Source organism: Natator depressus, chromosome 26, assembly GCF_965152275.1.
Source record: "Natator depressus isolate rNatDep1 chromosome 26, rNatDep2.hap1, whole genome shotgun sequence".
NCBI lineage: Eukaryota > Metazoa > Chordata > Testudines > Cheloniidae > Natator > Natator depressus.
In genome coordinates, this window is record NC_134259.1 from 15,809,872 (window position 1) to 16,055,619 (window position 245,748).

Below are 245,748 nucleotides of genomic sequence, written 5' to 3' on the forward strand. Positions count from 1 at the left end.
TCTTCCCTGGTCATTTGTCCAATCTTCCACTTCTTGTAAGCTTCTTTTTTGTGTTTAAGATCAGCAAGGATTTCACTGTTAAGCCAAGCTGGTCACCTGCCATATTTACTATTCTTTCTACACATCGGGTTGGTTTGTCCCTGTAACCTCAATAAGGATTCTTTAAAATACAGCCAGCTGTCCTGGACTCCTTTCCCCCTCATGTTATTCTCCAGGGGATCCTGCCCATCAGTTCCCTGAGGGAGTCAAAGTCTGCTTTTCTGAAGTCCAGGGTCCATATTCTGCTGCTCTCCTTTCTTCCTTGTGTCAGGATCCTGAACTCGACCATCTCATGGTCACTGCCTCCCAGGTTCCCATCCACTTTAGCTTCCCCTACTAATTCTTCCCAGTTTGTGAGCAGCAGGTCAAGAAGAGCTCTGCCCCTAGTTGGTTCCTCCAGCACTTGCACCAGGAAATTGTCCTCTCCACTTTCCAAAAACTTCCTGGATTGTCTGTGCCCCTCTGTATTGCTCTCCCAGCAGATATCAGGGTGATTGAAGTCTCCCATGAGAACCAGGGCCTGCGATCTAGTAACTTCCGTGAGTTGCCAGAAGAAAGCCTCGTCCACCTCATCCCCCTGGTCCGGGGGTCTATAGCAGACTCCCACCACGACATCACCCTTGTTGCTCACATTTCTAAACTTAATCCAGAGGCACTCAGGTTTTTCTGCAGTTTCGTACCGGAGCTCTGAGCAGTCATACTGCTCCCTTACATACAGTGCAACTCCCCCACCTTTTCTGCCCTGCCTGTCCTTCCTGAACCGTTTATAACCATCCATGACAGTACTCCAGTCATGTGAGTTATCCCACCAAGTCTCTGTTATTCCAATCACGTCATAATTCCTTGACTGTGCCAGGACTTCCGGTTCTCCCTGCTTGTTTCCCAGGCTTCTTGCATTTGTGTATAGGCACTTGAGATAACTCGCTGATCGTCCCTCTTTCTCAGTATGAGGCAGGAGCCCTGCCCTCTCGCGCGCTCCTGCTCGTGCTTCCTCCCGGTATCCCACTTCCCCACTTACCTCAGGGCTTTGGTCTCCTTCCCCCCAGTGAACCTAGTTCAAAGCCCTCCTCACTAGGTTAGCCAGCCTGCTTGTGAAGATGCTCTTCCCTGTCTTCGTTAGGTGGAGCCCGTCTGTGCCTAGCACTCCTCCTTCTTGGAACACCATGCCATGGTCAAAGAATCCAAAGCCTTCTCTCCGACACCACCTGCGTAGCCATTCTTTGACTTCCACGATTTGACGGTCTCTACCCAGGCCTTTTCCTTCCATGGGGAGGATGGACGAGAAGACCACTTGTGCCTCAAACTCCTTTATCCTTCTTCCCAGAGCCACGTAGTCCGCAGTGATCCGCTCAAGGTCATTCTTGGCAGTATCATTGGTGCCCACGTGGAGAAGCAGGAAGGGGTAGCGATCTGATGGCTTGATGAGTCTTGGCAGTCTCTCCATCACATCGTGAATCCTAGCTCCTGGCAAGCAGCAGACTTCTCGGTTTTCCCGGTCGGAAAACCAGGTGGTGTTGAAGTCCCCGCCCAGGACCAAGCACTCGAGAGGATCCAGGGTGCCGAGGAAGGCAGATGCCTGCCGGTAGAAACGCACTCATTCTGGGCCCGTGTTCGGGGTGTAAACATTGACCAGGTGTAATGTCAGCCCCTCCACACAGGCTGGATGTGCAGCAGGTGACCCGGCATGACCTCGGCGAGTGCCTGGTCCTGGGGGGGGGACTTCAACACCACCCTCGAGGACCAGGACTGCTCAGGAGTCGAGACATCCCAGGCAGCCGCGGGTGTCCTCAGGGAGATCGTGAACCATCACTCCCGGGTGGACGTCTGGCGCGACCATCACCTGGACAACAATGTCACCTTCACCTATGTCCGGGTGGAGGAGGACCAGTCATGCCATTCCCGGTTGGACCGCATTTATTTCTCGTGTTTCCATCTGGCAAGAGCCCACGCCTCCGGTGTCCGGCCAGCCCCATTCTCAGATCAACACTTGGTGACCGTGACGGCCTCTCTCAGCTCGGAGAGGCCGGGGCTGGCCTATTGGCATTTTAATAACAGTTTGCTGGTGGACGTGGGCTTCGTGGCGTCCTTCTGGGAGTTCTGGCTGGCTTGGTGGGGGCAGCGACTCGCCTTCCCCTCAGCGAGGCGGTGGTGGGATGTGGGGAAGGTACGCGCACGGCTCTTCTGCCGTGACTTCACCCGGGGCGCCAGCCAGCGGAGGGATGCAGTGATAGGGCAGTTGGAGCGGGAGATCTTAGAGATAGAGAGGCGTCTGGCCTCCGGCCCCGAGGATCCACCCCTCCGTGCAGCGTACCGGGAGAAGTGGGAGGAGCTCCAGGCCCTGGAGGACCATTGGGCCCAGGGCGCCTTCATTTGATCCCGCATCCATCTCATTCGGGAGATGGATCGCAGCTCCTGCTTCTTCTATGCCCCGGAGAAAAGGAGGGTGGCCAAAAAGCATGTCACCTGCCTCCTGGTGGAGGATGGCACCCCCCTCACGGATCCAGAGGAGATATGTGGAAGGGCCAGGGCCTTCTATGCCAGCCTCTTCTCCCCGGATCCGACCGATGCCTAAGCCTGCAGGGTGCTCTGGACCGAACTCCCGATGGTCAGCGCAGGCGACTGAGACTGGCTGGAGCTGCCTCTCTCTCTAGCCGAGCTCTCAGAATCCCTCCTTCTCATACCCACCAACAAATCCCCGGGCATGAACGGGCTGACCGTGGAGTTCTGGGACGTCCTAGGCCCGGACTTCGTCACTGTCTGGGCTGAGTCCTGGCAAAGCGGGGTCCTCCCTCTCTTGTGCAGGTGAGCCGTGCTCGCCTTATTGCCGAAGAAGGGGGACCTCCGCGACCTACGGAATTGGCATCCCATCTCGCTCCTCAGGATGGACTATAAGGTTGTAGTGAAGGCCATCTCGCTGCAGCTACGGTCCATGCTGGCGGACATGGTCCATCCCGACCAGACCTACACCGTCCTGGGCCGGACCATATTTGATAACTTGTATTTGGTCCGGGACTTCTTGGAGCTGGGGCGTAGGGATGGTCTGTCGTTCGCCCTCCTGTCCCTGGACCAGGAGAAGGCATTCGACAGGATGGACCACGGGTATCTCCTGGGCACTCTGCGGGCATTCGGCTTCGGGCCCCAGTTCGTGGGCTTTCTCCAGGTGCTGTATGCTGACGCGGAGTGTCTGGTCAGGTTCAACTGCACCCTGACCGAGCCGGTCAGCTTCGGGCAGAGAGTACAGCCGGGATGCCCCATCTCGAGCCAGCTGTATGCTCTGGTGATCTAGCCCTTCCTCTGTCTCCTCCGCTGGAGGTTGACAGGGTTGGCACTTCAGGAGCCAGAGCTGCAGCTGGTCCTGTCGGCGTACGCCAACGATGTGCTTCTCGTGGTCCAGGACCCGGATGACCTGGTGCAGGTGGAGGCCTGCTAGGCCATTTACTCGGCAGCCTCCTCCGCCCGGGTCAGCTGGGTCAAGAGCTCTGGTCTGGTGGTCGGGGACGGGTGGCAGGCGAGCTCCCTCCCACCCGCGCTTCAAGCCATCCGGTGGAGCACGGGTCCACTGCTCTATCTTGGCGTTTATCTATCTGCCACGCATCCTTCTCCACTGGAGAACTGGCAGGGTTTGGAGGCCAGGGTGGGTGAGTGGCTGCGGAGATGGCCAGGACTGCTCCGGTGTCTCTCCCTGTGAGGGAGGGCGCTGATGCTGAACCAGCTAGTCCTGTCCACGCTCTGGCACCGGCTCAACACCCTGAGCCCCACCCCAGGGATCCTGGCCAGGCTCCAGAGGATGGCTCTGGAGTTTTTCTGGCCAGGGCTGCACTGGGTCTCTGCAGGGGTCCTGAGTCTTCCCCTGGAGGAGGGAGGACAGGGCCTGGTCTGCCTTCGTAGCCAGGTCCATATCTTCCGCCTCCAGGCCCTGCAGAGACTCCTTTATGGTGCAGGTAGTCCGGCATGGAGCACGTTGGCACACACCTTCCTCCGCCTCCTCCGAGGGCTCCGATACGACCGGCAGCTCTTTTTTCTCCACCCGAGGGGCCTTCTGCGAGACCTCTCAGAGCTGCCGGTCTTCTACCAGGACCTCCTCCAGACCTGGAAGCTTTTTTCAACGTCCAGGTCCTTTGTGGCCACCAAGGGGGCAGACCTCCTCGCAGAGCCCCTGTTACACAGCCCCGATCTACGTGTGCAGGTGGCAGAGTCTCCCTTGGTGCGCTGGAGGTTGGTCCTGGTGGAAACCACCAGAGTCGGAGAGCTCCTGGACTACAACGGGGGGACTGGGTGGCGCCCCGCGTGCTCAGTCAACGCATGGGGCTCTCCACCATTCCAACCCCCAGGCGCGTACTCCAGGAGGTGGAGGCCGCCTTGTCACCCATTTCTCTCGTCTTCCTGTGGCGGGCCCTGCGAGAGGGCGCTCCCCGCCCACCCATCACCCCCAGCCCTCTGGACATTTTTCTTCGGCCCCTGTTCCGCAAGCCCCCCCGGCCTCCCCGCTCCCACACACCGAGCCGGCTGCGCTCCCTGCAGCCGGTTCACTTCCGAACCATGCCTAGGGACCAACTGTACACACTTGTGCACCACACACTGCATTTCCTCACCCTCGCGTCCTGCCCTGACACCAAATGGTGGGACTATCTTCCACCTAAAGAGGGTGAGGAGCCGGCCTTTATTCCACCTTGGTCCCACGGCCTGCTGGGGACATCGGTTGGCGGCTCCTTCATGGAGCCGTGAGCACGGGCGTGCACCTGGCGTGGTTCACCCCTATACCCGAGGCCTGCCCCTTTTGCAGCGTGAAGGAGAACCTGGCGCACGCCTATCTTGAATGCACCAGGTTGCACCCCTATTCCGGCTCCTCCAGAACCTCTTGTTGAGGTTCTGGCTGCACTTTTCCCCGCACTTGTTCCTTTTTGCACATCCCATCCGTGGCCCCACGAAGTCGCGAGACCTCCTGGTCAACCTCCTCCTGGCCCTGGCTACAGTCTCCATCTATAACACCAGGAGGAGGATGTTGGACCGGGGGTGCTCTGTGACTGTGGGGCCTATTTCCGTTCCTCCCTCGTCTCATGCATCCGGGCAGAGTTCCACTGGGCAGCGTCCGGTGGCTCCCTTGTTACCTTCGCGGAGCAGTGGGCGCTGTCCGGGGTTCTCTGCTCAGTATCCTCATCTGGTACCCTTGTTTTGAACCTATGACCTTCACTCCGATCCCTGTTTTTCATTAGTTGTCCTCCGCATTTATTTGATCCCTGGGTCCAGTGGTCCCTCCCGCTGGGCTGGGGGAGGGGCCTTTAGAAGTGGACGGGCTTGCGCCCGCCCACCTCCCGGGTTTCCAATGCAATTACAGCAACTAACACAGGTCCCTACCATGACCGTGGAGGCCAGTCCTACAGAGACGGGGTTACTGGGGAAGAAAACAAAGGAAGATGAGATTTCTCTCCCTTCTTAGCATAGGTGGCAGGTATAATAGGCCAGAGGAGGCTAAGTCTTCCTTGGTGCAGCCGCCGCTGACCTGCCACCAGACGCCTGAGCTTCCCTTCCCTGCTCTGCTCCCTTCCCCGAGGCCCCCACCGCCTGCCGCTGCCTGGCTGAGTCCCTCCTCTCCTCCACTCCACCCGCCCTCTCTGGAGGTTCCCACCACTTACTGCATCCCTCCTCTCCTCCACCCTCCTCCCTCACGAGGCTCCTCTGCCCACCATATCCCTGTGGGCAGTGGGGGCCTCATGAGGAAGGGGGTGGAGGAGAGGAGGGACATGGCAAGTGGCAGCAGGGGGGCTGAGCGGGGAGGGGGCTGAGTGGGAGCAGGGACGGGGCCTGGGGCAGAGTAGGGGCAGGGCCTGGGGCAGAAGAGGCGGAGCTGTGGGCAGAAGAGGCAGGACAGGGAGCTAGCCTCCCTCAGGGGAAGCTTCACTTGCCACCAATGCCTTAGATTCCAGTGGCTCGGAGCCATGGGAGTGCCCCGGCCTTTTTGTTTTGTTCTGTTGTGTAAATGCTGATAGAAGTTTTCTTATAAAACTTTGCCATCTCTAGACACTCCAGATTCCTTCCTCAGGGCCTGAACAGGTCTCGGCAAATTGCCAGTCCTGCTTGTGAAGTCCTGGCTGCTACCTCCAGGCCAAAACAAACCAGTAGGGACCACAACCACCCATGGAGTCCTCTTCCAACACCTGCACCAAGTTCCCCTGCCAGGGATTTTTCTTTCTCAGCATCCCCACGGTTCTGCTGCTCAGTCATGCCTCAAACCTGGGCTTTCCTGTTCTCCAGCCTCCTGGAGTCAGCCCAGTCCCATGCCACATGGGTTCTGCTATACTGTCCCCTTTAAATTAATGCCCACTGTACTCCAAGTGTAGCATACTCAAACAGCGGGGAACTTGCCCTTTCACCCAGGAAAGTCCTTAGCTCTGCTGGCTACCTGCAAATCTCTCTTCCTTCCATCCCAGCGAAGGAAGGATTTACATAGGCTCTTCTCCCAGCATGCCTTGATTCAGCCTAGGACTACAGCAGCCTTGGGAACTACAAATCCCAGCAGCCCCTCAAAGCTGAGAAAGTTGGCTGGGGGATGGGGGGATTCTTGCTGACCATGGAGCCTATTTCTTTTGACTTGTTTATATCATGCTTCTGGGTGGCTTCTTCTGACTCCCCTAATGTTTCCCATAGAGACGGGATAGATAATAAGACAGTAAATATAATAATGTAACTATATAAATCCATGGTATGCCCACATCTTGAGTATGGTATGCAGTTCTGGTCGCCCCATCTCAGAAAAGATATGTTAGAAATGGAAAAGGTACAGAGAAGGGCAACTATAATGATTAGGGCTACAGAACATTTCCCATCTGAGGAGAGATTAAAAAGATTGGGACTTTTCAGCTTGGAAAAGAGATAACTAAGGGGGATATGACAGAGGTTTATGAAATCATGACTGGTATGGAGAAAGTGAATAGGGAAGTGTTATTTACACCTTCACATAACATCAGAACCAGGGGTCACCCAATGAAATTGATAGGCAGCGGGTTTAAAAAAAAAAGAAAGTACTTCCTCACACAAGGCACAGTCAACCTGTGGAACTCATTGCCAGGGGATGTTGTGAAGGCCAAAAGTATAACTGGGTTCAAAAAAGAATTAGATAAGTTCATGGACGACAGGTCCACCAGTGGCTATGAGCCAAGATGGTCAGGGCCTCTATGCTCTCGGAGTCCCTCAGCCTCTGAGTGCCAGATGCTGGGACTGGACAACAGGGGATGGATCACTCAATAGTTGCCTTGTTCTGTTCATTCTCTCTGAAGCATCTGGCACCAACCACTGTCGGAAGACAGGATACTGGGCTAGATGGACCTTTGGTCTGACCCAGTATGGCCGTTCTTATGTTCTTATATTCTCTGCCTATTGTCCCTTACTGGATTCCTCCTTCTGAGCCTGGGACCTCACTTGTGTTCCCATTTTCATCATCTTGAGCCATTCAGTTGATCCCTGGGTCCTTTGAGCTCTCCCCTTTGTTGGGGGGCGGGGGTGTTGCTGTTTGCATGCTGTTTGCCACATGGGGATCTAAGGAACCCTCCGTGCTGAGGGGAGCTCCAGCCCACCTTGCAGCTTGGAACTGGACAGAGGCAGCCATTTAAAGCTTCTCCTTGCACTCACACCGCCCTCCCGAGAGTGCTGTTGTGCAGAGGCCTCTCCCCTGAGTCATCCAAGGGAGCAAGAGCCCAGATCAGTCTGTTACATAAAATTGTTCATGACAATCAGCAAAAGCTGGAGACAAACTGGGACAGAAGGGCAGAAAGGCCACCCAAATCTGGCCAGGTGATGAGCCTCTGAATAAAAATCTCAGTTCGCACATGCTCGGTAGAGACTTGTTAGTGTTTGGTGGCTAAATTTTTCGAAGATTCTATCCACACTGAGCGTGCTCGATCCCATGGCTGCCAGGGTGGAGCAGGACCAAGGATTATTATTATTTGTTGGGATTGCAGTTGTTGGGAAACCCCAGTCAGGACCTGGGCCCTATTGTGCTAGGTGCTGAGACCAACACCCGTCATCCTGCCCAACATTGTCTCATTGTTTCCTTGGGCTCCCCTGTTGGTCTGTCTGTCTCAACCTGTTGTCTCTTGTGTTATATTTAGATTGTCCTCTCTTTGGACACACACACACATACACAAAAATACAGCCCCTGTCTCAAACATTCCTATATCTCTACAAGCTACTCCTCTCTGTCTCTCTTTGGCCCCTTCTGTGGAGTAATGACCCCACGGGGATATTTCTAATGCCTGTCTCTCAGCATATTTAGGGTAAGAAAAGCAAGAAATGAGCGAAGCCAAAGGCGGAAAAGAGGCTGTGCCGTACATTGCTGAATCCCAGAGAGGCGAAATCACCCCAGAGACACGTTTCTAGCTGCCAGACTGTAGTTCGCACACAAGTCCCAGCTCTCTGATCCATTCCTTGGCTCTCCCACAAAGCCCGGGGCGCTCTCTGTGGAGGACCCAGGCAGCCATCTCTTCAGCCATCCCCCAGCGATTTGTACTGTAATATAGGCGAGGCGGTTTCCCCTGGGGTAACCTTGGGAGTGCAAAATATTCACCTCACATTAGAGGAATTCCAGGAAAGAAGCACGGGCAAAATATAGGTCGGGCCGGAAGACACACAAGTAGGAATGGAAACCTGGGTGTCACCAGTGTCCTGGGGTACGGCCCTGCGGCAGCAAGTCTCAGAGGCCAGGCCTACAGACTCATGTGATGGAGCTAAACATAGCAGGGTAAACTTTCCCACTCGGGCTGGAGTTTGGCTCTGAAACCTGGAGCTGGGAGGGGATGGGAGGGGAAGCCCAGTCTCAGGGCCTGAGCTCTTGCCTGAGCAGAAATGGCTACATTGCTATTTTTAGCCCTGTCGTGCAAACCTGAGTCTGTAGAGCCGGACTCAGACTCACGGCTGTGGATCTTTTATTTTATTTTGCAGTGTAGACGTGGCCCTGGGACCCATGCCTCCTTGCTAGCCCCCTCCCGGGCCCCACAGACATGTCGAGCGATAGCACTGACCGGATGTCACTCTGCCTAAGTGAACACGGGGGCGTCTCGGGGTATGAGACCAACTCCCCACATGACCCTCTGGGGCTTCCTAAACAGGCAAAGCACAGAGCTGCCCAGAGGATCTCCATCTACCCATGTAGCCAAGGCAGCTGGCAGAGCACATAGAGACCAAGTGAGTTCCCCAAGGCCACCCAGCAGTCTAGTGGCAGAGCCCAGAACAGGTTTCCTGAGTCCCAGCCCAGCACTCTATCCACTAGGCAACACTGCCTCTGGACTCAATACTTGCCTGTTGCCAGCCAGGACGGACATGGCTATAACGGACACATTGCACCCTCTACTCCAGGCAGCATCGCCAGAGCTGCGGGTGTTTGCTCCCCCAACAACCAGTTCTGCCAGACATCTCCTCCCCACTCAGAGAGATCTTATCTGTGAAGGAACCTGAACATGCCTCACTCTGCAAACACCCGATCCCATCTCTGGGTACCAACCACTCGGATTAACTGGGCTGTCTGCTGCCCAGGATTGGCCTTTGCAGTTACAGGACTGTAGGCACGGTACCGGTCCACCCCCTGCTGCCCAGCCCCGGGGTATGAGTCCTAAGACCCAGTTCTAAATGGGACTTGTGCCATAAGCACGCCAGCTATTGTCTAGCACAGAGGCTCACTTCTCCCTCTGCCTGTGATCCTGACTGGAGCAGGTACTGGGGTCCCCAGGTTTTATGGCTAGCAAATACTGCTGCATGTACAGCACCGGACACCCAGAGCCTTTATTTTTACACAGAACAGGCGCAGTGTGGGTCAGCCTTCCACACAGACCCACCCCTGCGTCTCAACCCTGCTTGGAGGGCACTCTTTCAGGGGCAACTTCGGAGCTCAGCCTCCCTGGCCCACTCATTCCCTTGCCTCTCTGAAGAGGGGCCAGTCAGCAGCGGATGTTTCGTGCAGCTCCATTAGGTTCTGCTCAGAGTTCACCAGGTCACTTCCCAAAGTGCCACCACATACTATAGCTAGCAGAGAATACCAATGACCCAGGGTCACTGGTACACTCAGGGCTGACCCTAAGGAAAATGGCGCCCTGGGTCCACTTGTATTTTGGTACCCCTGGACTCCACTGCCTCCCTGTTGCCTCCCCACCATCACCCCTGTCCCCCACTGCCTCTCCAAGCTCCCACCCATCCCCCTAACAACCCTGGACCACACTGCCTCCCTGGGCGCCCCCCCCCCCACAATCATCCCCCAGCCCCGCTGCCTCTTCCTCCCTCCATTGCCCCAAGCTCCCTTCTGTGACCTCTCACCCGAGGCCCGCCCTGCTCTTTGCCTCTTGCGCATGGTGCCCCTCTGACCACGGCATCCTGGGTGGTCTCTCCAGTCACCCACCCATAAGGCCAGCCCTGGGTGCACTGGCCATGGACCCAAAGTTAAAGGTTCTGTCTCATCACCCTTCCCCTGAACCATCAAATCTCCCAGACAAGGTGGCTGGACCAAGGTGTGAACTATGCCAGTTTAGACTCAAAAAGAAAAGGAGGGCTTGTGGCACCTTAGAGACTAACAAATTTATTTGAGCATAAGCTTTCGTGAGCTACAGCTCACTTCATCGGATGCATTCAGTGGAAAATACAGTGGGGATAGATTTCCACTCCATACAGCTAAATTCAGTGCCTTGCATAATGACAGGTTTCAGAGTAGCAGCCGTGTTAGTCTGTATCCACAAAAAGAAAAGGAGGACTTGTGGCACCTTAGAGACTAACAAATTTATTTGAGCATGAGCTTTCGTGAGCTACAGCTCACTTCATCGGATGCGTGAGCAGCTACACACTGGCCTCGTCTGTCCTGGGGCTGGGCCCCAATTTCAGCCATCAGTGGCCTGCCCCAGGAGGAGCTCCAACTGTGGAAACCTTTAGAATAGACAAGCTAAACCACTGTCAGCCATGACTGACTTGGGAACAGTGCTCACCACAGTTTATACCAGTGCCGCCAGTTTCATTTCAGTGAAAGAAATGTGCAAGGTAGATTGCCCCAGCTCTCGCTACAGCTTCCCTAAAGTGGGTCAGCAAAGTGCAAAAAGTGACCACAGTGGAGATTCTGAGTCAGAAAACATTTATTTCCTCTTGCTTGCTCCCATACAGAATTTCCAAGCTGCATTTAACCATGGGGGAAAACCAGAAAAGGAAGTCACTCATCACAATGTTTCAGAGTAGCAGCCGTGTTAGTCTGTATCCGCAAAAAGAAAAGGAGGACTTGTGGCACCTTAGAGACTAACCAATTTGTTAGTCGCTAAGGTGCCACAAGTCCTCCTTTTCTTTTTACTCATCACAATGTATCTGAGCTGCAGTGAGTGAATATCCGCTAAGTGGAAGTTTGGTTAGAAAAAGGCCAAACAGATACTGGGATGTGATCACAGTATTTCTGAAGGAGCCGTAAGCAAAGCCAACAACGTGTACAATCCAACCACATAGCTCCCCATCTAGCCAGCGGCCCCGAGCTTGAACTATATTTCAAAGCATTTTATAGAGGTCTCGAAGCGAGATCCCCATTGACCTTAATAAAAGTGGCACTAAATTATCCAGGTGGTAATTTAATAATTCAGGGGATAATGTTTGGCATGTCCAGCCATGTTTCTGATGAATGTAACAAAACATCTTCATCTGAATATCTACAGGGGTATTTATTATCATATTTCACTCATACACAGCACATGGTGACCCAGCTAATCTGCACTTCCCATTGAGTTCATATAGCAGAGGGTAGTCTAAAAATCCAAAGTATGGTGGGTTCACACTTAATAAAACACCAAAGGGTAGTGTTAGGGTTCCTTCCCCACTCTGAACTCTAGGGTATAGATGTGGGGACCCGCATGAAAGACCCCCTAAGCTTATTCTTACCAGCTTTGGTTAAAAACTTCCCCAGGGTACAAACTTTGCCTTGTCCTTGAACAGTATGCTGCCACCACCAAGCGTTTTAAACAAAGAACAGGGAAAGAGCCCACTTGGAGACGTCTTCCCCCCAAAATATCCCCCCAAGCCCTACACACCCCCTTTCCTGGGGAGGCTTGAGAATAATATCCTAACCAATTTGTTACAAAATCATCAAAGACCCAAACCCCTGGATCTTGGAACAATGGAAAAATCAGTCAGGTTCTTAAAAGAAGGGTTTTGTTAAAAAAAAAGAAAGGTAAAAATCATCTGTGTAAAATCAGGATGGAAAATACTTTACAGGCTATTCAGATTCAAAACACAGAGGATCCCCCTCTGGGCAAAACCTTAAAGTTACAGAAAACAGGAATAAACCTCCCTCTTAACACAGGGAAAATTCACATAAACCAAAAGATAAACTAATCCGCCTTGCCTGGCTTACCTCTACTGGTTGCAATATTGGAGACTTGGATTAGGATGGGTTGGAGAAGATGGATTTCTGTCTGGCCTCTCTCAGTCCCAAGAGAGAACAACCCCGTAAACAAAGAGCACAAACAAAAGCCTTCCCCCCACCCAAGATTTGAAAGTATCTTGTCCCCTTATTGGTCCTTTGGGTCAGGTGCCAGCCAGGTTAGCTGAGCTTCTTAACCCTTTACCGGTAACAGGATGTTGCCTCTGGCCAGGAGGGATTTTATAGCACTGTATACAGAAAGGTGGTTACCCTTCCCTTTATGTTTATGACAGGTAGGTTAAGAAACAGTTTAACACTTTTAGCAATGACTTAGAAGAAAACATAAAAGCATCACTGAAAATTTGCAGATGACACAAAAATTGGGAGAGTGGTATATAATGAAGAGGACAGGTCACTGATACAGAGCGATCTGGATTGCTTGGTAAACTGGGCACAACTAAACAATATGTGTTTTAATACGACTAAATTGATACATCTGGGAACAAAGAAGGTAGGCCATATTGACATGATGGGGGACTCTACCCTAGGAAGCTGGGCTGCTGAAACAGATTTGGGGGGCACAGTGGGTCATCAGCTGCACATGAGCTCCCAGTGCAACGCTGTAGCCGAAAGAGCTCCTGTGATCCTGAGATGCACGAACAGGGGAATCTCGAGCAGGAGCAGGGAGGTGATTTTCCTTCTATATCTGGCACTGGTGCGACCACAGCTGGAATCCTGTGTCCAGTTCTGGTGCCCACAGTTCAAGGATGTTGGTAAATGGGAGAGAGATCAAAGAAGAGCCACAAGAATGATTAAAGGATTAGAAAACCTGCATTACAGTGAGACACTCAAAGAGCTCCATCTATTTAGCTTAAGAAAGAGAAGGGGTGGTTGATCAAAGTCTATAAGTATCTACAGGGGGAACAAATATTTAATAATGGGCTCTTCAGTCTAGCAGAGGAAGGTCTAACAAGAGCCAATGGCTGGAAGTTGAAGCTAGATAAATTCAGACTGGAAATCAGATGTACCTTTTTAATAGTGAGAGTAATTAACCATCGGAACAATTTACCCAAGATCATGGTGGATTCCCCATCACCGGCAATTTTTAAATCCATATGGGATGTTTTTTCTAACAGCTGTGCTCCAGGGATTATTGTGGCAGTTGTCTGGCTTGTGTGTCTCACAATGGTTCCTTCTGGCCTTGGAATCTGGGAGTCTATGTGAGGGAGTGTAAATCCGGTGTGAGACGTCTAAGGACCCAGTCCAGCTAACATCTTAGCCTTGCCTCTGCTGCTTCCTACTGCGAGGAGTGCTGCTGACTGCAATGAGCATGCCCAGTGTAGCCAGCAGCCCACCCCTGCAGAAACAGGCCTGCATCCGTAGCATCCAAGCACTATAAGGTGTCTAGTGGGATTCGGGAGCTCTCTGAGGAGATCAGAACCTGCACCAAGGCCCGGAGTCAGGAAAGCGCATGAGCCGCACTAATTTGACTCACGTGTCTAAGTGCCGTATTGCCCACAGCTGCTTTCCTGGCCTGGGTCCCAGGTGAGGGGACCCCAGAGTGCGCAGGGCTGCAGAATGCCAGGCTGGGTATTCTCCAGCGGGATGCCCGTGAGTCCCTGTGCTGATGGCAGATCTAAGAGGGTCAGTGTCTGAACATGTTGCGTGCACCGTTAATGCTTCTGCAGCATTTCCATGGGGCCACATGCGACGTGGGACCATCTTTGTTAGTGCAATGCCCAATCCTATGGGAAACCATGTGACTGGGTCATGGGACCCTTGACGGTTGGCCCCAGTGCAGGGGCTGGAGCTCCTTTTGGGATGGCTAGTGGGTACCTAGTGATGCTGGAACAGAGATTCCGAGAGTGGGGGCTCATCCTGCCCTGCTCTGCTCTGAGTTTGTAGCAGGGGCTGGCTGTGACCTTTTGCAGGATCTTTAACAGCAAAAGCTTTGCTCCCAACTGTGTGTTGAGTATTTGTGTTAACTGGAGGTTAATAAAAAACAAGATAATAAAAACCAACCTGGCTAAATATCCCATCCCCTCTCAGCTGCTTAGGATTTGCTTCCTTGGTGTGGGTGATGTCATAATGCCATGAGTTCCAGAGTCACCAGAGAGTCTCCCAGGAAAAGGAGAGTAGACAATACTTTAATTTCCAGCACTAAAAAGAAACAGGCAATATTGTCTGGGGTGTGCAGGGGAACCTCTGCAGCCTTATTCCCATCGCAGGCGGCTATTGGGTCAGAATCCTTTTAAAATAGAACTCAGTGATCTCTGTCTCGCCCAGGCGGTTGGTGATGCGGATGGGCTCGCTGCTCTTCTGGGAGGTGCAGAGAAACCAGCCCGGGTAGGTGGCCGACTCGAAGCGGTGGGTGCTGCCTTCGGGAATGTTGTGGAAAGTGAAGCGAGCGGCTTGCTCTTTGTCTTCAAACAATTCCATTATTTTCTTATCCTGAGCGGGGAAGAGAAAGGAAGATGCCGTTGCAGGAAGCTGGATTATTTCCTGGGAACAACATTCCCTGGGCATTTAGCCCTTAGTTCGGCTCGCACATCGGTGAGCTGACTGATCAGGAGTTCTGCAAGCGTCTCTGTTATTCCTAACCAGTCTCAGGACCAGCTAGGATAACAGTTATCAGCCTATTGGTTATTTGTGCATGGTCGCTGTCGGCGATTGGTCACCAAAGTCTCACGCTACTGATCCTGCTCGCTGATTGGCTGAATGTAGTTTTATAAACAGGGGACTAAGAAATCATGAATATCCCTGTTGGCAGGTGACAATGGATGGTTGTCTATCCCTTCCCCAAACATTTATGGGAACATAAGCCCACTTGTAGCAGGGGCTTACCCGCCTCTGGCTTTGGGCCTGTCTGCTGCCTCGGTTTCCCTTTCCTCCCTAGTTAACTGAACTTCACGCTGCCAGTGTTTTCTCAATAACTCTCCCCTTCCGGGAGCCTGGTTTATTAGCACAAAGTTCTAAACACACAGATCTTCCCTGAGCCTTCCTAGGGGGCTCACTGCCTCGGGTCCAGGCTCTGAGTCCACTCCCTGCTGAGCCATCCTTCCTAACAGGTCTCTCTCCCAGCTCTTCCAGCTCTGCAGAGACCCTCTGCCTAGATCTCCTTGCCGGCTCTTTCCTAGAAGTGGAGCGAGCATCCACCCCCAGGTCTGCTCTCCCTGCAGTCTCCTCTGATTGCCCTCTTATCCCGCAGCAGGCCTCGTACACCCCATCACATGACCCTTGTCTTCATTCCCTCCACCCAGGCAGGTGGGCTAAGATTGGCAGGGTCAGATCAAGATGAAAGGGTCAGATCGCCCTATGACTCTGTCCATACGGATGCCCATGAACCGTGCATCGCATGGGGCCCCAAACATGGCAAATGGGGCAGCAGTTCAGAGCTCCAATGCATTTTATTAAGCACCATTCAGTCCATATTGGACCAGCTCCGTGGTGGGGAGAGAAGATACCTTCATCAGCTCCGCTCCTGCCGGTGGCAAGGACAAATCCCGCTGAAAGTGAAACCAGCCAGTGCCAGACTGTGGTTTCAAGGCCTGGGCAGGTGGGCTCAGAAGCTGAGGAGCAGGGGTCGGACCCTGATTTCCCCTGCCCCCATTGTGTCTCCAAGATGGGGCAGGGTCCTGGGCAGGGCCTGTTGTCCCTCAGCTTCTTGCTGCCCCCTGATGGGCACATGGGTCCTACTCACCAAGCTCCCATATGGGCAGCCTTATCCGGGAACCAAGTCCACCCCACTTAGCCCGCAGCACTTGTCTGATCCACGAGGAGCCCCGCAACAGCCAGACCGGAGCAACCCACGGCCCCAGCTACTTCAGGATCCCGTCCCTGGTGGGGGCCACAAGCTGCCACCTCAGAGGAAGGTGCAAATTCTGCCCCCCAAGGCTGGTAACTACCCAGCTGAGGACACTCACCTCCAGCTGCAGCTTGGGTTGGGACAACGTTCCGCATGACAGGCAGCTACTTCCTCCCTGGACGCCCAGGATGATGGGGTACTGTTTGCCCTGTACGAACCGGTTAGGCACCACACTGAGTTTCTCTGCAGGTGGAACATGAGAGGGCTCAGGTCTCTAGACTGCCAAGAGTCACTTTTCCAGAGGGGCACTCAGATGCCAGCGAAAGGCGGCATTAATTCACCCCCCCAGGAACCAAGCATGCAGGCAGCCCTTGAACCACAGACCTGGCCCCCTCGTGCCCCAGCCTGGCTCCTGCTCTGCATTGAGCTCCCTTTCAGAATCCGCTGGGCTGGGGAGGGCGAGAGGCTCAGTACACAGATTTCCTCCTCGCTGGGCACCACCCCGGAGAGGGCAACACGGCCCTCAACTTCTCTCTGCCTCGGCTGGGGGAAAGCAGCAGGACAGCCAGCAAGAGTGGGAAATGAGAGGGAGCATGGAGCTCACCAGGGTCTGAGTTGGAGGCCTCGGCCACAAGATTGTTGCTCTGCAAGCGGATGACCTTCTGCCTGGCGTCACGCAGGGTGAAGATGAACGGCATGGGGAGGGCCGGAGGATTGGGAACACCATCTTCTGGATGATCGGGAAAGGCAAAACGTTAATGCAGGATCTTTAACAGTAGAAATTCTCCTATGGTGATGAGGACATCCGTCCTAAAGGGATCTGCCCCCCCCCACCCCCCCGGCAGCCCCATAGCTCCTTGCACTCATAGAATATCAGGGTTGGAAGGGACCTCAGGGTCATCCCCTCCTCCCCTTCATTGTCCTGCAATGTCATAGCTCTCGGCACCCCATGACCCCTCAGTGTGAATGGTGAATTCAGCTCCTTCCCTCTTAACTTGTCCCCTATAAACTATCCCAGGGAGAACTCCTGCAAGGAAGCAGGTAACTGTGCGGGGCTTGCTGCTGCCCCTGCATCCGGTCCCCTGGGCTGTGCTCCAGTGATACAGACTGGACTCTAAGAAATTGCATCTCCCTTTTCATGAGAGTCCGCTCCCCGGGAAGGATCTGGAAACTGGAGTTTTTCCCTGATATATGACCATAAAGCGAGCTGCTAGATCCCAGGGGAGATGGTTTAGACTGCACATAATTCAGGGCATGGCCCTGGGGCCAGATTCTGTTCTCAGTGATGCTGCTGTAAACTGGGGGTGCAAGCAGAGATACTGGAACAATTTGTATAGTGGGGGTGCTGAGATCCATTGAACTACACTGTAAACCAGGGGGTGCATCAGCACCCCCACACTCCTAGTTCCAGCACCTATAGGTGCAAGGCCTGTCGTCTGACCCTACCACGCCCCTCTTCGGTGCTGGGCTGAGGACAAGAGTGAGCAGGAATTCGGCCGATGAGAAGGCACAAGAGGGGGTTTTGCCAGGGAGCCCTCTCAGGCCCTGAGGTTCTCCTTTATCTGGACCCCATGCCCAGAGACCCACCTTTCTTAATGAATGTGTCGAACAAATCCCTCATGTCTTTGTCCTGATTCCCACAGGGTCCACTCGGCCGTCCCCCTGTCCCTACTCCTGGCTGGGATGCCATTGTGGTGGACGTGTGCCTGGTGCCTGTCGTGTCCTGGCAGGAGCGGGGTGGCTGGGAAGGACAGATGAACACCAGCTCTCAGGCAGGCTGGTCCCATAGGGGGAGCCCCATTGGCCCTGCTGAGCCAAGATGCGGGGGGGGGCAGAGCAGGGCCCATCTTTGGCCCACAGCCCCTTTCAGATCTTGGTAGCCAGCAGCACATAGCATGGGGTGTGCAGGTGTGGGAGTAAGCGCCATCTGCCGAGCAATCTGATTGGCTTGGATCTTGGTGGGCAGCCAATCAAGGCTCGTTCCCCATCTCACCCCCCTTGGCCCAGCTCCGGGGCAGCTCCCCATGGAATCGCCAAAGGGGCCGCCAGCCCCGTGGCCGCGGCAGGAGGAAGGGCATGGACCGGCCACTGGGGGTGGGATGCTTCCCCACTAGGGCCTGGCCCCAGGACGCAGCTGTGGGGACTACGGGCGGTGACCCCTCTCTGCACCGACAGGGCTCAGCCAGCCCAGGCTGCCCTATGTAGCAGGATCCAGGCCTCACAGTGCCTGTTAGCTGCTGGCAGGATGTGCTGGGCAAAGGGTGTTTCTCCAGCCAGGCCAGAGCCAGGGAATGAGACAGACACCAGGGTCAGTTAGTAACTGACCCCCCCTTAACCCAGTGGGCCACTGGCAATCCCGCCCCTCGCTGCTCTGCCCAGGACAGGTCCCTGGGGGTAGAGCCAGGGAACAGCCTCTGCAAAGCAGGCCCCAGAGTGGGTCCAGGAGGCCAGGCTGGGTCCCCACCAGGAGGCTGTGCCCCTTTGGGACCCACTATGGCCAGCGCTCTGCGTATCCGACTGCCCCTGACCCTGGGCTTGGCCAGGACTCTCAGCCATTTATACACAGGGCGGGGTGACATGAGCGCAGACCAGTACCGTGTGTGTGGAGGCCGATCCTGCCGCGGAGACTGGGCCCTCAGGGTAACTGGGGAAAGAACAAGGAGCTGTGAAATTTCTCTTTTTTGGGGGTGCTGAGGGTCTCAGACATGGGAGCAGCGTCTGCCTCACTCCCCATTTACGCCTTGGTATGAAATTACTGTTGGAGAATATGAGCACAGACACTCTGCTGCCCTCCCAGCCCCCCTCCAGGCCCACTGACCCCTGCTCTGCTAGTTTGGCTGCTCTTCTATGATGGGGGCAGGGGAAGATCTGATCAGTTCTGGAATTTAGTACCCAGAAGTTCCTTCATTTCTTCAACCCTCCGTCTCCCATAAATAGCGTCTCTACCTTGCATTGTCTCTTTCTCAAGGTGTGATGTGTAGTAACATACGCCCCCCTCCCCCCCAGAGGTACAGCCGCACCAGAGTTTATATCCACGTCTGCTGTGTTAATATTGCAAAACGCCTCGATGGATGCAGCATTTCTTGCCAGAGCCACAGAGTCTAAAGTGCTGCTGTCTCCTAAAAGCATTGTCCATACGATTGGAACAGACTTACCTGGAAACTGTCCTCAGATCTGTTGGTTTTGTAAGATCTCTTGGCAGGGCTGATTCTGAAAAGGAAAGAGAGAAAGAGAGAATTGTTTCTTTATGCTTCCCCATCTGTCTGTACCCACCTGCTCTTACTTGGCTTATCCTTAGATTATCAGCTCTTTGGGTTCTGTGTCTGTACAGTGCCTAGCACAGCAGGAGACTGGGCCGTGACTAGTGCTCCTAGGTGCTACCACAATATAAATAAAATAATAGAAAAGCATCCAGAGGACAAGCACAGTAACAAGCAAAGCTAGAGGAAGGGCCAAAGCCATCTTGGGTGTTGCTGAAGGCCCAGGGGCTAGCAGTGGAGGGAGTATTCCCAGCAGCAGACCTGTCAACAGCAATACCTGTTGGGTGTCTAGTGTCCTTCTGTCACAGGCAGGCTCAGGCTGAGTTCTCTGTAGCAATCACCCAGCTATTTATACTGGGAGGAACTGGGAGGGGTGGTTCTCATGAGAATGACTTCAACATGCAAATAACCCATGCATTAGGATTTCCAGCATGGATAAAAGATCCTTCTGGACAAATCGGCGGAGTAGTTGAAAAGAGCCAGGTACCAACTCATCCAGGAGACTCCTTCTGCAGACCCCCAACCAGGCTGGCTTCCCACAGCAGATGTCCTATTGTAGCTAATCAGCCACAGATAACTCAATGTAGCCCACTGGTGGGAGCACTAGGTCTGAGCATGCTGAGATGCACCAAGTGCCCACAAGCACATGGACAATGTGCTGTTCACACGCTCAGGGAGGGGGCCCTACTCTGCTCTCATTTACTCCAGTGTAGATCCAGAGTAACTGCATTGAGGGCCCAATCCAGTGACCAGTATTCAATGGCATTATGTCCACTGGCCCAGTGAAGAACACGACAATCACAGCATCAAGTCCGGAGGGCGCTTCTCTCCTTTGGTTGTTTAGTAATTGTTCCTCCTGACTCGGTTCCCTATTGCTTGCTGAGCTTGGCAGGCCCAGAACTCCTATAGTTGTCCCAGCAGCAGCAAAGCTGCAATCGTGTGACCACCGGTGAGCTTGGACTAGGAGATGCCATGGGGAGTCTCTGGTGCAGGTGTGTAACCCACTGGTGAGTGCGTGCCTGATCCACAGAGGAGAGGAGCCTGGTATGGCCCCAGCAAAGATACGAGGCTATGCCAGGTCGGAAGGTCCTGAGGCGATGACAATTCCCCATAGAGGGTTACACTTGAGATTGGTCAGCGAGCTGGTATTTAATAGGGACTCACTGATTTGGTACAAGGCTAATTTTGTAATCAGAACATCTTGTGATACTAAATCAAATGCCTGCCAGAAGCTTGTTTTGTTAACACAGCTACATTTGTCAGCCCAACGTGTAATCTCATTGGGACCTGCTTTTCATGCTGACTGGTGTGCATTACCCTGCCGTCTTGTAACTCTTTGTTCGTTCAGTTCTGGATCAGTCTGGGATGGACATCAGGCTAATCACCCTCTAGTGACCCAAGTCACCCTATATAAATATTGGCCCATCATAAGCTTTATGAGGCCCTTCATGCGGGGAAGGGAAGAAACCCCCCTTCGTGGCTGTAGAAGCCCCACCCCCACCCCGCCCCACCTGTCGTGCTTGCTCTCTGAGCGGGGGCACGGCCAATGGATCTGTGCAGTCACAGCCACCGCTGGGACCCTTCCCTGGCTGCCCCCCAAGCCTCTCTATGGCAAAGTGGATGAAGCCTCTTGGAGCAAAGAGCTGCAGCACGCAAGTGTGCAGACCCCCCGCCCTTCCCTTTACACAGTGGAACACCCAGGCTGCATTGGGCTCCGGGCCCAACCCCCACTCGTTCCAGTCCCCCCCTCCCTCCGTCATTTGCTCTCCCCCACCCTCACTTACTTTCACCAGGCCCAAGCCTGGTGAAGGCTCCAGCTGGGGGTGCGGGCTCTGTGGTGGGGCTGGGGATAAGGCGTTTGGAGTACAGAAGGGGGCTCAGGGCTGGGGCAGCGGGTTGGGGTGTGGTGTGTCTGTGGGCTCTGGGGTGGGGCCAGGGATTAGAGGTTTGGGGTGAAGGAGGGGGCTCAGGCCTGGGGGAGGGGCTTGGAGTGTTGCGGGGGGGGCGGGCTCCGGGAGTTTGGGTGCAGAAGGGGACTCTGGGCTAGAGCAGGAGGTTGGGGTGCAGGAGGGGGTTTGGGATGCGGGATCCCGGTGGCGCTTACCCAGGAGGCAGCCACCAGATCCCGCAGTGCAGCCCCTAGGCATATGGGCGGCCAGGGAGGCTCTGCGTGCTGCCCTTGTGCCCACAGGCATCGCCTCCGCAGCTCCCTTTGGTTGCAGTTCCCAGCCAATGGGAGCTGTAGAGCCAGCACTAGGGGCGGGGGCAGCATGCGGATCCTCCCTGGCCGCCCATGCACCTAGGGGCTGCAAGGACCTGGCAGCCACTTCTGGGAGCTGTGCAGAGCTAGGACAGGCAGGGAGCCTGCCTTAGACGCAAGCCCCTGCTGTGGCGCTGACCGGACTTTTAACGGCCCAGTTGACGGTGCCGACCGGAGCCACCAGGGTCCCTTTTCGACTGGGCGTTCAGGTCAAAAACCAGACATCTGGCAACCCTATTCCCAACAGCAACTCTGAGCAGCTGGCCCCTCCCATGTGTTTGTCATCTTCCTCGTCCTCTGCCTGCGGAAGGCAGGACGGAGCAGAGTCTACGCAGCATGAACAATGCAGGGCGTGAAGGGGAGACCAGCCCACTAACTCAATCTCCTTGCTCAAGTTAAACCGGTGCAATGATAATCATACAAAGAGTTACTCTGAAACCTGTCATACAAAGAGTTGTAAACACTTGGCCTGCCTGAGCGTGCTTCACTTCCTTAGCAGTCAGGATTCAATGAGTTTCCTACTCGTCCTTAGAGTCATCCTGGACAGGGCGGGCCCTGAATTTTGTCATCTGCCTCTGAACTTCGCAGTGAAGAATCAAACACAAAACACCTGCAAAACAAACACCTCTCAGGTCTTCACCTACCGCAAAGGAGCCAAAGCCACATTTTTTAACATCGCAGGTCACCCAGAAGCTCCCTCTAGTGTTTGCCACCCTGTGCTGCATTTGCTCCCTCCTGCTCTAGTCCATTGCCAGGAGCCTGGATACATTTCCTCGTCCTTGTGATTCAGCCATGCTGAGAGACCCCCTGTGACCCTAGGCAGCGGGGACCGGGCCCAGTTGGCTCTGGCAGTGCGTGGAGATTCCCAGGTAGCACCGGCACCTCTCACACGCCTGTCTCTCCAGTTTGTTTCTTTGTCCTTTTTGTTTGGTTTATTGACAGGTGTAAATAGTCCCCTCCTGCCTGCCCTCCAGCCTGGAAGCATCACTCACCTCTGCCAAAGGATGCCGCACACAAGGTGGGCTCCCGACCAGCGCCCCTCAGTCCCTTCGGTTTTGCTCCTCGGACGCAGCTGGGGAGCGGATAGATTTGGCCCATGATTCATACTTCTGCTTATTGTTTCCTGCCTGGTTCTGTGACTCACGGGGATCCTTTGCGGATGGCTGAGAACTGTCCAGGTTCTCTGCTCAGCATCCTCCTTCGGCGCCTTCTTTTGGATCTCCACCACCGTCAGTTTTTGTCCCCCGGAAGCTGTTGTTTTCTGGGTCTTACAGAGGGGTCAGTTGAGGGGGTGGGTCTTTAGTTCTGGGCGGGCCAAGGATTCATATAGGCCTGTCTGGTTCTGCTCTGACCTGTGCCACCCTGGCTGTGCTTTTTTAACCCCTCCTGATTATCCCATAACAAGTCTGGGAAAAGGTGATCTTTGGTGCTGGGTAAATGACAGATGTTTGCTCTGTTAACTGGCCCTTTCCTGTGCTGCGAATCTGTTCCCCAGCTGTCCCATGCTCACCTGCGGCATTTACAGAGCTAAAAGATTTTCATTCTACTCCCATTAGCTCTGCAAAAACCAACCCTGACCCGGATGAGGGGGCTGACGTGCAGCCCGGTTCGCACATCAACAACCATCGTTCCAGGTGTGGAAATCTTTCTGGGGGTTGATGCATGGGCCAGGAAGAGCCCCACTTAGCTCTCAGATCCCAGGGTAGGTTGGCAGGGAGCTTTGACCTGGCGTCACAATAAACATGGAGCCCATGAGCCTCTTCTGACTGTCACTTTTCAGCACAGAGCCGCTCTTTAACTGCCAGTGCAGCTGAATCTCGCTCAGTTGCCCAACACCAGCTGGGTCTTGACAGTTTGCCGGCACTGACTCAGCTTGTGGAAGTTCCTCTTGCAGACCTACAGCTAGTTGTAGCAGTTCATCGTAAATGCTCTGCTGGAAGTTGCTCAGGTCTGGCACAAAGGCAAGTGGTGTTGTCTGGTTAGTCCCCCATCCCCCCTTCTTTTTTTTAGCACTAGCGGATCCATGTTGTGCAGCAAATATCTCCACTGGCCATAGATGGGACACTAGATGGGGAAGGCTCTGAGTTACTAGAGAGAATTCTTTCCCAGGTGTCTGGCTCGTGGGTCTTACCCACATGCTCAGGGTCTAAACGATTGCCAGATTTGGGTCAGGAAGGAATTTCCCCCAGGTCAGACTGGCAGAGACCCTAGGGAGGTTTCGCCTTCCTCTGCAGCGTGGGGCCCAGGTCACTTGCAGGTTTAAACTAGTGGAAATGGAGGATTCTCTGTAACTTGGGGTCTTTAAACCATGAGTTTAGGACGTCAGTCACTCAGCCAGAGGTTCAGGGTCTGTTACAGGAGGGAGTGGGTGCAGTTCTGTGGCCTGCAATGTGCAGGAGGTCAGACTAGACGATCAGGATGGTCCATTCTGACCGTAAAGTCTATGAGTCTACCAGAGCCGGGATCAACACAGAAGCCCGGATCCAAACACTCCAGGCTCTGAGAACGTTTGGAATCCGGATCAGAAGGCAGTAGCTCAAACACTTTTGTTACCAGCTGCTCCTGACTGAGGCATATGGTGTAGGGAATCCAACACACGTCACAGCCGCATGCAGTCCATGTGTGAGAGCCGTGTCTCTCTGCTGGCACTGTCCCAGGCACCTCATCCGCCATGCAGGGCTGGGCTAATGAGTGTGAAAGGGAGGAAACGAGATGACACAAGGTGAGTCAAACAAGGCTCAACCCAGAGGTTGCAAAAGAGGTTACAGAAAGCAAGGGGACCAGGCGCTGCCCCAGGCCCTGCTCCCTGACTAACGATAATTGCTTTGAATTTCCTCCATTGCTACTTGAGTGACATCTGCTTAGAGAAAAAAGAACAGGAGTACTAGTGGCAACTTAGAGACTAACAAATTTATTTGAGCATAAGCTTTCGTGGGCTACAGCTCACTTCATCGGATGCATTCAGTGGAAAATACAGTGGGGAGATTTATATACATAGAGAACATGAAACAATGGGTGTTACCATACACACTGTAACCAGAGTGATCACTTCAGATGAGCTATTACCAGCAGGAGAGCAGGGGGGGGGAGAGGGGGGAGAAAACCTTTTGTAGTGATGATCAAGGTGGGCCATTTCCAGCAGTTAACAGGAACATCCCTTTTCTCCCCTTCGCCCCCCCACCCCCACCCCGCCGCTCTCCTGCTGGTGTAAGCAGTGTCAGGATGAGCTCCACCCTGACATCTGGTGGTGAGGTGTGGCAAGTTGTGGAAAAAAACCTTCAGGGGCTGATCTCATTTGCATAGGCACACCCACCCCGCCTAGACTGAGGCCATAGCTGCCCAAATGGTCACTTCGGCTGCTGTGGGATCCCCAGTGTCTCTGTTATTGGGGCAGGAAGAATAAATTGTTATTACCCTGATTATGGGAACTGTGCTTGGAACTGTACTTGGCCTTTTGCTATGATGGAGGGACTCACCATCAACTAAGTAGCACTCGCTAGGCAAGGGTCATGGGTTCCAAAACTGTGTGAATGGAGAGAGACTTGAGACAGGTATTAGTACCTGGTGGTATGGGCCCCTTTGTGAGGGCCTGAAGCACCAATTGCACCTCTGTCTCTCTCCACTGTGGAATGTCAGAGCTAATTTTGGGTCTATTAAGAGTCTTGCTACAGGTACTGTGCAGCATTCACTTTGGCCTTAAGGTGCACCAGCACTAAGGCCCCCACTACTATGAGCTGAAATCACTGAGCACTGTGTCAAGTAGTGGGGAGCCGGAAGATCTAGAGTGCAGCGGTGTGTTCGTGAGACGGCGAGCTGTGCGGAGTGGAGCCGTCTGTGAGACAGTGGTGTGTTCGTGAGACGCAGAGCTGTTCGTGAGACGGCGAGCTGCGCAGAGCGGAGCCATTCATGAGACAGCGAGCTGAGCAGAGCCGGTTGTGGTGGAGTGGAGCCGTTCGTGAGACAGCGGTGTGTTCGTGAAACGGCGAGCTGAGCAGAGCTGTTCGTGAGACGGCAAGCGGTGCAGAGCGGAGCCGGTCGTGGTGGAGCAGAGCCGTTCGTGAGACAGCGTAGCAGAGCAGAGCCCTGTGGGGCAGTCAGCTTCAGGACACGTAAGGTGCCCCTTGCCCCTTTTCCCCACACACAGGCACATTTTAGCCAGACTGGGGAGTAACACTATGCAGATGAACTTTTGAACTCTGGGGCTGGACTTTTTGGACTGTGGGTGATTTGTGGATTGCTGGACTCAAGAGACGTTTGGGTGCTGGGACTCAAGAACCCGAGGGAAAGGGGCATGCCCCAATTTGCTTGGGGTGGTTTTTTTTGCTCATGGGTTGTGTTATGAATCCTGTTGGTGGTGTTTCCCCAACATAATGCCACATTGTTTCTCTCTGTTATTAAAAGGCTTTTTGCTACACTCAGACTATGTGCTTGCGAGAGGGGAAGTATTGCCTCTTGGAGGCGCCCAGCTGGGGTGGTATATATTTGTCCCAGGTCACTGGGTGGGGGCTCGAGCCGGTTTGCATTGTGTTATTGGAATGGATCCCCTAGATATTGAACCCGGCCCTTGTTGCTGCCAACTCTGAATGGCAGAAGGGTTACATTTTGGGGGCTCATCCGGGATGCCTGGGTCAGTACCCCTCGCAAGCACCTGTTGAGTGATCCACTACATTGGAAAACAATTTATATTTTTTTTTGTTTGTGCTTATATTTTGAGGAAATTACTGTTGTATAATGGCTAATTTGTCAGGTTTGTTGGGCCCTGGCTCAGCAGCTTCTAGCTCAGAGGCTGCAGCCTTGGCTGATGATTGGACAAAAGCTCTGGGGCAAACATTGGAAAAGGTTGTACTGTCCCATGCTGCGTCAAACTCTTGTCGTAAGTTAAGATTATTTGCTGGGGAGGAGGAGTTTGAACCCTGGTTAGAGCATACCACTGAAATGCTGCAAGAGTGGGCCGTACCAGATGCAGAAAAGCGAAGATGCCTCATAGAGAGCCTTGGCGGCCCAGCATTAGATGTGATTCGCACCCTGAAGCTCACTGACCCTGGGGTCAGTGTGAAGGACTGCCTAGAGGCCCTTGAACACACCTTTGGGAGCGTAGAGGGCCCTGAAGACAGCTACTGTAAGTTCCTTAATTCCCGACAGCAAAAGGGCGAGAAGGCTTCAGCCTACATACAGAGACTGGAGAGACTGCTTCAGAGAGCTGTCATGAGGGGAGCAGTGACTGCTGAGCAGATGGATCAGACCAGACTGGCTCAAATTGTAAGAGGAACTCAGTATCAGAACCCGATTCTACTTCATCTCCAGCTTAGAGAACGACGGGAACATCCCCCAAGTTACTCCCAGCTGATGAAAGAGGTCAGAGAGGAGGAAGAAAGGCAGGCTGCCAGTGAGTTTTGGGAAGCCCAAACATCGGATCCAGCCAGCACAACACCACTGCAAGCGGCCAGTGTACTGATGGTGAGCACCAGAGAGGAACTTGCCCAACAAATGCAGGTCCTGACGGAACGGATAGCTGAGCTGCAAAGTACCATTGACCCAGTTAAGACTTCCAGGAATAAGAAGCCTCAAACGGTGGCAATTGAGAAGCCCGCACATAGAGCCACCATCCAACCCAGGCGAAGGGGGAAATGTCAGTTCTTCTGCTACCGATGTGGTCAGGATGGACACAGTGCTGCCAAGTGCCATAATGAAGAAAACCCCTCCTTAGTGTATGGAAAGCTGAGGATCAGTTGGGAGAGATCCGGTAGTTGCCAGAGGGTCTGGGGACGGGGACCCCCCAGGTCTGCAGGATTTGAAGATTCCCCCAGAAAAGACTGTCCAGCTGGGATCCCCGCAGGACTGATAGGGCCTCGAGCAGAGGTCACGGTGAGGATTGAAGGGGTGGAGTGTAAAGCAGTGCTTGACACTGGATCTCAAGTGACTATTATATTTCAGTCATTCTACCAGCAGATGCTTAGGCACCTGCCTATACAGCCACTGACTGGCCTTGGCCTGTGTGGCCTCAGCATGGATGAATACCCCTACCAAGGGTATGTCATAGTGCACCTGGAATTCCCAGAGGAGGTTGCTGGGGTAAGAGAAGAGGTAGACACAGCTGCCTTAATATGCCCTGACCCTAAAGGGACCTCTGATATGTCTGTGCTGATAGGGACCAACTCCAGTCTCTTCAAGGTACTCGCGGATTACTGCAGAAGGCGGGCTGGGGACCAGTACCTGAATACCCTGATGATCCATATGCTTTGTGCTGAAGCCTATAGGAAAATTGAGAGCGCTAAAAGGGAGACATCTGAGCTACCGCTTGGGGCACTGAAGTACGCGGGCATGACCCCCTTAGTAGTGCCTGCAAGGACGGAGCAAGAAGTGCTTGTCATGAGTACCTGGCTGAAAGGCAGTAAACGGACGTTAGCAATGATAGAGCAGCCGATGGGAGGAGAGCTCCCTGAAGGAGTGCTGGTCCCCAGTGGAGTCATAACTCTACCCGTTGAAGCCCAGGAAAGGGTGACTATACTGATTGCTAATGAAACGAGTCGTGATGTTGTTGTGAAGCAAGGACAAAAGATAGCAGACCTCTTTGAGCCTGAGTCGATTGTAAAACCCCAGTGTGAAACTCAAGTTCCCACAATAGACACAGCAAAGTTTGACTTTGGAGATTCACCAGTGTCTGAGGACTGGAAAGATCGCCTGAGGAAGAAACTTTGTGAAAGATCCAAGGTGTTCTCACTGCATGAGTGGGATGTGGGATGTGCAAAAGGAGTAGAGCACAATATCAGACTCCATGACTCTCGACCTTTCAGGGAGAGATCTAGGAAGATTGCTCTCTCTGAGATGGAAGATGTGCGACATCATCTTCAGGAGCTGGCTGCGAATGGCATCATTACAGAGTCCCGCAGCCCATACGCCTCACCCATTGTGGTAGTCCGTAAAAAGAATGGGAAAATTCGGATGTGTATTGACTACCGCACCCTAAACAGCCGTACTGTGGTCGACCAGTACACTATGCCTCGAGTGCAAGATGCCTTAGACTGTTTGTTGGGAAGCCAGTGGTTCTCTGTGTTGGATCTTCGAAGTGGATACTACCAGATCCCTCTGGGAGAAGAAGATAAGGAGAAGACAGCCTTCATCTGCCCATTAGGGTTTTATCAGTTCGAACGCATGCCCCAAGGGATTTCTGGAGCACCTGCCACCTTTCAACGTCTCATGGAGAAAGTTGTGGGAGACATGAATTTACTGCAAGTGTTAGTTTATTTGGATGACCTGATTGTGTTTGGAAGAACCTTAGAGGAGCATGAAGAAAGACTTCTTAAAGTGCTTGATAGGTTGGAGGATTATGGTCTGAAGCTTTCAATTGACAAATGCCAGTTCTGCAGAACCTCAGTGAAGTATGTGGGTCACATCGTGTCCCAAGAGGGTGTGAGTACTGATCCTGATAAAATAGAAGCACTCACTACATGGCCACGTCCAAGTAACTACAGAGAACTCAAGACCTTTCTCGGATTTAGTGGCTACTACCGCAGATTTGTGAAAAACTATGCTACGATTGTAAAGCCTCTGAACGATCTCACCAGGGGACATCAGTCCAGCAAGAACAAATCTAAGTCCAAGAATAAGGGGAGGTCTCCAAAGCCCCCTGTGCAGAGACACTATGGCCCATTTGAACCATTTGGGCCACGGTGGGATGAGAGATGTGAAAGGGCTTTTCGAGAAATCATTACTTGCCTAACTCATGCTCCAGTCCTAATTTTTGCTGACCCAAGCAAACCCTTTATCCTGCATACTGATGCCAGTTTGGAGGGTCTGGGAGCAGTCCTGTACCAGGAAGTGGAAGGCAAACGTAAACCCGTAGCCTTTGCCAGCCGAGGATTGTCTGATAGTGAAACTCGCTATCCCACCCACAAGCTGGAATTTTTGGCCCTGAAATGGGCCATCACTGAGAAATTTCGAGACTACTTGTATGGTGCTCAGTTCCAGGTGTGGACAGACAACAATCCACTGACTTATGTGTTAACAAGTGCTAAGCTGGATGCTACAGGGCAGAGATGGGTGGCCGCCTTGGCTAGCTATGAGTTCAGCATTCAGTACCGATCAGGGAGAAGCAATGTAGATGCAGATGCATTGTCCAGGCGTCCACAGGCTCCAGAAGTTGCTGTGATACCCACAGATGGAGTGAGAGCTATTTGCAGTGTGAGTCGCCGAGAGCCAGAGGCCCGTGAGAGCCTTCAGGTATGTGTTGCAGAAGCTTTGGGCCTGCCCCCTGAATGCATGCCTTCTGCTTCAGTGAACTATATTGCATTGGACCAATCTCCTTTGCCCATGCTCAATGCAGCTGACTGGCAAGAAGCCCAGTGGCAAGATATTGACATTCGTGATACACTACTTGCCAAAAGGGAGGGGCGAAGCCCAGCTGCGGTTGTCCCACCTAACCCGGAGGGTAAACTACTATTGAGAGAATGGACCAAACTAAAACTGATTCAGGGAGTGCTACACCGAATGACCACTGACCCTTTACAAAAACAACGAGCACAAGTAGTGCTGCCAAAAAAGTACAGAGCCCTGGCCATGAGGGCTCTGCATGACGACTTTGGGCATTTAGGGATGGAGAGGACCCTGGAACTTATTCGTAGTAGGTTCTATTGGCCCCGAATGGCTGAAGATGTTCGCAGGAAATGTGAGACTTGTGCTCGATGTGTTCAAAGGAAAACTCTGCCCACGAGGGCTGCATATCTCAAGAACATCACCAGCAACAAACCTTTGGAACTGGTATGCATTGATTTCTTGTCTGTAGAGGTAGACAAGAGGAAGGTTGGGAACATTCTAGTAGTGACTGACCATTTTACACGGTATGCACAGGCATATCCCACACGTGATCAGAGGGCCACCACCGTCGCTCGAGTATTGTGGGACAAATATTTCTCAGTCTATGGATTCCCGGCTCGGATACACTCTGATCAGGGGTGGGATTTTGAGAGTCACCTTCTGAAGGAGGTGCTGAAGATAGCAGGAATCAAAAAGTCTAGGACAACGCCTTATCACCCCCAAGGTGATCCTCAGCCAGAGAGGTTCAACCGACCCCTATTAGATATGTTGGGAACTTTGCGACCAGAGCAGAAGGCAACCTGGAGCCAGCATGTCGCATTTCTGGTGCATGCCTACAATGCCACAAAGAACGATGCTACGGGAGTCACCCCATATCTCTTGATGTTTGGACGAGCCCCCAAAATGTAACCCTTCTGCCCATCAGAGTTGGCAGCAACAAGGGCCGGGTTCAATATCTAGGGGATCCATTCCAATAACACAATGCAAACCGGCTCGAGCCCCCACCCAGTGACCTGGGACAAATATATACCACCCCCGCTGGGCGCCTCCAAGAGGCAATACTTCCCCTCTCGCAAGCACATAGTCTGAGTGTAGCAAAAAGCCTTTTAATAACAGAGAGAAACAATGTGGCATTATGTTGGGGAAACACCACCAACAGGATTCATAACACAACCCATGAGCAAAAAAAACCACCCCAAGCAAATTGGGGCATGCCCCTTTCCCTCGGGTTCTTGAGTCCCAGCACCCAAACGTCTCTTGAGTCCAGCAATCCACAAATCACCCACAGTCCAAAAAGTCCAGCCCCAGAGTTCAAAACTGCATAGTGTTACTCCCCAGTCTGGCTAAAATGTGCCTGTGTGTGGGGAAAAGGGGCAAGGGGCACCTTACATGTCCTGAAGCTGACTGCCCCACAGGGCTCTGCTCTGCTACGCTGTCTCACGAACGGCTCTGCTCCACCATGACCGGCTCCGCTCTGCGCAGCTCGCCGTCTCACGAACAGCTCTGCTCAGCTCGCCGTCTCACGAACACACCGCTGTCTCACAGACGGCTCCACTCCGCACAGCTCGCCGTCTCACGAACACACCGCTGCACTCTAGATCTTCCGGCTCCCCACTACTTGACACAGTGCTCAGTGATTTCAGCTCATAGTAGTGGGGGGCCTTAGTGCTGGTGCACCTTAAGGCCAAAGTGAATGCCGCACAGTACCTGTAGCAAGACTCTTAATAGACCCAAAATTAGCTCTGACATTCCACAGTGGAGAGAGACAAAGGTGCAATTGGTGCTTCAGGCCCTCACAGAGGGGCCCACACCACCAGGTACTAATACCTGTCTCAAGTCTCTCTCCATTCACACAGTTTTGGAACCCATGACCCTTGCCTAGCGAGTGCTACTTAGTTGATGGTGAGTCCCTCCATCATAGCAAAAGGCCAAGTACAGTTCCAAGCACAGTTCCCATAATCAGGGTAATAACAATTTATTCTTCCTGCCCCAATAACAGAGACACTGGGGATCCCACAGCAGCCGAAGTGACCATTTGGGCAGCTATGGCCTCAGTCTAGGCGGGGTGGGTGTGCCTATGCAAATGAGATCAGCCCCTGAAGGTTTTTTTCCACAACTTGCCACACCTCACCACCAGATGTCAGGGTGGAGCTCATCCTGACACTGCTTACATCGGTAATAGCTCATCTTAAGTGATCAGTCTCCTTACAGGTTTCAGAGTAACAGCCATGTTAGTCTGTATTCGCAAAAAGAAAAGGAGTACTTGTGGCACCTTAGAGACTAACAAATGTATTTGAGCATAAGCTTTCGTGAGCTACATGCATCCGATGAAGTGAGCTGTAGCTCATGAAAGCTTATGCTCAAATAAATCGGTTAGTCTCTAAGGTGCCACAAGTCCTCCTTTTCTTTTTGCGAATACAGGCTAACACGGCTGCTACTCTGAAACCTGCTTAGAGAAGTGTGAGCGAGTCAGAATGGCTTCCCCTTGTGTACTAACATGACCCTATATATCCTTCCCCATTGCCGGGTCTCTTCTCCTTGAGGGCAGGACAAGTCTAGCATTATTTCTATCCAACACAATCTCCGTCACCTGACCCTCACCCCCCACCAGTGTCTGAAAGACAAGGACACCCCCCTCACCCCACCCCCGGCAGCATTCCAGCTCAGCAGTTCCCATGACGCCGAGGGGACACTGGAGTGCAAGTCATGAGCACCTGCTTGGCCAGGGTCAGCCCCAGTGCCCTGTCAGCATCTCGCCCTACGCATAGAGCGCCCTCCCCAAGCCAGTCTGCCCAGTCCCCTCCCGCTGCTAGCCAGGCACCGCAGCTGGGTCTGCTGCACAGAGGGAGTTACTGTTCAGAGCACTGATCAGCAGCACTATGAGACATGTGGAGGCTGTGACGGGCCCAATCCCACTGCCTTTAAGGGAATGGGAACCTTCCAATGGGAGCAGGATTAGGGCTTGCGATGCAGGAGCTCCAGAAGCTCCCTAGAAGTTGGGGGGGCCACAGGCCCCTAGACCGGGACCCCGCCTCACTTCATCCTTCTCCCGAGGCCCTGCCCACACCCCACCCCTCTCCCCAGGACCACGCCCATGCTCTGCCCCAAGGCCCCACCCTGCCTCTTCCCTGAGGCCCTGCCCTCACTCCACATCTTCCCACTCCCACCCCACCTGTTCCTCTGAGGCCCTGCCTGCCATTCGCACCTCTCTGCCAGCTCCTCCCCCCATCACTTCCCCTTAAGGCAGGAAAAAAGTGATGGGGCCATGGCTCCCTGATTCCCCCCCCCACACCCCCCGTTCTGGTGCCCCTGCCTTGCGTAATCTCAGTACTGCACCCACCTGCCCGGCCTCACCTGTTCCAGTGCTTTGCTGATTCGTTATCCTCACCTCTGGCTTTCTTGCGCCCAAACGCAGACTGTAACCTCGTCAGGGCAGGTCGCTGCCCGCACCCAGCCCAGCGCACTCAGCAGTGCGCACACCAAATGGGGTGGAGTTCAGGATCCCTGACACTAGGCCCACCTGCTATAGAGGAATGACAACAGATTTGTGAGCCCAGATCCTCAGATCCTCTGCAGAGCTGGGCCACAGAGTCTAAGGCCAGAAGGGACCATAGTGGTCATCTAGTCATCTGTCAACTGTTTGAAATGGGATACCTTGTTTACATTGGCCTCATTAACACTAAAAAAGTGATTTGCACTCCTTCTTGTCAACTGCTGAGAATTGCCTACTTCCAACTTAAATTGAATTAGCTCGTTAGCACAGACCCCCCACTTGGTAAGGCAACTCCCATCTTTTCATATGCTGTGTACTTATACCTCCCTACTGAATGTTCCACTCCATCCACCTGATGAAGTGGGTTTTAGCCCATGAAAGCTTATGCCCAAATACATTTGTTAGTCTCTAAAGTTCCACAAGGACTCCTCGTTGTTTTTGCTGATACAGACTAACACGGCTACCACTCTGAAACTAGTCTGATCTCCTGCACAACACAGGCCAGAGAACGGCCCTGCATTACTTCCTGCATGACCTTGAGCCAATCTGTTAGAAAAACATCCCAGCTTGAGTTAGAAATGATCCATGATGGAGCCTCCACCCCAGCCCTCGGTAAATTATTCTTGTGCAGAATTGCTCTCACTTTTAAAGATCTGCACCGTGTTCCCAGTCTGAATTTGTCTAGCTTCACTCCGCTCATTAGGCCTTTGGCTGCTAGAGGGGGGTCACCAGATCAGATTCATCCCCAGCTGCAACTGAGTGACAGAAGCCTCATGGAGGCAAACTCAGAGCAAATGAGGGCTGATCTTAGATGAGATTGTCAGTTCTTCAGGGCAGGGGCTATGGTTTTGTCCTGGGTTTGTACAGTGCTGGCACAATGGGGGTCCTGGTCCAGAATGGGGGCTGCTGGTCAGTCCAGCAATCCAGGTAATCAATAAGAGGTACGGTTATGCCTGAGCAAATTAAGAAGGATTTAGTGTTACTGACACCAACTCAGCATCGTCCCTCACCGGGGGGCTGGAACAATGTGTACAGTGGGGGTGCTGAGAGCCATTGAACCAAACTGTAAACCCTGGATATGATGGAAACCACTTCAAGCCAGGGGGTGCTGCACCCCCAATTCCAGCACCTCTGCTCCTCACTAAGCCATCTCACAGCTGGCCAGCGAGAGCTGCTGAGTGTGCAGACCAATAGCTCTGTGCTGGAGGTGCATGCTCAATCCACTTCCCCTTCAAAGTGTTGCCTCACTGGGTTTCCCTTCTTATTTACTGAATCCCCTCACTCATCAGTTTCAGTGACTGCTGGTATAAATCATAGAAATGCTGGGCAGGAAAGGCTCTCGACAGGACTTCTATGATTCTATAATCTAGTCCAATCCCCTGCACTCAGGCAGGAGCAAGTAAACTGAGACCAGCCCTGCCAGGGGTTTGTCCAGCCTGTTCTTAAAAACCTCCAGTGACGGGGATTCCACAACCTCCCTTGGGAGCCTGGTCCAGAGCCTTAGAGAGAGACCGTTTTTCCTGCTATCTAACCTAAATCTCCCTTGCTGCAGATTAAGCCCATTGCGTCTTGTCCTACCTTCAGTGGACATGGAGAACATTTGATCACAGTCCTCTTTCTAACAGCCCTTAACATGTTATCAGGTCCCCTCTCAGTCTTCTTTTCCCAAGACTAAATGTGCCCAGTTTTTTAACCTTTCCTTGCAGCTCAGGTTTGCTAAACCTTTGACCATTTTTGTTGCTCTCACCTCAATGTGCTCCAGTTTGTCCCCATCTTTGCTAAAGTGTGACGCCCAGAACTGGACACAGGACTCCAGCTGAGACCTCACCAGTGCCAAGTAGAGTGGGACAGTTACCTCCAGTGTCTTACCTACAACGGTCCTGTTTATTCACCTCAGAATGGTATTAGCCTTTTTCACAACTGCATCACAGTGCTCGCTCATATTCAATTTATGATCCACTACAACCCCCAGGTCCTTTGCAGCATGACTACCACCTACACTGTTATTCCCCATTTTGTAGGTGTGCATTTGATTTTTTTCCTTCCTAAATGTAGTTCTTTATTGAATTTCATTAAATTGATTTCAGACCAATTCTCCAATTTGTCAAGGTTGTTTTGAATTCTAATCCTGCCTTCCAAAGTGCTTGCAACCCTTCCCAGCTTGGTGCCATCTGCAAATTTTATAAGCCTATTCTCCAGTCCATTATCCAAGTCATTAATGAAAATGTTGACTAGGATCAGACCAGGATTGACCCCTGTGGGACCCCACTAGATACATTGCCCCAATTTGACAGCAAACCATTGATAACTACTCTTTAAGTAGGATCTTTCAACCAACTTTGCATCCACCTTGTAGTAATTTCACCTAGACCACATTTTCTTAGTTTGCTTATGAGAATCATATGGAACTGTGTCAAAAGCCTTACAAAAATCAAGCTATATCACATCTATAGCTCACCCGCCCCATCCACTAGGCCAGTAACCCAGATCCAGCCCCAGAGTCAGTGCCTATAAAAGGAGCCTCATGTGACGTTTTACCCCATAAGGCTTTATGGAAATATGCTTATGAGTGTAAATATGACATAACTGGAATATGTTTTATGCTAGATATGCCATGTAAAATATCTTTGCAAAGGTTATGTTCTTCTGCATGTGTTCATCCTATTTGTATGTGTAACCCTTCTGCCCATCAGAGTTGGCAACAACAAGGGCCGGGTTCAATATCTAGGGGATCCATTCCAATAACACAATGCAAACCGGCTCGAGCCCCCACCCAGTGACCTGGGACAAATATATACCACCCCCGCTGGGCGCCTCCAAGAGGCAATACTTCCCCTCTCGCAAGCACATAGTCTGAGTGTAGCAAAAAGCCTTTTAATAACAGAGAGAAACAATGTGGCATTATGTTGGGGAGACACCACCAACAGGATTCATAACACAACCCATGAGCAAAAAAAACCACCCCAAGCAAATTGGGGCATGCCCCTTTCCCTCGGGTTCGTGAGTCCCAGCACCCAAACGTCTCTTGAGTCCAGCAATCCACAAATCACCCAAAGTCCAAAAAGTCCAGCCCCAGAGTTCAAAAGTTCATCTGCATAGTGTTACTCCCCAGTCTGGCTAAAATGTGCCTGTGTGTGGGGGAAAGGGGTAAGGGGCACCTTACGTGTCCTGAAGCTGACTGCCCCACAGGGCTCTGCTCCACCACGACCGGCTCCGCTCTGCACCGCTCGCCGTCTCACGAACAGCTCTGCTCAGCTCGCCGTCTCACGAACACACCGCTGTCTCACGAACGGCTCCACTCCACCACGACCGGCTCTGCTCTGCACCGCTCGCTGTCTCAAGAACAGCTCTGCTCAGCTCAGCTCGCTGTCTCATGAATGGCTCCGCTCTGCACAGCTCGCCGTCTCACGAACAGCTCTGCTCAGCTCGCCGTCTCACGAACACACCGCTGTCTCACAGACGGCTCCGCTCCACCACGACCGGCTCCACTCCGCACAGCTCGCCGTCTCACGAACACACCGCTGCACTCTAGATCTTCTGGCTCCCCACTACTTGACACAGTGCTCAGTGATTTCAGCTCTTAATGATTTCAGCTCTCAGTGATTTCAGCTCATAGTAGTGGGGGCCTTAGTGCTGGTGCACCTTAAGGCCAAAGTGAATGCAGCACAGTACCTGTAGCAAGACTCTTAATAGACCCAAAATTAGCTCTGACATTCCACAGTGGAGAGAGACAGAGGTGCAATTGGTGCTTCAGGCCCTCACAAAGGGGCCCACACCACCAGGTACTAATACCTGTCTCAAGTCTCTCTCCATTCACACAGTTTTGGAACCCATGACCCTTGCCTAGCGAGTGCTACTTAGTTGATGGTGAGTCCCTCCATCATAGCAAAAGGCCAAGTACAGTTCCAAGCACAGTTCCCGTAATCAGGGTAATAACAATTTATTCTTCCTGCCCCAATAACAGAGACACTGGGGATCCCACAGCAGCCGAAGTGACCATTTGGGCAGCTATGGCCTCAGTCTAGGCGGGGTGGGTGTGCCTATGCAAATGAGATCAGCCCCTAAAGTTTTTTTTTCCACAACTTGCCACACCTCACCACCAGATGTCAGGGTGGAGCTCACCCTGACACTGCTTACATCTGCATGTATCATTTTTGTACTCAAAGTTATGAATATTGGCTGTGTACTTGTTTGATTTTAAGTAGCCTTAGTAAGGCATTTGGTCAGCTTCTGAAGAAAGGAATTTGCAAGTTAAGCGCCCAATCAAGAAACACTGAATGGACAATGGACCTTGGAAGACTCCAATCCACATAAGAAGTCTACTTGGGGGTGTTCAAAGTAGCGTGTGAGCAATGTCTGCCACCTGTAAAGTTCTGAGTCATGCATGGACATGTGACTTGCCCATGTGACTCCAAAACTCTATCTTGTAGCTGGGATTCTACACAGGGGGAGGGAGGGGTGTCCACCCACAAGAGAGGAACTATATAAAGTCCTGGGAGACCCCTCCATTTTGTCTTCAGCTGGCTCAAGAGATAGCCTCTCCACCCCCAAAGGATAACTGAAAGAAACTAGAACAAAGGACAGTAACCAAAGTTGGGACGAGTTATTGTCATTCCTGCTGTATGCCTATAGGGAGGCACCCCAAGAGTCCACAGGATTTTCCTTCTGTATGGGAGGAAAGTGAGGGGACCTCTCGATCTCATCAGGGGTACCTGGGAAGGATGCAACATGGTGAGGGAGGAACCTGTGGCTGAGTATGTCCAGAGGTTCAGGAGGGAGTTGAAAGACATGATGGAAATTGTCCAAAACACCCTCTAGAGCAGTCAGGCCAAGCAAAAGGCGTGGTATGATAAAAATACTTGTAATGCACTTTTGACATAGGAGATTTGGTCATGGTACTCGACCCTGCAAAAAAGTTCATGATGCAAAACTCCTGGGAGGGGCCCTTTGAAGTGGTGGAAGTGGCACGTGGGGACACTTACAAAGTTAAAAAGCCCCTTGATGATACTGTGCCCCAATTGATACATGTAAACAGACTCAAGGCCTATCACAGTAGAATGGCCGGGGTAAACATGATCTGTTGTGTCAAAGGGGAAACTGAGGCACACCCACTCATTGATCTGATGGCTGAATGCCAAGATGGGTCAACCCTGGAAAGTATGGAAATCTGTAGTGAGCTGACACCAGTCAAAAAGGAGGAAGCATTGTCAACGCTGCAAAGGTGCAGTGAGGTATTTTCCAACAAACCAGGGAAGACACACTTGCTGTCCCATAGAATCCTCATGAAAGGGGCTCAGCCTCCCCCTTCCAGGCCTTACAGGGCCACCGGTAAGGTGAAGGAGCAAATTTAGGCTGAGATACAATGCATGTTGGACTTGGGGGTGATTAAGGAATCTGACAATGCGTGGGCTTCCCCTGTGGTCTTGGTCCCCAAAAGGGCACTGTTAGATTTTGTGCAGACTGTAGGAAACTCAATGCTGTCACTGTAACAGATGCATGCCCCATGCCAAGAACTAATGACATGCTGGATGTGCTGATCTAACCAAAGGTTACTGGCAGATCCCTTTGGAGGGGGAGGCACAACAAAAAACAGCTTTTATCACTGACATAGGGCTCTATGAATTTACAGTGTTACCTTTTGATCTGGTAAATGCTGATGCAACCTTCCAGAGACTGGTCAACAGAGTGTTAAATGGTTTGCAGAATTATGCTAGGGCATACATAGATGACATTACTGTATTCACCAACACCTGGGGTGACCACATGGAGGACCTGGAAGTTAGAATCATAGAATCACAGAATATCAGGGTTGGAATGGACCTCAGGAGGTCATCTAGTCCAACCCCCTGCTCAAAGCAGGACCAATCCCCAACTAAATCATCCCAGCCAGGGCTTTGTCAAACCTGACCTTAAAAACCACAAAGGAAGGAGATTCCACCACCTCCCTAGGTAACCCTATGTGCTATCGAAGCTCAAAGAAGCGGGGCTAACTGTGAAACCCTTTAAGTGCAAGATAGGGCAGCCAAAGTCCCTTATCTGGGACACGGGGGGGCAAAATATTCCAGACCCTCTTAAGGTGGAAGCCATCGTAAAATCGCCTGTACCCCAAACTAAAAGGCAAGTCCAATCCCTCATAGGCTTGGCAAACTATTACAGAAGGTTTGCTGGGGGGTTCAGTGACATTGTATCCCCAATCACAGACTTATGTATAAATCATCTGTGACGGTGCCCCAATAAGGCTTTATGGAAATATGCTTATGAATGTATATATGACATAACTGGAATATGTTTTATGCTACTGTGACGTCATTGACTTGAACTGGGACCGTATAGAACATTGTTGCAACCAAGGTCCTGCAGTGGCACCAAATCTTGTATAAAGGGGGTCAAATAAGGAGTCCAAGACGAGGTTATGGTTTGCTGGTTATGATTATGCTATCTGTTTGCATGTATCATTTTTGTATTTAAAGATATAAGTATTGGCTCTATACTGTCTGTAGTTCAAACTTTTGGGACAAAGAAAGAAAGACCACATGGCAAGAGACTATAAAAAGCTGCTGCAGCTCCTCCATCTTGTCTTCAATCCTGCTTCCTACCTCTGGAGGAACTTTGCTACACTGAAGCTTTGAACCAAGGACTGATGACCCATCCCAGCTGTGGATGTTCTCCAGAGACTTGATTTGAACCTGCAGTTTATTCCATCACTGCTGCAAGCCTGAACCAAGAACTTTGCCATCACTGTATGTCATTGATTCCATGTAACCAATTCTAGCGCTCGTCTATATCTTTTTCCTTTTATGAATAAACCTTTAGATTTTAGATTCGAAAGGATTGGCAACAGCGTGATTTGTGGGTAAGATCTGATTTGTATATTGACCTGGGTCTGGGGCTTGGTCCTTTGGGATCGAGAGACCCTTTTTTCTTTTACTGGGGTATTGGTTTTCATAACCATTTGTCCCCATAACGAAGGGCAGTGGTGGTGATACTGGGAAACTGGAGTGTCTAAGGGAATTGCTTGTGTGACTTGTGGTTAGCCAGTGGGGTAAAACCAAAGTCTCCTCTGTCTGGCTGGTTTGGTTTGCCTTGGTGTGCATAGAAACCCCAGCCTTGGGCTGTGACTGCCCTGCTTAGAGCAATTTGTCCTGCATTGGCATTCTCAGTTGGGTCCCGCCAGAACCAGCATTGTTACAGCTACATATGCCATGTAACATATCTCTGTGAATGTTATGATCTACTGAATCTATTCATCCTATTTGTATGCATGTGTCATTATCATATTCAAAGTTATGAATATTAGCTGTGTACTTGTCTGATTTTAAATAACCTTACTAAGGCATTTGGTCAGCTTCTGAAGAAATGATTTGCAAGTTAAGTGCCCAATTAGGAAACACTTAACACACAATGGATCTTGGAAGGCTCCAATCCACATAAGAAATCTGCATGAGGACGTTCAAGGTAGCATGTGAGCAATGGCTGCTGCCTGTAAAAACTGAGTCATGCATGGACATGTGACTTGCCCATTTGACACCAAAACTCCGTCTTGGAGCTGGACTTTGCATAGGAGAGAGGAAGGGGTCTACACCCACAAGAGAAAGTCTATTTAAGCCCGTGGGAGACCCCTCCATTTTGTCTTCAGCTGGCTGAAGAGATCACCTCTCCACCCCCAAGGATACCTGAAAGAAACTGGAATAACTACCGAAGGTGGGAGTGATTGCTGGACCCAGACTAGAAGGAGACTAGTCTGTAAAAGGAAGTTTACTGGAATTCCTCTAAGGGTGAGGTTTTTATCTGTATTCAGTTTTCTTTCTGTATTAGACAGAGACTCGCGTGTTCTATTTTATTTTGTTTGGTAATTCACTTTGTTCTGTCTGCTATTACTTGGAACCACTTAAATCCTACTTTCTGTATTTAATAAAATCACTTTTTACTTATTAATTAACCCAGAATATATATTAATACCTGGGGGGGGGACAAACAGCTGTGCATATCTCTCTATCAGTGTTATAGAGCGCAAACAATATATGAGTTTACCCTGTATAAGCTTTATACAGGGTAAAACGGATTTATTTGGGGTTTGGACCCCATTGGGAGTTGTGTATCTGAGTGTTAAAGACAAGAACACTTCTTAACCTGCTTTCAATTAAGCCTACAGCTGTTAGGGGATTCGATTCAGACCTGGGTCTGGGTTTGCAGCATGCTAGCGGGTCTGGCTCAAACCAGGCAGGGCTCTGAAGTCCCAAGCTGGGCGGGCAGGGAAAGCAGGGGCAGAAGTAGTCTTGGCACATCAGTTGGCAGCCCCAAGGGGGTTTCTGTGATCCAACCTGTCACAGCATCAACCTAATAAGGTAATTTGGTCAGAGGTGTGCCAGAAAGGCTTCAACAAGGTAAAAGCACTCTTGTCTGCGGAGCCTGTGCTGGCTAGCCCTGACTTTGATAAGCCTTCTGAATTGTGTACTGATGCATCAGGCACAGGGTTGGGTGCTGTGCTGATGCAGACAGGGGAAGACAGCAAGAAGCATCCCATTGCCTTCCTAAGCAAAAAGCGGTCCCCTGTCGAACAGAATTACTCTGTCATAGAGAAAGAGTGCTATGCCATTGTGTGGGCCGTCAAACAACTAAGGTCTTACCACTTCAATAGGAGGTTCAGAATTCTAACTGATCATTCACCTTTGGTATGGCTTCACCAGACTAAGGGCACAAACTCCGAACTGCTGTGCTGGAACCTGGTCCTGCAGGAATTTGACATGGAGATTATGCATATTAAAGGAAAGGAGAACTGGGTAGCAGATGCCCTGTCCAGAAAAGAGGAATTTTAGGTATACTTCCTCTGCCATGGACAGTGTCCAAGTCTCTGGCAGTAAGTTCAGGAGAAGGGTGTGATGTTGTACCCCATAATGCTTTATGGAAATATGCTTATGAGTGTAAATATGACATAACTGGAATATGTTTTATGCTAGATATGCCATGTAAAATATCTTTGCAAAGGTTATGTTCTTCTGCATGTGTTCATCCTATTTGTATGCATGTATCATTTTTGTATTCAAAGTTATGAATACTGGCTGTGTACTTGTTTGATTTTAAGTAGCCTTAGTAAGGCATTTGGTCAGCTTCTGAAGAAAGGAATTTGCAAGTTAAGCGCCCAAACAAGAAACACTTAATGGACAATGGACCTTGGAAGACTCCAATCCACATAAGAAGTCTACTTGGGGGTGTTCAAAGTAGCATGTGAGCAATGTCTGCTACCTGTAAAGTTCTGAGTCATGCATGGACATGTGACTTGCCCATGTGACTCCAAAACTCCATCTTGTAGCTGGGATTCTACACAGGGGGAGGGAGGGGTGTCCACCCACAAGAGAGGAACTATATAAAGTCTTGGGAGACCCCTCCATTTTGTCTTCAGCTGGCTCAAGAGATAGCCTCTCCACCCCCAAAGGATACCTGAAAGAAACTGGAACCAAAGACAGTAACCACAGGGGTGTGTGTGATTGCTGGACCCAGACTAGAAGGAGACTAGTCTGTAAAAGAAGCTTATTGGAACATCTCTGAGGGTAAGATTTCATTTGTAATCACTTTCTTACTGTATTAGGCTTAGACGTGCGTGTTTTATTTTATCTTGCTTGGTAATTCACTTTGTTCTGTCTGTTATTACTTGGAACTTAAATCCTACTTTGTGTATTTAACAAAATCACATTTTATTTAATAATTAACCCAGATTACGTATTAATATCGGGGGGGGGGGAACAGTTGTGCATATCTCTCTATCAGTGTTATAGATGGCGAGCAATTTATGAGTTTACCTTGTATAAGCTTTATACAGGGTAAAACAGATTTATTTGGGTTTGGACCCCATTGGGAGCTGGGTACCTGAGTGTTGGAGACAGGAACACTTCTTAAGCTGTTTTCAGTTAAGCCTGCAGCTTTTGTGGGATGTGGTTCAGACCTGGGTCTGTGTTTGTAGTAGCCTAGTTGTCTGGCACAACCAGGCAGGGTTCTGAAGTCCAAAGCTACCAGGGAAAACGGGCTTAGAGGTAGTCTCAGCACATCAGTTGGCAGTTTCCAAGGGGATTTCTGTGATCCAACTTGTCACACCGCATATTAACTTCTGAAGAGCCGCATGTGGTTCCGGAGCCACACGTTGGCCACCTCTGAGCTAGTATATGGATAATGGCTGCTATGACTCATCAAAGCATGCAAGGGCATGTGACTAGATCATGTGATACTGGACTCCATTGTGGAAGAAAACTCAGTCTTCACTCTTAGGTTGGTTGCAACATGTCAGAGACAGTTTATTCTCAAGCAATTGCAAGGGGGAGAGTGCGCATGGACAGGGATTCCCCCTTCCTAGGCAGGTCTCCACCAGATAAACAATTAGAGCAAGCATTTATACCTTTTGTTGCATACAAGAATGATCAACAGCCGCGTCTTGTTTTACATATTCCTTCCTGATATCTTACTTTTTCGCAACGGTTCCTGCTACAGGCTCCATTCCAATTCTTATCTAACACAAGGTCAAAATAGCATCTCTTTCAGTTTTCCCACTCGCTTCCCACTCGCCCAGGCCCTGCCTTCAAGTCTCGCGTTATTAGAGTTAGAGTTAGCCTGATCCTTGCTCTATTCCAAAAACGGAGATGTCTGCATTCAAATTCCCTTTATCCCTTTTTCTACTTCCCCACTCCCCCTTTTGTGCTTCCAGCCCAACTGTCAGTCTTAAACCTCCATTTTCATCAAACCTTGTGTATTTCTGACTCTAGGTCAAATGGTTCAGCCTCATGGGTTTGGCTGGATACAACGACAACACGCGGTTAGTATGAATGTAGAAGGCATTACTGTTATTACGTCCTTTTCTACAACAATAACGTAACCCTACACTGAACAGCAACAGTAAAAGCATTAACATTCCCATGGTGATAACACGATGGGGTTGTCTTATAGCCTTAGTTACCTAGCACAATGCATCATAATTAGTACATAGACACTCTATAGGCTGTATGAAAAGCATATTTTTCAATTTGCTACATATTTTGAAGCATATGAATTTGACCTTGTAATTCAGAGATTTCTCGGACCTCTGGTAGGAGTGAAAGCAAATTTTGGAACCGGGCAGGTACTAAGGCAGTTCAATTAAAGGGTGACTGAAACCTAAGGGCTGATTGCAGGATTCTATCCACAGGCCAATAAATGATATAACTTCCTGCAGCAGTGGTGAGATTAAAATGTATGTCTTGCAAAGTAGTGACCTTAACATACACACAACTGTCATTAGCTTGGAAGAGCAGGTGTCCTGTCAGGGTAGTTCCTTGTCCCATACTCTCCCAATAAAAAGAAAAGGAGGACTTGTGGCACCTTAGAGACTAACCAATTTATTTGAGCATGAGCTTTCGTGAGCTACAGCTCACTTCATCGGATGCATACTGTGGAAACTGCAGAAGACATTATATACACAGAGACCATGAAACAATACCTCCTCCCACCCCACTCTCCTGCTGGTAATAGCTTATCTAAAGTGATCATCAAGTTGGGCCATTTCCAGCACAAATCCAGGTTTTCTCACCCTCCGCCCCCCCACAGACAAACTCACTCTCCTGCTGGTAATAGTCCATCCAAAGTGACCACTCTCTTCACAATGTGTATGATAATCAAGGTGGGCCATTTCCTGCACAAATCCAGGTTCTCTCACCCCCTCACCCCCCTCCAAAAACCACACACACAAACTCAATCTCCTGCTGGTAATAGCTTATCCAATTGTAGGGAGAGTGGTCACTTTGGATAAGCTATTACCAGCAGGAGAGTGAGTTTGTGTGTGTGTGTTTTTTTGGAAGGGGCGGGTGAGAAAACCTGGATTTGTGCTGGAAATGGCCCACCTTGATTTTCATGCACGTTGTAAGGAGAGTGGTCACTTTGGATGGACTATTACCAGCAGGAGATTGAGTTTGTGTGTGTGGTTTTTGGAGGGGGGTGGGGGGTGAGAGAACCTGGATTTGTGCAGGAAATGGCCCACCTTGATTATCATACACATTGTGAAGAGAGTGGTCACTTTGGATGGACTATTACCAGCAGGAGAGTGAGTTTGTGTGTGTGGGGGGGGGGCGGAGGGTGAGAAAACCTGGATTTGTGCTGGAAATGGCCCAACTTGATGATCACTTTAGATAAGCTATTACCAGCAGGAGAGTGGGGTGGGAGGAGGTATTGTTTCATGGTCTCTGTGTATATAATGTCTTCTGCAGTTTCCACAGTATGCATCCGATGAAGTGAGCTGTAGCTCACGAAAGCTCATGCTCAAATAAATTGGTTAGTCTCTAAGGTGCCACAAGTACTCCTTTTCTTTTTGCGAATACAGACTAACCGGCTGTTACTCTGAAATCTCCCAATAAACATTATGAACACTGACAACTTCCCCTGGCTTCAGTTTTCGTACACTGAAGTTGTGGGGGTTCTAGAGGCCAGAGTGTCCATTGACTCCTTATCCCTATCCAACTGTGCTGGGAACTTTGCTTGGAACAATGATATTCCATCCACATGAAAGAAGCTCTAAAAGGGGGAAGTGACATTGTCCCTTCAGCTCACTCCCACGCAGAACTGAACACCTGGAAACATGGCTAGATGACAAAGACTTTGACTGGGGAGGGGGTCCCAGGATGGAAAGGAGGAACCCCAGCCTGTGTGTGGAAGATTTGTGAACTATTTGTACCATCAGGGTGAGACACTGCTTAATTCAAATCCTGGCTGGTTAATAGAACCCAGATTGTGAATTTGTTTTATTTCTTAGGTAATCAACTTTGATCTGTTTTATACTTATTACTTATAATCACTTAAAATCTTTCTGTAGTTAATAAATCTGCTTTATATTTTACCTAAAAGCAGTGTGGTTTGAGTGAAGTGCATGAAAAAAATCTTAGCTCAGTTAACAAAACCCTGTGCATGTCCTCTCCACTTTGAGGGAGGGGCAGAATGGGTTATAAACTTACACTGGCCAGCCTTTTGACCAGGGCAGAATGGTACAATTCTGGGGCCCTAGGGGTGTCACATAGAGACACACTGAACCAGTGTAAAATGGGGCTTGTGCTGGTGCATCTGACTGGGCCAGCACATCTGCACTGGTGAATTACATCAGTGGTGCTACATTGGGGTCAAAAAAACCCAGTTTAGATGGGGCCTTAGAGGGGAGGGTGGAAGCACATGGGAACCTCACTGGGTCGAGACCCCCCCATCCTCCACAACAAAGAGGTGAGAGCACCTTTATCTCAGCAGAGGAAAAGGGGCTACGTGCTTCTCTCTCTGCTTATACAAAGTGCCCATGAGGGCAGTATCTGGGCATAGGATCCTTCCCAGGGTTCTGACGGGGAGTTTTGCAGGTGAGAAGGAGGGAAGCTGTAGCTGTGGTTACACTCTGTGACTCCAGTTGCAGAAGAACAGGAAAGTGCCTGCAGGTTATAATGGGTTGGTGGTTTGCAGCTCGCATGCAAGGTCAGGAAGTAGGAGGCTGAGGTATTTTTTTATTTGCAGAAAGTGTCTGTTCTGCAACCCCAAGCTGGCCCTGAAGCCGTGACGCACTGGAACCCAGCGGCCACAGTCACTCTGAGTTCAGTAGAAGTATCCCAGGGTGAGTTTAGCATCGACTCTCTGGACTTGCAAGCCACAGGTTCCACACCTGCTAGCTAGACATCCTTCATGACTCACAAGAGGAAACCGACGGTGCAAGTGCCCTGTCCTAGTTAGCAATAGCAAAGGAGCCCAGCAGAGCCTTGTCCTCACTGCAGGTCAAGCTGTGCTGGACGGTTCCAAGTGACCCAGTTATATCAGCTGTCCTAACCCCTGGACATGGACCCTTTTCCAGTTGGGGATCTGCCCCCTGTCACACTCTGCTGGGCCCCTGTTCTCCACATAGACCCTGCATCCGATGCTGCACTCCCTGACCGGCAAACCCTTCTCCCTGCCACGTTGTCTAAGAGTCTATGACACAGAGCTTGTGTAATTTCACAATGAAGCCTGGTCTCTGTGCTGAAAAGTTTTGCTACTAGATCTATGTTGGATAGAGGTGAGGGCGGGGGGGATTTTCCACTGACATGCTGGCAAAAGCCCTAATGGAGACACAATTATACCATCAATAATGGGCTCTTCAATCTACAAAGAAAGGTCTAACACAGGGGTCTCAAACTGAAATGACCATGAAAGCCACATGAGGACCAGTACATTGGCCTGAGGGCCGCACTACTGACCCCGCCCACTGCCCTGGCCCTGCCCCACTCCACCCCTTCTGTGAGGCCGTGCCCCTGCCCCACCTCTTCCCACCCCTTCCCTGTGCCCATTCCAACCCCTTTCCTGAAATCTGATTTGTGTCCATTTATTCTTTTACATAGAGACTGTCCAGTTTGGCCAATGTACATGGCAGAGGGGCACTGCTGGCACATGATGGCATCAAACTGGACAGTCTCTAAGTAAAAGAATAAATGGACACAAATCAGATGTCAAGAATTATTTTGAATTATAACATTCAAAAACCAGTCGGAGAACACTTCAATCTCTTTGGTCTCTCGATTACAGACCTAAAAGTGGACATTCTTCAACAAAAAAACTTCAAAAACAGACTTCAATGAGAGACTGCTGAATTGGAATTAATTTGCAAACTGGATACAATTAACTTAGGCTTGAATAAAGACTGGGAGTGGATCATAGAATCATAGAATATCAGGGTTGGAAGGGACCCCAGAAGGTCATCTAGTCCAACCCCCTGCTTGAAGCAGGACCAATTCCCAGTTAAATCATCCCAGCCAGGGCTTTGTCAAGCCTGACCTTAAAAACCTCTAAGGAAGGAGATTCTACCACCTCCCTAGGTAACGCATTCCAGTGTTTCACCACCCTCTTAGTGAAAAAGTTTTTCCTAATATCCAATCTAAACCTCCCCCATTGCAACTTGAGACCATTACTCCTCGTTCTGTCATCTGCTACCATTGAGAACAGTCTAGAGCCATCCTCTTTGGAACCCCCTTTCAGGTAGTTGAAAGCAGCTATCAAATCCCCCCTCATTCTTCTCTTCTGCAGACTAAACAATCCCAGCTCCCTCAGCCTCTCTTCATAAGTCATGTGCTCTAGACCCCTAATCATTTTTGTTGCCCTTCGCTGGACTCTCTCCAATTTATCCACATCCTTCTTGTAGTGTGGGGCCCAAAACTGGACACAGTACTCCAGATGAGGCCTCACCAGTGTCGAATAGAGGGGAACGATCACGTCCCTCGATCTGCTCGCTATGCCCCTACTTATACATCCCAAAATGCCATTGGCCTTCTTGGCAACAAGGGCACACTGTTGACTCATATCCAGCTTCTCGTCCACTGTCACCCCTAGGTCCTTTTCCGCAGAACTGCTGCCTAGCCATTCGGTCCCTAGTCTGTAGCGGTGCATTGGATTCTTCCATCCTAAGTGCAGGACCCTGCACTTATCCTTATTGAACCTCATCAGATTTCTGATGGGTCATTACACAAAGTTCCCCCCCCCACCCCTGCATTCCTCAGATGTTCTTGTCAACTGCTGGAAATGGCCCACCTTGATTATCACTACAAAAGGTCCCCCCTCCCCCCCGCCCCGCTCTCCGGCTGGTAATAGCTCACCTTACCTGATCACTCTCCTTACAGTGTGTATGGTAACGCCCATTGTTTCATGTTCTCTGTGTATATAAATCTCCCCACTGTATTTTCCACTGAATGCATCCGATGAAGTGAGCTGTAACTCACGAAAGCTTATGCTCAAATAAATTGGTTAGTCTCTAAGGTGCCACAAGCACTCCTTTTCTTTTTGCGGATACAGACTAACACAGCTGCTACTCTGAAACCTAAAATGATTAGGGGTTTGGAACAGGTCCCATATGAGGAGAGATTAAAGAGGCTAGGACTTTTCAGCTTGGAAAAGAGGAGACTAAGGGGGGATGTGATAGAGGTCTATAAAATCATGAGTGGTGTGGAGAAAGTGAATAAGGAAAAATTATTTACTTGTTCTCATAATATAAGAACTAGGGGCCACCAAATGAAATTAATGAGCAGCAGGTTTAAAACAAATGAAAGGAAGTTCTTCTTCACACTGCGCAGTCAAGCTGTGGAACTCCTTGCCTGAGGAGGTTGTGAAGGCTAGGACTATAACAGGGTTTAAAAGAGAAAACTGGATAAATTCATGGAGGTTAAGTCCATTAATGGCTATTAGCCAGGATGGGTAAGGAATGGTGTCCCTAGCCTCTGTTTGTCAGAGGGTGGAGACGGATGGCAGGAGAGAGATCACTTCATCATTACCTGTTAGGTTCACTCCCTCTGGGGCACCTGGCATTGGCCACTGTCGGTAGACAGGATACTGGGCTGGATGGATCTTTGGTCTGACCCAGTATAGCCATTCTTATGGTCTTAGGTTCTTAACCTCCAATGCTTAAAGACAGAACTGATCAGACTCAGCTGAGGGTTCTCTTAGCTGTTTGGTGATCACAAGAGCTGAAGTCACCAATAGGCTAGGACCTGGTGAGGCGGTGAAATACAGCAGTGAGGTTCCCCCCACCCACTGAAATCACTAAGAATTGGGCTAGGTGGGGGAACCTCCGAATGCAGAGGTTTCATCACTTGCCCGCTCAAGGGGTTGGAAGTAAACCCACCTGGCCTCTGGGATTTTGCTGGCTGAAAGTCTGCCCAAGGTCACACAGGGTGGAGTTGGGATTGGAACCCAGGTCTCCAAAGTCCTAGGTACACACCCTAACCATTAGGCCATCCTGCCTCCGTAGTCACAGTGACTTCAACAGCACTGCACCGAGTCCCCCCGCGGATGCTATGGCTGACAGTTCTGAAGAGATGCTGGGCAGAAGGATGTGGAGTGTGGACGGGTGGTTCCCTGCCCGTTCTCCTGCCACAGCGAGAATTCCCCAGTAGCAGAGAATGCCCACATTGCTCCTTGGCAAGATTGCTCAAGCAAAGGTGCTTCTGTCGCAGTCTCACTTCCCTCCCAGCGGGGATTTTCAGTCTCTTCCTTGCCGGGTGTGTGTCACTTTAGGGCAGTTCCAGGCTTTCCACAGCAGGAAGGATGGCAAATAAAGAATGCTCTCGGGGCTGGGGTGGGGGGTTGTTAGATGCACAATGGAAGGTAAACTGAGGCAGCAGCAGGGCTGGAAGTCAGGCCAGGTAAGGCCCTGCTATGAGGTTTAAATCAAAGGAGAGCGAGTGATGCTGATTAGACCAGGAGCCCAGAGAAATGTAAATGCAGGCCCTTCCCCAGAAACTAACCAATTCCGTGGCCTCCTCCCTCTGCTGCATGAGCTAGGTCAGATCTTATAAGAGGGAATAAAATGCAACCTCATTGGAACCAGTTGGCCCAATGTAATGCAACGACAGGGCAAGGAAAAGAACCCGCTCACGCAGATTGTTTACACTGCAATTACTTGCAGTACATTCAGGAAAGAGGGGCAGGGGTTATAAGTCCGTGACGCGCCACCCGGAGGCCAGACCAAGCATCCTTTCCGTACCTGCAGAGTGACTCAGTACGAGGGAGGGGTAAAAGGACAAGGGAAAACCTGTTTTTCCGACCAACCCAGGCTGCCCCATCCGGGGCCAGTGAGGCAAAGGGATGGAGGGTGGGAGCGTGTTCTCGAGGAGAGACAGAAGGCTTGAGAGATGCCCCAAGACATCCCCAGAGAGCATTATTGATCAGAGGCCAGCAGCCACTCCACGGCCAGGAGAACAATTCCTTCTAGCCAGGGCTATCCACGGCCCCCTCGGCACTGCAGTCCTCCCAGCAGCAGTATCGCTGTCCACCCCGTAGGAGGACAGTTAGAAATATACCTGCCCACTTGGGTGTGTGTAGCCAGCCCCTTGCACTTGATTTTTTGTAACTGATATTTCATAAAGTTCTCTCTTGTGGCAACCCAGATTGATGGTCCTTGTTGGATGGAGGCAAATGTCCCCTCAGGCAATAGCACCCCTTCCCAAGAACACCCCCACCACCCCATATCCACAACTGATAACATTGGCTGGCTCCTGCAGCCTGTCAGTGTGCTCCTAGAGACGCCCTCATCCACACAGCACTCTCAGAGTATGCCTACACTGCAATGTAAGCCCGGGCTCAATGCTAACCCCCTTGTGTCCACACTGCAATTGCCCTAACCTAGTGCTCGGACCCTGCAGGGCTGGAAGGTCCGAGCTCGAGTTAAGCCAGGACCCAGGGTCCGAGCCCTATTGTTTTGCAATGTAGATGCAGCCCCACTTGACTCGGTCCCTGGGAGTCAGCCAGAAGTATCCCACGATTCCATGGGCCAACCTGCTCAGTCCTCCCTATCCCAACAATCTGTCATCCACTCTACTGAAAATGGAATCCTGCCCCGCTTTGCAAACAGCAGTGGCTCAGGCCAGTGTTAACCCATTGTCTTCTGAGCACTGATCTGCAAGCACCCTGTCAGAGAGCCTCCTGGCTCTGCGATGGAGAGCCAACCAGCGGAGCCTTTTACAAAGCAAGCTTGTGATGGGGCACACTTCTCATCTGGCACCACCTCCTGGCCACTCTGCAGATTAGTTCATCAGGCCAACACCCCTTCCCATGGCTGCATGCCGTCTCTCCCACTGGTCTGCAGCCCTTCCCTCACTCCAGGAACCGCAGCATCCTCTTCATGACAGCCCTTATAAGCAAAGTCTTTCCTTTAGCAGTCCTGGGCAGTCTTCCCATTCACTGCCTCAGGTGCCACTCTCTCAGTGGCTGGGAGGGGAACCCAACCCCATCCTTTACTCCAGATTCCAGTCCAGGGACCCTCCAGCCAGCCATTCTGGGCTTTCCTCTCCCAGCCCTCACTGCTCCTTCCCTGGACTGCTTCCTGCACTCCTGGTTCCCCCACTTTCCCTGGGAGCTCCAACTCCCTTTTCCCTGGGAGTGACTGCCCTTTCCCAGCAGCCCCTGTCTGGTGCCAGCTTCCTGGCTTTAGAGGCCTTGCCTGTTCCTTCCTGTAATCAATTCCCTGCTCCCTGGCTCTTCCTCCAGGTGCAGCCTGGTGAGTTAACTGGTCTACCTGGCCACCTTAACCCCTTCCAGTCCTGGGTGGGGTGGGCACCTCATCACAGAGCTGCTTCCCGGTACCGTGCAGGGCAGGCAGTAAAGTTTTCCCACAGTACACCTTGGTTCTAGGGCTAGAGCAGCCACATTTTGGGGGTGGGGCCCTAGGAACTCTGGGATACGATTGCTTTGACTCGGGTCTGCACACCCCAGTGTGGATGCCAGAGCCCCAGGTTCAAGCACAGGTCAGAAAATCTTTAACCTATGGTTAAAATACAGTGTAGATGCTCCAGTCCAGGGTTCCCTGACATGGGTCGGCTGCCTCAAGTCCCACTAACCCTGAGCTCACATTGCAGTGTAGACATTCCCTCAGTGGTGCTAGTAACTGGCCTTGTCTCAGGCTGCTGGAAATCAGTGACCAGCCTGGCCACCTCCCCACTCCCCTTTGGCAGCTGCGCCTCCCGCTCAGCCTCACAGATGTTGTGCAATACACAGCGTGCCGCAAGAGCCTCAGCAAGGTTTCCTCCCTGAGATCCAGGCCTGTCATGAGACACCTCCACCTGTCCTGTGATCGGCCACGGGCCCCTCCACGGCTGCCCTGCATCAGCACAGGTGTGGGTTAAATCTGTCCTTGCTGCTGTCCAGGTGCATGGACAGCCCCCAGCGTAGGTCGCCCACCCCCACACTGATTGCCTCATCCTTAGCCAAGTTAGCTACGTTAGTTCTCTGTGTGCCTTGCATCAGCACTTCCTTCAGTTACAGCATTTGTGGCCAGGAGTGATTCACCCTGTGACGTGGGAGCGGGCTCCATGCAAGGATGTGGCAGGGCTGAAATGCTATTTTCACGGCAGGCTGCTGTTTGGCTGCCTCCAGAGATCCTGCAATGGGAAGCGTTCATCCCCACCGTTCATCCTCAGCGGCTCCTGCTTCGCCCATCCCCCACCCTGAGCCTTCTCCCAGCCAGAGAGGTGGCCGCACTGCTGCAGGCAGTACTGGGTCTCCAGCCCCCTCTCACTTGCACCTGGGTGTTTCCTCGGGCCTGCTGTAAATGAGGGTCATTTGGATTTGGGATTTTGAATGCTCACAGCATTCGGGGGGAGGGGGGTGGCTTGGATCAGGGTCCCTGTTTCTCAGCAGAGATTTTCACAGCAAAGAGAACGCTGGAGTGATCTATGCTCACACGCACATCGGTTTAATTACACTTGTCATTAGTAGATTACAGTCCCTTCACAAAGGACATGGCAGGCGATTTATAACTAGGCTGTAGAGCAGGAAGAATCTAAATGGACCCGCTCCTGGGAACAAGCCTGCGACACAGAAGCTGTGGGAGCAGGGCTCTCTGCGGAGTTCATTGCCTGTTGTTCCCTTGCTATTCTCAGCCACAGCCCGCAGCCAACCTCCCAGCCTCTAGTAGAGATCAGCAAGGATTTCTGGCAGCTGTGACCCCAAAGGGCCAGTCTGTGCCTGGCTGCACGAGGGGGAGGGGGCCAGATGCTGAGGAAAAGCCCTCAGCCTGCCTCATGAACAGGGCCGGATTAAGGTTATGAGGGGCCTAAGGCTAATGGGAGGGAAGGGCCTAAGTATGAATTACATAGTGCAAAAAAAATTATGAAGTCATCAAACTTGTATCTACATACATATTTACATGTTATTTATTTATGTCAAATTAAAAAATGTATTCTACTCTCATGACACTCAAATCCTCAAACAAACCATTTTTCCCCCTAGCTTTAGCTGTGGCAAAGTCATGAATGATGTCATTGTAATTCAAAGACTTGACGATTTCATTCTCAATGCTCAAGAGGGACAAAGTACCAAGATGCTCTTGAGTTATGGTGGATCAAGGACATATTTCACCCTTGTTAGAAAAGAGAAGGAATGTTCTCCACTACAGCAAGTGATCATTAGTGACAAATACAGCCATAAGGCAGTTTCAACATTTGGGAAACATTCGATCACATTGGGTTCAATGATAACTCGGTACATCCAAATAGATTTACTTTCGTCATCTTTTCTCTCTTTATCTGAGGGTGATGTGAATTCAAAAAATTGAAGAAATTCTTTAGTAAAATCTACTGGGAGATTGTCTGGGTACTTCTGACACAGACGTTTGATACCTTCACTGATTTCGGAACTTGAAATGTTAGCACTTTGCAAGCTTAGACTCCACCTGCTGAATGGCTGAAGTATATCATTCCAGACCTCACACAAAATACCAGTTTCCAAAGTGTGCATTGCATCACTCAGGATCGTCGCATCTTTTCTTGTTGCTGATTTTTTAGATTCATCATTCTTGATGCTCTCTAGTGCTTCAAGGATGTTGGGGTTTCCCAGAACAACTGCATTCACAGCTTCAGCTAACTGACAATGTATGCTGCTCACTCATTGCATGATTGGTAATGTATGCAGTATTCTTCCAATCACTGAAGCCTTCGCAGAACATGCCTCACCTTTTGGTATCATAAAACAGGTGGCAATAAAAACAATACTTTCTTCTTAGAAGGCAAATAAATGAGCAATTCTCGTGTGCCATTCTGTTTGTTAGGCTTCACATACTCAAACATTTGGTCAGATAATGATTCTAATTGGTGTACTCTTGCTTTGTCAATGAAAAGTCAGCACCTAGATTCTGGCATTTCTGTGGGCCCTTCTCAGTCCAATATGCAATGAAATCTTGAGAAGTCATGTCCCACTTGCCTGGATCATTGGAGAAGGAGGTGTTTGTGTTACTATCACTGGGAAACTCTTCAGAGGAGTGGGGTCACACTGCAGCTAGAGAAGTCACAGTAGGCTGCTCCTTTTCATCAGGCACAGGTGCAACAGATTCACTTGGGCAGGTATTTGCCTGGACTTCCTCACCACCAGACTTAGTAGTAGGAAAAAACATTAGGAGAGAAGGAGTTCCTTCCAGCACTGCATCTTGTCTTTGCCATCTTTCTCTGGCCTCCTTCAGGGAGGGATCGGGGGACAATCACACGACCAGCAGCCCCGTCTGCATTCCTGCCACTCGGCTAAATTCTCATGCACCTGTCAGGGAAGGCGGCAGGCATTTGCCTGCACTTGCACATTTTCGCTGCTAGGGGATGCTCTTGTGCCTGTGGAGCGGGGAGCCTGCCTGGCACCTCCCCTCCCTGCTGGAGCAGGACAGGAAAGAGCATCTGGGAGGCAGTGGCGGCTGGAGGAGAAGGTGACTAAGGAAGCAACCTCATGAGGTGCCAGGTGCTGGCTCCAGACTGTCTCACCCGTCCGCCGCCCAGAGTCACAGCACCCACCCAGCCCCAGAACCCCAACTCCAGCCATCAGCAGGGGCCTCCTGCCCCCAGAGCAAGGCCAGGCACCCACCCCCACTCAGACTGTTGCACCCAGGCACCCATAAGCACCCACCCACCCCAGCCACTCTCCGTGCAGCGCTGGGTCCTGCTCCCAGCTGGCCCCAGTGCTGTATTGCAGTTATATCATAGCCCGTCCGTAAATGCTCCACCGGGAAATGGCTTCTTTTCCAAACAGAAAAACAAGGCTCCCCCCGCATCCAGTCACACAGTACACGTGACTCAAGCTATGGGACATATTCAAGCACCTAACTTTCACCCAGCTACCACTCCGTTGGCAATATGATAGTGGCCTGAGCTGCAGGTTTAATGTTAATCCACTAAAGCAGATTGCAGCCGTCTTCAGGGGAATCCTCCAAGCAGCCAGGTCTGAGGGCCAGGGCAGAGGTGAGGCCCTGAGAGTCATGCAAGCGGTCTGTGGCGGAGCAGTGAACTGAACCCTGAGTCCCAGGGTAGTACCCTAACCACTGGACCATCCTCCCTCTGTGCTCCCCTTGGCTCTGCACACACCTGTGTGTGCTGCATACACACAAGGCTGAGTTACAGCTACCGCAGGACCCAGAAATATGGCACTTGTGCACTTCTGCACAGTGTCCCTTGACCACGGCGCCCTGGACAGTCGCCCCAGCGACCCACCCCTAAGACCAGCCCTGGCACTCCCTAACTCCTGGGCAGTGAAAAACTCAGTCTTAGCGGGGCAGGGAGACCTGGTGTCTTGGGGGAAAGGAAACTAGGGCAAATCATATAATGTGATCCATTCAGGCACTGCTGAGGCTTTATTTTCCCTAGTATCTGCAATACCGGGGGGGGGGGGGCTGCAATACTCGTGGGAGGGGCTCTTTGGCAGCAGGGAGGGAGTTACAATCAACAAGTCCTGAGATCATGAGTGAGAAGAACGTTAGACTGAAACCTGCCTTTAAAAGGCAAATGTCACTTTCCTGGATTAGCGGATGGCAAGTAGGGGCTGGCGACAGGTGCATGTCAGCGACATATGTGTTATGGTCATGCCTCAGGGCCAGCCAAGCATGGGGGCCCCATTGTGCTAGGTGCTGGACAAACACAGTGATGCTTAGATTCCCAGACCAGAAGGGACCATTGTGGTCAGCAGGTCTGAGCTCCTGTATAACACAGGCCAGAGACCTGCCCCAAAATAATTCCTAGGACAGATGTTTTAGAAAAAACATCCAATCTTGGTTTAAAAAATTGCCACTGATGGAGAATCCACTACAACCCTTGGTAAATTGTTCCCATGGTTAATTACTCTCACTGTTAAAAATATACACCTCATTTCCAGGCTGAATTTGTCTAGCTTCAACGTCCAGCTAGTGGATCATGTTAGACCTTCCTCTGCTAGATTGAAGAGCCCTTTATTAAATATTTGTTCCCCATGTAGATACTGACAGACTGGGATCCAGTCCCCCCTTAACTGTCTCTTTGTTGAGCAAAATAGATTGAGCTCCTTGAGTCTCTCACTCTTAGGGTATATCTACACTATGAAATTAGGTCGAATTTATAGAAGTCAAATTTTTAGAAAGCGATTTTATACAGTCGATTGTGTGTGTCCCCACTTAAGACCATTAAGACCATTAAGACCATATGGAGTGCGTCCACAGTACCGAGGCTAGAGTCGACTTCTGGAGCGTTGCACTATGGGTAGCTATCCCACAGTTCCCGCAGTCTCTGCCACCCATTGGAATTCTGGTTTGAGATCCCAATGCCTGATGGGGCAAAAACCATTGTCGTGGATGGTTCTGGGTACATGTCAGGCCTCCATTCCCTCCCTCCCACCGTGAAAGCAACAACAGACAATCATTTCACTCCTTTTTTCCTGGGTTACCCGTGCAGACGCCATACCATGGCAAGCATGGAGCCCGCTCAGCTCACCGTCACCGTACCTCTCCTGGGTGCTGGCAGACATGGGACTGCATTGCTACACAGCAGCAGCTCATTGCCTTGTGGCAGCAGATAGTGCAGTACGACCAGTAGCCATCCTCATTGTCTCCTGGGTGCTCTTGGCCGGCCTTGGTCAGGTCGGCAGTGGTGCCTGGGCAGACATGGGTGCTCCTGGCAGATCTCAGTGAGGTCTGTCAGGGGCGCCTGCACATGAATGGGAGTGACTCAGGTCATGCTCTTCTTTAAGTTTTGTCTAATGGAGATTCAGTCCTGCCTGGAATATTGGCAGAGGGATAGCTCAGTGCTTTGAGCATTGGCCTGCTAAACCCAGGGCTGTGAGTTCAATCCTTGAGGGGGCCATTCTGCCTCAGGCTGCTCTCCCACCCAGCAGCACCATCTGCTGCCAGCCTACCCCTTGCACCTCCCACCGTGAAAGCAACTACCAACAATCATTTCATGCCTTTTTCCGTGCAGGCACCATATTGCTGTCAGCATCGTCATCCACCCACCGCTTCCGCTGCCACTCTGCTCTCCTGCTCACGGCAAGCATGGAGCCCGCTCAGATCACCATGGCAGTTGTGACCACTCTAAACACCATGCGCATTATCATGCAGTATGTGCAGAACCAGAACCCGCAAAAGCAGGCAAGTAGGCGACGGCAGCATGGTGAGGAGAGTGATGAGGACATGGACACAGACTTCTCTTAAAGAAGTCTGATGGGCCCCGGCAATTTGGCCATCCTTGTGGCAATGGGGCAGGCTCATGCCATGGAACGCCGATTCTGGGCCAGGGAAACAAGCACAGACTGGTGGGACCGCATATTGTTGCGGATGATTCCCAATGGCTGCGAAACTTTCACATGCGTAAGGGCACTTTCATGGAACTTTGTGACTTGCTTTCCCCTGCCCTGAAGCACAAGAATATCAAGATGAGAGCAGCCTTCACAGTTCACAAGCGAGTGGCGATAGCCCTCTGGAAACTTGCAACGCCAGACAGCTTCCGGTCAGTCGGGAATCAATTTGGAGTGGGCAAATCTACTGTGGGGGCTGCTGTGATGCAAGTAGCCAATGCGATTACTGAGCTGCTGGTATCAAGGGTAGTGAGTCTGGGAAATGTGCAGGTCATAGTGAATGGCTTTGCTGCGATGGGATTCCCGAACGCATATCCCTATCTTGGGACCGGACCACCAAGGCAGCCAGTACTTAAACCGAAAGGGATACTTTTCAATGGTGCTGCAAGTACTGGTGGATCACAAGGGACGTTTCACCAACATCGACGTGGGATGGCCGGGAAAGGTACATGACGCTCGCATCTTTAGGAACTCTGGTCTGTGGGAACGGCTGCAGCAAGGGACTTGCTTTCCAGAACAGAAAATAACTGTTGGGGATGTTGAAATGCCTATAGTTATCCTTGGGGACCCAGCCTACCCCTTAGTGCCATGGCTCATGAAGCCATACACAGGCACCCTGGACAGTAGTCAAGTGCAGAATGGTGGTAGAATGTGCATTTGGACGTTTAAAAGTGCGCTGGTGCAGTTTACTGACTCGGCTAGACCTCAGAGAAACCAATATTCCCATCCTTATTACTGCTTGCTGTGTGCTCCACAATATCTGTGAGACTAAGGGGGGGACGTTTATGGCAGGGTGGGAGGTTGAGGCAAATCGCCTGGCTGCTGATTACGTGCAGACAGACACCAGGGCTGTTAGAAGAGCACAGGAGGGCGCGCTGCGCATCAGAGAAGCTTTGAAAACAAGTTTCATGACTGGCCAGGCTATGGTGTGACAGTTCTGTTTGTTTCTCCTTGATGAAAACCTGCCCCCTTGGTTCACTCTACTTCCCTGCAAGCCAACCGCCCTCCCCTCCCCCCTTTGATTACAGCTTGCAGAGGCAGTAAAGTCATTGTTGTTTCAAATTCATGCATTCTTTATTAATTCATCACACAAATGCGGGGATAACTGCCAAGGTAGCCTGGGTGGGGTGGGGGAGGAGGGGAGGATGGAAGGACAAGGCCACACTGCACTTCAAAACTTATTGAATGCCAGCTTTCTGTTGCTTGGGCAGTCCTCTGGGGTGGAGTGGTTGGGTGCCCAGAGGCCCCCGCACCATGTTCTTGGGCATCTGGGTGAGGAGGCTATGGAACTTGGGGAGGAGGGCGGTTGGTTACACAGGGGCTGCAGTGGCGGTCTGTGCTCCTGCTGCCTTTCCTGCACCTCAACTATACGCCGGAGCATATCAGTTTGATCCTCCAGTAGCCTCAGCATTGCATCCTGCCTCCTCTCATCACACTGACGCCACCTCTCCTCTCGCTTGTCCCTCCTATCCTCGCGTTCATTTTGTGCTTTCCTGGACTCTGACATTGTCTCCCTCCATGCATTGTGCTGGGCTCTTTCAGCGTGGGAGGCCTGTATGAGCTCAGAGAACATTTCATCGCGAGTGCATTTTTTTCGGCTTCTAATCTTTGATAGCCTCTGGGACGGAGATGGTACGTGGAGCAATGAAACATTTGAAGCTGTGGGAGGGAAAAAAGGGAGATTAGTCTTCAAAAAGAGACATTTTAGAGAACAATGGGTAGACTCTTTCACCTTGAACCAAGCTGTTAACATTACATAGCACGTGTGCTTTCTTGACAAGGTCGCATTTTGCCTCTTATAGCGAGGGCCTGCCGGTATGGTGTGAGAGATCACACACGCAGGGCAGGCGGGCAACAGAATTCGGCTTGCAGGCAGACATGGTAAGCCACAGTCTTTTGGCATCTTTAACCTTCCTAACATGGGGGAATGGTTTCAAACAGCACCCTCATTTCACATGCCAAGCACCCATTGGGTTGGCCCTTTAAAATGGGTCGGCCATTTAAAAGGAGGGGCTGCGGTTTTCGGGTTAATGTGCAGCAGAAACCCAACTAACACCCCCCCACACACACACACACACACAATTCTCTGTGATGATCGCTTCACCCCTCCCCCCACTGCATGGCTAACAGCGAGGATGATTTCTGTTCAGCCACAGGCAAACAGCCCAGCAGGAACAGCCACTTCTGAATGTCCCCTTAATAAAATTCCCCTATTTCAACCAGGTGACCATGAATGATATCACTCTCCTGAGGATAACACAGAGAGATAAACAACGGATGTTGCTTGAATGCCAGCAAACACTGGGACCATACACTGCCATGCTTTGTTATGCAATGATTCCAGACTATGTGCTGCTGGCCTGCCATGGTAAAGTGTCCTACCATGGAGGAAGGAATAAGGCGGTCCTCCCCAGAAACCTTTTGCAAAGGCTTTGGGAGTACATCCAGGAGAGCTTCATGGATATGTCCCTGGAGGATTTCCGCTCCATCACCATACACGTTAACAGACTTTTCCAGTAGCTGTACTGGCCGCGAATGCATCCCGAGTCTTCAGAGCAAATTAATCATTAAACACGCTTGCTTTTAAACCCTGTATTATATTTACAAAGGTACACTCACCAGAGGTCCCTTCTCCGCCTTCTAGGTCCGGGAGCCCGACTTCGGTGGGTTGGGAGGGTACTAGATCCAGGGTGAGAAACAGTTCCTGGCTGTCGGGGGAAAACAGTTTTTCCGGTCGCTTGCTTGCTGTGCTTCAACCTCCTCCTCCTCATCTTCCTCTTCCCCAAAATTCGCATCCCTGTTGCGTGAGAGTCCATTGATGGAGTCCATGCACAGGGCTGGAGTAGTTTAGGGGCACCCTGTAGAATGGCATGCAGCTCATCATAGAAGCAGCATGTCTAAAGCTCTGACCCAGAGTGGCCGTTTGCCTCTCTGGTTCTTTGGTAGCTTGCCTGAGCTCCTTAAGTTTCACGCGGCACTGCTGCGGGTCCCTATTATAGCCTCTGTCCTTCATGCCCTTGGAGACTTTTTCAAATATTTTGGCATTTCGTCTTTTTGAATGCAGTTCTGATAGCACGGATTTGTCTCCCCATACAGCGATCAGATCCAGTACCTCCTGTTCGGTCCATGCTGGAGCTCTTTTGTGATTCTGGGACTGCATGGTCACCTGTGCTGAAGAGCTCTGCATGGTCACCTGTGCTCGCCACGCTCGCCAAACAGGAAATGAAATTCAAAAGTTGGCGGGGCTTTTCCTGTCTACCTGGCCAGTGCATCTGAGTTGAGAGTGCTGTCCAGAGCAGTCACAATGGAGCACTCTGGGATAGCTCCCGGAGTCCAATACCGTTGAATTGCATCCACACTACCCCAAATTGGACCCAGCAAGGTTGATTTCAGCGCTAATCCACTCGTCGGGGAGGAGTACAGAAACCGATTTTAAGAGCCATTAAAGTAGGAAAAAATGGCTTCATAGTGTGGACGGGTGCAGGGCTAAACTGATCTAATGCTGCTAAATCCGACCTAAACTCGTAGTGTAGACCAGGGCTAAGGCAGGTTTTCTAATTCTTTAATCATATATAAAACATAATATATATAATCATCTATATATAATCATATCTTTAATATACGCCATTATGTGCCAGCAATGCCCCTCTGCTATGTATGTCGGCCAAACTGGACAGTCCCTATGTAAAAGGATAAATGGACACAAATCAGATATTAGGAATGGCAATATACAAAAACCTGTAGGAGAACACTTCAACCTCCCGGGACACACAATAGCAGATTTCAAGGTAGCCAACCTGCAGCAAAAAAACTTGAGGCCCAGACTTCAAAGAGAAACTGCTGAGCTTCAGTTCATTTGCAAATTTGACACCATCAGCTCAGGATTAAACAAAGACTGTGACTGGCTCACCAACTACAAAAGCAGTTTCTCCTCCCTTTGTGTTCACACCTCAACTGCTAGAATAGGGCCTCATCCTCCCTGATTGAACGAACCTCGTTATCCCTAGCCTGATTCTTGCTTGCATATTTATACCTGCCTCTGGAAATTTCCACTTCATGCATCTGATGAAGTGGGTATTCACCCACGAAAGCTTATGCTCCAATACGTCTGTTAGTCTATAAGGTGCCACAGGACTCTTTGCCGCTTTTAATCATTCTCGTGGCTCTTCTCTGCCCCCTCTCCAATTTATCAACACCCCTCCTGAATTGTGGGCATCAGAACTGGGCACCAGATCCTAGCAGCAGTCGCACCAGTGCCAAAAACAGAGGTGAAATAACCACTCTGCTCCTACTTGAAATTCCTCTATTTATGCATCCCAGGATCACATTAGCCCTTTTGGCCACAGCATCACACTGGGAACTTGTGTTCTGCTGATTATCCACCATGACCCGCAAATCTTTTTCAGAGTCCCTGCTTCCCAGGATAGAGTCCCCCAGCCAGTGAGTGTCGCTGACATTCTTTGTTCCCAGATGGTCCCTGCCCCAAAGAGCTTTCAGTCTCAATAGACAAGAGCAATAGGGGGTGGGAGAAGGGCAATGACACACAAGCACGATGGCAGCAAATAGCACTTTAGGGCCTTTCTTTGTTTTTGTTGGGTGGGTTTATGTAGAAGGGGAGCAGCCAGTGGTGAGCTGGAGACGGTTCCCACCGGTTCGCTAGAACCGGTTGTTAAATTTAGAAGCCCTTTTAGAACCGGTTGTCCTGCAAGGGACAACCGGTTCTAAAAGGGTTCTAAATTTAACGGGCCAAACGTGGCGCCTTAGGCGCCGACTCCGTGGGTGCTCCGGGGCTGGAGCACCCATGGGGAAAATTTGATGGGTGCAGAGCACCCACCGGCAGCTCCCCACCCCGCCCTGTGCCCGGCCCCAGCTCACCTCCGCTTCGCCTCCGCCCCTGAACGCGCCGCCCTGCTCTGCTTTTCCCCCCTGCCCCGCGCTTCCCATGAATCAGCTGTTCGGCGGGAAGCCGGGAGGGCTGAGAAGCAGGCGGCGGCTTCTCGCTCAGGCCCAGGGAGACGGAGGTGACCTGGGGTGGGGGGGACGCAAGAAGGGCTGCCCGCGCCGCAGCAGGTAACCCGGGGGGGAGAGGGGGTGCAGGGGAACCACTCCCCGCCCCAGCTCACCTCTGTCTCCCTGGGCCTGAGCGGGAAGCTACCACCTGCTTCTCAGCCCTCCCAGGCTTCCCGCGCGAACAGCTGATTCGCAGGAAGCCGGGGAGGGGGGGGCGCGGAGAAGCTGAGCGGGGCGGTGGGTTCAGGGGCGGAGGCGGAGCGGAGGTGAGCTGGGGCCGGGCACGGGGCAGGGAGCTGCCGGTGGGGCTCTGCACCCACCAAATTTTCCCCGTGGGGGCTCCAGCCCCGGCGCACCCAGGGAGTCGGCGCCTAAGGTGCCACTTTTGATGTGATCAGTGGGGGAGTGGCCGCTCCCCCTGTTCCACCCTTAGCTACACTCCCCCGCCCCTAGGAGCCAGAGGGACCTGCCAGATGCTTCCTGGGAGCTGCCCCAGGTAAGCACCTCCAGGACTCCCCACCTCACCCCCCGGCAGGTCCCTCTGGCTCTTAGGGGCGGGATGGGCACCCACTATGGTGGCCCACAAGACCCTCCTGCCTGGTTCTGGGGACAGTCAGGGGACAGGGGAGGGGAGTGGATGGGGCAGGAGTCCTGGGGGGGGGGCGTCAAGGAATGCTGGGGGTTGGATGGGGCAGGAGTCCCCGGGGTGCGGGGGTGGGCCACGACCCCCTCGTGGGGTGAGGAGGGAGCCGGTTGTTAAGATTTTGGCAGCTCATCACTGGGAGCAGCTAAATGGAAAGGCCGGGAGGCAGGGCAGAGGAGAAGAGGGTGAGGTGTGGAGTGCATCACACACCCAACATCAGCCGCTAACTAGAGGGTGCAGGGCAGGGGCCATCCATGATTTGCACATATACCGCTGCAGCACTGCATGGGAGCTAGAGTGGACTTGAGCCCAGGTCCTGCCAGCCGAGTGCGGAGGAGTAGCCCCTCTGAGGCTAATGGTGAGATGTCAGGATTCATTCTTTCCTGGAGCCAGATCCTTTGTCCACGGCTTTGTGTCCATTCAAGGAAGAGTTCCCCGCCTTGGTTTATCCCTGGGGCCACAGTGGACCCCCTGCCTGGCCCAGGATCTGCATGCCAGGAAGGCTGGGATGGAGGGATGGGTGTAACCCCGCTAGGTGGTGCTCTGGCCTCCTCTAGTGGTAGCCAGGCTACGTACACAGGTGGCTGAGCCTGCTACAGCCTTGCCCAACGCAGCTAGGGCTTCTCATTCGGGCAGCAAGGCTCCCGGATTTAGCTCCAGAGACCCACGCTTCGATCTCGACTGTGGACGATCCAGCAAGGGGCTTGGTGTTACGTGTGCATTGTTTTCTATCTACAGCCCGGGGGATGGTCCTAGACCTGCAGTGACAGGGTTTTAGGGGAGCTGCTGGGGACACAAGGCTGTGCTGCGGGGTTTGGGTGTGCCTGCCATGGGGGATTACACCTGGGCCCCTGGAGGTGGAGCATTCAGAGGAGTCTCCTGGGGGTGCATTCCTGGGCTTCCCACCATCTGGGCCAGGATGGTCCCATGCAGCACATGTTGATTTGCCATGGAAATGCTCTGTGCTGAGAACACTGTGATCCTACAGCCACCTTCACCTGGACTCTAACATCCTGTCCCCCAACTCCACACTGGGGAAATGATCAAACCTGTTCACCCAGCCAGCTCTGTGCGTGAGCCCTGCCAGGTCCCTGCAGTCAGAGGCAGAGCGTGCCCCTGCCTGGCAGGAAATGGACACAGGATAATGGGGAAAAAATCCAATCCAGGGTCACTGGTAGCGGGTGCTGCACTAGGGTGGACTAGAGCTGGGAGTGACTGGCTGGTCACCCTGCATCCTGAGATCAGCACCGGCTGCCAGGGAAACTTCAGGAGATTAACCTCTAAATGCTTTGCAGCTGGCTCCCGGAGAAATCTCCTGGCTCCTTGGGTGACCAGCAGAGTCACTAATTTGGGAGCTCCCTGCCAGGGCAATTTCTTGGCCTCCCCCTGCCTCTGTGCTGAAAACCCAGGCATTTTAGGACGCAGGGTGCAGGAGGATGGGTCCATCAATGGCTATTAGCCAAGATGGGCAGGGACACAGTCCCATGGTTTGGGTGTCCCTAAACCTCAGAAGCTGGGAGTGGACGACAGGAGATGTCTCACACAATAATTGCCCTGTGCTGTTCATTTCCTCTGAAGCACCTGTCAGAAAACAGGATACTGGGTTAGCCAGACCATTGATCTGACCCAATATAGCCATTCTTATGGGGGTGGAGGGTTGTTATTGGGAAGACCCTGCTGTTTGATTCCTCTGGAAAGTCTTCCCAAGACATCAACTGTTGCAATGGAGTTGAAAGGGTCTCAGCACCCCTTGCACCAGGAGGAACCTGCTGGGACTTCCCACTGGGCCAGAGCAGCTGGCCTGTATTGCTCTTACAACCCAGATACCCCCAGCCCCACAAGGAAATCTAGTGACTCTTGGGGCATTGGTGTAGGGTCGGGCCCAGTCCTCCCTCTTCCCCCAGCTCCTTTAGTAGCCAAGCTCCTGCTGGCACCCTGCCTGCTGCTGCCCCTCCTCTCTGGGATGCTGGTGTGCAGAGGAAGAAAGAACTTCAGGTGGCACTGACAGGGCAGGTATAAAGTGAGATGCCAAATTGCTGTCAGATCAGCATTGAGCTGTAGGCTCAATGTAGGCATTGAGCTGTCAGCATTGAGCTGTAGGCGTCAAAGCCAGAAGGGCCCATTGTGACCATTGAGTTGACATCATGCAACACACAGAGAACCCAGAAAACCCAGAGAACCTTAGCCAGCGATTCCTGCATCTACCAGGTGGTTGAGCTAGAAGGGATCTTATAGATAGAGACATCCAGTCTTGATGTAGACGCTCCAAGCAATGGAGAATCCACCAGCTGCTCCCTGGTTAACTAGCTGCCCTGGTTCCACTGCCTTGTTTCCAGTGGGAGGGGGGATGGTGTCCCGGAGAGACGCCATCCCTCAGCCCAGCCTCTCTGGTGGAGGAGAGGGAAAGCAGGCCATGGAGCCACTGACACCGGCCCCCTACACACCCCTTTCCCCGTCCCTGCCTCTCCCCAGCAGAGGGGAGCCCAGGCCTAGTGCTGAGCGCTGCATCCTACCTTCAGCACACTCATACACATGCCTGCCGAGTGACATGCAGCCTTTAGGGGAGAAATGGGGGAATGGCTTTATTGCCCCTGGAAGCTCACACAGCCCAGAGCTGGGGGGAGAGGGAGCCTGTGTTACAGCTTAGCTACCACTTAGGAGCTGAAGACAGCAGAGTCTAGTGGTTAGAGCCAGGGCCTGGATTCTGCTCCCTGCTCTGCCATGGTGTGAAGCTACTGCCTCTTTCTGTGCCTCACTTTCCCCATCTGCAGGGTGGATGCAGGGATGCCGGAACAATGTGTATAGCGGGGATGCTGAGAGCCATTGAACCAAACTGTAAACCCTGGATATGATGGATACCACTTCAAGCCAAGAAGTGAAGCTGCACCCCCAGCACCCCAAGCTCCAGCACCTATGGACAGATCGAAGGAGCTGCAACCAGGTACAGCGAGGCTGGGATGAGGATGTTGGCGGAGCTGAGGAATGTTAGCTTCTAGCTCCCCCTAGTGCGGCAGCAACAATGGCACTGTCTTTATGGATCGATGAGCCCTGCGCAGATATAAAATTTGTATCTGCATCCAACTGGCGATCCACAAACACAGCCCGCGGATATCTGCAGATTTGTAGGGCTCTATGGATCAACCCTTTCTGCAGGGACTTACGCAATGAGATCCTGATTCGGCACATGCTGACCTTGAAGCCCGAGCTATGTGTGGCATGAATTGCGCTGGGCCAGCTCCACCCCAGTGCAGACAAAGGAATCATCTGCTATGGGGCAAGTGGGGCAGTTGGCCCCTCCCACAGCTTGATTCCTACACACACACACACACACACACACTTTTTCCATTATGTCTCCCAACCACCCCTTCCCCAGGCTTTGCAGGATACAATAGAATTGCATGTAATGCTCTGTATGCTGCCACATCTCGGTCCTCTGAATTTTTCTGAAAGCAGGCCCCTGTGGGCAGGGTTATTCAGGGGCTGGCCCCCAGTGCAGGATAGGTCAGTCCTCACTTGTGTCCCTGCTACAATAGCCCCTATGGACCATTGCAGGGGTGCAGATCTGCCCCATCCACAACCCCTCCTGCCACAGCACAGGGGCTTGGTTGTGACAGCTTCTTTTCCAGCAGCTTGGCTTGGCTCAGTGGTGCCTGCTGGCCAGCCTGGTACAGCAACTGCCTGGCAGGCATACTGGTCTCTGCTCCATCAACAGCCGTTTTGAATGTGATGCCACTGAGAAGGCTGTGAGGAGAGTCGTGATATATTCCCAGGTATTTCTAACACCCACTCAAGCCCTACCTGTAGCAGGACTAAGACAGGGCAAGAGGAAAGCTCAGCAGCTCAGATCTGTGCACGAACTCACCCTCCATGGGCAGGAATCCTGCAGCTGAGCAAAGGGCTCTGACTAAATGTGCTTTCCCTGCTGCTTGAATGCCACAAGCTCAAGAAGTATAAACCATGCAGAGACGGGATTGTATCATAGTGTATCATATCTCATACCATGCCTTGCCGTGTCCTAGAGCAGCACAACTCCCTTCTCTATCTCCCTTCTAGGAGGAACACACCTGTCTTTTAAGGCTTTCAATCTGAATTTAACAAACTTCTGGCAGACAGGCAGCGACCCCCTGAGCTGCCTCTCCCTTCCCTGGCATCACTCCTTTTCCTCTTCCATCATTCATCTCCTTGGTCCTTCTCGACCCTCATAGCAACCCGGGGGGCTGGCAGAATAGATCAGACCAGGGGCCTGTGTCACCCAGTATGCCATCTCTGACAGGGCTTGGTCCCAGCCACATCAGAGGTTGGCGCAAGGAGCCCCCTGCCCTGACAGAGTGACCTGCCCCTTAGGAAAGGCCACTCATGAATTCAAGGCTGGCTTGTGCCCTAAAGAAAGAGTAATAGTTATTATAACTGTGACTGTTCCCATTCTCCATAACAACCTCTGATTCCTTAGCCTCACAGAGTTCTTGTAGCAGTCAGTTCCACAGGTTCCTTTGTCTTATGTGACATCTATCATCCTCACATCCACTCACCCCTCCCTGTCCCTTGTTGCTTCTCCTTTCCTTCAGGGCAGTAACTAGGCAGAAGCTGGTCTCCTGTGATGAGACCTGTCTGGAACCCTTCCACACACCCCTGTTACCCATAGGCCCCATCCATAGCCCCTTTCTTTCTATGAGGCCATCCACACATACCCTGTATGGCCCATCCACAGAACCCATTATCCACTGTAGGGCTCATATACACCCCCCCTCCCGGGGCCTATCCACAGCTCCCCTGCCTTCCATGGGCCCATCCACACACACAGCCCCAATAGGACCAATCCACAACCCTCCTTAGGGCCCATGGGTTTATTTGTCTAGTGTGGCTAGATATCCATGTTCTAACCCTTTCGTTCAGTGTAAGACAATCCTCTGACCAGGCGGGTTGGAACAACTTGTGCAGTGAGGGTGCTGAAAACCATTGAACCAAACTGTAAACCCTGTATATGATGGAAACCACTTCAAGTCAGGGGGTGAGGCAGCCATCACCTATGCCTCTGACCTGGCTCCACCACCCACACCATGTCCCAAACTGGCATCAGATGCCCCAGCCTGGTTGGCAGCATGACATAGGGATGCCATATTTGAGGAAGGGGCCTAGAAGCAGCGCTGCCCCACAAAGACTGGAGGAGGCTGTCAGACATTGATGAACGTTGTTTCTCAGTGAATTAATGCAGACTCAAGGTTTCATTTTGCAGGGTATGTGGGCATGCATGCGTGTTAACACAGTGTCTCATTTTGCCGGAAGTGTGCATATAATTCCTCCCCTCCACCCCCGGTCTAGATAACATGGGGCAGGATAAGCCAATTGGCAGACTGGAGCAGAGTCAGGCGCAGGTTCTGTTGTGCAAGAGGCGATTGTGGAAAGGGGCCAACCATCTGGATTGCGACACCTTTAGCTTTGGCGACAAGATTCAGTACAGACATTCCTGCCTGTATTTACATGGAAGGCACCCAGATATTACAGTAATGGACAGCCAGATAAAACCTTAAGACAGATAGTGCCCCAGCCAAGACCAGGTATCTGCTATTGGAATGACTGCAGGCATCCTAGGTGCAGGATACATTCAGCTCCACTAGGGGAGCAACTGGTCCATGAATTTCTGATGTGAGACTTTGATCTGGTTTATACAGCATTTACACTAGCACAATCATTCCAAGTACACTGGGTGGCAGGTACATCTGGAATCAATTGGTTAATAAAAAGCCAGCAGTGGTAATAAATGTCTCTCTCTCTCCTAGGAACGGCACATTGAACACCTGGAGTTTCAGGCAGTCGTTTAAGATATCCTGCAAACCGGGCCCCTTGTATCTATCTCCCCCATTAGCGCAATCCTGCCTGCCCCAGGCAGATACTTTGGAGAGCACTTCCCTGGTACCTTTCCAGGGCCACAGAGTCATTGAAACTGACTTGAATGTGGAGTGTGAAGGAGGGTGTGTGCGTGAGGGCAAGGTTTGTCTCAGGGGTGGGTTTGGCAGCTGGATGACCGGGTCCTCTTCCTTGTTTCTCCTCTCCTCACCGTTTCGGTTGATAACAGCAATCTGGTTGACATGCACAGGAGGAGGCAGCAGCAAGCCCCTTGGGGAGTCACATTCTTCAGTGGTATTATCTGTCTTCGGACACTGCTGAGCTTTATGTTCTCACAGTGGCTTAGGGGTCTACATGCATCCCAGCCAGCTCTTAGCCCTGCTCTTTGCCAGGTGACAGCTAGATGGCAAACTGCAGCTGCAAGGTGTGCTCTGCCCATCAGTTCCGCTCCCCTGGGACTTACTCTACCTCGGAGGTGGTAATTTCTGCACCTAGTTACATACATGAAGTGACAACTAATGTGAAGTGGAGCTCATTCGGGCTCGCTTTGTGCACTCCTGCCCCCTGATTTCTCCTGGCCAGAGAAGACACTTGTCAGAGGGTTTACTATCAGAAGGACGGATTAGCCCATCTACTCAACAGACTCTCTGAACAGAAAGACCAACAGCAATAGCTGGTCTGGAGCCAGCAAGGACCCTGCACCTCCTGGAGGCCTTCTTGTGATTTTAGGGGCTGATATTGCTGCACTGGGGCAATGCCTTAGCATAGACACGCTGGACTGGTGCATATGTGACTTACTCTAGCACATTGGGGTAGCTACTCCAGTGGCCAACGTCCCACAGCGCTGGGTGGTGCAGGCAGGGGCAGGACAGCCCGTGCAGAAAAGGTTCATTGTGTTGGAAGCAAGGAGAACTTTTCCAAAGAATGCCCTGCACACAAGGAGTTGCATAAGCAACAGGCCCTTCCCTTGTCTCTGGCCTGCCTTCAAAATAGAACTATTTGCAGGCCCAGGAGATGCTCTAACCCCAGTTTATCTTCACAGGTCAGTGCAGGTTAAACTAAAGTGAGCTCAATCTTCCCCTGAAGAGAGCTTATGGTTCTGTACTAGTCTGCAGACAGCGTCCCTGGCACAATTTTAAATAGGGCCTGGCTTGAAGCCTCCTTCTCAGCTCATAAACTTGTTAATTAGCCCCTAGTTCTACACTGATAAACAATTAAAGCCAAGCACATGCCAAACAGTAATGAAGCCTGGGCACCCTGGTGGCATGGGTAATTATTACCCTCTCCATTTTACAGCCTGAACCACACAGCCAGTCAGTAGCAGAGCCAGACATAAAGCCCAGGAGCCACCCAGCCCCACCTAATCCTGCATCTGCCCCCCATCACCAACCACCTCCAGTGCCCTGCACCTACCGCACCACCACCCAGCCCCACCTAATCCTGCATCTGCCCCCATCACCAACCACCTCCAGTGCCCTGCACCCACCCCATCACCACCCAGCCCCACCTAATCCTGCATCTGCCCCCCATCACCAACCACCTCCAGTGCCCTGCACCCACCCCATCACCACCCAGCCCCACCTAATCCTGCATCTGCTCCCCATCACCAACCACCTCCAGTGCCCTGCACCCACCCCATCACCACCCAGCCCCACCTAATCCTGCATCTGCCCCCCATCACCAACCACCTCCAGTGCCCTGCACCCACCGCATCACCACCCAGCCCCACCTAATCCTGCATCTGCCCCCCATCACCAACCACCTCCAGTGCCCTGCACCCACCGCATCACCACCCAGCCCCACCTAATCCTGCATCTGCCCCCCATCACCAACCACCTCCAGTGCCCTGCACCCACCCCATCACCACCCAGCCCCACCTAATCCTGCATCTGCTCCCCATCACCAACCACCTCCAGTGCCCTGCACCCACCCCATCACCACCCAGCCCCACCTAATCCTGCATCTGCCCCCCATCACCAACCACCTCCAGTGCCCTGCACCCACCGCATCACCACCCAGCCCCACCTAATCCTGCATCTGCCCCCCATCACCAACCACCTCCAGTGCCCTGCACCCACCGCATCACCACCCAGCCCCACCTAATCCTGCATCTGCCCCCCATCACCAACCACCTCCAGTGCCCTGCACCCACCCCATCAGCACCTACCGCCCCCCATGGTCTGCACCCACCCCTTGGCCCCCCCGCCTCGCTTTGGTCACGTGGTGGCGAGGCGGGCCCTCACGCATAGGCGGGGAACGCAGCGCAGCACCACCGGGCGGGTCAAGGGCGAATCCCCGACACGTGACCTGGGAGTGGGCGCGGCGGCGCGGTGACGCAGGGCGCAGGGGCGGGGTGGCGGTAGTTGGCGCGCAGAGCGGCGGCCGCTGTCAGAGCACAACCGCGGGCGGGCGGGCCGGACGTGCCAGCAGGTACCGAGTGGCTTGGGGGGGGGGAGGCGCAGACCGGGCTCGGCCGCCCGTCTGCGGGGAGCAGGGCGCCGCCTCGCGCCCCTGCCCCCGGAGTGCCCTTGGCGCCGCCGCTCGGGCGCCTCAGCCGAGGGGCGGGTGGGGTCACGGGGAGTGACGGCAGCAGTGGCCAATAAGGAGGCGGCGCGCTGCCATCCCCGCTGGGGCTAGGTCGGGCCGTCGGGCGGGAGCTGAGGCGGGGCCGCTCGCTGATTGGATGGCGGGGGGCGGGGCCGCAGCCGCGAGTGGCCGAGACCCCGGCCCCGTGGAGGACAGGAGCGCGCAGCCCCACGTGGAGGGAGCTGGGGCGGGGGTCCTCTCGCCCCTGCGGGGTCTGGCCCCTGCTCCCTGGAGAGGGAGCCGGCATCGTCACCCCCCTCGCGCAGGCGGGGAAACTGAGGCACAGAGCGAGTCAGGGGCCGGGCCAGGGCTGGAGCCCGAGCGCCCGGCCAGCTCTGCCCGGTCCCATCGGGGCTCGGCACTGAGCCATGCTGCCCTTTCCCGCATGGCGCTGTGGCTGGGTACCTCAGGGACAGGCACGGGACCGGGTTCGTGGGGAAGCGGTTCCCCTCCGCCGCAGCAATGCTGCGGCCTAGTAGTGCAGAGGCCGTATCTCTCCGCTCCCAAAGGGTCTTTCCGCCTGGAGGTGGGAGAGGCCCTTTCCCTTAGCGGTCAGATGGTGGCAGGAACAGCTTCCATGACATCAGGTACCTCCTAGCCAGAGGTCAGTCTAAAAGTTCGTCTGCGGTCAGTATCGTGGTGAGAAGCCCAGAGTCCTTTTGCTTCTCACCCCTTGGGGGTGGGTGCCAGCCTGCTCCCTCGGGCCTTTCCCAAGGAGCATGCTTGTGGGTACCCTACTCGCCTTCATGTTGACCTATGATTGGTGGATTTTGCCTTGCTAGAAGTTATCTAACACACTTACCAAGGCTATGACCTCCATATCCTCTTTTGCATGACTTAAACTCTTTCATGTAAACAAATTCCAACCTCTGGGGAATGTGCCCTGCTTCTCTGCCTGGCACCTCCTAGCAAGAATTGGAAACTGATAGGGCAAAAAGGGAGCTGCTGGTCCAGTCCTGACCGTTCTGGGCATTAACTATTGTGTGAGTCAGTGCTTGTCTTCCTGTGCAGCTGCTCTGCTGTCGCACTGCACATGAAGATGCTACTGCGCCGGTGGGAGAAGCAGCGTAATTAATCCACCTTCGTGAGAGGTAGCTGTGTTGGTGGGAGAAACTCTTCCGTTGACATAGCGCTGTGTACACTGGGGCTTAAACCTGTGTTGCTCAGTGGTGTGGTTTTTTCATACCCCTAAGCAATGTAGTTATACCAGTATATATGTCTGTAGTGTAGACTTGGCCATAGTCATAATCTTCAGTGAATGCTGTTAAATGTCCCTTCATGCCCACTTGGCCTATTTGAAAAAGAGAATTCTAATAGTGAAATTCAGCAGGTTTAATTGGCTCAAGTCAGGGAAGTGTAGGGTTGGTATGAAAAGTATTCTTACTGCTTGAATTACTGCTCTTCACTGCTTGATGTCATGATTTTGATTTAAAAATCTGATAGGGAGTTGAATGTAAGACACTCATTATACACAGAAGGTATGTCCTCACTGCAGTTAACACAGATCTGGGAACCTAGATTGGCCAAGGTTGCATGTGAGCATCCACCCTGAGAAACCACACTCAAGTCAGACTGATGAGCTGCATCTACTCTGATGTTTCAGTAACCTGGGTTAAGTGATAGGATTTGTGGGGGTGTATCCCATGGTTCTTAGCACTGTGCTAAGCTGCAGCGCTCTGTGATGTGAACCTCTGGCCAGGTAGTGGCATGCTGGGATGAGGATGACATCACTATTCAGGTGCTTGTGGGCTGTGTGGAATGGGTTTAAATGCCAAACTAGTGTATATAAGCACTGAGTGCTGGTGCAGAAGAAGGGAGTGGGTAGAAAGATAGGAAAATACACCCCTGAGGGAATTGTGGGATGGTATCGGAGGACTGTCAGCACTTAAGTTAAATAACTTGAGTTACAGCTAGATCCATACTACCAAATGAGCAGGTTACAGTCTGAATTAAAGCAGAACCAGGGTTCTGACCTGTACCCTCAACCAGATAAGGTAGTGCCGGCCCAAAAAACCTCCAAATCTGGGTCAAAGGTTTTTTTGTGTGGGTAGTAGGAGGCCTTGGACTAAAACCCACGTAAGAGCCTGTGTTAACTTGTAGTGAAGACATAGTTTGTCTTTGGATATCAGAAATGGCTTGCACAAAGAGGTGGACATATGCTGACAGTGGGGAGGAATGCAAGTGCCAGTTTTATACACAGAATAGAATATGCTTGCTTTGCTTTTTAATAAAGTTGAAAAGTTTTGTTCTCATACAGATAAATCATTCTTGGTTTGAACCCTGTTGACTTCAGGGGAATTATACCTCGGATGAATGTGCACCATTCACTTTATAATAATACTAAACAGCTCAGCGATTGTATCTTGAGGGCAGAAAGCTATGACCTGCATAGATTCCTATAGGATAAATGTGATCAGGAACCTCATTTAGACAGAATGTCCTGCGGAAAAACTCTTCAATATTTTGAAGAGAAGTGGTCAAGATTTTTTGGGGGTCATTTTTACCTTGTCATTTACTTTATTAGTCCTGGTTGTAAGAGCTAATTGTCAGGAATCTGTCTTTTTTTCCAGTAGGCACTACTGAAAAGCTTAAGGTTAAACAAACTGATAGCATGTGTTCTGTAGTTGTTTAGAAACTACTGTCCCATCACGTCTGGATCAGTTTGTTTAGTGGGGTTGCACTGAATGTGTGTGTCAGGGTTTTAGTTATTGGGAACTTGACTGGACTGACTTTCTTAGTGCATTTTTTTTTTTAACTCCAAATGAATTTTCAGCCCTAGCTGAGTGGAGGAAAAACTCACTCCATTTCCTGGTAGCACTATACTTAGTTGTCATAGCTCCTGACCGAACAGTTCGAGGTGACCTTGAATAAGTACATACCATCTTTAACAATAAAATGGCACTCTACAGCAGTAGTTAATGGTAAACATACTCAGACAGCCTCGGCCCCTTTCAACAAAAAAGTGCAAATTAATAGTTTTTACCAATATAAAAAAAATACAACCATCATTTGGTCACCTCGTAAGGAACCTGTGTTTTTAAAACTAATAACTGCACTTAGCAGTCTCAAAATATTTAACAAATGTTAGCAAAACTCAGACACTCCAAGATTTTTTCTTTCCTGTTACTCTGATTCTTAGATACATTGGGTTCATTGCACTTACTTAGCAGCCTGATTTTCCTTTAATCAAACATTAATTCTATTTAAATCATCTGTTTGTTTGGCTTGGTTCTGATTTAACTAAAAACAATTCCGAAGTATCTGTTTTCAATGGTAGGTTTCATTGACTCTTCTGGGTGCTTTGAGGCTAAATTAGGAGCTTAATCTACATTGTTTAATAGTATATTCTTGCATAGTTTGAACACTAGGTTCATTATGAATATTCTCATTCATTGATCTTTCAGTGAAAACCACTAAAAACAGGGAATTGGGGAAATTGTGAGTTCAAATCCAGCTTTAACGCTGCAGCCTTGCCCACACAGAAAGTTGTATGTGTGATACATTGTATGTTTTTTGAGTAACAGCCGTGTTAGTCTGTATTCGCAAAAAGAAAAGGAGTACTTGTGGCACCTTAGAGACTAAGCAATTTATTTGAGCATAAGCTTTCGTGAGCTACAGCTCACTTCATCGGATGCATACTGTGGAAACTGCAGAAGACATTCACTGCATGCATCTGATGAAGTGAGCTGTAGCTCACGAAAGCTTATGCTCAAATAAATTGGTTAGTCTCTAAGGTGCCACAAGTACTCCTTTTCTTGTTAAACTGGTGCAGCTTTGTGTCTAAACTCTTATCAGTTTATCTTGTATCAGTAAACTTACAGACACAAGCTAAACTGAAGTATCTCATTTTAAAACAATATGAGTCCCCACAGAGAGAAGTTATAATGATGTAACTAAGCTGATTCAAGTTAAACCTGTGAAGCTTCTGTATATAGACAAGCTCAAGCACACTATTTGGAGCTGGACAGATCCCTTCTAAGCCAATGGATACCTCAATTCTTAGGAGCCTAATAAGGACTTGTATTCACAGAGTTGTTCCTGAATAACTCCATGTGTAGGCATTGTTATTTTGGAACAAGAGTGCCCTGTCCCTATTTTAAAGTGGGTTAAGCTAAACAGGAGCAAGGCACTTTTGTTCCAAAATAAGAGTGTCTACACTTGGAGTTATTAAGAATAGCTATTGCTTGTTTCTACCTCCTTCACTGAGAGACTCAGAACCCCCATCAATCGCAGATATGAAATCAATAAACTTGTGTCCCAAAAAGCTGCCTTTTTTGCTTTATTGTGTTTGAAGCAAAACCATTGGGAATCTGGCAAGCAAGTTGGTGAGCTGTTGGCATATGAATAAGCAAAAGACTAATAGAAATAAGATCGCTGCTATTTGTGATAGGTAGCAATAAATTATATACAACAGTCAGATATTAATAAACAATTTTATTCAAAACTATGGCCAAAAGGGGAATCAGTAAAGATACCCTAGTTGACTTTTTTTAGTGGATTGTCTCTGTCACAGTTCTGACTCTCAGAAAGAACTTTCTGATGCTTCTCTAGAAATTGCAGAAATTACTCAGGCTATGAAAGAAATGAAGGTTGGAAAGAGGCCTGGAGCAGATGGATTCCCAATTGAATTTTACAAAAAGTTCTCTGAAACTTTAACACCTAGATTATTGAATATGTTCAGTGCGGCCAAGAGTGAGCAAACTCTCTCACCTACTCTAACAGAAGCTGTTATTTCAGTTATTCCTAAACCTGGGAAAGAACTTGGACTATGTAGTAATTACAGGCCAGTTTCTTTAATCAATTGTGACACTATGATTTTAGCCAAAGTTTTTGTTATGCAATTGTACAAAGGTGTCTCACACAAGACAAGCTTGTCACATTAGACAGGTTCTAATTGGAATGCTTAGACCTGACTTTCAGAGATGTTGAGCTGTCACAGCAGTCATTGAGCACTGTAAGTGCTCAGCATCTTTGAAAGTCAGATCCAAAATGTCTTAGGACATGGCTACACTTGCAGATGTAGAGCACTTTGAGTTAAACCTGTCTTCAGAGAGCGCAGTAGGGAAAGCGCTGCAGTCTGTCCACACTGACAGGAACAAGTGCACTGGTGTGGCCACATTTGCTGCACTTGAAGCAGCATTGGGAGCGGTGCATTATGGGCAGCTATCCCACAGAGCACCTCTTCCCATTCTGGCGCTGTGCCTTGTGGGAAGGGGGCAGGGGTTGCAGGGCATTCTGGGTCCTGTCCTAACACCCCGTCATGCATCGGTTCGCATCCCAGCAATCCCTGTGCTTCCGTCCACATTTGGTGCCATCTTTCAACGTTTTTTGTACTGCGTGCTCTCTTACCTTTCGGTCTGCGGGAATGGAGCCCAAACTGCTGAGGAGTATGCTGATGAGTCTCGCCAGCAAGTCACGTTTGGCAGTCGAGTTATTCCTTATGATCCAAAGTGACAGTGGGGGCTCAGACGATGATATCGGCTCAAGTAACGCATATGACGCAAGTTTGCGTGTGGCATTCATGGGCATGCTCACCACTGTGGAACACCACATTTGGGCTCAGGAAACAAGCACTGAGTGGTGGGATCACATCGTCATGCAAGTCTGGGATGACGAGCAGTGGCTGCAGAACTTTCGGATGAGAAAAGCCACTTTCATGGGACTGTGTGAGGAGCTTGCCCCCACCCTGCAGCACAAGGACACGAGATTGAGAGCTGCCTTGACGATGGAGAAGCGGGTGGCTATTGCAGTCTGGAAGCTGGCAACTCCAGACAGCTACCGATCGGTCGCTAAGCAGTTTGGAGTGGGGAAGTCGACCGCTGGAATCATGTTGATGCAAGTTTGCAGGGCCATTAATCGCATCCTGCTCAGAAGAACCGTGGCTCCGGATAATGTGCATGACATTGTGGATGGCTTTGCACAAATGGGTTTCCCTAACTGTGGAGGGGCGATAGATGGCACACACATTCCAATTCTAGCACCAGCCCACCTAGCCTCCGAGTACATAAATCGGAAGGGGTATTTCTCTGATTCTCCAGGAGCTTGTGGATCACCATGGGCATTTAATTGACATTAATGCAGGCTGGCCTGGAAAGGTGCATGACGCATGCATCTTTTGGAACACAGGCCTGTTCAGGAAGCTGCAAGCCGGGACTTTCTTCCCAGACCGGAAGATCACCGTAGGGGAAGTCGAAATGCCTATTGTGATCCTTGGAGACCCCACTTACCCTTTAATGCCGTGGCTCATGAAACCCTACACAGGGAGCCTTGACAGCAGCAAGGAGCGGTTCAACAACAGGCTGAGCCAGTGCAGAATGGCTGTGGAGTGTGCTTTTGGCCGTTTAAAGGGCCGTTGGCGCTCTCTGTATGGGAAGCTGGACCTGGCCGATGACAGCGTCCCTGTGGTTATATCCGCATGCTGTACCCTCCATAACATTTGTGAAGGGAAGGGTGAAAGATTCACTTGGGCATGGAACTCGGAGGTTCAACATCTGGAGGCTGAATTTGAACAGCCAGAGAGCAGGGCTATTAGAGGGGCCCAGCGTGGGGCTGCAAGGATTAGGGATGTCTTGAGGGACCAATTTGAGGCTGAAAGCCACCAGTAATGTCTGGTGCCCTGCACAGGAGTGAAGTGCAGTGGTTCCAATGTTAGTAGGAATCTGTGTTTGCTACGCTGACTTGCAGTGCCTGTTTCTTTCCTGAGCTGAGATATCTTACTTTATGCAATAATAAATAATGTTTTCAAAGCCAAAAAATCCATTTATTGAAAAGAAACACAACTGCTTGGGAAACAGAAAGGGCAAGGGGGTGGGGTGGGAAACGGTACAATCACAGACTTGCGTATGTCCTGTTATCATACTCAGCCTTCCTGTCTGTTGTGCTGTGCAATGAGTGCTGCACTTCAGGATGGCTATACTGCATGATGATGGGGGTTGAGTGCAGAGGGTAAGGGTCATAGTTTTCAGGGCTGGTGGGTGAAGCTACAGGTGTTGGAGGCAGCTGATGGCAGTAAGAACCCAGATGTTGGGGAAAGTGGGTTGGAGGTGTGATACAGCATGGCCAGAGGGCAGCAGGAGAGTGTTAGAAGGGAGCCTTTATTCCCTGTAGAGGGAAGAAAGTTTGCTATAAATTAAAGCACCTGAAGCCAGTCACATGATAAAAACCCTCCTGCTTCAATCAGACAAGAGGAGGAGTTGAAGCAGGATTGGTGTTGGAGCAGAGAGCAGTTTGGAGGAGTTGAAGCAGAGGAGAGTTTGGAGAAGTGCTGCAGTGAGCTAAGAAGACCAAGACCCTAGGTAAAGGGACAGCTGGTTTGTGCAGAGGGAGGGCAGGAAGCCCCACAAGCTGAAGGGCAGGAGAGGGAAGTAGCCCAGGGGAAGGAACCGCTAGTTCTAGTGGTTTACTGCTATCCCTAGGGCCCCTGCACTGGGACCCGGAGTAGAGGGTACGCCTGGGTCCCTCTCTCTCCACTCCCTCCTCTAGGACACTAGTGGGGCAGTTAATACCCCAGTTCAGGGGCAAGAAACGGTGCCCTGAACACCCCCCCCTCCCCCCCCAAGAAGAGAAAGCGCAAGACCCATCATTTGCCACAGAGGTGACATGGGGGCACAAGGAAAAGAGTTTTGCGACAAGGGCTGCGGGGGGGGGCGGGCATGGTAGTGTTCCACCTGCATGGCTACAAGCTCCTGGATCGAGTCCGCTTGGCACTCCATTATGCTTATCAGCCGATCCGTGCTTTGCCGCCGGAGCACCGCACTTTTGTGACGGCGCCCCTCATTCTGCTGGCTGATCCTCCTTTCACTGTCCCGCCACTCCTGCACTCTTTGATTTTCATTACTTGAATGCTGCATTACTTCATGCAACATGTCTTCCTTGCTTCTACGTGGCATCTTTCTGATTCTTTGGAGTCTTTCGGCCAGTGATAACACGGACCCCTGAGATCTCAAGGTTGCATCTGTAAAGGCAAAATGCAACACTTAACAGAGGCAGCATTGTTCACACCAGATAGAGCAATGATTTCCCCCGTACTTAAGGGCAAGCACAGTCTACACAATAGCATAATTTGCCCGTCCCAAAGCGAGTGCACATAATCCACAGGAGCCCCAAAATGGTGAGTAAGCACAGGGTCAAGCATGACTGGTTGTTTCACGGCTGTACTGTCCTCTGGGTTTCTGTGCCTTGGGGAGAGCCAACAGTGGCAGGGGGCCCTATACTGAACACCGTCCCCACATTTTCCACAGGAGTTCATCCTGGAAGATATCTCGCTGCTGAGGGTGACCTGGGAAGCAAGGGAGGGTCTTCTGCTGCTATGCGGATTCCGCCCTGGCCCATATGCAGCTTGCCTGTGTGCGACAATGGTCCCCCCTGCTCCTCACGGCACAGTGGCTTGGATAAGTTAGCCTTACTGGGACAAGGAACACGGTGGCTCTCCCGAGAAATCTGCGCAAGTGCATTGCCCAAGTTCTGGATGAGACCTTTGAAGAGATCACTGAGGCCGATTACCGCGATGTGAGCACGTCGACGCCCTATTCTGCATCTAGGCATGCATTCAGCCCTAACTCTCCTCGCCCCAAGAGCCTGCACCAAATAACTTCCTTCCCAAAATAAAAGCCGCTTACCGGGAACCTCCTCTGGTGTTTGTCCTTCCCCCAGCACTGGCTGCCACGACTGGCTACCTTCCTCCTGGCTCCTGACTGCCTGCATCTAGGGATTCTGGGGTGTCTTCCTCCACCTCAGCACCCTCGCTCCCACTTTTCTGCTCCTCCTCCTCCTCCCGCCTTGTTGAACTGGGCTCTGAAGTGTCCATAGTGGTACTCGGAGTGGAGGTGGGGTCGGCCCCAAGTATCGCGTCCAGCTCTTTGTAGAAATGGCAAGTAACAGGGGCAGCACCGGAGCGGCTGTTTTCCTCGCGGGCTTTGCTATAGGCATTCCACAGCTCCTTCACTTTAATCCTGCACTGCAGTGTGTCCCGCTCATGGCCCCTTTCCATCATGTCCCTTGATATCTGCCCGAAGGTATTGTAATTCCTACAGCTGGAGCTCAGCTGGGACTGGACAGCTTCCTCCCCCAAACACTGAGGAGGTCCAGCACCTCACCATTGCTCCATACTGGGGGATCGCCTGGCACGTGGAGGCATGGTCACCTGGAAAGATTCACCAAGAGCACTCCACGCCTGGCTGAGCAAACAGGAAGGGGATTTCAGAATTCCCAGATAATTTAAAGGGCGTGTCTGATGGTTGGTCACCTGAGGGCAGGGCAGTAGAGTTCAAAGTGATGACCAGAGTGGCTAGCACAGGCATTGTGGGACACTTCTGGACGCCGATCAGAGTGCACTAACAGACCAGGGCGTCCACGCTGGCGCCGCAGTGTGGACAGGTAGTGAGCTAGTGCGCCCAGGGCTCCTTTAATGTGCTGTAACTCACAAGTGTAGCCAAGCCCTTAGGTTGGGCACCTAAATTAGAGGCTACTCTATGAAAAGTTGGTCCATAAGCCTCTCGGCATGAGGTAACTTCCATGAGGTAAAATCCTAGTGAAGACAAGGCAGTTTGTAGTTTTTCATACAAGTTAGCAAGTCAACTTAAAGGCTATGTTTTCACTGCCAAAAAAAGTGTGGGGAAGCGGGTTAGAGTGAGTTATTTTGCTGTAAGATGCCACTCCTTTCTGTCAGAGAAGACATAGCCATAGACTGGTAGGGAGCTTACGGTTTATACTTATGTGCTAAGTCATGTGAGAAACTGCAGCCTACCTTATCTTCACCACCACTTAGCTAACTCAAATTAAGAGCATACCTTTTTTCCTAGTGAAGATACAGCGTAGGGTTGTGGCCTTTCAGTTCTTAGTCCCTGTTCTGAGACCTCTAACAAAGGAACCTGTTGCTAGGAGCCTTTGATGTGAACACCTGCCTCCTAGGAGCAGAACTGAGGCCCTAACTCATTTCATAGGTGTCATTTGCTAATGTGACCGACCGCTCTGTATCCTGTCACAAGTTTCCTGAGGCATTCAGTTCCATGACCTATGTTCTTTGTCTTCATGAGCTCCCTTTTTAATAGTGCTGTGATGGATGCATAGCAAGAAAGGTACTATACTTTTCAACTAGCACTTGATTGAATTTGGGCCAAAAGCACAATGATTGCTGAATGAGCAATGCAGCAAAATTGTATTTGGAAGAAAAAGTGCTGTTCCAGTTAACCAGTTTAAACTCTCAGCCAGTGCCTGCTAAATAGGAAAGGGGATAATGGAAAATGTTTCTAAGCTGGGTTCATGTAACTGAAATTGTTTTCTTGTGGCTTTGGCTGTGATGGAGAGTTGTGCACTGTTTGAGTACATCGTCTTCACATTAGATTGGAACTGACAAAATGTGACATTGAGCACTAAAATCCAACTGCCAGACAAATGTTGCCAATGCTCAGCTAGGGATAGATTTGTTTTGATGCCCATTTAATGGGCACTCAGTGAACAAACTTAGGGGTTTTTTTTGTGAATGTTTTGTAAACCAAAGGCTTAACCACAATCTCCTCCCCATCTGCCTCCAAACATTTTCTCAAACTTGCAAGCCAGTATACTGTGGAAGTAATTTCCAGGAAGTAATTCCCAGCTCGTGTGTCACTGTCTTAGGAAGGTCACTGAGGGCAGTTCTACACTACCGTAGGGATCAATGCTCTGAGATCGTTACGCTGGCGGTCGATTTAGCGGGTCTAGTAAAGACCCGCCAGATCAACTGCAGATTGCTCTCCAGTCAATCCCTGTACTCTACCTCGGACAAGAAGAGTAAGGTAAGTTGATGGGAGATTTTCTCCTGTTGACCCCCCCCGGAGTGTAGACCCCGTGGTAACTCGACCTAAGGTATGTTGACTCCAGCTACGTTATTCACGTAGCTGGAGTTGCGTAGCATAGGTTGATTTACCATGGTAGTGTAGACATAGTCTGAGTGGTCACTGCCTTTCTTCTCCTTAAGATGGGTTAAAAAAAAAAACTGCTTGGTATTCTGCGGCCTAATGATAGCTCTAACACATTCAGTTGTTTTATCTGTGCAACTAGATGCCGTCATAACTTTTGCACAGTCATTCTTTTTTAAAGGGGAGTGAGTGTTTATCTCAAGCACTTGATTTGAAATGTTAACAGGAATAGCTGGTGAGGTGAGCAAAGGTGTAAGGGCCAGATTTTCAAATGTGTTCCATCCATTCCCATTGAAAAAATTTCCTTTTTTTAAAATGGGAAAAGGCAACTGTAAAAGGAATTGGCAGAAGGACCAGAAGTTATCTGAAGCTTTTTTGAAGTTGACTTGATAATTATAGTACCTTCTCAGCTGAATTAATATCATAGAATCATAGAATATCAGGGTTGAAAGGGACCTCAGGAGGTCGTCTAGTCCAACCCCTTGCTCAAAGCAGGACCAATCCCCAACTAAATCATCCAATATGGTTTAGGCATAAAATAACTTTAGGAGTCTGGCTAACTAAGGCTAAGTCTTCACTGCAAAAAAAAAAAAAAAACCTGCATCTTTTTTTTTTTTTTTTAAATGTTGAGATCACTGTCTTGATGTAAAATCCTAATGGAGAAAAGGCACAGGTAGTTTTTACATCAAGATAGCTACTTGTGGTCAACCCTGTGATCTCTCCTCTCCACCTGGAGTTTACCTCCATGTAGCTACACAAAAGCAAGAAATATTTTTGTCTTGTCTCCACTAGGATTTTGCTTTGAGATGTTAAAATGGAACCTTTTTATTTTTTTCAGTGAAGAGATAACCTCTGAATTCCAGTCCTCCACTCTCAAAAAGTGGAAATATGGGTTTCTAGCTATCTCTCAGCATTCTTAGTTGGTCAGCAAATCCATTAAGACTTTGTCCTTTTATACTTCTCACATGTAACTCCTTTAATTTTGCCTGATGATAGCTGATAATTCTTGCTCTGAAGCTTTAAGGACCTCTTCCTAGTGCAAGTAGGGAACAATGGAGCACATGCTGTGAAACGCCGTGCATGCACTGTGCTGCAAGGAAGGACTGTTTTTTCCCTATTTCAGAAGTGAACACTAGTAAGGGCAAAAAGGTGAAGAGAACTGCAGAGAGGTGGGAATGGGAATAAAGTTCATCAGAAGTGTTGCTGTCTGAGTGGCAGTCTTAACCGCATGAAATAACCACTTTGCAGCCACTGCTTCCCATTAGTTATAATTACATTCTCTGGTGGGGTGCCTGCTCCTGTCAATAAATCCCTTTTCCCCACCATCCCCTTTGTTTATAATCATCCTTATCTCTTCTCTAACCTTGCTTCTGGTGGTCTTAGTCAGGAACCTAGTGACCAGCTTTCTCTGATCAAATTTACAGCCAAGATTTCCCTCCTCCATTCCTGTGCCCCGACAAGTATAAATGATCAGATCTTTCTCCTTTTGTCAGCTGTCATTAGAAAAAAATAGAACATCTATTCACAATGTAGTCGTACTTGATAACTGTGGAACTTACAAGTTAAGATATTAAATTCAGTTGCACCTGATGTAAACTGAAAACAAAATAGGGGAGAAAAAAAGTTGACGTTAGGTTTGATTGACAAATTTACATGTTTGGCTCAAAGCCATAAGTGATAACTTACCCCCCCCCCCCCAAAAAAGAAAAAAAGCTATTCCATTTCCTGCTTTAAATTCCCTTCCCCTAATGACTGGCTGCAACTTGCTGGGGTGATAACCCAAAGGGATACTAGTCCATATCTTAAATTAGTAGTTATGCAATGCCAATACCTGTATTAAACTATTGGTTTCAAGTAGCCAAATTAGAAATCAGATTATGTAGGGGATGCAGTGTGGCCTCATGGACGGAGCATTGCACTAGGACATGTTAGTGGCTCTGCTACTGGTCTGCTGGGTGACCTCTCTGTGCCTCCATTTCCCCATCTGTAAAATGGAGATTGAGACTGATCTTTGAGAAGGGCTTTAAGATCTATGGATGAAAAATGCTAAATAACAGCTAGGTGGTTATTAGGTTGATTTCTCTTTGTATACTGTGCATTGTTCTTCTGTAATGTCTAAAATGCTTCTTATTCCTATACCAACAGGAGCTTGTGAGCGGCTACAGGACAAAAATGTTTCACTTAAGGACTTGTGCTGCTAAATTGAGGCCGTTGACGGCCTCACAGACTGTTAAGACAATTTCTCAACACAAGCCGGCAGCACCACGGACGTTTCAACAAATCAGGTGCTACAGTGCACCTGTTGCTGCTGAGCCATTTTTGAGTGGGACTAGTTCGAACTATGTGGAGGAAATGTACTATGCTTGGCTGGAAAATCCCAAAAGTGTACATAAGGTAAGGAGGAGCACCTGCCCCAGGATATTGTTGCTTCATCGCCTCTGTGTGTGCATGTGTGTTAGAGCCAAATGGCATGTTCAGGTAAGTGCAAATGTCCAGAGGGAATGTGGCACGAAGAGCCTGTGAATCATGAATCATCAGTTCTACGTCTGCTTTTGCAAAAAGAATCAACAGCATTTAGCTGAGCAGTAGCGAAACAATATGATTCGTCTTTGTTCTGGATTGAATCTGACAAGCCCAGAGCATTCCGTCAATATTGGGTATTCCACTTCAGGAATCAAACCTGGATATGAAGAGGAAGAGTTACCTTTCTTGGGAATCCCCCCTTTTGCTGAGCTGCTGCTTTTCCTTTGTGATGAAATGTAGGGAGAGCAGGGAGGAGGGAATTGAGTTCAAATTCTGATCTTTGTCCATTCCACTATTAATGTGTAATTGTGCTCGATGCTGCTGTATTTGTTCTATGTGTAAGTACACTGACTCTGCTTTAGAGTTGTTCTTATAACACCGTTTGGATGGCAGAAATGTGGCTAAAAAATTCAGCCTGCCACTACAACCTGGTGATGGGACTGGTTCAAATCCCCCATTGTGGTGAGCAGTGATCTTTCTACCAGCCATTTCTTAACTTTCCCTCAAGCAACTAACTTAAGAAGCTAACTGTTATAAGGTTTAAAGGTGCAGAACTGTAGTGGACATTAGTCCACCCAGAGTTAGTATCGGGGAGCATGCCACTTCAAAATCTGTCACTAACATACACGTAGCTTTGGGCTAATGGCCATCAGAATACAATCAAATTTTGGCCACGCTCCCTGTGTTAAATTATTATACACTGAAACTTGTAGCCCTATTAGAAGGCCATATTCAACCATATATAAATGTGTGCAACTCTATTTGGCATAAGTGTCACTTAAATCCCTCTTCAGCAGGCCTGAATTTGGACTGCAGAATGCTGTCAGTTGGATGGTAGTTGCTAGGAGCCATTACCAAGGGAAGTATCACTGGGAAGTCTGTGGAGTAATTGTGAGAAGCTAATAATAGACATTGAACTAAGGCAGCTGTTGCTGTACGCTGTGTAGTCTTACAGTTTTATAAAATGTGAAATTAAAAACACTGCCACTAGGAAGGAATGGTTGGTGGGGCTAGGAGGTAATCTTCTGCCTCATGTGTAAGGAAAGTCTGCTTTGCCTTCTCATCTCTGGCCAAGCTCTGGAGAGGCAGTTAACTGAGACCCAGAAGTGTGTGTAGAGATCTGGAGTTCTGAAAGCCTACTGCATGTCCCTCTTATCTGGCATATGTAGCGAGATTTCTCTTCTGAGTAATTCAGATCTGCTAGTGTCATGGGAATTTATAAAGATTGCACTGAGAGATCTACATGTCCCTTGAGATACAAAGCAACAGAACAGGATTTCAGTTCCTGTTCAGTGAACTATAATGAACACCAGAACAAACATCCCACAAACCAGAACTCACTCACTTATTCCCCTTTTCATAAATGTTACGCTTTTGATAGCAAATCTGCCCTCAACAGATATGCAAGTCAATATTAAATACCTGTGAAATTTTGGTAGTGGTCTCATACAGCCAGAAATACATAGCTCTATCTATCTCTGGGATGGTATTTGGCCAAAAGGCTTTCGGATGGGAGGAAAGCCAAATTTTGGTCTCCCTCTTAAATAAACAAGGGTTGTTTTTTTTGTTTTTTGTTTTTTAAACAATGGGCGTTTTTCCTAGGATTGTGGGGGTGGGGCACCAAAATACACAACTGCTCCCAGTCAAGGCCTTCTGTGTTTAATTATTGATGCAGCGAGCACTTAACTCTGAAAGGACAAAACTACATAATTTTGGATTATGTGCCATTTGGCACAGCAGTAATTTAAGAAGAAAGTTGTGTATTTTTCATGCAGTTTTTCTGTTATGTGGAATAAATTATTTTAAAAGGTGGCATATAGAACTTCTAAACTGCTACACATGCGTCTTAGTCTTATAATCTAATTTATAGTAAAGTGAGTAGGCGTCATAACACTCATCCTTTTGATACATATGACTACATATGAGCCCCACAACAGACTTCTTTAAAAGGTGGTGGATTTGCCCGTCCACAGACCCTACTTAACACATCCTTCAAGGGATGTTCAAGGCAAAACACTGACCTGGTAATAAACTGAGAGCAATCTGTTGCAAGTGTCCTGTGAGTAACTTCAGGGCATGTTGGGCTTTTCAAAAATCTCATCCGGTGGTGAAGTGGTGTGCCGAGTCTTCATTTATTCACTTTAATTCAAGGTTTTGCGTGCCAGTAATACATTTTAACGTTTTTTAGGAGGTCTCTCGCTATACAAGTCTATATATTATATAACTAACCTACTGTCGTCTGTAAACAAGATTTTCAAAATGTTTAAGAAGCTTCATTTAAAATTAAAACGCTGATCTTATGCCACCGGCCCGCTCAGCCCGTTGCTAGCCTGGGGTTCCGTTCACCTAGGCCGGCAGCGGGCTGAGCAGGGCCTGTGGCCGGGACCCCGGCTGGCAAGGGGCAGGTAGCCAGAACCCCAGACTGGCAGTGGGCTGAGCGGCTCAGCCCGCTGCCGGTCTGGGGTTCCATCTGCTGGCTCCTGCCAGCCAGGGTCCCGGCTGCTGGCCCGGAATCCCAGCCCTGTCCACATTCAGTAGGTACCTACCTTCTCCCTGGTTCTAGCCATTCTCTTCCTCTCTCTGCACTGAGATGAGGGTGGGAGTGTGCTGAAAACAGGGCTGGGGGTGAAGGAGCAGGCTGGGGGTTGGGGTGCAGGATCTGGCCAGGAGCTAGAATGAGGGAGGGGGCTCAGGGTTGGGGCAGGAGGTTTGGGTGTAGAGCACTTACCTGGGCAGCTCCCATTTGGTGCAAGGGGTGCAGGTGGGAATGTGTGTGTGGGGGCGGGGTGCAGGAGCTCCCGATTGGTGCTCAGGGTGGGAGTGGGGATGTGGGGGGTGCAAGAGTCAGGGCATGGGGGGGCTGGGTATATGTGTGGGGGTGCAGGAGTCAGGGCAGGGGGCTGAGGGTGTGTGAGGAGGGTGCAGGAGTCAGGGCAGGGGGTTGGGGGGCTGGGTATGTGGGGGGGATGCCAGAGTCAGGGCTGGGGTTGGGGGGGGAGGCTGGGGGTGTGTGTGGGGGGTGCAGGGGTCGGGGGGGGGCTGGGTGTGTGTGGGGGGGGGTGCAGGGGTTGGGGGGGGGGGTGTTCCCAGCCCCCTACCCTGAGCAGCTCACAGCAGGAGGCTGGAGGGGATATGCCCTGATTCCACCCCCTTCCCCAAGGTCCTGGAGCAGAGAGCGTGCTGCGGCTCCCGCTTTTACCTCTCCCACCCCTGGCAAGGGCTGTCAGCTCATCGGCAGCAGGGAGAGAGAGGAGGAGGGACAGGAACCCAGCATGCTGGGGGAAGAGGCGGAGGGAGGGGGAAGCTTGCCTGCCCTGCAAGGAGAGAGCGGTAGGCAGGGGGCGGAAAAGAGCGGGCCGGGCAGGATTTTTAGTGGCACACCACTGTCTGCCCGGGTCCAGCAGACAGCAGTGTGCCATTAAAAATTGGCTCATGTGCCGTGTTTGGCACGCGGGCCGTAGGTTGCCGACCTCTGTTCTAATCCCAGCACTGCAACTGATTTGCAGTGTGGTGTTGGACAAATCACTTTTCCCTCTGTGTTAAATGTGACTTCTTCAGAGATGTGAGGATTAATGTTTGTAAGGCACTTTGAATATTAACGTAGGTGTTCAAGTGTTATAAGCATAATTTTAGAAAGCAGACGAATAAGCAAGACCATGCAGGTACAGTGCGGAGTAAAGATTCAACATGCATGTGGTGTTTAGAACAGTGGATGGGTTATAATTTAGCTCTTCTAATTTAACAATGTCCCTAGGTTAAGGATTAAACCTTGGATACCCAAGCTAAACTGATTGCCTCTCAAACTCTGCTGAGTTGCAACTGAGAATTGGAGGTTTAATTCTTAGTTATGAATGATCCAACTCTGTCCGCGTGGTGTGCTAATAGTGTGCCACTGTTTGTGGCAAGTGCCTCCAGGCATGAACAGATATTGCATAAAACGGAAAGGTGTCTGCTTCTCACAGGGAAGCGAACTTGGTGTTTAAAAAAGCAAATGTATGTTAAATTGCTTTTTTAAAAAACCCCAAACTTTGCATGTATGATATTTAAAATGGGTTCTTGCTCTAGGGATTGAGGGATCACAGTTTTTATATTTCCTGCTTTTAAAACTTTTCTGGGCATTAAATTTTTTTCCTAGTCTTGCAGACTTTCGGCATAGACTTTCATCTGTTCTTTCCTGTTTTTGGATCATTTTGGCTCGTGAAAAATCCATTTCAGTTGGAAGTCTTGTAACTGAGGATACAGGGTCCATGTGTTAGTATTTCTTCTATCCAAGTTTCAGAGTAACAGCCGTGTTAGTCCGATGAAGTGAGCTGTAGCTCACGAAAGCTCATGCTCAAATAAACTGGTTAGTCTCTAAGGTGCCACAAGTACTCCTTTTCTTTTTTCTTCTATCCAAGATATCTGCCGTTTCTTGAAGCTGCGGTGTTAAGTGAGAATATCATGGCTTTCCTTGCATTTGTCTTCAGGACAATGACTTCCAGTTCTGGCACTAACAATCATAATGCAGCACCATCAATGTCATGCTGGTGGTTATTTAGTTGAGGGCCAGCTGGCCATAAATCTAAGCTACCATTTATCAGTGGCTTAGAAATCCCTCCTCCACCAACATCCCTAAATAGCCTCTTAAAATAAAAATATACTAACATGCACAGAGTACCCTTAGTCCAGCCCCAAGTGCTGCTGGACTGGTGGGGGTAATGTATACTGTCAGCAGTATCTTAATTGGACCAAAAAGAACAGGATGTGAAATTTTGTCTCTTATGGGTCTGTTAACCATCAAATTCTTGCCTGCCCTTTATGTGACCATAATATCACTTTCTGTTTCTGTACCTTTCTTGGCAGCGTTAGCTTAAGTAAACACTTGACAGGATGGATTTTTCAGTAGCTTTCTTACACGCCCCTTCCAAACATCTTGTTTTTCTGCTCTCTTCCTCTGATCTCGTTCTCACAAGTCTGACAGCAAGCTTCCTTTTGACTCTGGCAACAAGGAGTTAGCTTCCTTATCTGGTTTTCACTGTGTGCTGACACACCCAGTTATTGCAGTAATTAGTGTAGTGCTTTTATTGTTCCACACAAGTACAAATTTTTCTACTAGCTTCTCCAGGAGCAAACAGGGCACTGATCCCTGTGTGCACTTGAGTGCATTAGTGTTAGTATACCCTGTCCATGGCGAAATCTTTCAGTAGGGTCACAACTTGATGTCATAGAATATTGGCGGGGAGGGGGTAACTATGGTTGAGGGAGCTCCAGACCTGTCCCCACAGGAACAATGGACAGCAGTGAAGCCCATAAAGCCTCTCCAGAATTAGCATTGCTCAGAGTGGGTGTTTTACCTTACTGAAAACAAGCCTGCCCTCTTTTCATAGTACTTTTGTTGTATGTTGCTTTAAGCAACCTAATGGATAGAGCAGGGCACAGGACTGGATTCAACTCCTTGCTCTGCCCCAGCCGCCTATATAACCTTGGGCAAGTTATGTTCCCTCTGCCTCAGTTTCTCCACCTGTAAAATAGGGATAGTGAAAACACTCTGAGATCTCCTGATGAAAACAGGTAAGCTAGATCACTATTGAAGTAGAGGCTGCTATCTCAAGTAAGCGGCATCAGACCGGAAACAGAGGTTTCAGACTAGTGAATGTACCACTCCCTCCTGCTCTCCATATTATCTTTCTGCTTCTCAAGTGGCTGTGATAGTGGAACTAATGTCTGAGGCTTTATTGCACTCTGCGCTTGGATAGCTTTCTTCACTAAAATCAGCAGACATTGGGCACAGTTTTTACCCATCATTTCCAAGTTAGTGTCATTCTCTTGTGACCTCTTCTCTGACCTTGAGAAATCCCTTCTTGCCCTGCTCATATCCATTCACAATGCTGCTTTGAAAGACCTGCTGTAAAAATCACTTTCTGGCCTGTCTCTTTGACCACGCCAGCCCTCCACTGGTTCCCCTTTCTCCATCCCATCAAACATAAGCTACTTATCTTCACTTCCAAGGCCCTTTGCAGTCTATCTCTATGCTACCTATCATCTCATGTGCCAGTGAGGTGTTGACAGCTGCCTGTGCTCTGCCAATCATGGTAGCCTTCATTGTCCACTTGCTATTCTTTCAGACCAGCTCCTTTGTGCTTTTTCCCCATGCCTGGGAGGAGCTCCCCACAAACATTGGCGGAGCCAGCTCATTGTCCTCCTTTTATAGGTCTTCTCAGCCATGGTGCCTACAAAAAACTTGACAGTGGTTAAGCACATGCTGTGCGGTGAGCATTGCCAAAGGTCCAGGGTAATCCCAGCCTTTGTGCATACGTTTGCATGGTCTTGGCAGCAAATATAAACTTGCTCTGTCAGTTGATGTTTTTGAAACACTAAATGGGCTCTGGGTGATCTCTGACTATATTCAGTTTGAAGGCTTCCAAAGTGATTTAGGGATTATGGGTTTATCTTTGGAATACTTTATTTAGTCTTTCCTGTGGTGGTGGTAGTATCTGAGCACTTACACCTCCTTACCAGCTAGATATGTGAACTAGCTGGCTCTAATATACTAGTTTATAATAGACCTTTTCTTAGTCCTACATCTCTTGAACACACAGCATGTAACATGATGGTCCAATGCTAATCACACTATCTCAGTTTTCGTACAGAGAACAAACTTTCACAGAATTTCCCCCAGGAGTTATAACTTGTGAAAACTGGTCCACAAAATGTACTCTTGTCATTTTGTTGAATAAAGTTAATGCTGATTGGGTTTTTTTTTATTCCCCCCATACATACAATCGCTCAAACTCTAACCCCTGAGTCATTTTATAATTCATTTAACCCACAAACTTGAAGCTAAACTTTGTGGGGAAGGTTTAAGCCAGGGTAAGTATTGGGATCTTCTGAGGCCTTTTCTAAATGGCTTTTGCACTGGGGTGTCAGGATTGTGCATCTCTCATATGCACACGCACACTATCGCCCCAATATAGTTAAAGCAGTTCATCCCCAAATGTGGAACCAGTTATACTCATATAGCTTATTCCCCTTCCTATATGATAACTATACCAGTATAAGCATCCTGATACCAGTCGAAGTGCATCCATGCTGTGCAGGTTATATACTGGTATAGTTAAAGCAGTACAATTTTCTAGTATAGAGAAGGCTTTTGTGCCAGTGAGTGATCTGAACCTCCTCTCCTTCTATGTTTCTTTGAAAAGATGGTTTATCCAGCTGTGCGGAGCCTGCTAACATAGCCCTGGAGTATTGGTTTAATACTTGCTTATTCCCCAGAGGCATGATCTTCTGCAACATTGTGGGTTTCCTTAGTGATCTCCCATCAAAGTCCTGAGCTGGGTTGACCCTGAATAGCTTCACATGTAAACTAAAGCAAATCTGTGACACGGTCACAAATGCCACTGTAAAAAGTCTTGTATAAATCCTGTTGCATGTGTGTGTGCAAAAGGTGCATCTCGAGTGCAGTGATCTGGTAACGCTCCAGTGCCTCCCTGATGCTCCCAGAGCAGAATTATTTCACTTAAACTTGTTTTCTGTGACCGGGCAAAAAATGTGTGTATCTATATCTAACGCATTGAATAGAATCTGCGACAGCCAAGGGCCTTGCACTGTACTATTTAATTTCTTAAGCCTAAAAAAGGTCAAACTAGCACAATTTAAGTGCAAATCTAACCTTGAGACCACTCTGTGTAATCCTTATCTCCCCTCTCTGCTCTTATTCATGTCCCGTATCCCTTGTCATATTTCCCTGTTACACCTAATGTAGGGCTAGTTTGTGGAGTTACCATGAGCTCCCAGTGGGGGATGGCACATAGACTGGACCAAGAATTGTATTGTAACTTAAAATCCTTGCTCAAGGGAGAGGTAAGCTGTGCCAGTCCTATACCTAGTTCTGTTTACTCCCATCCCCCTTTCGAGCTGACTCAGTTGTGCTGGCTGGTGTGTTGCAGTGAGCAAAGCAGTGCTCCCCACCTGCTCTCTACCCACAGCCAAGCCATGTGAGCAATCTGCGTAGGGCAGGGAGGAGGTGTTTTTATGCACCTTACTCCCGCATCGGTATGGAGAGAGCTAGGGTACTTAAAAGGTCTTCAGTCTTTTTAGCTAGCTGTAGCTTCAGTCTTGACACTGTTAGTAACAAGCACTTGGTTCTGCATCTAGGGCCTAGTTCTGTAATCTTTATTGCTGTAAAGGTTGCAGGATTGGTCCCCTAATGTGTAGTGTGATGTAGGAGGCCTGGTGGTGCCTTGCTTGAACTGTTAGCAAGGTTACACTAATACTTTCTGGCCAGGAGGTGGAGGGATTGGCTAGTGCTAGCCGGGGAAAACTACAACTCTTCCTGTATATAGTATTGTTAGTTATAGCTGGGATACACCTGTTCTGAGCCTTGATTAATAAGTTTAACTTTTCACACTGTTACATTGAAATGAAATATCAGCTTGATCCTACGTTTCCATCAATCTAGTACTGTTCACGAGTAGGGCAAGCTCCATGTGAGAGAACTGCACTGCTGTGAGATGACCATATCTGTGGATGCATCCTTGCGTATAACTGAAGTTGCCTGGCCTATTATCACGCAGTGTATCCCTAACGCCACTTGGAACTATTGACTATGGCACAGCAAGATGATTGTAACTGAATCTTGCAAAACCATGTGGCATTTAATAAATATTTCCTTGCAATAGGATCTCTGAGTCTGCAGAAAGATGAAAGGAAAACAAAAGCCAGGTGATTCTTTTCAGGTTAATGTACAATGGCATGCAAAGAAGTAAGGCTCTGACTGCTCAGTTTGGAGCCATTGGGCCGAGAAGGCCAGCTGGCTTCCTGACTTTGAGGCGAGGACTGGAGAGTTCTATGTGAGTGCTCTGTATAATCTGTTAGGACTCAGCAGGGATTGGTGTGGGGGAGATGTTCTTGAAGGAAAACTTTAAATAAAAAATTAATAAAAAAATCTGGTGTTGTAATATGTATGATTTTTAGAACATGAGGCTAGCCTTGAATTTTGGCTTAGTATTAAGAGCAAGATGCTGTATCATGTTTGCTCCTCCTGTCCCATGCAGTGAGTGTGCTCAGCAAATGACAGACAGCATATACCTTTGGGATCCCTAAGGCCTGGTCTAAACTTTCAAGTTTCACCCTCAACTATGTTTGGGGTGTGACTTTTTTTTCCTCCCGATATAGCTATACCATACAAGACGTAGTGTAGACAGCTATACACGTATAAAGATGGTTATCCCAGTATAGCTTATTCCCCCATGAAGCTTTTAAAGTCACAGTTTAAATCTTAGCAAAGAGGGGAGAAGGTTGAATAATGCTTCTCTGTGTTCTGTCTTTTAAAAGATGTGCCCAACCTCTCTGGCTATTTTGTAAACCTTGTATTGTACATATCTGGCAGCTGCTCAACACGGCCTGATATGTCTGGCCTCTTGTTTGCCTGCTGAACATAATGGGTCATATTTATGCCCCCAACGTACGCCACAGACTTCACTGCAGTTCCACTAGGGATGAATATAGCCCAGCGAGTGACCTTTTTACTCAGATATGTTAGCCGCCCTGTGTGTGTGAGCACTGGGGTTGCCTTACCCCATGCATGAAGGTTGGAAAAAGCAATTAGCCTGCTGTGATACCCTCAGGGTGAGAGCTATGGAAATAGCTACTATAACAGTAGTGCGGGAATTTTTGCATTCTTTGGGGGAGGGAGGAAATGTGGGGTGAGGGGAGGGCTTTCTTCCAGAAAAACAGTTTTTACTTTGAAATAGCATGAATTCCTGCTTGATGGCCTTTCTCCTCCCCAGACAGGAAATTGCTCCCTCTTCCTGGGAACTGTTTGCAGCAGTACTGGCTCCCAGACAGCATCTCTGCCTTTCCTCTAGAGAGGAAAGGGACCCAGGAGTACAGCTGTCCCTCTGGGACCTTGGGAGGAGGGCTAGAGGAGCTAGAAATGAATGCTGTGTGCTGTTTGACTGTCTCTAAAGCCAGGCCACTAAAAGTCATCACATGATCCAGCTTCTTAAACACAACTTGCTTCAATGTTAAAGCCTCAGTTCTTTATTCTCTGAGGATGATTTGAAAACACAAGTATGTGATCCAGTCACAATCTAGTGACTCATCTTTCTTCAAGCCATTTTCCAGCATTATAACAGTTAATTCTGGGACCAAGAGAAACAGAAAATTACATGCCACCCTTTGCTCCCCCACAAAAAAAGCAGGAACAATTAGCTAAACTATCTCTAGAGGCTAGACTGTTTCCTTCAGTAATCTTCTCTTGGGCAGCAAGTCTGAAGTATAGGTATTTGCAAGTCCTGTCTGGGTCCATGTGCATCCATCCTTTTGTTCAGCAACACTGTCAAGCAGTTATAAATGACTGCAAAGATTTTTAGCTTAAGCTGGAAGACTAGGCATAAGTTCAGTATAGACCCCAGCTGAGTGTTCCAGCTATGGGAGAGTGATGTGTAAATCTCTGGATGTGTGTGCCTGGTTTATCTGATGGGAATGGGAACTTGGGTGTCAAGGCAAAAGGGAGCTGAGATTGCCAGTAGTAAATTTTGTAGAGTTTCTGGGCTAGCATCCATGCTTGAAACGTGTCTAGTTGTTTATAGTGCAAAGTACAGTACACACATTTGGGTAAACTGAGGTGATAAATGATTCCCTTCAGGGTCATACTGAAGACAGGCTTTGTTGCAGTATGTTTTGCAGAATTCACAAGGTCTGTCAATGTACAAAGTCTCATCTCAAAAGTCTTTCTGGCATGACTCAAACAGACTTGTTTGGCTGACACTGCCCTTTACAATCAAATGAAGTTGTGATGATGAAAGCTAAGGATCCCAGCTTTCCAATGTGCTGGACCTTTTAACCCTTGATCTCCTAAACGATCAGACCAAGACAGTCGATGGCCATCGAGGTCTCTAGGTGGTCATTGGTTCATAAGTCTACCGGTGCATGTTTTGCTCCAGTCAGAGACAGTTCGATCAGAGTAACTTTCATATCCTGCCCGTTTTTCATCTGGCTTCTCTTGAACAAGATGTGACTGACTAGCAAACACTTAATTCCCGACAGCTGTGATGATACAAGGTCTGTGTTTCTCTGTAGATCAGGTATGAGAGCGGTCAGCCATGGACAGCTGGGAATCAGATTGTTGAGGAGACCATTTGAAAGAAAACGGAGGTCAGTAACAGTGGCCTTCACTGACTGTAGCAGAGAAAAATGCACTTCCCCTTACATATTACACGTGTGCTGTTTGAGATTGATCCAACTCTGTGTGGTTCAGTGGTTCCTAATCACCAATGTAGATTTTAATACTTTGCCTATTTTGTGGTATCTGGGCCTGGGGAATGATACCTGGCCTAGTACTGATTGTGCCCCAGTGACTGGCACTGACTTTGTCCTGTCCTTTAGTGAGCCTCTGTATCGCGCCTGTGTGCTGCCAGTCTGCCGCATTCCGTGGGCACCGAAACCCACAGTGGAGTGAGCTCTTTCCAATCGGAGCTGTCACTCATTGGGAGAGTGTGTGGAGTTGTCTGGACGCTGCTTGGTGAGATGTTGCTGAGCAACTGGGCTAGTAAGGGACCCGCTTATAAATTTGTATTTGTGACGTGAGTTTAGTTCAGACTATCCACAACCACAAAATGGCACATTATTCTCGTTATGAGAATATTCATGTTTATATCTGTCTTGTAAATTTAATTATATTTAGCTGTTGACTCTCCCAAGGCTATAAAATGGTACTTGTGGCTTGCTGGCCCAGTGGGGGAAGGTACAACATGGCTCCCAGCGCTCGGAGCCTGTCTACACTAGTGCTTTAAAGTGTTCAGACTTGCTGTGCTCAGGGGGGTGATTTTTTTCACCCCCCTGAGCCAGCAAGTTAGAACAGTAAAATGTAAGTGTAGACATACCCTAAGCCCCTCTCACTAAAAACCAACCAAAATCTGATCCAGTAGTTACTGAAAGGGAAAGACGACATTCTGTGTGCGCACTGTGGAAGTGTCTGTAATGACTCCCTAGGTAATGTTGTGTTGTGACTTGCTTTCCAAGCAGAACTAACATCCCTCTCTCGTACCAATAGTTGAAGTTAGTTTCCAAGCTTGACACCATAACCCTGTGAAGGACAACTGAAACTTTCTATAATGGTTTGCCAAGATATTATCATATAAAGGGCTTCCCAACACTGCTGTTCTTGTCCTCTGAGCACAGACTCAGCAGTGCCTAGCTACTCCAGTGCCAGTGCCTGGGTGCAGGCACCCTAGTTCCCCCTACGCTGCAGCCTAGACTCTGACACGTCAGGCAACAGCAGTGCTAGTGGAGTGTCTCAGCATTGGCACCTTAAGGGCTCCACTGGCAGCAGCGTCAGGAGAGTCCTTTAAGCATGATGTAGAGAAACTGAGCTCTTCCACAGCCCCTGTCCATACCCAAAATCTCTTCTCCACCACCTGCTACCACACAGCTTTTCCCCCTAACACTCCTGCTTACTACCACCACCCTGTCTTATTTCCACTGGCACACTATGCAGCAGCTCTCTCTCGAGCCAAGACAGGCGAGCAGCTGCGTAGGTGGAGTAGTATTTTTGTAAGGGGAAATCCAGGTGAAGGGGGTGCATTCGGCTGTATGGAGTCAGTGGTGTGGGGAGGGGATGATCAAGGATGTGCGGAAGAGGTATGGAGGAGCAGGGCTGTGTAGGGGGAGCACTGCCAAAAGGTGGGGCTTCAGCTGGAAGGAAAGAAGTGAAAGGGAGAGGAGCTATGTTTTTATATTCTTAATAAGGTGTTCTCAAAGGGCTCCACGCTCTCTAGAGGGTGCTGGTTATTAGGAAGGCTTTTGGGGAGGTCTGTGACATTTTTGAGAGTAACTAACTCTGCCATGCTTCTAAAGCATGAAAAGCAAAAACTGAAATAACTAATTCAGGTAAAATAAAAATGTCCAGACTTCCAGATATTTGGATGTATAATGTTCTCTTGACGTGGTAGCTACATCTAACTTACCCTTAATGCTCAATATTAAGGGTTCTGGTGTCGTTATGAATAAACAAGCTCTCAACCTGGGAGTGGGTAAAGGAAGAGGTATTTGGAGGGAGTACAGTATCTCCTAGTAGCTTTGTCTGTAATTCCAGTACAGCAAGTGTGTATCAGAATTGCTCTGGGCTGAGTTAGCCAAAACAAATAAGAGCAGGAGGAAAGAACAAGGAGTTTTGGCAATAATTGTCTTGTGTACCATCTTCCTCAGGTGCACAGATCTTCTGTTTGCCAAGGTGAGTGCTGCTCAAAAAGCTAGAGCATTCATGCAAACCAGTTCTTCCCACCAGTCTCTTGTAGTTGCAAGGTTTAGAATTGCATTTATCTTCATTCATTTGAGCAATGCTTGGAACACGGTCATGAGTACAAAGGAAGGTCAGAGGGAGGGAAACCTGATTAGAGTAATTACATGCTGCAATTGACCTTCAGCATTTGCTGAAGTAAAAGTCAAAGTACATCGTCCTATGATAAGCCAAGATAGCATTTGGGAGGAGGATATTTAGTCATTTTCAAAAACATCTGTGCAGCATAAAGGTTTCCAAAGGGCAGACCAAATGTAGCCCCCAGACTCCATTAATCCTCACAGTGGAGGTAAGGCTCCATGTTCTCAAATCTCCTGGTTTTATTGGCTGTGCCAAAGTTGGAAGCAACACAACAATCATCAACTTCTATAACTTCGTTTATAACCCCAACTTCAAATACATTAAACTAGCAGTCCTCAGTGAGGGCAAAGCCTGTGGTAAGTTTGAAATGTTTGGGAGTTATCCAGTGTGATAAAGTACCTGGAAAAACATATCTGAGCCTGAGTGTGTACCACAGTTTGAAAATGGCTGAATGAAATTTTGTCCAATTTACTTTACTTTCAGCCTAATGGGTAACTTGAAGGCTCAGGCACCAGGGGCTAGTGATGACCATAACTGTGGTAGTGTCATGTGAGCTAGGCTATAGGTAGGGCTCTTTGTTTTCAGTTTCTATTTAATTTTTCCCAGAAATTCATCAGTGTTTATTACCGCAACAACAAAAACAGGTGAAAATCTGTGCAAAAAGCTATTAATAATTTTTCTGGGTAAATATCCGGGTTTATTTTGGTAGATGGAAAGACGGGGAAAAAAGTATTCAGTAGATTGCTTTGAATTCCGTTCATCAGTGTGGTTTGCTGCAGAACTAAAACAGAACTCAAAACACAGTGCCACCTCTGAGTTTAAGTAGACAGTATATCTCTAATCACCAAATAAAACTTTTCATTTGAATAAACAGTTGACTGTTATGGACTAATAGTTCTGTGTCTACAAGTATGTACATACACTCAACTTCATCCATTTCTCCTGTTTTTGTGTTTTAAAACTTTTGACTATTTCCTTGTTCTGAAACATTGTGATACAGATTTTCATTTTCTTCCTATTTTAGTGTGTCAGATCTTTAAATCATTATCTGCTAACAGCTTGAAATGTGTATGTGGTGGGCGTGAGATTCATCAGTACATTCAGATGCACCCGCACTTCAGAATTTGCCTGTGCCTGTTTATGTGTATCTTCTAGACTAACAAATAGCCTTACTTCAACAGACAGCTTTGCATATACCCACAGACTAAAGTATTTTCCTAATAAAGCAAGTTATTTTTTATATATTTGAATGATACAAAAGTAGGGTGAAAATCAGAAAAAAATGAATAATAATTTTTGTAAAACCTGGGAATTTTTCAATAAAAACCAGTTTAAACTGAGAATGAAGGGGCTTAGCTATAAGTAAAGCTACGATTTTTGTCACAGATCACAGAAGTCACAGAATCCGTGACTTCCAAAGACCTCTGTGACTTCAGCCAGCGGTGGCTGGGAGCTGCAGGGTCCCACCGCCACCCACAGCGACTGGGAGCTGTGGGGTACCCTGGCTGCCCACAGCGGAGCCCCGAAGCTACAAGCTGCCGTGGGGGACCCTGGACCTCAGCCCCCACAGGTGGTGGGGGGCCCTGGAGATCTGAGCTGGCCCTCGCAGCTGCTTAGCAGCTCCCCATTTTGTCATGAATATTTTTAGTAGAAGTCAGGGACAGGTCACAGGCTTCTGTGAATTTTTCTTTATTGTCCCTGACCTGTCAGTGACTTTTACTAAAAAATATCCTTGACAAAAATCTTAGCCGTAGTTATAAGTGGCCATTGGTGAACTTGTCAAGTGAAGAGTATATTGGAAGAGAATCAACCAGCATGTTTCAGGATGCATCCCACACAGGATAGCCTAGCTCTTCTCTCCTCCCCGCCCCCAAAAGAATGTAACACTGTGTTTAGATGAGTTGCATTGGTTTCCCCTACTTTTTAATCATCAGGTGCTAGAAACTGGATGAGATGGGCTGTTGGTTTGGAAGAAACAGAATGGCACTATTGCTGAAATGGGTGCCTTGTTAGTACTTCTGGTTGTAATTCAGCTGTAGCCCATCAAAGAGATATTTGTGCCTTATAAGTTTTGATGGTGAATATAACTCTTTGTTGCAGGATTTAATACCCTTTCTAAAAGACTGTTTTGGTGCTCAAAGACCTGTATATGAGAGAGAGATCCTTATAGTTGAACAAAAAGATTCCTCATGCGGAAGAACCGAGATTCAGTGTTATCTCTGAAGGCTTTTCATAGAATCCTAGAATATCAGGGTTGGAAGGGACCTCAGGAGGTCATCTAGTCCAACCCCCTGCTCAAAGCAGGACCTTTGGGAGGGAGGGATAGCTCAGTGTTTTGAGCATTGGCCTGCTAAACCCAGGGTTGTGAGTTCCCTCCTTGAGAGGGCCATTTAGGGATCTGGGGCAAAAATTGGGGATTGGTCCTGCTTTGAGCAGGGGGTTGGACTAGATGACCTCCTGAGGTCCCTTCCAACCCTGATATTCTAGGATTCTGTGATTCAATCCCCAATTTTTGCCCCAGATCCCTAAATGGCCTCCTCAAGGATTGAACTTACAACCCTGGGTTTAGCAGGCCAATGCTCAAACCACTGAGCTATTTCTTGCCCCTCCACTACTTGTTTCATTTTATTTCTCATACTGCTAGCATTTGTTTGAACACAGTAATTTGTGGTGGTCTGTCACTGAACAGCTGATGCTTGGTTAGGCGAGGAAAAGAACAGGTGGAGCACTGCTGGGCTCTTGGTCCTGCATATGATACATGGAGAGCAAAAAATTACTTTCTGCATTTTGTTTGAGGAAGAAACTACTGCTTTCGTGTGTTGTAACCCTTGTTTTGCGTAGTGGATGAAGCAATGGACTGAGACTTGGGGTTCTGTTCCCTGCTGGGTGACCTTGGGCAAGTCGTGAACTCTGTCCCTCAGTTCCCCCTTCTGTAAAATAGGGATAATGATGCTGACCTTCTTTGAGGTGCTTTAAGATCTATGATGAAAAAGCAATATCTAAGAGCTAATAATGTTAGAGTGCCAGATTGGGGTGGTGGAGGGTGTCTAAGTTGCTCATATCCGCCTATGTGGTAGTTGTCCTAACCTTTGAGCCCCTGAATAGGAAGATCAATTTGACATCCTATGTCTGAGACCCAGCAATTGGGAACTCCGCCTTAAACCTGACAAAAGCCAAAGCCTCCCGAGTCTTCATCCTGCTCTGAGTCCCACATTTAAATCTGTCTTGAGAAATCTGGCAGCTGCACAGGATACTGTCAACTGAGGAGGAAATCTCTCTGGTGCAGTCTCCCCATTTCTCATTCCCATTCCCAGACCTTTCTTTGGTCTCGAAATTCAGGCTTTTCTAATCTGTAGGAAAGCAAAGCACAGAGACAAACTCCCTCCCATCAAAAGCAGCATTAATTATCTCTTCAGATTCTTAAACCACACCCATCATTATAATATCTGAGCCATTGTGATATCTAACAGAGTCCTTCAGCTTTCCACAGCACTGCTGTGATGAAGACAAGTATTGACTAAATGTGTTGCTTTGTTTCAGAATCCCTGTACCTAGCACTGCTTTGACAAGTAGCTGTCAGGCCAGAGTGAAGCTTAACAGGACAGGTATGGAGAACAGACATAGGTATTAGACTGCTAGAGTTCATCAGATTTTTATCAGCACCATGACTTTTAAATCCAAAGAAAAGAAATGGGTAGGGTATATGTTTCTGCTCAGTCATAGAATCATAGAATATCAGGGTTGGAAGGGACCTCAGGAGGTCATCTAGTCCAACCCCCTGCTCAAAGCAGGACCAATCCCCAACTAAAGGATCCCAGCCAGGGCTTTGTCAAGCCTGACCTTAAAAACTTCTAAGGAAGGAGATTCCACCACCTCCCTAGGTAACGCATTCCAGACCCAGACTAATGTGTGGCTAATTTGGAATTGTTCCACATTAGTTACTGGAAGTGTCAGAATGGGCACTGTGGCACAAAGGGTCCCTCAGAAAAGCCTTGATTTAAGAATCTTCCTCTGTCTCATAGCCCTACCTCCTTTTGACAGTGGGTCCCTTTTTTATGCCATGGTTAGTCTGATGCCTGATTAACATGATTAAAATACAGAGAACTCTTTGGCGCCAGGACCAATAAGTGAATTTTTAAAAACCACAGCTTATTTTCCTGCATTATGACCTCTTTCTAAATGTCACCTTGTGGAGCCATGTGAGTGGTAGTCTGTAAATCAGAACTGCTGGAAATAGCTTCCCATTACCATGTGATCAGAGCCAGAGCTCCTGCAGTGCTGGCAGAACACCAGTCCCTGGAAAACACCTGCTAGCAGAGAAAAGACTATTCTGCTTTCTGCAGAGCCTGGATGTATGTGTGTGTTCTGGCTTTCAGTAGTGCTTGCTATTTCCTGACACCTGTAAACTCAGTTTTTTCTGACACTTGAACAGAAGAAGCACTGAAATGGATCTGAAAGCCATCCTAGTATTAGCCAAAATTATGTTCAGTGCTTTAAGTGCTGCTGTGGATACGATGTAGTCCTATAAAAGTTACTGCATGTTGTAGCAAGGTCTGCGTGGTAGCATTCACATCTCCTTTTGGAACCTGACCTTTAGCGTCCCCCCCCCCCTTTCATTTGAGGATTAATTTCAAAGCTCTTCAAAAACTTCTCACAAAGGCCCCATCTGCGGGGAGATACTATATATGTTTCAGAGGTGAAGAGACTAAATCACAGAGAAGGGAAGTGACTAGCCAGTGGTAACACAGCATGTCAGTGTAGTGTCAGCAAAGGGGCCCAGAACTCATGACCCCCACACTGTAACCATGAGACTGTATTTTCTAAGAATAGCAAGAGCTAACATTACGGAACTATTTCTTAGTTCTTCCCTTTTATCTTACAGGAGTTTCTTCCTCAGATAGCTGGTCCCATTCACCACTGAAGTCTGAAGGTAGACATTTATAAACTTCCCGCCGTTGTTAATGCTGGTTCATAGACTTCAAGGCCAGAAGAGACCATTATGCACATGTAGTCTGTTCAGTTTAGCGCTCCCAGTGTTGCTAACACCAGTTAACATGGACAGGCCACCAATTGCTGCACATGGTTTGTTAAGTGTGTCATGGCTAATCAATATGAGGCTCAAAATGCCGGGAGAAGCCTGTCTACACTGCAGTAAAGTGGGCTGTGTTGGTTCTGAATAAGTCATATACAACTTGGGACAGCTGGAAGGTAGGAATTTGAGTTTGTCGTGTAAACGAACAAAGGGCCATCCATTACGACCAGCTTTTGGTCACTCCTCTGTAAAATACAGATATGCTTGCAATAACTTTGTGATACAGTCACCCTCAGCCATTAGTTTGGTTTTCTTTCTAGCATAGGGTGTGAGGGCGAGTATTTAAATTAATGCATGAATGCTGGCTGCCTTTAAAAGTAACAAAACCATTTGAACAGAAACTTAACAGTCCGAGTGGGGCAAAGAGCTGACACTAGAAAATGGGACCTCCTCTGGCTTCTAGGTGACTGGTTCAAAGCACACTAGTGACCAAAGCCCTCATGAATGGATGGCTCTTCGTTGGCTGTTGTAAAACAAGTTGCCCTTCCTACCATGCAACTGTCCCAAATTGCATTTGGCCTTATATCTAGGTACCTGTGTGGCCTACTTCCCTGCAGTATCTGAGTACATCATTAGCAACCTCCAAAGAGAGAACTAGGATTAGATGCGTCATGCAGGCCCACCTATCCCTTCACTCTTAGGGTATGTCGACACTACGAAATTAGGTCGAATTTATAAAAGTCGAGTTATTAGCGATTTTATACAGTCAGGTCATTCTCTTCTTTAAGTTTTGTCTAATGAAGATTCAGTCCTGCCTGGAATATTGGCAGAGGGATATTGGCAGTGGTTTGAGCATTGGCTGCTAAACCCAGGGTTGTGAGTTCAGTCCTTGAGGGGGCCATTCTGCCTCAGGCTGCTCTCCCAGCCAGCAGCACTGCGAGCACCCAGGAGACGATGACAGCTAGCAGTCGTACTGCACTTTCTGCTGCCAGCCTACCCCTTGTTTCCCCCTCCCTCCCTCCCTGAAAGCAACGGCCGACAATCGTTTCGTGCCTTTTTCCGTGCAGGTGCCATATTGCTGTCAGCATCGTCATCCACCCGCCGCTTCCGCTGCCGCTCTGCTCTCCTGCTCACGTCATACCACGGCAAGCATGGAGCCCGCTCAGATCACCACGGCCGTTGTGACCGTTCTAAACACCATGCACATTATCCAGCAGTGTATCCAGAACCAGAACCTGCAAAAGCAGGCGAGTACGCGACAGCAGCGTGGTGAGGAAATGGACACAGACTTCTCTCAAAGTACGGGCCCCGGCAATTTGGCCATCCTGGTGGCAGTGGGGCAGGCTCATGCCATGGAACGCCGATTCTGAACCTAGGAAACAAGCACAGACTGGTGGGACCGCATAGTGCTGCAGGTCTGGGATGATTCCCAATGACTGCAAAACTTTCACATGCGTAAAGGCACTTCCATGGAACTTTGTGACTTGCTTTCCCCTGCCCTGAAGCGCAAGAATACCAAGATGAGAGCAGCCTTCACAGTTCACAAGCAAGTGACGATAGCCCTCTGGAAGTACGCAATGCCAGACAGCTACTGGTCAGTCGGGAATCAATTTGGAGTGGCCAAATCTACTGTAGGAGCTGGTGTGATGCAAGTAGCCAACATGATCCCTGAGCTGCTGCTAACAAGGGTAGTGACTCTGGGAAATGTGCAGGTCATAGTGGATGGCTTTGCTGCAATGGGATTCCCTAACTGTGGTGGGGCGATGGACAGAACCCATATCCCTATCTTGGGACTGGACCACCAAGGCAGCCAGTACATAAACCGAAAGGGGTACTTTTTCAATGGTCCTGCAAGCGCTGGTGGAGCACAAGGGATGTTTCACCAACATCAACGTGGGAAGGCCAGGAAAGGTACATGACACTCGCACTTCAGGAACTCTGGTCTGTGGGAACGGCTGCAGCAAGGGACTTACTTTCCAGAACAGAAAATAACTGTTGGGGATGTTGAAATGCCTATAGTTATCCTTGGGGACCAGCCTACCCCTTAATGCCATGGCTCATGAAGCCATACACAGGCACCCTGGCCAGTAGTCAGGAGCTGTTCAACTATCATAGAATCATAGAATATCAGGGTTGGAAGGGACCTCAGGAGGTCATCTAGTCCAACCCCCTGCTCAAAGCAGGACCGATCCCCAGTTAAATCATCCCAGCCAGGGCTTTGTCAAGCCTGACCTTAAAAACTTCTAAGGAAGGGGATTCCACCACCGCCCTAGGTAACGCATTCCAGTGTTTCACCACCGTCCTAGTGAAAAAGTTTTTCCTAATATCCAACCTAAATCTCTCCCCACTGCAACTTGAGACCATTACTCCTTGTTCTGTCATCTGCTACCACTGAGAACAGTCTAGATCCATCCTCTTTGGAACCCCCTTTCAGGTAGTTGAAAGCAGCTATCAAATCCCCCCTCATTCTTCTCTTCCGCAGACTAAACAATCCCAGTTCCCTCAGCTTCTCCTCATAAGTCATGTGTTCCAGTCCCCTAATCATTTTTGTTGCCCTCTGCTGGACTCTTTCCAATTTTTCCACATCCTTCTTGTAGTGTGGGGCCCAAAACGGGACACAGTACTCCAGATGAGGCCTCACCAGTGTCGAATAGAGGGGAACGATCACATCCCTCGATCTGCTGGCAGTGCCCCTACTTATACATCCCAAAATGCCATTGGCCTTCTTGGCAACAAGGGCACACGGTTGACTCATATCCAGCTTCTCGTCCACTATAACCCCTAGGTCCTTTTCTGCAGAATTGCTGCCGAGTCATTCGGTCCCTAGTCTGTAGCGGTGCATTGGATTCTTCCGTCCTAAGTGCAGGACTCTGCGCTTGTCCTTGTTGAACCTCATCAGATTTCTTTTGGCCCAATCCTCCAATTTGTCTAGGTCCCTCTGTATTCTGTCCCTACCCTCCAGCCTATCTACCACTCCTCCCAGTTTAGTGTCATAGCTATAGGCTGAGCAAGTGCAGAATGGTGGTAGAATGTGCATTTGGAAGTTTAAAAGTGCGCTGGTGCAGTTTACTGACTCAGCTAGACCTCAGCGAAACCGATATTCCCATCGTTATTACTGCTTGCTGTGTGCTCCACAATATCTGTGAGAGTAAGGGGGAGACGTTTATGGCGGGTTGGGAGGTTGAGGCAAATCGCCTGGTCGCTGATTACGCACAGCCAGACACCAGGGCTGTTAGAAGAGCACAGGAGGGCGTGCTGCGCATCAGAGAAGCTTTGAAAATCAGTTTCATGACTTGCCAGGCTATGGTGTGACAATTGTTTGTTTCTCCTTGATGAAAACCCGCCCCCTTGGTTCCCTCTGCTTCCCTATAAGCCAACCGCCCTCCCCTCCCCACTTTGATTACAGCTTGCAGAAGCAATAAAGTCGTTGTTGTTTCAAATTCATGCATTTTTTTTATTAATTCATCACACAAATGGGGGGATAACTGCCAAGGTAGCCTGGGTGGGGTGGGGGAGGAGGGGAGGATGGAAGAACAAGGCCACACTGCGCTTCAAAACTTATTGAATGCCAGCTTTCTGTTGCTTGGGCAGTCCTCTGGGGTGGAATGGTTGAGTGCCCGGAGGGGGCCCCCCCCCACTGCGTTCTTGGGCATCTGGGTGAGGAGGCCATGGAACTTGGGGAGGAGGGCAGTTGGTTACACAGGGGCTGCAGATGCGGTCTGTGCTCCTGCTGCCTTTCCTGCACCTCAACCATACGCCGGAGCATATCAGTTTGATCCTCCAGTAGCCTCAGCATTGCATCCTGCCTCCTCTCATCACACTGACGCCACCTCTCCTCTCGCTCGTCCCTCCTGTCCTCGCATTCATTTTGTGCTTTCCTGGACTCTGACATTGTCTCCCTCCATGCATTGTGCTGGGCTCTTTCAGCGTGGGAGGCCTGTATGAGCTCAGAGAACATTTCATCGCGAGTGGTTTTTTTTTTTTTTTTTTTTTTTTTTTTTTGGCTTCTAATCTTTGATACACTCTGGGACGGAGATGGTACGTGGAGCGATGAAACATTTGAAGCTGTGGGAGGGAAAAAAGGGAGATTAGTCTTCAAAAAGACATTTTAGAGAACAATGGGTAGACTCTTTCACCGTGAACCAAGCTGTTAACATTACATAGCACGTGTACTTTCTTGACAAGGTCGCATTTTGCCTCTTATAGCGAGGGCCTGCCGGTATGGTGTGAGAGAGCACACACGCAGGGCCGGCTTGCAGGCAGACATGGTAAGCCACAGTCTTTAGCTTCTTTAACCTTCCTAACATGTGGGAATGGATTCAAACAGCAGCACCCTCATTTCACATATCAAGCACCCGTTGGGTTGGCCCTTTAAAATGGGTTGGCCATTTAAAAGGAGGGGCTGCGGTTTTCAGGTTAAAGTGCAGCACAAACCCAACGAACACCCCCACCCTCCTAACTTCCTCCCCCTCCCCACAATTCTCTGGGATGATCGCTTCACCCCTCCCCCCACTGCGTGGCTAACAGCGAGGATGATTTCTGTTCAGCCACAGGCAAACAGCCCAGCAGGAATGGCCACCTCTGAATGTCCCCTTAATAAAATTCCCCTATTTCAACCAGGTGACCATGAATATCATCACTGTCCTGAGGACAACACAGAGAGACTTTTCCAGTAGCTGTACTGGCCACGAATGCATCCCAAGTCTTCAGAGCAAATTAATCATTAAACACGATTGCTTTTAAACCATGTATTTTATATTTACACAGGTACACTCACCAGAGGTCCCTTCTCCGCCTTCTAGGTCCGGGAGTCCGCCTTCGGTGGGTTGGGAGGGTACTTGATCCAGGGTGAGAAACAGTTCCTGGCTGTCGGGGGGAAAACAGTTTCTCCGCTCGCTTGCTTGCTGTGCTTCAACCTCCTTCTCCTCATCTTCCTCTTCACCAAAATCCACATCCCTGTTGTGTGAGAGTCCATTGATGGAGTCCATGCACAGGGCTGGGGTAGTTGATGGGGCACTCCCTAGAATGGCATACAACTCATCATAGAAGTGGCATGTCTGGGGCTCTGACCCAGAGTGGCTGTTTGTCTGTCTGGTTCTTTGGTAGCTTGCCAGAGCTCCTTAAGTTTCACGCGGCACTGCTGCGGGTCCCTATTATAGACTCTGTCCTTCGTGCCCTTGGAGATTTTTTTCAAATATTTTGGCATTTTGTCTTTTCAAATGGAGTTCTGATAGCACGGATTCGTCTCCCCATACAGCGATCAGATCCAGTACCTCCTGTTCGGTCCATGCTGGAGCTCTTTTGCGATTCTGGGACTGCATGGTCACCTGTGCTGATCAGCTCGCCAAACAGGAAATGAAATTCAAAAGTTGGCGGGGCTTTTCCTGTCTACCTGGCCAGTGCATCTGAGTTGAGAGTGCTGTCCAAAGCAGTCGCAATGGAGCACTCTGGGATAGCTCCCGGAGTCCAATACCGTTGAATTGCGTCCACACTACCCCAAATTGGACCCAGGAAGGTCAATTTCAGCACTAATCCACTCGTCGGGGAGGAGTACAGAAACCGATTTTAAGAGCCCTTAAAGTATGAAAAAATGGCTTCGTAGTGTGGACGGGTGCAGGGTTAAACTGATCTAATGCTGCTAAATCCAACCTAAACTCATAGTGTAGACCAGGGCTTAGAGGTGCCCCACCATGTCAAGATCGAGATACCTTCGCAGAGCAGCTTGTGTGAGGCAGTTTGAATGACTGCTGCTTGCAGGGCATCTGCATAGAGCTGGGAGCTGTGAACTCCAGAGTTGTTCTCCCATTCCTGCCTCTGAATTGCTGTTTGTGGCCTTGGTCAAGTGGTCTGAGGACCTGCTTTCTTTAGGTGCTCTGCGCCCCAAAAAATCAGACTCTTACCCTCGGGACTCCGTTTCCTCATCTGTAAAATGGGGGCAGTGCTTATCTGCCTTCTTCACTGGAGCAGGATTGAGGATCAATGAGCTAATGTGTGTGCTCAGAGCTGTCTGCAGTGGTGGTGTAGCTGTGTCAATTTCAGGATACTAGAGAGACAAAGTTGGTGAAGTAAAATCTTTTATTGGAGCAACTTCTGTTGGTGAAAGAGACAAGCTTTTGAGCTACAGAGCTCTTTTGCAGAAGAGCTTTGTATAACTCAAAAGCTTGTCTCTTTCATGAACAGAAGTTGCTCCAATAAAAGATTTTTACCTCACTAACTTTATGGTTAGTACTGTCACTCCACCACACTCCCACATCCACAGCCTTTAGGGGGGCGGGGAAGCTGAAGTGTGCGGGAGACTTAAAATTCCTCCCTCCCACCAGGTTTTGAACCTTAAATCCGTAAAGAATGGGTTAAATGTAGTAAATTTCATTCCAATCTCCGCCTCTTTCCATGCTACTCCCTGTGCATGGAAATATTATCCTGAGTGCTTTGGCTCTACCATTCATTCCTCCTATACACCTGCTACTTCCATGTTACTCACAAGTGAATTGTCCTATTGAAAATATATATATGTGCATATAGTTTATAAGCTTATACCAGAGGGTAGTAACCATATAACCTTATTACTGTAACCCTTCTCCTTTCTCATGCTAATTCTGTCTGGTGTGTTGTATGGTCTCTCAGTTTGTCACAGATCTTAAGTACTCTTGGGGCAGGGACCCTGTCAATGCCATCTCTTGCCCTCTCCACTTTCTGTGAATTGTACACATAATTATCTTAAATATGTTGTGGAGGGGGGATTTGTCCCGGTCATGCAATGTGTGCCATTCATGTGGAGCTGTGTTGGAAAAATCTATTAATTCATTAACTGCTCAGTGTTAGCAAGTCTACATTGTTAATATTTAAAATCTTAAATTGTGTGCTTGGCCTGTAGGGTGGGACATGGTCATGAGGCAGATGTGTGTCTTCTTCCCCCAACCCCTTAAAATTCATCACTGTTGGCTGCCACAAAGGTAGCACTAGTGTAGACTAGTCTCTAGAGTAAAGAGGTTCTGTTATCTCTGTGTCTGGCTCTGGTGTGACTGCCGCTGGTGTCCAGTTCTGGTGTCAAGATTCAAGAAGGATGTTGATCAATTGGAGAGGGTTTGAAGAAGAGCCATGAGAATGATTAAAGGATTGGAAATCCCGCTTTAGACTGAAAGGGTCAAAGAACTCAATCTCTTTAGTTTAACAAAGAGAAGGGAGGGATAGCTCAGTGTTTTGAGCCTTGGCCTGCTAAACCCAGGGTTGTGAATTCAATCCTTGAGGGGGCCATTTAGGGATCTGGGGCAAAAATTGGGGATTGGTCCTGCTTTGAGCAGGGGGTTGGACTAGATGACCTCCTGAGGTCCCTTCCAACCCTGATATTCTATGATTCTAAGGTTAAGAGGTGACTTAAGCGGTCTGGAAGTACTTACGTGGGGAACAGAAATTTGATAACAGAGGTGTGATGGGTTGGACGCCCTCGGAAGTCACCTGGTGTGCTGAGCTGACTATTCCGCCAGCCTGGGCCCCCTTTTACCTGGTCGTGCTGGGCTAGGCTCCCCAACCTCTTCCAGCCAAGCACACAGGCAGGGCCACACCCCACTGCACAGAGAGACAGAGGTCCACTCTGAGAAGGCTAAGCTTAAGGGGTTTGCCACAGCACCCAGATGTCCACCCCCACTTGGAGTAAAACCCAAAATTATATGAAATTTGCCTTTCCTCTCAATGTGGAGAAGGATATGCACAACTTCCCCTGCCCCCCCCCCCCCGTTAAAAATCACATAAATTGGGTTATATTGTAAACCAGAAATAAATTTATTAACTATAATGGTTACATATAAGTTCTCACCCTTAAATGTGATTCTAGTAATCTTCTTCACAGACCAGACGCCCTTCCAGACTGGGTTCAGTTCTTTCCCCCAGTTAGTCTTTGTTGTTTCTTGCAGTCATCTTGGGTGGAGTAGAGGGGAGAACTCACAACCTGGATTACCTCACTCCCCACGTCCTTTGTTTCCTAGTGTGACATTCTTCTCTCTCTCCCTCCCCCCCCCCCCACCCCAGCTTCTGGTGGAAAAGTACAGAATTCAAGATGGGTTTCAGTATCGGGTGACGTGGTCACATGCCTCTGTAGGGTCCCTGTAGCCATTCTTCACAGGCTGACCCACATGTTCGCAGGAAGACTAAGGTCTTTTACAGTCCATTGTCTCTTGCCGATGGGCCATCACAGGCTTTTTCATTGTTGTACTTGAAGTGTTAGCAGGGGGTGTCACCCAAAGTAACACAGTTGAAATATAGATACGTAGTCAGTATTCCTAATTTCAGATACAGACATGATACATGCATACAAATAGGATAATCATAGTCAGTAAATCATAACCTATCCAGCGATACATTACAAGGCCTTCTTGCTTAAAGTACATCTTGGTTATGTCATACTCCTATCACAAGCATATTTTCATAAAGAATATGGAGTATAATGTCACGAGGGCGCTTCAATGTGGCAGGGAAAAAGTATAACAGGATCCAATGGCTGAAAGTTGAAGCTAGACAAATTCTAACTGGAAATAAGGCACAAATTTTTAACAATCAGGGTAATTGATTGTTGGAACAACTAACCAACAATTGTAGTGGATTCTGCTTTAACAGAAAATTTGTAAATCAAGATTGGATGTCTTTCTAAAAGATATGCTCTAGTTCATGCACAGCAATTGGACTTGCAGATGGAATTAATTCAGGGCAGTCATATGGCCTGTTTTATGCAGGGGATCAGACTACGCTACCACAGTGGTGCCTTCTGGCCATCAAATCTGACTCTCCAGCTGCTGTCAGTGTGTTTAGCTGTGTGAAACGGCAACTGTGAATAAGTGGGAGATCTTAGGCTACTGGGAGCCTGTCTACACTTGAAATGCTACAGTGGCGCAGCTGCACTGCTATAGTTCTTCAGTGTAGACACTACCCATGCCGACAGGAGGGGGTTCTCCTGTTGGTGTAGTTAGGGAACCCTTGCCCTCTCCCCTGACACCTCTCCCCCCGCCCCGCAAGAGGGAGTAGCTAAGTTGATAGAACAATTTTTCCAGACACCTAGTCCTGTCTACACCAGAGGTTAGGTTGGCTTAACTAATCGTTAAGAGGTGTGTGGATTTTTCACACCCCTGAGTGGTGTAGCTGGGTCGACCTAACTTTTGAGTGTAGATCAGTCCTAATGCTGGTGTAGACAAGGTCTGGGATGGAGTTTAATGCTTTTGAATTTTTGTGCAGTGGATCTATCACTCTTTTTTCCTTTTGTCTTCTTAGTCATGGGACATATTCTTTCGCAATGCCAATGCTGGAGCTGCTCCAGGTACTGCTTACCAAAGCCCCCCTCCACTGAGCACCAGCCTGTCTGCACTGACGCAAGCACAGTCCCTGGTTCAAGCACAGCCAAATGTAGATAAACTAGTGGACGACCATCTTGCAGTGCAATCTCTTATCAGGGCATATCAGGTAAGAACACTTTTTTGTGTGGTGGTAGTAAATGGATACCAGTCTTCAGTTCAGAATTTGCTCCTTTTTAAAGACATGGGGCCCGATTCTTGACTGCCTGCAGCTTGTATAGTCATTGCCACTTGCCTTGCACTGGTGTCAATGCCTCCTAGACAAAGTGCAGCGTAATGGAGAATCAGCCCTGTTACTATTCAAGTTGTTGCCTGAAATCACATGCAGAATTTTGGTGACTGGGTAAGCAAACTGCATGCTGTGTCACTTTTCTGAACTGCTGGTGGAGCTAAACCTGTTACTCTTGGGTGCTGGAAAAGGCTTCCACTGTTCTGGCTGTTCTATGTTGCATTTACATGGTAAGTATAGCTTAAGAATGTTTTCTTGCTGTTCTGTGTGTAAAATCTACCTAATTTTAACTGCAAGCCACTGATCTGTTGGCGAGGACACATTAGCTGACGCTTCCTAGATAATAGGAGAGCCAAAACCATTGTTTTTACCCAAACAAATTGATTATCACAGCTAAGCTAGTTATTAACCCCATCCCGGCAACTGCAAAACAAGAGACATACCTTTGCCCACCCCTGCCTGTTTGGTTGACGATTAGTTTCTAGAATTAACTTCTTAACAATAATGCATCTCCCACTTCATTCCTAGCTTAAAACGTGCTGCTGTACAACAACTGTCTCCAGTGTTCCCAACATACTTCCAGGATTAATCCCTTATACCCTAAAATAAAAATGCAGGATACATTTCTCATCTGCAGTTAGGAAGAGGCCATGCTGTCGCTGACTACTTAAATACGTTTAAATATGCTGGCTGAAACATTCGGATCAATACAAAGCTTGATGCCAAAAATCAACCTGTCAAGGGGAGCAGACATCCTGTCTTGGAGAGAACATCTATAAACTATGGAATCTGTACTGCTTCTGATTTCCTTGCAGAGGCTGGTTTTTCTCAAGATGCTCTTAAATTTACTTTGTTTTGTGGTTTAGTGGTTTCCCATGCTGCTGCTGAGGGTGGTTCATATATTTTTTTAATTGCTCTCCACTTTGTCAGGCCTGTGATCTTTATTGTGCACAAGTCTCTCACGATTTATACACTTCAAAAAGAAAGTAATCTCATCTGATCATCCCTTCAACTCCACACACATTGTACCATCCCCTTTATTAGCAGCCCCATAGCAGGTTTGCAAAACTGCTAATTACCATTCAGGACTCTTTATTCTTAACTCTTGTCTCACCATCTCCCAGCTGCTGTCTGGCACTGCCGCTAAGGAAGAGCTCCCATGAGAAATTGGGATCACTCCAGGCATTGTAGGGGCCTGATCGCATTTGGAACTGTTGCCTAGGAAACTGGGTCAAGCCTATACTTTCATAAAGGCTAGGTTTGTTTTCCCAGCCCCTGAATGCAAACCTTGTTACCTGAACTGTCTCCCCACTGGGAGAGCTGAAATGAGCTCAGTTAATACAGCTGTTCCAGCAGGATCGCTGTTGAGAGACATTGTGGCGCCTCTACCCCTCCTGCTGCAGAGCTGAGTCTCTCCTCTGCAGGCCTCTAGGCCTTGCATGCTCATGCAACAAGTGGTCAAGTTTGCAGTACTTAGCTCATACCCTGCTTGGTAAAGCATAGGCACTGGTTCTAGGCCAAAAGTCAGGCCATCGCTCAAGGTCAAGTTGAAATCTGCTGTAGATGGTCTTGGATCTCATCCCTGATTGTGTGGCAGAATCATCCACTTCACTCTACTTCCCTCAGTCCCAATGCTAATTTATGTTAGCAGCTAAACCCAATGTCTGCCCATTCTTGGTTTGTAGAATAAGCAGGCAAACCAAAGAGAAAGATACTTGGATTTTAGTTGTGTATACGTAGTCCAGCCTGAGGTTATTGTGGGTTTTGTTTTTTAAATCCGGTTACTGGTAAATATCAAATTCCCATTTCCTCCTTTTTTTCTCCCTGCCTTTGAAATGGCAGAATAAGAGTGTCCACACAATGAGTTATACTGGTATAACTATTCTAGTAAAGTAGTGCCAGGATATCTCTCCCATGTAGAGAAGCCCATAAAGAAAGGGCTACAGAGCCTTGCAGATAAAGCAGATGTTTGACATATGGCCTCTTTAAAAGCACCAGGCAATTACCATCTTAAAAACTGGATTGAACGCAAATATCTCCAGATTAATTATAGGGGAACAGTGACCCTACTCTGCTGAGTTTCGTAATGGCAGCAATGGTGGTTTACTTTCTAATCATACCAGTAGTTATGTGTCTGATTAATTTTTGTAATGGCTGGTAGAGACTTGTTTTCCTGCCTCAAAACAAATCTGCCTTTGTATGATTGTAATGAAGGAAATAGTCATATGCCACCAACTCAGGCGGAATTCCATACCTTGCTGCTCTCATGGCTGCCTACACGGTTCAGCATGTCTGCACTGCAGAGCTGCTTTGTGTTAAATGTAGAAGCTAAAAGGAAACTAACTTCTCCCAGTTCCCACACTCATTCAGGGATTTGGGACTTACTCACTGACTTGGGTTAGAAACCAGACAACTATCAAATCCATATCCTGGTGCTCTGAGTTCTGAGCTGTTTGACAGCCATAACCAGCCAATCTGACCCTCCTCTGTTCACAGTTTCCAAAGAACAGGATTTCTAGTATTGGAACCCCAGACCACTTGACATGCATGATTTGAGAAGCTGAACTGGTTGATCTAATGGGTCTCTCCATCTTTCAGTTACAGGACACTCCTCATGGATTATCACAGGCCTGTTCAGAGGGTGGGGAGTGGGTCCCAGACTGGTGCAGGGGAACTTTTTTCTTATTCTAATCCAAGACTGTGTGGGGATTCATCAGCAGTATCTCTGGAGATGTCACATGATGCAGGTGCTCAGCGCTTTCTCAGTGAGTTCCCCTAATTTCAAACACTAAATTATGGCTCCTCAACCGATTAAACCACAGAAATCACTTCCTAAACCTCACTGGGATCCTTTACAGTACTAAGGCCTTGTCTATACATCCAAGCTGTGCCACTAACTATGCCAATATAGCTACATCCCAGTTATATTCAGGAAAGGAAATTAACAATACCATACAGCAGTATAGCTTTATCTGTATAACTGGGTCCACACTCGAGTGGGAGCTGCAAATATGATACCCTAACTTGCAGCTCAGAGTGGGAGCTGATCAGGAAGGGAGTCAAAATGTCTGCAAAATCCAGAGGCCTGGTCACCAAGATCAGGCAAGATACTGCCTTCAACTTGTAGTAAGCTTTCAGAAATCAAACTTTGTCTCTAGGCCCCCTAACTGAAACAGCAGGTCTGTTTTCAAAGTCAGCTGACACCAGTGGAATAAAGAACAGCAGTGTTTTAAGGCCCAAACAGATAGATATACCCATTTGCAGCTTCTGGACAACCATCTCCTAGCTGGAGGATAAAACTATAGATATTGAAAATAGAAGCTATTAACTCAAAAGTTTCATCAGCTGAGCAAGCAGTTGGTGGGAATGACCCCAGTGGTTTCTGAGGGAAGAATTCATAACTCATTAGCAGGAAACTGTTTGGCATGAGACTTATTAAAACAACTAAGTTCTGATCTGGCATAGCATCTCTCGTTGTGGGGTTAGGAAGCCAAGTCTCTCTGCATGTGTGAGCAATATCCAGATCAGAGCCCTCAGTAACACTTTCCAGAGTTTGAGTGTTATCTTCCCAACCTTTTCTGATATCAGAAGCTGAACTCCTGAAGCTGTTTCTGAAGAATACCTAGCAACAATTCACATAAGTAGAAAACAACCCAAAGTCTGTAATAGACCAGAGAGAGACTGAGAAATATCCTTTTTCAAACCAATGTCTGCACAGCCTTTAGAATTTTCTCTTTCTGGGTGTCTATACTGTGCTCCTTGCTGTGGTATCTGAGTGCCTATACTTATTCCTTAACAGCCTAAAGCTCTTTAGAAAGATAAGGTCCGAATCTGACTTGTAATATTGGCCTTTGATGGGTAACATCCTGCTTAGTCTGGAACCTGGTGTCAGTGGTAAGGTGGGGGCTCCGCTAGAATGAAAAAGACTAAACCATTTTGAGACTCGCCTTAGGACCATCCTCTGTGTTGGAAGCACTTTGCTATTTCTGTGCTGAAACTTGTTGAGTGGTTTAAGTCTTGTTCCTTGGTTCAGTCAATCACCTATGAAATGGAACTGATGTATCTGCCCAACTTCAGTCTTGGAGCATTACCAGCTGCTCTTCTGCTCCCAATCCAACCCGCAACTCCTTCTCTTTGGAATTATTGTTGCAATGCAACAGGACTATATTCTCTGCACTAACTAGTCATTCACATTTAAGCCTGCCAGCCAACTTGGCATTGGTCTGATCGCTACCTGCCATTATTGATTTGGGAGCTAACTCTTAACGTGCTATGGTGCTTACAGGTTAGTCATGGTTGAGTTCTTAAATTCTGGAAACTTGTATGATAACAAGTGCCTCTCCTATACAGCTCCAAGGTGGTGGTAAGTCTACTCTTAACTAATCCACAGAGACCTCCCTACTAACACTACAAAAAGAAGGATTCTAGGTGGACTCCTCCTGAAGGTCGAGACAGCAGACTGGACTTCTACATAGAGTGCTTCCGCCGATGTGCACGGGCTGAAATTGTGGAAAAGGAGCATCACTTGCCCCATAACCTCAGCCGTACAGAACACAATGCCATCCACAGCCTCAGAAACAACTCTGACATCATAATCAAAAAGGCTGACAAAGGAGGTGCTATTGTCATCATGAATAGGTCGGAATATGAACAAGAGGCTGCTCGGCAGCTCTCCAACACCACTTTCTACAAGCCATTACCCTCTGATCCCACTGAGAGTTACCAAAAGCAACTACAGCATTTGCTCAAGAAACTCCCTGAAAAAGCACAAGATCAAATCCGCACAGACATACCCCTGGAACCCCAACCTGGGATATTCTATCTACTACCTAAGATCCATAAACCTGGAAATCCTGGGCTCCCCATCATCTCAGGCATTGGCACCCTGACAGCAGGATTGTCTGGCTATGTAGACTCTCTCCTCAGGCCCTACGCTACCAACACTCTCAGCTACCTTCGAGACACCACTGACTTCCTGAGGAAACTACAGTCCATTGGTGATCTTCCTGATAACACCATCCTGGCCATTATGGATGTAGAAGCCCTCTACACCAACATTCCACACAAAGATGGACTACAAGCCGTCAAGAACACTATCCCCGATAATGTCACGGCTAACCTGGTGGCTGAACTTTGTGACTTTGTCCTTACCCATAACTATTTTACATTTGGGGACAATGTATACCTTCAAATCAGCGGCACTGCTGTGGGTACCCACATGGCCCCACAGTATGCCAACGTTTTTATGGCTGACTTAGAACAACGCTTGCTCGGCTCTCGTCCCCTAACGCCCCTACTCTACTTGCGCTATATTGATGACATCTTCATCACCTGGACCCATGGAAAAGAAGCCCTTGAGGAATTCCACCATGATTTCAACAATTTCCATCCCACCATCAACCTCAGCCTGGTCCAGTCCACACAAGAGATCCACTTCCTGGACACTACAGTGCTAATATACGATGGTCACACAAACACCACCCTATATTGGAAACCTACTGACCGCTATTCCTCCCTACATGCCTCCAGCTTTCACCCTGACCACACCACACGATCCATTGTCTACAGCCAAGCTCTGCGATACAACCGCATTTGCTCCAACCCCTCAGACAGAGACAAACACCTGCAAGATCTCTATCAAGCATTCTTACAACTACAATACCCACCTGCGGAAGTGAAGAAACAGATTGATAGAGCCAGAAGAGTTCCCAGAAGTCACCTACTACAGGACAGGCCTAACAAAGAAAATAACAGAACGCCACTAGCCGTCACCTTCAGCCCCCAACTGTTATATTTAAAACAACATTTAAACCAGGACATCCTATTGGTCCAAGCAGAAACAAAATACGAACAACTTACCAAACCACAGAGCATGCAATAGGTCTACTTTCTTGTGTCCTAGCTACTGTGGGTTGAACAGGAACCTTAGAATCTGATTGGGACCAAGAGGCTATTAATAATGTTTCACTTAGGCATGTGTTCAGGTCATGCTTGTCAATCCCTTGACCTGTTGTTCAGGAAATGCTTTCAGAAATTATCTGACAGAGCTCAAAAGTCCCTTTGCAGAACGTGAAGACATAATCCCTTCCCCAAAGTGCTTACAGCCTAAGTAATCATAGAATATCACGGTTGGAAGGGACCTCAGGAGGTCATCTAGTCCAACCCCCTGCTCAAAGCAGGACCAATCCCCAACTAAATCATCCCAGCCAAGGCTTTGTCAAGCCGGGACTTAAAAACCTCAAAGGAAGGAGATTCCACCACCTCCCTAGGTAACCCATTCCAGTGCTTCACCACCCTCCTAGTGAAAAAGTTTTTTTCCTAATATCCAACCTAAACCTCCCCCACTGCAACTTCAGACCATTACTCCTTGTTCTGTCATCTGAGAACAGTCTAGATTCATCCCCTTTGGAACTCCCTTTCAGGTAGTTGAAAGCAGCTATCAAACCCCCTTCATTCTTCTCTTCTGCAGACTAAACAATCCCAGTTCCCTCAGCCTCTCCTCATAAGTCATGTGCTCCAGCCCCCTAATCATTTTTGTTGCCCTCTGCTGGACGTTTTCCAATTTTTCCACATCCTTCTTGTAGTGTGGGACCCAAAACTGGACACGGTACTGCAGATGAGGCCTCACCAATGCCGAATAGAGGGGAATGATCACGTCCCTTGATCTGCTGGCAATGCTCTTACTTATACAGCCCAAAATGCCGTTAGCCTTTTTGGCAACAAGGGCACACTGTTGACTCATATCCAGCTTCTCGTCCACCGTAACCCCTACGTCCTTTTCTGCAGATCTGCTGCCTAGCCACTCGGTCCCTAGTCTGTAGCAGTGCATGGGATTCTTCCTTCCTTCCTTCCTGGGACTCTGCACTTGTCCTTGTTGAACCTCATCAGATTTCTTTTGGCCCAATCTTTTAATTTGTCTAGGTCCCTCTGTATTCTATCCCTACCCTCCAGCGTATCTACTATTCCTCCCAGTTTAGTGTCATCTGCAAACTTGCTGAGGGTGCAATCTACGCCATCCTCCAGATCATTAATGAAGATATTGAACAAAACCAGCCCCAGAACCAACCTTTGGGCCACTCCACTTGATACCAGCTGCCAACTAGACATGGAGCCATTGATCACTACCCATTGAGCCCGATGAACTAGCCAGCTTTCTATCCACCTTGAACACCATGAACACCCTCCTCATGGAGATGGGTGTTCATGCTTCCTTTCCTTAACGTCCCTTGCTACTGGAATCCTCAAAGAGCATTGCTGCTTTCTCGTCAACAGGCTGCTGCTGCTTCTAGGGGCCATGATGGTAGCCTTCAGCAGATTGGAGAAGATAGGAGCTTTGTTGGTATTCTCCATGCAAGAGTAGTGCAGTCAAAAAGAAATCTCTCTTGAAATACCCACAGTCATATGTCATGGTGCTAATTTTGTGACAGTGCTGTTGCATTCCTTAATATCCCCTCCACAGTTTACTTTGATCTGTAAAATGGAGTTAATAATGGCTAACTCGGGGGGAGGGGCGGTGGCAGGAAGTTCTGGGGCCATGTTGATAAACTTTGTATATGGTGTATAATCCATGTTGTTCTTAAACACAAGTTATGATGTTTATGGGCAACTTTTTTATACATTTCATGCAATGGATCCCTTTTGTACAGTGGCTTTGCAGGAAGGGTGGAATGTGAAAATGTGTGTGTCTCTTTTAATGAATTGTTTAATAACTGATCTGTGTTGTTGCTTCCAGGTCAGGGGTCACCACATTGCAAAGCTTGATCCTCTCGGCATTAGTTGTGTAAATTTTGATGATGCACCAGTAACTGTTTCTCCAAACGTCGGTGAGAATTACTCTGCAAATTAATTTGAATGTAATTTATCTTTTTTTATCCCTTCCCTCCTTTTTTTTTTTTCTTTTTCTTTTACCCTCTCCCTTTTTGGTATCCACTTTCCTTTCCATTCCTGGCCCATTTCATAGATTCGAGGGCATCATGTAGCACAGCTCGACCCACTGGGAATCTTGGATGCAGATCTGGACTCGTGCGTTCCAGCTGATATTATCACATCCTCAGACAAACTGGGTGAGGGCTTTGAGAGCAGTTAGTGCCGCATTGCTTGAGCTCCTCTCTCACTTTCACAGCTTTGTTGTAGATAGAACGCTTCACCAGGAAGAGGGGTCTTAAGTTTCCTTAGTAATGATCACACTCTCTAAATTTGTATCTGGTGAAACGTTAGCTTCACCAGACTAGCTGCAGCGCACCAGTTCTACTCCTTCTAGTTATCCTAGTGGACGTGTATTGTGCCATGTGGTAGATCTAGGAGCCATGTTCTCTCTCGTCTCCTATCAACATTTTGTTAATTTCACATTGCAGTTGTAAGGGGACTGACTAGTCCAATGGTGCAAACAATTGCATTTCTGTGGAAATGTAAAGTGATAGGAGGAGACAGGTTTCATGGAGATGGGTGTTCATGCTTCCTTTCCTTAGCATCCCTTGCTACTGGAATCCTCAAAGAGCATTGCTGTTTTCTCGTCAGCAGGCTGCTGCTGCTTCTAGGGGCCATGATGGTAGCCCTCAGCAGGTTGGAGAAGACAGGCACTTTGTTGGCATTCTCCATGCAAGAATAGTGCAGTCAAAAAGAAATCTCTCTTGAAATAACCACAGTCATATATCATGGTGCTAATTTTGTGACGGTGCTGTTGCATTCCTTAGTTCCTTGGCTTGCTGTGGGACTTTAAAACAAGTTGAATGCACAGTTTCAATTTTGACCAATAATTATCTGCTAGTGATCATGACAAGGAAGCTTTGGAATGCCTTCCCATATTAAGCAGAGAGGTTGAAAAGACAGTGCTTTTGATTGGAAGATGCATGTATGTTGCACAGATGACTGTGTGTGTTGTTCAGAACTTGAAATCCTATCTCAAAGGTGCTGAAATTCCCGTGCCTCGCAGCAGTTTCTAATTTTGATCTCTGTAGTATGCTGCTGTTCTTCTAGTCTAGGTTATGGTGGCTGAGCTCTCTGTCAACTTGCTGGCCCTTTCCAAGGGTTTATAACCCTGATGCTGTACGCTCTCCTAAGCGGCATGCCTGGAGCGAGAGTAGTGAGCACGAACCCTGGCGTGGGCGAAAAGCTGGTCGGAGGATACTGTGCATGTAACTGATCTGATGAGCTCTTGTCCACCTACCAGTGCAGGAACAGGAGCAAACTGCTGGAATCTGTTCAGAAGTGTGCGAGGGGAAATAATGGCACAATCAACTTGTTCAGCTTGGCTGAAGCGTGTGGGGTTGTTGCACTGTGGCTACGAAGGGCAGGTAACCCTGTCTACGACCATTCATTGTTCCTAGAGCTCTTGACAGCTGGGTCCGATTTTGTATTAGGGTTTATTGTTCACCATTCCTTCCCTTGTCTTAGCTGGTGCCGATTCTGTCAGGGAGCAATAATGAGGGACTTGCTTTCAGACACCCAGATCCACCAAATAAGGGGAAACCTTCCGCAATCTCAGCACAAATTCCAGAAAATGCGTATCTAAATAGAGTTGTCTGGGTCTGTGCCACAAGACCAGTGAACTCTGGGTGAAGCTAGTTCTGTGGCTGGAATCCCTTCACGTTGATGGCTTAGCCTGTCAGTTCCCAAGAGTCCAGATCCAGGAAAGAAAAGGAATGTTTAATCTGATGTCTGCTAACTGCACCACTGGAAACACCTGATGAGCATTTAAAATCATTTGGTGGCTCTCATTCTAGTTCTTTGCCCATGTTTGTGGAAGCAGGGGGGGTAAAGGTGGTTTTGAGCCACATCTTGTGCTCCCTGGATTTTGAGATTGTGTGGCACTCTGCACAGCCCCTCATGTAAATTAGAGCAGCCTCGTGCTTCTTTAATTTTAAGCTCTAATTCCTGTAACTCCTGGAAAGCAAAGAATAGTCATAGTGAGTGTGTTATGGCCATGACTCCAATGCACCCCCTACAGCTGGGGGATGGCTGAGAGAAGGGGCAGTGTAGACCCTGACACCAGGCTGTACACCAGCTGTGGGGGCCTCTGTGCTCGGTATTCTCATGAGGCTGTTTCTGCCCTCTGAGGCCACTTTTATGCTGCCAAAGTGGCCTAAAGGGGCATTAGTGTAGGTGAGAATCGGGCTCCGTATCACAGGACTAAAAGGAAGAAACTTCTTGAGAACTAAATTAAATTTAACACTGAGCGGAGTACTGTTCTAATGTGGAAAATGCCTTGTTTAAAGGTATAGTAGGTCTCTGCCTCACAGATTCAATATTCATTTTTAGATGCAAAGCTGTGTTTTTTGTTGGGATTCTGCTCTTATTCTCAGCTCGCCGGCTTTGCGGCACTAATAGAAAACACATTTTAACTTGTTTAGTAACATTGTATTGATGTATGAGCTAGAATAGAGCTGGAGCCGAGCAGGCTGAAATCCTTTAAGGGAGAAATTGAGGGCCAGCGCAAAACCTACCTGTATGCACCAGTTTAAGACCTATCCTGAGACTTTAAGTGGTGTGTAGGCTGTCCGCTGATTCTAGACCCTGACTAGACTTGGGAATGTATTAACATGTTTTCTAAACATACCACTCAAAATCACCAGTTACTTTTGAAATCTTGATCTTAACATCTTTTCCCACAATCTTTACTAAGATCAGTATAAAAAGCTACATAGGATTTTCAACATTAGCAGGGTTACTATTTACAGCATTTTCCCCATCCTGTCAAGGAAACAATTACAGCAGTACATCTGAGCATCCGGTTAAACACAGGTTGTTCTGCTCTGGCACAATCCTCACCAGGATCAAAGTGTTTGCTTCATTAAATAAAAAGAATTTAAAACTGGATGTCAAAGTGGGCATTGCAAGATCTAAAAGCAGGAGCAGTGCTGTGGACAGTGGAAAGGCTGTAGGAACAGCTGATGGGTCAACAAACATAAGAGAAAAGTAAACACTAGCACAGATGTCTGCTGAAGAGTTCCTGCATTCTGTCAAAGTCTGTGTCAAGTAAAATCCTAACATTGTTAAAGAACAAGATAGGAAGCCAATAAGAATGTTGTAGAACTTTTGTCTTTGAGTGTCTCAGCTTTCCCTGCTGCAGTTAAAACTCATTGTGGAGTTTTAACTGCAGCAGGGAAAGCTGAGACACTCAAATTCCTAATCTGTCAGGAAGTTCTAAATGAAATTAGCTGGCTTAGCTGTGAGCAGATGTGCATCGACTAAGACTCCAAAGGAAGAAATAGTCTTAGTAGCAAGTATAGTCTAGTTATGCTGAGGGAACAGACTTTCAGAAGACCGCCTTGCCCCCAGCAGCTAAACTGGAGTGTGTTTGAAAAGCTGGTCACTTCATTTAGGAGCCAAAGGCCTTATCTAAACACACAAGATGTACTGCTTTAACTATGCCAATATAGTTAAGTAGTTAAAACACAATACGCACAAATATACAACCATGTGAGGGATTTTACTTGTATAACTAGATCAGTTTAAAAAAAATGCATCCCAACCCAACCTAGTTTATACCAGTACAAAATCTGTGAGTAGGCCAGACCTAAATGAGCATCTGGCCCCAGGTGCTTAACCTGGCAAGAATTTGAGTTCAGCTCTCTTTAGAAGAGATTAAGTGGTGAAGAGCAGCCCAGGGAGACTTGTGAAGGACTTAGCGCTGCAGGGGAGGAAACTAAATCTACAAAGCAAATGTCTAGGATTCCTTTCTACAGAGAGACTTTGACACTAGCTCTAACCAGAGGGCTGTGGGGTGGGTCAATATACTGTGCATTACTTGGTGTGTGGGCCAAATACTGTATTGAAATCAAAGCCCCTTGTGGCTGTTCAGGCAGTGCAAGGCAGCTGGGAATGGGCTGCAGCTGACCTGCAGAAATTTCCTCTGGTGTAGGGGGGCTCCCTGCTGGCTCAGATGTGCTTGATCTGAGCCCTGTCTGCACCTGGCACCTGGCCCACCACCAGTGTAGTGAGGAGGGAAGGAGCATGCCGGAGCTCACTACGTTGGTGCCCTCACTGGTGCAGACTGTGGGTTCCCTTAAGGACCCTACACCAGTGGCGCAACTTAGAGCTGCTTATTGGCAGTTCCAGGTGGTGATGGTGCTGGAGGGTCGGGGAGCTGTAACTGGTTACCTGATGCTCCCTCCATCCTCTGGTGCTGACGGCGTAGGGGAGACTCTGGCATAGCGTTTCTATGTAGTGCCTTTTCCTTTGGCAGGGCAGTGTGGATTGTCTGACCCTGCCATGAAGTCATAATGCTGAATACATGGTACTTATCACACCAACATCAGTGTGAAGTTAAAATAGGAGCAAGAGAAGAGTCGGAATGAACATTGCAACGGCTTTGGTGGGGCAGTTCCATCTCATTTATTGAGATGAATCATAGAAATGTAGAGCCAGAAGGGACCTCAAGAAGTCATCTAGTCCATCCCCAGCACTGAGGCAGGATTAGACCATCCCATCTACACCATGAATTTTGTTTAATTCTGATTATCTGAAAGCTCACCCCAGTCTCAAAGAGCTGGGCTATGCAAGGTTCTTGGACTGATTTAATCTTTGGCTAGGGGTGTGATCTGTTTTACCAAAATAGGTAAATCATTGCAGACTTCAGAGAAGCAGGCCTGATTCCCAATGGAGGGCCTTCTGCAGCAGATGTGTTAATAGGAAAACAAAACTCTGCAATACTAGCTTGTCAATGAGAGTGCCCGTAGAAAAATATTGGTGACAATGCCATAGGGAGGTACAGCCGAGGACACACCCAGGACATATATTTGTACTGCAAGTGCTGACCTGACCTTCTCTGGAGCACTTGGAATCCCATTAGAGAGATTAGAGTTCAAGAGGAGACAGATATGACTTATATGCAGTACTGCAAACAGCAGTACTGCCTTTCACAGCAAGACTGAGTCAAACCCAGCTGCAAAATCCCACATCATTGGTAGGCAGTGTGTTGCTGGGATTTCCTTTTTTTAAATTTTAACAATCTCCAGAGCCAGAAAGTGGGTCTGGATTGATGAGCATTTTGTTCTGATGTGGCACCATAGCCAATCTAGTTCAGATCTTTGCCATCCTAAAAGCCATATGTGGCGGCTGAGTTCGGTCTGAAACCAGTGGGTTTGCGAGAAGTGCACATAACACACAGCCCTGGCCTATTGGATCAGATTGTGAAAAGGCAAGCTAAAAAGCTGTTGTGCAGTCAGTGTTTTTAAAGCTTAAAAAAAAAAAGTGGTGACTGACAAAAACATACAACTGGTCTGCCAGCTATGCAGCTTTGCTTACTCGGTTCCCTAAATTAGCCCCACCCCTTGGGGCTGCCACTGCCCTAGCCAGTAAACAAAGTTGTAGTGGTTGGACTTCATAAGAAACAGGACAAAACCAGATGTTTTCCAGATGCCAAAGAGCACAGTCAGAAAGCAGTAATTTTCCCTTCTTCAGACTTCTCTGCTATAAACAGAGGAGAGGTACTAAAAACCAAATAATTCACAAAGTTATTGTATTGAAAACTGAGACTCCGATTGGATGGATGTTGGCCCATGGTATAATCTAGGGACAAATAAAGAGGTTGCCTTGCTCTGTTGTTCCAGGACATCCACAGCTGCCTAGTCAAGATCCAGGCTGGCATCTTACCACAAGCCCCAGGAGTGTAGAGATGTAGAACTGTGGGGATTACAAGACCCAGAGTGCATTATACAACTTTGATAGGAGCAGTCCAGTCTCATTACACAGCTGGACCTTTAATCTCTAGAATAAAATTGAGGGCAACACCAGAGCACCGTGGGCCATGTCTGGCTATGTAACTGTCGGCTGCGTACTGGCCACCTCTGTTTTTACTGAGGTATCCCTCACTGCTCCTCCTCTCTTCCAGGAGTGAGAATCTGTGAGCCTCATTCTGAGCTCGCTTACAGCGGTGTGAATCACTGAAGTGGGTTGGGGAGAGGAGAATAGGGGTCTGTGTGTCTCTTGGTTTAATGCCTCTTGTGGGGAGGGATAGCTCAGTGGTCTGAGCATTGGCCTGCTAAATCCAAGGTTGTGAGTTCAATCCTTGAGGGGGCCATTTAGGCAAAAATTGGGGATTGGTCCTGCTTTGAGCAGGGGTTGGACTAGATGCTCTCCTGCAGTCCCTTCCAATCCTGATATGCTATGATTCTGCACTCGTTTTTGGGGTGGGGGGAGGGATAGCTCAGTGGTTTGAGCATTGGCCTGCTAAACCCAGGGTTGTCATTTCAATCCTTGAGGGGGCCATTTAGGAATCTGGGGCAAAAATTGGGGATTGGTCCTACTTTGAGCAGGGGGTTAGACTAGATGACCTCCTGAGATCCCTTCCAACCCTGATATTCTATGATTCTATGAATGCCTTTCTCCTATGTATGCCTTACATGAGAGGATGATGTAGGACTGAGAAACTGAATCCTTCAGATTTAGTGTTATCATTCATCTAAACCCCAATTTCAGCACTGGTACCCCCATGGCCTTAGGCAAAGACACCTATGCCTCCATTTCCTAGTCTGGAGGTATATACTTGCCTAGCATTCAGGACTGCTGGGACATATATACTGTTGGTAAAGTGCTTTGACTGTGGGGAAATGCTATACTAGTGTCAGGCGATCATGTACTGTTACTCTTGCCACTGGGGGGCAGTTAGCAGACCTCTCTACCAGTGCTGTTCACTGGCTGGTAGCTCAGGGACCATTAGAGGGAGGAGGAACACCTAGGCCTTCTCTTACAACTTGATCTTTGCATACTTAGAGTCAGCAGCAAGACAAGTACAAATATTCTGGCCACTGGCCTGGGATCTGCAGTAGCCTGTTTATCACATATGAAGCTAATTTCTAAGCAAATCTGCTCGGTTTTGTGTTAAAATGGTTTCCTGACACTTGGGCTGCAGTTAACAAGCAGAATGGTTAGTTGCTCAATGATTTTATTTGTCCTAGTGACACAACCTGCTTTCAACGTCCATGGAGTGAAATACATGGAGATCAGCTTTAGTACAAGTTCTGTAGCTAATAGTTTGGGTACAAGATACTGTTGGGTGTATGCTGTAAAAGAGGGGAGTAGCACAGAGCCACTTTCCGAAACTTGATCTCTTGCTTTTCAAATTGCTTTTATTTAACAATTTGCTATTATCTCTGCTTCTTCGGAAACTCCTTTTGGCTTAAACAACGTGACCCCTTTCATGCCGAGAAATGTGTAAGAGTATTGAAGCCTGTGTGAGAAGAAGGTTGAGGTTGGGATCTCCAGAAAGACTTAAGCACCCAGTTTCTCTGGAATGTTAGTGGGGTGTGGGTGCTGAACTTCCTTATTTTCCTTTGAAAATTCCAGCCTAACTCCCTGCTGCCAGTAATGGATCTGATGGACAGTGATACAAAGAGAGCCATGTTAGCTGTTAAAACCCAAGGTGTGCCTTGAGTCTTCGCAGCAGATTCCACCCTATGCTAGATGCTGGGGGAGCGGGGGGAACACATTGAAATCAAGGTACAGCAAGTGGTGCTTTCCTGTTCAAAATCTAGCCCCAAGAAGCTCAACAAGCAGGTGATTTCCCAAACCCAGATTGATCTTCTGTGTTGCTTATGTGATCACTGGGCAGCATACAAGATTATTTGTAACCAGAGGCTCCCAAACATGAAAATCTCATTCGCAAGCCAGTAAGTTTCAGTAGCACGTTGGTCAGATCCAGTCCTGCCTAGATCTTGTATATGGAACTGCACTGCTTCCTTTCTCACCAAGACAGCTGTGAACTTGACCTTCACAGTTCACACTGGGGGTTTATGCTCCACATTCTCTGCTGCAGAGGTGCCCAGAGTGTAATCTGCTAAGAGCTGGCTGCTCATCTGTTGCTGGCTCTCCTCCTTTCTGGCTGCTAAAATGTCATTAAGACAGCTAAAAACACACTGCATACTTCACTGTTCTCCATGTAAACAATTGCCTAGGGCCGTTGTGGAGCAGCCAAAGGGAGGAGAAGTGTCTCAGATGTGGTCCATGCTATGAAAATGGTTGAGCCCCCAATCTTTCTAACCCACAAATGGAGCTTTGGCACTGCTAACCAGCTGTAGCCCATCCTGTGCAGGAGTCCAGCGTGTTGACTGCCTGTGTCCCCAGCATGTCCGACTCCATCCAGCATGCTCACAGCCAGTGTCAGAAATGACAAAGCATTTTGCATGCGTGGCTCTCCATTAAATGAGCGAGCCATTAATAATATTTAGACACCGGGCAGACTTGGGTCAGTGCAAAGACTGTGATCAGAACGACATCCCCATAAGGACAGGTGTGCATCCCTGCATCTGTCAGTGTGCAGAGAACCTGTTCTCCTCTCTGTGCCTTGCACTGATGTTGCAGAGGCAGCTGCACTGCAGCTCTACATCCAGTTTCCTTGTAGCTGAATGCTGTCAGCAAATCCATCGTTGCTCTTTAGGGGTGACCTTGAAAATCATATCTCCCACCAGCAGCAATTGATCAGAGGAGTTGAGGCATTCAAAACACTGGCATTTGCAGAACAATTCCCAGCTTGATAAACTAGCTGTGAAGAAAGGACAGGGTCTCATGTTCAGCATCTGGAACTCTGTGTATGATACCTCCTCATAAGGCTTTATGCTGCTACAACGGCTTTTGACAGATAGTTGGTTTCCAGAGCTTTGTCAGACTCCTGGCTGCTGTTACATGCCAGTGTACTGTAATCTTCTCATGTGCATGTTTCGTTTAGGGGAACAATAAGAGGAGATCTCAAACCATGCAGCTCAATTGCTCCCCGGTGTCAGTGACATCCCTCACTCTCACCTGCACCCTCTTTGCGGCTGGCTTTCTGAAGGATTTCGTCATGGATCTCTTCCCCAGTATAATGCATAGTCATCCCCTGTACTAAGTCTTCTCTCCTACGGTGGTTTTGACCATATTTGAATACTATTTTTTTTTTTTTTAACTTGTGCTTTCCATGACTTCTCTTCACAGTTCTGGTTTTACTAACTTTGACTGCATCTCTCTGTCTTCTCCCTTCTGCATCCCACCTTTCCCTCCCCTCCCAGATCTTGCAGTGTTCAAGGAGCGGCTGAGATTGCTAACAGTAGGAGGTATGCAAATAATAGCCTTTAACCCTTCTGGAGTTCAGGACTCTCTTTGAATAGGTTATTCTGGGCATGTGCAGAGCGGGTAAAGTTACAAAACCCTCCCACGTTTCATCAACAGTGTCAAGTGTTTTGTATCATTTTTTAATGTCTCTCTCTGAATAACAGTGCCTGAGCTAAATGCTTGGTTAGTGATGCTGCCAACACGCATAGACTTATTTTAATCCTGAGTTTTTCAGGTGCTTTCCATATTGTCCACTTGCATGCCTGGCTTGCCAGAAATCCCATTTCGTTGTGCTCAGTCATTCTCTGGTATCCTGATGTCTTCTAGAGCCTACAACCTGTTTTGAACTGGCATAATAGTTGGGTAGCTTTCAATGCACCTAGCTTTCTTTGACCAGATGACATTCATATTACTAGGTCCACTTTGCTTTCATCTGAATCGTTATTGTGCATGGAGGCCAATTTTCCCTGTTGGGCACCTAAAGTCAGGCCCTTCTCTGTTTCAGCCTCTAAACAGTTAGTCTGTCAGAGGTGTTGAGCATCTGTGTTGCCATTGACTTCCATATGCTCGGCACATTTGAAAAATCAAGCACCTAAAGAAACGGCCTAACTTCCAGGCATCCAAGCTGTGGAATTTTGGGCCAGTGTTTTAAAGAGGTGATCTCTGTGTTAGAATAAAATGACCCCTGTATGGCGAATAAATAGAAAGGTTAGGGAGAGCCCGACCACACTGTACTGCCATTGGACCATGTCTGTGTGCTTCTTCATAGTCCTGTTCTATAGGTTACATGCGGTGACATGGAGAAGTATGGGGGTGGGTAGCAAGGGAATTTGTCCCAGCTGTGTGGGCTGGGAACAGCCCACAATCAGATGTGCCCTCTTACAGACTGATTATATTCCTTTTTCCTGCTGTCACTAGATCTTTGAATCTCGGCCTCCTGACTTGCGTCTGACCTAGATCTAAATTGCCTGTGTGCGAACTCTGCCCCTAATCCACACCCTCTCACACCCAGTTGTATGAATAGATCTCTGGGTTTCTATAAATACCAACATTAATCAAAAAGCTGGAATGTAGCAAGTGAGCAGAGAAACAAAGGTCTGAAAACAACCCTGAACGTTGATCCTAGTGTTCACGTAGCCACCATAAAATTAAAATTTAAAGCAAAAAGTCAAGGGAAGCTCAGAAACCTGAATCTGTAACTGCAGTCCCATTGTTCCCAGGTGCCCTCAAGCTTAGCATATCCCTTCTAGAGAGGAGGATGAAGGAGTGGGTGAGCCATCACCTTGCAAAGAGCAAGAGGAGGCAACCAGCCTGCACGCACCTAGCAGCTGTTGGGGAAACCTAAAGGAATGCTCCTCTATCTCCTGGGTCTGTAGTTCACCCTCCTCTCTTCCTAGTGTCCTGCTGGGTTCCAGAATGTGGGCGGGGGCAAGCCTGCCCACAGCTAAAGGCCTCTCTCCCAGCCTATGGGGAGCCTCCCTTGCCAGTGTGGCAGGCAGGCTTGGAGGGCCCCAGCCTAGTACCAAACAGTTTCGAAATGGCAGGTGGCTTTTCAGAAAACTCATTGGCATTAAGCACCCGCTTCCTTCTTGAGGCCAAATTTCTGCCGAAAGGCAGCATGGCCATGGCTGAGTTATCAGCTCAGGGCAGTGTATCACTTCCCTGCTGCCTGTGCTTTTTTTCGTACTGTTGCTGGAGTAGAACTGAAATCCTATGTCCATCCTAATCCTCACTGCCTTTTAGGGCTTGACTACATGGGGAAATTGTTCCAGAATAAGGTAAGGTGTGAATTTAAAGCACTATAGGTATTGCGGAATAAGTGTCCACTGTGGGAGCTATTCTGATCAATTTCCTCATGTAGATTTCCCATTACACATCCTTACTCCTGTTGGGGAAACTGCCGTTAATCTAGTCACTGACTCAGCATCCCTGAGGCTCTCAGCATTTTCTTTGGCATCAGAAAACCCCCAGCCTAGGACTATTCAGGTGGCTGCCTGCTAGTCATGGAGAAGGAGTAAGGCACTCTGTGCAATGTAGTTCTGTCTCCTACCCAGTGACCTTGCTGCATCTCACACAGAGGCTGTTTTGGCTTCTCCCCGGTGTGTGTAATTTATATATAAACAACAAATATATAAATAAGCTTCACTTAAATTGTGTTTAATTGCTCAGCACAGCCAAAAGCAAAGGCTGAGTTGAGCAATTGCTGGGCAAGCAATAAGTGATAGAGGAGGTAAAGAGACCAACTCTTTTTATGCTTATGGAGCCAGATTCTGCCCTTTACTCCCTTTGAAGGCAGTGGGCTCAATTATACCCCAGAGCAGGGGTGGGCAAACTCTTTGGCCCGAGGGCCACATCTGGGTGGGGAAATTGTATTCAGGGCCATGAATGTAGGGCTGGGGCAGGGAGTTGGGGTGTGGGAGGGGGGTGCGGTGTGCAGGAAGGGGCTCAGGGCAAGGGGTTGGGGTGCAGGAGGGGGTGCGGAGTGCAGCAGGGAGCTCAGGGCAGGGGGTTGGGTGCAGGAGGGGTGTAGCGGGGGCTCAAGGCAGGGGGTTAGGGGAGTCAGGGCAGGGAGTTGGGGTGCGGGCTCCGGCCTGGCACCGCTTACCTCGAGTGGCTCCGGGGTGGCAGTGGTGTGCAGCGGGACTAAGGCAGTCTCCCTGCCTGCCCTGGCTCTGCGCCACTCCCGGAAGTGGCCAGTATGTCTGGCAGTGGCTCCTGGGAGTGGGTGGGGTGGCAGGTGGCTCCGCTGCACGCTGCCCTCACCTGCGGGTACCAGCCCCAGAGCTCCCATTGGCTGCGGTTCCCCATTCCTGGCCAATGGGAGCTGCGGGGGATGGTGCCTGCAAGTGAGGGTAGCACATGGAGCTCTCTGCCCCTCTCCTCCCCCCTTTGGGGGGAGGAGGGGGGCACAGGGACGTTGTGCCGGCTGCTTCCGGGAGCGATAATCCCATGGGCCTGATCGAAAGCCTGGATGGGCCGGATCTGGCCTGTGGGCTGTAGTTTGCCCTCCTCTGCCCCAGAGGTATAAAATCCTATTGTGGAGAGGAGGCAGCACAAACCACCTGCCACTGCAGTTCAGCTGGAGGCCCCAGATCTAGCCGGCTTGGCCTGGACAGGGCAAGAGCATCTTGGAGACACATTGAATGCAGCGCACATGCCAGCAGCAGGACTCTAGAACTCCTCCAGTGAGACCAGCTGCTCCTTCACCCCCACAGAGAGTGGCTGCCACTTTGCTCATCACTTGCCCACCCCCAGGGTCACTCACCTGTGGTGCAGTAGCGCAGGGATACGCCCACTGAAGTAACTCAGCACCGCTGTGATTTGAGCATTAGAAAAGCCAAGAAGACAGACCAGGAAGTTGCCATGGACAGGTCCCTGCCCCATGGAGACTCCACTCTAGCCGATTGGATGTATAGTCATCTAATTGAGATTTAACTGCAGTCTTAAATTTGTGTTACTAAAGTTGCACCCTCCCCCAAGGCAGAAAATTCTGAACAGCACCCATATTTGTAACATCGTGCATTGTGGCCTCATGTAGCACAGCACGTACGGTGTGGGGAATGTAGGGACTGCGTAATACTGAGTTGAGACTTTAGAGGGCCTAGACTGTAGACCCAGAGGAGGTCACACACATTCAAAGACAGGAGTGTTGATATGAGCTGCAATGACTTTTCTGTGTCATTCAGGCTTCGGCCACTTCATGGAAAGTGTATACTGCCATGTGGTCCCTAACCCTTCCTATGGAAGGCACTAGTCACTCTGTAAATGTGTGTTTAGCCACCCAGTAACAATCTTACTCCATGATCTTACCCATCCCTTTGGTGTCATCCTGCCAACCTGTGTGTGGCAGGTTTCCAGAGTTGTCACTGTTATGGCACGTGGCTACTCATCCCCATACAAGTGCAGAGGAGCTGCAGTGACTGCACAGATGCAAGTGGGACGGCCTGAGCCCTGGGCTGGGTTAAACCCTATATCAAAGCTAAGCAGATTTTTCAGCACCAAAAGAGAACAAATCCTGTTCGTTTGCTTTTACTAGTTCACCACACTTCTAGTTAATAGGTAAGTGTGGCCTAATGGTTAGAAGAGGGGCCTGGGGGGTCAGGATTCCAGGATCCTGTTCCCAGCTCTGCCACTGACTTGCTAGGTTATGAAAGGAAAGTCCTTTTCAGTGCCTCAGTTTCTCTGTCTCAAGCATTTTGACCTACCTCACAGAGGTTGAGGTTTCATGTTTGTCACTCATTTTGAGTTCCACTGAGGTGCTATAGGGCAGGATAGTAACTATTGAACATCAACAGGAAGGCTATTTTTGTGGATTTAAAAATACCCCCTTCACAACTTGAAACTTCCTGTCCAGAGTTCCAGCTTAGTTCTGTGGCCCATTTATGCCCTCTAAAAAAGGGCTTGACAGTATAAAAGCTAATGGGCACATGTCTGTAATTAGCTATGCTAATTATCTGCCTGTTTTACTGCTGCCCTCAAATGATGTTAAACAACCTTCAGATACATTCATGCCAATACATCATCCATGATTAAATTGCTCCATCAGTGCTCACTTTTAAATCCATGTACACAGAGGTCCTTCCACTTTCAAAAGTGGGCACTGAAAAGTGCTCTGATAGAGGGAGCCCTAAAAGGCCATTAACATAGAGTGACCTTGTCTAGATGTGACTTGGCAGCTGAGAATGGAGACAAACCACTGCATGGACACAGAGTGGCTCCTGTCAGTGGACTCCAGTTACCGCAGGCAGGTCGGGGACTCTGTCTCTGCCCAGAGGAGTTATTGCTAGTCCAAAAATATGGAATGAAAATAGAATTTCTTAGCAGATCTCTCTCTGCTTTGAAACCAGGTACAAGGAGCAGGGTTGAGTTGCATGTAAATAAGGGTGTGTGTACTAGCCAAACACTCCCACCTATCTGCCTGCTTCTAAAAGGAGATGATCTTCTGCTCAGAGAGACCGTTGTAATGGTGTTTAAATTTTAATCATGTGGGCCAGCATACAGCTTTGGTAATGTCTGGGGGAGGTTGGTGGGGAAGAAACCGTGTGGCACAATTGGCCTGTTGGTAGAGGAGGAATGGCACATATAGGGCCATATCGGTAACATCTCTGGTTATCACTGGCGTACAGGTTAATCATTAAGGGGTTGCCTCTGGTAATGGGATGTTTCATAGGCATTGCTGCCCTGTTCTGAGCCCCTCACGTCTCCCTTCCCAGTTCTTTGCTTTGAGCCTTGTATTTGAGTCCCGTGTAGATATCCTTACAGACCATTAATTTATTTTAAGCTGAAACTTCCCATTTACTATGCTGAAGGCTTCAGCATCACCCCCTCAGATACACCACACCCACCACATTTTGGTAAGAACCTGCCCACCACAGGGGAAAACAAAGAGCTCCAAGGGTGGCCAAGTTTAAACCCATAGGCCTGAACAGGCTAACGGGGCCATCTCTTGGGAAGAGTAGCAAAATCCGCCTGCCTGCCTGCAAAGAGGGCTTTGCTCAAAGCATGTGGGTCCCATTTATTGTAAAATACTTCTCTCCCCTGCATGAGCTATTCAGAAGAGTCCACTGCAGAATCCTGAAACTGATGCAGCTTTCTTTATCTTGCTTTCCTTCCTTATTTTTTATTGTTTTGGGTCGGTCTATTTAACCTTTTTGTTTTCTGCTTCAACTTTGTTTTGTTAATTCCATACATGTGGTGAAATCTGTTTGCTCAATGACTCTGGCCAATCCTCTTTGTTTTTTCTTCTCTCACCTATATTATATTCCTGAAATGTATTTTGTGTATGTGGGACTCCAATCCTTCTCAATTCAACACTCAATTTAATTACCAATTTATATGCATATATATTGCTTTGTTTTGTTTGTATCCTGGTGTTGCCTGCGTGCCTTTTGTAATAACCTTTTTGTTCTTTGCTTGCGTGTCTAATTACTGCTTGGTTATTTATTTACACAAACCTCCTTCATGCTTATTTTTTGTTTTTTGTGCTGCTTTTTTGTCATCCTCCCCACAACCCTGGTTCCTGTGTGACTGTCCATGTCCAAAACATGCCCCCTCTCTCTCTCTCTCTCTCTCCTGCTTTGGCTTGTCCTACCCATGAAAATCCTGCAGGGTTTTATGGACTGGATGAATCGGATCTTGACAAGGTCTTCCACTTGCCCACGACCACTTTCATTGGAGGCAATGAGTCGGCTCTTCCACTCCGCGAGATCATCCGCCGCCTGGAGGTAAGACAAGTGCAGGGGAATTGCACAGCTTTCAGAAAACTACGCTGTTCCATTTGGTTCCCAATTCAGGATCTTTATCGGGAGACTTAATAATAAAACTCTGAATGCCACTTCCCCCTACCTCACCAGAGATCAGGATTCTTTGTTCTCCTTTCCTTTATTACTCATATTCAGCACTTAACATGGCACTCTTCATCCATGCATCTCCGAGGTCTTCACAGCAATAGGAAGCTCTGTTATTCCCATTTTACAGCTGGAGAAAGAGGCCATGAGAGATTGTGATATGTCCGAGATCACACAGTTCTTACTACCAATCCAGAGACCAGTATTGCCAACCCCAAGTGTTCATATTTCATAAGTGGGATCCCTCCCCAAGAATCATGAGATCTTAATAAAAATACTCCCAAATTTATTATTTGCCTTTTGGATTTTGAGCCTTTAGGATCACATTTTCTAGTCACACACTGCGATCATGAGGGAATAGAAACTTGTTTTTCACTTATGAAAGGTGAGATTCTCCCATCATCACAAGACTCCAGGAGCTGGGAATTCAAGAAAAAACCTAGATCTCATACGACTCATAAATATTATGAGAGTTAGTAACAATGAGAGCCTGACCCACTGCAGACATCCCCAAAACATTACTGAAAGCAGGAGAATGTCACTCCCAGCTCTGCTCTCCAAGATAACAGTGGATGGAGGAAGCGGCTGGGACCTGTAACTCAAGGCTTGGCAGGGAGAAAGCTTACTGGCCCATGATGGACATTTGTAGTACTCCTCTCTTCCAGCAGCCATGTTTATGTATCTGGAAGGCTCAGTGCCTCAGTCTGGGATTGCAGCAAATCTTTCCAACTCATAGTTGTGCTCTCATACCAGGAGTTGGATCTCGGGAACTGGTGCTACAGGGCAGTGAGGTGCTGTCCTAAGTAACTTGTGCACTCTTCTGCCTCATCCAAGGAGCCATTATAGGGAGAATGAGAGCCAGATGCTTGTTAGGATGGTGGGTGCTAAACCCACTGGATGTCTGCGGATGGAGGAGTGAGGTGATTGCCAAAGTCAGCCTGCTGTTATGGGGTGGGCAGGCACAAGGAGGGAGAGCTGGGCACCGTCCCTCAAACAGATTCACTAAGGAGTTGAGATGGGGGGAAGAGAAGCCCTGGCAAAAGCAGATGCCTTCCTCTGTCAGTGGTTGGAGCATGTACCCTTGGCCTGCCCCTCTTGCAGGAGTAGGGAGGGAGCAGGTGCTGCTGATCCTGCTTCCAATGAAGGAAGTAGGGCAAGGAGCCAGTTACTTGGGTACTGTCACTTCTTTGTGCACCTAGTCACAACAGGCACGACGATCCAACTGCCCAGCCCTCAGCAGCTCCTGCCCAGCCCAGCTTTGTTCATTCACACTATGAAGCTCCCTTCCCCCTGGGAGCCACTGGGTTTCATGCTTCACCCCAGTCCGTAGAAGGACCATGATCACCTTCTATGCCTTGATGGTGGCAGCCGCACTGTAACACATTATATACTTCAAGGGGTTGTGCAAACCCCAGATGATAAATATTGCACATGCTGTGTTACCTTGATTATGAAAGGAGGAGCTGTGCATGGTAACCGTTCTGTCCCGAGGGCCGTGTTCTGGAGCTGTTGCTCTCAGAACCAGTCAGTGTTCAGAAGGCGGTGTGTAATCTGTGGCTCACAATCTCAAATACATTTTCTCAGTAAGAGGCATCTCGTCCAGGGGTGGGCAAACTTTTTGGCCCGAGGGCCACATCGGGGTTGCGAAACGGTATGGAGGGCCGGGTAGGGAAGGCTGCAAACAGCCTGGCCCCCTCCCACTTCCCACCCCCTGACTGCTCCCCTCAGAACCTCCCACCCATCCAACCCCCCTGCTCCTTGTCCCCTAACCACCCCTCAGGACCCCCCTCATCTAAGCCCCCCGCTCCTTGTCCCCTGACTGCCCCGACCCCTATCCACACCCTAGCCCCCTGACCCATCCCCCCCCTTGTCCCCTGACTGACCCCACCCCCTATCCAACCCTCCCTGTCTCCTGAGCACCCTCACTCCCCGAACCTCCGCCCCATCTGACCGTCCCCTGACTGCCCCCTGGGACCTCCTCCCCCTGCCCCCTTACCATGCTGCTTGGAGCGGCAGGACAGGCTTGTTGGAAAGCCTGGGAGGTGAGCGGGCGCAAGCTGCGCTTCTCGCGCTGTGGTGTGGCTAAGGGGGAGAGGGGACAACAGGGGAGGGGCCGGGGGTGAGCCTCCCCAGCCGGGAGCTTAAGGGCCGGGCAGGACGGTCCCGTGGGCCGTAGTTTGCCCACCTCTGATCCAGTCTGAAACCATCAGCACAGCTTAAAAAAAAATAGGCCAAGCCATAGTCTCTTCATACCATCAACATCAAATCCTGAGTGATAGGTCCTATGTGCTAACATAAAGGACCAGATTTCCAAGAAAGCTGAATGCATTGGGTCCTGAGCAATCGTGACAATCTGGCTCCATATATCTTGTGCCTCAGCATGCCCTTCTCTGGTTGTCAGGCAAGTTCTTGTTCCAGGTAACTCCCTAACATGCACTGTGCTATTGACAATGCATCGCCCACACAACCCCATTGGGGCTATGCCTATGCCTTCTGCAAAATTCCTCTATTCTGTAAGTATGGACTAACCAGCTCCCTGGAGCCACTCTATGGCTGATACAACCTCAGCATCTTAGTGCAATGCTGGGGAATAGCTCGGGAGAGGAGTCAGCAGTCTGTAGCAGGGCTGGATTTCACAAAACACTGGCAGGTCTCTTCGCTTTCTGATGTACCAACATGCCCTGGTGTTAGGGGGATTCAGGAGGCCATTCTAGTATTGCTTGGGCCTTCTGTGCCGTTTGCAGGGCTCCTAGAATTCTGAACGAGGAGCCCATGCCACATGCGGTGACAGGCATTTATTACATTTTATACCCTGCAGGACAAAAGTGCCTTAAATCTCCTGCTTTACCTTGTGTTCCTCTTTCCTGTGTTAAATAGATGGCTTACTGCCAGCACGTTGGCGTGGAGTTCATGTTTATCAATGACCTGGAGCAATGTCAGTGGATACGGCGGAAATTTGAGACTCCAGGTATCATGCAGTTCACCACTGATGAGAAACGCACCCTACTGGCAAGGCTGGTGCGCTCAACAAGGTATTCTGCCTATCTTTGGTGTCCCTCTGTTGCCGTCTGGATGGGGTGGTTCAGTGATGTCTCACAGAGATCTTAGTGCCACTGATTTGCCTGTGGTACTTGTCCGGCCCCGTCACCTATGTAACTGAAACTCTCACCCTTTTTAATGTATTTATCTCACAATACCCTGTTATACAGATGGGGCAGTTGAGGCACAGACAGGCTACAGGACTTGCCCAAGTCTGTAGCAGAGTAGGGACTTGAATTCAGGGTTCCTGAGTCCCAGCCTAGAGCCCTAACCACTGGCCATCCTGCCTCTGGAAGTCCTTTGTGAGGCCTGTAAGTCAAGTGACTCCACTTGTGTTCACCCAAAAATTGTGGCTTTAAACTATTTAGAGGAACACACACACACACACACACGCGCGCGCGCCTCTGGACAGTTATTTAAATATCATATTAGCAGGTGTAATCCAAATGTTAACATGTCTTTTCTATGTGTTACACATATAAGCATGATGCATGCCTTGGAGTGGGAGAGGGTAGCTGGGACTTTATCTTAATGTCCCCAGAAATGCAGTTCTTCTTCGAGTGCTTGCTCATATCAATTACTGTTAGGTGTGTGCACATGCCGAGTGCACGGCTGCCGGAAACTTTTCCCTAGCAACTACCCATCGGGCCAGCTGTGGACCCCCTGAAGTGGCGCAAGTATGGCACTCTATATACGACCCTGCTGGCCCGACCCCCCCTTCAGTTCCTTCTTACCGCAAGTGACGGTTGTTGGAACAGTGGTCTTGCTTGCAAGTGTCCCACTAATCCCTAGCTCTTCTGCTAATCTCTGTGTATAGTTACCCATTGTTAGTTAATAGTTCTTAGTTAGTTAATTGTAGTCACGCTACTTAGCGGGTTGTGGGGGCTCCCCCTCCAACACGTGCCCCGGAGGGCCTCCGGGCATGCTGTCTCAGGGCTTCAAATCCTGTAGTTCTTGCACTAAGCCTATACCCACGGGTGACCCCCACGACTCCTGCCTCCGATGTCTGGGAGAAGCCCATTAGTTGGACAAGTGCAAGATCTGCACGACTTTCAAGCCTCGCACCAGGAAGGAGAGGAACATACGCCTAAAGCAACTCCTCATGGAGTTAGCCCTCCATCCGCAGCAGGACCCGGCCCCGAGCGCCTCGGTGCGGAGTGCTCCTCATTCTGCGGTGCTGAGAAAGGACTCGGCACGCCAACCCAGGAGCCGCCGGTCCCCCTGGCCCCAGAAGCCCTCTCCCCAGCACCGCTCTCATTCCCTAGCTGCCCGCAAGAAACAGGCCAAAGGAAAATCTCCCCAGCGGGTTGCTACGGCTACTGCACCCCCAGAAGGGGATGGTGCCAGGGATGGGCCTATGGCCGACAGACCCTCAGGCCATGCGCAGCCATCATGGACCCCTGTCTCTCCAGGAAGTCCTACTCTCCTGTACTCACCGCGGTTGCATGTGGGGGAAGTTATGATGCCTTCCACCCCGGACACCTTCAAAGCCGCTAAGGTGCCATCATCTCGATGAGCCCCCAAGTCTCCCACTGTAAGGGATAAGCCTCCACTCCCTTGGAGCATGGCACCATCTAGAGGCAAGCCTGCCAAGTTGTGTCTGTCTGCCCCCTGACCTGGATCTCCACGCCACTCTGAGTCCCAGCACCGCTCTGACTAGCGGCACTGGTCTGGCAGCCTTGATCCTCGGAGCCACTCCCATTCGAGGTGGTCATCGGCGGATAAGTCGTGGTCCCGCTTGAGGTCCAGATCCTGTTCTGTGAGCTTGCAGCACTGTGCTCCGCACCGGCCTCAGCCTGCATGCTGTTCACCTTCCAGGTGTCGCTCCCCAACGCGGCACGACTCCCACTCGAGAGCCATGTCATGGCACCTCTCCCCGCTTCGGCACCATCCTTGATCGCTGCACCGTTCTTCATCACGGCATCGTTCCCCACCTCGGCGCAGCTATATGTGATGGCACCCTCTACTTCGCTGCACCATTCCACACCCCGCCATCATTCCCCACAGCGGCACCATGCTGCATCGTGGCACCGATCGACATCACGGCCCCGCTACACTTCACAGCACACATCCCGCCCATCGTAGGAGGATGTTTCTCCGGTGCAGTCCCGTACCGCTGCCCCTTGGCTGTCCCGCTCAAGGTCGTCCTCCCTCCACTCAGGCAAGGCATCGGGGGCATCTGAGGTGCCCAGATCAGGGCTGGGCAGCCTAAGGCAGGATGCTTCAGCGCCCTAATGGCAGCCTCAGTGGCCGTTCTGGACCCCATCAGATCCAGGGCGCCCCTCTTGGTATTCCACCGCCTCCCCGTTCGGGATCTCGCCTCCCTGAGGCAACTCTCAGCTGCCCACCCCAGGACCCTCCACAAAACCCAGACCCAGCACCACCTTTGCCTGTCAAGGCTACATCCAGTGCCTGTGAGGACCCGGTCCCTAAAGATCAAGAGGCTACCATGGAACCAGTCCTACTGCTGGCTTCCTCCTCATCGTCCCCTGATAAGGTGGTGGCAGGCACCTCCACATTTGGGCCGCCACCCACGGATTACAGGGCCCTGCAGAAACTCCTCTGACGGATAACCCTGAATATGAATCTTCAGGTGGAGGAAGTGGTCGAACAGGAGGACCCAATGGTGGATATCCTAGAACCAGAGGGCCTCTCTAGGGTAGCGTTACCCATTGTAAAAACTATTCAATCCAATGCCAAAACCATTGGGCAAACATCTCTGCCTCCATCCCCACTACGGCCAAGGGGGCTGAACATAAATACTTTGTTCCCACTAAGGAATATGAGTGTTCCCACTAAGGAATATGAGTATCTCTTCACCCATCCTCCCCCATGCTCTCTCATGGTGGAGGCGGTGAATGAAAAAGAGAGGCAAGGTCAGCAGGCCCCCCGCAAGGGAAGCTAAATGGCTTGATTTGTTTGGAAGGAAAATTTATTCCATAGGGTGTCTCTCTCTCAGGATCACAAACCAACTCGCGTCCCTGAGTAGATACAACTATAACTCATGGTCCTCAACCCTGAAATTTAAGGAGCTCCTCCCCTCTGAGTCACGAGCGGAGTTGGGGGCCGTTGCTGAAGAGGGTAAAGCTGTCGCCCGGACTTCCCTCCAAGGCTCCCTCGATGCCGCGGACTCTGCGGCACGTACTCTGGTGTCCGGGATTCCAGTGAGGCACAATGCTTGGCGCCAGTCCTCTGGTCTTCCCCTGGAGGTCCAGCAGACCCTATAGGACCTTCCCTTTGATGGCCAGGGCCTATTTGCTGAGCAAACAAATTCCAGACTGCATAGCATAAAGCACTCCTAGAACACAATAAAGTCATAGAATCATAGAATATCAGGGTTGGAAGGGACCTCAGGACGTCATCTAGTCCAATCCCCAATTTTTGCCCCAGATCCCTAAATGGCCCCCTTAAGGATTGAGTTCACAACCCTCGGTTTAGCAGGCCAATGCTCAAACCACTGAGCTATCCCTCCTCCCTCGGCATGCACGCTCCGGTGACCCAAAGGAAGCCCTTTAAACTGCAGGCCACCCAGCAGTGGTCTTTTTCCCCTAGGCCCCGACAGGACTTCTCTCGTAAGAGAAGTAGATACAATTGACGCATACCGTCGCGTCCTCCATCTGGGCAGGGCCAAGGGCAATCCAAACCCCCTTTGGACCCTAAGTGCCCCTTTTGAACATGTGCACGAGGACAGAATACCAGTCCACAACCCGGTTGCCTCCCCTCCTCCTTTCCTGAACCATCTATCCCGCTTCTACCTTGCATGGTCCCTTATTACGTCAGACCAATTGGGTGCTCCGCACTATAGAAGTGGGATAGTCTATCCAATTCTGCTCTTCCCCACCCTTCCATCCCCCTTGCCCGTCCCTCTTCAGGGACCCCTCTCACGAGCAACTTCTTGTCTAGGAGGTCCAGGCTCTCCTCGCCCTAGGAGCGGTGGAGAAGGTCCCTCAGGAACTCAAAGGCAAGGGTTTCTACTCCCAATAATTCCTCATCCCAAAAGCGAAGGGGGGTCTCCAGCCCATTCTGGACTGCGGGAACTCAACCAGTTCATAGTCAGCTTGAAGTTCCGCATGTTCTCCCTAAGCACAATCATCCCTTCCCTAGACCGGGGAGACTGGTACTCCGCCCTCGACATGAAGGATGCTTATTTTCATCTATCTATCACCCCGGCTCACAGATGGTTCCTCCACTTTGTGGTGAACAAGGTGCATTACCAGTTCACAGCCCTCCCGTTCGGGCTTTGCACAGCGCCTCGCGTCTTCACCAAGTGCATGGCAGTTGTAAAGAACTCAATAATAGTGGGGAATTTCAATTATCCCCATATTGACTGGGTACATGTCACCTTAGGATGAAATGCAGAGACAAATTTCTCGATACTTTAAATGACTGCTTCTTGGAGCAGCTGGTACAGGAACCCACAAGGGGAGAGGGCAATCCTCAATTTAGTCCTGAGTGGAGCGTAGGATCTGGTCCAAGAGGTAACTATAACAGGACCACTTGGAAATAGTGACCATAATATAATAACATTTAACGTTCCTGTGGTGGGAAGAACACCTCAACAGCCCAACACTGTGGCATTTGATTTCAGAAAGGGGAACTATGCAAAAATGAGGAGGTTAGTTAAACAGAAATTAAAAGGTAGAGTGACTAGAATGAAATTCCTGCAAGCTGCATGGACACTTTTCAAAGACACCATAATAGAGGCCCAACTTAAATGTATACCCCCAAATTAAAAAAACACAGTAAAAGAACTAAAAAAGAGCCACCGTGGCTTAACAACCATGTAAAAGAAGCAATGAGAGATAAAAAGGCATCTTTTTAAAAAGTGGAAGTCAGCTCCTAGTGAGGTAAATGGAAAGGAGCATAAACACTGCCAAATTAAGTGTAAAAATGTAATAAGAAAAGCCAAAAAGGAGTTTGAAGAACAGCTAGCCCAAAACTCAAAAGGTAATAACAAAATGTTTTTTAAGTACATCAGAAGCAGGAAGCCTGCTAAACAACCAGTGGTGCCCCTGGACGATCGAGATACAAAAGGAGCACTTAAAGATGATAAAGTCATTGCGGAGAAACTAAATGAATTCTTTGCTTCAGTCTTCACGTCTGAGGATGTTAGGGAGATTCCCAAACCTGAGCCGTCCTTTGTAGGTGACAAATCTGAGGAATTGTCACAGATTGAAGTGTCATTAGAGGAGGTTTTGGAATTAATTGATAAACTTAACAGTAACAAGTCACCAGGCCCAGATGGCATTCACCCAAGAGTTCTGAAAGAACTCAAATATGAAATTGCGGAACTATTAACTGTGGTTTGTAACCTGTCCTTTTAAATCAGCTTCTGTACCCAGTGACTGGAAGATGGCTAATGTAACACCAGTATTTAAAAAGGGCTCTAGAGGTGATCCTGGCAATTTCAGATCGGTAAGTCTAATGTCAGTACCAGGCACATTAGTTGAAACAATAGTTAAGAATAAAATAGTCAGACACATAGAAGAACATAAATTGTTGCGCAAAAGTCAACATGGTTTCTGTAAAGGGGAATTGTCTTACTAATCTATTAGAGTTCTTTGAGGGGGGGTCAACAACTGTGTGGACAAGGGGGATCCAGTGGACGTAGTGTACTTAGATTTCCAGAAAGCCTTTGACAAGGTCCCTCACCAAAGGCTCTTACATAAATTAAGTTCTTCTTCGAGTGCTTGCTCATATCAATTCCAATTAGGGCTGTGTGTGCACTGCGTGCATGGCCGTCGGAGAATTTTTACCCTAGTAACACCCGGTGGGTCGGCTGTGGAGCCACCTGGAGTGGCGCCTTCATGGCGCTCAATAGATACCCCAGCCGACCCAGCGCCCCCTCAGTTCCTTCTTACCGCCCATGATGGTCATTGGAACTGTGGAGTCCTGCTTCGTTGCTCTCCACTCTCCCTAGCGTATAGTTAATAGTTATATTTGTTTGTTAGTTATAGTTGGTTTACTTATTGTTAGTGCGGTTAGGGGGCGGTGGTTTCCCCTCCTCCCCGATTCTTCTCTCGGGCTCATGTCCGAGGCTCCGGGATTCAAGCCCTGGGGTTCCTGCTCTAAGCCCATGCCAACGGGCAAGCCCCATGACTCTTGCCTGAAGTGTCTGGGGGAGTCTCATCAAGCAGAGAAGTTCAGGATCTGCAAAGGGTTTCGTCCCCGGATTAAGGAGGAGTGGGACTTTCGTTTAAAACAGCTCCTCATGGAGGCCGCTCTTAGCCCTCAACCCCCTGCGGCGCACCAAGATCTGGCACCAAGCGCCTCCGGTGCACAGCACCCCGGCGGCAGCGGTAGGAGTGGCACCGTAGTTGGACTCTGACCAAGACCTGCAGCACCGACACTCCCTGGCACCACAACCAACATCATCTGCCTGGCACCACTCCCATTCTCCTGGCCAGAAGCAGCACCAGAAGCCGGAAAAGGATGGCCAACGTCCGCAGAGACCAGCCTCCCTGGAAACGTCCGTGGAGACTCATCCCAGAAGGGAGCATCCAGGGGCACAGCTTACAGCTTCGGCACCATTGACTCCGGCCCTGAGGGGAGAGCCGTTGAGTCTGGTACCCCTGGACTTCCCGACACGCAGCATGGTTGAGGTCCAGTTGCCATCCACCCTGGATACCTTTGCAGCTGCAAGGGATCTTATTGCCATGGCGACATCGGCATCCCCTCAGCCTCATGCCAAGGCGCAGGTGCCTGTACGTTTGGCCTGGGACAAGCTGGCCCATCGGTCAAGCCGCGGCACCGATTCTGCTCCTGCCACCGCTTGCAGTTCCGACACCACTCTCCTTCGCGGCAGCGCTCTGACATCCTGCACCGGTCCTGGTCGCAGCACCGCTCTGCCCACCGGTCATCATCTCAGCCCAGATCCAGATCCAGGCACCTTTCCAGGTCTCGGTACCGGTCCAGGTCCTGGCACTGCTCCTCATCGCCTCGTCGACGTGACCCAGCGTTTAGTTGGTGGTCCTGCATCCCAACCAATGTATGGTTGGGACGCTATTTGTCCCAATATTTTGCTTTGGCGGCACTCCGGGTTGTGTTTTGGTTTTTTTGTTGCTTGGGGCAGCAAAAAACCTAGAGCTGGCCCTGGTGGGGGGGTGAGCCTGTGGTTGCCCCCCATGTGTCCTGATATTTTGTTCTTGTCATCTGGTCACCCTACCTGGCACAGATCTGCTCGGCACCTCCGTGGCCCTCACATTCCATTTCTCGTTCTTCAGGATCAGAGGTGGTGTCGCATTTCTCGGACCTTTGCCATTTGGACCATAGCCACTTGGAGTCAGGGGCTGGGCATTGGCAGGCACAGGAGCAGGGTCCCGTTCAAGGGCCTACTCAGTGGCTGTTCTGGATGCCATGTGCGTACTTCCAGGCTCAGGGTGCTCCATCTGGGTCTTCTCGATCAGCCCCGTCCGACCCAAGAGTGCCAGAGGCTACCGCCAGTCGGCCCGCCCCGGGGTTCATGCAGACTGTGGCGGCTTCTTTCCCCGCTCAGGACCTCCTCCAATACCGATTCCTGGTCTGGGCCCTGAGGTCGCTGGCACAGGACAGCCGGACCCAGCTCCACAAGAAGCCCTAGATGACGCTCTTCCCCCTGTGGCTTCCTCCTCCTCCGTGCCCACCAGGACCTCCTGCACAGGGTGACGCAGAATATGAGCCTGCAGGCAGAGGAGGTGGTAGAGGTGGAGGACCCCGTGGTGGATATTCTGTCTGTAGAAGCTCCATCAAGGGTGGCCCTACCCCTTATTCGGACCATCCAAACCACCACCAGAACAATTTGGCAGACACCTGTGTCCATCCCCCCAACTGCTAAGAGGGTGCAGCAAAAATACTTTGTCCCCTTGAAGGGGTATGATTATCTGTTCAGCCACCCACAGCCCTGTTCGCTCATGGTGGCGTCAGTGAACGAAAAAGAACGGCATGGCCAGCAGGCCCCAGCACCCAAATCGAAGGATGCCAAGTGCCTTGATTTGTGTGGGTGCAAAGTTTATTCCTCGGCGGGACTTCAGCTCAGGATCGCTAATCAGCAGGCGCTCCTGAGCCGTTACAATTTTAACTCCTGGAATGCCATGCTGAAGTTTAAGGAGTTAGTACCTCCTAAGTCCAGAGAGGAGTTTGCAGCTTTGGCGGAAGAGGGCAAAACAGTGGCACAGATGTCGTTGCAGGCCTCGCTGGACGCTGCGGACTCCGCTGCACATACTTTGTCCTCAGGGATCACAGTGAGGCGTATCTTCTGGCTGCAAGCCTCCGGCCTGCCACCGGAACTTCAGCAAACACTGCAGGACCTCCCCTTTGATGGAGCGTGCCTGTTTTCAGAAAAGACCAATTCAAGGCTACAAAGCCTTAAGGACTCAAGGGCAATAACGAAGTCCCTGGGCATGCACACACCAGCTACCCAGCGGAAACCCTTCAAACCCCAGCAGCCGTAACAATGCTCCTATCCTCCTCCTCGGCCAAGGCAGGATTTCTATAGGAGGCGGGGGCATAATGGCAGGAGGAAACCTTCCAACCCCAGTCTGGACAAGGCCAGGGCCCGTCCGAGCCTTCGTCGGGCTCAAAACAGGCCTGTTGAAGGGACACCCGAGGACGATGTACCGGACCTCGTTCAGGATCCTACCCCACCTTTCTTGAATCATTTATCCCATTTCCACCATGCTTGGTCTCACATAACCATGCACCCCTGGGTCCTCCGCACGGTGGAAGTGGGATACTCTCTCCAATTTTCTTCCTTCCCACCCTCCTTCCCCGTCCCTCTTCAGGGACCCTTCTCACAAGCAACTTCTTATTCAGGAGGTTCAGACACTCTTCGCCATGGGGGTGATCAAGGAGGTTCCAAGGGAACTAAGGGGCAGAGGGGTTTACTCCCGATATTTCCTAATCCCCAAGGCAAAGGGCGGGCTTCTGCCCATTCTGGACCTGAGCAGACTCAACAAGTTCATGGTAAAGTTGAAGTCCCGCATGGTCTCCTTGGGCGCTATTATACCTTCCCTGGAGACACTTAACGCCGCCCTCAACATGAAGGACGTGCATTTCCACATAGCAATTCATCCGGCGCACAGACATTTCCCCCGCTTTGTGGTCAACCACGAACACTGTCAGTTCACGGCCCTTCCCTTCGGTGTCTCCACGGCCCCCCAAGTGTTCACCAAATGTATGGCAGTCATGGCGGCCTTCCTTTGTTGACGGCGGGTACAGGTAGACGCTCACCTCAACGACTAGCTTATCTGGGGACGCACCAGAGAACAGGTGCGGTCCTAATTCCGTTTGGTCGTGAATACGTTTAGTCAGTTAGGCCTCCTTCTCAACGTGGCAAAGTCAACATTAGAACCGACCTAGAGAATAGAATTCATCAGAGCAGTTCTGGACTCCATGCAGGCATGAGCCCTCCTGCTGGATGCTTGTTTCCAGGCTATAGTGGTCCTCGTCTGGAGCCTTCAGAGCTTCCCAACCTTGTCGGCAAGAAGTTGCTTGAGTCTTTTCGGCCACATGGCTTCATAGAATCATAGAATATCAGGGTTGGAAGGGACCCCAGAAGGTCATCTAGTCCAACCCCCTGCTCGAAGCAGGACCAATTCCCAGTTAAATCATCCCAGCCAGGGCTTTGTCAAGCCTGACCTTAAAAACCTCTAAGGAAGGAGATTCTACCACCTCCCTAGGTAACGCATTCCAGTGTTTCACCACCCTCTTAGTGAAAAAGTTTTTCCTAATATCCAATCTAAACCTCCCCCATTGCAACTTGAGACCATTACTCCTCGTTCTGTCATCTGCTACCATTGAGAACAGTCTAGAGCCATCCTCTTTGGAATCCCCTTTCAGGTAGTTGAAAGCAGCTATCAAATCCCCCCTCATTCTTCTCTTCTGCAGACTAAACAATCCCAGCTCCCTCAGCCTCTCTTCATAAGTCATGTGCTCTAGACCCCTAATCATTTTTGTTGCCCTTCGCTGGACTCTCTCCAATTTATCCACATCCTTCTTGTAGTGTGGGGCCCAAAACTGGACACAGTACTCCAGATGAGGCCTCACCAGTGTTGAATAGAGGGGAACGATCACATCCCTCGATCTGCTCGCTATGCCCCTACTTACACACTTTTGCTTCGCACTATGCCATCGTCCGGCAGGCCAGAGGCGATGCGGCGTTTGGTACAGCAGTCCTACAATCCACGTTGCTTCACTCCGACCCCACTGCCTAGGTGGGGCTTGGGAGTCACCTAATTGGAATCGATATGAGCAAACACTAGAAGAAGAAAAAACGGTTATTCACCATTGTAACTGTTGTTCTTCGAGATGTGTTGCTCACGTCCATTCCAAACCCATCCCCCTTCCCCTCTGTTGCAGTAGCCGGCAAGAAGGAACTGAGGGGGCGCTGGGTCGGCTGGGGTATGTACCGAGAGCCATGAAGGCGCCATGCCAGGGGGCTCTAGAGCCAACCCACTGGGTGTTGCTAGGGTAAAAATTCTCTGACAGCCGTGCACGCAGCATGCACACACCTAATTGGAATGGATATGAGCAACACATCTCAAAGAACAACAGTTACAAGGGTGAGTAACCATTTTTTGTCATGGGATAAGATCCTTTCATGGACTGAGAATTGGTTAAAAGACAGGGAACAAAGGGTAGGAATAAATGATAAAATTTTCAGAATGGAGAGGGGTAACTACTGGTGTTCCCCAAGGGTAAGTCCTAGGACCAATCGTATTCAACTTATTCATAAATTATCTGGAGAAAGGGGTAAACAGTGAAGTGGCAAAGTTTGCAGACGATACTAAACTGCTCAAGATAGTTAAGGCCAAAGCAGATTGTGAAGAACTTCAAAAAGATCTCACAAAACTAAGTGATTGGGCAACAAAATGGCAAATGAAATTTCATGTGGATAAATGTAAAATAATGCACATTGGAAAAAATAACTCCAATTTATACATATAGTATGATGGGGGCTAATATAGCTACAACTAATCAAGAAAGATCTTCGGGTCATCGTGAATAGTTCTCTGAAGATGTCCATGCAGTGTGCAGCGGCAGTCAAAAAAGCAAACGGGATGTTAGGAATTATTAAAAAAGGGATAGAGAATAAGACAGAAAATATCATATTGCCCTTATATAAATCCATGATATGCCCACATCTTGAATACTGCCTATAGATGTGGCCTCCTCATCTCAAAAAAGATATACTGGCATTAGAAAAGGTTCAGAGAAGGGCAACTAAAACGATTAGGGGTTTGGAACAGGTCCCATATGAGGAGAGATTAAAGATGCTAGGACTTTTCAGCTTGGAAAAGAGGAAGCTAAGGGGGGATATGATAGAGGTCTATAAAATCATGAGTGGTGTAGAGAAAGTGAATAAGGAAAAATTATTTACTTGTTCCCATAATATAAGAACTAGGGGCCACCAAATGAAATGAATGGGCAGCAGGTTTAAAACAAATAAAAGGAAGTTGTTCTTCACTCAGCGCACAGTCAACCTGTGGAACTCCTTGCCTGAGGAGGTTGTGAAGGCTAGGACTATAACAGGGTTCAAAAGAGAAAACTGGATAAACTCATGGAGGTTAAATCCATTAATGGCTACTAGTCAGGATGGGTAAGGAATGGTGTCCCTAGCCTCTGTTCGTCAGAGGGTGGAGATGGATGGCAGGAGAGAGATCACTTGATCATTACCTGTTAGGTTCACTCCCTCTGGGGCACTTGGCATTGGCCACTGTCGGCAGACAGGATACTGGGCTGGATGGATCTTTGGTCTGACCCAGTATGGCCATTCTTATGTTCCTATGTTTAGCCTTTCTCCGCCGCCACCATGTGCATGTCTACCCTTACCTGGACGAGTGGCTCCTCCGGGGCCGCTCCCGTCAGCAGGTGGAATCACAGGTGCAGTTAGTCGGAGACACATTCGACCAATTAGGTATCATACTGAATGTCAGCAAATCAGTGCTCACCTCAACTCAAATAGAGTTCATCGGAGCCGTTCTGGATGCGACTCAAGAGCGTACTTGCCAGAGACGTGTCACCTGGCCCTCTCGCAGATAATCAGCAACCTTTGCAGCTTCCCTACCACAATGGCGAGGCAGTGTCTCAGGCTGTTAGGCCATATGGCATCCTGCACATATGTGGTTCAACACGCCCGGCTGCAACTCAGACCCTTGCAAGCGTGACTCACGTCTGTGTATTGTCTGAGCCACGACAGTCTGGACACAGTGCTGACCATCCCTTGGCACACCCTCGATTCCCTAGGGTGGTGGCTGAATCCCCGCGCGGTAGGCGCCAGGGTTCCTTTTCATCCACCCCACCCCACCTTGACCTTAGTCACAGACACGTCTGCATTGAGCTGGGGAGCGCATCTGGGAAGCCTGACAACTCGGGGCCTATGGCAAGTAGAGGAAGTGGATCTGAATATCAACGTCAAAGAACTCGGGGCGATTTGCCTCGCCTGACCAGCTTTTCTGATTCGCTTGCAGGGCCACTGCGTTGCGGTATTGACGGGAAACCCCGCATCTATGTTTTATATTAAGAAGCAAGGCGAAGCTTGCTTGTCTCCTCCCTGTCAGGAAACCCTCCTACTGTGGGAATTTTGCCTAGCCCACTCCATCTTTCTGCAGGCTTCATACCTGCAGGGTGTTCAGAACGTGCTAGCAGACAGCCTGAGCAGACATTTCCTCACACGAGTGGTCGATTCGCCCAGACATCATCCTCTCCGTATTCCACAGTTGGGGGTTTCCCCAAATCAACCTGTTCACCACACGAGCCAACAGGAATTCCCCAACCTTTTGCTCCTTCAGGAGGCTCGGTCACAGATGCGTTCATGATTCCATGGTCCAGGCAGCTGCTATATGCCTTCCTGTCATTCCCGTTCATCCACAAAGTGTTTCTCAAAATCCGCAGGGACAAGGCGGACGTCCATTTTGGTGGCCCCAGACTGGCCTTGCCAGTGCTGGTACCCCACCTTCATGGACTTGTCGGTCCAGTCACCGATACGGCTACCTCTCATTCCCGACCTTATTATACAGCACCGCGGTCGCCTCCTTCACCCAGACCTTCAGTCTCTCCGCCTCACAGCCTGGAGAATCCGTGGCTGAATCAGGCAGAGGTCGCCTGTTCGGATCCGATGAGGCAGGTAGTTCTGGAAAGCCGCAAGCTGTCTACTAGCACCACATACAGGGCGAAATGGAAGAGGTTGTCCAGCTGGTGTGCCCAAAGGCAGGTGCTCCCGCTCCAGGCTCCCATTCTTTGTATCTTGGACTATCTTCTGTACCTAAAGGACCAGCGTCTGGCGTTTGGTTCCCTCAAGGTCCACCTCGCAACCATCTCAGCCTTTCACCCAGGCAATTCTGGGCATTCGATGTTCGCTCACCCCATCATGAGACGTTTTCTGAAAGGCCTGGAGAAGATACATCCCCCCCGATGAAGCCCCCCATCCTGGCCTGGAATCTTAACGTAGTCTTCTCCCGCTTCATGGGCCCTCCCTTTGAGCCTTTAGCTTCTTGCTCACTCCTCTACCTCTCTTGGAAAGTAGCTTTTCTGGTGGCTATCACCTCGGTACGACGTGTGTCTGGGCTGCAGGTCCTCGCCTCTGAGCCCCCCGTACATGATTTTTCATAAAGATAAGGTACAACTTAGACCTCACCCAGTTTTCCTTCCCAAGGTGGTGTCCCACTTCCATATTAGCCAGGACATCTTCCAGCCAGTCTTTTATCCAAAGTCGCACAATAGTCCTCAAGAACTACACTTGCACTCACTGGATGTTAGGAGAATGCTCGCTTTTTATATTGAGCGGGCAAAGCCGTTCCGAAACACAACCCAGTTGTTCGTTGCTATAGCAGAGCGGATGAAGGGATTGCCAGTCTCTTCCCAGCGGATCTCCTCCTGGATCACAGCTTGTATCTGCGCCTCTTATGACTTGGCGAAGGTTCTTCCGCCTGCCATCACTCCACGAGGGCTCAGGCCTCGTCGGCAGCCTTTCTAGCCCAAATACCTCTCCAAGAAATCTGCAGGGCTGCGACATGGTCTTCTGTGCATACTTTCATGTCGCACTATTGCCATCGTCCACCAATCTAGGAATGATGTGGCCTTCAGCAGAGCGGTACTTTGGTCGGCAATACCTTGACTCCGACCCCACCTCCTCGGTAAGGCTTGGAAGTCACCTAACTGGAATTGATATGAGCAAGCACTCAAAAAAGAAAAAACGGTTACTCACCTTTTGTAACTGTTGTTCTTCGAGACGTGTTGCTTATATTCCATTCCCCGCAGCTACCCTCTGTTGGAGTAGCCTGCAAGAAGGAACTGAAGGGGGGGTCGGGCCGGCAGGGTTGTATATAGCGCTCCATACCCGGTGCCACTCCAGGGGGCTCCACAGCCGGCCCGACGGGTAGCTGCTAGGGAAAAGTTTCCGACAGCCATGTACGCGGCGCGCACACACACCTAACTGGAATAGATATGAGCACCGCATCTCGAAGAAGAACAACAGTTACAAAAGGTGAGTAACCGTTGTTTGTTTTTTTTCCTGTATTGAGTCTGATCTCTAGCAACCTCATTCGCTGAGACCTCAGTTATCTCATTGACATCCTGTTTGACCCCTTGGCCTCCCATCTCTTTTCCACTGCCTCCTTGTTGACCTTAACCCTGGATTAATTCCCACACTCCCCACAATAGCTCCTCTCTTGACCTTGTCTGAGCACTGCTCTCACCAATCTCCCATCACCAAGTTCCTTCTCTCAGGCCACCATCTCGTCTCTTTCAACATCACCTCCTGCCCCCCACCCCGAAGCTTTCTGTGGTCTCCAGAATGTCAACGCCTTTGATGGCCTTGCTGTTCTCAGACGTTTCCTCTGTTGGTTTTTGTTGTGGAACCTCGCTCTGCTGTCCCCCATCTCCCCTAGTGCCTGATTCCTCTGCTCCTAAATGTTTCCAGGGGGAGTTTCACTTTCTCCATTATGGGTGTGTTACTCTTCCTTCAATCCTACCCTCCTCTTTGCCATACAGTGCTATTCATCACTGCCCACATAGTTCCAGCTCACAGAAACTCAGCCTTTGCCTCCCTTCTGAAATGCCCCCCATCTTGCATCTTTTTCCCTCCCCGCTCAAGGTCTTCTCGGCTCCTTCAAGGAGATCAACAAGATTGAGTCTTCCACCAACCCCCACTTTCCTTCTTCTCTCCTGTCACAGTCAGAGGTTTTTGATCGCTCCCTACCTTTGCCTCCTCCCCCTTTCCCCCCCATCTCCATTCACTATCACTACCCCCTGCGCCTCTCTTCTAACTCCTGGAACCCCCCCACTTGGACTTTGCCTCCATTCCATTCACTGCATCCACTCTTCCCAAGTTCCCACTTTGCAGCTGCTTCTCAGGGCCCTCTTCTGCCACCCCTCTGCAGCTTTTGATGCTCTTGATTATAACCTTCCATTTTGAAATCTGGACCCCCTTTTGGTGTCCACCACTCCAGCCTACCTCTGCCTGTCAGCCAGCTGGCTGTTGGCTCCTGTGACGGTATGAGTGTAATATAATATCTCATTGAAAGGTGACGGGGCCAGAAAGAGTTAATTAACTCACAGACTGACCTGACCCTTGGCCGAACTTTAAAGATTGGTTAGGAAGATATGTAAATGAATAGAGCTTTGAAATGCAAGCCTGCATTGTTAGAGATAGAAGGGTAGATGTTTGCTCAGGTCTTGTGATGTAAGCAAACATGTCTTGTCTATTGCTATAGCTTTGATTCAAAGATCAAAAGAGGAATATTAACATTTAGGAAGACACTTGAGTGAAATAGTATTATTGTCTATGCCTGTTTGAAGGTTGTGATAACCTGTATCTGAACTGTTTAATGGATAAATTATCCTGTGCTAATTGCCACGATGTTTGGAAGATGGAAATGTATAAAAACCTTAGGACACGATCCTTCTTCATCTCAGATCTGCTTTGGGTTTCAAGAGGGGGAAACCTTAAGCCACAAGGATTGAGATCCCCAGTCACTGACTGGAGTCACCCTGAACGTGGACATTGGATTATAACTTATGGACTATTTCTAAAAGGACTTTTGGCCACTACAAACTCATCTTTGCTCTGTATCTGAACCTCAAGAATTGAATTGTATGTATATTGATCTTTTAACCAACACTCTCTCTTTTCTTTTTAAATACATTTTAGTTTAGTTAACAAGAATTGACTATAAGCATGTATTTTGGGTAAGTTATTATTTGACCTGGGTCTGGGGCTTGGTCCTTTGAGATCCGGAAAACCTTTTCTTTTATATGATGAAATAAGATTTTCAGAATTTATCATCCTATGTTTGACATGTGTGTCTGGATGGAGGCCTGAGGCTGGGTACTTTAAGGGAACTGCATTATTTGAACGTCTGAGTACCCAGGGAGGTGCTATAGAAGCTGTTTTGTGCTGGCTGGGTAAATCTAAGTATTGAAATATCCACCAGCGTTTGTGGTTTGTTTGCCCCATTCTGTTTGCAGTTCACCCTAATTGAGTGACCTCAGCTGGCTCCCACAGGCAGCACCGTCACAGCTGCTCATGGGAATTCTTGCATTTACTTAAGGCTATATTTCGATTGTATATTTTATCCTTCTCTCTTGCCCTTCATATGTTCCTTTCATTCTTAGATTAGGACCAATATTGGGCAGGGACTGTGCTGGATGTGGCTAGCACTTTGTACATAGTGGGTGCTATCCTAGTAGTAATTATAAAGGCATAACGCAGCCAATGGTGCATAGAAGAATCACTTGCACAAGTGACCTGGAGATGACAGTTAGACTTAGTCTCTAAGGTGCCACAAGTACTCCTTTTCTTTTTGTGAATACAGACTAACACGGCTGTTACTCTGAAACAGTGATAAATGGCTCCATGTCTAGTTGGCAGTCGGTGTCAAGTGGAGTGCCCCAGGGGTCGGTCCTGGGGCCGGTTTTGTTCAATATCTTCATAAATGATCTGGAGGATGGTGTGGATTGCACTCTCAGCAAATTTGCAGATGATACTAAACTGGGAGGAGTGGTAGATACGCTGGAGGGGAGGGATAGGATACAGAAGGACCTAGACAAATTGGAGGATTGGGCCAAAAGAAATCTGATGAGGTTCAATAAGGATAAGTGCAGGGTCCTGCACTTAGGATGGAAGAATCCAATGCACCGCTACAGACTAGGGACCGAATGGCTAGGCAGCAGTTCTGCGGAAAAGGACCTAGGGGTGACAGTGGACGAGAAGCTGGATATGAGTCAACAGTGTGCCCTTGTTGCCAAGAAGGCCAATGGCATTTTGGGATGTATAAGTAGGGGCATAGCGAGCAGATCGAGGGACGTGATCGTTCCCCTCTATTCGACACTGGTGAGACCTCATCTGGAGTACTGTGTCCAGTTTTGGGCCCCACACTACAAGAAGGATGTGGATAAATTGGAGAGAGTCCAGCGAAGGGCAACAAAAATGATTAGGGGTCTAGAGCACATGACTTATGAGGAGAGGCTGAGGGAGCTGGGATTGTTTAGTCTGCAGAAGAGAAGAATGAGGGGGGATTTGATAGCTGCTTTCAACTACCTGAAAGGGGGTTCCAAAGAGGATGGCTCTAGACTGTTCTCAATGGTAGCAGATGACAGAACGAGGAGTAATGGTCTCAAGTTGCAATGGGGGAGGTTTAGATTGGATATTAGGAAAAACTTTTTCACTAAGAGGGTGGTGAAACACTGGAATGCGTTACCTAGGGAGGTGGTAGAATCTCCTTCCTTAGAGGTTTTTAAGGTCAGGCTTGACAAAGCCCTGGCTGGGATGATTTAACTGGGAATTGGTCCTGCTTCGAGCAGGGGGTTGGACTAGATGACCTTCTGGGGTCCCTTCCAACCCTGATATTCTATGATTCTATGAAACCTGTCAGTCTATATCATTCATCTGTGACTCCCCCACTAATGTCCCTGTGGGTTCTCTGGCCCATGCAATAGGCTGTAGCCTGACCGTTGACTTCTGTCTGACTCTGCCTTTCAGGTTTGAGGAGTTCCTCCATCGGAAATGGTCTTCGGAGAAGCGTTTTGGCTTGGAAGGTTGCGAGGTGCTTATCCCAGCCTTAAAGACGATCATTGACAAGTCAAGTGAGAATGGAGTGGATTATGTTATCATGGGGATGCCACACAGGTAACAGGATCCTTATCTCCCCACCCCATATTTTGGCGGCAGGGGCAGCTGGCAGGTCAGAAAGATGTGGGCGGGTGGCAGTTAGCGGGGCTGAGGTGTAAAGGGAAGCTGGCTTCCCCTAGAACTCTTGCTCCTGGCATAAGCTGACTGTTTTTCCAAAGATTATTAAGTTTAATTTGATTGAAAATGATATAAACAAACTGAGATTCAAATGCATCTTGGGCATTAGCATCACCCATTCATAGCTAGCATCACCCATTATACAAGGCTGCAGGAAATGTATCTTAATTTACAGGGAACACCCTGTGCCTTTCTAAACAAAATGCCCAGCAAGCCCTTGTTTATTATCTGCATAACTGCATGCGGGGATCTGCAGAATAATAGCTTCCCCAGTGAGCCCTTAATCTAGGATATGTGTTGTATCTCCTGCAGAGGAGACTGGGATTCCCTGTGGATATTGAGGCCCCATTGCACAGGTGCACAATACTAGGCAATTTGGACCTGCGTTTTAAGAAGGTCTGGCCTTGCAACACGGATTTAACTGGTGTCTGGATCCAAATTAATTGGGAAGTGTAAAGAACAGTCTTCCTGAGGTGGCTGCCAGCATAGGGGAATCTCATGTGGCTGTTTCTTCCTGAGTCCAGCATGAGTAAATCACAGTATTGTGAAAAGAACCCCTCATGGGACAGGGTGCTGCCAGGTGACCCACCTTGCTTTCCTCTTCAGAAGGAGCGCAGGGTACTCTTGCTACAGACTGTAACAGTTTGGCAGGGCATGGGGAAGAGTAAAACTGCTTGTTCTTGGTGTAACATAGGAAGAGGAATGGGTCCTTTGCCTTGGCTTGAAGCATGGGGTGAGAAGCACTCTCTCCAGACAGGCAGCATAGAGTGCAAGGTGAGCTGTCCACCTGTAGCTGACTGTGGCATTCATTTCACAGAGGGCGTCTGAATGTTCTCGCCAACGTGATCAGGAAGGAGTTGGAGCAGATCTTCTGTCAGTTTGATTCCAAGCTGGAGGCTGCTGATGAGGTGAGTGAGGTTTGAGTAGAGTCTAAGCAAGCAGCCACGTGAGAGTATAGGTACAATATGCAGCAGGACTCTTTCTCCAGACAGCAGACTACACTTGGCAATCCCTGTCCCCGAGGGTCCCATCTAGCCTGGTATCCCATCTCTGACAGTGGCCAGCACCAGCTGTATCAGAGGGAGGTGCAAGAATCCCCTTAGTGGGCAATTCTGGAATAACCTGTCCATGTGGGAAACCTCTGCCTGTTCCTGACCCTCATCAGTTAGTGATTGGCTTGCCCTGAACCAGGAAGGTTCATAACCCTTCTGTTTTTCTTATCCTGTGAATTATCGCTGGGTGTTCTCATTATCCAGACGGATAACTAGTTATTTATTGGTCCTGCTCAGTTTGTGGCCTCAATACCTTGTGGCAGTGAATTCTGCAGGGTAGATGTTGTTTTAAATGTGTTGTCTCAGTTGATCCAGTTTCCAAGCCAAGATAGTACTTTACCCAATGACTGTTCTGTCTACCTTAATAGCTTCTTGTGAGACTTGGTAGCCTCTTCAAAATAGTCTTGAGAGTCCAGCAAGTTATGAATCTTGGTTTTCCTGTAGCCTCTACCTTGCTGTCAGATATGCTAGCGGATTAGAGAGACGTGACTGTTCCTTGACATAATATGGGCTGATCTGTCCCTATCCTATCATGAGCTTCTAGGTCAGGCTTCCCCCTTTGTTCCATAGTGTGGCCCACATGTTGGTAGAGAGATCATCTTATGGAGCACTTCCCCTCTATAGCATGTTCTGATTTTTGGCCACATGCCATGCCACTAGCAGCTATAATAATTCCTTGTTCTTCAAGTGATTGCCGATGTGCATTCCACAATAGTTGTGTGTGCTCGACACATGCACCAATGCTGGAAGATTTTCCCTTAGCAGTACCCGTAGGGGAGTGCCCCTAGCGACTCCTGGCGTGGTGCCACCATGGCGCAGTATAAGGGGCGCTGCGCACTCCCCCACCATCAGTTTCTTCTTGCTGCCAGTTTAGGTGCTTCAGAACTGCTCTGCTTCAGCTCTGCTGTAGCTTTCCCTCTTGGACTCTGTTAGTTCATAGTTAGTAGTGCCTGTAGTTTAAAAACAAAAACAAAAAGTAGCTTTAGTTAGAATTCGTTAAGTGCTCCTGGGTCGGGGCATGCCCCATGCCCCGGGCTTTAAGTCGTGTGACACTTGCAAACGGCCTATGCCCATGAGTGATCCACACGCGGACTATTTACAGTCTGGGGGAAACCCATCCGCAGCAAGATTTGCAGATCTTTCAAACCTCAGACCAAGAAGGCGCAGGACATTTGGCTCCAAACCATTTTGATGGAGTCTGCCCTGACCCCGACACCACTGCACTGCTCCGAGTCAGCACTGAGCACCGCGGCATCGGTGCATGGCAACCCAACGGTGCCCTCCACCAGTCGGCACCGCTCTCTGTCCATGGGACACTCTAAAAAGGCGAAGAAGAGGTTTTATCTGCCAAGGCACTGGAGCAGGACTGGGGGAGAGACTAGACCCGCATTGGGCAGCTCTCAGTCCCCACCGGCCTTGCGGCCTCCGACTCAAGTTGAGCGGAGTAGCCCAGCCCGCTCCAAGACGACTTCCCCGGACGCCAGTGGCCACGTTCAGGTGCCCTCCATGCCGGAGGACCTGCAGGCGGCTCGAGACGTTATGTCTCTACCGGTACCAGTAGCACCGCTGTCGTCGGCTCCCCAGTCCAGAGGCAAGCCACCGCTCGGACCCCCGCAGTCACCGCCTGGACAGTACCGCTCACGGTCGAGGGAAGGTTCCCGACTCCATTCCCCACTCAGTGATTGTTCTGTGCGCAGTCTGCGCTGATCCCAGTCAACCTCCACCAGGTTGTCTGGCTGGGTACCAACTGGCAGGGGTTCCAGGCACCACTCCACCTTGAGGGGGAACGTAGACTTCACGAAGAGAGCGTACTCTACCAAGACTGGGACAGATGGCACCAGAGGTCGTTACCTCCGAGAAGGTACCATAGCCCCTCGCGATACAGATGTCAATGCTGTTCCCGCTCTTCATCTCGCTCGAGGTCCCTGCCGCGGCACTGCTCCCGCAGCCCCCGGGGTCAATCGCCTGCACCCTGCCGTTGCAGATCCGCCCATCAGAGCTGTTCACGGAGCAGCTGCTACAGATGGTACTCCCGCTTCTCCACGCCAGCATCACTGCCTCGCGTTTGGCACCACTCCCGACGCCGCCACTCATCCCAGTCCCAGGATAGTGGTCGATCGTATGCCAGCCCGGCCTCCCTTCAGAGTCGTCAGTCGACTAGTCAGGCTGGACAGTCTGTTTCACTGGTGCCACAGCAGGTGCAGTGGCACCGGGCTCCCTGGCTGGCACCATGATACCAGTGGGCCCCGTGGGCCCCAATGCAGCCCCCAGTGGTGGCTCGCTTGGTGGCCGGAGCCTTGGAAAGACCGTCGTCCTCCCTCTCCCAGTTGTTCATTCTCGGTCCTGCACTCAGAAGGGGACCAAGTGGTGGGACCTGCGGTACCGGTGGGGACATAGAGTACAGCATCCACATCCTCCTCCTCCTCCTCCTCCAGATGAGGTGATCACAGCCCCTCCTGCTCCCATCCCGCAGGAGGACACACAAGCCCACCAAGAGATGTTGAAAAGGGTGGCATCAAGCCTCAGCCTACAAACCGAGGAGGTGGAGGAACCTCTCGGACTCCCTGTTCAACATCCTCTTGGCTTCGGCTCCGGCCAGGGTGGCTCTCCCACTTCATGAAGGGGTGGCAAAGATCTTGAACGCCTTGTGGCAAACCCCGGCTTCCTTGCCCCCCATCTCTAAGAGGGCAAAACAAAAGTATTTTGTGCCCGCCAAGTGGCATGAATACCTATACACCCACCTGCCCCCAACTTGAGTCAGTCAACCATAGGGAGCAGCAAGGTCAACCTGCTACTACTCCTAAAAATAAGGACTCAAGGAAACTAGATCTATTCGGTAGAAAGGTTTATTCGTCCTCGAGCTTCCAACTGAGGGTGGCGGACCACCAAGCCCTGCTGGGTAGATACGATTTCAATTTGTGGGGTTTTATGCCCAAATTTGCGGACTCCCTCCAGGAGCGTGGTAAGGAGTTCAAGGCCCTGGTCCAGGAGGGCACGGCTGCCTCCAGGGCAGTCCTTCAGGCAGCCTCGGACGCCGCAGATATGGCTGTATGGTCTATGGCCGCCGCAGTTTCCATGAGGAGAGCATCGTGGCTCCTGCTGTCTGGGTTGTCCAGCGAGGCACAGAACTCCTTACAGGACCTTCCATTCGATGGCAAGGCCCTGTTTGCGGAACAAACAGACTTGAAGTTACACGGTCTGAAGGACTCCCGAACAACATTAAAGACCCTCAGCCTCTATGTCCCAGCCCCGGCCAGGACCAAGTTCAAACCGAAGCAGGCTCCCAGTCAGGCCACCCACTCCAGATATGAGCCCCCTTATAAAAAATCAAGGGACTATAAAGAGCACCCATAAAGGCAATCCCGGCCTGGGCCCTCTAAGGGCAAACAGGTGAGGAGGCGCCAGTTTTGACAGGATGCCCGGGGGCGAGTTACCAGTTCATACCACCCGGAATAAAACTTCCCTTCTCCAACCAGTTGTGTGCTTTTTCTCCTCAGAGTGGTCGCAGCTGACTTCAGACCGATGGGTCCTCAACACTGTGTCCCGGGGCTATACCCTCCAGTTTTTCTACCCCACCCACCTTCCCTCCCCATCCCTCTTCAGGGACCTCTCTCACAAGAGTCTACTTGAGCAGGAGGTGAGGCGGCTCCTTGGCTTAGGAGCGGTGGAGGTGGTGCCAGCGGAGTTCAGACGCAAGGGGTTTTACTCCTGTTATTTCCTTATCCTGAAGGCCAAAGGGGGCCTCGGGCCCATCCTGAACCTGTGAGGCCTGAACTAGTACATGGTAAAGCTCAAGTTTCAGATGGTGTCTCTGGCCTCCATCATCACTGCCCTCAATCTACAGGACGCATACTTCCACATTCATATATTCGAGGGACACAGGTATTTCCTCCGCTTCCCAGTTGGGCAGGAACACTATCAGTTCACTGTCCTCCCGTTTGGCCTATCGGATCAGGGTCTTCACAAAGTGTATGTCTGTGGTAGTGGCCTACCTCAGACGTCGGGGTGTCCAGATCTTCCCTTACCTCGACGACTGACTGGTCGGGGCAGCTCCAGGTCACAGGTACAGGATCACGTAGCACTCCTCCTGTCCACATGCACCACACTGGGGCTGTTGGTAAACGACACCAATGGACACCAAACGACACCAATGGACACATTGGTTCCAGTGCAGTGCATAGAGTTCATTGGGGCAATTCTGGACGCAATGTCAGCCAGAGCCTCCCTCCCACCAGACAGATTTGAAACCCTAAGGGAGCTCATCAGTGCAATCACAAGGTTCCCCGTGATGACAGCCAGAGCATGCCTCCAACTCCTGGGTCATATGTCGGTGTGTATGTATGTGGTTCATCACGCCAGACTCAGGATGCGGCCCCTCCAGCTCTAGTTGGCCTCGGTATTCTCCCAGTCCAGAGACAGGATGGACAAAGTCCTCACTGTGCCCAAACCGGTGATAGCCTCCCTAGGCTGGTGGTCTTCCCCGGGGAACATGCTCCAAGAGGTCCCGTTCAGGGGCTGATTCCCGACTGTGGAATTAGTGTCCGATGCGTCGGACCTGGGGTGGGGCGCCCATGTGGGAAACCTCTAGACCCAAGATCAGTGTTCCACACAGGACCTTGCCCTGCACATAAATGTCAAAGAACTCAGGGCAGTCCGTCCGACGTGTGTGGCCTTCCGCTCGCACCTGGAGGGCAGAGTGGTCAGGGTTCTCATGGACAACACAGCCTCGATGTTCTACATCAGCAGGCAAGGCGGGGCCCATTCCTCAGCCCTCTGCCAGGAAGCCCTCAGGCTGTGGGACTTCTGCAGAGCCCACGATATTTACCTGGAAGCCCACCACTTACCGGGCATCCGAAACTCTCAGGCGGATCGGCTGAGCCGGGACTTCTCTCTGCACAAATGATCACTGCACCCAGAGATGGTGCACAGGATTTTCCAAACATGGGGCACTCCCCAAGTGGACCTGTTCGCAACCTGGCAGAACCACCAGTGTCTCCACTTCTGCTCCAGGGGAGGGTTGGTCATGGGCGCAATCTCCGACACCTTCCTTCTGTCCTAGTCAGGCCAGCTGTTCTATGCCTTTCCCCCGTTTCCAGTGATCGGCAAGGTCTTGGAAAAGATAAAAACAGACAGGGCCCAGGTCCTCCTGTTCACCCCGGCATGGCACAGGCAACATTGGTACAGGACTCTCACAAACCTGGCAGTCGCCCTGCCGTAGCCGTTGCCACCTGCTCTCCTGGGACCTGCTCTTCCAGGACCAAGGTCGTCGCCTCCACCCCAACCTAGCAGCACTGCACCTCACGGCATGGCTGCTCAGTGGTTAGGCAGGGAGGAGAGGACTTGCTCAGAAGGGGTTCAGTGCATCCTCCAGGAGAGCAGGTGGCCCTCCATTCGTCAGGCCTACCTGGCAAAATGGTTTCCCGGTGGGCTGCTGATCGGGGCTTATCGCCTGTGGCTGCTCCGATCCAGCTTATACCAGACTACCTCCTTCATCTTAGAGCCCTGGGCCTAGCGCTCTTGTCCTTCAAGGTGCACTTGGCGGCCATATCGGCCTTCCACCCGCCAGTACAGGGTCACACGATATTCTCTCATGCCATTACTGGCCAATTCCTTAAGGCAGGGATGGCCAACCTGTGGCTCCAGAGCCACATGCGGCTCTTCAGAAGTTGATATGCGGCTTCTTGCATAGGCACCGACTCTGGGGCTGGAGCTACAGGCACCAACTTCCCAATGTGCTCTACCCCCACTCCACCGCTTCCCGCGCCCTCCCTTGAGCCTGCCATGCCCTCGCTCCTCCCCCCTCCCTCCTGGAGCCTCCTGCACGCCACGAAACAGCTGATCAGGAGGTGCGGGAAGGAGGGGGAGCTGATGGGGGGGGCTGCTGACATTTTACTGTGGCTCTTCGGCAACATACATTGGTAAATTCTGGTTCCTTCTCAGGCTCAGGTTGGCCACCCCTGCCTTAAGGGTTTGGATCACCTCTTCCCGTATGTTAGGCCCTCAGTCCCGCAGTGGGACCCGAACTTGGTGCTGGCCAGGTTTACTGGACCTCCATTTGAACTGCTAGCTACATGCTCCTGGTTACACCTCTCTTGGAAGGTAGCCTTCCTGGTGGCGATCAGGTCCACTGGGAGGGTCTTGGAGCTCCGGGCACTAACCTCCGAACCCCCATACACGGTGTTCCATAAGGATAAGGTCCAGCTCCGACCACATCCTTCATTCCTCCCTAAGGTGGTCTCTGCCTACCATATGGGCCAAGACATTTTCCTGCCGGTGCTCTGTCCCAAACCCCATGTGTCCAGCGAGGGGTGCTGCCTCCACATGCTGGATGTGGGACAGGCTCTGGCCTTTTATCTGGCATGTACGAAACCGTTCAGGAAGTGCTCACAACAGTTCATTGCCTCAGCCGAACACACAAGAGGCCAGCCGATCTCCATTCGGCAGCTCGTGTATCTGTACTTGTTACGACCTGGCGGGAGTTCCCCCGCCACCGATTGTGAGGGCACACTCGACTAGGGCGTAAGCCTCGTTGGCTGCCTTACTGGCCCACGACCCTATTCAGGACATCTGTAGGACGGCCACATGATCATTGGTTCACAATTTCACCTCGCATTATGCAATCATCTCCCAAACCAGAGAGGACACCGGGTTCGGCAGGGCAGTGCTTCGTCCCGAGTGTCTGTGAACTGCTACCCACCTCCAACAGATATAGCTTGGAATCGCCTATTGTGGAATGCACATGAGCAATCACTCGAAGAAAAGACAGTTACCTTTCTGTAACTGTTGTTCTTCGAGATGTGTTGCTCATGTCCATTCCACATCCCGCCCTCCTTCCCCTCTGTCAGAGTTGTCTGGCAAGAAGGAACTGAGGGTGGGGGGAGCACGCAGAGCCCCTTATACTGCACCATGGCGGTGCCACGCTCGCGAGGGACGGTCCCTTACGGGTACTGCTAATGGAAAAACTTCCGGCACCAGTGCACATGGCAAGCACACACACCTATTGTGGAATGGACATGAGCAACACATCTCGAAGAACACCAGTTACGGAAAGGTAACTGTCTTTTTGGGGGGAAGGGGAAGCTTGTGTATATTTGTGCCCCTTCTTACACTTACACAATTTTACTTCACCTGTCCCAATATTTCTCCCACCTAGTGAGTTTCATAGAATACCAGGGTTGGAAGGGACCTCAGGAGGTCATCTAGTCCAACCCCCTGCTCAAAGCAGGACCAATCGCCAACTTTATTCCCACTTCTTCCTGATCTCCCTCTTCCAGACCCTGCTTCCTTCTCTTCTCTCCTCTCCCCTGCCCCATCCACCTCCCTTGCCCTCTCCAGACCCATGCACCTGCCTCCCAACCAGTCCTTGCCTCCTTTCCTTTGCTCAGTGCTTCTACCTCCTGGCTTTTCTCCCATCTCTAGGGTATAAATGAGGTCAGATGCTTATCGGAGGTGCACAGAATACAGCTGGTAACCAGGACCCATGTTGTTGAACTTGGATGCTTAAAGCTAGTAGTACTTAGGAACCCAAACAAGAGCCCTGCCTTGGCTTCAATGGGAGCAGGATTGGGTTCTTAAACAATATAAATGATTTTCACCTTTGTGGCCAATATTTGGGGCATCTCTGTGCTGCTGTTACTCTCTGATATCAGCAAATGCACATGCTCTGTGGGCTCCATGTTTCTGGTAATTGCAGCTCTAGCTGAAGAGCTCCAAATTCACGGCCCTTATATACTCCAGGCAGCACTAGCAGATGCCGCGTACCCATGCTGTGAGCCTGTGAATGACAGGAGGCATCAGGGACTCCTGCTCTCATCTCATCTCCTGCTCTCAATCTCCCCAAGCTCTGCTGCCCACACTCCTCTCTTGGCCCTGCTCTTTCTCTCCAGGGCTCGGGAGACGTGAAGTACCACTTGGGAATGTACCACCGGAGGATTAACCGTGTCACTGAGAGGAACATCACCCTCTCCTTGGTGGCAAACCCATCTCACTTGGAGGCTGCAGATCCAGTGGTTATGGGCAAGACGAAGGCAGAGCAGTTTTATTGTGGGGACACTAAAGGAAAGAAGGTAAAGGGCACCAAATACCTCTGATCCAGTGTCTGTTATAAGTTTATTCAGACTTGGCTTATAGCTGACTGAAGGGAGGCAAACTGCTCCATGAGGGAGCCAGATTAGCCAAGGAAATCCATGTGGTTTGTTTGTCAGTCTAAATTTCCCCAGAGATCTGGAATGCTGTCTGCCACAGGAAGAGTTCTGGTCCCATGTAAAGCACCCTCTCCTGTTTTATTCCTCCATCAACAGTCAGAACCGTGCTGCTTCTGTCCTGCTCCAACTTAACCAAGCCATAGCGAGCAGCGGAAGTAGCGGCTCAGCCAAAATGTCCTCTCTGATTTGGGTGGCTTGGAGTGGGAAGCCAGATTGTTAGAAACAGTGAACGCACGAATCTCCAGTTCAAGTCAGGGGAAGGGGTGGGTGTTCAGCACCTCTGAAAATGGGGCTCAGGGTATTGCAACTGGGGCATCTGAGAACCAAGGCACCCCAAATCGGTGGCCACTTAAAAAAAAAAAATCAGCTTGGTCCTCGTGCTGTGCTGCTCCTCCGCAGCAGCTGGAGGCCGGGGTGGTATTCTCGAAGGGGCCGGGGCTGGGAATGGGAGGGGTATTGACGTTGTTGAGATGGCAGAAGGCTGAGAGCATGCCGCAATTAAGCTTTGTATAACTTGCTGGAAAGGGATAAGCCAGTATTTGGTGGCTGTGGTGGTGGATTGCAGATCTAGGCATGGCCATGTCTAGGTGATGCAAAGGGGATTCACTCAGACTGAGAACCACTGGCAGTTACTCTGGAAGTCACTGAGAACAGCAGAGACTGGAGAGAAACAGAACAGCAGAAATGGTTGGAGAAAAATATCTGTGGTGCGGATCCTCAAAAAGAAAAATAGAATGATCCTGGCAATTTACCAGCCGGGTTCCCTTGTAAAAAGATACCAGGTGAGTGACTGGCCCATGAGTAATAAGAGATGGGGCTTATGTGGAATCATCGCAGACTCTTCTTCACTTTGGTCTACTAACAAAATGTACAGGTTTCAGAGTAGCAGCCATGTTAGTCTGTATTCGCAAAAAGAAAAGGAGTACTTGTGGCACCTTAGAGACTAACAAATAAATAAATTTTGTTAGTCTCTAAGGTGCCACAAGTACTCCTTTTCTTTTAAAAAAAGTAGTGGAGGAAGAGGATGGAGAATCTGTTTGTTTCGGTGAATTTGATCAAGTGCCTCATTTAGTTCAGATGCCCTTGTATAGGGACACTCTTTTAGGGTCTGGACAATGTCTTAAGGCGTATTGTAAAGTGGGGTAATGGAAAGCCCCAGCTAATGGACCAATGAGTGTCGTCAGTGAGATCGGGGTTAGATCCATTCTGAAAGAGTGGTTAACACCCAGACCCACCCTGGAACTGCAAACCCCACCAACAAAGAAATAACATTAAGAAACCTCAAGAGGGAGTAATGTGAGAGTCAGGCCGCAATGATGCGGACTAAGGCATCAGGGGACGGGGAGGGAGGTCCCTCTTGCAGTAGGAGATCGCTGCGACAAGTAACCAGGTGTGAGACTGTATATGGGTCAAGTCCTGGCTCCATTGGTGGTGGGAGTTTTGCCACTGACTTCAGCATAGCCAGGAGTCGAATGTCTAGAGGCATGTTGTGCAGCAGGGAGTCACTTTCTCTTATAGAAAACTACTATAAACAAACTCTCCCTCCCCAGATAAATCTGACCAAACTGAAGGAACTGAATGTAAATCAAGGATCACTGTGATCCTGAGATATGTCGTTGGCTTGGAATAGGTAGTGGGGACCAGAGGATCCATTCCTTGAGAGAGAGAGGACACCTTCAACATGTACCCTAATATGAAAGAACAAGCCACAAAAAATGGGCTGTTGTAAGCAGCTTCAGTGTCTGGCTTATAACAAACGTATCCAATACCGTGGGAGAGGTATACGGGTAGCTCCAACGAGATCAAAAATAACCCTGGTCCTTTGTGGGAGGACGGAGAATATACCAAGACAAACACTGTCCTCTGGTACGGCAACATCTGTAGACAGCACTCCACGTCTAGTGTGATTAGGCAGAAGCCTCACACAGATACTGGTGGAATTCCCATTTTAATTGCTGCACCTGAAGTGTCCTCACTAACGTTTGAAGTGGCTTGTGAAATGCACATCCTTTCTCTATGCGCATGAATTTTTTCAGCCCACACTTGGGAGGAAAGTCTGTTATCAGTAAAATCAAAAGCAGCCACTAATTTTCATTTAGGATATTCCCTTTTTCCAAAAGCTGGAGAAGTGAGATGGGCACTGGTTGGTGCTCACTAAACTTCATCCACCACTGGGATTGGTTCCAGTGTAACACTCAGTAGATAAGTTAATTGGCATAATCCACTGATTGCCTTTAATTCCAAGAATCACGTTTTAACTAGGGCTGTAAATTAATTGCAGTTAACTCACGCAATTAACTCAAAAAAATCACGATTAAAAATTAATTACAATTAATCGCACTGTTAAACAATAGAATACCAATTGAAATTTATTAAATATTTTTGGATGTTTTCTATGTTTTCAAATATATTGATTTCAATTACAACACAGAATACAAAGTATACAGTGTTCACTTTATATTTATTTTTGATTACAAATATTTGTACTGTAAAAAACAAAAGAAATAATATTTTTCAATTCACCTAATACAAGTACTGTAGTGCAATCTCTTTATCATGAAAGTTGAACTTACAAATGTAGAATTATGTACCAAAAAATAACTGCATTCAAAAACAAAACAATGTAAAACTTAAGAGCCTACCAGTCCACTCGCTCAGACAAACAAGTTTGGTTAAAATTTGCAGGAGATAATGCTGCCCGCTTCTTGTTTACAATGTCACCTGAAGATGAGAACAGGCATTCGCATGGCACTTTTGTAGCCAGTGTTGCAAGGTATTTACATGTCAGATATGCTAAACATTCGTATGCCCCTTCATTCCTCAGCCACCATTCCAGAGGACGTGCTTCCATGCTGATGATGCTCGTTAAAAAAATAGTGCATTAATTAAATTTGTGGCTGAACTCCTTGGGGGGAGAATTGTATGTCTCCTGTTCTGATTTACCTGCATTCTGTCATGTTTCATGTCATAGCAGTCTCGGATGATGACCCAGCACATGTTCATTTTAAGAACACTTTCACAGCAGATTTGCCAAACGCAAAGAAGGTACCAATGTGAGATTTCTAAAAATAGCTACAGCACTCAACCCAGGGTTTAAGAATCTGAAGTGCCTTCTAAAATCTGAGAGGGACGAGGTCTGGGGCATGCTTTGAGAAGACTTAAAAGAGCAACACTCCGATGCAAAAACTCCAGAACCCAAACCACCAAAAAAGAAAATCAACTTTCTGCTGGTGGCATCTGACTCAGATGATGAAAATTAATATGCATCGGTCCGCACTGCTTTGGATCGTTATTGAGCAGAACCCATCATCAGCATGGACACATATCCTCTGGAATGGTGGTTGAAGCATGAGGGGACATATGAATCTTTAGCGCATCTGGCACGTAAATATCTTGCGGCGCTGGCTACAACAGTGCCATGTTCTCACTTTCAGGTGACATTGTAAACAAGAACCTGGCGCATTATCTCCTGCAAATGTAACCAAACTTGTTTGTCTGGGGGATTGGCTCAATCAAGTAGGACTGAGTGAACGTGCAGGCTCTAAAATTTTACATTGTTTTATTTTTGAATGCAGGGGTTTTTGTACATAATTCTACATTTGTAAGTTCAACTTTCATGATAAAGAGATTGCACTATAGTACTTGTATTAGGTGAATTGAAAAATACTATTCCTTTTGGTTTTTTACAGTACAAATATTTGTAATCAAAATTAAATATAAAGTGAGCACTGTACGCTTTGTATTCTGTGTTGTATTTGAAATCAATATATTTTGAAAATGTAGAAAACATCCAAAATATTTAAATAAATGGTATTCTATTATTAACAGCGCAATTAATTTTTTTAATCGCTTAACAGCCCTAGTTTTAACCTAGTCTTCTAGAATTTCAGGAGGGGAGAGCTGTGAATCCACCCAGTATCTTCCTGAGTCATTGCACCAGAGACACTAGCCATAGTCTGTTCAGATCCAGCCTCACATGGAGGAGCTTTGTTGAAACATCAAACTGAAACCTCACTCCCTAGTGCAGTCCCCTGGGGTCTAAAGCATCAGATCTTCCTTGCTATGAAGGTTACAGACAGACAATGGAAAGGATGAGGCAAAGGAGCTGCCACCAGAGAGGTGTGGAGATGTATGTACAGTGGGGAGGTGAAGAACAGTTTTCCATGCCCAGTCAGAGCCTGCTTGTAGCTGCTGCCCCATCCTAGCCAATAGCCCCTCCTTTCCCAACAATGCTGGGCCGCCTCTGTGTGCACTTCTGGGCACCTTTAATGCTGAAAAGAAGCCAACAAGCCACCAGCCTTCAGTTTGATCCTCTTGTCCCCACAGGTGATGTCCATTCTCTTGCACGGAGATGCAGCTTTTGCCGGGCAGGGTATAGTGTATGAGACATTCCATTTGAGCGACTTGCCATCCTACACTACGCATGGGACAGTTCACGTGGTTGTGAACAACCAGGTAAAAACTGGGCCCCATGGCTGCAAGACTGGGTCCTTCAGCTCCACCGATATCAGAATCTTTGAGAACATGCACTTTAAATGCCCAGGGCAGGGAGAGTGGTTTGTCCGTCTCTGACATATCATGCTGGTGTGCTAGCAATGGTAAGCATGTGTCAATGATGTGTTTTATGCTAGGGATGGGGCCCTGCATCAGGGTCTTCTCCCACTAAAATGGTGCTGTGTTGTACCTGTGAAACTCCAGTTATGGTTCAGTGCCGGAATTGGGGCTTCTGGGGATGTGTATAGGCAGATCCATAAGCAGGAGAGCTCCTATGAGACAAGGCTAAGGAACAAGAAGAACTGATGATAACTTGCTCTGGGCTATAATGGTGAAGTCCCTAGTGTCTAGGGCCTGGTCTACACTACAAACTTAGGTTGACATAAGGCAGGTTACTTCAGCCTAATTATGTCAGTGTACACACTACAGGCTTGCTCCCACTGATGTAAGTGCCGATGTAACTCCATCTCCACAAAAGGCGTAGGGCTTATGTTGGCATAGTTAGAGCGATGCAGTGTCACTGCAGGTTACTTACATGGGTTGCTAGCTGTCATTCTTGTCAATTTCATGGCTCCATGCTGGCATCCTGAAATTGACAAGAAAGCCGGGCTGTCGACCCTGGGATGTAGGGGGGGCTCCAGCTAAAGCCTGACTGCCCCCTGGGTCCCTGCTCCCCACTCCCAGCCTGGCAGCTACCCAGGCTCCCCTCTCCCAGCCCAGCTGCTCCCCCTGGTCCTGGCTCCCAGTCCAGTTGCGTCCCACTACCCAGGGGTTCCTGAGCAGGGAGCTGCATGCAGAGCTTACAGCCCACGCTCTCAGCTCCCTCACACTTAAGTCATTGGAAGCGCTCCTAGTGATGACACGCATCACCGACAGGAGGAGGGCAGTGTGGACATGAAACACCACAGTGGTGGCTGTAAGTCGACCTACCATAGGTCAACTTGAGTTTGTAGTGTAGACGTGCCCTAAATTATTGTGTCTCTTATCCCGTTCTGTTTTGAGCTCAGGTGACACTGACTTGATTGATATCCCGTTCCCTGATGCTGGGCGGGCTGGTTCTGAGCAGAGCCCAGTGGGAGAATGAGGGGGACTGTCTGAGCTTTTATGTGGTCTCTCTGAAAGAGTCTTTACCCCGTCTTATCTCTCACAAGCACCACCCTTTATGTGGACTCCATTAATGCTGTACCCTGGTGACTGCCCTCCCTCTGCTGAACAGAGCATAAAAAAATCACAAAAGAGCTAACTTAAAACTGACCTGGATAGCTTCTCTAGCTAGGCCAGGGATCTCAAACTCAAATCACCACGAGGGCCACATGAGGACTAGTACATTGGCCTGAGGGCCGCATCACTGAAACCTTTTCATACAACGATACAAAAGTATAGTCAAAAATTTTTAAAAAATGAAGAGTAATATAGTATGCTATTAAAAGTCAATTTATTAACTTTTTAAAAACTGTAATGTAAAAAGTCAGTACTAATTTTGACAGTCAATTAATTTTTGACCACTTAGTGTATGTCTACACTACGAAATTAGGTTGAATTTATAGAATTCGATTTTTAGGAAGCAATTTTATACAGTCGATTGTATGTGACCCCACTGAGCGCATTAAGTCGGCGGAGTGCGTCCACAGTACTGTGGCTAGCATCGACTTTCGGAGTGTTGCACTGTAGGTAGCTATCCCACAGTTTCCGCTGCCCATTGAAATTCTGGGTTGAGCTCCCAATGCCTGTTGGGACAAAAACATTGTCGCAGGTGGTTTTGGGTACATGTCAGTCGCCCCTCCCTCCGTGAAAGCAACGGCAGACAATCGTTCTGCACCTATTTTCCGTGCAGACGTCATACTGCTGTCAGCAGACGGTGCAGTAGGACTGCTAACCGTTGTCATCCACCGCTTCCGCTGCAGCTCTGCTCTCCTGGTGCCATGAATCCACCTCGCAGGTCCTCTCTTCATTCTGTATAAATATCTATTCTCGTGGCATCCGTCGTCATCCACCGCTTCCGCTGCAACTCTGCTCTCCTGCAGACACCATACCACGGCAAGCATGGAGCCCGCTCAGCTCACCACTACTGTTGTGAGGATTGTAAACACCTCGCGCATTATCCTGCAGTATGTGCAGAACCTGCAAAAGCAGGTGAGGAGGCGACGACCACGCGATCACGATAGTGATGAGGATGTGGACACAGACTTCTCTCAAAGCACGGGCCCTGGCAATTTGGACATCGTGGTGGTAATGGGGCAGGTTCATGCCGTGGAATGCCGATTCTGGGCCCGGGAAACAAGCACAGACTGGTGGGACCACATAGTGTTGCCAATCTGGGACGATTCCCAGTGGCTGCGAAATTTTTCCATGCATAAGGGCACTTTCATGGAACTTTGTGACTTGCTCTCCTCTGCCCTGAAGCACAAGAATACCAAGATGAGAACAGCCCTCACAGTTCAGAAGCGAGTGGCGATAGCCCTCTGGAAACTTGCAACGCCAGACAGCTACCAGTCAGTCGGGAATCAATTTGGAGTGGGTAAATCTACTGTGGGGGCTACTGTGATCCAAGTAGCCAACGCAATCACTGAGCTGCTGCTATCCAGGGTAGTGACTCTGGGAAATGTGCAGGTCATAGTGGATGGCTTTGCTGCAATGGGATTCCCTAACTGTGGTGGGGCGATAGACGGAACTCATATCCCTATCTTGGGACCGGACCACCTTGGCAGCCAGTACGTAAACCGCAAGGGGTACTTTTCAGTGGTGCTGCAAGCACTGGTGGATCACAAGGGATGTTTCACTGACATCATAGAATATCAGGGTTGGAAGGGACCTAAGGAGGTCATCTAGTTCAACCCCCTGCTCAAAGCAGGACCAATCCCCAACTAAATCATCCCAGCCAGAGCTTTGTCAAGCCTGACCTTAAAAACCTCAAAGGAAGGAGATCCCACCACCTCCCTAAGTAACCCATTCCAGTGCTTCACCACCCTCCTAGTGAAAGTTTTTCCTAATATCCAACCTAAACCTCCCCCACTGCAACCTGAGACCAGTACTCCTTGTTCTGTCATCTGCTACCACTGAGAACAGCCTAGAGCCATCCTCTTTGGAATCCCCTTTCAGGTAGTTGAAAGCAGCTATCAAATCCCCCTTCATTCTTCTCTTCTGCAGACTAAACAATCCCAGTTCCCTCAGCCTCTCCTCATGTGCGCCAGTCCCCTAATAATTTTTGTTGCCCTCCGCTGGACACTTTCCAGTTTTTCCACATCCTTCTTGTAGTGTGGGGCCCAAAACTGGACACAATACTCCAGATAAGGCCTCACCAATGTCCAATAGAGGGGAGCGATCACATCCCTCGATCTGCTGGCAATGCCCATACTTATACAGCCAAAAATGCCGTTAGCCTTCTTGGCAACAAGGGAACGCTGTTGACTCATATCCAGCTTCTCGTCCACTGTAACCCTTAGGTCCTTTTCTGCAGAACTTCTGCCTAGCCTATCAGTCCCTAGTCTGTAGCGCTGCATGGGATTCTTCCGTCCTAAGTGCAGGACTCTGCACTTGTCTTTGTTGAACCTCAACAGATTTCTTTTGGCCTAATCCTCTGATTTGTCTAGGTCCCTCTGTACCCTTCCCTACCCTCCAGCGTATCTACCACTCCTCCCAGTTTAGTGTCATCTGCAAACTTGCTGAGGGTGCAATCCACACCATCCTCCAGATCATTAATGAAGATATTGAACAAAATCGGCCCCAGGACCGATCCTTGGGGCGTTCCGCTTGATACCGGCTGCCAACTAGACATGGAGCCGTTGATCACTACCCGTTGAGCCCAACAATCTAGCCAGCTTTCTATCCACCTTATAGTCTATTCATCCAGCCCATACTTCTTTAACTTGCTGGCAAGAATACTGTGGGCCATACCAAAAGCTTTGCTAAAGTCAAGGAATAACACGTCCACCGCTTTCCCCTCATCCACTAGAGCCAGTTATCTCGTCATAGAAGGCAATTAGATTAGTCAGGCATGACTTGCCCTTGGTGAATCCATGCTGACTGTTCCTGATCACTTTCCTCTCCTCTAAGTGCTTCAGAATTGATTCCTTGAGGACATGCTCCCTGATTTTTCCAGGGACTGAGGTGAGGCTGACTGGCCTGTAGTTCCCCAGATTACCCTTCTTCCCTTTTTTAAATATGGGCACTACATTAGCCTTTTTCCTGTCGTCCGGGACCTCCCCCGATTGCCATGAGTTTTCAAAGATAATGGCCAATGTCTCTGCAGTCACATTCGCCAACTCCTTTAGGACTCTCGGATGCAACGCATTCGGCCCCATGGACTTGTGCTCTTGCAGCTTTTCTAAATAGTCCCGAACCACTTCTTTCTCCACAGAGGGCTGGCCACCTCCTCCCCATGCTGTGCTGCCCAGTGCAGTAGTCTGGGAGCTGACCTTGTTCATGAAGACAGAGGCAAAAAAAAGCATTGAGTACATCAACGTGGGATGTCCGGGAAAGGTGAATGACAATCATATCTTCAGGAACTCTGGTCTGTTTGAACAGCTGCAGGAAGGAACTTACTTCCCAGACCGGAAATTACTATTGAGGATGTTGAAATCTTATAGTTATTCTTGGGGACCCAGCCTACCCCTTAATGCCGTGGCTCATGAAGCCATACACAGGCACCCTGGACAGTAGTTAGGAGCTGTTCAGCTATAGGCTGAGCAAGTGCAGAATGGTGGTAGAATGTGCATTTGGACATTTAAAAGCTTGCTGGCGCAGTTTACTGACTAGGTTAGGCCTTAGCGAAACCAGTATTTCCATTGTTGTTGCTGCTTGCTGTGTGCTCCACAATATCTGTGAGAGTAAGGGAGACAAATATTTTATGGTGGGGTGGGAGGTTGAGGCAAATCGCCAGGCGGCCGATTATGCACAGCCAGACACCAGGGCTGTTAGAAGAGCACAGGAGGGCGCGCTGCGCATCAGAGAAGCTTTGAAAACCAGTTTCGTGACTGGCCAGGCTACCGTGTGGCAGTTCTGTTTTTCTCCTTGATGAAAACCTTGGTTGACTCTACTTCCCTGTAAGCCAACCGACCTCCCTTCTTCGATCACTACTTTCAGAAGCAATAAAGTCATTGTTTCAAAATCATGCATTCTTTATTAATTTATCATACAAATAGGGGGAAAACTCGCAAGGTAGCCCGGGATCGGTGGGTGAGGAGGGAAGCACCGGGTGGGGTGGTGGAGGAGGGAAAGACAAGGCCACGCTACAGTTCAAAACTTACTGAATGCCAGCCTTCTGTTGCTTGGGCAATCTTCTGGGGTGGAGTGTGAGGAGGATATGGAACTTGGGGAGGAGGGCAGGAGGTTATACAGGGGCTGCAGTGGCAGCCTGTGCTCCTGCTGCCTTTCCTGCAGCTCCACCAGACGCCTGAGCATGTCAGTTTGCTCCCCCATTAGCCTCAGCATTGCGTCCTGCCTCCTCTCAGTGTGCTCCTCCCTCCTCTCATCACGTTCATTTAACGCTATCCTGGACTCTCCATTGTTTGCCTCCACGCATTCTGCTGAACTCTTTCAGTGCGGGAGGACTACATGAGCTCTGAGAATGTGTCATCACGAGTGCGGTTTTTTTTCACCTTCTAATCTGCGCTAGCCTCTGGGACGGAGATGATAGGGGAAGCATAGAAACATTTGCAGCTGCAGGAGGAAAAAAGGGAGAGTAGTATTTAAAAAGATACATTTTAGAGAACAAAGGGAAGACTATTTCACACTAAATCAAGTGATTCACGTTACATAGCACATGTGCTTTTGGTACAAGGTCGCATTTTGCCTCTTATATTGAGTGCCTGCCGGTTTGAATCATAGAATATCAGGGTTGGAAGGGACCTCAGGAGGTCATCTAGTCCAACCCCCTGCTCAAAGCAGGACCAATCCCCAACTAAATGCTTGGTGTGAGACACACACACTCAGGTGGGCAAAAGAATTCGGCTTGCAGGCAGCCTTGGTAAGGCAAAGGGTTTCGGCTTCTTCAACCTTCATAACGTGTGGGAACAGTTTCAAACAGCAGTGCCCTGCTTTCCCATACCAAGCAAAGCCCGTTGGATTGGCCATTTAAAAGGAGGGGCTGCGGTTTTAGGGTGAATGTGCAGCACAATCCAAACCCCCCAAACCCAATTCTCTGAGATGATCGCTTCACCACCACCCCATGCGTGCGTGCACACACACTGCATGGCTAGTATCATGGAAGATCCCTGTCAGCCAAACGCGAACAGCTCAGCATGAACGGGCCTCCCCCCACCGCGTGGCTAACAGCGGGGATGATTTATTTTCAGCCAAAGGCAAACAGCCCAGCAGGAACGGACACTTCTGAATGTCCCCTTAAACAAATTTCCCGTATTTCAACCAGGTGACCATGAATGATATCACTCTCCTGAGGCTAACACAGAGAGATAAAGAACGGATGTTGCTTGAATGCCACCAAAGCCCGGGCCCATTCGCTTCAATGCTTTGTTCTGCAGTGATTCCAGACTACTTGCTCGTGGCTTGGCGTGGTAAAGTGTCCTACTATGGAGGACAGAATAAGGCTGCCCTCCCCAGAAACCTTCTGCAAAGGCTTCTAGAGTACCTCCAGGAGAGCTTCTTGGAGATGTCCCTGGAGGATTTCCACTCCATCCCCAGAGATGTTAACAGACTTTTCCAGTAGCTATACTGGTCGCGAATGCATCCCAAGTCTTCAGAGCAAATTAATCATTAAACACGCTTGCTTTTAAACCCTGTATTATATTTGCAAAGGTACACTCACCAGAGGTGCCTTCTCCGGCTTCATGGTCCGGGAGCCAGCTTTGGGAGGGTATTGGCTCCAGGGTGATGAACAGTTCCTGGCTGCTGGGGAGAAGGGATTCTCCGCTTGCCTGCTGTGTGCTATCCTCAACCTCCTCCTCATCATCATCTTCCTCATCCACAAAATCCTCATCCCTGTTGCTTGAGATTCCCCCCTCGCAGGTGTCCACGGACAGTGGTGGGACAGTGGTAGGGCCCCCCCCTAGAAATGCATGCAGCTCATCATGGAAGCGGCATGTCTGGGGCTCTGACCCGGAGCGACCGTTTGCATCCTTTGTTTTTTGGTAGGCTTGCCTCAGCTCCTTAACATTCACTCAGCACTGCTGTGTGTCCCTGTTGTAGCCTCTGTCCATCATGCCCTTGGAGATTTTGGCAAATATATTGGCATTTTGTCTTTTGGAACGGAGTTCTGCCTGCACGGATTCTTCTCCCCATACAGCGATCAGATCCAGTACCTCCCATTCGGTCCATGCTGGAGCTCTTTTGCGATTCTGGGACTCCATGGTCACCTGTGCTAATGAGCTCTGCATGGTCACCTGTGCTGATCAGCTCACCACACTGGCCAAACAGGAAATGAAATTCAAAAGTTCCCGGGGCCTTTCCTGTCTACCTGGCCAGTGTATTTGAGTTGAGAGTGCTGTCCAGAGCAGTCGCAATGGAGCACTCTGGGATAGCTCCCGGAGGCCAATACTGTCGAATTGCATCCACACTACCCCAAATTTGACCCAGCGAGGTTGATTTTAGCGCTAAACCCCTCACCACGGAGGAGTACAGAAATAAATTTTAAGAGCCCTTTAAGTCGACAAAACAGGCTTGGTCGTGTGGACGGGTAGGGTTAAATCGACCTAACGCTGCTAAATTCGACCTAAACTCATAGTGTAGACCAGGGCTTAGTTGGCAGCGTTTTCCATCAACCAGACCATCAATATAAGGTTTGATATGCTGAGACGAAACCAATCTCAGTGTTGCTTTCAAATGTTCATCGGTGAGCCTTGACTTTAGAATCATAGAATATCAGGGTTGGAAGGGACCTCAGGAGGTCATCTAATCCAACCCCCTGCTCAAAGCAGGACCAATCCCCAACTAAATCATCCCAGCCAGGGCTTTGTCAAGCCTGACCTTGAAAACCTCTAAGGAAGGAGATTCCACCACCTCCCTAGGTAACCCATTCCAGTGCTTCACCACTCTCCTAGTGAAAAAGTTTTTCCTAATATCTAACCTAAACCTCCCCCACTGCAACTTCAGACCATTACTCCTTGTTCTGTCATCAGCTACCACTGAGAACAGTCTAGATCCATCCTCTTTGGAACCCCCTTTCAGGTAGTTGAAAGCAGCTTTCAAATCCCCCCTCATTCTTCTCTTCCGCAGACTGAACAATCCCAGTTCCCTCAGCCTCTCCTCATAAGTCATGTGTTCCAGACCCCTAATAATTTTTGTTGCCCTCTGCTGGACGTTTTCCAATTTTTCCACGTCCTTCTTGTAGTGTGGGGCCCAAAACTGGACACAGTACTCCAAATGAGGCCTCACCAGTGTCGAATAGAGGGGAACGATCACATCCCTCGATCTGCTGGCAATGCCGCTACTTATACATCCCAAAATGCCATTGGCCTTCTTGGCAACAAGGGCACACTGTTGACTCATATCCAGCTTTTCGTCCACTGTCTCCCCTAGGTTACTGCAACTCCAGGTGTGATTTGGCCTTCCTGATTTCACTCCTGCATCCCCGAGCAATATTTTTATACTCTTCCCTGGTCATTTGTCCAAACACAAAAAAGAGGCTTACAAGAAGTGGAAGATTGGACAAATGACCAGGAATGAGAATATAAATATTGCTCGGGCATCTAGGAATGAAATCAGGAAGGCTAAATCACACCTGGAGTTGCAGCTAGCGACGGATGTTAAGAGTAACAAGAAGGGTTTCTTCAGGTATGTTGGCAACAAGAAGAAAGCCAAGGAAAGTGTGGGCCCCTTACTGAATGAGGGAGGCAACCTAGTGAGGGAGGATGTGGGAAAAGCTAATGTACTCAATGCTTTTTTGCCTCTGTCTTCACGAACAAGGTCAGCTCCCAGACTACTGCACTGGGCAGCACAGCATGGGGAGGAGGTGGCCAGCCCTCTGTGAAGGAAGAAGTGGTTCGGGACTATTTAGAAAAACTGGACGTGCACAAGTTCATGGGGCCGGATGCGTTGCATCCGAGAGCGCTAAAGGAATTAGTGGATGTGATTGCAGAGCCATTGGCCATTATCTTTGAAAACTCATGGCGATCGGGGAAAGTCCCGGAAGACTGGAAAAAGGCTAATGTAGTGCCAATCTTCAAAAAAGGGAAGGAGGAGGATCCTGGGAACTACAGGCCAGTCAGCCTCACCTCAGTTCCCGGAAAAATCAAGGAATCAATTCTGAAGCACTTAGAGGAGAGGACAGTGATCAGGAACTGTCAGCATGGATTCACCAAGGGCAAGTCATGCCTGACTAATCTAATTGCCTTCTATGACGAGATAACTGGCTCTGTGGATGAGGGGAAAGCGGTGGACGTGTTGTTCCTCGACTTAGGAAAGCTTTTGACACGGTCTCCCACAGTATTCTTTCCAGCAAGTTAAAGTAGTATGGGCTGGATGAATGGACTATAAGGTGGATAGAAAGCTGGCTAGATTGTCGGGCTCAAAGGGTAGTGATCAATGGCTCCATGTCTAGTTGGCAGCCAGTATCAAGCAGAGTGCCCCAAGGGTCGGTCCTCGGGCCGGTTTTGTTCTGTATCTTCATAAATGATCTGGAGGATGGTGTGGATTACACCCTCAGCAAGTTTGCAGATGACACTAAACTGGGAGGAGAGGTAGATACACTGGAGGGTAGGGATAGGATACAGAGGGACCTAGACAAATTGGAGGATTGGGCCAAAAGAAATCTGATGAGGTTCAACAATGGCAAGTGCAGAGTCCTGCAGAACCCCATGCACCGCTACAGACTAGGGACCGAATGGCTTGGCAGCAGTTCTGCAGAGAAGGACCTAGGGGTGACAGTGGACGAGAAGCTGGATATGAGTCAACAGTGTGCCCTTGTTACCAAGAAGGCCAGTGGCATTTTGGGGTGTATAAATAGGGCCATTGCCAGCAGATTGAGGGACATGATCGTTCCCGTCTATTCAACACTGGTGAGGCCTCATCTGGAGTACTGTGTCCAGTTTTGGGCCCCACACTACAACAAGGATGTGGAGAAATTGGAGAGAGTCCAGCGAAGGGCAACAAAAATGATTAGGGGTCTGGAACACATGTCTTATGAGGAGAGGCTGAGGGAACTGGGATTGTTTAGTCTACGGAAGAGAAGAATGAGGGATTTGATAGCTGCTTTTAACTACCTGAAAGGTGGATCCAAAGAGGATGGATCTAGACTATTCCCAGTGATAGCAGATGACAGGACAAGGAGTAATGGTCTCAAGTTGCAGTGGGGGAGATTTAGGTTGGATATTAGGACAAACTTTTTCACTAGGAGGGTGGTGAAACACTGGAATGCATTACCTAGGGAGGTGGTGGAATCTCCTTCCTTAGAGGTTTTTAAGGTCAGGCTTGACAAAGCCCTGGGTGGGATGATTTAGTTGGGACTGGTCCTGCTCTGGGCAGGGGGTTGGACTAGATGACCTCCAGAGGTCCCTTCCAACTCTGATAGTCTATGATTCTGTCTTCCACTTCTTGTAAGCTTCTTTTTTGTGTTCAAGATCAGCAAGGATTTCACTGTTAAGCCAAGCTGGTCGCCTGCCATATTTACTATTCTTTCTACACATCGGGATGGTTTGTCCCTGTAATCTCAATAAAGATTCTTTAAAATACAGCCAGCTCTCCTGGACTCCTTTCCCCCTCATGTTATTCTTCCAGGGGATCCTGCCCATCATTTCCCTGAGGGAGTCAAAGTCTGCTTTTCTGAAGTCCAGGGTCCGTATTCTGCTGCTCTCCTTTCTTCCCTGTGTCAGGATCCTGAACTCAACCATCTCATGGTCACTGCCTCCCAGGTTCCCATCCACTTTAGCTTCCCCTACTAATTCTTCCTGGTTTGTGAGCAGCAGGTCAAGAAGAGCTCTGCCCCTAGTTGGTTCCTCCAGCACTTGCACCAGGAAATTGTCCCCTACCCTTTCCAAAAACTTCTTGGATTGTCTGTGCACCTTCTTCTCTTCTGCAGACTAAACAATCCCAGTTCCCTCAGCTTTAACACAGAATTGTTAATCTTCATGGAAGAGAAAAACTGTTCACATATATATGTACTTCCAAACATTGCCATTATCCTTGCGGAAGCAGAGAATAACGTGAAATCTTTCTTGTGAAAGAAACCTGTAGAATTCTGAAATTCCAACATCTGTAGGATTCTGCTTCAAAATGATATTACACTGAAGCTCCACTCACTCCATCTGCATTTCCTCTGCAACATTGTCAATTTCCACAGCAAATGGTGTGGAAAAAAGTTTAAAATGTGGTTCAAGTGCCTTGAAATCTTTAAACCGCACATCAAACTGCTTGTGTAAGTTAGAAATGATATCTGCATATTCTTTCAAGGATTTTGGTTCAACTTTTCCTTAGGAATTCAGAGTCGAGAAATGGACCAAATTGCCAGCAGTCAGCTGTTTTCCCCCACAAAGTAAGCTTGACTTTGACTGACTTAACACTGTCATACACCTGTGTTATATCACCTGTTTTCTACCCTGAAGCTTCAAGTTCAGTGCATTCAGGTGATCGGTTACATCTGTTAGAAAAGCAAGGTTGCAGATAAAAGTGGAATCGGCAAGCTGTGGAACCTCCTTGTTTTTCATTTTCATGAACGAATCAATCTCCTCTAAGTGGAAAAAAAACACTTCAAAACATTTCCACGACTCAGCCATCTAACTTGAGTGTGATACAGAAGTTCCTCATATTCGCTGTCCGTACTTGCTAGAAAAGAAGTGAACTGTCTGTGATTCAGCCCTCGTGCATGTATAAAATTAACAGTATTAACATTTGTAGACTTTTACTACACAGGGCTTCTTGGTGCAAAATGCAGTGTATATTGGTGAACCTAATTCCTGGTATATTGAGGCTGTTCAGGTTGGTCTTCAATCATCCAACCACACCAGCGTTTTCAGAGCATGCTGATGGCCACCGTCCGTAGCCCAAGATACGAGTTTGTTCCGTGGCAGCGCAGCTTTTTCAATGCACTCTTCCAGTCCTTGAAATATGTCACGTCCCGTTGTGGGACCCTTCAGTGGCATTAAGTCTAACAATTCTTCAGTTATATTCAAATTGCAGTCCACACCCCTAATGAACACTGCACTCTGTACAGTATCTGATACATCTGTACTCTCATCAAGAGCAATTGAAAATGCTTCAAAGTCTTTTGCCATTTGAATCAATTGTTTTTTCACATTATCTGCTAAATCCGTTATCCTGCAGGAAGCTGCATTGACAGACAGCTTATGCCTTCAAAAACTTTCTTCCTATCAGGACATAAAATTTCGCTGGCCTTCATGAGACATTCTTTTACGAATAGGCCTTCTGTAAAAAGTCGCAATGATTTAGCTATCATTTCGCTTATCACAAAACTTGCTCTTACTGAATCTTCACTAGACTTGTTAATCTCCAAAAAGAAACGTCTTTGCTTGGCAAATGCTGCTTTAAGTTGCCGAACTTTTTCCGCTCGGATTTTTCCAGTGAATGCATCAGATTTTTCACAGTGCGTCGGGTCGAAGTGTCGATGCACGTTTTACTCCTTGGGAACAGCAATCGTTTGCTGACAAAAAGGCATTGAATTTGATCTTTTACCTCTGTGAAAAAAATATAAATTCTCCCATTTGTCTTGGAAAACTCTCTTTTCTTCCATGAGTGTTCTTTTTTTCAACTAAGTCATTTCCGAGCAGTTTTAATAAAATATATACACGCAGTAATGCACCTCACTCAAAGGACAAAACACACACTTTGTTTTAGAATTACTTCTATTAAAGCCCGCACTCTGCCCCTGGCCCTGCCCCGACTCCACCCCTTCCCCAAAGTCCACACCCCAACTCCGCCCCCTCCCCGTCCCTTTTCCAACCCCTTCCCCAAATCCCTGCCCTGCCTCTTCTCCCTCTCCTCCCCGAGCATGTAGCTTCCCGCTCCTCCCCCCTCCTTTGGCGGCGGGAAGCACCTGGAGGTAGGCAGAGGAGTGGGAAGCGGCGTGCGGGGGGGCGGCAGGTGAGCGGAGCGAGGGTGAGGGGAGCATAGTGGCCACAGGAAATAACTCGGGGTGGGGGGGGTGTTTGGCAGCCACAGGAAGTAACTCAGGGGTCGGCCCGCAGGCTGCATGTTTGAGACCCCTGAGCTAGACCAACGTAATAACTGGAGCTCCCTTTACTGGCCTTGGAAGCTTTCTCCAGTATCTTAACCTCCTCCTAGGAAAGGTGTTATCATGTCCTTGTAATACTTACCTCTGGTTGGAGCTCTGTTGTCCAGCAGGTGGGGTAAACTGTTGTAAAAAATCTCTTGTCATCAATCATAACAGCTCCGTGGTCTAACCTGACATGGAGGCAGTGTGGCCTTGCGGTTAGAGCGGGGATGGGTAGGTAGTTGGAAGCTTGCAAATTTACTCCCAGCTCTGCCAACAACTCGCTTAAAATCCGTCTGTTTTCCTTCTGCAAAGTGGAGGGAACTCTCCCTTCCCCCACTCTGTGTGAAGCATTTTGAGATATTGAGTGATGGGCACTTTCTGATTGCCAAGCGTAACTGTTTTCTAGACCTTTCTGTATCTGCCTTCTGCTGTTTTCCATGATGGCCCCAAATTGCTCTGTTTCCAGATCGGATTCACTACAGACCCTCGTATGGCCCGTTCCTCTCCGTACCCAACCGACGTTGCCCGGGTGGTGAATGCACCTATTTTCCATGTCAATGCGGATGACCCAGAGGCAGTGGTGTATGTGTGCAATGTAGCAGCAGAATGGAGAAGCACTTTCCACAAGGATGTGGTGGTTGACTTGGTAAGTGATTGAGAACCAGTTGGGGCTTTGCTAAAATCCTGGCTTTGTTCAGTGAACTTCTGGGGAAATGACAAAATGCTCTTCAGATGGACCATTGGAGGCATCTTGGACTGTTTGTACAGCACCTAGCACGATGGGTCCGTGGGCCATGACTAGGGCTCAGAGGTGCTACCGTAATCCAAATACATCTCTACCCCGATATAACATGACCCGATATAACACGGGTTCACATACAACACAGTAAAGCAGGCCTCCACCCCCACCCCCCCCCGCAAGGGTCTGGGGGGCAGGAGCTGTGGGGGGGGCACTTTTGGGGGTCCCGCAGGCCCAGAGTGGCCTGGGTGATTAGTGTGGGGCTGGGAGCAGCCCGCTCTGCTTCCCTCGCCCCGGCCCCCGCACTCACTAGCGGCGGGAAGCGGAACACCACAGCTGGGAGCTGGCGGAGTGGAGTGGGCTGGGGCCACGTTGCTCCGCTTCCCACCGCTGCCGGTGAGTGCCTGTCAGGGGGTGGGGGTGTGGATAGGGGGCGGGGCAGACAGGGAGCAGGGGGTTTGGGTAGGGGGTGGAGTCCTGGGGGTGATTAGGGATGGGGGTCTCTGGAGGGGGTGGTCAGGAGACAAGGAGCAGGGGAACCAAAGCAAGTTCGATATAACGCGGTTTCACATATAACGCGTTAAGATTTTTTGGCTCCCATAGACTGCGTTCTATCGGGGTAGAGGTGTAATAAATAATGACCCTCTTGTGCTGCTTTGCACCTGAACCCTTTGTTCTCTGGTTCTGGTAGTTGTGGTGGAGAGGCATCTAAAGAAATATTTAAGCGAAAACAAGGCACTGAAAATGTAGCTGTGTTGTGCTTGAAGAAAAGTAGATGCTAATTTACCTGTAACAGCTCAAATAGCTGTAGTTTTTCTTTTAAACTGGGGTGAAACCATTCCATTAAGTTATTAGTTACTCTAGTTTTACACCAGTGTCGCTCCATTGACTTCTGTGGAACCTATTCCTGATTTACACTAGTCTAAATGAGATCAAAATCAGGCCCTCTGCCTTCAGGCTGTACGTGATTTCCTTCATCATGGGTACATCCCACATACAGATCAATGTAAATGCGACTGCTTTTTTGGCTTCTGAAATAGGGATTGAAGACTGGCTATTTTTATGGCTTTCTTTCCTCGTGCACTAGGTGTGTTACAGGCGGAATGGTCATAACGAGATGGACGAACCCATGTTCACCCAGCCGTTGATGTACAAGCAGATCCGGAAGCAGAAACCTGTGCTGCAAAAATACGCCGAGATGTTAATTTCGGAGGGGGTGGTAAATCAGCCGGAGTATGAGGTATTGTCCCCCAGTGCTTTAGAAGAAAGATGCAGTCCGTGATCAGTCACAACCCCTTAAATCTAGCTGGCAAATAAGAATGCTGAATGGGGGGAAATGCAAATGTAATATAATGCAAGAAATATGTGAAGGTTACCAGTGTACCAAGCATAGTTGCACAGCATGACTGCACCCCTCCCTGCTGACTTGGCAGTGTAGTGTAGTGTAGCATTGCCTTGCCCTGAGGGGTCTGGGTTGGGGAGTACTGAAGGGGTGCCTAAAGGTCTGCCGATGTGTTTGTAAGGAAGGAGCTCAGAGTTAGACATCCAAGGGTCCTCAATACTTGTTGCTAGCATTCCTAGCAAGGTTCCCCTGACTAAAGAAGCTAACGCTGTTTCTGAGAGCAGCACAAGACCATCCATGCTGTTGATTAGAACCTGCTCTTGGGCAGAAAATCCCTCTCTGCACTGGTCCTGGAAACACACGGACTCCATTTAAACCCAGTTGTAGCTGGTACAGTTATAGACCCAGTGTGAATAAGGCCTGTGGTCCAATCTACGCTTTATATGCTACCATTTTGGTTACCCACTTACAATACAGTAATTGTGCCAGCATCGTTCCACCTTCAGTGTATTTGGGGCACAGCAGTAATTATCTGTGTTTTTGAGCCATGCTGCAGTCTTGGGGTGAAACCCTGGCCACATTGACATCCATGGCAAAACTCCCTTGGATTTTAATGGGGCCAGGGTTTCACCCTTGGATTGTAGACATAGTTCAGGAACACAGGTGACTCGTGCACTATAAGCCTTGCCTGCACTATGAGATCAGACAGTATTGTACCTGTGCTCCTCACACAGTTGCTTGCATTGTGTCAATGGGACCTAACTGAAAAGTGCTTTATTCTGCCTCTTGAGCATTCAGACCCATTGACTGGCTGTGGCATTTCCTAATGTCAGGGATATATGGGATGCCTCACTGGAACTGGATTTTGTATTTCATGTAGCTTTGGCATCAACGAAGGACATAAGCTCTTAACTGGCACACAGCCAGCAGTAGGCAGTGCCCTGGCAGTGCTGACCTCTTGTCCCTAATGTTGTATGGTCAGGCACAAGCACAGCAGCGTGCAGCAGCCATGAATGTGGTGCGAGGCACATTTGTGGTCCAGGTCCTAACTGATGAGTGGGGGGTAGGGTTTAAAGTGTCTGAAGAGGAGGTGGATGTGAAAATACCCCCTTTGGGATCCACGTAGACTTTGTGCTGAAATGGAGAGGGAGCAGGAACGAGAGGCATGGCCTTTAACCCCAGCACTCTTACTTGGCTACTTCTCAGTAATGATATTCTGCCCTATTGCTCTCAGGAGGAAATTTCCAAGTATGATAGGATCTGTGAAGAGGCCCATGCCAGATCCAAGGATGAAAAAATCCTGCACATCAAGCACTGGCTGGATTCCCCTTGGCCTGGTAAGTAACTAGTGGCTTCCCTGACAAATGGCCAAAGTTCAGGAACTACTTCTGCCTCCAATGGATTAGACCTTTGACTTCTGGCACAGATAGGAGCTGTATGTCTCCAAGAGTGGGAAGAGAGTGGGAAATATACCCGTCGAGCCTGGTGAAGAAAATGCATCCCTTGGGAAGCATGGGGGACTGTATCACTGTATGGACTCTGTCTGTCTGTACTGACAGAGGTGGTACAGCTCAGGGTTTGCTCTGCATCCCAAATCCCCTTCCACATCAGAGAGTACAGAAGGTTCTGTAACATAGTCATCAAATACTCTTACTACAGAGCCAGCCTGGCGTTCACCAGGTCACGGATGATCTCTCCTCCTTCCCCAGGTTTCTTCACTCTTGAGGGCCAGCCCCGGAGCATGACCTGTCCCTCTACTGGTCTGAATGAAGAAGACTTGGCCCATATAGGCAAGGTGGCCAGCTCAGTGCCTGTTGAGGATTTCACAATTCATGGAGGTACAGACGTGCTGGAGTAGATGCCCCTGGCACCCCAGTCTCGGCGGTGGTTATTCTGTGTAGAGCTGGATGCTTTACGGAGTAGAGGAGATGGTTAATACTGTGGGTTTTTTACCCACAAAAGCTTATGCCCAAATAAATCTGTTAATCTTTAAGGTGCCACCGGACTCCTCATTTTTTTGTGGATACAGACTAACACGGCTACCCCTGTGATATGTGAGTGAGAGTTGTTCCACCACGATCTACAGGGAGTCATGGTCTCTGGTGCTGTAGACTGAGGCAGTAGGCCAGCCTGGGGAGTGGGAGAGAGAAGGTCTGCTAGAATGGTTAACTATTGGAACAAACTACTAAGGGAAATGGTGGGTTCTCCCTCTCTTGGTGCCTTCAGATGGACTGGCTGCCTTTCTGGAGATGCTTTAGTCATACACAAGTTGTTGGGCCAGCGAAGGGGTAACTGGATGAAATTCCCTGGCCTGTGTGGTGTACAGGACTAGATGATCTAATGTCCCTTCTGATCTTCCACTCTGAGTAAACGGGGACTTCCATATGGTGGTTCAGACCCAAAGTATGATGATTGGGATGTGGGTGACCACCTGAGTGCTAATGAGACTTCTGAGGGTGCTTATCTGGCCCCCATTACTAGCATCTGAGATGTTTCCCATCTTCGATGTTTTTATCCTCTCATACCTCTGTGGGGCAAGCAGGGCTGGTATCGCCATTGTGCAGAGGGGAAACTGAGGCCCAGAGAGGCTAAGGGACTAGCTCAGGTCACGTGGGCAGCCTGAGGCAGAGCAGGGATTCGAACCCAGGTGTCCCATGTCCTAGGTTAGTGCCCTAACCACTGGACCATCCTTCCTCTCAAAAAAAAAATAAAAAAATAAAAAAAAGAGCCTCCTTATGGCAATGCCCAAAGGCCGCAGCTGGTACTTACAGAGATTCATAGAATATCAGGGTTGGAAGGGACCTCAGGAGGTCATCTAGTCCAACCCCCTGCTCAAAGCAGGACCAATCCCCAACTAAATCATCCCAGCCAGGGCTTTGTCAAGCCTGACCTTAAAACCTCAAAGGAAGGAGATTCCACCACCTCCCTAGGTAACCCATTCCAACACTTCACAACTCTCCTAGTGAAAAAGTTTTTCCTAATATCCAACCTAAACCTCCCCCACTGCAACTTGAGACCATTACTCCTTGTTCTGTCATCTGGTACCACTGAGAACAGTCTAGATTCATCCTCTCTGCAACCCTCCTTCAGGTAGTTGAAAGCAACTATCAAATCCCCCCTCATTCTTCTCTTCTGCAGACTAAATAATCCCAGTTCCCTCAGCTTCTCCTCATAAGTCATGTGCTCCAGCTACCTAATCATTTTTGTTGCCCTCCGTTGGACGTTTTCCAATTTTTCCACATCCTTCTTGTATTGTGGGGCCCAAAACTGGACACAGTACTCCAGATGAGGCCTCACCAATGCCGAATAGATTGCCAGACTGGCTCTTTGAATCTTGCTAAGTTCTTGATCTTTAGAGCTTCTTGTGAGTTCCACAGTCGGGTGACATGAATCTAGACGCCTCATCCCCATTACAAACACATTAACCATACCTGTCGCCCTCGGGGTGGCTAATCTTTCCTCTGCTGCACCAGCCTACCCAGTTTGTTTGTAGTACCTTCTGGCCGTGGGCCTGGCAATGCCCATGCTTTTGACCCAGCACTCAGAAACTGTTCTCTCCACTACCACTTGGAGTCCTCTGAGATTAGAGTTCAGGTCTCCTCTCCCGGCGGGTGATGTCTGGCAGTGAGTGCTCCTAATGCAGGTGAAGTTGGCTCAGTGAAAACCATGTTTGTTAAAGAAAACAGAGAATGACCAGGAACTCCAGTTGTTTTTCAGAGCTGGTCTCCTCTGCTCCTTACCTATATGTGCTTTACCCTGTGCTAGGCTGGAACAGTCCACCTCCCTTTTGTCCCATTATGTCCAGAGCATCTGCATGTCAGGGAATCCAGACTGCCGATGGATGGGTTGATAGCGTGAGCTGTGTTGTCCCAGCCTCAGGCTGCTTGCATAGTATGTTGCTGCAGTTCCTCTCCAGTGGGCTGCAAACTGTTTTTTTATCTCTGCAGGTTTGAGCCGGATTCTGAAAACCCGCTGGGAATTGGTTAAGAACAGGACAGTAGACTGGGCATTAGCAGAGTACATGGCATTTGGCTCCCTCCTCAAAGAGGGAATCCACATCCGACTGAGTGGCCAGGATGTCGAGAGGGGGACATTCAGGTAAAGCTGGGGGTTTCCCCCAGTAAAAGATGATCCCAGCCCTCCTCAAGGGGCTGCTGAGTGGGGAATAGAAGAGGCCAGTCTTAAATTGCCTGCCATGCTGGAGCTCTGCTAAAAGGCAAGGGAGGAGCCCAAATTGTGGGTGGAGGGGTCCCTTTCACAGCACTAATGGTGTTAGTATGGGCAGCTCCTAGATATGATTGTAACCTGGCTTCATTGCATTCGACAGTTGCAAGCCAAGCCTCTCAGCAGAGCAGCGTGAGCCAGGCAGCCACTTGCGTGCAGGCGCTTACTCTGACCCATTGGGTAGGATAACACTTAAGTAACATTACTGCTGGACGTTGTCTCCTCCCACAGCCATCGTCACCATGTCCTGCATGACCAGAATGTAGACAAGAGGACCTGCATCCCCATGAACCACCTCTGGCCAAACCAGGCTCCTTACACGGTCTGCAACAGCTCCCTGTCGGAGTATGGAGTCCTAGGTCAGTGTCGCTGGGGGTTCTTCGCCTGGCTCATGACAGCCACAGGGCTAGTTAGTGCTGGGCTGTCTGTGCCAGGTGCTGGTGGATATGGCCTCTTCACTCTTCTTCTCTCTTCTCTGCAGGTTTCGAGCTGGGCTTTGCTATGGCCAGTCCCAATGCCTTAGTGCTGTGGGAGGCCCAGTTCGGTGACTTCCACAACACTGCTCAATGCATCATTGACCAGTTCATCTGCCCCGGCCAGGCCAAGTGGGTGAGACAGAATGGCATCGTGCTGCTGCTGCCCCATGGCATGGAGGGCATGGTAAGGATGCACTCACTTCCTATCTTTCTGGGCAGTACTGACAGCTCAATGCCACAGTTCTCATAGCGCCCCAGGACGCTTCCTCAGGCCAGACACTGCATAGACCAGGTCTCTGTGCAACCAGTCACCTGGGAGCATTGGGGTAGTCCTGCAATCTGGAGATTGCCCACCTCTTTAGATGTATTACCCGGCCTGCACCAGCCCATGTCACTGCTTTCTGTACAGCTGTGTGTTAACAGCTTGCAGAGGGGCCTGGACTCCATGTGGCTGGGAGCAGTGCCAGCCGCTCTGCAGGTGAGAGTATCTGGCTGAATGGAAGAGGATTGGGAGCAACAGGGCTCGGCCTAGGGGCTTGTTGGGGCTGGGGGAGTGGAGTCTAGAGTTCTGTACTAAGGGACGGCTGCAGCTGTTGGACCTACTTCTTAGTAAAAATCAAAACTTCTGCACTTTTAAACCAGAGTGAAATCCTGTTGGGCAGCACATACCAAGGTCCTCCTCAAACAGTGACTAGCATCAGCTGGCTCTATGGCCAGCCTCTCTACGAGGCGTGGAGAGCTCTCTTAAAGATGGAAACTTGCATGTGTGGTTCGCTTCACCTCTTGTTGGTTTTGCCCACAGGGTCCCGAGCACTCGTCAGCCAGGCCAGAGCGATTCCTGCAGATGTGCAACGACGATCCAGATGTCTTCCCCGTAAGTGTCTGGCTGTGCTGAATTCACACTCTTCCCCTTCGGGCCTTTCCCATCTCTCCCCTCCTGCATCTTGGAGCACTTGCTCTGTCCCTGACTCTGACCACTACACAGCAAAGGCTTCCAGGAACAGCTTTGGGGGATTTTGTGGATGGGATGGTAACACATGGAACAATTTTACAGAGCACGTGGATTCTGGGCAGCAGGCCGGGGGAGCAGGATATAGGAAGCAGTGTTGTGCTGGTGACTCACATTTAATGACTCCTGGGCTTCCCCTGTCCCCAGAGTCAGGAAGACTTAGGTTGGGTTATCAAGGGGGACTCAGAAATGTCCCTCGCTGTGTTAGCACAGAATGAGCAGAGCTCTAGTTAGTGCACTAACGTAGGGGCAGTAAAGGCTGGCTGTAACCCAAGCAAGGCTAGCGCATGAAACTCCATGCTTCTCCTCTTTCCTCCTTGGCTTTCTCCAAAAGCTGTCATCAGAGTCACACCCATTGCTCTCAGGCCCATTTGCTCATTTATATTAGGGAGCGATTTTCCAGTTCCATAGCTGGGGGGGTTTATCAGAGTACTTCGGAGTGGCTCCAAAAACCCTGTACAAACCTGCAGCTCCCCTGCTCTCAGCCTGTGCTGTCTGCACAGCTGGCCCATGCACTTAGGGGGGCTGTCCCTTTTCGGGTTAGGGACACGGAGGCACTAAGAAGCCGGGATAGGCTGAAAACCACCTAAGGGGATAGTGTAAAAGGGAAAGCAGAAAGTTACACTGGCCCAGGATTTGCTGTGTTCATTCCTGAGCAGTGTCCTAAAAGCCCTGCTAGGCAGAAAAAGCAATGGAGAGTATAGATCGGGACTCCAGTGGCTTTGAGATACCTGCTGCTAAAATCCTACCTCAGTTGAAATGGAAAAACTAAAGTGACACACTTAACTAAGGTTTCAGAGTAGCAGGCGTGTTAGTCTGTATTCGCAAAAAGAAAAGGAGGACTTGTGGCACCTTAGAGACTAACCAATTTATTTGAGCATAAGCTTTCGTGAGCTACAGCTCACTTCATCGGCACCTTAGAGACTAACAAATTTATTTGAGCATAAGCTTTCGTGAGCTACAGCTCACTTCATCGGCACCTTAGAGACTAACAAATTTATTTGAGCATAAGCTTTCGAAAGCTCACGAAAGGTTATGCTCAAATAAATTTGTTAGTCTCTAAGGTGCCACAAGTACACTTAACTAAACTTGACTTTTAAGAGCCAAGTTGTCCCAATTTGCCTGGGCTTGAAATACTCTAAGGTTGAGCTTGCAGATTAGGGCCGCTGCATTCAGCTAACCACTGGTCCTGGGCTAGTGATGAGCAAGAGAGACTCTTGGCCCCCATGTTGGGGTACTGCAGTTGACTCACATGGCATGTCTCTGTTCATATTGGAGCCGCTGGCAGGCGTAAATGTAGGTTGTTAATGTGGGACGTTCGCGATTTTGTCTAAACCGTTTCTACTTTTCATATGCTGTAGAAACTCGATGACTTTGACGTACGCCAGCTGTACGACTGTAACTGGATCGTTGTGAACTGCTCCACTCCAGCAAACTTCTTCCACGTCCTGCGGAGGCAGATACACCTCCCGTTCCGGAAACCGGTCAGTGAGCTCTAGACACTGCCCTGGTATGGACCGGGCTACGCACCATTGTCTTGTAGCTCAAGTGCTAAGTTAAAGCCAGCGCTTGGGGGGGCAGGGCATGGGTGCTGGTGCTGGGAGGGCTTAGGACCTGGATTTAAAGCTAATTTCTAGAGTGCTCCAGTAGGGCTAGTCAAATTTTCCACCAAAACTGTTTTTCAGCAGAAAATTGAGATTTTGACCAAAATTTTTTGCAAAATGTGTTTGCTTTCCATGCAAAAAAACAAAATTTTTGTCCAAAAATAAAACAAAAAAACTGAGCACCCAAAAACAAAAATACTTCAATTCTGGAATGCTGCCAAGGTGCCTCGTGGGATTTGTTGTTCAGGTGCTTCATGTTCTTTTCTGTGAGCTGGGTTCCCCCAGCCAGACTGCAGGGGGGCTCGTGGCACCTGAGAGACGAACCCATTTATTTGGGCACAAGCTTTCATGGGCTAAAACCCACGTCGTCGGATGCACGCCGTGGAAAATATAGGAAGAGAGATATACGCAGAGAACATGAAACAATATGGTGTTACCATACACACTGTAACGAGAGTGAGCAGGTAAGGTGAGCTATTACCAGCAGGAGAGAAAAAAAACCTTTTGTAGTGATGATCAAGATGGGCCATTTCCAGCAGTTGACAAGAACGTGTGTGGAACAGTAGGGGGGGAAAATAAACATGGGGAAATAGTTTTACTTTGTGTAATGACCCATCCACTCCCAGTCTTTATTCAAGCCTAAGTTAATGGTGTCCAGTTTACAAATTAATTCCAATTCAGTAGTCTCTCGTTGGAGTCTGTTTTTTGAAGTTTTTTTGTTGTAATATTGCAACTTTTAGGTCTGTAATTGAGTGACCAGGGAGATTGAAGTGTTCTCCAACTGTTTTTTTTAATGTTATGACAACACCCATTGTTTCATGGTGTGTGTGTGTGTGTGTCTTCCTGCTGTATTTTCCACTGCATGCATCCAGTGAAGTGGGTTTTAGCCCACGAAAGCTTATGCTCAAATAAATTTGTTAGTCTCTAAGATGCCACAAGTACTCCTGTTCTTTTTGCTGATACAGACTAACATGGCTGCTACTCTGAAACCAGCCAGACAGCATTTCCCATGATGCACTACAGTCACATGACTGCCATATAGCATAGCCTCCTCTCCCAAGAGCGGTGACTGTGATGCATCATGGGAGATGTAGTCCAACAGGGAGCCCTGACTATAGAGAACTACAACTCCCATAGGGCACTACGGTGGCATTTCAGGATTGAAATATTTTGCCAAAAACTCCCCTTTTGGAAGGAGGGAAACCCAGTTGTCTGACCAGTTCTGTGCTCTGTCCTTTAGCTGGTTAGTGGATAGATACTAACAAGCTCTGGTAAAGGTCTATTGCCTAATAAGAGACATCAGTATTAAGAACAGCCGTACAAAGCCAGGTACAAATGGGGAAGTCCTGTTAAAGGCTGGGCAGTCTGTGCCTGTACATTGGTAATGTACAGGTGAGCTGTACATTACCAAGCACACTGGGGCTCTGTGACTGGCACTTATTAAATAACCATGTCTGCCAAGGTTCAGTTGAGCTCTGCCCAGACTGGAAACGCCTGTCCCTCTATCTCGGCAGTGGCATTTGAGCCACCTTCACGTTATTACATAACGAAAGGGCTAGAAGGAGCAAGTAGCCCTGAGTGCTGTGCAAAGGAAGCAACACGCAACCAGACCTGCTGGCAGGGCCAGAGTTCTGCACACTGCTTCACGTTGCCCTGCACCGGAGCAGCCTTTGGCTTCAGTCTTTCTCTCTGGCTGGCATGGGAATTAAGACGTTTCTGTGATTCCTGCCTGGATTAAACATACAGTTCATCAATGGCACTTGAATTAGGGGGCTGGGCAGAGGCTGGGCGGGAACCACCTGACCGGAGGCTGGGGTGTGGAGGGAGGGTCTGTGCTCTGGCTCTTGTAGTGATGATCCAGTCTCCAATGTGCAGCTTGTGTGCCAGAAAGGCTATTTCCAGCCCATTCTGATCGCCTTGCCTTGATCTTCCAGCTGATCATCTTCACTCCAAAGTCACTGCTGCGCCACCCTGAAGCCCGCTCCAGCTTTGATGATATGTTGCCAGGTATGAAGGGTGTTTCCAATGTCCAAGGGTGCAAGTGAACCGGAGAGATGCAGAACAGGGTTCATACCACAAGAGGGCAGTGTCTCTCTCCTCTTTACAGCACCCTGCCCTGCTCCCAGGTCTCTGAATTCTGGCTCCTGTTGACAGTCTGGCTCCTGTTGACAGTCCAGAACTGCACCAGGACGGTGTGTGCTTCAGACTGTTTTTTTCCCCCTGTCTCTCTCCCTGCACAGCCCCCAGCTCAGTGGAGCCCCGATCTCAGTGGGGTCTCTAGGCCTTAACCATCTCTGAGCTAGCCTGGTCCTTCTGCAGGCGTAGCCAATCCCGCAGGGTCCAGGCCTGTAGCTGGCCCCCACTAGCATTCCCCCTCCCACCATGTGTGGCCCCTGGGATGTTGAGGCGTGTCCCCGACTGCTGTCTGTGCTCTGCTACAGGCACTAATTTCCTGCGCGTAATCCCTGAGAGCGGCCCTGCAGCCCAGAACCCCGACAACGTCAAGAGGGTGCTCTTCTGCACTGGCAAAGTGTATTATGAGCTCACCCGGGAGCGCAAGGCCCGGGACATGGAGCCAGACGTGGCCATCACCAGGGTGGAGCAGGTGAGCGTGTCTGTACCACAGGGGGCTCCACGTAGGCCAGGGGCCAATGGCCAGTCCCGTTGCTACCCTGCTTCGGCTCATCACTGGGCTTACTCCACATCCCCAGGAGCCATGAGGAGTTTGAGCCACAGCAGACACATCGTGGATTAGACATAGAGCGCTCTGTCCCTTGCCCCACTCCCACTGCTTAATGGCCCAGCACAGCCTCAGGGCAGAGAGCAGGCAGAAATACAACATCACCACACCTGAGAAGGGACGGACAGAGGGGCCAGCTCGATCCTGTCTCTTCAGTCTGAGCCCAGGAGACGCTGCACAGCACCCCTGGGTGGGCAGCGAGGGCAGAGCTGAGGTATCTGTACAGATTTGCAGGGGAGAGCCTGTTGGTGGTGGGAGTGTTGCTGGCCAGCCCAGCGTGCACCCCACCGTACAAGCTCCTGGGCCTGGAAGGGTTGTTCAGGCTCAGCCCAGGCGACCCCAGAGCCTCTAAGTGTGTCCGTGTGGGATTGGGAGATGCTGCTGAGACAGCACAGGCTGAACAGTGAGCACAGAGGCTGCATGGCCCACTGCACAGCCCAACAGTGGCTGCAGCTCCCTGCACCCTGCCTCCGCTGCTTGCATGCCCCAGTGGAACTGAGCCCTCCCCATTCCCCTGCAGCTGTCCCCGTTCCCCTTTGACCTCCTCCAGAGGGAAGCGCTGAAGTACCCCAACGCCGAGCTGGCCTGGTGCCAGGAGGAGCACAAGAACCAGGGCTACTACGACTACGTGAAACCCCGGCTCCGCACGACTATCGACCGTGCCAAACCCGTGTGGTAAGGGCCTTCCCTCTGCACCGTGACGGGCTAGTGCCATGGGAGGTAGCCGCACCTTGTCCTGTTCTCAGGACCTCCCCACGGGTGAGCAGTGTGGCATGGTGCTACAGGTGGTATATCTCAGGCCACTGGCTCCCTAGTGGATTTCAATATCGCGTGGAAGTAGGGATGGAGATCTCACAGAGGCACTGGGGGTAGGTAGTGTGGGCTGGGGAGTGGAGTCTTTTGGATGGGTTTGACAGAGTCACAGGCCCGATGCTCTGGAACTGCTTTTTATGAAGCCAGGCAGGACTCTGGGGTGGCGCAACTCCCTTCAGGCTGTCCAGAGCAAAAAGCCTCCTTGGCTATGGCCTTCCTGGGACTGACCTCGGAGCTTTCAGCATCCCTGTTCACACACTGTATTCTTCCCCTTGGTGGGACCACCTAGACAGGACCCCTGGGGAAGCCAGAGGGCCCTGCACCCTTGCTCCACAGTCAGCTGTGACTCTCCGCCAGCATGTAACACAAGTTTATTAGTTGATAGGAACGCACCATAGAACAGAGCTTGTTAGCACAGGAATCATAGAATATTAGGGTTGGAAGAGACCTCAAGAGGTCATCTAGTGCAACCCCCTGCTCAAAGCAGGACCAACACCAACTAAATCATCCCAGCCAAGGCTTTGTCAAGCCAGGCCTTAAAAACCTCGAAGGATGGAGTTTCTACCACCTCCCCAGGGAACCCATTCCAGTGCTTCACCACCCTCCTAGTGAAATAGTGTTCCCTAAAATCCAACTTAGACCTCCCCCACTGCAACTTGAGACCATCGCTTCTTGTTCTGTCATCTGCTACCACTGAGAACAGCCTAGCTCCATCCTCTTTGGAACCCCCTTTCAGGTAATTGAAGGCTGCTATCAAATCTCCCCTCACTCTTCTCTTCTGCAGACTAAATAACCCCAATTCCCTCAGCCTCTCCTCGTAAGTCATGTGCCCCAGCCTCCTAATCATTTTTGTTGCTCTCCGCTGGACTCTCTCCAATTTGTCCACATCCCTTCTGCAGTGGGGGGACCAAAACTGGACACAATACTCCAGGTGTGGCCTCACCAGTGCCGAATAGAGGGGAACAATCAGTTCTCTCAATCTGCTGGTAATGCTCCCATTAATACAGCCCAATATGCCATTGGCCTTCTTGGCAACAAGGGGACACTGCTGACTCATATCCAGCTTCTCATCCACTGTAATCCCCAGGTCCTTTTCGGCAGAACTGCTGCTTAGCCAGTCGGTCCCCAGCCTGTAGTGGTGCATGGGATTCTTCCATCCTAAGTGCAGAACTCTGCACTTGTCCTTGTTGAACCTCATCAGATTTCTTTTGGCCCAATCCTCCAATTTGTCTAGGTCACTATCCCTACCCTCCATCGTATCTACCTCTTCCCCCCAGTTTAGTGTCATCTGCGAACTTGCTGAGGGTGCAATTAATCCCATCATCCAGATCCTTAATAAAGATGTTGAACAAAACCGGCCCCAGGACCAACCCCTGGGGCATGTCACTTGATACCGGCTGCCAACTAGACATCGAGCCATTGATCACAACCTGTTGAGCCCGACAATCTAGCCAGCTGTCTATCCACTGTATAGTCCATTCATCCAACCCATACTTCTTTAACTTGTTGGCAAGAATACTGTGGGAGACCATATCAAAAGCTTTGCTAAAGTCAAGATGTATCACATCCACTGCTTTCCCCATATCCACAGAGCCAGTTATCTCATCATAGAAGGCAATCAGGTTGGTCAGGCATGACTTGCCCTTGGTGAATCCATGTTGACTGTTCCTTCCTCTCCTCCAAGTGCTTCAAATTGGATTCCTTGGGGACCTGCTCCATGATTTTGCCAGGGACTGAAGTGAGGCTGACCGGTCTGTAGTTCCCCAGGTTCTCTTTTTTCCCTTTTTTAAAGATGGGCACTAGAGTTGCCTTTTTCCAATCGTCCAGTCACCACAAATTTTCAAAGATAATGACCAGTGGCTCTGAATAACATCAGCCAACTCCCTCTGCACCCTTGGATGCATTAGATCTGGACCCATGGACTTCTGCATGTCCAGCTTTTCTAAATAGTCCTTAACCTGTTCTTCCACCACTGAGGGCGGCTCACCTACTCCCCATGCTGTGTTGCCCAGTGCAGCAGTCTGGGAGCTACCCTGGTCTGTCAAGACCAAGGCAAAAAAAAGCATTGAGTACTTCAGCTTTTTCCACATCATCTATCACTATGTTGCCTCCCCCATTCAGTAAGAGTCCCACATTTTCAATGAGTTTCAGCCAAGTCCATCTTGCGGGGACCCCAGGTCGGATGCCCTGGACTCCCCCCATCCGAGTCCCAAACAGGAGACTGCCCAGCTTCCAGTGACCTGACCTCTGACACACCTGTTGCCCCTCTTCTTGGTCTTTGTCCCCCTTTCGGGACAAAGTGTCACCTGGTCTCCTCCCCCTCCTGGGTCTCAGGCATCAGCCATCACTTTACGTGCAGGCAGCTGGAGCTTCCTCACCTGCCCCCGAGGGTCTCAGCAAAAGTCACACACCCTTATTCCCACCACCTAGGCATTGGTGCAATATACAGGGAAACTGAGGCACACACAGCATTCATGCAAAACAGTAAGACTCACATAGGCTCATGTATAACCTAATAAGGAGGAAAGATCCGCTTGGTCTCGGTGGGCATGTTGCTCTCATGGCACTCTCCGCAAGACGGTAACTGAGTGAGGGACAAGGGCTTGATACAGGGTCTGTGCTGTGGCCAACAACCGGGGGTGGGGTGCTGCAGGCAGCCGGGGCTAGTCCCTGGTTGGTGGGCACTGGGCTGTGGGGGTCTGCACATGATACAGCATTTCTTTCTAGGCGAGGTGGCTAGATCTTGGCCCTCTCTCTCTTCCATCCAGCTTTCCTGTTGCTAGACCAGGCCTGTATGTAGCCGTCCCAGACCTGAGTCCAGCATAACGCCCCTTCCCTGCACTGGCCCTCATCTGAGCTGCTTCTTCTCCCTCCCTTGCCATAGGTACGCTGGCCGCGACCCAGCTGCTGCACCAGCCACTGGCAACAAGAAGACCCACCTGACTGAGCTCCAGCGCTTCCTGGACATTGCCTTCAACCTGGATGCCTACAAGGGCTTCTCCTAGACCCCACGTGGCTGCTGCAGCACATTCTGTCTGTCTCTTGCTCACCTCCTGTCTCCGTCCTTAACTACAGACCTTGTAAACTAAACACCCGTGCCTGGAGTCCTTGTTCATCGCTCTGGATTGTTGCCTTTCACTAAAATCCCTCTGCAGGACGCTTGGGTTTTAACTCCCGTATTCCCCCCCGTTCCCCCCATTGCTCTGTCCCTGAGGGGATGCAGTCTCTGTGCTCCCATAAACTGGCCAACTCTACCCCAACACTGCCCCAGAAGCCCCCAGTGCCAGCCAGCTGAGGAGGCCCTGCGATCAGCCTTTGCTAGCTTCTGTCCTTAGCAGCCCCACAGAGAGGGGATGGGCTGCGCTGCCCTGTATCAGGCTCAGGGGAGCAGGTGGGGTTGGCAGAGCCAGGAGGAGGTACATTGCAGGCACGCCTCTCCCCAGCAGAGGTAAGCTGCTCGCAGCAGGGGATGCAGTTAGGCTCTCCATAAAGAGGAGAACGTTCCTTTTTCCTTCTGCCTGTGGCGGTTCCTCCCCAAAGATCAGAGCCTCTCTGGCTAACTCCCTCAATCGCTCCTGGCCGGCTGTGCTTGGGTCATAGCCTCAGGCCCCTGGGACTGCAGCCCACTCAGTCAGATTAAGATTTAGTGGGGCTCTAGGCACAAAAAACCATTTGGATCCCAAAGCCAGAGCTGGGCCGTGGTAAGAGCTGCCCAGGGAGCCCTGGCCACTGTGGGAAGCCCTGGACCCTCCACCTGCCCTGGGCAGTATGCCCTAGGGGCCAGGGACATGGGCCGGAAGCTGGAAGGGCCGGAGCTCAGCTCCCTAAGAGCTGCCCAGGGAGCCTGGGCTGCCGTACCACAGCCTAGAGTGAGTATATGTCCCATTTTGGCTGGGCCAGTCCCCTTTTTAAGCCCTGAGCCAGACATCCTGACAAATGTCCAGTTTTGCCAAAAAGGGCCTGGGGAGGGGGCGGGGGGATGAGCGGCATGGTTTGGGTGGGGACCCTTGGACATGGTCTCGTGGGCCTGTGTGTTAATCTGCCACTGAGCCCACTCCCAGCTATGTAACCCCAGATCCCTGCCACCTTGCTAACAAACCCCAGGGTAGGGCACATCCCTCATGCCCCCAATGCAGGTCCATCCCGCAACTGCTGTCAAAGGAACCCAGTGTTGGGTTTTCAGAGCCCCGTGCGCTGGGTAACTGGGCCTTGGCTGAATCCCGGGTGCTTGCTGCTTGGCTGAGCCCGGCAGGGCCGTCTCTAGTGCAGGGACAGGGATGTCAGCGTGCGCTCTGCTGTGCTCCAGTGAAGGGAGGAGCCTGGGGCTAGTGGCACAGCGCCTCTGAGAAGGGACAGCAGATTCCTCAGGGCACTCCCTACTGTGGCCTGTCCCTCCCTAGGAGGAAGGGGCCACTTGACTTTAAACGGCTTCCCTACCACCAACCATTAATCTCCAGGGTTGCATGGAGCCTGGGTCTGTTTCTAAACACTGCAGCAAGGGGGCTGTGGGTGCTGGAAGGCTGCAGAGCCAGTGTTGGGCTAGCATGGACCTCTGCAGAGCTCTGCTTACAGCATAGGAGAGTCCTTCAAGTCTTTCCTTTCTGCCCCCCAGCTCTTCTCTCCGCACCCCCCATGGGAAGTTCCAGCCACATTGCCCGCACCCAGCAGCTGGCCCTGGGCTGTAGTCTTGGGCCTGCTGCCCTCCAGGCCACGCTGCCTTCTTTGCTGGAGCCTCTCATCCCCAGTACAGGCAGCCCCTGAGCCTGACAGCCTCAGCTGTGGCTGGGACAGTGCAAGCCCATGGCCCAGCCCCACTGCAGCTGAGTGCAGCTCTCTGCTTCTCCTTGAACAGCTAACATCAAACCTGCTGGGGTTGGGGAACACCCTGAACCAAGGGCCCTTCCTCTGCTGCTCAGCCCAAGAGGCTTTGGGTCATTTCCCCAAGATGCACCCTGCTCCCAGCTGCTCTAGGTGAGACACCAGCACCTCTCTGTCCTCCATGTGAGCAGAGCTCCTAGCCTGGTACCTTCCCTAGCTCCCAGCACCTGCCCTCTCCAAGCCCCTATCTGGGGAGCCCATTCACTCTCCCAGCACGGCCAACTGTGCTGCTTGGGTGGGGCTTACACCCTCCAGGGCTTTCACTCAGCTCTGAGCCCAGCCTGGTTAGCAGGATAGTGCTCTTGAGACAACTCCTCCTGAAGCCCAGCCCTGGGGAACCATCCCTTCCTGGGCCGTCCAGCACCCATCGCTGCCCCTTGTCAGTCAGGTCTCTCCCCTCAGCTCTTTGGACTGCTCTGTGCATGCTGCTCACTTGTCCCTGTGTGGAGAACATCCCCCTTCCCTTCGTGGATCGCAGCAGCTTTTCCCTCATTTCCACAGGAGCCCAACTGCTTTGCCTTCTGCGCCAAGTGCCCAGGGCCTAGGCTGCAGCCCCGTCCTGGTTTATTGCTCATATGGAACATGCAACGCCTCTTAAGGGCGAAGGCTGCTCTGATCTCGCTGGGCCAGAGCCAGGCCACGTACAGCGATGCAAAGCCATGTTGCCCCTGGGCATTGCTTTGCCACCTCCCTCCCCCCACATGCTCTCAGACTGACTTATTTTGGTTTTAAAGAAAAAAGAGCTAAGCGCTGAGCTTGTCTCTGGTTTCCCCAATAAAAGCTGAGGCCCCTCCTCTCATTCCTCATGGTGCCTGCTGCTGGGCCCTTCACCCATCTGGGCCCCATCAAATGGCCCTGACAGTACCCATGGGCCAGGCCTGTGCACTTCTGGTTCATCCTCTGGCTCCAGGTCTGTACAGTGCCCCTGGGCTCACTACTCAGCCAGAGGGGGTGTGGCCCCTGCTTGCCCAGGTCCTGCCTCTGCCTTCTTCCTGGGGGCAGCTCAGGTCCTGCACTCCTTGCTCCCAGCTTCCACGATCTAGCCTCCCTGGGAGAGGGCCAGGGTCCCACCTTGGCTAATACCCCCCTTGGCCCAGGATGGGGGTCCAACCATGAGGGTCCCTTGGGCCGAGCCTAGCGCCCGTTAGAGCAGCCGTGCGCTCCCCGGCCCAGGAATTGCCCTGTGCTAGGGGCAGTGATTGGCCTCTTTTCCCTGGGGAGGCCTGGCTCTAGGGGTCGGGCAGCAGCGATGCAGCCCCAGGGCTAGTTCTAGCAAAGCCCCCTACTGCCCCCGCTGGGCCTGGGTTACACCCAGGGGGCACCAGTCATGCAAACTGCATCCTCTAGGTGTCCCTGGTGTGCCACAGCCTTGCCCCATGTCAGTATTGGGGGTGGCCTGGGAGTGGGGTATGTCAGGCAGCAAGCCCTGCCCTGCCTTTGGTGGTAATTTGGGGGGCGGGGGTTCAGCGTGTGGCTCCTTCCCCTGGGCCCAGAAATCTCAGGGACCTTTCCCTTTCCCAGCGCCTGACCCGGAGCAGGGCTGCCCCTCTGCTATTCCAGGGCAGCATCCCCCAGTGCCACAGCCTGCTGCTGTGGTCAGTCCTAGGGCTTAGAGGCACAGCACCCCACCACTGCACTGGGGCATTGGGGTCAGCAGGGGCTATGGGGAGAGCGCCCCCTGCTGAGCTCCCACCCCGCTCCCTGCAGCACAGGGCCCCTACTACTGCGCTGGGGTCAGCAACCCCCTCCTCTCCCTTGGCCTCCCACCCAAGCAGTGATGAGGTTGGCACCTGTCAGGGCTGTGAGTGGATGGTATCCCTGTGTGAACCCAACCCTCCACCCCTGTACATCCCCAAGGGGGGGCAGCAATGCACATACAGTCTTTGCCCCTGGGAAGAGAGGGCTCTGCTGGGTGCTGCTCCCAGCCAGCACCTTAGCTCACCTCGGGGCCCGGCTGGCTGAACACACTAGGATTTCGTCCTAGGTGGGTGCCTCAGGGAGGCCTGAGCCTGCAAACTGCTGACTGCTCCCCTTACCCCCCATTTTGTGTCAGCCTCTTGTCTCCCTGCTGTGCAATGGGGGGTCTCCTGGCCCCCAGCAGGCCTGTGCTCCTGCCTGGCGGCACTTCCCTAAGGGTGCCAGCACCAGTGTGTGTGAGGGGTCCCCTTGGGGCTCCATTCACAGCGGCTCTGAGTGTGTTGCAGCCCCAGCCTCTTGCTTCGACTGGAATGGCCCCTGGCTCATGCCCTGGTGTCGGCAGAGATGGCAGGGTTCCCATTAGCTTCGTGTGCCCCCTCAGCCTCCCCCAGGGAAATGTGACCAGACCCCTGACGGGGGATACCTGGGCACCCCCTGGTTTAGGGCCATGTTTGCCTCATCAGAACTAGGGTTCACCCCCAGCCCTCGCCAGCTAGGCAGCCCCCTCTGCTCTCAAACTGGCTGGAGCCAGGTTTCCAGGCCAGGAATGGAGTTTGGCCACCCAGTCCCAAGCAGCAGGGACAGACACTTTTGACAAAGGCAGTGTATTAGATGAGTGGGACAAGGAGGGACCCAGCAGCTACCTGCACTGCTCCAGTGTCAATTATTCCATCCTCAAGGCTACTACATGGTGGCAGAGCATTGGCAAAGCAGCCAGAGGCCCAGGGTGGCAAAGCCCAGGAATCATCTTACACCCAAAGACAGGAGAAGTGGACACCTGGCTGACGAGAGGCAGGGCTGTGGGCAGTGCCTGGGGAGCTGAGGGCCTGCAGGTGAAGGGGTCTGAGCAGTGGCCTTGCTCAGAGGAAATGTGTCTGTTTTCTGGCTGTCATCCCCACAGGGACGTTTCTGAACTTCCCACAAACGCCAGGGAGCTGGTGTAATCATCCATTTCTGTTCAGCCAAGGCCTAGGGCTAGAATGGCTGCACATTGGGATGCAGCGGGATTGGCAGAACTGTGGAGAGATGAATGCAGGGCTGGGTTAGCAGGGGGCTGCGGGTCAGGATTAAGGGGCACTGGCAGACCTGGGGTGGGAGAGCCCAGGGCTAGGATAGCAGAGCACAGTGGGTTGGGATTCAGGGGCTCCAGCAAAGCTGTGTGTGCAGGGGGAGCCCAGGGCTGGGATAGCGGAGGGCTGCAGGTCAGGACCAGAAGAGCTGGGGCAGGGAGGGAAGCCCAGGGCTGGGATAGCAATGTGGGTTTGTGGGTTTTTTGTGTCAGGGGTAGGAGCATCAATTTTCATGGCATTTTGCTTGGTTCTGCAGAGGCTGGGCACACTCATGGCGCTGGTGCCAGTGCTTGGCTACCCCTCCCTTCCCAGCCTGGGAGATGACCCCCCACTGCTCTTTCCCCTTTATATTTCAATCCTTGACTCTTAATCCAAAGTAGCACCGTGGCCTTTGGGAGCTCACGAAGCATCTGAATCGGGCTGACCCGAGATCCCTGACAGCAGCAGGACAAGGAAGCTAGTGAGAGAGGTGTAGCAGGAAGGAATATTAACATCTGCCAGTGGGGGAACACATGGTATGGCGCAATAATTCTGGAGAGAGAGAAGTACACAAAGAAGAATCAGGGAGGGGCTGCTTGGAGCTGACAAAAGAACCCAGCCTGAAGTGCAGAGGCTACTAAGTGCACATATTCTCTTGGCTAAGGTTTGTAAGGAAAACATACCGGGCCTGCTTCTCCCAGCACTGAGCAGCAACTAGACTGTTGCACGGTGGGGCGGAGTCTGACTTGGGCACGGGTGTAAATGCCACCATGGTGCCAGGCAGGGCAAAGTAAAGATGGCACCCAAAAGGCTAACTAGAGCAAGAGGGAATTTTGAAATTCCATCGGCATAGAGAGAAAGCAAATCCTTTAATAACCAAGGTCCAGAGGTGAACTTAACAATGAGACCCTGAACTCTTAAATCCGATGTCAACAAATGAAAGTAGACAGACAGGAAGAACTTACAAAATAGAGGCAGGCACACTCGGAACATATAAATCAATGAATCTCTGGGCAATTGCCAGAGCAAAACAACGGCCTGAGGATTATTTTAGAAAAGGAAGGTAGCGGGAGCTTGGGATAAAAGCGAACGTGGTACCACTAAGAAAAAGGATCCTGGCGATGACTTAGTGCTAATTATCAATGTTGTTTATTAATTAACTTCTGACCCTTGTGAAATAATAGAAGCTTCCGGAGGAGTGATGAGAAATAGGCCATGGAAGTGCTTAAAAATAATAGAACAGTCAAACAACTCCTGGCTGGGAAGAATTTCACAATGGACTGACACCATGTGTTGTCTGCATTCTTACGCATGGATTCTGTTAAATGGGGATTGAAAATTCAGCTGGGGGCCCATGATGAAAAGGTCGACCCATACAGTGCTGAGTTAGAGTGGAGGTGTTTAGTTAGGTGCTGCGGGAATCTGCGTCCTACCTGGTTTTATTTCTTCTCTTCTTTAATGAGCTGGAAGAGAGTGGAGAGAACGTTCATTAATTGCATTGGCTAGATGGGGCAGGGTTGCGAATACCAGTGAGGATGGAGAAATAACCAAAGGAGACATAGAGGGCATAAAACTTGGGGGAGAACATAAGATCATGGCACTTAGTTTGAGAGGAAGGATTTCCCAATGGTTAGGGAGCTAGCGTTCAGGTTCCTAATCTGCCCTGTGTGACTTCAGGTAGGTCAGTTAGGCCCAGATCCTCAAAGGTATTGGATGCCCCACTCCCACTGAGTTCATACCACTGAGTATCAGTTTCCCATCTGTACAGCTCTGCCCTGCCACACAGAGGTGTCATGAGGATAAAAGCTGGGGGGGGGGGGAGTCTAGCTGCTATCCTTCAGTTATGATAGGTGTACAAGACAGTGCGACTCCATTATGAGATAATAGCAGTCTTCACCCCAAACGTGGCCCAAAACAAAGGCACACATGGGTCTGCTGAGGACTCAGAGCTATGTGGGTGAAGGAAGTTTTGCTTGGCAGTGTTTGGTGGGAGCATGTGCCTCTGAGAGAAGAGGCAGAAGCAGCCAAAAAGCCAGGCAGACAGTAACAGAAGGACTGATATTGCAGCCCTGAGAGAAAGCCTATCAAAATCCCAGCAGTGCTGCGCACTTCTGCCCCTAGGTGGGGAGTTTCTTTCCCTCCTCTAGGATTTCTCACACCCTGTAGGATCTCAGAGGCACGTCCAGCCATTTACATGCCCCGGAGGTCATCGGAAGAGGTCATTCCCTCGGAAGCTTCAGTGGGAGGGTTAGGCACCTTCTGGCTCCTTGGGTAGCTGGTCCCGCAGACAGTAGCCCTCCACTGACACAGCCCTCCCCCCTCCCCCCCCCCCGGGGCTCCCCTGAAGCTGCATTGCCCTGGAAGAATTCTGCGGGAGGGTGGTGGGTGGAGCGGCCAGCTCTGCTGGAGGCAGGACCTGGCTTGGGAGGATAAGACCAAAAGCCTTGAGCTGGCTTCAGGTGCAGGGGCAGCTCGGGAGGGACAGATGTCACACTCTGCTGGGGACAGTTCTGTAGTTACCCTGGGCAGCGGTGTCACTAACCAAGACATGAACTGTTACTTTTGGTTCCTTCTAGTGTGTCTCAGCGGCGTGAGGCCAAGCAGGATTCAGCCCTGGACCGACAACGCTCTGGGAGCCCTATGCCACCCTGCCCGCGTGGCCGGGCTGGTCCAAGGTCCCTGACCTCTTCCTCGCTCCTTGGTCTCTCTGTGCACTGAGTCCCATCCTGTGGGAGCCACGGAGCCCCTGTGGGATTGCAGCAGCTTTGAGCCTGGGCTGGCTTTGACCCGTGACCTTGGAGCCAAAAGGCGGGGGGGATAATCTCACACCCAGCCTTGCACAGCCTGGCCCCGCTGCTTCCTGCACTAGTCTGGCTTCTCTCGAGCACCGGGTGTGAGTGCTGGAGCCCACGGGGAACATAATGGCAGGGCCCCGGGCAGCAACTGGACAAACTGGACCCTTGCTCCAGCCCCTCAGGAAGGGGAAAGAAGCTGCTCCCTGGATGAGTCATTTCCTGGCCTCCTGCTCGCCGCCTACTTCCTTCCTCCCCCAGGGCCATGGCGCAGGACCGCCTCCTGCCTGAGGCAGGAGATGGCGCCTGTCGTATGGGGCGGGGGGCCAATTAAGACTGGGGTGGGGTGGACTAAGAAAATGATGTGTCGGTGTGTGAGAGACTGAACCGGGGGGAAGTTTTAATCCCAGCCCCTCAAAGAACATGGGCCCCGAGGGCAGGGGGGCCCAGCCGCCCTGTGCCCCCAGCTTGCTGCCCATCTCTCCTCTGGCTGTCCTTCACAGCATTCCCGCCTCCTCCCCAGCTGATGGCTACACTGAGGTGGGGCAGGAGGCAGAGACTCAGCAGCCGCCCTTAAGGCTGCCTGGCTAACCGCGGCTGCAGGGCGAGCGAAGCATAGTGGGAGCATAGCTGCTGTCGCCACGGCAACAGCCATTCACCCTGCCTGGCAGCAAGAGACGCGGGGGGAGGGAGCAATACAGCCCCCCTCTGTCCTGCTTCCCGTTCCCCCTCTTTCAGCCAGGCTTGCGGGGCTGAGAGAGGAGCCAGAGGTGCCAGCAGCATGGCCCATAGGCTGCCGGGAGCGGCCCACGGTGTCCTGCCCGCACTCCCTCTGAGCCAGGCTCCATGGTGGTGAAAGGCCCAGGGCACCAGCCTGAGCAGCCCCCACCCAGTTCATGCCACCAAGGGCTGCTGAGCAGCTTGGCACCATGCTGGGGGGCCGAGGGGTTGCCACCCGGCCCCGGGGGGTCAGCATTGGCCCTATGCAGCAAGCTGGGAAAGGGGCCGCTAGACTCCTACTGAGGGAGGCGCAGGTGTGGGAAGCCCCAGATGGGTCGAGAGGGAGCAGACCCGCAACCAGGAGAGAACAGGAGCCCAGGCAGCCTCAGCATCTCACAGATCAGGGCCCCAAATCAGCTGGGAACGATGCAGCTGACCCCCTCTGATGCTTCTCAGGGCAGCCTCCCCCCAGCATGAGGGGCTCTGCTGCTTGTGCCAGCTGGGAGTGAGCTCTCCGCCACTCACACGCTCTCCTCCAGGCCATGCCAGCCTTGCCTTTGCCCTGCTGGTTGCACCCTAGCCCCAGAGTCCCTTCAATGTGCCCCCTGCAGTGTCCAGCCACTGATCATGGGATCCCCACAGAAACCCCAGCGCCGCCATTCCCAAAGGTACAGCGTCCCGCAGCATAGCAGCCTTCCCATCACCCACCGCTCCCGGGCCACACACAGCCCTGCAGGCCAAGGAGAGTGAAGCAAAAGGAAATGTATTATGAGGAAAAACAGAGATTCAAACAAAAGCAAGTGTGAGTGATGGCCACAGCTGGTTACAGTGCAACAGATATGACAGAACGCGAGCTAGGCCTCGGAGCACGAGTAGTCTCATCCCGTGCTCAGCAAGGAGCCTCTCGCCCCCATAGGCAGGGCTGCAGCACTTGCCAGCCAGCAGATAGGCCCAGCGTTTCATCAAGTCCTGACTCATTGAGGTACGGCCTCAGGAAATGGGTACAGAGGGTCCTACCACTCTGGGCCGTACTGCATCAGGCTTCTGGCTTACACACACAGACACACACACTCTCTCTCGCTCTCTGTCCTATCTCACAAACACACACAGCAGTTATAATCTGCCTTTGCTGGGTTCCCATTGATTTTTCTGGGTTGATGCAAAGGTGGACACTTGAGCAATACCTTACGTCAACGGTCACGTCAATGGTGGCTGGTCTCTGTCATGCTAGGAGCTCGACAGCTGCTGCTTGCCAAGAGGAGGTGTCTGGCACCAGCTTTTACAGCTGGGTGCACTGTGCCGGACTCTCCCTCCAACAGTGTGGGGACATCCGGCACCCGCCTTGTGGCAGCGCTACGACCCTGCACACACCTGGCCAAAGCACCTGCATTTACCTCCCCGTGTGTGGGCCAGGAGCAGGGGAGGTGTGAGCAGCCAGGTGCCTTGATTGGGAGAGTCAAACTCCCCTCCAATCCTCCCTCTTCACCACAGTCCCTCTGCCTTGCACCTGCCCCCCTGGGGCAGGGGATCCCAGCTCCTCTGTCTCGGCCCCACTGGAGACTTCGTACTATCATCGAGTGAAAATCTCCCTCTCAGCCTTGTGCTTCTGACATAGGTCAGCAGGGGCCACTGGAGGGCAGGGGCCAAGGGTTGGCATACCCCTGGATCCAGAGCTGCTTTGCACCCCCAATTGCTTATTTGAATGATTTGGGGGTTCTGCTGGAGAGCTCATATTGGACACCAGTCCATCCCTCTCAGCCTCTAGGATTGCTATCCTTTGTAGGAGTTGTGAACTAATTGATGAGCTTGCACTGTCCAAGGGACTCTTGAGCAGTGTAAGATGGTATATTTCTGGGGTGCAGGGCTGGGTGATTGGCTGGTGCCTCTCTCTGTATAATTCATGACTGGCTTGCAGAGCCTTCATGTAATTTAGCTGGGTGTGGATCTCCACATGGTGATGGCTGAGTGATCACAGTGCCTGGAGGGGTTTGCTGTTTGTCACTGGCATAGCTTTGTGACAGACATCCCAGGGTGGAGAGGTAAGGGGGCCCAGCAATCCCACAGTTCCAGGTTGTACCCCAAGGATCCCATCACAGTGGCGCAGTGAGCAGGATGAAATACACAGCTTGTAGCTCTGAGAGAGATTTTAAGTGAAACTTTAAGTGTAGAGGCTGGAAACAGTCAAGGAAAGGTTACGCTTTTTCTGACACTCTGTACCTTGGGGGGGAGCACCCTGCATCCCCATGTTCATCCTTATACTATGATTGTGTGGTATCCAGTGCAAAGTTTGTCATGTCAGGCGTCTTCAGAAGGCTCATGATGCACTGAGCATTGTTGTTATAATAATGTTATAGGATGTATTTTCATGTATATAGTTATGAAGCTGAAAATGTGTCCTCATGGCTAAAACAAGCCCAGGGAAAAACTCTCCAAAACAAGTCCAGGCAAAAACTCTCTGGGAGGCAGTGACCATGAGATGGTCGAGTTCAGGATCCTGACACAAGGAAGAAAGGAAAGCAGCAGAATACGGACCCTGGACTTCAGAAAAGCAGACTTTGACTCCCTCAGGGAACTGATGGGCAGGATCCCCTGGGAGAATAACATGAGGGGGAAAGGAGTCCAGGAGAGCTGGCTGTATTTTAAAGAATCCTTATTGTGGTTACAGGGAAAAACCATCCCGATGTGTAGAAAGAATAGTAAATATGGCAGGCGACCAGCTAGGCTTAACAGTGAAATCCTTGCTGATCTTAAACTCAAAAAAGAGGCTTACAAGAAGTGGAAGATTGGACAAATGACCAGGGATGAGTATATAAATATTGCTCGGGCATGTAGGAATGAAATCAGGAAGGCTAAATCACACCTGGAGTTGCAGCTAGCGAGGGATGTTAAGAGTAACAAGAAGGGTTTCTTCAGGTATGTTGGCAACAAGAAGAAAGCCAAGGAAAGTGTGGGCCCCTTACTGAAGAGGGAGGCAACCTAATGACAGAGGATGTGGAAAAAGCTAATGTACTCAATGCTTTTTTTGCCTCTGTCTTCACGAACAAGGTCAGCTCCCAGACTGCTGCACTGGGCAGCACAGCATGGGGAGGAGGTGGCCAGCCCTCTGTGAAGGAAGAAGTGGTTCGGGACTATTTAGAAAAGCTGCACGAGCACAAGTCCATGGGACCGGATGCGTTGCATCCGAGAGTGCTAAAGGAGTTGGCGGATGTGATTGCAGAGCCATTGGCCATTATCTTTGAAAACTCATGGCAATCGGGGGAAGTCCCAGAAGACTGGAAAAAGGATAATGTAGTGCCAATCTTTAAAAAAGGGAAGAAGGAGGATCCTGGGAACTACAGGCCAGTCAGCCTCACCCCAGTCACCGGCAAAATCATGGAGCATGTCCTCAAGGAATCAATTCTGAAGCACTTAGAGGAGAGGAAAGTGATCAGGAACAGTCAGCATGGATTCACCAAGGCAAATCATGCCTGACTAATCTAATTGCCTTCTATGATGAGGTAACTGGTTCTGTGGATGAAGGGAAAGCAGTGGACGTGTTATTCCTTGACTTTAGCAAAACTTTTGACACAGTCTCCCACGGTATTCTTGTCAGCAAGTTAAAGAAGTATGGGCTGGATGGATGCACTACAAGGTAGATAGAAAGTTGGCTAGATTGTCGGGCTCAACGGGTAGTGATCAATGGCTCCATGTCTAGTTGGCAGCCGGTATCTAGCAGAGTGCCCCAAGGGTTGGTCCTGGGGCCGGTTTTGTTCAGTATCTTCATTGATGATCTGGAGGATGGTGTGGATTGCATCCTCAGCAAGTTTGCAGATGACACTAAACTGGGAGGAGTGGTAGATACGCTGGAGGGTAGGGATAGGATACAGGGGGACCTAGACAAATTGGAGGATTGGGCCAAAAGGAATCTGATGAAGTTCAACAAGGACAAGTGCAGAGTCCTGCACTTAGGACAGAAGAATCCAATGCACCGCTACAGACTAGGGACCGAATGGCTTGGCAGCAGTTCTGCAGAGAAGGACCTAGGGGTGACAGTGGACGAGAAGCTGGATATGAGTCAACAGTGTGCCCTTGTTGCCAAGAAGGCCAGTGGCATTTTGGGGTGTATAAGTAGGGGCATTGCCAGCAGATCGAGGGACATGATCGTTCCCCCCTATTCGACATTGGTGAGGCCTCATCTGGAGTACTGTGTCCAGTTTTGGGCCCCACACTACAACAAGGATGTGGAGAAATTGGAGAGAGTCCAGCAAAGGGCAACAAAAATGATTAGGGGTCTGGAACACATGACTTATGAGGAGAGGCTGAGCGAACTGGGATTGTTTAGTCTACGGAAGAGAAGAATGAGGGATTTGATAGCTGCTTTTAACAACCTGAAATGTGGATCCAAAGAGGATGGATCTAGACTATTCTCAGTGATAGCAGATGACAGGACAAGGAGTAATGGTCTCAGGTTGCAGTGGGGGAGATTTAGGTTGGATATTAGGAAAAACTTTTTCACTAGGAGGGTGGTGAAATACTGAAATGTGTTACCTAGGGAGGTGGTGGAATCCCCTTCCTTAGAAGTTTTTAAGGTCAGGCTTGACAAAGCCCTGGCTGGGATGATTTAGTTGGGATTGGTCCTGCTCTGGGCAGGGGGTTGGACTACATGACCTCCAGAGGTCCCTTCCAACCCTGATATTCTATGATTCCATGATTCTCCAGGAGCAGAGGCCCAGGCAAAACTCTCCAGAAGCAGTTCACACCTCATCAGGGCAAGTATGGGACAAACCCAGCCCAGGCTCACAGAAACAAAGGACACTGGCCTAGGCAGTAACAAAGGGTCTGTTGGACTCTTGAGTGAGTTACCCCCTTTCTCTTGGTCAGTTTGGGACTACGATGAGGTAATGCTCACCCAACTCTGAAGGCGGGGGGGGGGGCAAAGCCAAGGGGGAAGAAAGAACATGGTAAAAGGGAGAGATGTCTGCCATGCTCTTCCTCTCTCTTCCATCTACATCTACAGACACCACCACCAAGCGACTGAAGCACTGATCAAAGGGGAGAGCCTGGCTGAAGAGCAACCAGCCAGCCTGTGGTGAGAAGCGTCTCTGGGCTTGGCTACACTTGCAAGTTACAGCGCAAGAAAGGAGCCATGGGCTCACTAGCTCACTACTCGTCCACACTGGCAAGGCACACAGAGCGCTCTGACTCTGCAGCTACAGCGGTACTGTTACTCCACCTCAGCGAGTGGAATAACATTTGCTGTGCCCTCACTGGAGTGCCGCGTCACCACTGTGGACAAGGTGTTGCTTTACTGTGCTCTGATCAGCCTCCGGAAACATCCCATAATCCCCTTAAGTCAAGTGGCCACTCTTGTCATTGTTTGGAATCGGCTGTAGGAATGCGGAAATGCCCTTTGAAAGCTCTGTTTCTGACAGCCGGCTGCTTATCTGCTCCGAGACAAAGCAATCATTAGTGTGGAATGCTGTGTGTGAGAAAGAGAGGCCGGGGGGGGCAAGGGGGGTCTGCTGCTGTCTGAACTTACAATTTCCCCAAAAACTCACTCTCACTCCCCACACATACACACAACACACTCCCTGTCACACTCCACCCCACCCCATTTGAAAAGCATGCTCCCAATGCCGCTGCAAGTGCTGCAAATGTGGCCATGCCAGTGAGCTTGAAGCTGTCAGTGTGGACAGACTGCAGCGCTTTCCCTACTGCACTCTACAAAGGCTGGTTTAACTCAAAGCGCTCTACATCTGCAAGTGTAGCCATGCCCTAAGTTTGTAAGAGCATTGAAAGTGTTAAGATCAGCTTAGAATGTGTTTTGCTTTTATTTCATTTGACCAAATCTGACGTCTTGTGCTTTTATTTATAATCACTTAAAATCTCCTTTTGTAGTTAATAAATTTGTTTATTCTCCCTGAAGCAGTGTGTTTGGTTTGAAGCATGTCAGAGACTCCCCTTGGGATAACAAGCCTGGTGCATATCAATTTCTTTGTTAAGTTGATGAACTCATATAAGCTTGCAGCGTCCAGCGGGCATAACTGGACACCGCAAGATGGAGGTTCCTAGGGTTGTGTCTGGGACCAGAGATATTGACTAGTGTCATTTGGTTGCACAAGCCAAACAGTGGCTGGCCAAAAGTGCTCACTCACAGAACTGGGAGCAGCTTACATGCTAGAGGCTGTCTGTGACCAGCCCAGGAGTGGGGGTTCTCACAGCAGAGCAGGGTAAGGCTGGCTCCCAGAGTCAAGGATTGGAGTGACCTAGCAGATCACCGGTCCAGATAACATCAGAGGAACATCACACTTTTGTTATTTTCTGTTTGCTTACTTTGGGAAAGGGAAATAGAAACAAAAAGGACAAGGAGCGAGGGTGATGCAGTTGCAAGGTTAGCGCTGTAGAAACTGCATATAGCAGAAAAGGAGAAAGAGCACTAACGAATCTTGGAGCTAAAAGAGGCAGAAAAGGCCAAAGAGGAAGCTGCACATAAAAGGGCCATGGAACTGAAAGAACTGGAAATAAGGGCCCAGAAACAAGCTACAGCATTAGCACATTGGAGGGCCTTGGAACTGAAGCAGGTAGAGGTAGCAGCAAATCAGTAGGCTCTAGAGCTGCAAGCCAAAGAAGCTGAGAAAAAGGAAGAAGAGCAGAGACACCAGTTGGACTTGCTAGAAAAGCAGAACCAGAACCCACCCCACTAATTCCTATTGCTCTAAAATTCCACAAATGGGACCAATTGTGCCCTGCATACAAAGAGACCGATGATATCATGGAATATTTTACTACTTTGGAGAGGCTGAGTGCAGTTCATGAAATTTCTGATAACAAGAGGATCCCCACTTTGGTTGCAAAGTTAACTGGTAAAGCTCTAAATACAGTCAATGAGATGCCAATTCAAGATGCTTTAGGCTACTGTAAATTCAAAGAAATTGTTTTGAAACAATTGAAACTTATAGGGTGAAATTCAGAAATCTTAAGAGAAATGCTGGTATGAGTAATGGAGAATATGTAAACAGGATGAAAGATCGAAAGAGAAAGTGAATGAGGGGAAAAGGTGTTGAAAGTTTTGAACAAATGTTTGACCTCGTTGCTCAGGAGCATTTAATGTGAAACGGTGTCTATGGGATGAAAAGGCAAAAGCTGTGGATGAGCTGATGTCTCTAGTCAGTGCCTTTGAGCAGAGCCAGGCATCTATTGAGAGTAAACTGCAGACAGGAGGGTTTAAACCTGGTGGGAAGGGAGGGTCCCATTTTACCCCTGGGAATAAGGAGAATGGCTGGGAGACTGGGCACTCACCTCCCCAGAACCATTCCTCTAATCCCTGTCCCAACCCCCCTGTAAAAACAGACGAGCCCAGAAGGCGCTATCGGTGTAATTCCACTGATCCCCTGAGGAATAAGTGCCCTGTGCTGGGAGGAAGCAGGCAGCCCGTAGCCCCTGTTAATACTGCTGTCCTCAGCACAGAAGCCTCTGAGGCACCTGACACATCATTCTGGTTGTGTGGGATTGGAGCATATAAAGGTTGTCAAAATGAATGGCAGGGAATACTTAGGATGGGAAGATACAGGTGCAGAGATTTCTGTGGTTAAGCAGAGTGTAATTTAAGAAGGTGACAAATTGCCAGGGCAGATGGCAGAGCTTTTCTTAGTAAGAGGTGTCAGGATTCTTGTGTCTCGGCCAAAATGCACATAGAAACTGAGGGTTTAGAGAGTGTCTTACAAGTGGGAGTGGTGGATGATATCCCCATTTACATGCTTACTGGAAATGCTTTTTTCCATGTAGCTCACGCTGGTAAGGTGTTTGTCTGCAGTAAGAAGGAGCATCCTGCTGGGACCTCAGAGGGAAAGGGTAAAGCCCCAGGAACAGCTGAAGGAAAGGGAGAAAGTCTCTTTGATTCCTCTGCAGCAGAAGGAAGCAGCTTGCTTTCAGGTGTGTGTGTTGGGAGATCTGAGACCGGCTCCTACACTGCTGCTGAAGGCAGCTCCTCCTCAGGGAGGGGGATAGAGTGCCTATCACGGAGAGACCTGTTCCAGCTGTGAGCTCTTTGCAGCTGAACCAAGGACACATCCTGCTTTACACAGCACAGAGAAGGTCCTAGAGGGGTCCCAGAGAAGGAAAATGGGGTAAGAATAGAGGGAGCACATGAATGTCTCCTCACTGGTCCTCACTTTGGGAGAGGATTGCCCAGGAGAGAGTGGCTGAATCAGAATCTGTGCACCTAGGCACGCAGCCTGTGACTCAAGTTTTGAGAGGGAACTGTGCAACTGACCTTCCAGAGTGGAGCAGTCACACAGCTGACCTCTCGGGGACAGAGAAAGGTGTGATGGAGGGTACCCCAATCCAGGTCCGTTTTCCAGGACACCGGTCCAGACATGCTTGTGGTAAGTAGCTGTCTTTCTTTAAGTCAAGATGCAGCTCCCACACCTGTAACAGCCAAGAAGTGGAGTCCAGGAAGTTGGCAGGCAGAGGTTGTCTGTGAACATGCAAAGGACCCAGCTGGCAGAGGGGAGGGGGGCTTCCCCCAGGCGGGTAAGACACAGAAAACAGCTGAGTAAGCTGCTGGGAAAAGGTGCATCTGACCAAAGAGCAGACACTCTTAGCCCAGAGAGCACAGATCACAACCCTCTAGGAAAAGGGGGCAGGAAAGGTCCCAGTGCTGGGAGTGGGGATCACAGGGTAACCCCAAGGGGGGAGATGGATTTTTTGCATATGTCCAGTCCTGGGGTTGGGACACAGCTCCACAGGGGGCCAGCCAATATGCAGAATCCCCTTACATCCTCAGCTCACCAGGCCCTGGAGTACCAAAGCCCCAGAGAAATGGTTGAACTGAGAACCCGTACTGAAGGGAATGAAAAAACAGGAACTGATTACAGGCAAAGGTTCAGGAAGGAGTTAAAAGACACAATGGGTATTGAAAAAACCAGACGGCCTAAACATGGGGCATGCTATGGCAAAGACACTTGAGAATGCCCAACTGTGATAAAGGGTTTGGTTCTACTGTCAAACCTCAGGATAAAACATTTGATGCTAATGTTAAACCTGATAACAGAAAATTTGGTACTGATGGTAAACCCTAGGAAAAAGGTGCAATCTGCATGATTTCTGGGGAAAGATCTTAGCCATGCTGGGAGTGGTAAATAAGAACACACCCTGTGTTATGAAGACCTATGGTAATGCTGCTTCTCAGCTGCTACCTGTAAACAGACTTGAAGCTTGTCACAGCCTTAGAAACCATAATAAACCTGGTCTGCTGAATGGAAGGGGAAACTGAGGCATACTTCATTGCTTTGATGGCTGAATGCCAAGATACCTACACTCTGGAAAACATTAATATCTGCACTGAGTTAATGCCAGCTGGAAAAGCAGAAAGGTTAACAATGCTGCCCTGATACAAAGAGATGCTATGTAGCAACCCAGGGAAGGCACACTGGCTAACTTTTGAGATCATCAGACTGATCCACAAAGTGTGAGAAGGTACACAGAGCTTTGCAAGAGCATATGTGGGTAACACAAGAATGTTCAGCAACACTTGGGACTTATATGGTCAAAACCTAAAGAGGAACTTTGGCACACTGCCTCCGTATTAGTCAGTGACCAACAGTCCTGCAGTAAACTAAAGGGGGGCCGGGGGAGGAGTGACACTATATATGTCAAAATAGCACCCTGTAATTCCCACATTCACCACTGTGATGTGATGATGATGTGTTTTGTACAGTGCAGGCCTACTGAGGTATCATTTAAAAAACGTTGTTCTGTTGAATACTAATATCCTGTTGAATTGTGTGTACTCTCATTGTATGGGAAGTTATGGAGTATTGCGATTTGTGTAAGCCCCTTCGTTTTCAGTTTAAACCGATTTTTATGAACATGTTCCTGAGTTTTACAAAAAGCATTGTTCAGTTTTTTCTGATTTTCACCTTCCTTTTGTATCATTCAAATATATAAAACATAACTTGTTTTATTAGGAAAATACAGTACGTTGCATAGGATCTATGCATGATGATAATCCATTAGTCTGTGTATAGATGCAAAGCTGCCTGTTGAAGTAAGGCTCTGTATCAGTCTAGAAGATACACCCAATAAACAAACAACTCAGCAGTGCGTGTGCATCTGAACGTACTGATGAATCTCACGTCCACCACGTACACATTTCAAGCTGCTAGCAAATAATGGTTTAAAGATCTGACACACTAACATGAGAAGAAAACAAAAATCTGTCTCAGAACACGTTTCAGAACACGGAAGTATTCAAAAGTTTCAAAAAAACAAAACCAGGAGAAAAGGATGAAGTTGAGTGTATGCGCTGCAAATGATGTGGCCCAATTATTAAATGTAAATATTTATAGGCTAATAGTTCTAAATCTACAACATTCAACTGTTTATTCAAATGAAAGGTTTTATTTGGGGATTAGAGATTATATTGTTTTCTTAAACTCAGAGGTGGCACTGTGTTTTGAGTTCTGTTTTTGTTCAGCAGCAAACCACACTGATGAACAGAATTCAAAGTATACTGAATACTTTTTTCCTGACTTTCCGTCCACCAGAATAAACCCGGATATTTACCCAGAAAAATTATTAATAGCTTTTTGCACGGATTTTCACCTGTTTTGTTGTTGTGGTAATAAACACTGATAAATTCCCGGGAAAAATTAAATAAAATAAAAACTGAAAAAGAAGGGCCCTATATATGTGTTCCTGAAATATGTTGTGAGATTGGGAGACACCCACAACTGGCCTTTCAGTGGCAACAAAGGAGCAGCCATCAGTAGTCAGACAGGCGCTAATGGCCCTTCACTAAGAATCCACTCTCCCAGAGGCTCCTCGGAGAGAACAGGTACCCAGTGGGGGCTGCCTGACCCCACCTCACAGCCAGGATTTTTCCACTACATGCATCCGATGAAGTGAGCTGTAGCTCACAAAAGCTTATGCTCAAATAAATTTGTTAGTCTCTAAGGTGCCACAAGTCCTCCTTTTCTTTTTGAGGATATTTCTAGCAGCTGGAGGAAAGTATAAAAGAGGGGTAGTGACATCATCATTTGGCCTCTCCCCGACCCCTTCCCCATCTCAACACCTAGACCAGGGGTGGCCAACCTGTGGCTCCGGACCCACATGTGGCTCTTCGGAAGTTAATATGTGGCTCCTTGTCTAGGCACCGACTCCAGGGCTGAAGGTACAGGCGCCAACTTCCCAATGTGCTGGGGGATGCTCATTGCTCAACCCCTGGCTCTGCCACAGGCCCTGCCCCCATTTCACCCCTTCCCACGCCTTCCCCTGAGCCTGCTGTGCCCTCGCTCCACCCCCCTACTCCTCCAGAGCCTCCTGCATGCCATGAAACAGCTGATTGGGAGGTGTGGGGAGGGCGCGGGAGATGCTGATCGGCGAGGCTGCTGGTGAGGGGTGGATCTGATGGGGGGCTGCTGATGTATTCCTGTGGCTCTTTGGTAAATTCTGGCTCCTTCTCAGGCTCAGGTTGGCCACCCCGGAGGACAAAGTCTGGAGGACAAAGACTTTGAACCAGAAAGATTGGGCCCAGGCTGAAAGGGAATCCAGCCTATGTATTGAGAACTGTGAGCTGCCTGTAACCTCTATTAGGGTCCAAGACTGCTTGATTCAAATCCAGCATAGTCTGTAGAATTTAGACTACAAATTTATTTTTATTTTTTATGTAACCAACTCTGATCTCTCTGCCTGCTACTTATAATCACTTACAATCGATCTTTCTGTAGTTAACCTGTTTTATATTTTACCAAACACAGTCGGGTTTGGTTGAAGTGCTTGGGGAATCTCAGCTCAGGTTAACAGGGACTGTTGCATGTCTACTACTTTTTGATGAAGCGGTGAACTAATTAACGAGCTTGCACTGTCCAAGGGAGTCTTGAGCAGTGTAAGATGGTGCAGTTCTGGGGTACAAGGCTGGGGGCTGGGTGATTGCCTGGTGCCTCTCTCTGTATGATTCATGTGTGGCTTGGAGAGCCTTCATGCAATTTCGCTGGGCTCCACCTGCTGCTGGTTGAGTGATCACAACACCTGGAGGGGTTCGCGGCTTGTCACTGGCATAGCTTTGTGAGACATCCCAGGCTGGAGAATTAAGGTGGCACAGCAGTCCCAAGGCTCCAGGTTGTACCCCGGGGATCCCATCACACCCACCTAACCCATCTGGAGATCGCTTGCATGTGCTGGATCATGGTGCCACCCCCGTCCACCATGTGCCCTGCCACTGCATACAGCTCGCACAGACATGTGCCCTGACCCCCATGTTATGGGAGGGCACCCTCCTGATCTGCCCAGTCCATGCACAAACTGGCCTGCACACACACTAACCATCCGGGAGATGCCCTCAGAGCACAGAGGGGGCGGGTATCTGGCTGATTCCCCCTTCCAGTGGAGCAGGTTGCAAGACAGATTCCCTTAAGGATTGAGCGCAATGATGATTCCCGCATGGCAGCCTGCTGGAGGGAGCTGATCGTAACAGAGATGCCCATCTCCCTGCGTCGGGGGTCAGGAAGGGCAGATCAGTTCCAGGCCCTGGCACCCCATTGGGCATAGCTGCAACCTGATGTGCTGCACAAAGAACCTCTCCTGGGGAACCAGCACTCTGAAGGCACGACAGGGCAGCTCACTGTCTGGCATCCGTGGCAGGGATGCCCATGCGTGTACGCAGAGCACACGTCTGCAATCCCCCTCTTCCCCCGGTGCCCCTGTGTGATGCCCCCTGGATGTGCCAAAGGATAGGAGTGACGCAGCTGTGGTGGATCTGTCTGATTTATAACCCCCTGGCCCTGGAGCACCCAGGCCACAGACAGCATGTGGCCATGGCTTCATCCAATTAAAATGCCCCTCTCTCCTCTTTCTTTGTGCCATCTTGGCACCTAAGCTTGCCACTGCCCAGCCCGGACAGCCCACAGAGCCAAGCTCCCTGGCCCAGCGCCTACAGGATTGAGGCCAGCCAGCCGGCAGCGTAGCACTGCTGTGCCTTTTGCCATTGCACACTTTGGACTCAGCTCTTCGGGCTGTGCTGAGCCCTTGGCTGGCTGGGTGGGTGCCCGCACAGCAGAGACTCCTGCAGGCTGCACTGTGCGAGGAGGGGTGTCGGTGCCGGGGCGCCCTGCTCCCCCCAGTGCCCTGATCTGTTAGACCCCCCTGGGATGCAGCCAATAAAAGTCCCCCAGGCCCAACCCAGAGTGTTTCCCCTTTTTGCTCTGCAGAGATTGGATCTGTGCCACCTAGCACATGCCTCCTCCAAGGAGAGGGTGAAAAGCCCATTCTTCACTGTCAGGCCGAGGGCACTCATCGGCTCTAGCGGGGGAAGGAGGGAGGGACTTAAGGTGACAAAGAGAGAAAAAATTAAGGTGGCACAATCTGGGATTGCAGCTGCGTGCAGCAAATAATCCTGGTGGCCAGCAGAGGCCAGGATGGCAGCACCCTGGAGCCTTCTACGCTGCCAGAGCCAGCTGTGTCAGGGCTGACTGCGCGATGGACAAGTGCCCCCCGGCCATGGCTGCTGCTCTGGGCGGGCCCTGTTTACAGCTGAGTCTCTCTGCTTAGGGGAACAGGCCCTAGAGTTATTAGCCAAATTTTTTGCCTGACCCTACTCTGCCGGCGCAGGAAACCCTCCCAGCCCAATGGGTAGTACCGGAGCTCCCAGGTCTGCCTCTATTCCCCTCTCCACCCGCCCCTAGGGTCCCTCCAACCCTGGAACCTAAGAGAATAGACCCCTATAGAAGGCACGGATGCCACTCTTCGGTGATGCTCCAGGGACTTCCAGGAAGCAGCACAGAAAGCACTGGGCCAATCTCCCTGCTGATCACGCAATCGCCCGCATCCTCCCTTGCACATGCAGGTGCCACTGGCCCTCTCAGCCTGGCTGCGACTCACCCAGAAAGGCAGCCATGCAGAGCAGGTTCTCTCAGCGTGTGGGTCACTGTGTGACAGCCAGGGCCCCTGCTATGGAAATGACCTGAACCATCGTGCCGTGAGTCCAGGCCCACTAGACTGCTGCATGGCCAGGAGGAATGTCGCTGAAGCAGCCAGGCCAGAACCCAGTTCTTCCTGCTCCCGGAACTAAAGGAGACTCCCCACTAGTTGTTGGTACTATAGTGCATATGGTAAACGCCCAAGAGTTTGGATTCTCTCCAGTAGAGGGCAGCATTGTTTTCTAGACATGTACTTTAATTATAACACGCGCCTTCGCTAGTGGCAGCCCTAGGTCAGTACTTTTACTAGGTCCCTGCAACTCTTCAGCAGCACTTCCTCCTCGAAGGGAGCCTGCCCCTTAGCCCTTGGCTGCAGCTGCCAGGCTGGTCAGTGGAGCTCAAGTGTCTCCCTCCCTGGGCTCCTACTCCCAAGGCCCCCCAGTGAAATCTGTGCTACACACCCAGCACAAGACCCCCTGGGCAGCGGCTCCCCGGCACCATTCAGCTGTGCGCTGCATTGGTACCGGCCCTCATTCCAGGAGGCACCTCTGCAACGGAGAGGACTGGGGACATGTTAAGAGCCAGGGCACCAATAGATTATAGTATCATAGAATATCAGGGTTGGAAGGGACCTCAGGAGTTCTAGTCCAAACCCCCTGCTCAAAGCAGGACCAAGCCCCAGTTTTTGGCCTAGATCCCTAAATGGCCCCCTCAAGGATTGAACTCTCAACCCTCGGTTTAGCAGACCAATGCTCAAACCACTGAGCTATACCTTCCCCATGGTGCTTATGAACCCACAGCTCATGATTGTGCTCACGAACCCACAGCTAACCCGATAATAACTATTATCCTGTGTAAATGGTGTTTTCTGTGCAGCTCCACTCAGACCTCATAGCATTATCTAGCTCCATATGCACCCCTCTGTGGGCTGGTCCTCTGTCCCTCTGTCCCCAGGCACACTCATCTAGCTATACTCTGTCCCCATACACCTCCTCTATCTAATTCAATACACACCCTTCTCACTATCTCCCTGCACACACACCCTATCTAATCTATCTAGCCATCTACCCTATCTACAGCCTCCTCGCTATTCACATACACACCCAGCTATCCAATCCTTCCACCTCCTCACATGCCCCTTTGTGTATCTATCTCCATACACATCTATCTGTCCATCATTTCGCTACTGCAGTCCCAGCATTATGAAGGGCAGCAGACAAATTTCCCTTTTCCAGCCCAGCTTATGCAGCTCTTCCTCGCAGATTGCCTGAGCCAGAGCAGCAGGACAGGCACATGGAACTGCAGCTGTCTGTGGGCTCTGGGCCCCCACAGGACCCAGGCTGTCCATGTGGCTTGCTGTCTTCCCCTGGCATCTAGGCGACTCTGGGCCCCTGGTTTGGTCTACACGGCAAGGTTTCAGGCTTTTCTGCAGGGCCCCCTGTTTGCTATGAACCTGAAACACTTTGAGGCTGCAGCAGCCCTCACCTCAAAGGGAATCGAAAGGAAATTCTTTACAGCTAGACCTTGGGGGGGGCCTCTCTAACGCCCAGCCAGCCCTGCTCAGTGTCACTCCATGGGACCTCCTGGAAGCCTGGCCTGAGGAGTCACAGAAGGGACCACTGATTGCAACTCAGGAGTAACTGAGTGGCAAAGCCAGTCTTCACACGGGCTTGGCAGGGAGTGGCAGAGTTGTTAACTGGTTACATTTCTGTCTCAGTACTTCTCCGCCTGCATCACCCTGATGTCCAAGCCCCTTGCAATCCCAAGTGGCCCTAAGCCTTTTCGTTGTACAGATGGGAAACTGAGGCACAGAAAGACAAAGTGACTGCCTTCAGGGCATGCAGGAATTGAAGCCAGGGCTCCGCAAGCCCATGCCAGTGGCCTGTCCCCAGGCCCAGCTCCCTCGCCCCTAGCCCCACAAATCTTGGTCTGACACATCAAGCTGCATGTGAGTTTCAGCCCCTGTTGCTGCATGGGCCATTCCTTTTCTCCTGGCTACAGAGACGTGACACCACCCCCACGTGATCTGTAGAGTCTCCTCCTTCTTACTGCAAAGGAGGGAGAAACCACTCCGTTGTGGCGTGGGACATTTACAGCACAGGGGAGCTGGGGAGGCGGGGGCTTGGAAGTCAGTCTAGTCCCACCTCTGAGAGCAATGCAGTCTAGTGGCTAGAGCTGGGGGAAACTAGGAGTTGGGACTTCTGGGATTCTTCCAGTGACCCCTGTGTTACCTTACACAAGTCATGTCCCCCCATCTCTTTGCCTCAGTTTTTTCCCTCTGTGAACTGGAGACCCTGATTCTCACCCACCTGCTAGGGGCATTCATGAATGCTTGTCAAATGCTTTGAGAGCCTCAAGTATTTGTCCAGACTCGGTCACACTGGGGGTGTTACCCTGCCCAGCTCCAGGTCTTCGCTTCAGGGCCCAGATGCTCTAGCAGAGGCTGCCTGCTGGCCCGGGACGGTTTGGGCTTGGACCAATGTTGGGGGTGGGGGTCCTGCGCATGACACTGCGGGTAGCACTGAAGAGGCTCATGGGAAAAGTTGCTTGTTATCTTCCCAGGGTCAGGAAAAGGAAGAGGAACTTCTGGCTGCCCTCAGGCTGCCAATGTATGGGATCTTCCTGCCTGCTGGAGCTGGGGGACCGGGCCTTGGCATGACCTCCTGCAGTGCTAGAGGGGCTGGCGATGTTTACAGCAAATCCTTCTGGGGCTGCCGCGTCTGTGGGAAGTTGCAGCTGGGAACACTAGCAGCTCTCTGGGCAGCATTGCCCACTGGATAGAGCACAGGACTCACTCCTGGAGGCTAGCACTCAGGAGACCTGCGTTCTCTTCCCAGCTGTGCCGCTGGCCTGCTAGGTGACCATCCCCTCTCTGTGCCTCAGTTTCCCCATCTATAAAATGGGGGTAATGACACTGCTCCTCTTTGTAGAGCATTTTGAGAATTAGGTGTTCACTTGTTATTGTCTGGCTACCCATTTCCTCCCCTCCAGCCCTCCTGTCCTTTTTCAGCCAGTCAGTTGTTTTCAGGGATCTATGCCCTCTGCGGGCTCCAGGAGAGAGCAAGGTCTAGAGGGACCCAACCCTGACCCCCACAGCTGGAGGTGCTGGGTGGGATTCTGGGGATGTCCCTGCTCTGGGAGCAGGAAGGTTGGATGGATGGCATCCGACTGCTGGCTGAATCAAGTGCTCAGCTGACCGTCTTGCCTGGTCTGCACCTTTGGCTGTGATTCTGAAGGTGTTGCAGGCTAGGGCAGGACAGGTGAGCTGGGCCCGGGGGGACCTTCAGGGAAAACAGAGTGCTGCCAGGGTTGCAGGTGGCCTTTTCCTCTCAGAGGCATTGTTAAGCCCCATTCCTGTGGGGGGGAGGGCACTGTGCTGCAGGGCACTTCCTTTCTGCATCAGTGCTGCCCCCAGGGTGTCAGTGCAGCACTAGGGGATACTGCACTGCAGGGAGCCGGATGAGGAGCTCAGCAGGCGGGCTCCCCTTCAAAGGTGGTGCTGACCCCAGTGCCCCAGCCCATTGCCTTTAGAGCTGTGATCTTCCAGAATAAAAGCCGGTCTGAGGCCCTAAATGTGAGGTCATCAAAGACCCCATGGCCCTTTCTGAGAGCGCTGGGAAGCAACCCTTGCACCTGTAATGCTTAGACCTGGTCTACACTAAAAAGTGAGGTTGACCCAGTGACATTGAATTATAGAATATCAGGGTTGGAAGGGACCTCAGGAGGTCATCTAGTCCAGCCCCCTGCTCAAAGCAGGACCAATCCCCAGTTTTTGCCCCAGATCCCAAATGGCCCCCTCAAGGATTGAACTCACAACCCTGGCTTTAGCAGGCCAATGCTCAGACCACCGAGCTATCCCTCCCCCCATTGCTCAGGGGGTGTGAAAAATATCCACCCCCCCAAGTGCAGTACTTAAGCCGACCTAAGCCCCGGTGCAGACAATGCTAGGTTGAGGGAAGAATTCTTCCACTGATTCAGCTATCGCCTCTCAGAGGTAGATCACAATGCTCGGAGAACCCCTCCCCCCTCGGCGTACCTGGTGTCTACACTGAAGCACCACACCTTTGCCGCTGAAGCATTTCAAGTGTAGCCAAGCCCTTCATGGGCTTTCTGGAGGGAGGCAGGCAGGCAGACAGGGGGAAGCCCCAGCCCTTCATCAGCTGTATCAACCCTCAGCTTGGTCCGAGTTCACCCAGCATCTGCAAACAGTCTGCTCGCACTGGGCACACTCAGATGTTTAACCCAGACATGAGCAAAGTCTTGCTCATACTGGTAACTACACACCCAGCCTTACATTCCCAGACTGGACACAGTATCTGCTAGATAAGGGGCTTTGTGTAGGGTTCCACAGAGCACACAATTAACCTGTGGAACTCATTGCCAGGGGATGTTGTGAAGGCCAAAACAGAGCTAGGTAAGTTCAAGGAGGATAGGTCCGTCAATAGTTATTAGCCAACATGGTCAGGGATGCAACCGTATGCTCTGGGTGTCACTAATCTCTGACTCCCAAAAGCTGGGAGGAGAATACAGAAGTGGCTCTCTCCAGCTTCCCTGTTTGGGACACTCCCTCTGAAGCACCTGGCACTGGCCACTGTCAGAGACAGGATACTGGGCTAAATGGACCATTGGTCTGACCCAGTATGGCAGTTCTTGTGTTCCAGTTTATCCCAGCAACAAAAGGGTTAATTCTTTCCACAGGGGAGGCTGGAGTCACCTGAGTGGCTTATGTGCTTGGCTAGAAGTGAAAGATAGTGCATTGTTGCCACTCATGGTCTAATCTTCACCAAGCTTTAATCGGCCACGCTTTGCTGGGTACAGAGCCATGGGGAGGTGCCTTGCAGAACTGTCTGGCAATTTCCTGGTCTCAACTCCTCTGCTGTCACAGGCGTTGGAGCTGCATCTTGATGTAAAGAGAGAGAGTTACTTTCCAAACAGTTATCAGGAATAGCATCCTGAAAAACTGGAACCTGGATTGGGGTGCCCTCTGCCACCCCTTTCTCTGTCCCTGAGAAGTCATCTGTGTGACTGCTCCCCTCCAGGAGGTCAGTTACACAAATCCCTCTCAAAACCTGGGTCATGGGCTGAGTGCCTGGGTGCACAGATGCTGACCCAGCCATCCTGCTAGTGTCCTGGGCATCCTGCCCCAAGTGACTAGTGAGGAGACATTCCTGTACCCCCACTATTCCTTCCCCAGTTTCCTCCTCTGGGCCCCCTCCCAAGACACATTTCTCTGTGCTCCCTAGGAAGGGTTCTATCTTTTGTTCAGCTGCAGAACCCTGCCAGCTAACAACTGGGACAGTTTCCTTAATCACTGACAACCCCTCTCCTGCCCCTGTGCCTGAGGGCATGTTGCCTTCTGCTGGAAAGGAGCTTGTCTCAGCCCCTCCCATACTTGGAAGCACCCTGCTTCCCTGGGTTACAGAGTCACAGGAATCCTCACCCACCTCAGTGGTTTCTGAGATTCCCTGCCCCTTCTCTGGGCTCTCCTCTGGGACACATTTCTCTCTGCTCCCTAGAGCTGGGTCTGTCTCTGGTTCAGCTGAAATTTGCTGGCAGCTAACAACCTGGGCAGTTCTCTCCCTGGCAGGCATCACACCCCATCCCTTCCTGAGGCGGTGTTGCCTCCAGCTGCAGTGCAGAGATTGGTCTCAACCACCCTCCCGCCTGGAAGCCTGTGGCCGAAGAATCAAGGAGACTCCCTCCCATTCTCTCGGCAGTTCCCGAGACCTTCCCCTTTCCCTCGAGGGTCCCAGCATAATACTCCCTCCTGCTGCAGGCAAATACTTTAACCTGAGCTACATGGAAAAAATCATTCCCCAGGAGCAGGTCGACTAGGAGGTGTTCTATTACCCCCCCAGTCAGAACACTTTCCAAACCTTCCCAAACCCCATGGATTTTAGCTAGTGGCACAAGGAATCTGCTTTCACCCTCCCCCACAATCTCGGCCATTTGGCCAGGCAACATACTGGCCTTTGGGACCACACTCTGCTTAACCAGAAGGATCTGGGCCCCTGCATCCCTCTGCCCCAAGCGTTCCCTGCCATCGATTTGGGCAGCCATTACATGCTCCATGTCTGGTTCTGGGGAGGCTAACCTCACAAAACCAACGTGATCGGTTTCAGTGGTGAGAGCAGCAGAACTAACAGGAGCTATTGGTTGCCTGCTTCCTCCCAGCACAGGGCGTTTATTCCTCAGGGGATCAGTGGAATCACACTGATAGCACCTTCTGGGCTCTTCTGCTTTTACAGGAGGTTTGGGAGGACGGTTAGAGGAATGTTTTGGGGGTAAGGGAATGTTTAAGCTCCCAACCCCCTTCTCTCTTTCCAGGGGCAAAATGGGATCCTCCCTTCCCACCAGTTTTAAACCCTCTTTCTGGGCCCTGCCCTCAATAGACGCCTGATTCTGTTTGAAGGCATCAGCAAAAAAAGCCAGCTCCTCCCCAGACTTTCCATCTTTGTCCCACAGACACTGGGTCACGTCCGCCTCACACACGCCTAGGAAATGCTCTTGAGCAACAAGATCCAACATTCCCTCAAACCTGCCACCTCTTTACCCCTCATCCCTTTTCCCAACAAATCTTTCATATTGTTTACATATTCCCCATCACTCATCCCAATAGCCCCCTTAAGATTCCTAAATTTAACTCTATGTTTCAGGGGTAATCATAAAGATACTGTTTTGCGAAGTTTTCAATGTACAATAGTCCAAAGCATCTTCAATAGGCATTCCGCTGAATACATTTCGAGCGTTACCAGTTAATTTCACAATCAGGGTAGGAACGCTCTTATCAGGGATTTCATGTATTACACACAGCCTTCGAAGGTAGTCAGATATTCCGCAATATCATCGTCCTCACTGTGTGTAGGACATAAGCGTTCCCACCTTTGGATTTTTGGAGTGATGGGAGTTGTTGGGATCGATGGGTTCTGGTTCTGCTTCTCTAGCAGGTCCAGTTGGTGTTTTTGCTCTCTCACTTTTTCTTTTATCTCCAGTTTTTTGAGTTGCAATAATCTCTGGTGCTCCCTCTCCTTTTCTGCAGACTGCAGCCTAAAAAGCTCCAACGTTGCAATTGCTTCACTGTTTTCACTCATTTCCCCTTTCCCAAAATAAGCAAACAGAAAATAATAAAACTGTGACCTCGTCCTCACTGTTCTTAGCCACTGCACTTAAGACTCACTTTAAGCACTGATATTTGTGATTTTAAGTGTGAACTTCACTTGGAGTAACAAGCTGCACATACACCCTGCTCGCTGCGCCACTGTGATGTTCCCCTCTGGTATTATCTGGACCGGTGATCTGCTAGGTCCCCCAATCCTTGACTCTGGGAGCCAGCCTTACCCTGCTCTGCTGGGAGAACCCCCACTCCTGGGCTGCTCACGCTCAGCCTCTGCCATGTAAGCTGCTCCTTGGATTGTGCAACCAAATGACACTAGCCACTATCTCCAGTCCCAGACAAAACCCTAGGACCCTCCGTCTTGCAGTGTCCAGTTATGCCTACTGGATGCTGCAAGCTTATATGAGTTTGTCAATTTAACAAAGAAATTGATATGTACCAGGCGTGTTCTCCCAAGGGGAGTCTGACACGCTTCAAACCAAATGCACTGCTTCAGATAGAATAAACAAACAGATTTATTAACTACAAAGATACATTTTAAGTGATTATAACTCAAAGCATAAGTCAGATTTGGTCAAATGAAATAAAAGCAAAATGCATTCTAAGATGATCTTAACACTTTCAGTGTCCTTACAAACTTAGATGCTTCTCACCAGAGGCTGGCTGGCTGCCCTTCGGCCAGGCTCTCCCCTTTGATCAGCACTTCAGTCACTTGGTGGTTGTGGTAGTGGTGTCATCTGTAGATGTAGGTGGAAGAGAGGAAGCATGGCAAACATCTCTCCCTTTTATCATGTTCTTTCTTCCCTCTTGGCTTTGCCCCCCTCCCCCCCCCAGAGTCAGGTGAGCATTACCTCATCACAGTTGCAAACTGACCAAAGGAAGGGTGGGGTGTGACTCACTTGAGAGTCCAACAGATCCTTTTGTTGCTGCCTAGGCCAGCGTCCTTTGTTCCTGTGAGCCTGGGTTGGGTTTGTCTCAAACATGCCCTGATGAGGTGTGAACTGTCTCTCAGCTCTTGGAGAGTTTTTGCCTGGGCTTATTTTAAACCACGAAGACACATTTTTTCAGCCTCATAGGTTATAATTTCATGTATTTAGGTATAACATTGCTGTAACAATTACTATAACAATGCTCAGTGCATCATGAGCCTTCCAAAGACACTCAACAGGACAAACTTTGCATTGGATACCACACAATCATTTTATAAAGATGAACTTGGGGGTGTAGGGTGTTTCCCCAAGGTACAGAGCATCACAGAGAGCCAAGCCGTGCTGCAAGGAAGAATTTTACAGGAAAGAATGTGAGTAGAGCAGGTGGAGGGGAGGAGCTGGGAGTCAGGACTCTTGGGTTCTGCCCTGGGCTATGGGAGGGGAGTCGGGTCTAGTCTAGTGGTAATAGCAGGGACTGGGAGTCAGGACTCCTGGATTCCATTCTTAGCTCTGACACTCACTATCTCTGTTTGGCCTTGGGCAAGCCCTTTGCCCGCTGTGTGCCTCAGTTTCCCCCATGCACCAGGGGACCAATCACCCCCACCCGCTGCTTTCGGTGGTTAAGACAGGGCTGATAAGTCCATTGAGATCCTTGCGTGCTACACAGGTTGCAGAACCCCCAGGGAGCTGAGGGAAGGGAAGGCTCATACCACAGACTCCTCCCTGCGTGATACACAGGCCGAGGCGTACGGGCGCTGACAGGGAAGGACACCTGGCAAGGCTGCCAGCATGCTTGGACTGAAGCCATGGCAGGCAGGGCTGCGGGTAATGTTCTCTGACTGACGAACACCAGGAACAGTCAAGCCAGGTGAGTGCCAGCCTCCCCAGCTCCAAGGGACCTGCCAGATGTGCTCCACTGATGGGCAAAGCCGCATCCGAGCCACGCTGTATTCAGGGAAGACATCTCTAGGTGGGCTGGGCGCATGGACTGGAAGGTGCCCTAGCAGCTAGCCAGGAGCCTGCCTGTGGCAGAGGCTCATTCCCCATCTGGGGAGCTGGGTTTAGTGAGTCAGAGCAGCTGGAGCCCAGCGAGGTCAGTGCTGAATTCCCCTCTGCTCTGCTCCTTCCCAGGATCCTTGAAGCAGGGCCCCAGAGCTCACCCCTGCTGGTGTCAGCAGTCACTTCCAGGTGACCCCCTCTTCCTTGCCCCGGGGCTGTGCCTGGCTAATCAGGGGGTGCACAGAAGAGGCAGACAGGGCATGCACTGGCAATGCCATTGGGGCAGAACCCCAGGGTGATGCCACAGCCAAGGCAAATGGGCTGGGGGGGGCAAGAGTAGTGTTGGGGTGTTGCAAAGTGCCCCTGAGATGTCCTTGGCCAAGTGTTAACTCGCTCTCTCTGGCATGCAGCTTGCCCCTCCCCCAACCACCACGTAGCCTGAGCACCTTCCCACCTGTCATGCCTTGATCCTCTGGGGGAGGGCAGGCAGCATACTGTACAGATGGGAAACAGAGGCATGTAGCAACCCAATGATTCACCCAGGGGCAGCTTTGGTAGAGCAGGGAACAGAACCCAGGTGTCCTGAGGCCCCAGCTTGCCAGGCAGCCCTGCCTCTCTTACGCACAGCCTGGTAGACCCAGGGAGCTTAGACAATGAACCAAAGGCCTAGTTAAGGGTTCCCTGAAAACACACCCAGGTTTAAATCAGACTCAATTAGGCAGCTCCGGGGCTGTCACATGGGCAGAGCTAAGCCATGGCCCCTCAGCAAGGACATTAGCTGCACAATAAGATCCTACATCTCAGTTCCTGCTTCTGCACTGAGCAGGGCCCGGGTGCAAGTGACTCAGATCTTCAGGCTGCTCCCAGGCAGTAGCAAATAGCCAGAGCACAGTAGGCCGTGCCCACAGCTTCTCCCCCAACTGTGCCCTTGGGCCCTGGTACAACGCTGGGGCCAGAGCATGGTATGGGGGCCTGAGAAGGTGGTGAGTGTAAAGGAGTGTAAATGGCAGCAGGATGTAAGTTGACACTTTCCCAGGGGGCACCCACAGTTCATTAACACCAAAGTCTTGTCCTAATGAGACCATCCCAGCCAGGCCTCGTGTATTGACCAACCATCTGGGCCACAGGGACAGCGGTCTCTGTTCTCGGTGGGCTTAAGGCACCCAGGTTTTTCCTACCCATAACTGGGTGGGCAGAAATGCAGCAGCCCCCCAGGGAAGGTCCAGGCAGAAGGGGAACAGGAGTGACCAGGAGGTACCTGGCTGGCACAGCCTGACAGGAACTGGGGGCATCTTGGAGTGTGGGGGAGCCTGTCTGTCCCCTGGATGAGTGGGCAGGAGACCAGCTGGCTGAGGGCTCCCCACTCTGTATGGGGTGCACACACCGGTGAGGCAGCTATCAGAGGGGTAGCTGTGTTAGTCTGTAGCCACAAAAACAATGAGAAGTCCAGTGGCACATTAAAGACTAACATTTATATGGGCATAAGCTTTCGTGGGTTAAAAAAAGCCCACTTCTTCAGATGCATGGAGTGAAAATTACAGATACAGGCATAAATATACTGGCACACGAAGAGAAGGGAGTTACCTTACAAGTGGAGAACCAGTGTTGACAAGATCAACTACAATGCATTGGTGATCTTCCTGAAAACACCATCCTGGCCACCATGGATGTAGATAGAAGCTCCTTACACCAATATTCCACACAAGGATGGACTACAAGCCGTCAGGAACAGTATCCCTGATGAGGCCACATCACACCTGGTGGCTGAGCTTTGTGACTTTGTCCTCACCCACAACCATTTCAGATTTGGGGACAATGTATACCTTCAAGTCAGCGGCACTGCTATGGCTACCCGCATGGCCCCACAGTATGCCAACGTTTTTATGGCTGACTTAGAGGAGGGCGCTAGGGAACGAGAGCTCAGGAAGTGTTGTTCTACTTGTGCTACACTGAGGACATCTGGACCGACAGGAAGGAGGCCCTTGAAGAATTCCACCTGGATTTCAACAATTTCCATCCCACCATCAACCTCAGCCTGGTCCAGTCCACACAAGAGATCCACTTCCTGGACTCTACAGGGCAAATAAGCGACGATCACAACCACCACCCTATACCAGAAACCTACTGACCGCTATACTTACCTACATGCCTCCAGCTTTCATCCAGACCACATCACACGATCCATCGTCTACAGCCAAGCCCTCAGATACAACCACATTTGCTCCAATCCCTCAGACAGAGACAAACACCTACAAGATCTTTATCAAGCATTCTTAAAATTACAATACCCACCTGGGGAAGTGAGGAAGCAGATTGACAGAGCAAGACAGGTACTCCAAAGTCACCTACTAGGATAGGCCCAACAAGGAAAACAACAGACCACCACTTGAAAATGTACAGTCCCCAGCTAAAACCTCTCCAGCGCATCATCAACGATCCTTCACTCTCACAGACCTTGGGAGGCAGGCCAGTCCTCACTTACAGACAGCCCCCCCCCCCCAACCTGAAACAAATACTCACCAGCAACTACACACCACAGAAACATTAACTCAGGAACTAATCCCTGTAAAAGACCCTGTTGCCTACTCTGTGCCCATATCTACTCTAGTGACACCATCAGAGGACCCAACAACATCAGCCACACCATCAGGGGCTCATCCACCTGCACATCTACTAATGTGATATCTGCCATCATGTGCCAGCAATGCCCCTCTGCCATGTACATTGGTCAAACCGGACACCCTCTATGTAAAAGAGTAAACAGACACAAATCGGACACCAGCCAGTAGAACACTTCAATCTCCCTGAATATTCAGCAACAGATTTAAAAAATAGCCATCCTTCAACAAAAAAAACTTCAAAGACAGACAAAGAGAAACTGCAGAGCTACAATTCATTTGCAAACTTGGGCTTGAATAGGGACTGGCAGTGGCTGGCTCACTACAAGAGCAATTTTCCCTCTTGGTATTGACACCACCTCTTCAATTATTGGGAGTGGACTACATCCACCCTGACTGAATTGGCCTTGTCAACACTGGTTCTCCACTTGTAACTCACCTCTCTTCATGTGCCAGTATATCTATGCCTGTATCTGTAATTTTCACTCCATGCATCTGAAGTGGGGTTTTTTTAAACCTATGAAAGCTTATGCCAAAATAAATCTGTTAGTCTTTAAAGTGCAGCGGGGTGACACTTCCCAGTCCTTGCTGTGGGGGGGGATGGACTGGCCCTGGGCTGAAGGTTTATTGGCCCGTGTGGAACTGCTCTCCCCCCCCCCCCCCCCAGCCAAGACCCCCACTGTCCTCATCCTGCAGAGCCTCCTTTGCTGCCTGCCTATCAGGTGCTGGGCAGCAGGTGGGGGAGGCGGGAGCCTGTTCCTGCCCCACAGTGATGGGGGGGTTGGGGCTGGCGAGGGTTGTATGGGGGGAGTCTGAGAGGGGCCATGAAGCATCTGGGGCAGCCCGAGGATCTACACTGGCCTGGCACCAGCAGAGGGAGCTGCCTGAAATGGGGGGGGGGGGGGGGAAGGGTATGACAGCCCTGGCATCCTCAAGGAGAAACTACAGGTTTCCCCATGGCCTTGCTGGCTGCAGGAGGCTAGTGCCACACAAGCTAGCAAACAGGAGCAGCTAACAGGGGAGCTTTGTGAGGGAGTTTACAGGGGGAGTGTGAGCAGGGTTAGAACTCAACATTCTTTAAACTTAAAAACCAGAAACACTCTCCTTGATATAAACAAAACAAAGTAACCAGCTGCAGGCAGAAGTCCAACAGCAGCATGGGAGCTACCCAGTTTATAGCAGCATGTATGATTACCTGCCCTATAGGCAGGTGGCGTATGTGTGCATTCGGTGCAAGGAGCTCCTGGCCCTCAGAGACCATGTACAGGCTTTGGAGACCAGAGTGGCTGACCTGGACGAGCGGAGGGAGACAGAGAGATACATAGATGAGACTTTCCGGGACACAGTAGAACGGTCCCACACCTGGTCTGACAGCCAGCTTCTGTGCTGCTGAAGAGGATAAAGTCCCAGGGAAGAAGAGCATCTAACTGGAGCAGAGGGGAAACAATCCTATAGTTGGGACCCTCCTTCCAGATGATGATGTGGTATCCTCTCACACCGAGGATACCTTTCTGGGGGAGGGAACTCCAGCTATTAGCTAGACACAGGTATTAGTAATGGGCTATTTGATCATTAGAAACACAGATAGCTGGGTTTGTGATGACTGGGAGAACCGCATGGTGACCTGCCTGCCTGGTGCGAAAGTCTCTCGAGACATCTAGATAGACTTATGTGTAGTGCTGGGGAGGAGCCGGTGGTCGTGGTACGTATAGGTACCAATGACATAGGGAAGGATAGGAGAGAGAGGTGTTGGAGGCCAAATTTAGGCTGCTAGGTAAGAGATTGAAGTCCAGGACCTCCACGACAGCATTCTCTAAGATGCTCCCAGTTCCACGCACAGGGCCAGTTAGACAGGCAGAGCTGCAGGGTCTCAATACGTGGATGAGACGATGGTGTAGGGAGGAGGGGTTTAGATTTATTAGGAACTGGGGAAACTTTTGGGAAACGGGGAGCCTATACAGGAAGGATGGGCTCCACCTAAACCAAAATGGAACCAGATTGCTGGCACTTAACATTAAAAAGGTTTCAGAGTAGCAGCCGTGTTAGTCTATAGTCGCAAAAAGAAAAGGAGGACTTGTGGCACCTTAGAGACTAACCAATTTATTTGAGCATAAGCTTGCGTGAGCTACAGCTCACGCCATCAGTGCTGAATGCATGGGAGGAAGTGAGCTCTAGCTCACGAAAGCTTATGCTCAAATAAGCTGGTTAGTCTCTAAGGTGCCACAAGTCCTCCTTTTCTTATTAAAAAGGTTGTAGAGCAGTTTTTAAACTAAGGGCTGGGGGAAAGCTGACAGGTGCGGAGGAGCACATGGTTCGGACATCCCTTAGGGAGGATCTCCTAGTGAGGACAAGAGGATGGAAAATGATAAAATACAGGCAGGGTCTGATCAGAAACAATCAAATAATAATAATAATCAAAGAGTCCCATTCAATTACATTGTGTAATGGCAGACAGCTAAAAGGAGACAAGTTTTTAAAGTGCTGATATACCAATGCTAGAAGTCTAAATAATAAAATGGGTGAATTAGAATGCCTCGTATTAAGTGAGGCTATTGAGATAGGTATCACAGAAACTTGGTGGAATGAGGATAATCGATGGGATACAGTAATACCAGGGTACAAAATATATCAGCAGGACAGAACAGGTCGTGCTGGTGGGAGAGTGGCATTATATGTGAAAGAAAGCATAGAATCAAGAGAAGTAAAAATAGTAAATGAATCAAACTGTACCATAGAATGTCTGGATAGAAATGCCATAGTCTTCTTGTTAGAGCATAGCAGTAGGGATATATTACCCACCACCTGACCAGGATGGTGATAGGAACGGTGAAATGCTCAGGGAAATTAGAGAGGCTATTAAAGTTAAAAAACCCTCAATAATAAATAAGGGATTTCAATTATCCCCATATTGACTGGGTCCATGTCACCTCAGGACAGGATGCAGAGATAAAGTTTCTTGACACTTTAAATGGCTGCTTCTTGAAGCAGCTGGCCCTGGAACCCAACAGAGGAGGGGCAACTCTTGATTTAGTCTGAAGTGGAGCACAGGATCTGGTCCAAGAGGTGAAATATAGCTGGACTGCTTGGTAATAGTGACCATAATGTAATTAAATTTATTATCCCTGTGGCAGGAAAAACACCACAGCGGCCCAACCCGGTAGCATTTAATTTAGAAAGGGGAACTACACAAAAATGAAGAGGTTAGTCAAACAGAAATTAAAGGGTACAGTGCCAAAAATGAAATCTCTGCAAGCTGCGTGGAAACTTTTTAAAGACACCATAATAGAGGCTCAACTTAATGTATATCCCAAATTAAAAATCATAGTAAGAGAACCAAAAGAGAGCCACCATGGCTAAACAAAGTAAAGCAGTAGTCAGAGGCAAAAAGGCATCCTCTAAAAAGTGGAAATTAAATCCTCATGAGGAAAATAGAAAGGAGCATACACACTGGCAAATGAAGTGTAAAAATTTAATTAGGAAGGCCAAAAAAGAATTTGAGGAACAGTTAGCCAAAAAGTAATAGCAAAAAAAATTTTTAAGTGCATCAGATGCAGGAAGCCTTCTAAACAACCAGTGGGGCCACTGGACAATTGAGATGCTAAAGGAGCACTCAAGGACAATAAGGCCATTGCAGAGAAACTAAATGAATTCTTTGCATCAGTCCTCACAGCTGAGGATGTGAGGGAGTTTCCCCAAACCTGAACCATTCCTTTTAGGTGACAGATCCGAGGAACTGTCCCAGACTGAGGTATCATTAGAGGACGTTTTGGAACAAAATTGACAAATTAAACAGCATTCACTCGAGCTCTGAAGGAACTCAAATGTGAAATTGCAGAACTACTAACTGTATCATAGAATATCCAGATCGGAAGGGACCTCAAGAGCAGGACCAAAGCAGGCCCTCAAAGCAGGACCAATCCCCAATTTTTCCCCCAGACCCCTAAATGGCCCCCTAAAGAATTGAACTCACAACCCTGGGTTGAGCAGGCCAGTGCTCAAACCACTGAGCTATCCGACCCCCTGCCATAAGCTCTAATTTATCATTTAAATCAGCTTCTGTACCAGATTAACTGGAGGCTAGCTAATCTGACGCCAGTTTTTTAAAAAGGACTCCAGAGGGGATCCTGGCAATTACAGGCCTGTAAACCTGATTCCAGTACTGGGCAAACTGGTTGAAAGTTAATAAAGAACAATATTGTCAGACATATCGATGAACATAATTTGTTGAGGAAAAGTCAACATGGTTTTAGTAAAGGGAAGTCATGCCTCTCCAATCTACTAGAATTCTTTGAGGTGGTCAACAAGCATGTGGACCAAGTGGATATAGTGTACTTACATTTTCAGAAAACCTTTGACAAGGTCCCTTACCAAAGGCTCTTACACAAAGTAAGCTGCCACAGGATAAGAGGGAAAGTGCTCTCATGGATTAGTAACTGGTTAAAAGATAGGAAACAAAGGGTAGGTATAAATGGTCCATTTTCTGAATGGAGAGAGGTAAATAGCGGTGTCCCCCAGGGGTGTGTTCTGGGACCAGTCCTTATAGCAGACCACAGAGTCACTAGTTCGACACCTCCTGGGAATTAGCTTTTTTCAGCCTTAGAGCACCCTCTGCTGGCCAATGGCTCGCCTGCCCCAGGCCCCTGTGTCCCTCCCTTCACTTCAGGATTCTGCCCCAGCAGTACCCCCACACTCTGGGTCTCCCCTCCCTGAGGAACCCCCAACCCCTCAGTAGCTACTGCCAGTCATCATCTAGCCCTCTCACTGGGGCAAACTGCAGTCTGTAAAGGCCACTCATCCTTGTGTAAGCGGGGAAATCGTCCCGCTCTTGTGGGGAACTTTCCTGGCTTCTGCACTACCCCAGTGAAGTGGGCTAGCGAAAGGATCCGAGTCCTCGCTCCCACTTCCTTTACCCAGTGGCCTCCCTGTCCTTGAGGGCTCCCCTTCCACTCTCCTTTCTGGCAGAGTCCTTGTAACCCCAACAAGGCTGGGCCCAGGAGTCCTGGGGGGCTCGACCCCCAACCCTGCTGTGGTCACCTAGGACAGGGGCTAGGGTGACCCCACTCCGGGGAACTCTCTCTGCACTGGGCACTTCTCTGACCCACTGACCATTACATACAAGTTATTTAATCAACAATTAATTATAAAAAGAATAAGGGGGAATGGGAAAGGTGAAAGGAAACATCACCCCGGCTCTGTGGCAGGGAACATCATGAACAGTGTCTCTGGAACGTCCGGGCAGTTCACAGTCTGCTCCTTGTAAGTCCCAGGCCCCTGCTCAGGCCCTGGTTGTGCTGCAGGGATGCTGTGGGTCAGACACTTGCTCTGGTGGTGGCCACACGCTCTCAGGCTCTAAGTGGTAGGACCCTTCTTCCCAGTATCGCCCCCGCCCTGTCGGGGTTACGATCCACGCCTGGCCTGCAGAGCCCCTTGGCTGAGGCGTCTCCCTGTGCCGGGCCTGCTGCCCAGGGTCCCCCTCGGTCTCCCCACCTGCTCACCGCACCCAGCTCCGGACGGCTCCAGCCCCAGCTCCACCACTCGGTCTCTGCACGGCTGCTGCTGCTCTGCCTCCAGCTCCCTGGGCTGCTGCTCTGGCCCCTCTGGCTCGGGTCGCTGCAGCTCTGCTCCCAGGACAGGTCTGCTCTGCCGGCTGCTTCTGTGACTCTGCTCCCAGCCCTGACCTGCTCCCTGGGCTGCTGCTCTGGCCCCTCTGGCTCGGGTCGCTGCAGCTCTGCTCCCAGGGCAAGTCTGCTCTGCCGGCCGCTTCTGTGACTCTGCTCCCAGGGCTGCTTCTCTGGCCCCTCTGGCTCGGATCGCTGCAGCTCTGCTCCCAGGGCAAGTCTGCTCTCTCTGGGCTGGGCCTCTGGCTTTGGGGCTGCAGCTCTGCTCCCAGGACAGGCTCTGCTCTCTCTGGGCTTCTTTTCTGGTCCCTCTGCATCTGGCCCAGCTCTGCTCCCCAGCTTAGCTTGGGCCCCTGCTTTCTCCTTAGCTCAGCCCCACTCAGTCTGACCCAGGTAAATCCAGCTCACAGGGAGGACGGGACCTCCCTGGCCTCCTGACTCCCTGATTAGCCTGCCCGCCCTGTCATTCAGGCTGACCTGGAGCATTGGCCTCTCCCCATTGTTCCTGGGGGCTGTCAGTCTCAGGGTCCTGATTCCCCATTGACCCTTCCCCCTTTTTTAGTACTGGGAGCTAGCAACTAAAACACCCCACTGAATGTTAGTAAGGGGGCAAGAGTCCCCTTACATTTGTCAAGGGGGTTGGACCAGCTGCTTCTGCCTATCCCCAGGCTGCACCTCCCAGCCAGGGCCAGCTCTAAGTTTTTTGCCACCCCAAGAGTGCAACTGCCCAAGCAAAAAAATAAAATAAAATAAAAAAAGATGGCTAGAATGCCACCTCAACCACATGCTTGCTTTGCTGGTGCCTAGAGCCAGTCCTGCTTCCAGCCCCAGCACTTGTTTAGGCCTTTATCAAGGCCTCAGCCTGGGGAGTTGTCAGGCTGGAGCTCCCCAGCACAGCACAGCACAGCACAGCTCTGCTCTGCTTCAGGTACCCTATTCCCAGATAGCTGGGTCCTTCTCCCTCCAAGGTGGGAGAGAGATTCCTTCAGCTCCTGGCCCCCCAGCCCTCTTATCAGGGCCAGCTGGGCCCTGACTGAGCTGACCACACCTGTTGTCAGCTACTCCCTCAGCTGCTCTCACTCCTTTTATCCCAGCCGCAGCCCTCTCCCAGGCTGCTTTTAACCCCTGTTCTGCTGGAGTGGGGTGGCTTTTCTAAATAGTCCTGAACCACTTCTTTCTCCACAGAGGGCTGGTCACCTCCTCCCCTTGCTGTGCTGCCCAGTGCAGTAGTCTGGGAGCTGACCTTGTTCGTGAAGACAGAGGCAAAAAAAGCATTGAGTACATGAGCTTTTTCCACATCCTCTGTCACTAGGTTGCCTCCCCCATTCAGTAAGGGGCCCACACTTTCCCTGACCTTCTTCTTGTTGCTAACATACCTGAAGAAACCCTTCTTGTTACTCTTAACATCCCTTGCTAGTTGCAACTCCAATTGTGATTTGGCCTTCCTGATTTCACTCCTGCATGTCTGAGCAATATTTTTATACTCTTCCCTAGTCATTTGTCCAAGCTTCCACTTTTTGTAAGCTTCTTTTTTGTGTTTAAGATCAGCAAGGATTTCACTGTTAAGCCACACTGGTCACCTGCCATATTTACTATTCTTTCTACACATTGGGATGGTTTGTTCCTGCAACCTCAATAAGGATTCTTTAAAACTCCTTTCCCCCTCATGTTATTCTCCCAGGGGATCCTGCCCATCAGTTCCCTGAGGGAGTCAAAGTCTGCTTTTCTGAAGTCCAGGGTCCGTATTCTGCTGCTCTCCTTTCTTCCTTGTGTCAGGATCCTGAACTCCACCATCTCATGGTCACTGCCTCCCAGGTTCCCATCCACTTTTGCTTCCCCTACTAATTCTTCCCAGTTTGTGAGCAGCAGGTCAAGAAGAGCTCTGCCCCAGTTGGTTCCTCCAGCACTTGCACCAGGAAATTGTCCCCTACACTTTCCAAAAACTTCCTGGATTGCCTGTGCACCGCTGTATTGCTCTCCCAGCAGATATCAGGGTGATTGAAGTCTCCCATGAGAACCACGGCCTGCGATCTAGTAACTTCTGTTAGTTGCCTGAAGAAAGCCTCGTCCACCTCATCCCCCTGGTCCGGTGATCTATAGCAGACTCCCACCACGACATCACCCTTGTTGCTCACACTTCTAAACTTAATCCAGAGGCACTCAGGTTTTTCTGCAGTTTCATACCGGAGCTCTGAGCAGTCATACTGCTCCCTTACATACAGTGCAACTCCCCCACCTTTTCTGCCCTGCCTGTCCTTATGAGTGACAGGGGATGAATCACTTGATGATTACCTATTCTGTTCATTCCCTCTGGGGTACCTGGTACTGGCACTGACACTGGTCGGAAGACAGGATCCTGGGCTAGATGGACCCTTGGTCTCACCCAGCTGGGTGCCCATCGGAAAGGAGGGCAGCAATGCCTGGCTGCTGACAGGTGGAAGTGTGCATTCCCCAGTTCAGCAGTGCATTCCCCAGTCCAAGGCTTCCTGCCTGACATCCCAAGCCCTATTGATCTGCCAGTGAGGCTCCTGTACAGGAGCCATAGGGAAGGGGTGAGGGCCCCTCTGTGTCCTGGTCTCGGGAACCCCCTGTGCTCAGCAGGCTGCAGAAACCCTGGGCATGGGGTGGGCCAGAGGAGGAAGGGGGTGTGGCTGAAGTGGACCTGTCCCCAGAGATTCTTGCACCCCTGCAAAGCGCCAGAGAAATAGGGTCACAATTTAGGGTAGCCCTCAGGCCAAATTAGCTGCCAGATTCGAGAGGCAAAAACCGGTGCAGGGGTGACGGGCTCAGAGTGCAGGGCCTGGCTCAGGGAAAGTCAGCAAGGCCCAGGCTGTTCCAGCAGCACTGGTTCCCAGCTGTGAACATGTCTCCTCTGCCCACGGAGAAGGTGCTGGGAGAGTGTGAGGAGTCCCAGACAAGAGCTCTTCTCCTTCTGCAGCAGCTGTCCTGACTCTGATTTGCCCCTTGCCCCTCTCTCTGCCCCTCCCCGCCCATCCCTAGGAGCTCCTTCTCTGCCTTGCGCTGGCCTGGCTGCTCAGCGCTGCCCTTAGCCCGGAGGGATGGTGATGGGGCACTGTGCTCTCCAGGTTGCCCATGGGCTCCTTTTGGTCATTGTAAGAGCTAGCTGGACTCTAGCATCATGTCTGAGCTCCCGGCCGGCCAGCCCAGTAGCTGGGGGAGACAGGCTGTCTGGGTGTGGACTTGAAACATTGGACTAGACATTCAAACAGAAGGCTCCACTTCAGCAAAAAGCACAGACGCTACGAAGTCTGGGGATGAACCTCAGGGACTCTTGCTGCTCGGGCCCGAGTGGTGAGCGGAAATCCAGGGCCTCACTGGCTTGTTTCTGTGAGGAGGGAAAATTGATGATACGAGGTAGGTATTTCTTTGGTGCCATCCTGTTTATTTGTGGGGAATATACACTGTGTCCTCTTTCCCTGCACACAGTAGGAACAAAAAGCAGCAGGCAGTTTTCTTGCTCAGAAATCCCGCAGTCCACCTCTCCAGAGGGCTCCCTGCTTCCTCTCAGGGCCAGGCTCATGACTGCTTCTCTCGATATCAGCTTTTTCTGCTCCAGCATACACACCATTTGCCAAATAATCCCTTGGCACCATAGGCGCCAACTCTGTGGGTGCTCCAGGGCTGGAGCACCCCCAGGGAAAAATTAGTGGGTGCTTACGGGCAGCCAAGCTCCCTGCCCCACCCCACCTCACCTCACCTCATCTCACCTCTTCCCTGCCTCCTCCCCTGAGCACGCCGGGTCCCCACTCCTCTGCCTACCTCCCAGCACTTGCTGTAGCAGCTGTAGCAAGCTCCGGGAGAGAGTGGGGAGGAGCGGGAACGTGGCATGCTCAGGGGAGGAGGCAGGGAAGAGGCAGGGCCAGGGCGGGGATTTGGGGAAGGAGTCGAATAGGGGCAGGGAGGGGGCGGAGTTGGGGCAGGGACTTTGGGGAAGTGGTTGGAAAGGGGGGCGGGAGGGGGCAGGACACGGGTGGAGTCAGGGCAGGGCTGGGAGCAGAGGGGGGTCAAGCACCCACTATCGCCATTAGAAGTCAGCACCTATGCTTGGCACCCACATTTGCAACCAATTCCAAGAAACCCCTCAGACCATACGGCCTAGTGCAGGGGTGGCCAACCTGTGGCTCCGGAGCCGCATGCTTCAGAGGTTAATATGTGGCTTCTTGCATAGGCACTGACTCTGGACATAGGGCTGGAGCTACAGGCGCCAACTTTCCAATGTGCTGGGGGGTGCTCACTGCTCAACCCCCTGCTCTGCCCCAGGCCCTGTCCCCACTCCACCCCTTCCCCCAAGGCCCCTGCCCCTTCCCCCGAGCCTGCCATGCCTTCGCTCCCCCCCCCACACACAGAGCCTCCTGCGCATGCCAAACAGCTGATTGCGGCACACAGGAGGCGCTGGGGTGGGAGCTGGTGGGGGGCTACTGACGTGTTACTGTGGCTCTTTGGCAATGTACATTGGTAAATTCTGGCTTCTTCTCCGGCTCAGGTTGGCTACCCCTGGCCTAGTGCTTTGGGTGGTGTCTTCTATTGCTTCCAGCTATTGCTACATAAAGGGACATTTAATTACTCCTTCCACTTAGTCTGAAAGAAAGGTGCTTAGCACACCAGGTCTGTGATTTTCCATGTATCAAATACCCACTTCATAGCAATCATTAACCCTTTGCAGCATGACGGCA

The 245,748-nt window shown here is 50.1% G+C and overlaps 2 protein-coding genes across 5 annotated transcripts; one reads left to right on the forward strand and one right to left on the reverse strand.

The window, feature by feature from the left end:
• Positions 1 to 14,482: 14,482 nt before the first annotated feature.
• On the reverse strand, positions 14,483 to 17,901 carry LOC141978238 (interleukin-36 receptor antagonist protein-like). Its single transcript, XM_074940185.1, has 4 exons — positions 17,799 to 17,901; positions 16,816 to 16,941; positions 16,330 to 16,454; positions 14,483 to 14,857 (listed from the first exon to the last, which is right to left on the reverse strand). The coding sequence occupies exons 1-4, from the start codon at positions 17,899 to 17,901 to the stop codon at positions 14,639 to 14,641; spliced, it is 573 nt and encodes a 190-aa protein (XP_074796286.1). The 3' UTR covers positions 14,483 to 14,638.
• Positions 17,902 to 72,429: 54,528 nt separating this feature from the next.
• Positions 72,430 to 201,615, forward strand: OGDH (oxoglutarate dehydrogenase). Of its 4 annotated transcripts, none has more exons than XM_074940205.1 (24): positions 72,430 to 72,538; positions 85,735 to 85,983; positions 113,766 to 113,954; positions 121,807 to 121,897; positions 131,057 to 131,101; positions 137,208 to 137,323; positions 140,324 to 140,478; positions 158,442 to 158,588; positions 159,526 to 159,616; positions 167,647 to 167,826; positions 172,291 to 172,419; positions 186,045 to 186,224; positions 187,405 to 187,557; positions 188,894 to 188,996; positions 189,369 to 189,497; positions 191,607 to 191,757; positions 192,115 to 192,242; positions 192,365 to 192,543; positions 193,162 to 193,233; positions 194,730 to 194,852; positions 196,907 to 196,979; positions 197,414 to 197,577; positions 198,233 to 198,387; positions 201,410 to 201,615. In XM_074940205.1, exons 2-24 carry the CDS (start codon positions 85,762 to 85,764, stop codon positions 201,528 to 201,530), a joined length of 3,096 nt encoding a protein of 1,031 aa, XP_074796306.1. In that variant the 5' UTR covers positions 72,430 to 72,538; positions 85,735 to 85,761; the 3' UTR covers positions 201,531 to 201,615. The 4 variants fall into 4 exon arrangements, with proteins under 4 accessions (XP_074796306.1, XP_074796304.1, XP_074796308.1 ...); XM_074940203.1 differs by lacking the exon at positions 121,807 to 121,897 and adding an exon at positions 122,035 to 122,137; XM_074940207.1 differs by lacking the exon at positions 131,057 to 131,101.
• The last annotated feature ends 44,133 nt before the right edge of the window (positions 201,616 to 245,748 follow it).

Coding starts and splice junctions, on each gene's coding strand:
- OGDH (XM_074940203.1), top strand. CDS start 85,762: ATGTTTCACTTAAGGACTTGTGCTGCTAAATTGAGGCCGTTGACGGCC. Junction 172,420..186,044: donor ACGTGGTTGTGAACAACCAG/GTAAAAACTGGG, acceptor CTCTGTTTCCAG/ATCGGATTCACTACAGACCC. Junction 189,498..191,606: donor GGATTTCACAATTCATGGAG/GTACAGACGTGC, acceptor TTATCTCTGCAG/GTTTGAGCCGGATTCTGAAA.
- LOC141978238 (XM_074940185.1), bottom strand. CDS start 17,901: ATGGCATCCCAGCCAGGAGTAGGGACAGGGGGACGGCCGAGTGGACCC. Junction 16,942..17,798: donor CGACACATTCATTAAGAAAG/GTGGGTCTCTGG, acceptor CCGATCATCCAG/AAGATGGTGTTCCCAATCCT. Junction 14,858..16,329: donor AACCCAAGCTGCAGCTGGAG/GTGAGTGTCCTC, acceptor TTCCCCGCTCAG/GATAAGAAAATAATGGAATT.